We start from the raw sequence: 228,739 nt of genomic DNA, 5'->3' as shown, positions 1-228,739 counted from the left end.
TCTCCTAGTAAAATGGTAAGATGGCTGAAGTAAGAGAAGAGTTGTGATAAATCATCTCAGAAGCAAAGAAGAATTTGTTCTCTAGAGCCGTTTAACTCAGTAATGGGAATAAATGAAAGACTACATTAAAAATTGCACATCTAGGTCAAAAGGATTAGGAAAATTTTTCTTTGACTGAATTTCTGACTTTTGCATAGATCTATCAGGCACTAACTGTACATCATATTGTGGTCGAAAAGATGGAGCACTCAGAGCACGAGGAACTCCAGGCAATGTCTTCATGTGCAAGCAGTCAAGTCTGCATTTAGATAGTATTTCTAGAACAAAAGGAGCTGTGGCCCAAATTACTCATTACACTTCCCCTTACAGTGCCCCATAGTTCTTCAGGACTGGACTACACAATGCAGGTTATCACACAGCTCTGTCCCCTAGAATCAGTGCGTCTTCCTGGCTAACGCTGCAGAGGCCCCGTCTCAGAATCTTAAAATGGAAACAGCCTCAGCATACGTGACTCTAGCTGTTGCTCACATCTACACAGTCCCACTTATGAGCTCTTGGCCTTTGCAGGGTCCTTCTATCATCATGTTCCACCGGCTGTGTGAGCAGAGTACACCATACACTATTGACTTTTGTAATTTGGTTTATTTCTCCCTTTCCTTACCACACTTGGGTCTGCAGACAGGCTTCCCCATCATCATTAGCACTTATCCCATACAGAGGTTTATGTCCATTGCCATTCTGACCTGAACTGACATGGTGTTGCATTGCTGGCCTCTGGATATTGCCTGTTACCAGCACCTTGCTTATGTTGCCCACTGTTGTAAACTGGAGAAATGGTTTTAAATATAGCTCCAACTATGCCTGTTTCTCATGAGATTGGACTAGCCACAAAGAAGGTTGCTGCAGACTCATTTCAGAAGTGTGATCTAGAGTCTGTGGCTGATTGTCATGAACTCTTCTGATGTGGAACAGGAGTTAATGGCCTACAGTTTCTTTCCACACGGTGGTTGTTCTTTCTTGTTTTGCTGTCATGGCTCCTGAGCACTGATCAGTGTTGCCAGTTTGAAAGCTGCTGTTTCAAGGCCAGTGCTCTGATGCCTGGTCCCTGGTTTGAAGTGGTGCCTCAGGTTGCTGAGTATATGGAGCTGGAGCTTTCCAAAAGGGGAACTGGCCACACTGAGGGCTTTCTGCTGCACTTGGAAAGTAAGGGTTGTCTTACCTTCCCATGTCTCTTTATCCTCTTTGTTCTCTGCTTTCCTTGTTTTGCAATAAAGGTCAGGCTTTGTATAAATTAAATATTTCTTTTGCTTTTTTGTTCAGTTTTCTGCAGCATCTCTTTCTGTTCCATTCATATGTTTATCTTGGAGCAAGAAACATGTCGAGGAGGATAGCAGGGCTGAAGTGAGATGGCAGGAAGGGTGGGTGCTCAATGAGGTAACATGTGAAGTTGCCAGGTGGAGCTGGGGGCAGTGCTTTGCTCATGCCAGTTCTTCTTTTCTCTTGCTGCCTGGTTCTTATGCACTGTAACTTCGTTAGCTGCCAAGCCCTGATTTTCTGAAGGGATGGACATGGCAGTCAGAGCAGGGAGGGAAGTATGACACCACAGGTCAACTGCATGCCTTGAGGTGGAGGCCCCCAGTTGCATAAACAAGGCAGAGAGGAAGAGGAGTGTTGCAGGACAGCACAGGGAGGCTGTTCGAAGCAGCTGCCATGTCCCCTGTAAGCCCTGTGTTGCCTGGATCTTGTCCACAGGAACCTGCAGCATGAACAAAATGTGTTGTCATCAGGCGTTTCAGCTTGGAGGGATCCCTTGAGAACATAGTGCTAGCTGGGGTGTGGGTACATCCTTCACAGAGGGGAGTGGTGCTTGCAAGCCATCCAAAAAGAGCCCTTTCATTTCATAAAGTGTAGCTGGCCTGAAACCAAAAGGGATTTTTAAAGAAGTTGGGATTTTTTTTTTAAAGAGGTTTCAAATGTGCATGATCCCATAACATTTACTCCTGGCACCACATGGGCTGCCATTTGATCATAGGATACCATCTTGGAAGGGACCTCAAAGATGATCTTGGCAAAACCTTTCTTGGCAAAAGCACAGGCATGGTTTGACACTGTCCAACTGTCCAGTTGTGAATAGCCTCTTGACTGGGACACAAGGAATCTGAATTCCATTTCTGGATCTCCCCTTCACCTCTTGCTTTCTGATCATCAGCATAATGCTTTTTTTCCTCTCTATTCTCTGCCATCCCTAGTCCATGTAATGTAGCAAGCTGGTACAAACTCCCACAAAACAGAAAGCTGGATTTTAGTCCAGTTACAACAGAACTATTAAAAAAGTGTGTTAATGTCTTGAATTATTTGGATTGTCTACTTTTGCTTTTAATGTAAATGATTTTTATAAAGAAAAATGGTTTAAATAACATTAATTATATCAGTTAAAATGCAAGCTGCATGTATTTGTTACTACCATGTTGAAGTATATAAAAAAAGCTGAATTGGTGAAAGCCATCAGCAGAGCAAGGCTTCTTGCAGAATGCGGTTTTGAACATTTTACTAAGATTGTGATTCCCATACAAATACAGCTTGAAACAAGCTAGACATTAACAAAAAGATAATAAACATATGTAATTCAATGTGTCTAAATAATAAGGTGAATATATGCTTAAACAAATGAATAAATGTACATGAAGCTGTGCATTTTTTAAATAAATGTCCTTATTGAGATAGTATACCCTCCCAGTTAAGATCATAGATGAAATTACTGTGAAAGTTAGCCAGCAGAACTAACTTCAAAGCTGATCACATTGCTCAGCGCCTTGTCCACCTGAATTTTGAAAAAGTCAGCAAGGATGGAGAATCTACAACCTATTCCCATGCTGCACCATACTTAAAATGGAGAATATTTTTCTGATGTCAGATCAGAAATTCCTTTCTTGCAGCTTTCACTGTTGCCTCTGTTGTTTTTGCTATGCACATGTAAGCAGATTCTGTCTCCGTCTCCACTACAGTACTGCTACAGTAAATTGAAAAAAAATTGCAAAAAGAAATATTTAATTAATACAAAGCTTGAGTTTTATTGCAAAGCAAGGATTTTTAATTATTGCAATTAATTACCTTCCTTTGGGAAAACTGCTAAAAAAATGCAAAACATGATGATAATCAATGGCTGAATTAAGGGGTTTACACTCTGTGTCCCTGAAGCAAGACAATTTGTCTGTGGTCATACAGCATCTACTTCTTGTGCACTGCCTTCTCAGCCTGAGACTACTTTTGATTTCTCTACCTTGGCCTGGGTAGCTTTGGGTTTCACTGTTTCACCTCTAGCTGGATCTTTGCCTTTTTTTGTCTGCCAGCTTTCATATTCTCTAAGCTTTTGATTGCTTTCTTGACAATGGCGGCTGCCAGTTTGTTGTATTTCCTTGGGATTTCCTTGAAAGACATGTCAAATCTGGGCTTCTTGGCAGTGTCGGTCAAGGGTCAGGTGGTTCTTGGCCTTTCCTGCCTTCTTGGCACCTTCCTCTAGTCTTGTTGTTGAGTTTAAAGGATCTAGAAGTACCATATCCTCGTGTGCTGCGTTTGTCCAGACTCTGGAGACCCAGCCTGGTGCAGCTGTTGACCTTCTGAACTGCATAGGCTTCAATTCCCTTTCAGAGTGTTGAGAGAATGTTCTTCTGTGCTTCTTGGAGACCTCATTCTTGTAACCAGCCCTCCTGGAAACTGGAGCTTGCAGGATCTGGGTCCTCCTGCCACCTTCTCCGTCTTCTTAACCAATGCCTGAGAGGCTGGAGCAGCAGTGGCATGTGCAGCAGCAGCAATTGCTTCAAACATGATGGCCAGCACAGCCTATCACCATGAACAAGGTTTTGCTTTCAAACTAGTACAGGTGTCATCATGCCACTTCTTGTATTAGGTGCCAAATGCATACAAAGCCTTTCCATGCTGAAGGCATTGCTGGGGCAATTACTGCTCTGACTGTTCCCTTGTAGCACCAAGGTCAGACAGGTAAAGAAAACGCACCCACTGGAAAATGCTTACATCTACTATGTCTATTGTCTGGTACCCCAAAAAACCACAGAACAGCTGGAAAAAGCTACTTTAGCCATTATTATGGATTAACATATAAAACCTGTTTACTTCCACAGCTTAGACTTAGCCTCCAGCCTGGTCCTTGCTGTGGAGGAAAGGTTCAAAAGGGTTGCTTTTCTGCCCATTGTTCCTGAGACTTTCCACACTGTGGTCACAAGTAGTTTTCTCATGAGCTCTGCTTGAGCCCAGCACCATCATTAGATCATTTCTCTTGACTCCATTGTCCTTCAGCTGGTATCTTTGTAGTTTCTCTCCATTTTAGTTTAGTAGTGGCATCTGAACTCTTCATAGCCTCTGCAAACCACTTCGCTGTTTCTGTTCCCTGAGAATCCCCAGTGGCACTGCTTCAGGGTAGATTTATTTACTCTCTAGTCTGTGAGCTTTTTTGGTCTTGTTACCAGTTTTCCAAATAATGATGGTACCAAGCTAGCCACCTTAAAGTAAATGTACTTGTGCCCTGCCTACCTGCACCTGCACAGAAATTATAGAAGAGATGAGTGGACACAGTGTCCCTTTATTGGGCAAAGGGTGATTAACTGGTTGTGTATGTGAGTAAAAGAGCTGTATATTTTAGTGGGATGTATTGGTTTGGGGCCACAACTGAGTGGGAAGCAGAAGCAATGCTACAAGCATTGTCTAAAACCAATGGGCAGCAGTGAATTAGAATTTCTGATAATTATAATAATAATAATTCATAATCCTTAATTTCCCGGAGTCTTTGTTTCCCACTCAGATTCTTCCTCTTCTTTCTCTCCTCTGCTTTCTAAGAGCTTCTACCAGCCTTTTCATTCAAGCAAAACCAATGCTTTTCTCTGGAACTCTATGAAATCAGCTAGGAAGTTCTCAAACTCTTGGATACCCTTCTGTGCCTGGGCAGCTGGCTCAAGTGTGTCACAACTGACCTCACTGCTTACAGCAGAAACTTGGGACTCTCCTACACAGTCATGACTGAAGAAATAACTCATGCTAACAGTGAGCACAGCTAGGTAGGGCAGTGCCATAGCAAGGAAAGAAGACAGAAAAGATACCACAGCAGAGGAGGAGAACCTCATCGTGCAATGAGAAACACTTTTTGTGTCTTCTCCCTCTCTCCATTGGGCTCAGGATAGGTCTCCCATTCCACTCCCTCTACTAAGAGTGCTGGGCCCCTTGGAAGACAACCAGGGTGTTGGGACCAGACCTTAATTCTACTGCGTGACACTTCGGCATTAGGGGGTAGAAGTTAGTGGTGGTGTCCCAGTAACCTGGATGTGGCTGGTGATGAGAGCATTTGAGCAGCTCTGAACTCTAGGAGAAGACGACAAGAATTAGGCTATCTTGAATCTTCTGAAAATGCTTGCTTTGTTGATAAGAAAACTTAGTTAGATGCAAGAACACTGCTCATGAGTGCCTCCAGCCAACTTGTACAACTGCAGGGAACTCAAGCCAAGGAACACGTAACGTGCTGCTCTTTAGTGCGCTCCCAAGCACTTCTCTTCCAGATGCTCCAGCAAAGGACTTCTCCAAAGACAACAGGGAAATTAAAATTAGGATTTAGCACCCAGGCCCCAGGTGCAAGACGTTTTTGCACTGAGCTGCAGCAACTGCACAAACAAGAGCTAATAACAAGCAACTTTGGTCTGTGAAACCATAACCACAGCTAGAAGGCGAGTCTCATTGTGAAAAACTGCAGTACAAAACCGAGTTTCTCCCCATGACTAGCAGATTATTGCAGAGATATGGAGCCAATGACTTCCATTAAGTAGGGGAAAGATGTTACTGGGAGCAGAGTCTGGGATGCCCAGACCAGGATGCTGAGTTGTGGGAGAACAGAGTAACCCTGGAACACAGCCTGCAGCTCCCTGTCCAAGAGGGTGTCCTCTGTGTCTGTGCAACAGAGAGTCAGAAGCCAAGTCAGACGGGCAGGGTGCACTGCAGGCTGGAGCTGCATGCACTGCAATGGGAAGCAACGAGGTGCAAGCAGCTCTGGTGGGTACTTCTGCACCCCGAGCTATCAGCAACGGGGAGGGTGCGCTCTCCTTTGATCACAGACTCTCTGTATTTCTTAGTGTAAATGAGAAAAGCTGCTAACCATGTCACAGCCTCAAGCTAGAGAACTCACATAACGACTTTTAGTGCAAGTATTTGGACTTTGGTCACATTTCTTACCTGTGTTCATGATGGGGAAGCCATGCATTGGGTCTCAAACCCCTCAACCCAACTCAACACCTTTCTTCCCTTCCCACTGGTGGTCCCAGCAGGTGTCAGCTACTAGTAGCAAGGAATGGGACTGCTGCTGCCTAGAGACATGGTAGGGGAGTTAATACAGGTGGGGAGAAAAAAAAAAATTCTGGGGTCACAAAGGCAGGATTAAAGGGTCATTAGTTCCCATAAGAAGCACCAGAGTGGGCTAGCAGAGAGCTGCAGGGCAGGAATGAAAGACACTCACAAGACTGTGGTTGAAAAATTTGTACTCAATTCAATAGTTTCACCCTAATTTGCCTCATCCCCCAGCACCAAAACAAGCTCAACAGTGGAACAAAAATAAACCGTGAGTCAAGTCTCCAGGTAAAGGTTTTGCAGTGCAAGCCTGGAAAGCCAAATTACTAGCAAAATACAAAATACCATATAATCTTAGTGCACACCCAGAAGACATATGCCCTCAATTCTGCATCAGTGGCATGATCTACAATCCTGCAGCATGCAGCAGTGCTCAGCATGGGGGTCTATGTTTCATAAAGATCCCCTCCCAGTGGCACTCCCACGCATCCTGAACTCCTGCCTTCTCTCCTTCCCATGTCCCTCTCATGACCTGGCATCCCTGCTCTTGTCTAACTTAGATGCAGCCTCAGTGACACTCACCCCACAGTGCTTTAGATTTGTGTTTTCAACCCCACCACCACACACCCCACACCTGGTGATTGTCCACCCCACGCAGTCCTCATATACACCCTCACAGCTTTCACATATCTCCGCGGTGCTGCATATTCCACAGCACAAAAGGCAGTGCTTTGTCATGCAACTACTGAAACCTTCTCCCCAGTCATGGCATCTGCAGCTGCGTCAAAAGATGAGTTGGCAGCTCTAGGGACAAAGCCCTTTGCCTCATGTCCTAGACAGCAAGCTTCCTCTCCATCTAGTGCAGACTTCTGTCTTATACCCAGGACTGGAGTAGTGGGAGTGGTCTGCCTGGCAGAGGAGCCTGAGCAAGTGCATTGCCAATGTGTTGCATCTTTAGTTCAAAATAGGGTGATGAATGTTTGTGAAATGAACACAGAATATAATGTAATGTTTGTATAATTAAGAAGTCATTTCATATATGCCTGCACTAAATATATGTATTACATTATATATGCTTACAATAAACAAGAACTTCAGCTTATCTATTTGCCTATGTTGAACTGCAAGGAACTCTACTGTTCCCCTGCTTGAGGTCTCTGTGCAAGTCAGTGTCTGTGGTGCATCAGCACTTGTTGAGCAGAGAAAGTTTTTCTGCTTGAGGTTTTTGGTTGAGGTGAGGGGAAGCAGGTATCTGCATTTCTTGTGTTCAGTGTATGAACCAACCAACTGGTGATGTTGGCGCTTGTTTCAAAAAGCGATTTCTGAGCAAAGCGTGAATGGAAAAAAAAAAATATATTTATATCAGTACACACAAACACATGACTTCCTGTTGACTAAACAAGCAACCTCTCCCCTTCTTTGAGGCTAGGTAATTTTTTTTAATTATTCACCACATTTTCATTCTCTGATTTCTCAGTAGTTTGCTTTCTGAATCTTTAGTAACAGTAATGGTGATATTCCTCTTCCCTGCTTACACCTGATCACTGTATCAGCCTGCTGCTATTTTTCTGTCGTTCTCACTTCAAGACAGGAAATAGAACCATGAGCACAAGAAACCTGAAGGGATGCTAGGGCATCTCCAGTAATAATGATAATCCGGAGCAGTGCTTCTTGATAGATGACACCCCAAACACACCAGCGCAGAGCCCCTTTCTAGGCTTTTCCACTAGCCTCTAACTGACATTGGCTTTGATCAGAAACACAGATGGAGTCACCTTCGGTAAAACTGGTTTCCTCTTCAACCCCCAGTCTCCTCTACAAGTTAGGACTGAGCACAAAGGAAGAAAAACTGGAGTGGCCAGCATCTTTCCTCACATATTATCTCCCAGATGAAAAGGTCCCACCATATGTTAAACATTCGGCAATTTACAGCCAGGGAAGAAGCTGGACCAGCAGTTAGGTCAGGGATCGGCAACATTTCCATAATTTTCCAAACTATCTGTTTTTAAAAAGAGCAGAAGTGAGATCTGCTACTGAGCAAGATCTTGCTTTGGCAAGAGACTGTAGCTCCTATTTTAGGCAGAACTGCATAAGAGCTGAGGGTCCCTCTTGAAATGTCACCCTAGACTTGCTCTGAGACTCAAAGAATCTCCACACCAAAACATTTCTGCTCTTAGGATTAGAACTAGAGGCAGAGAATCACACTGACTTTGTCACTTGCACCTCCAGTGGGAAGGAAGTTAGCAGGCTAAACGAAGGGCATTAGAAAGCCTGTATTAGTACACACAGAGAGCCCTGCCAAAGTGTGACATAAATGTAGTTCATCTGTTCATTCATTCTATATTTTTATCTCTGTGGACAGCAAAAAGGCTCCCAACATTTAAGAAAAAAAGCTGATGTTTTAAACATGGAAGAATGCATTCCACTTACAGGTAAGATCAGAGAAAGGACCTAGCTAAACTTTTTATGAGACTTGACATGTTAAATCTTTGAGAAAATCATTATGCACAAATTTAATTTATTAAGACCAGTCTGGCCATGAAGATGTTTCTTGACTCCTTTCAGGGCAGAAAATGTTATGTAAAATTTTCTGCAAGCTTTTGGCTATGGAAATAGGAGCCAAATAGGAATAAAGCTGAAGCCACCTTAATTTGTCCAATGAAACACAGTTGTGGTCTCCAAGAAGCAAATTTCCTGTACAGTATTGCTTTTTAAAAAAAATTTCTTCTTGTTAATGTCCTGTTCGACAAACATCCTCCTTACATTATTAAAGGAAAAAAATAGTATGAGATAGGGCAAAATGACTCTTGGTCTGACCTAGGAGATTCATCATGAGGTGCTGCTAGGGCAAAGGCTGAAAAGGGACAGCTGCTTCATTAGCAAGAGGGTCCTCTTTGACTCTCTTAAGCATAACAGGACAGGGGTTCACAAGGATTACAGGTTCTTCTAGCTTTGGTCAAACACTAGGAGCCAGATCCTCAAAGAGGATAATTGCCACAACTCTTGAGACCAACGCAGCTGACAAAATGTGGGTTTGTTGAGCATGTACCCTACTCAGACATTTCCCTAAGGAGTAGTACAGCCCAGCCATGGGCCTTGCAGGAGTGCTTCTCATTTTCCTGGAGCATGCCATGCCAGCCGTTCTGATAGACAGGTACTGTCAAAGTGCTGGGCTAGAGAGGCATCTGCTCTCTTCTGGCAACTCATCTCTCCTTTTCATGTTTTGCATATACTGGTTTCACACAGTTCTAGCATGCTGAAAGCCAGTAAAATTAATAAGGAAAGCAAATGAAGCAGAGAAAAAAACTGAAGAACTACCCTAGCGTGAGGTAAACAAAAGCCCTGTTTCTCAGCCACAGCACTGAACATGCCCTGTTGAGGCAGAAGCAGAGCTGAATGTCCCCTGGTCGTCTTTTCAGCACCTTGCCTAGCTGGAGCCACCGCCCTATCCCTTGGCTGCCCTTCAGCCCAGCAGAAGGGTTGGGGGCCCAGGCAGGTGCTGCAGGGCCATGGTGGAGCAAAGCCCGTGCAGCAGAGAGCGATGTTGGCAGAGAGAAGTATGTACATCATAAATGTGAGCCCAGGCATGACAGTGTACAACCACACGCCTGCTGGGTGCAGCCGTCAGACAGCAGCCACCAGCAGATCACAGCTCTGGTGCCCCCTGGAACAGCAGCAGCAGCAGCCCTGAGTCATTCTCCAGCAGTCCTTTGTGTACAGCTTTACAATGCAGGTTTGCCACCACTTCTGGTGTGTTGACATGGCTCAGGTACCCATGGCCATATTTGGGTGCTAAAGTGGGGCCCGGCACGCCCCATCAGACCCTGTTCTCTCTCTGGAGCTGGGTCCCTCTCACTCTTCTCTTCAGCTTCAGTGTTACCCCATGCTGCCAAGCAGCTGCTGGGCCTTTCACGGGGCATATGGAGGATGAGGAGAAGCCTGCCAATGATTTGATGTTCCCTGAGCTCCTTCCAGATGAATGACTGTGGGACTCTGTGCAGACCTCCCTCCACCGTGGGGCAGGGCAGGGTCACCATCTCCACTTGAACAGCTGCATGACCTGAAGCCCAGAGGGATGGTGTGGTTTTGCCCACATTCACGCTAATGGTACGCAAGCTCCCAGGCGCCCTCTAACCACTAGACAATGCTTCCTGCTTCGTTATGTTATTGGTATTAATTCAGAATAATTTTGCAGGCAGGGAGGGCCCAATGAAGAGTGCAGTGGGGGAAAGTAACCAATGGGTGTCGAGCATCTTTCAGAACTGATGCCCCTTTGCATCTCAACCCTTAGCTCCTGCAGGTCCAGGGACCTTTCTAACTCCTCCCTCAACCACACCCCAGTGAAACCTGGCAGAGCTAGATAGGGGTGAATGGGGAGGGGACACACAGGGCAGTGTGCATTTCTGCACATCAAGACGGAGGGCTGCAGACACAGAGCCTGCAAGAGAACCTCCTTGCAACAACACCTGAGAGAGACCTTGGCAGTCATGGACAGGTAAAATTAGTGCCTCCAGCTTCTTGCTCATATAATCAGCGAGGGTGTTTCTTTCAGAATTAACCTGCTTTTCATTTGCTGCTCACTATCCCTTTACTTTCCCCCATCTGACTCAGTGATAACACCCTGCCCAGTCCTGCTTTTGTACCTTGCATCTCTGTGTCTCTCTTATTCTTTAACTGTCTGTCATCCTGCACTCTTTTACCTTTCTGTCATTTCTCCATTTATTTTCATTATTTTTCTTCTTTAGAAATGAAAAAGATAACAGAAAGATGAACATTCAGATGCTGTCCACCACTTATGCACCTCAGTCCCTGTCTGCTCTTCTCTCCTTATCTATTACCTTTTCTTTCTCTTGCACCAGATTTCTGTCTTACTCTGTTCTGCCTGCTCATACCCTTGTGCTCATAAGCACAGACTGTTTCAGCACTGGATTCTTCTACTTGCACTGCAATTACTCTGTGAGCTAATTATCTCTAATCACTCTCTACAACTGCGTATCATTCACACACTTAGGGGCCTTCACTCTGATTTGAGGACTGGCTTAATGAATCTATGTTGGAGAAGGTCTCTGTTCAATCTGCTTCAGTGCCCAGGTGTAATCACAGCTCCTGTGTCCTTGCTGCTTTCCCGTGAGTTATGCTACAGCTACAGGAGTTGCACATGTATCCAGTAGTTTGTACCTAACTGCCCATCGGCCCAGCTGCTCCCCACAACATCTGTTCACTCATTATTCTTCTTGTACTAGTCATGTTCTGAAATCCTCTCTAGCAAAAATTCCCTAGGACAGTGAATTCCAGAGAGAAGGGAAAACAGGAGTGGATGTTAATGAACATTTCTGGTTGAACAAACGACTTCTGTGGTTCAAAATTGTCCTTGCTTTGTTCTGACACTGAAAAATAACCCAAATGATCATAATTTTATTTTTCTGGGTTTTAAGGTCATTTCTTGTTCTTTACCCTTATTGGTGTCCACATGCTCCTCTGCAGGGGTAAAGCCATTGAATAGAGAAAATTGGGAAGAAGTGAGTAAAGGCACAGTTAGAAGAAGAATCAGAAATATTTTGAAATTAAATGTTTTTGCCCAAAACCTCACAAAAAATATAAAAGGGAAGGTCTGTTTTCCGCGAATTTTTTTTATATGTTGAAAAGCATTTTTCCATGTGGGCTTCAATTAAACATCAAAGGAATTGTCATTGTTTTTCACATGGCTTATATGGTTCTTCAGCCAGTGATTGCATTTTTCATAGTTCCTCTGCTCCATTTTCTGCCATTGTGGCACATTCCAGGTAAGGGCTTTGCAAGCCTCTGGCTTATCATACCTGCTTATTTCCTGCACAATTGTCTGGGCTATCCTCCCTGGACAAACTGAGTATCTGTCACACACAGAATATGTGTCCCCCTCCAGCACCTCTGTTGGGGAGGAGATTCTGCCCCATATCCCTGCAATAACAAATATCTAAGAGGGAGAAGTCTGAGCTGAACCACTCATTGACAGTTTTGTGAGGGGACCAACATGTATATGTGTGTATGAGGGAATATATTCATGTGTTTATAAGTGCTTGTACAAGCACAGGGAAACAGGATGGACATAAGGTGATAGAAAGTAGGGTGGCTCTAAGTGTGAGAAATATATCGAAACTGATAATGAAGAACATACAGTTGGCATGGGAAATACGCACCCAACATGAGAAAGAGATGATGAAACGCAGTGGGGTGAATTTGTGTTCTATTCCTGACACAACCTACAAGCCCAGCAGAGCAGTACCATGGCAGTGCTTACAGGACAGACTTCCGAGAACTGCCTGAGGGTGTTGGTGGCCTGAATAAAATACCTAGTAGAGATGCTTTGCCTTCAGAATGTGTGCAGGACTCTGCAGAGCTTTGTCTTCTCTATGAACTTTCACCTAGCAGAGGGCACGTCACAACTCCCCTGTGATCTACTCTAGGAGCATGTCTGTATAAAAAGTGGCACAACTGCGTTTGTGTGTGCTAACTCTTTCTGTGTGAGCAGGACAGGTACGTTTTCACTGCAGTCTGAGGATGAGAAGATGGCAGGAAAGAGAATGTGTGCAGGTGGCTTGCCTATCTGTGGGACAATCAGGGTATCAAGGGTTCTTGAGGGCAGAACATGCCTCTCTGGTGTTGCTGTGAAGTGCAATAGGGAGTGGTACAGGAAAGCACAGCACATGCATCAGGTTACAAAAGGAAAGAGAATTTGAGTGAGTGTATGAATGAGCACCTGTAGTGCAGTGGCCATGTGAGAGGGTTCTCAATGGATGGAAGCTCCTGAAGGGTGCCACTGATAGCTGGAGATTAAGTGCTCTGCAGTGCTCTGGCTTTATAGAGACATTGGCAAACAGATGAAGGGTCCTTGTGTAAGAAACTTATCCTTGCTTAGACTTTCAGATTTACATAGGATTTAAATTCCTAACAAACTCTAATTCCCCTTCCCTACACCTCATTGGAGACCCCCCAGAAAACCCAGCTTGCTACTCCTTAAACTGACTCCATCTCTTTGCTGAACATCAGCCTATCAGAGGGAAAAGATGACAAAAGATGCGAATATTTTTAACCCATTCACCTCTATTTTGCATTGCTGTGGGGGAGGCAAGTATTTCACCTCAATGAACACAGCTGTTTTCAGCTGCCTACCAACCTCCCCTTGGCAGCAAGGCTGTTAGATGTGTCTCATGAGTACCTCCCTCCCTGTGCTCCTGTTGCCTGTCCCCAGCAGGATCCATGGGCATGGGAGCAGGCCCCCCTAATCTCAGTGTTTATCTGGTGTGGGTGCGGTACTTGTGTCTGCAGAGGCGTCAGCTTGCCTACACCATTACTTATTCTGTCAGCTATTCCATGGCACCTTACCAGAGCCCCTAGCCCTGCACACTTTCAGCCATGCTCTTCTTTTGGGCAATGCTGGTAAGAACTGTCCAATCTTCTCTAAAGAGACTAATTTGATCCATCCCTTGCCCCAGTGGTTTTTCAGGGTTTCATACAGCAAAAATAGTATTTCTTGATGACTGAGCTCCAGACTCGCTCATCTTCCCAGGTCTTCTCAGACACCTTCATCCTTCTCCCTCATTGGTGTCCATCTGTTGGATATTTGCAGATATTTTCACACTCTACCCAGCTATAGTTGCTGTTTGACTAATCACTACTAATTCACTTACTGCTTCGACTTACAAGGTCGCCTGCTTCATCCTCAGTCACGTCTGCACCCTTTCCCTAACACACTGCATGCAAATTACTGGTGCTCTTCTTGTACTGAGAGGCCTGGACAAGAGGAGGATATCTTTCATGCTAAGCCCTCAACAGAGACATGGGCAATTTTACCTCTAGGGTGGGGCTAATGTAAATTCTCACATCTTCTCCTGCAGCCTCCTGATGAAGAGGAAACTCTTCCTCTACAACTTCAAGAACCTGCGCTGGGCTAAGGGTCGGCGTGAAACCTACCTCTGCTATGTTGTAAAGCGCCGTGACAGTGCTACATCATGCTCCATGGACTTTGGATACCTGCGCAATAAGGTATGAGAAACGAATTAGCATCCTTTTCTCATATCCCTGCTGAGGTTCATGAAGCTCCAGTTTGCTTGGGGCAGCAAGGAGGGCTGCCACAGCAATACAGGCACTGGCACATATTTTCATAAGCCTTGGGCACTGTACCAGTGCATACTATTGAGGAGATGCGGCCGCCAGGTAAGCCTGTACTTGATGCTACCCCCAAGTGTGTTACCAGCTAGATATCCATACTCCCTGCTGCTTTACCAGCCTACCTACTTTTTTACTTAGCTCCTACCCATTCCTCTTGTACACATTAGTCAGCTTATGTTCTTTTCCAGCCAGTCTTCCACTTACGTGTCATTGTGTCTTCTCCCTCCGTGCGCTGATCCTAGTAGCTAACCCCTACCTTATTTCTCCTCCCTCACACCCGATCCACCTCACACCTTCTTTCTCATCCCTCTCCCTCCCTGCCTTGCCCCTCTCCCTCTCTCACAAAGATGGGCTGCCATGTAGAGGTGCTCTTCCTGCGCTACATCTCAGCCTGGGACCTGGACCCAGGTCGCTGCTACCGTATCACCTGGTTCACCTCCTGGAGCCCCTGTTACGACTGCGCCCGGCATGTGGCTGACTTCCTTCGTGCCTACCCCAACCTGACGCTTCGCATCTTCACAGCCCGCCTCTACTTCTGTGAGGACCGCAAAGCAGAGCCAGAGGGGCTGAGGCGCCTGCACAGGGCAGGGGCCCAAATTGCCATCATGACTTTCAAAGGTGAGATGTGCAGGCAAGAAAGAGATGACGGAAAGCTATGGGGGGTTAAGGAAACCCCCAAGGGTGGGAGAAGATAGGACAAGGAGCCAGAGAAGATGATGGCAGGATGCTATGATTTAGTGATCCTTGGAGAGGTCAGTGTCCTCTCTGGGGCAGTCTTGAGCATTCTCTAACTCCCCTGTGCTTTGCACAGATTACTTCTACTGCTGGAACACATTTGTGGAGAACAGAGAAAAGACATTCGAAGCCTGGGAAGGGCTGCATGAGAACTCTGTCCATCTATCCAGGAAACTTCGACGGATCCTCCTGGTGAGGGCAAATTCTCCATCGCCTTCCAGCACCCCTTCCCTCATCTTCTTGCTATCTTCCTTGCTATAGTTCTTCTCTGTTCTTGCTGCCCATCTCTGACATCTGCCATTTCATGAATTCCTGCTTCTTCACCTTCCACACCCTTCACGACTCTTTCCCACAGCTTCCTTCATATTTTCTCTCCTCATTCTTTTTCCCTTCTTCCACGTTTCATCCCATCTCCTGCCATTCCTTCCTCCTTCTCAATCTTCACAGGTTCCTGCTCACTTGACAACTGACCAACCATTTGTATTTTGTCCTGCAGCCACTGTATGAAGTAGATGATTTACGAGATGCCTTTAAAACCCTGGGACTTTGAAGTAAAAATCATCAGCAACCAGAAGACTTCACAAACACTTGTTCTTTGATTCCTAACTCCCTCCCTTAGAACAGATTTTTCTCTTCTTCCCCTTTTTACATCTCTTCCTTCCATCCTTCCTGTGTCTAGAGATAAAATTATTCTTATTTTTTAATTTCCAAGGAGAAGTAGGCTGATCTTCTGAAGACATATTCCCACGACTCCATTCCACACTTCCTCCATTGCTAGCTGGGAATAGCCAGGATTACAGCAACGTTGCCAGACAGCAATTTGTCTTCCCTTGGTCCCTGCAGAGCTAGTTCAGGTGGTGCACTAAATGGAGTTCTGAGTTTAACCTTGTCCAGGTGGGATCAGACAGACTGGAAAGCTGTTTGTGTGTCTGTGTTCTCACTGACACCACACTGGTCTGCATATTTCATGAGGGCTTGGTCTCTTGGCTCTTAGAGCTGCACTACACTGAGCTGCTCTGTGTCCTCTACTGTGAAACAGTTTATTTGTCCTTTTGGATGTGGGTAGGAATTTAAAAACCACCACCATTTAAGCAGGATAGCCTACGTCGTAACAGCAAAATTGACCAGTTATTGGAAAGTTTAACTTAGAGTGTTGAATTGAGTCCTGGATAGTCCAGGTAGCTTAGCTTGAAAAAATCACTTGAAGCCAGCAGGCCCTCTAAGTGGAGGCCTTGTAGTGCCTCCAGCCCAGAAAGGAGGAAGCTTTCGTAGCTGTGTGCCCAGGTTTTATGCCCTAGGAGAGGTTGAAAATAGACAATAAAAGCCTAAAATGAAAGCAGAAGACTTGGTGGTCAACATTTTCAAATATGAGCTGCAGTTCTGGGTGTCCAGTAAGACATTTCCCATGCAGAAATAGGAAGCCCACTCGACTCCTGTTAACTATGTTGAGATATGGCAGCTTGGGGTCAGTACTGATCAGTGTATGGATCTCCTACCCAGCCAGGAAAGGAGTCACCAAGGCACTTCACCTCTGCCGGTGTTTTCCCTGCATATGTCTACTGGAAAACATACTTCATTTCCACATTTTATTAGCCCTTAGACTTAATTTCTTAGTTAAGTTGAGGCTGCGGCATTATAGATGGTGTATTGTCATCCACATCAGGCACCATCTGTTTCTTCATATACCTCAAGGAGGAGCTCTGCCATTCTCACTGCTGGAGTACTTTTCATCCACTGAACTTTTCCTCCTAGATCAGGCCTGCAACATGCTCCCTTCCTAGCCAACTGTCCTCTGCTGGAAGCACCTTAATAGTCCCACAGCCTTCTTATTTTCAGGTCTTCTACTATCTGTAATATGGCTAGATGCACCTAGTTGGTGACTGGACTGAGAGTTGACCAAAAAAATCACTTGGAACAAGCGAAGCTATACAGCCTGTAGATAGGTAACTTCTGTAGGGGACAAAATCAAAGCATCCTCCTGCCTGGCAGTCTCTGTGTTTCCATAAGACCCCGTCAGTGCCTGATCTTACGGACACAGTCTTTACCAAGCTGAAGACATGAGTTCATAGTACATGCCTACTCACCACCGCCTCTCCTTTGCCTAAATTACAGATGGATTGTCTTCTGCAGTATAACCTCTTGAGGCTTTGTAAAGGCTAAGTGTGTCCTATGTCATGGGGGTGCTCGGTAATTTCCTTCATGATGGCTGTGAGTTCTCTGCCCATCCTGTTCCTCTTTCTAAGTGCGGCTGGAAGCTCTTGTATCACTCCTCAAAACACCTCGTCTGGAGATATACCAGCCTCAAGAGGAGAGCAGAGAGCCTTACTCCCACAATGCCTCCTCCTGGTAGGAGATGCCACAACTGGGTGCAACACAAGCTTCCCACAACTTCAGGCTCTTGAGGCACTCTCAGCTTGAAGAAATTTGTCCAGGAAGAGCAATGAGAGTTCTTTGCAAAGCATTAATTTGCATGCATGGTGCTATATTTTTGTTTGATATGGTGGATATTATTTATATAAATACAGGTCTTACAAATGATCATCTGATTTTGCCATTATTTCAGTACCATGTAAGTGAGGAAACTATAAATTGACACAAAGGAATGACAAGTCATCTATCATTTCTGATTTCTGTAGAGTCAGCCTGGCACAATCCTCTCTTTATCCTTTTCACTTGTAAATTTGAAGTTGTTGACTGTGTCATCCAGCAGATCAAGGCAGATAAGGTGTTCAGGCAACAGGTGCTTTGGAAATACGACCAAAAATCTTGGGAGTAAATGCTTAAGTTGTTCAAGATGCTTCCTTCATTCATTGCAACCCCATTCACAACTCGTAATTGACCAAAGCAGACACAGACTTGTTGACTCAACAACCTCCACAAAACAAAAAGAGAGGCAGAGATAGGAAAAGGATCTCTGTCTTCCAGGTTTTGATATTGGCCTTGTCAGTGAAATTGCTGGAGAATAAGTAGCATTTGCTAAAAGACCATTTGAGACATTGGTTTTTGCTTAAATGCTGACAAACACTGAGCTGGATACTTGTTGAAACATGACAACTGGTGACATTATGCAATAGGAGAATAAAAACAATGAGTAAATGCAAGGCAACATGCACTGCATTCATAATGCATCCCAGATTGCTTCTTCTGAGTCGAAAGCAGATTAAAATCAGAGTGGACTGCTTAGCTAATCTACACGATCTGTACATAGGAATGTAGCTTTTCTGCTATAGAGATTCTTTTTAACCACACTTTTTCTGTTCTCAAATAGTAATTCATGTTATTTATTACAAGGTATTCTTTGACTGGTCTTATTAATTCATCCAACCTCAATTCCAAGAATGACTCCCTGGAGCATGACTCTTATGTAGTAATATTATATTTTAACCAAGATTTTTTTGCTTGCTTGTATGTAGGGAACACTTAACTACTGCTTATGCACTCTTGAGAGCCATTTATGTTTACAGCCTATCCCTTATGGAGATAGTGGCTGTGCTATTCTATGTGTCTCCTTCTTTTATCTGCACCCGGTGAAAAAGCTAACCACTAAAGGGGACTGTGGTGAATATGCCTTAGGCCCAGTTGCCTGAGCTGTGGGAAATGGGGGCCTGTGATTTCAGGGAGGTTGTTTCTTCCCAAGGGTGTGGGCAACAGCCAGAGCAGAGACCTATGGTGCTAGCTGAAAATCCTAGTCTCACTTGGTCCAACATTGTTAAGGAAAATGAGAAAATACAATAAATATATCCATGTAGGACTTAGATAATATTGATAGTTGGTTGTGATAAACAGAGCATTATATTAAGAATATAATAAGAACAGGTGCTGGAAATTAATCTTTATGACAACTACAAGAATACTGTTCAGTTGTCCCATGTATAGCCCTAGTCCAGCTGAATCAACAGATGTGTAAAAAGAAATGTCAGACTTAGAACACAGGATTAGATTTGATGATAAGTGGTGATTAAAGGGTCACCTATTTTTGAGTATAGGCCTAGACTAGATATTCATATAAGTTAATGGAACAGCTTGAGGTTTTTCTTTGAAGCTTAAAGGTGACGATATGTGTCTCAAGAAAGCAGATAAATGACTTTTATGACCAGAGGAGGAACTTGACCTGTTGAAGCATCACTTCTGAGGGAGAAACAAAACAAGACAGTGGAGATAAATTATCAAGGTGGACTTTAGTGGACTTTTGAGTTAATGAAGAATAAAGAACTAGGAGCACATGGAAAAACACCAAGAACTTTTCAAAGAAAATATCTATTGTATAATGTTATGTTAAAATATATAAATATCTGACAATTTTGTGTGGGCCTTTGACACTCACTGATGTGATGACCCATCTCTGAGCTGCTAATAAAAAAAGCCTAGGGTCTGGTGAAAATCCCTTAACCCATAGCATGCAACAATGAACAATCCATAAGTGCATCCAAACAACAGTAGAACTGCTACCCTGAGCCCATCTTTCCACAAGTGTGCCTGCCTACCCATTCTCTTGTTACTCACACCCTAAGGACTACAGCCACAATTAGTGACAGGATACAAAAGATTTCCCATCACACATAGCGCAAACCTGAGCATTGCCAGCCCTGCCCCTGTGACTGGGGGTTTAATGTTCTGGGTGCTTTTTTCATGCTTGAGCTCTATACACCATTACTGCAAAGTACACTTTCATGAGGCTGCTGAAAACCATCCAGTCCATGGGTTGGGGGTAGCTTCTTCATCCTCACTGAATGTCACCTGGCATGTTTCTCGATACAGCCACTTGCATGACCTTTTGGCAATCCATCAGGATTGACTCTCGGGATGCATCTGGTTTTATGACAAGTGAAATGTGCTTTACTACTCTGGGTGCTGGGGTACAGAGACCACCTACTCTGTGAAAACTCCAACTCTGCAGCACAGTGAGGTACAGAATAGGTCTTTGATAACACAGGAAACAGTGTAAAAAACTGGGCATGGCTGCCATCTCCTGGTACACAGGGGTGTCTAGCACTGCTCATGAGAGCATTTGCGGGAGGGATGTTGCTCCTCCTGCAAACGTCTCTTGAGTCTGGCTCTTTAACCCCCCAAGAACATGCCTATTGAAGAGCAGGACACTGGCATCATTCTCTCAGCTGCACACAGCACTACTCCAGGTCTGTGCACAGCATTCTTGGGCATCACATTGCAATAATAAGAAAGACATTACCATTAAACAATGCAAAGATACACACCAGGCCCTTGCAAATACAAGGGAGAATTTTCAAAGCATGTCTGTCCCCTTGCTTGCTCTTTCTCCCTCTCCTGCATGCTGATACTTGGAAACCAGCACAGAAAGGGTCTTCTTAGTCACAAAATCCAGTCTTCTGTTACTTGTTCCTTCAGCAGCCGGTGGACACTTGTAAACATTACTTTGATACAGGATAGTGGAACCAGAGTAAGCCCAACAGCTCCTACAATGCGTGTCCAAAACTCATCTAGCTGCATACCCATATTTGCCTACTCACCTCATATTCTTGCTGCCACTGACTTACTGTTATTAATCCCCAAGGCATTCCTCACAACCTGACGAGAATCACATCTACTATACCACTTGTTTGAGAGAAGCTGCACTGGATTATGTTGCAGAGATGAATGTCAAATGAAACTGAGGAGCCTGGTGGGATCTCATTTTCTCCTTCAGAGATCATTTTGTCCTCTGTTGTTCTGTTGTATGTCCTGACTTCTCCCTTGCTTTCCTCCTTTGGCCACACTCCACACTCATCAAAGGCTTTCTGGCCTCGGGGCTAAACAGATGAGTATTAGCTGAAGCCCAAAGCAACAATAAGGTGCCTCTTCATGTGCCAGGAATAGCCCCTCTGTCCTACAGTAAAGGCACTGTCCTCTGCCTTGCCTGCAGGAAAACTGTTTTATGGTAATGAATTAGTTCACTGAGATGGGCCTCGGACTTCCAGGGACAAAGTTGGAGGATACAGCATCTATACTCACCCTCAGATGATACTGCAGGAACAAGTAATTAATCGGCAGCAGGCCACCATATTGTAGTTATAGGATTAAGATCAGCTTTGGGCTAGTATATTCCTTACTGGACTAATGGTCTTTTCTCATGCAGACCAATCTAGTTGGCACAGCCCTAGCTTCTGGATCATCCAATGCCCTTCTCCTAGTGCTACTTACAGAAGGCTCCTGTTTTCTTTCTTGGGTCTTCTCAAATGAATTCTCTCCCATCAACCCACTTTCCCCTTCTAATTCAAATCCAAGTCTCATTTAATCTCCAGGCAATGTCATCATCCTGCTCCAAAGACCTGGGCCATCCAACTTGTCTTCCTCCAGAGAGTTGGAATTTTAGGTACACTGAGCTCTGATCTTTCCAAGGCTACATATTTAGACAGAAACATAGTGACACCTACCAGCATTTTTAGATTATTTCATGTGAACTTGCAATGTGTCAGTAATTTCCACATTTCTGTGGGTAAAGGCTTCTCTATATGCTATGATAAACTGTGAGCAAGATTCTATGATGCTTGGGTGTTTCTGGCAAGGGACAGGGATGGGTCTTAATGTCTTGCAGGTTTTTGTAAAACTTAGAGACTCCGTTTTGTTCTGGCCATGGACACTACACATTGTTGCATATCTTTGTGATGTTGTACATTTTGGGTTCTCAGAACTGAGTCAGAACAGAGTCTCAGAACAGAGCTAAATTCTGTAGCATAATGAAGTTTCAAAGCAAGCCATAAATGAAGATGTTTGAAGACATGTATGTTGGTTAGGCTCAAGTTGAGTTGCCATATTCCACAGCAGACCCATAACTTACAAGTTATGTTGCTGAATGGTTATGGACCCTGCTGTACTTAACTATAGGTTGATCAAGTGATCTGATTTCTCCCTCAGGAAACAAAAAGTTAACACTAGAATGCCCATAAAGAAGGCATGTGACATCCAGCTTGAGGTCCAAGGCAGGGGGAAGAAAACTTCTGTCACTTGGAGAAATTTTATTTGGTTAATGTCCGAGATGCTTCCCAGCAAGACACTCCACAGCCAGCTTTGCTCAAGTTACTCTCTCAGACAGCAGGGCCTGGAGCTGCTTTCTTAGCCTGCAAGTTTTCTGGCTGTCTTGATTGTCTGCTAAACATCTGGAGACTTTGGTGTGCCCAAAGGACACCATAAGCATTACTCTTCCAGAAAAGATAAGCATGGTTCCCACCAGTCCCTGCTTTATTTATAGAATCATAGAATCATAGAATAACCAGGTTGGAAGAGACCCACAGGATCATCAAGTCCAACCATTCCTATCAAACACTAAACCATGCCCCTTAGCACCTCGTCCACCCATCCCTTAAACACCTCCAGGGAAGGTGACTCAACCACCTCCCTGGGTAGCCTGTTCCAGTGCCCAATGACCCTTTCTGTGAAAAATTTTTTCCTAATGTCCAGCCTAAATCTCCCCTGGCTCAGCTGGAGGCCGTTCCCTCTTGTCCTGTCCCCTGTCACTTGGCAGAAGAGGCCAGCACCCTCCTCTCTACAACCTCCTTTCAGGTAGTTACAGAGAGCAATGAGGTCTCCCCTCAGCCTCCTCTTCTCCAGGCTAAACAACCCCAGCTCTGCCAGCTGCTCCTCATAAGGCCTGTTCTCCAGCCCCTTCACCAGCTTCGTTGCTCTTCTCTGGACTCGCTCCAGAGCCTCAACATCCTTCTTGTGGTGAAGGGCCCAGAAGTGAACACAGTATTCAAGGAGCGGTCTCACCAGTGCCGAGTACAGAGGGAGAAGAACCTCCCTGGACCTGCTGGTCACACCGTTTCTTGTTGGGTAGCAACATATAATGAGCAGCCCAAGCACTGTGGCTGGGAGGAGCTGGGAAGCCATAGCCAGGGTCCTCAAGGTTATAAAAGGTTACAACGACTCTGTTGTGTTATGCAAATTAGGAAGGTAACTGTTGAAGGCGGGCTAAAGTTAAACAGTTTTATAAAAGCAGAACGAACCCGAAATAGAACGGCTTCACTTGGATCACATTGATCGGTGTGTGTCGTCCCGTATTTTCTTCCGTCAGTTTCTGATGCCATTGGCCTTCTTGGCCACCTGGGCACACTGCTGGCTCATGTTCACTCAGCTGTCAACCAACACCCCCAGGTCCCTCTCCTCCAGGCAGCTTTCCAGACAGACTTCTCCTAGTCTGTAGCACTGCATAGGGTTGTTGTGCCCCAAGTGCAGGACCCGGCACTTGGCCTTGTTAAACCTCATGCCATTGGTCTCAGCCCAGTGGTCCAGCCTGTTCAGATGCCTTTGCAGAGCCTCCCTACCCTCCAGCAGATCAACACTTCCACCCAGCTTAGTGTCGTCTGCAAACTTGCTAAGGGTGCACTCAACGCCTTCATCCACGTCATTGATCAAAGACATTGAACAGGGCTGGACCCAGCACTGAGCCCTGGGGAACCCCATTTGTCACTGGCCTCCAACTGGATTTCACACCATTTACCACCACTCTCTGGGCCCGGCCAGCCAACCAGTTTTCCACCCAGGAGAGTGTGTGCCTGTCCAGGCCAGAGGCTGACAGTTTCTCAAGCAGAATGCTGTGAGAAACTGTCAAAGGCTTTACTGAAGTCCAGGAAGACCACATCCACAGCCTTTCCCTCATCCAGTAGTCGAGTCACTTTATCATAGAAGGCGATCAGGTTTGTTTGGCAAGACCTGCCTTTTGTGAACCCATGTTGACTGGGCCTGATCACCCAGTTCTCTTGCATGTGCTTCATGATGGCACTCAAGATCACCTGTTCGATGACTTTCCCTGGCACTGAGGTCAGACTGACAGGCCTGTAGTTTCCTGGGTCCTCCCTGCAACACTTCTTGTAGATGGGCACAACATCAGCCAGCCTCCAGTCCAGTGGAACTTCCCCAGTCTTCCAGGACTGTTGGAAGATGATGGAAAGGGGTTTAGCCAGCACATCTGCCAGCAGCAGCACTTTTGCCAGCAGGATCACACAATGCTTGGAGGGGTTGGGAATCATGAAACATGAAACTCCCAACATGACTTATTCAGATGTTTTGCTATATTTGCAGTGCAAACTGAGAACTGCTGCAAGGTCCAACACACTTGTCTCTTCTTTTTGCTTTCTGCCTGTAGATATAGCTCAAAGTTTTCAATATTTCCCGCCTTACCATTCTGCTCAGTGTTTCCAGATGGAAAAGCAGGTACTTTTTACTGTGTTCCCCCAATTTGCAATGAACAGCTAAGACTCCAGAGTGTGAAATTACAGGGGAAGAAATTATGCCCAGGAACCGAACAAGAAAAGAAAAGTTTCCACAGAGTTGACAGTTTCCCTTTTATTCTGTTGTTTCTGCTTTTATTCTGTTTTCATAAAAGTAGGAGGAATAACACCTTAAGAAAAAAATCAATATAATCTTTCGCAATATAATTGCAATAAATTGTAATAAAAACAGGAATAGAATAATAACATATAGTGTAATAACATAAAATATTTTCTGAAACATACACACATAGCCATAAAAGTGATCTTCATAAGGAACTCTCAAAACCAGAATGCATTCTTCTAGCTAATCCTTTGGAACAGATCAGAGCATGAAACATGTTACTTGCTGGCCTCCCAAGAGGGTAGTCACAGAATCTGACTGCAGAATCAGCACATCTGAAAGGCCTGATCCTGGGCCATGGTCTCCATGTCCACTGGACTCTCAGGAGGACTTGTAAAGACTCGGAGCACTGTGTCCTGGCTGCATCATCCAAACTTCCTGACTGTTTTTAACATGTTCCTTCTGCTGTGTCCAATACTTAGGAATGCCCAGCCAGTGACAAGAGCATCCTCTGGAGACAATATGAAGCTCATAGTTCAGGATGGCAACAGAAAAGACTTCCTGGGACTGGCTTTCCTGTTCTTGTAAAAAATGTTATGATGGACAAAGGTAACTTGAATGCATTTTGCTGATGCTTGTTGGTATTCAGTTTGACAGCAATGGAGGAAGCCCCTAGCAGGAAGAAAGAAACATGAACATTAAAAATTAGATGTCAAAAGCTTAAATTGTCTCTTCAACATGATCCGGAGTTTAAAAATAACTGCATCTGGGACAAGAGTTCACCCTGATTACATAATGTCTCAGAGGACACAGCTTTCCAGGCAACAGGGCAGCACCTTGGAATTTACTGTGCTGTGTAGAACCTCCTAGAAAGACAAATCAGTTAGAAACAGAAGCACTTAAAAAGCGGCAGATTGCACAGTTGAAGCCAAAGGAAGTGGAAAAGCAGAATTTTGGGTACTCTAGAGGTCTCTAGTCCAACGTGTTTGCAGCATGTCTTACTCCAAAGCTAGATCTAGCAACTCAGAGGAAAGTTCTCACTGTCTCTGAGGATAGAGGTCTGACAGCCTGTAACCCTTCATCCAACACTCCAAACATAGGATCCATCCCACCATGTCTCCGTGGTGCTAATTAGCTCATAGCCCTGCAGGTGTGCTCATGTCTCTTATTCCTCTTTTTTATTCCCCATACAACGTGCGTTTGTATAGACATATTTAAGTTGGGCCTCCAGTGAAGCTGTCTTACTGGCTGGAGATCACCACCCTCAGCAACTTTATTTTAAAGCCCTTTTCATCAGGTTGACCTATGACTAAGCTTCTTTCCATCCTCTGTCAGATGGACCCTATCAGCCCACATTAGAACAGGTTTCTCAAAGCATGTCCCATGGTCCATGTTCCAAGTGCTTCAGGCTCCTGACCACTGCAGCGGTACTCCACCACATCCTTTCCAGTTCCTTAGAGTCTTTCTTACGCCAGGAAAGCCAGGGCTTGACCCAACAGCTTGTATTTCTCCAGAGCATGTGCCTGCAGCTCACTCTCCTCATTACGCCTCTGTGTAATTAGTACAATGGGGCTGTGTCTTCACAAGGGCTGAACACATAGACTTTCCTGTTCCTTCTGTGGAGTGTTGGTGGTTAGCCAGAACTACTGATAATGCGCCCTGTTCACCTCCATTTTAGGGGTGGCTTGAGTCTGGCTGAGCAAAGCAGTTGAGCGAGTGCCTGACTTTCAGCACAATTATCCCAATACAAACTTCTTAGCCACCAGGACTCTGCAGTAATCTACAAGGTTGCCTGGGGCTCAGGGAGGGACAGGTCATTTGTTAGCTATATCTTTAAAAGCAAGACCTAAGGGGTATATTCACCTTGTATTGCTGCCCAGGGAACCAGGCTGAGTTAGTTGTAGTCTGTGAGTACTCACAAGCATTTAGCAGACAGCTCTGGTCAACTCCCTGGTAAGCATCACACTATGCATTTATTGTGCATAAGCTGCTGAGTTATTCAGTCGTCTCAGACATCAGGATATTCAGGAAGGCAGAAAGCCAAGGGAAAAATAGCTCCTAAGCAGTTACATTGCATAAACTACTTTGTAGATGAGCTGACTGACTAGACAGTGCCATTGACTGTTAGACAGTTAGACAGTTAGACAGTTAGACAGTTAGGCAGTTAGACAGTTAGAATATATTACAGTATAAATAATCTCATTTGGAGCTACTTCTAGTGTTCCTGACATCTTCCAGGTATTTAGCACATATGCCCCTCGACACATATCATACCTTCCTTCCACAGCCAAGGAGGCAATGATGTCGTTGCCATCACTGAAATGTGGTGGGATGACTCATATAACTGGAGTGCAGCCATGGTGGGGTACAAACTCTTCAGGTGGGACAGGAAGGGCAGAAGAGGAGGCGGGGTAGCCCTCTATGTAAGAGAGGACTTGGATACTGTTGAGCTTGATTATGGTGATGAGGAGATTGAGTGCCTGTGGCTAAAAATCAGAGGAGCCCAAAAGAAGGCAGATTTTGTGATGGGAGTCTGTTACAGACCACCCAGCCAAGAAGAAGCAGCTGATGAGCTCTTCTATAAACAGCTGGGGATAGTCTCTAGATCGATGCCTCTTGTTCTCGTGGGAGACTTCAGTCTTCCAGATATCTGCTGGAAGTACAATATAGCAGAAAGAAAGCAGACCAGGAAGTTCCTGGTGTGCGTGGAAGACAACTTCCTCACACAACTGGTGTGCGAACCAACAAGGGAAGGTGCCCTCCTGCACCTACTGTTTGTGAACAGAGGAGGCCTTGTGGGGGATGTGGTGGTAGGAGGACACCTGGGACAAAGCAATCATGAGATGATAGGGTTTTCAGTTCTAGGTCAGGTGAAGAGAGTGGTTAGCAGGACAGTCGCATTAAACTTCCAGAGAGCAGACTTCGGACAGTTCAGAAGCCTGGTTGGCAAAGTCCCATGGGAGGCAGTCCTCAAGGGCAAGGGAGCCCACGAGGGCTGGGAGCTCTTCAAAAAGGAAATCCTATCAGCTCAGGAGAAAGCCATCCCCATGTTCCAGAAAAAGAGCCAGTGGGGGAAAAAAACAGCTTGATTGAGCAGGGAGATCTTGAGAGATATCAAAAAGAAGAGAAATGTTTATGAGCTTTGGAAGAAGGGGCAGGCATCTTGGGTGGACTACAGGAGGGAAGTGAGATCGTGCAGGGAAAAAATCAGGAGGGCTAAGGCCCAATTAGAAATTAGATTGGCTAAGTCTGTGAAAGATAATAAAATATCTTTATATAAATACATTAACAATAAAAGGAGGACTAGGAAGAATATACAGTCCCTACTGGATGCAGAAGGAACAACAGTGACAGGGGATGAGGAAAAGGCTGAGGTACTTAATGCCTTCTTTGCCTCAGTCTTTAATTGTAAAGAAAGTTGTTCCCTCTGTGTACAAAGTTAGAGGAGCAGAATGAGGCTCCCATGATCCAATAGGAGGAGGTTAGAGACTTGCTTGCCCAGCTAGACACCCACAAGTCTATGGGGCCAGATGGGATCCACCCAAGGGTATTAAAGGAGCTGGCGGACGTGCTGGCCAAACCCCTTTCCATCATCTTCCAACAGTCCTGGAAGACTGGGGAAGTCCCACTGGACTGGAGGCTGGCTACAGGGAACCACAGGCCTGTCAGTCTGACCTCAGTGCCAGGGAAAGTCATGGAAAAGGTGATCTTGAGTGCCATCATGAAGCACATGCAAGAGAACTGGGTGATCAGGCCCAGTCAACATGGGTTCACAAAAGGCAGGTCTTGCCAAACAAACCTGATCGCCTTCTATGATAAAGTGACTCGACTACTGGATGAGGGAAAGGCTGTGGATGTGGTCTTCCTGGACTTCAGTAAAGCCTTTGACAGAGTTTCTCACAGCATTCTGCTTGAGAAACTGTCAGCCTCTGGCCTGGACAGGCGCACACTCTCCTGGGTGGAAAACTGGTTGGCTGGCCGGGCCCAGAGAGTGGTGGTAAATGGTGTGAAATCCAGTTGGAGGCCAGTGACAAGTGGGGTACCCAGGGCTCAGTGCTGGGTCCAGCCCTGTTCAACGTCTTTATTAATGACGTGGATGAAGGCATTGAATGCACCCTTAGCAAGTTTGCAGACGACACTAAGCTGGGTGGAAGTGTCGATCTGCTGGAGGGTAGGGAGGCTCTGCAAAGGCATCTGAACAGGCTGGACTGCTAGGCAGAGTCAAATGGCATGAGGTTTAACAAGGCCAAATGCCAAGCCCTGCACTTGGGCACAACAACTCTATGCAGTGCTACAGACTGGGAGGAGTCTGTCTGGAAAGCTGCCTGGAGGAGAATGACCTGGGGGTGTTGGTTGACAGCTGAGTGAACATGAGCCAGCAGTGTGCCCAGGTGGCCAAGAAGGCCAATGGCATCTTGGCTTGTATCAGAAACAATGTGACAGGTCCATGGAGGTTATTCTCCCTCTGTACTCTGCACTGGTGAGACCACTCCTTGAATACTGTGTTCAGTTCTGGGCCCCTCACCACAAGAACAAGCCTTATGAGGAGCCGCTGAGAGAGCTGGGGTTGTTTAGCCTGGAGAAGAGGAGGCTGAAGGGAGACCTCATTGCTCTCTACAACTACTTAAAAGGAAGTTGTGGAGAGGAGGGTGCTGGCCTCTTCTCCCAAGTGACAGGGGATAGAACGAGAGGGAATGGCCTCCAACTAAGCCAGGGGAGGTTCAGGCTGGACGTTACGAAAAAAATTTTCACAGAAAGTGTCATTGGGCACTGGAACAGGCTACCCAGGGAGGTGGTTGATTCACCTTCCCTGGAGGTGTTTAAGGGACGGGTGGACAAGGTGCTGAGGGGCATGGTTTAGGGTTTAATAGGAATGGTTGGACTCGATGATCTGATGGGTCTTTTCCAACCTAGTGATTCTATGATTCTATGATTCTATGAATAATTTTCACACAGGTGAATGAGCTTTCGGGGTCACATAGCTCCGGTGAGCTGCAAGCTAATGAGCTTGTAGCTGATCAGTGTAAAGGGTTGAAAGAAATTCTCCCTTCCTTAGTGAAAAAAAAAACAACCCAAGAGTATTGCTAAATCTCCTCTCTACCCCTGGCTGCAAAGGCACAATGTAGTAACATACTCCTTGGCAATCTCTCGCTCACCTTGACCTCTGTTCATCCAGCATCAAGCCCATGCTTATTTCCCCTAATATCACTTCTGCTAACACGGTTACCAGGATCCTCCAAGCCTCATTTTCCTAGGATTTTGCATTATTTTTCACTCTCAATGTTTTTTTGAAGTGTCTACTAACCAAAAGGATATGACTGAGCTCTGTCCGATTCAGAAAGATGTATTCAGCAAAGTTCAATGGCCAATAGTAATCTTCTCCAACTTGATATGCAACAAATCTTTTCTGACAGTAACTGTAATCTGAGAAAAGAGACATCCGATTACTCTTGATGAAAGGCATGCCCAGGTATTTTTTCATTAAGTTTTGTTTCCACATCTCCTACCAATAAAAAATTAATTCCTTTGAGCACCGGTTTGATCTTTGGAAAGAGGTACTTAATAGCTAAAAACTGCTTCACAGACAAAGTGTTGTGGGCTGCCACATTGTCTTGATGTTAACTCCCTGTTCACTGTTGCACACCAACGTTTTTGAACCAAGGGTAAGAAAACATCTGTGTTTGAACACACATCCACTCATATTAAGTGAAGCGATTGAGTTGAAACTTGTCTCACTGTGACAAGTTAGAACATGTTCTATAAAACTGCTTTGTATCTTTCCTCCCACTCCTACTTCCCAAAACACAGGGCTAGTTCTGATGTTTATGTGTTGGGCCTTGTTGCTAAGAGGGACAGGTTCGATCTTACACGCAGGTTTTTTCATTCTATTGATGGGCATCGATGGCATCGATGTCTAGGGAAAGACATAACTCTCTTTATTCAGATTTGGCAAGAGGAAACAACCATGCCATTCATGCTGCTGTATGGCATCAGGGAAAAAATAAAGCAGAAGAGAGTGGCATTTTTGCATTCACTAGTCCTCCTCAGTGCTGGTCATCATCGCTATCACAAAGCAAAACTGCTGAGAGTGTGCATTAATCCCAGAACTTTCAGTCCACACCAGGACAAAGCCAAAAGTAGTTGGGTTACCTGTAAGATTCATGATACGTATAATGACTCCTTCCACTGCCAGGTTCCTGAGACCTTGCCGATTCCGGATATCCAGGTGCTTGAACAGCTTAGCTGCATATATTTCTAGGGTCACATTGGAATGTACCCTCAGGAACTCCAGAATTCTTCTGGAGCATTTCCCACAGGGGGTGGTAGATAGGAACCAGGTGATAGAGCAAGAAGCTGATGGCATGGCCTTGAAACAATTTTCCAAGAAGTTGACTTCAGCATGTTGGGTAGAATTGTTTGAGCACCAGTTCCTCCAGATGTTACCATTTCTCCACTTGATTTCATACAGCAGGTACACCACCTGTGGTTTTTGGCCAGGCAAATAATTTCTTTTGAAGTCCTCTGGCTGTATCTTCCACCTGCCACAAAAGTACCAGAAGTACTATGATCCAAACACTTCAATGATATTTGGTCCCACTGGTGCATTGCCTGTTCCCAACATCAGCCAAGCCTCCTACTCTCAGCCTTTCCTGTCACAAATCAGCAGCCTGAAGAATGTTGCAATCTAATTATCTAAATCTGGAATTTGATCAAGGCTCCAGAATGATTACTCTAGAGAAGCCCTGGTGAAATACCCACAGCACCTCCTTGAGAAGTATTGGGAGGGTAATCAACCCCATCACCACTCAGAGGACAGCAATAGTGAGACATGTGGAAAGGAAGACTAGGGAAAGGGATGGTAAGATGAAAACAAGTCACAATGCTTCTTAGTTTTACCTGTCTCTGGAAATTGACATCGGACCCAGGGAGTACACAGTGATAGATCGATATCCCTTATCCTTTGTTGTTTGCTCTGGGTGCAGGTCCTATCTGTAGAAAAGATTTGTGAGTCACTGGGGACAGGAGATCAGAAAACAGAATTTCCTCTACATCTCCTGTCCTGGACCCTTTCAGTCTGTACATTCCCTACCAAATCTCTTTTATCTAAAGGGGCTTAACAGGTAATCCCTGCAGAGCAGGGCAGACTCTCTGGGGTAAAGGAATGGTGGTTTTCTATGTGAGAGCTAAACTTGATGGTTGTTTAAATTACGATAGACACAAATCCTTCCTCACTTTAACACATTAGGGTGGCTGTGATCTCACCCAAGTTTAACTTCACTGATTTCAGTAGTACTGCATCTACTTTTAGCTGACTAATCAAGAGCAAGATCAAATCTCTTCTTGCTTTGTATCTTTCAAATCACTTCTACACGGCAAAACTCAAGCCGTTTTCCTCTTGTTACTCATAATGTCAATCTAGACAAAAATATTTTCACAACCAATGGTTCTTTCTTTTCTTAGTATGAAACTTTCAAAAGCTGAAAAAATATCAGTGTCAAGTTAAAAATATCACTGCATAAAGGACAGTGATTTCTGACTAATAAATACCTGTGGGGTGGTGCAACAGACCTGCACGATTATATACATTTTTTTTCTCTCATAGTGGCAAAGAAATTTGACCCTATGAGTTATTCATCCCTTCTCAGCTGAGGGTATAGATGAAAATGATTGCAGATAATCAAGAGTAGTTATTTCTTCTGTAAAAGTCCATTTGCAAACTTAGGGATTTAAGAACCCTGATTTTATTGAAGAAAAGCATTAATTTACTTAGAATTAAAATACTAAATGCATTTTCCATAGCTATTAACTCTTTAAGATGAGGAATTATGAAATATACACAGTGAAATAAAATACACACAGTGAATAAAATAGCCTTCCACACTAACAGATATCTGATCAGCTCCTTGCAGTGATTCTTTAAGTAGCGTTTCCTAGTTGTTTATTGCATTGAAAACAAAATAGGTGATAGGAAAAGCCAATTAATTTGCATTCTTAATTGTCTTTGAGATCTCCTTCCATATTAAGAGGTCTTTTGGAATCTGAATCCTTCCTGACTAATACCACATCAGAGTTTACAAAATTATACCAATGTTTTGAAACTGGAACTAAGAAAGACTGAGGATATGGTAAAGCATTCAAAGAGATAACACACACAAATCCACAAGTGTCAACACAAACATTTGTCTGTACTCACCAGTTTCTTAGATGCAACTACAGTAAATATCTACACTAAGTACAGAAAAATAGACCTGCTTTTCATATACATGTACTTACCTCTATCAGCGACGGCAGCCTTTTGGGTAACCGATGTCCCTTTATTTGCCTTACGTTTACTTCAGTTTCTATTCCCGAAGACTGAGATTTGGACATTAGTAATGTTACTCAGCTGAGTACTTCCTCATTGTAATTTGCTCTTACGTGGAGAAACCACCCCAAGTGGGTGAAACTGAAAGCAATTTCCTGGCAGCAAAAGACCTCAAAAGAAGATAAGTCCTGTTCAGAAGTGGACCTAGGGACGGAGACAAGCTTGCCTGCCAGAAGCCGGAATTAACAAATGAGCCATCTTTTTTTCAGTGAAGAACAGAAATTATATCTCTTTTTTACCACTAGCTCCAAAATAGAAAAGCAACTCTTCTCTAATCAACCCAAAGCACCAAGAGAGAAAGAGTATCTGTACAAATGGCATCAAGTCACGTAGCTCTGCCATGGCAGATAACTTTTCTGGCACACAGATATCATCAGAAAGTTGAACAGAACCTGGTGGAGAGAGGGAAACAGAAGACATCATCTGCAATAACTTCTGATTTTATGGATCTCCAGCAGGCAGTGATGGTTACTGCTATTTCCCTACATGGGACCATTCTGTGGAGTTCCAAGGGCCACTCATGCCCTCGAACCTGGTTCCTCATGTAAGCAAGGAAGACCTTCAGTGTATGTGAGGACACATCTATAGCTGTTGTCAGTGACTGGGGTGACACTCTCAAGCTAACTCTAAGCAAGCTGCCTAGCGTCCAGGAGAGCTACAGCAGTGGTCAGCTTATTGTGGAGAAACACCTAGATATTTATGAAACTTCACAACTAGAAAGAGTTACCCACGTGTACTCACATGGGAACCCTGAGAACAAGACCTGAGCCAGATGGTGAGTATCTGCAGAAGCTGTTAGTCAAGACAGATAAGCTCCCTGATGTAAGAAGAACAGGCTTTTTCCATTACCTTGAGAAATCTGCTTGGTATCATGAACTGAGCATCACCTTCCTGCAATCTGTTCTGTAACTCACCCAAGATGCAGCAAAAAATATTTCCCATTTAATCTGGAAAATGAGTGAACCCATGCTAGTTTCTAGTGAGAAGATTTCCTCTGACTAATGCATCCAAAACTGGCTTGCAGAGGAAAGGGCTTACAAAGGATCTTTTGTATGGCTTAGCTCAAGATGACTGTGTTAAGTCAGTCTCTGTCACTTACAGCTTTCTCTGGTTTTGTGACACGATTATTTTGTGGCCTGATGTAAGCTGCAAAAATAGATCCCTGGTGAGCCATCATCCAGTAATGTCCATTCCCTGAGGACAAAGCCATTGCCTTCCTAATGCCAAGTTTGACTTGGGATTGCATAGCTAGGGGAGTAGTTTATCTGCATTCTCCAAGCCCAGCTCTCAGTGTTATGTTGCTAAAAAACATTCCGATTCCTGCAAGGGCAGAACAAACAGAAGTGAGAGTGTCACCCCAGTCACTGACAACAGCTATAGATGTGTCCTCACATACACTGAAGGTCTTCTTTGCTTACATGAGGAACCAGGTTCGAGGGCATGAGTGGCCTAGTGGTTGCATTAGTTCACACCTTATGAAGAGTGAATGGGATCAACTCAGACACTCAGAGAATGTTCATATGTATGGGTGGGAAAACCCTTTCTTGGCCTTTATGAGCAAATAGTAGTAATCTAGTATGCTTTTAAGCTGCTATGTGTCTGTTAGAAGGGTCATATATATGAGTGGGGCCTCACGTTAACTACGACTAAAATACGTTTTTTCTATTTCTTACACTGTAAGTTAGCTCCCCTTACAAAAATTGTTTAAGACAATGTAAAAGACAAATGTGAAGGTGGTTTGTAATGCTACTGGTGGTTTGTAGTGCTATTGATAACACAAGAATGTATCTCAGCCACTCTATCAAATGGATTATTTAAAAAAATAACTGCTATCCTCATATGCACACCTTCTGAATATCAGTACATTTGGGAAGGAACATACACACCACAGAGCACACAGAATGATGGACATACAGTCATTCATGACTTCTTTAGCCCCCAGGTTCCTTAGTCCATGATAATTCTCCGTTTGTTGGTAGTAGAGCCACGTTGTATATATATGACCAGATTCACCAGGTGTAATCATCTAGAAACATTACAGTTTCTTCAGAACACTTTGCAGAGGGACTCCAGGATATGGAGCATAATGGTATTACAGTAGTGGTGTCTACTAGATGTACCACTTCCCTAATTTATCTCACTGAGCCATCTGTGTCTCAGGCACATAGTCTGCAATTTTTCTCAAATGTTTTGATTTATCTGACACTTGAAAACCAAGATGTGCATCTGGTAACACCAACTCCAGTGTTTCACTGAACAATTTTATCCAGCACAAATTTGGATTGAGGTAGAAGTCACAGAAATGGAAATGCGAAAGAAATGAGGAAAGACATGCAGGTCAGAGAGAAGAAAGAGGAGCACAGAAGAAGGAAAGTTAGATCTGACATCACAAAGAACAAAAAGGGACAAGGTTTGAATCAGCCAAGATCCTAGTTTGTAAATTCCTGAGGATTTTAGAGGTACTGGGCTTTCTGTTCTCTGACTGAATGATCTATTGGAAAGAGGTGAGAAGTATGGAAACAAGGCAACTTGTTTAGTCACATCTAAACTTAGATGTGACTAAATGCTTGGGGCTCATGCTGCAGAGGCTTAGGCCTCAATTTCCACTCACAAGCTTCCTCCTGGACTTAATTTATGATGGTAAATTTTGTGTTAGTTCAAGTGTTCTGCTTCTGGCACATCTGACAGTAAAAAGAAAATTGGCTGTATGTTTGTTTTGATTGAAGAGTTTTCTCAGTAAATATTTACATTTTTATGGAAAGAAAAAACACACAGAGCCTTCTAAGACTTACTCAATGCACTTCAAATTTAAAAAGGGCTAAAACATGTTTTAGTGTGAGTGTGGATGTTTGTGTACGAGTACATATTCACACAGATATTTCCATATATATATATGCAGGCATAGTAATGTAATAATGGAGAGTAATGTAGTAATGTAATAATGGATGTAAAACCAAGCTTGTAGGTACACAAGTACACAACCTTCGAAGCAGGTGATTCTGCCCCTCTTCCTCTCCTGTGAGACCTCATCTGGAGTATTGTGTCCAGTTCTGGAATCCTCAACATAAGAAGGATATGAACTGTTGGAACGGGTCCAGAGAAGGGCGACAAAGATGATCAGAGGGCTGGAGCACCTCCCATACAAGGACAGGCTGAGAGAGTTGGGCTTGTTCAGCCTGAAGAAGAGAAGGCTCCAAGGAGATCTTATAGCAACCTGCCAGTACCTGAAACGGGCCTATGAGAAAGCTGAAGAGGGACTATTCAGAAAGGCTTGTGGGGATAGGACAAGGGAGAACGGGTATAAATTGGAGAAGGGTAGATTTAAACTAGACATTAGGAAGAATTTCTTCACTATGAGAGTGGTGAGACACTGGAACACGTTGCCAAGGGAAGTTGTGGCTGCCCCACCCCTGGAGGTGTTCAAGGCCAGATTGGATGGTGTCTTGGGCAGCCTGATCTAGTGGGATGTCCCTGCCCATGGCAGGGGTTGGAAGTAGATGATCTTAAAGGTCCTTTCCACCCCTAACTATTCTATGATTCTATATAAGAGGAAGTGGTTAGTGGGAAGGACTTACCTTTGTGCTTATTTCAGTAATTATTTTTCTTAGCTAAACAAACTATCCTGATATGTTTGTAAAATAACTCTTTCATATTAACTTCTGGGGCTATAGAAATCAGAGATCTGGATTGAACATATTTCATGATGAGTCAGTGTGAAAAAAAGAAAAGTTGCAAGTGAACATACCTGTATTTTGGACTACAATTTTCAACTAAGCAGTGTTTCTACAGTCATCTCACACTACTTTGCATCACGGAAGTTCTATGTACTTATCTTTCTGATTTTGCCTGGTTTCTGCCTCTTTGTTTCAGTGCACATGGTATGTCAAAGCACTTGGGAGCACATAAGTACCTTAGACCCATTGGACATCAGTGTTCATTATTGTTTTGAGAGGCTGCCTGACATACAGTCATCACACAACCAGCAGGGTTTTAAATAGCAATGGAGACTCCAAAACCAGGTGGACTTCACTTGAGAGAAAGCAATGATTTATCTGTTCCTTTCCTACCAGTCACATCAGATAGTGTTCAAAGCAGGTCTAGGGACTTTCAGCACTGAGGTTTCCCTTTCCAGGCACTCAGGGATTGCTCAATGGTGACCATATGGTTAAATTCTCCCCAAAATTCACCTGTAAGCTGTAGGTCCCATGGTGCCGGCTGCAAAGAGCAGGACAGAGTCTCGCATCAATATGATCAAAGCCCCCTTTATTGATTTGTGTTTTCCTTATATACCATTCTGAATAGAGCATGAGACACAAAGCATTATATGATTGGTTTACACCTTCTTGCACAAGCTGTCCACACTCTAGAATACATACTCTGATTGGTTAATTATAAACAGCACAAGAATCTCCAGTTGAGTGTTAGTAACCGATAACGCAACATTCTTTCTTATTTCTGGTTGGTTAATAATTACATAAGTTTGAGCTATTATTATTTTGTCAAGCAAGAGCACATATTATATCTATCACAAAATAGTACATCCTGGGAAAGCCTTCTTTTGCCAGGCGAGTGCTTCTTGTGCAACCCTTCTCTTGCAGCAATAAACCACAGACTTGCTCAATCCTTCCACTTGCCTGCAACTTATGGGTGGAGGAGGTTTTCATAATTTACTCCTTCCAAGGCATTCTTGACTAAGAAGGTCTCTATACCATGACAGGTAAAACTTCCATTGGAAGCAGAAATGTCCAGCATTACAAACATTAGGCACCATCAGGGATGGAGCTGATTTTCTTCATAGCAGCCCACAAAATGCTATGGTTTAGTCTAGTGACCAGAGCAGTGTTGATAGCACAGCAACATTTTAGGTACTGCTGAACAGTGCTTGCACAGTGTCAAGGCCTTCTCTGATCCAAGTTTTGCCCCCAGGTGGCTGGAGGTGGGCAAGTAGGGAATGCAACTGTGACAACTCACTCAAACTGACCAAAGGGATCTTTCATGTCATTTAACTGTATCCTCAACAATAAAACTTCGGGGGATATTTTCTGAAGTTACTGTTACTTGGGGACTGGCTGGTCATCAGTTTGCTGGTGGTGAATGATTGCCTCTGCATCATTAGGGGTAATTTTTCTTTTTTCCCCCTTCACTTACTAAACTGTCTGTCTTGATGCACGAGTTTTCTCACTTTTGCCCTTCTGATTGTCTATCCCACTCCAGGGAGCAGGGAGAAGGGACAGCAAGTAGCTGTGTGGTGCTTAGCTGCCTGCCAGGGTTAACTCACTTCACCGTCTCATGTTTCAAGCAAGGTGGGCTAGAAATTCACATCCACAGGTAAGCTGCAAGAGGTCATGTCAGAAGTCCTCAGAAGAGTCCAGAGATATGGGATTGCTCTGCCAGGATCTTTGTGATTCAGACTCTACCATTCAGACTATGTAAATAGTCTCTCTGTCACAGTTAATGTTCCTTGTCTTGTCACTGGCATGGAGTGGGACTGTGAGATAGGAACTTGAGTGTTTGAGCAGCAGTAAATACTTTATGATATTACTTAGAGCAGAGACAGGACAATATTCAGGGGACCATCTATCTTGACAGCTTTGAACCTGAAGAGCCATGGCATGTAGAGCAGGTCCAGGGGACAACTGGTACAACTGTGAGATAACCCTTCAAGGGAAGAGTTCTAGAGAATGCCGCTGAAGCAGTGAGTCCCAGCCACCTTTTCTCAAGTTAAAACTGTGTTGCTTAGGCCAGTCAGCAGAACAAGGAGGAGCCACACGTGCTGCAGTGATGATTATGCATTGTGTTCATTGCATCTGAGTAGATTTAAGAGAAGTGAGAGATTAAAAGGTGGGCACACGACTAAGCAGTATTCAGGAGCAGCAGATGGCAGAAGTGAGAAACAAATGAGATGGAAATCAAGATGTAGTAGGGAACTGTGATGGTGGAAAGGCAGACCTTATATCAAAAAATCCAGCTGAGCTGTCTTGGTTCACTCAGATGAGTACACCAAATGGGGTCAACTGTAAACACTCACCAGATCCAGCTATGAACATGGGCTGAAAATCATCTCCAGCTACCCAAAAATAGTCTTTGCCCCCGTGCTATGGATTAGACGTCTGCTGATTAGGATGCTGCTATGGGAAGTCATCACTATGCGGTAGACCAGTAACCCAGATGATAGTTGGAAGCACAGGGAATTATGGTACGATGTCTTGGCAATGTGCCCTGTCACAGTTTTCCTGTCTTATCTTACAGAAGTCATGCGTGATGCTGAGAGGGAAGCCCTGCCAGCTGTCACTGCTACAGTTAACACAGATTGCAGATATGAAGGCTAACACAGCTACTGCTTGTCTTAAAAGACAGGTTGTGCTACAGGATGGAGAACATATACATCTGCACCTCTTTTGCCACAGTATACTGCCCAGTCCACAATCCACCTTCAGCAAAGGCACTTAGACTGCCTACCATGACTTAGGTTCAAGGATGAGCAGAGACTTCGCTTGCCAGGAAAACAGCTCATGGTTTAACCAGACCCATGGTACCAATGGATGCAGTGCAAACAAGGCAATGCCAGTGCAAAGCACTGTATCTGTGCGTCACATCTCTGGGGATGCAGATCAAGAAGGAGAGCTGAACCAGGCTCCCAAAGCCACTTTGGAAAGATAAAGCTCTGGCTGCTCCCTGAAACTGTTCAGAGCTCTGGGATGCCACCAAGTGACCATCCAGATGCACAGGTGGATTGGCACAAACAAAGCATACTGGCATAGGAGCTCTAATCTGCTGAAGGCAAAACAGCAATGAGGCTCCAACTTTTTCAGTACTTGACAGATCTGAGTCTCGACGGGGATGCTGCAGGGAAGGAGACAACAGCTAGCAGCACCTTTGTCCAATCAGGAAACAGACTGTCAGACATTATGCTGTGTGGCAGGACATGAGTTTGGGATGGACATGGAGAAGGTAGCCAAAATAAGGTGCTGGATAAGGACTTACTCTGCGTAAGATCCATAACCTCTAATTGACTGAGTTTAAGCACAAATTTCAGTCCATAGAATACTGAAATATCAAATGCCTCAAGCAGGCAACAGAAAGGCCCCAGTGCATGAGGGACTTGCAGTGACCACAGAGTTGTCACTTGGGGCCGAATTCAAGGCTTTCTGTTTCTCTGTACATGAGAACTACAAGATGGCCAAGTACAAAACATTACTCCTCAGCTCCCAGTTCTTCTTCACAGCCTCCTGTGCCACATGGTTGACTGGCAGGGTTCCAGACAGCGATGGCAGCAACAAGGGTATTCTCCTGTTTCATGACTTGGCTTTTGTCTCTGTCAGTTCAAGAGAGACAACTTCTGATTTCTGAGTTACTATTGAGAAATATTGCTCAGCTGCATCATTAATACTTGGCCTATCAGGCCATAGCCCTTGAAGGGACCTAATAGTGCAGACCTGAGTGTGAATGGAGCTTCTAGGCTATCTGTGGATGGTGTGTCAGTGGAAGCCCCAAGTGAGGGTGGCCAAGGCAACTAAGGTTTTTTAATGTCCTCAGGACTCTGAGAGACACAGTCCATAATAATTGCCTTCAGTTTTTTTAGTGAAAACAGTGTGGGCTTCTTGCTTTCTGGTGACGTAGGAATGTCACAGCCTTGGCCAAGAGCTGGTTATAATGCAAACAGAGGCTAATTTTGGCAAGCCATGGCCTACAGGACAACGTAAACAAGAGCTAAATATAATAAGCTTTGGCATGGACAAACAAGTGACAGAATCATCCCCAAAGCTGCTGTGGAGCTATACTCTGTTATCATTTGATTGACAGCCTGTGCCAACAGAGAGCTACAAAGACCTTCAGCAGTAGAAATTGAGGGGGGACATCGGGTCCTCTTCATAGGTTGAGTTGAGTGGTTTCACATTGTCTGTGTTTTTCTTTCTAATGACTTAAATGATCAATTTTCTATGCTTGAAACCATCAGCTCCTGAACTTGTAAGATATAAAGACGCATATCTAAACAAGAGGACACACCTATCAAAGTGAACATTACTTACTTGACGAGTCCTGCCATCTGGGGAGTTACAGGTTGTCATATGTTAGTTTCCATAACCCAGATTCTCTTTAGGCTAGACTGTTTCAAAACTTGGAGCAATTCTATTGACTATGTAAAAGATTAGCTATACAAATGAAAGAAGGATCAGGCCCAGTCATAACCTTAGAGTTTAATGACTACAACAGGTATAAGTCAATGAATATTTATTCTAGTCTTGCAAAAATAGCCTAGTGTCAAGAACAGGGGATGGAGAGAGGCTCTATTCCCAAGAACGCTGCACTAACAGCACAGCTTATACCTCTGCACAGTACACAGGAGGAAACAACCCAGCCTGACTACTGCAAGGATACAGATGCATTCCTACAATTCTTTGTGCAGTCTAATGTGGCTTGCTTTTCAAGGAGTTTCCATTGTACACACCTAATGATCCAGTTCCAGAACAGGCTTGTGGATAAAAATTCTTTCTTCTTCTAGCCAGCTGAGTGGACCTGCTTAAATGCAATGGCCATGGATACCATAATTATCATTTCACAGTCACATCATTTGGTGGATGGAGGATTTGCTTCAGTTGAATGGCGCATCTGTGAATTTATTTAAGTTGTGCCTTTAAGAGCAAGTGCTGCTATCAGTTACATGTTGGAGCTCCCACTGAGCCAGTGACAATGGTATAGAATAAGAGGTGGAGAATTGTGAGAAACCTCGGCTGGTTTGTGGAGTCAGAGTGTGTGAACTTAAACATTGGCCTTGAATAGACGCCCATGTATCCTTGGAGAAGCTGGAAGGTGCCAAGAAGAGCCAAGTGAACAAGATTAGGAAGCTGCCAGGCCGCAGGTGGAATCACCCAATTATGAAGTTAAAACTGAGAAGGAGTCATCCAATTATGAACTGTTGGTCTCTAGCTAAACCAATCATGCATGAACGCGCAGCTCAAGAAGGGGTATAAAAAGTCTTGTAAAATCAATAAAGATGTCCTTTTGCCCACAACTTCTATGTGTCGTGGGTTGCCCCACCGTGACAGAGAATGTGCTGGTTTTGGCTGGGATAGAGTTAATTTTCTTCATAGTAGCTTGAGGGGATTAATCACATGGACTTCAATCTGATGGATCGAATACATTTTATTGAGCTTAGATGTTTCTTTATAAACCCTTTTTAGTTACATAACTGGGTGCCTACGAGGGTATCTACAGTGTATTATTGGCTAAAGGTAACTGTCCATAAAGCTATTACTAACATATTATTGGCTAAACTACCGTGCATGTTAAAAAACCAAGTTACACTAAAATTAACTATGTTGATAGTTCTCTTTAATTGTTTTCCTTTCAGTTGGTACTCGTTCCCACCAAACTAGCTCTTGTATTCCTTTCAGCTGGCCTTTGCTTATCTTTCAGTTCTCTGTTTCAAGGCCTTGTTAGAATTGCTTGGTATCAATCAGTCCCATAGCATCCAGGCCTTCTTCTCCGTAAAATGTTCCCACAGTAGCTTGTATGGGGCTATGTCTTGGATTGTGCTGGAAACAGTGTTGATAACACAGGGATGTTTAAGTCATTGCTGAGCAGTGCTTACACAGACTCAAGACCTTTTCCACTGCTCACACCATCCCACTAGCAAGAAGGCTGAGGGTGCACAAGAAGCTGGGAGGGGACACAGCTGTGACTGCTGTCCCCAGCTGGCCAAAGGGATATTCCACACCATATGATGTCATGCTCAACATATAAAGCTGGCAGAAGAAGAAGGAAAGGGGGATGTTTGGAATTACGGTGTTTATCTTCCCAAGTAATCATTACATGTGATGGACTCCAGCTTTCCTGGAGATGGCTGAACACCTGCCTGCTGATGGGAAGTAGTGAATGAATGCCTTATTTTGCTTTGCTTGCATGTGCAGGATTTGCTTTATTTATTAAACTGTCTTCATCCTAACCCATGAGTTTTCTCACTTTTACTCTTCTGATTCTCTCCTCTATCCACTGGGCTGTGTGGTGCTTAATTGTGGGCTGAGGTTAACCACGGCAATCCTGAAATGAAAATAAAAACATAGCATTTAATCCTTCAAGGGTTGTATTTGGACTTGCTGTAATCTGAAATGGATGTAGCAGGAGAAGTATATTACTAGTAGTAGCCCAGAATATGTCTTTTCCAAAGATGCCACATCAAATGGATATCCCAGATCTTTGATGACCTACTTAGTCATAGGTTTCTTTCATTCTGTTTCATTAAAAATAGCGTTTGTTATAAAACTCTAATACATTTAAATCAAAACGCTGCAGAATTTATATTAGTTTTGCTAGATTTTTTTTTGTACACAGTCCTTCCAGGATGTGGACCTATTCATTCAAGCAGGGTCTTCTGTCTTCAAGGGGACAAACTTTCAGCACAGTTAGTGAACACACTTTCTTCTCTCTCCTGCCTTTTGGGAGGTCTGGCACAAAACACAAAGAAAGTTTGGAATTTCCCAGAAGAAAGACATTCTCTTTTGAACAGGTTTTCTCATTTTAAAGAAACTGCACCCTTTGGACCACTCAGGGAAGTTGCTGAATCAAACCTGGATGGGACTTGGATGAAGTATGTAGGGGCCTGCAGCGATTAAGGCACAGACCTCGTTGATGGGGGCAAAAATCCAGATCAACTTTATTTAGAGAATGCAAACCTTATCTGTAACCAGTAACAGCTATCCCAGTGAATTTCCACTCGTGAGAATCCTGCAGCACAGCGACAGAGTGCAACTCCCCTGTTTCCCACAGATGTGCCCCAGCATACACGCAATACCGCAATCTTTATGCCCACATTTCCCCCTTCTTCTGTTTATAAACATTATAAACTATATTAACTATCAATTGTTTGTTGTACCTTTCACGGAAAACATGATTGGCACATGATTAAACATAGAAACATCTTACTACAGATACACAGAATTATACTAATGCAAGAAAAATGATTTTGATTAAGGCCTTTAGCTAGATTTCTGAATTAAGAATCCTTTATAGCAAGTTTTTTCAATCATCATTCATCTTCAAGCTTCTTTGCCCCATACAAGAGTGCTGATATAGCCCCAGCATTATTGCTGTCCGTATTAGTATTGCTGTCATCTTCATCATAATTGCTATCTCTGCTTAGGTGCGGACGGACACACCACGCTGGCATCCACTTGTGTCCTTGACCTGTGGAAACAATAGCACATCCTCAACCCCATGTTATTAACTGACATGGTCCTTCCCATCAGCCTGATTCCAAAGATTTTAATAACATCTTGGCTCCTTCCTTTTTGAGCTGCTGACCCTCTGTTTGCAAAGACGAAAAATGCCTCACTATAGGAGATTGCTCCACTCCCTGAGCTTCCCACACATTTAAGTAATTCAACACATACAGTGCCTTCCCTAATCTGTTCTGTGGTGTTTCACCATTCATTCCCCCTTTTTGTTTTAATAACATATTTTTAAGTGTCTGATAGGCTCGTTCTGCTATAGCCAGTCCTTCTATTATATACACCTTATTTGCCCACTGTTTATTTTCTTTCCTCATTAGTACTGCTCTTCCTATTTTTCTTGAGCCATCAGTAAATACTGTAGGGCCGTCAACCGGTCACTTTCTATATAAGGGCTTCTGTTCTATTTGTAATGTTTGCAGAGAGGAAAACAATTTATGACTCGATAAGTGGATATCAATACTTCTTGGATAATCTGTTAGAGTTACCTGTAAATTCAAACTATTTGCCATGCACCACTTAACATATTCCTTTGTCACTGGAATATAAATGATAATTGGGTCTTGGCCAAATGATTGAACAGTTCTTTTTTTTCCCTTGGTGATTATCATTGTAATAATTTTGAGTCTAGTTGCTATTGTTTTTGGGGATTGGTGTGGCAAAATATCCACTCAATAATTTGTAATTAATCTTTTGAATTTTCTTCTATCATTGGCTCAGTATTCCTAAAGGGTGTCTGTGCTAGGACCCAGCAGTTGCCCATGGGTGACAGTGGAATGCAGAGTGTTCTCACAAATTGTCATTTCCCTAGAGAGAAAACACCGTTAACTCCTCTGGACTTCAGCAAAGCTAAAAAAAAAAAAAAACTTAGAAAGGAAGGAGAAGAGGGGGGCACTCACACACATACAGCTGCAAGACTGGGCTTTATCCATTTTTTTTCCTCTCTCTCTCTCTCTCTCCTTTTTTTATGTTTTGCTAGGTATTTTAAGATTTTTCCCGCTGAAGCCTTTCATTCCAAAGATCCCCAGGTAAATCTACCTGTTTGCCAGCTTAGTGGACATTTGAGATTGAAAGGTCCCAGAGATGTATTTCTAAGATTAATCAAAACCAATTTGTAAGTCTTACAAACGTTTGAAGTATTTCAAACACGCACACACACACGACCACTCGTTTCAAAGCTAGCTCAATGCATCCATATAATGTTGGTTATAACTACTCGATACTAACAGAACAAGTATTTCAATTCTGGTAGACATTGTTCTTCATTGCTCTGTGAGTGTCGTACTTTGCAGGTTCATGATTTTTGTAGTTTCTTGTTCATAGAATCACAGACTGGTCAGTCGAGCCAAAGCCTCTGTCTCCCCGTGCAGAGTTTCCTGCATGGGGTACAATTGCTGGAAAACAAATCAGCTGAGTACTTCTAGTGCCCTTTGATATAAAGTCAGGAGGCATAGGCATCCAAGCTATTACCTGCATTGCTCTCGTAAAGTCGGCATCGGTCAATTCTGGTAAAACAAGCAATCTTTGTAACAGGTGATCATACAATTAACAGTGCACTAAGTCCATTTTTGCATTCTCTAAGGCTAATTGTTTAAGCAACACTTCTCTAGCGGCGATATTGCCTGCCTGCTTATTTAAGGCAGTTTTTCTAGAAAAGTCATGTAATAAATGCCATTTTCCAGATTTCTTTTTTATCACAAATACAGGTGTATTCCAAGGACTATTAATTGGGACTATATGCCCTTGATCTATTTGCTTCTCCACTAAATTTTGCAATGCACCCAATTTTTTACAGTTCCAATGCCTATTCCTATTGCATTTAACACATCTCTCCCCCTAAGATTACTGGAACGTGCACAACAAAGGGTTGCACTATAGCCATTTTAAGATGGTTTGGCTTTCCCCCCCACTTTATTTTTGAAAGAAAACTTAATGTGCACTTCAACATAAGATGCTGAGTTTGTAGGGGCTAAACCAAATGTATTTCAGGGATTCTTGTGGACCCAAAACCTTGTGAGCCACGCTCTATAGAGTCAGCTTGGAACACAGCTGCTTTGAACGAAATTAATTTTAATATCCGGCTATCCTTTAGTATTAATACTAGTGGAGATGTTGCCCACAACACTAGCGGAGACAGTGTCCATAACCTTGCTTGAATTATTCCAGTACATCCTGCATCTATGACCCCAGGTAAAACAAAGATTCCCAACCAAATTACTGATAATCAATCACTCTAATTACAAGGCAGTAAATCCACCCTGCAATGGTCCTTTTACGTTCCATGGTATTGTGTGAACTGCGGACAATTGCAGCATTACGGCAATGGTGGTGACCATGTCTGTCTTGGTGCTGCCTCTGGTTCTTGCTCTGAGGTGAGAGCTGCTGCTTGCCATGGAGGCATCTGTGTCAGTACGTGCCTCCGAACCATGCTTTGCTCCTGGTTTTCCAACAACACTGTCCCGTTCTTATCCCATTTTTTCGTGGTTCCACTAAATCTTTGCATGATCCCAAGTGTTTTGACAATTTGATCATTAATCTCCAGGTAGATAATAGGCTTACTGCCCCAGGGTCGTCCCTGGTAGCCGCGTCTCACAATTTAAATTCCGCGGCATCCCAGACTTTTATATCATATGCAGGAGTCAAATCTAAACCTGGATCCTGACCCTGTATCCATTTTAGTGAAGTCCTGAGTCGTCGCTCAGCATAGTTAACATCCTGGTTCTTTACTCTTGATTTTAAGATATCTAGTGTAGTCTGCTCTTCCGCAGACATTGAAGACCCCATTATTCCCAAGTTCCCAGTTGCTCACCTTTTTTCAAGGATCTTACTCATCCAGACTGCTTCAGTGCTCCACACTAGCCAAAATTCATCCAACTGGGCATCGCTACAGCCGCTTCTATCCAGCAGTTCTGACCCTGAATATCAGGGTTTGCCCTGAGAGGTGTGGGTCCCTCTCAAGTTGGGCACCATTTGTAGTGATTAAGGCACAGACCTCGTCGATGGGGGAGATAATCGAGATCGACTTTATTGAGAGAATGCAAACCTTACATAGTGCCTCTGTATCGAGTAACAGCTATTCCAGTGAATTTCCACCCATGAGAATCCCGCAGTACAGCGACAGAGTGCAACCCCCCCGTTTTCCGCAGATGTGCCCCTTATCTTCATGTTTTCCGCCTAGTGCATTCCTTTCCTATTAACCCATGGGTCTTAATAAAGATTCCAAGGTCTCAACAAGCTAGCAAGCATAGGAACATCAGTCGTTTGCTCCCTGCTTGCTGCTAATATTGCAGGTACACCAAGGCATCAGCCATTTGCCCCAACATACACGCAATACTGGAATCTTTATGCCCACAGGGGCCCAGTGACTGGGAGGGGGTGCCAGACCACTGCAGATATGGACAGAAAGCAGCTGAGTGGCATTATTTGCTGAACAGAAACCAGTGCTCAAATCCAGATTAGAAAGGAATCTGGTGAAGGGTTTCTGGGATGAAACTGGAGTTTCAACTAATAATCAAGGAATTTCCCACTCTGGAGCCTGAAGGAGAAAAGTTGCACTCTTAGCCTTTGCTTCATAGTATGATGGAATAAAACCCACAGTGCTTCTCTCCCGACAGGACATGATAGTTCCTATGAATTTAAGTCTAAAGTCTAAAAGCATGCTGCAGCCCTCTTTAAACTCCAACTATAATGGATATGAACAGTTTCTTTCATAGCTCAGTGATCCCAGACTGCAAATCATTTCACATAGTTCCCCCTATCCCTCAGAGTCTACTAACCTCAATGACGTCTTTGAGCTTCAAAAGATTCTCAGTTATTTTTGATTGAAAACCCACAGTCCAGGAATAATCATTGGCACCTCCTTGGATAAAGTTTTTCCAACAGAAGCTGTAGTCTGCAGAAATGGAAGAAGATGACTAATCTGAGTTTATTCAGATACCAGACAAGTTCAGGTAGCAAGACTTTAACCTCCACTCTGTGCCCCGAACGCAGAGACAGCTTGGCTGTGGACAGGCCAGCTGATGGATGTTCTTTCTGTATTTGGAGCCAACGCCATTCTCTCTGGGAATTCTTTTTCCCCTCTTACCAGTGCAGGGCCTCTTCAGCCACCCTTATTTCACCAGCTCTGTTTAGCTCCATTTATTCCCCTAGGACAAGGGAAAACCACCTTATCTACCACTTCCTTCAGGAGTGATTGAAAGGTGATGTCTCTAAAGAAGGGAGAATTTTCATACAGATCTGGTTGCTGAGAGTCCTGTACCCCTTGTCTTGCAGTATTTGAACATCCTCTTTTATATGCAACACTCGCTCACTGAACAGTGATGGATGTGCCCCCAAAGAATCTGGACAGTACACTGGGCACAGAAGCAAGCTTATACCAGGTTCACCCATGCATAAAGTTCACCAGTTCACCCCTTCCAATTCCCAAAAGTACAGGAAAACTTGCCTTTAATTTTCATGACAGCAATGGTTACTTCTGCCAGGCTCATAAGGTTCTTCAGACCTTGGCGGATTTTTTCATTTTCTATGAAATAAAGCCGTGCTACATATATATCTATGTTCACATTTGAGTGCTTCTTTAAGAAATCCATTATTTTATGGCAGCAGTCAGCGCAAGGGCTCCAGGACAAGAACCAGGTGATGGAACAGTTGACATAACTACTGGATCTTTTCATCTTAAAGATCTTCTCCAAGAAGTAGACTTCAGCATGATCACGCTCATTTTTGACCCAGTGTATCCATGGTGTGCCCTTCTCACCCCACTGCAGTTTGCACAGTAGGTATGTGTCCTGTGGATACTCACGGGGGTCAAAATGATGCTTTAACACCTTCTTAGATATATACATGCTGAAACAGAATAGAAACTTCAAGGCGTCACTCATTACAACTTTGTTTTCAGTATTCTCTAGTACACAAAAAAGGGGGAGTGCAGACAAAATGCCAGGAGAACTGAGAAGGGCAAAATATGAGAGAGCAATGCAAGGAAAGTCGAAAGATAGGCAACATAGCAGGGTAAAGGCACCAAACCCTGAACCAGTCAATCCTCCCTCTATCTGAAACTGCATGCAGAACTCTCACGTCTCTGCCCCTTCCTCTAGCTGTCCCCTTTCTCATTAACATATTCCTAAGAGCTTTCTATATCTTCTTGTTTGTCAGATATTTTTCCAGGTCTCCTATGTAGCCCTTTTCAATGCACAGTGCCATTGCAAATTCTGTCAAAGTTAAAAAAAATAAAAGAAAGAAAATAATAGCACTGATAAATTATGAACCTGAATATTTCTCCTTAATAGATTCTCTAGCTGTTTGCATTTTCATAAGGATTAGCATAGTCAGCGCAATCCTACATGAGAGAAGGAAAAAGAAGATGCAGCTCCCAAGAATGACATTTTCTGAGAGATAGTCCACTGTTTAGATCCAGACCTATTCAGTTCAGAACAGACCTCTAAATATTGTCTATTAAGTAACTATATAAGGACTGCCAGTGTTGATTGTGAATGTATCTTTATAACAATAATTATCCATGATACAGAAATAATATATGAAGTCACAATTAGCAATTTATAGCCTTTTGGCAGTTGTTTTATATAGAGATTTATATAAGAATGTACTTCAGATGTATATTTTTCCACATTAGATTAATTCAGAATAAATCTAATCTACAACTTGAAAGACTCTTAACAGTGAAGTAATAAACCTGGATATTGTTCAATAGATTAGCACCCTTCAATAACGAAGAACCCCACTATGTGCATTAGGGACAAATGAACTCTTGCAACTCAAGCAACTGTCATGGATTCTCTAGCCGGAGGAGTTAACACCAATGTAAGAAAGCATCTCATTTCTCATTTATCTGAGTCAGTCAGAAGGCTTTACCTTCTTAATCTGCCTCCTTCCTCATCCCAGCCTCCTACATTTTAAAATACATGCGTACATAAACCAGTTTGCAAACACAGAATATATCTCTTTATTTTCTCCATGTAAGCTCCATGTATATAAACCACAGAAAATATGCATGCAGATTTCTTTATCAGATTTTTCTATTGAATTTATGTAAATGTAGCAAATGTAAATTACACCAAATGTTTAATTCTGTTACAGGAATAATTTCTTTATTATACTTAATTCCTTTAGATTTAATTTTAAAAATCCCAAAAAACAGAGAGGGACAAAAGTGAAGCATAGGCTCAGTTTTTATCTTTTCTCATTTGAGGTGCTAAGAGAGACATATTTTTTCTACTATTTCTTTTATGTTATTTGAAAGCTAGTGTCTAATAGCTTAAATTTCTTTAAAGCTCATTGATGACTAGAGAAAATACACATATAAAATAAGTATATAATATGTACATAATATATACAATACCTGTGTGTGCAAGTGTGTGTATGTATATACAGGGCATATAGTGACAGTGGTTAATGTTCACCAAAGAAATTCATTGATATCCCAATACTCGAGCCAAATCAGTTAATCTAATTCTTACAAAAGGTTTCTTTAAGGTTTTGGGATTACAGAGACCTTATTTGTTCAAAGGTATCTGTGATTGTTGCCATGTGATTATAACACATAGACAAGTTAAAATTTCCAGGTCTTCATTAAACTGGTCATAAGCAACCTCATGGCTGTGTCTTGACCATAAAATATTGCACTTTGGATAAACTCTTGCAGTGGGTGTCCTGTGCATATTTTCAGAGACATAAAGCCATTTCTTCAGGACAATCTTGCGATACACTAATCTTCAAAATATAGCCACCTTAAAGACATGTTAAGCCACGTGACATTTATTGTGTAATCAACTTAATGCAATATAAACAAAAGGGTGCATTCTGAGAAATCTCTGCTATATATATAAATTACTACTTTTTCAATAATGAATTACTGTAAAGTTAAACAGCTCTAGCAGGACATGCAAGTAATATAAAAAAACTTTAATAACCATTTCCACACTGCAAAATCCCAGCACCTATTCCCTTTTTTCCCCAAACTAGATAAGAAAATACTTAAAATAAGTTGTGACTTTACAGATAAGTTACCCAAAGCCATGCAATCACTTTTTTTTTTTTATTTTCACAGCTATCACAAACAGTCCCTGCTGTTCAGCATTATAGGTACAGTACACACATACACATGCAGCCTAACACAAAATAATCAAGCACTTAATAGCTAGTTCCTTGATACAAATATGAGGCAAAATTAAGAATTAGAAAATTTTTTTAAAATTCCAAAAAATTTTTAGTTTTCTTTCTACATTTGGTTAATCAATCTCATGATAGTAATCTTGTAGCCCTTTCAGAACTTAAGAGCTGGAGAGAAATACACCAGCTGTAAAGACTGAGTATTTGAAAGGTGAACTACACTCAAAACTATTTAGAGGAGTTAAAGGAGAAAACAGAAGGATAGCTAACATAACTGTCTCCTAGGTTTTATCTTCTTTTCCATTAATATGCAGCTGCTATATAAAAGTACATTAAGCATTGAAAATGTATTGACTGATCACAAATATCTTTTAAAAGGCATTATTTATACCTTTTCTGTTGTCCCATCACCCGTAACTTGAACAGAAATGCAATGGGTTTATTTTTAAATGTACTAGTTATATGAAAACAGCTCGAAAATTAGTATCTATCTTATTAAAAATCTAGGCAATAAACTGTGCCATTATAACTGTTCAATAATTTTTCTCCATTCCTGTAACACTTTTTATTAAAAACTACTTAGGAGTCTTCTCATTGCAAGATGATTGCAGTAAAAAATAGTATCTAAAAATGTATGAGCATGGATGTGTCAAAACTTCTTTAATCTGCATTTTTCCTCCATTGCTAATGCTTTGCACCATCAATGCACTTTACTAAACTACATTAGAAATTGTTTTTTACCCTCTATTGGACAGAAAGTACCTGGTCTGACACTTCCTGCTTATTTTGGGGCACAACAGCCATTTCAAGACCTCCAAACAGTTGAGCAGGGAAGTGGCACTTTTGGATTCTCTTGCTGCCCAGTGCTGGGGTGAGCCAGCTCCTGCCTTGGCGCTTCCCCAGTCCGCCCCCATCCCTCACTCATTTTCATCAGCACCTTTTGTTCCCCACCACTTCATGATTCCTGTGACAGTTCAATGCTGGTGGGAATTTCCCCAACAGGCTCAGACTTCAGTGCAGCCCCTCACCTGCTGCAGTCAGACCGGGGACAAGGGCTCCCACTCCGGTATGCTGGCATCAGCTTTACTCTCACCCTTCCCCATGCAAGGCAAAGACTTTTCACAGACAGAAAGCACCGCCCTGGGTGACAAAGTGAGGGGTCCCCTTGGGCTGGAAAAAAGACAACACAGAGCTGAAGCTGGGTGGGGATTTTTGATCATCAATTTGGGTTTTTACCCTCTCAGTTTCCTCTTGTACATGGCGTCTCCTCGCTCTGTGGACTCCCCTTTGGTGCTGTCCTGCTTTCTGTTTCTGTTCCTGCAGACTGCAGCTCCTCATACAGCCAATGTCAAGGCACACCCCCAGCCTCGGGTGATGTAAGAGGAAAGGGGAAAAAACCGATTTGACCACAGTTGCTAACCACATAACGACATGTTTTTACAAACCGGCCCTTAGCAGCATTCTTTCCTCAACCTTTAGCTGGGGAGTGAGAGCTGATACATATTTCTAATTAAAAATGTAATAATTGAACAATCTCTTTGAAGCCGGCTTGTGAGTTTGAATGGGATTATAATGCTTCATTGGCAGAAAAAAATGGCATTCACTCTTCTGTGAAGGAAACTCCTCCCATGTGTAGCATGCTGGCCTTTTCTCCAAAGCACCCGAAAAACGGGAAAGCTTCTTGTGGAAAGCATGGTGGTTTGGCATCACGTGTTGTGAAGTCTTGCCATGCTGTTACGGCTTTATCTAGGATGAAGCACTCACAAATACCTGTGACAAGAAACTTCGCTCACAATATATCAGCAAACCTTACCTGTCAAACCCAGAAGGTCCAGAGTTTCCTTTCTGAAGGAAGGACCCGTGTACTGGGAGCCTTGCAGAAGACAGCATTTGGGGAGCTAGTGATCTCAAACAGACCATGTCTGCTCTCCTGTGCCCTGTGCTCAGGGACTGAGAAACCTGTATTTTCCTCATGTAACCAGTAATTTACATACACAGGTCTTGGCTGCAAGATTAACTTAGCTGTTAGATTTTAAGAGAGGAGCTTGCAAGCAGTGATTGCACCACCAGCATAGCCCTGCTGTTATCTTCATGTGCAGCAGGAAGTTCAAATATCCTTTAGGAACAGAATTGTGTTCCTGAAGAAAATATATAATAACTCAGATGATCAATAAGGGACAGTTTCCCTTCATGGACAGGGTCTGTACAGGGTGCCATGGGCAAAACCAGGGACTGTGCAATGCGCCATGAACGCCCAGCATCTGAAGGGACTTCAGATTTACTTACTGTTTCTATTCCTCTTCCTATTCCTATTCTGTCTTATTAAAACAGTTATTTCATTTAACCAGTTGTTGTCAGGCATCTCTTACTCCAATAAGTACCCTTCACCATCTCTCCTGTACATCGGTGATCCTGGCCAGGCCACTGGGATGTGTACATCTTGGTGCTGGTGAGTTTATGGATAAGACAGTGCAAGGGAGCAAAATCGATTTATTTGGAGATTTGTAAAATAAATTCATAATCCCCTTCCTTAAGGTCTCTTTGAGTTTTGCTATACTGATTTCCCATGGAGACATTTAGGGAAGACAGGAGCTCCCAAGTCCCACAGAGTCATTACTGTTCACCTTACTGCATCTCTTACTCCAATAAGTACCCTTCACCATCTCTCCTGTACATCGGTGATCCTGGCCAGGCCACTGGGATGTGTACATCTTGGTGCTGGTGAGTTTATGGATAAGACAGTGCAAGGGAGCAAAATCAATTTATTTGGAGATTTGTAAAATAAATTCATAATCCCCTTCCTTAAGGTCTCTTTGAGTTTTGCTATACTGATTTCCCATGGAGACATTTAGGGAAGACAGGAGCTCCCAAGTCCCACAGAGTCATTACTGTTCACCTTACTGCTACTCTAGAAGAATGCAGTGCATCTTAGCAACTTGGCCAGCCCCTCTCTGAAAACGCAGCCAAGGCAAAACTAGCAAGGCTCGTGGTCCTAGGGTGACACTAAGGAGCAGCTACAATTACCAGTCAGTCAGGATCTTACATTCTGCTTGCAGATTAACTGCACTATGCAAAAATCTGAGCTGGCTCAATCCAAAGTCTGGTTGGATTCATTTGCTGAGGCAGAACACTACCTGCTCAGGTCTGGAAACATTACAGATGCTTTCACAGGATGCTTTCACAGTCTTGACTAAACTAACAAGGACCAATTGTGTCTAAAGAATGCTGCAGAGACTCTGCAGACATGTTTCTGAAACTAGGAGCCTGGGGCAGCAGAGGGGAATGACACCTGAGTGACTCCTCATAGACCCATGAAGGGACCAGCTCTGCCTCAAGGTGAGCTATGCCATTCTCCGCGTGCCAGCAGTGCTCTGTAGTCCATGAAGGCAGGTTAACTCATGTTCAACACCACTGGGATGCACAGAGCCAGCTTTCGTCTAGTACAGTGACAGAGTTATTTGGCCCTCCAGGAACTGGCCTTGGGTTTTTCTTCCATTACCCGGGATATTTTCAAACTGCATGTGTTGACAATATGAAGATTTTGGTTTCCATTTCTCTTTTATGGAGTACCTGAAGAAAATTGCTGAGCCCTGCCTCTTCTGAGGGACAAGGATCTTCAGTGACTTCAGGGCTGATGCTAGAGATAGTGCCGGAAGTTTACACCAGCTTGTCAAACTCTGTTCTATAAGAGATTGAGTGGAGATTGGACGGGTAAGTTTCCTGCAGGGTAATGTGCAAGGTGCATTTGTTTACTCAACCCATTCCAGCAATCCTCCTCTGACAGGATTAAACATCACCTGAAATAAAATCAAGAGATGGAATGGTACTTTCCTAAACTACAGCAGCAAAGTTTGCTACAATATGCCTGTCAACAACTTCCTTCAAAGATAATGTGATGAGCTGACACTAAGACATACCTATATCTCTTCTCAAGGAACCACTTTCTATTCTATGTATTACTCCACATCTAGCTCTACATATCTTGTTGCTTGTTTCTGTGACCCCTGAAAGCTCTTAATGGATGGACACATACTCATTATAACAGCTATAATTTCTTAGGATTAGTAAATCTACCTGGAAGTCTCACTCAGGTACTCTCCATCATGCAACCAAGATTAGTGAATGTAATAGAAGTATAAAACTAACACAGCTTGAAATACAAGAGCATAGCATTTCTGAGGTCAGGTTCTCCTTCAGTCTTCCAGACTTCATTGACTCCTGTGTACTGCAACAGCAACGTGGCAAGCTGAACTGGGTTTCCCACAGCCTGGGAAAAAGAGACGCTTTTGCTGTGCTCTGACAGCTTCATATCTTGTTGTCAAGCCACAGGTTAACCTTCTCTTAATGAGCCAGCAGCAAAAGGCTGAATGTTGAGGGCTTCCAAATCTGTACAGTTTCCAAACACTCAAGGCTTGAGCTGTCTCCTCCCACTGCTGCAGTGTCCTACAACTGGATAAAAATTACACACTGCACTGCTGAGATAACATGTTAGCCCCTCTACCACAGTGGGATGTCTTTACTTAAGGCCATGCCATGGGATGGTGGTTGCACTCAGAAACAACCAATCCCTTCCAGAGAAGTTGGCCAAACATCTGCTCTGTGCAACAGGAGTATATCCTTGCAATGCACAGCAGAAGTTATGCTTAGTACCACCTGGAACTCCAGCTTCAGACACTCTGGGCATATCCTGGCACAAAATGACAGCTGGGGAAAGTCAGCAGAACCTTATCAGAGTATGGCTGTGTGCCCACATCTGAGCTGCAACAAATCTGCAGCACCTACCAAAGACCAAAATCATTTCTTGTGTCTGGTATTAATGGTGAGGGGTCTGTCAGGTAATCAATAAGTAAGATTAATTACACCGATCTGACAGGGTTGTATGGGAAGCAGGTTAGGTAACTATATTGGTAGACAACCAATGAAGAAAAGAAGAAAACTGATGACTTTGATTGATGTGTAATTTTGCCTTTTGAGCAATTTGTTATTTCAGTGAAAGATTGGTTATCACAATGAAAATCATGATACAAGATCATCAGCAGGTAGGTAACTCAGCCAAGAATACAAAACATCTTGTTCTGAGAGCTCAGTCATGGGGCATGTGAGTCATAATGTTTTAGTTCAATTTATCTCATTCAGCACACTGCTCTTTATATTCGTCTTTATTAATCAAGGAAATAGAAACCATGACTGCATTTTTGTGATGAATTTTCCTTTTTTTAAAAGCTTGCAGAGTGTCATGGAAAGTATCCTATGCACATATTGCATATTGGTCCCTCCACAGGTGGGCCTTTCCATTCCCCCACATCTGCTTGTAATCTGGTTAAGGAGCCTTTATCATCTCCCAGAGTCGAATAGGATAGGAAAATCTGTACAAGCCGTGAGCTTCATAGGACACAATTGCCACCAAAACCAGTGTATCACAAAGCTACAGCACTCCCCAGCACACTACTCTGGAGCCTCTTGGTTGTCACAGAATCATAGAATCACTAAGGTTAGAAAAGACCTCCAGGATCAAGTCCAACCATCAGCCCAATGCCACTGTACCTACTAAACCATGTCCTGAAGTGCCACGTCTACACGTTTTTTTTTAACATCTCCAGGGATGGTGGCTCCACCACTTCACTGGGCAGTCTGTTCAAATGCTTCACCATTCTTTCAGTAAAGAAATTTCTTCTACTATCTGTGGAGGAAAGAAATACATGTCTGATTGCAGTGAATGAAAAAAACACCACCTGCTGAATTACCAGGGAGAAGAAAGGAGCTATTGAAAAACATGTTTTGCTCTCTGGTACAATTATAACAATACATGGCTATGCAAGCATTGCTATACTCTGTGCTTTGACCTTGCACTTGTTACATTTATTACTGTAGCCCTGTATTTTAGTTCTAGTGGGAAATTACAATGGAATGTAACATCCGGGTTTAACAGTATAAATAGCTTCTCTTTGTTTTAATAAATGTCTCTGGTTACAGCAGCAACTGGAGTCCACGCCTCATACACCACAACTATCCAATCTAAACCTTCCCTGAAGCAGCCTGAAGCCATTTCGTCTGATCTTATCACTAGTCACTTGCGTGGAAAGACCAACATCCACCTCACTACAATCTCCTTTCAGGTAGTTGTAGAGAGCAATAAGGTCTCCCCCTCAGCCTTTGCTGCAGACACTCTGCTCCAGACACACTGCTCCAGACTCTCCCTCAGCCACTACTTATAAGACTTGTGCTGCAGACCCTTCACCAGATTCATTGTCCTTCTCTGGACACACTCAATGTGTTTCTTATAGTGAGGGGGCCCAAACTGAAAACAGTGTTTGAGGTACAGCCACACCAGTGCAAAATACAGTGCACCATCACTTTCCTACTCCTGCTGGCCACACCATTCCTAATACAAGCTAGGATTCTGTTGGCCTTCTTGGCCACATGGGCCACTGCCTGGCTTAGTTCAGTTGGCTGCCAACCAACGCCCCCAGGTCCTTTTCCACAGGGCAGCTTTCCAGCCATTGTTCCCCAAGCCTGTAGAGTCACATGGGGTTGTTGTGATCAAAGTGCAGGACCCACCACTTGGCCTTGTTAAACCCCATACAACTGATCTCAGCCCATCAGTCCAGCCTGCGTTGACATTTGCTGTCAGGTTCTAAAGTCTTCCTTTACGGCTCAACCCCTCTAGCCTCAGACCTGTGTCACAGCCACCCATCTGACATTTTATACACGTATATGTCCAGGTTCCTGGCACAAAGACAGGAGGGACAGTTCAGACCTCAAAAAACAGAGGTCAAATAAATACCTCAGGAAAATTATCAATCCCTGGTATTAAGCTTGTTTTCTTCTTTTATAAAGTATATGTTGACCTAACGATTTACAAAGAATTTGAACTAGATGACAATGGGGCAGATAGTGAAATAGCTTCTGTTTTGAAAGCTGGTGTTTGAAGGAAGAAAAAGGGAATAAGAAAAGTCATCACCTGATTTCAGGCCTGAGCAGTGCATGAACGTAAAGGATTTCTCTTGCTTTTAAAGATCTCTCTTTTCTGCATCATCTATATACCATCCAGATGCTTTTCTCCTCACCATCAAGAAACTGCCCTGAACAGTGATACTGCCCTCCTATCATTTCACCTCAATTAGCTGGTTAAGGGAACTCTTCCCTTAAAGCGGGGACATAAGTCATACAGAGGCAAAGAAAGCTAGTTTGGGATACAAAACATGTCTTTGCAGCTGTATGTGTCCATTTACAAGGCCCTTCCATTACCAGAGGAATTTCTTGGAGATACTTGTAGTACCAGAAGCCAGTCCACCCCTCAGCACTACCCACCTTCCTCCATCGCCACCCCAGAGTCAGCAGGCAGCTGCCTACACATCCCTGGCACAGCAGTATGAGGGATGAGCCGACAGAGCTGAGGAGACTTGGGCAAGCCTGGCCCCTGATACTGCCTGTGGGACAGCCAGCACTATGCACAGACAGGGGGGAATCTGCTACCACGTGCTGGGGCCATCACTGCTTCTATCCCCAACCTGTAAGTGCCCCATCTCATTCCACCCCATGGACAACCCTTTGCTGCACCAGCATCAATAGCTCTGGGGAAACTCTGTCTGCCCTGTGGTTCAACCCTAAAATCTGCAGGCTTCTTTTCAGACACAAATGCACTAGAATTGCAAAGAGTAGCTAGGCAGTGGAATTTGCCTCTGATCTCTGTCCCCAAGTCAGCTCTGTGTCCGTCTCCTCTCTCGAATCTGTGTATATCCAGGAGGAATATTCAAGCTGCAGCAGTGCTTAGTAGATGAGGAAAGGGAGATACAGAAATAAAGAGGTTCTCTAAGGGCATGGCAGCTGTGCAAGGGGTGGTAGGGCCAAGGGTCTTTGCAAAAGCCCGTGGCAAGGGAAAAAAAAAATCAGGTGAAATCTACTGTGAGACAGGGAACTAGGAAAACTTAATTTTCTTCTCTCTGGTCTCAGTTTGCCCTGGGTCTTTAGCCTTAGAAAGACACAACATGAGCCAGGACAGCTTTATGTCAACTTCAAGCAATAGATTGTGTCTAGACCAGGATTTTGTAATGATACCTAAAAGAGAAGAAACGGAGTGAGCTGTGAAATGGGCTCGTGTCCAAATCCCAAAACAACAGTCGAAGTTGCTTTCTTGGGCTTGTATCATATCTTTACAGATGGTTTGAAGCAGGATAGTGCACTTACTACTTCACAAGTTGTTCATAGGGCTGCAGCAGAACTACTCCTGGCTATTTGTTGTCGCTATTCTACTGCCAGTTACCTGTCTTTCAGATCTGTTATTGGGAATGATAGGATGAATAGTTTCCTCTGTAGATTTTTCACTGTTTAATTCCAACACAGTCAGCTCTGCAAGGCATAGTAAAAGAACTTGGAGAGGAGCTCTACAAAGGAACAGATGGATTTTGGCCAAAAAACAACCAGGCACACTAACAAACCAAATTGGAAAGCTGCAATGTCTTATGAAACAAAGCATCACAAACTTGGGGAATTCCATTTTTGCAGAAATAACTTTCCAGACTGACTTCAGCCAAACCTGAACACAGCTGGCCAGAAAAGAGCAGTTTTGTTTCCTGAAAATCATCACCCTGATGTTCTTATTTTGATTCTTATTCCTTCCCTCCCAATCTCACTAGCTCCTTACCCAAATGCTGTGCTGTCCTCTGAAACAGCTGATAGCCTGTGGCATGCAGCTGGGATGCCACAAAGCGAGGTTCAGGTATGAACCTGAGTCTCATCCAGGGGCGCCTACCCAATTAATCACCTTCTTTTCAGCCTGGAGAATCCTTCCCAAAGGAGGGGAAAAAAAAAATTATTTCACAGAAACCTTTTGGTTCTGTCTAAGCAACCTCTCCTTACAAAAGCCAAACAATCCTGTCCAGTTCAGGTCTCATTCCTGTGCACACTGCTGTGTCTCCAAGATAAAAACCAACTCAAAGGGCTGCAGAAACAGATTGTCCTTGATTGAGGAGAGCCAAAGCTAGGATTAAGAACACATGAGTGGGATGTATGTCCTGATAGCTTCATCTTCAGAAGACTGAAGCTTTTGTTAAACATAGTATCAGACTCTGCTGCCATAGCAAGTTCTGCTCCCACCTTTTTTTCTTCTGCTGGCCACAACCCCTACTGTCCGTTGCTGCTGCTGGGGCAGGAGAGCACAGTTCTCTGAGGTGAGTGTGTGAGTTTTAAATAATGGGTGAGCACTGTCAAAACCAAAAGGACTGCTGAGCAGGTTAGTGTCCGTGGTGTCTTACATGCCACATCAGGACATTGTTTTTATTTCAGCATTGCCCAAGTCTGGGTACTCCATGGCTTTCCACAAATCAAGCACACCTGATTAGATCCTCCATGCTCAATTTATTACAAAAGTTACAAAGTGAATACATGCCAAGCACTTTCCTCCAATAATGACTGGCCAGAGATTTATATGTCATTGTAATAAAGTTATGACGAGCGGATTGAGACACGGACTTCAATCTGATGGATCCAAGACCCTTTATTGAGTTAGCTGTTTCTATATATACCCTTTTGGGTTACATAACAGGCTGTCCACAAGGCTATCTACTGTGTATTGTTGGCTAAAGGTGGTTGTCCACGAGGCTATTACAACATATTATTAGTGAAACAACTGCGCATGCTAATAAACAAGTTACACTAAAATTAACCATGTTGATATTTCTCTTGTTTTGTTTTTCTCTCAGTTGCTTCTTCTTCCCACTGAACAAGCTCTTGTTTTTCTCTCAGCTCTGTTTCAAGGTCTTATCAGAGTTGTTCGATGTCAACAAGGCCCACAGCATCAAGTCCTTATTCCCTATAAAACGTCTCCACAAAGTTACACTTTTCCCCTCTTTCCCTGCAATACCAGCAATCTTGATGACAAGGCCTGATTCAATATGTCTTTCTTCAGTCCAGATGTCCAGAATGTTCATTATATCAGATTATGAACACCTTGATCTTTTACTTAGTACAAGTTCTACTGTTCTCTTTAATATAAATATATGTTAGTCTGTCACGGATTACTATCCAGCTGTTCAGAGCAGTGCACAATCTTTCGCAACAGAAGCAGACTGAAAATAACATGAATATTCACACCAACATGATAGGGTAAGAAAATCTTCCTGCTCTCAATGGTGAACGGCCATGAACACCTAAACCCCACTGTGCTACAAGAACCTTTACTTTGTTGTTGCTAATGGATACTCTTCCCTCCAGCCCAGGATCCTGTCATCTTTACTATGAGACAAGAAATGGGTACCTGCAAGGCTCTGTGGCAGCACACTAGGTGGGTGCATAGGGTTTTCTTCTAAGACACCACATATTTTGACACAAGTTAAGAGCATCTGCACACATGCAAACACTGAAACAGCTGGAAGTTGGATATTAAAGAGCTGTTGTTACTTTGCCTCCTGTGAGCACGCAAAGAAGCCTGATGCAATCTGACTGCAGTATAGGAGGAAGAGTTGGAAAGCAGATGAAGCTGCCAGGTTGATTCCATCCCCTGGTTTGTTTGGAGAGATTGCCACCGTGCCAGAAAGGCTGTCACAGCAGCATGGTTGGTGAAAAGTTCTCAGCACTGAAGTCCTTGATGGTGCCCTCAGTGGTGCCAACACATGCTGAGAGCACCTAACTATCCCTACAATATAAATGGACAATAATAAAGGAGAATCATAAAATAGAATGAGAGAATCCTCCCTGTCCATGAAAAAAAATTAATAAAAGAAGCATTAATAAAAGGAAAACAGAACAGAATGGAGCAAAGCAGACGTCTAATCTACAATGATTAGGCCTGTGTCCTTGAGGCTTATGGCAGCTACTGTTGCAGCCATATTAGTGCAAGCAACAGGTGCATCAAAATCAACTCCATCAGCAGCTGATTTGTCTTCAAGTGACGTTTACTTTAATTACTGGCACAACACATAGAAGAAAGGAAACAGAGTAAGAAGTTACAGGGTCATGAAGGAAAATAATAGATTATTTAAATGGCAGGCAAAATAAACAGGAAAAGAATGCAGGAATAAAAGCAAATAAGAGAGAGAATAAGAATAAGCAGAAAAACCTGAGGGGAAATCAGAGGCAGGCCAGGCACAGGAGGCTCCCCTGGAATATCACATTTCCATCTTGTTTGAGCAAGGGGAATAAAACACTGGATACCCTGCTATAAGGTTTGTATGTCCCATGCAGAGAGAAGACAGACCAGAGGAGCATGACAGGTTGAAAGGGGAAGGAAATCCTTCTCCTAGCTTAGCTGAAGCCTTTAATTGTTGATAGCCTGGCTTCTTACATATGCCCCAGCTCTGCTGGGAATTGTCAGCAACAGCAGGGGAGGTTCAGCCTCATTTCATACAGTCTGCTTGATTCCCAGGCTAATAAGCCCTCCAAGAGCTCAGGCCATGTAACCTCATGGTTTACACCATACAGATTAACATCTTCAGAACCCATTTTAGCTGAAGGGCTTATTGCACAGGAAATTTCCCCCAGTCATGGCCTTTATCATACAGGTATACGCATAGTGGAAACTCTAGTGCATTAGTGAGTTTACTGCAGCACAAGTAGCAAAACCAGCATCAACAGAGATTGAATGGCCTGCAGCAAAGCCAGGACCTGGTGACTGTGTCATACCAACCGAAGCAGAAGTAAAGAGGAGTGAGTCTCTGGTGCCACTGAGAACAGGACAGCTGAGTCAACACCACTGTAAGATTTCTAGCAGCACCTTTAGTCTTTTCTTTGCAAAAACACGGTTATAGTCTGGCATGTCACCCTAGAAATGATGCCAGTCTCTTCCTCTGTGCAAACAAGCAAAGATGTGCATTTTGGACCAGTTAAGCCAGGCCCAGTTTGCAGCCAGTTAAGTTGACGCCAGTGCAAATACCAGTTTGTAGATGTACCTGGAAACTGCTGCCAGCAACAGAAATAATAGCCAAAATATAGGTGCAGGCAAGTGATGTGAGCCTGAAGAAGAGAAATCAAGTACAGGAAGAGCAGAAAGACAAGAACCCTTATGCAGTGGGGAGAGCTATATTTTTGAGCTTTTCTTTTGGGTGCAAAATGAGTAAATGGAATTTTCTGGATTTATGTATTGTTACAGTGGATATCACTGCCTATCTTGTTCAAGTTCACAGTATTCTCTGGATGTCTTGTGATGGTACTTGAAATTGTCCTCTCAGGACTAGCCTTCAGGAGTCAATCCTGTTATGAACGAATAGACAAAACAAGGAGAATAAGGGAAGAAAGCTTGTCACGAAATTCCCCAAGGTTCTGCTCATGTGATAGTGGCGGTTTATGAGAGAAAACGCAACAGTACTCCCCCTTCCAAGCAGAGGGACTTCTTCATCAAGACGATGTTTCCTTATTTGCCCTGTCCTTCACGTGCAGCTCAGCTCTTGTTTCGAAGCATGCAAAGAGTCGGTTTTGTGCGGGAAGAGAGGCCCAAGTTTGTAAAAGAGCTCTGCAGTCCAAGCCCGTCTCACCCTACGTGCGGAGCAGCCACTGTTGAGGTCTGTGTCCGCCGTGTCCTGCCGTAGGGTTCACAGCGAAAGGAATTTCTCAGCCGCCGAGGTAGGGAGGAGTTTTCCTTCGTGAAGCTACCAGCTGGAGGTCTCCTGGAGACTGTCCCCGAGGGATGGGCAGGGAAGGAGCAGGACAGACGCGGACCTGGGCCCCGAGCACGCAGGGCAGGCCCAGAGCATCCCTCCCACCCGGCCCCTCCGCGCCGCTCTCTGCCTCTGCCTCTGCTCCCACCGCAGGCCCCCAGCTCCCAGCCCCTCACCGGCTTTGCTTCCAAGCCGCCTCCCTCGCCAAGTGCGCGGCCACCTCAGCGGGCGAGCGGCTGCTGCCCCTCGCTGGCGGCCCCGGGGCGAGCAGGGGGGAGCCGGGGCTCGTCCCGAGCTCAGCTTCCCCGCCGACCCGCCCCGGGAACCGGGACAGAGGATGCTCCGCCTTCCCAGCAGCGATCTGCCCGCAGAACGCTGGCCTCGGGGACCTCCTCCGCCTCTGCGTCCCAGGACCAGCTCTCCTTCGCACCAAGACCGCGGTCACCAGGCTGGGGGGGCTCCGAGCCACGGGACGGGCCCACAGACCCTTCTTTTCAGCTGATCGCATAAAGCAGAAACTGCGGTAAAAAACGAGGACACAACACTGGGTTGCAATTAATAATCGGCTGCCTTCTGCCAAAAAGCAAAGCAGTATTTTATGTACGACGTTTAAAAAAGCCACGATTTTAAAGGTTCTATGATACATCAAGAAAGCTTACAACAACTGTTGTGAAATCCTATTAGAAGCAGTGGTTAAATTCCTAGGAACCAATTATTGGGCTCAATGCAGTTATTAGTTATTATTCACTAATATGAAGTGACTCACTGCCTAAAGTGATGTTCCCTGAACGTATGAGGATGTCCAGTTGCCACAGTGATCCAGGCCAGGTGAGGCCAGGATGCCCCTCTCCTTGGACAGCAGCACGAGGCAGAAGCACATGAGGGAAGCGTCACGGCTCCCTGCAGCTGTGCTTTGGAATAGGGAGCAGCCAACTTCCACACTGCCCTCCTAGCAAAAGGCATCGTTCCAGCAATCCAGCTGTGGGAGAAGCTGCCTCAACGGGTACGTGAGGAACACGAACAGCCTCCTGCCCTGCTCTGCATGGTGCCTGTGGCTGGGGCACAGAAAGCAGCAGTGTCATAGTCTGTGTACTCTTCGCCTAAATACAAACAGTATTATGGGCAGGAGGTACTGCCAGCATGTGATCCTGAGCTGCGTCTTCACCTCTTCTCAGCCTAAGAATGCAAAGTGTCAAAGACACATGAATCACCTGATGCTCGCTCCACGCCTGGCATAACCTTGCCACCACAAAGCCTTGTCCCTCTGTTTCTTGGCATGGGGGTAGGAGGAAGAAATAGCTCCTACCCACTGCTATGTGCACTGCTGAGGGTTGGTTGGGAAGGTGGGCAGTGACCTGTTTGTGGGAAGTGGTTAACTGAGATTGTATTTTCCTCTTGTCAGCTATACTGAGAAGATGATATCATGTTATTTTCAATTCTTCCCCTAACCTGTCAATTTAGGTCATTATGCCACACAACTACCTGATGCAATTGCATTGCATTTTCTTGCAGTTTGGACACCACTCATTCATGTCACTGCCAGAGTATCTAACCAGCATCTCAGCTCTGTTTTGCAGCTTTCTAGCTTCAAGCTGTCCATCATTATCGAGAACCAAGCCACAGAGTTAAGTGCTGGCTTGGAGATACACCCTACAACAGCAGTCCCTGTGGTAATGTAAGATCTTCCCCTGATATGGAAAGCTGCCTGGAGCTGTCTGCTGATGAACATCAGTTTATGATGGACCCAGCACAGTGGAATGGTGAAGATTGCCCAGTTCATGATCTCCTCAATGTACCCAGCAGCCTCAGAGCAGCATACAGAAATTCATTTAAGGCTCTGAAGTCAACAGCTGCCATCTGGTATCAGCAGTTCCACTTTACTGGTACAGGGGTGCTCTCTAACCCTGTGAAAGTCTAAGCAGGAGGCAAAGGTGTCTCCAGGGTCATAGCAAGGCTGTGCTGCTACATACCCTAATCTCACCGCTGTACTTTCCAGTAAAAGATGTGCTACTCTAACATACACCTCAAATATACACCTCAACAGTAAGTCAAGCTACCTAACCCAAAATGAAATACTCCACAACATGTGCAGAGAGAATGAGAAACAGACAAAGAAGCACATGTGGTACATCTGAGTCAGAGCACTAAAAACTCCACCGGAAAATGCTCAGACACTGTAACAATGAAGGCAATCTAGGAACATGTAGATGGAATAGATTGGTTTTCTGTTCTCTTTTTCTCTTTCCTCATCTCTGCTTTTTCTCACTGTGTTTAACTTTATTTATTTGTCCAGGAATGCACATATTGCCACATTTAAATAAAGGGTCAGATGATACACTCAGGTATGCTGAGCACAGAAAAATTTCAAATCTCAGTGCCACTCAAGCCAATGTGAAACTGTCTTTGACTGTCATGGGACCAGAATCCATCCCTGCTGAGGAATCCTCCCAGTTACACAGAAAGAACAGAAATCAGCACCTAGCCCACTGGGCTAATTCCTTCTCTTTTGGCCTTAATTTCAGGAGGCTGAAACCAAATATTCATGTGTTTCACCACAGAGGAGGTCTTAAAGCTAGGAAGACGATGTTACATAGAACATCCTGATTCTGAGCATTTTCATTAAGCAGGCTGCCAGCAGACTTTGGCATTTCCACGACTGCATCATTCAGCACTGCAAGGGGCAGGTTCAGGGGCTCCAGGAGGCTTTCCCAAGCCACTGGAATGTCAGTACATGAATAACACTTGCAGAGGATGGGTGTCAAACCCTATGACCAGTGTACAGCTGTTCTCTGGGGACCAAATCACAGGAGTGCAACAGGGTCTGGCCTCCAACACTGTGCTGGTGAACATGCTTTTCAGTAGTTTGCTCAATGCTGCTGCGAGGCAGTGCTGCTGCCTTGTCCCCATACTGGGTGCGGCAGGTGGACCAAGCAGAGATCAGACCTCCAGGTGGTGCCGGCACATGGCTTTGCAGAGCAGATGGGTACTGATAGAAACTGAAATCTTCAGTGGTTTGTGTCAACGTGCAGTCTGTCAGCTGGAGTGGCTGAGGAGAGATGAACTACATCCGGCTTGACCATTTCTGCTGCAGAAGAGACAACTGAGGTGTTATCGTGTAGAGGGCCCTGCTGGATCACAAGTCAACACCTGCATCTTTCGACCAAAGCCATGCGGCACTCTGCAAGGTTACTTTGCATCTGCAGGCACTTCAGCGCTGTTATTAGGGTATTTCTTTACAACTGTAATAAAGCAACTTAGTTGTGAGTGGCGTTAAGAGAAGGTGTTCTCAAGCCTGTCTTAGCCCCAGAATTTGCACAGAGGACACAACTGGGGATAGGGACACAGGCAGTCATGACTAAGCTATGCTGGGGAAGGATTTTTATTTTGTCACAGCAGAGTCTGGGGTTCAGGAGTTCTTTTACTGTATGATTCTGTGGCTTTTTCTGACCTCACAGCTTGGAAAGAGGTGCAGTCAGTAGTTGTCTCTTTGATCCCCAAAAGATGTGCTTTCACGGCCTGATATGAGCTGGTTTTCCATAGACAATCTGAAGGAGATGAAGTACAGATAATTTTCACCTTAGCATCACTAGCTGATGTCAACGCTATGTTGTCCTCCCCAGCCTCCACCCTTCACTAGATTTATTTCTTAGACAAATGACACCCGGCTAGAAAAAAAGAAAAAAACAGGAAAAAAAAAAAAAAACAAAAAACCTGCAGCCTCTTACTGTTAGTCTCTTTGTCTCTTTTTCTTCCAGTCTCAGGTAAATCTTTTTCTTCCGTCAGTCCCAGACAACATCCACTTGCAGAACCCATTCCACAGCCCTGGGCTTCACCGGCTCTGCCATTCAGATGTAGAGCAGGTGGCAGCCAGAGAGCCTCACGCTTTAGCACTTGCTAATTGCTCATGAATGCATGTGCAAGAGCTAGTCTTGGAGAAAAGGAGAGGGTGGATAGGTGGGGGTAAGGGCGAGGCGATGTTGGTATCCCTGTCTCAACCCCTGACAGATTTGAAAGATAAGCATACTTTTCCCTAATCCCAGCTTTCCCTGCAATTAGACACTTGCCTTATGGATCACTTGCTTTTACCTGGACTTTCTGGGGCTTAAAAAATCCAGATGACGTAGAATGGTCACAATGACCTGCCTGCAAAGCATGTGCTAATTCGGAAGAACTTGGTTAGTTGGATGTATTAGCAGTATTTGCAGATTGTGCCCATTTAGGACCTGCACAAGTGTAATTACAGTCATCCACTTAGCACATAATTCTCATTTGTTCTGTTCTGATATGCATTAACAATGATGAAATACATGGGACCAGCCTCTGATGAGATGTAGAAGAAAGCAGGTGCCACAATACACAGTGAATGTGAGAGAGCCTTCAGCATGCGTGGAGTCTAGCTACCATTCAGTGCCCTGCTCAGACCGAAGGCTCTGTCAGCAATGAATTTTCCAGAGACTTTTCCCACTGGGCGGGTTGTAGGAAACTGTCCCCATCAGAATAGGAAGACAAGCAAGGAAGCCTCAGGAAAAAAAAAAAAGAGCTTCTGTTTCATTTCAAAGTGGTGTGCGTTTGGGGAACCAAATGCAAACTCTCTGATACAGAGCATCCCTTCGGAGGAAACGTGGGGACGTGTCTCATGTTTTGAGGCTACCTATGGCCTTCGTACACTGGAAATAAACGGACTTGCTATTCCCCTCTGGTAGTGGAAATGGCAGATGGCATTTGAACACAGCTATATCTGTGCCATTTCCTTTTAATAAGAGGACATCTAACTGAGCCTGTAGGAACAACCACACTATGGCTAAAAGGAAGAGAATTTGAGCAAAGAGGACACTTGCAAGGTTTTTGCCCAGTGTGCCAATGTCTCTGTGTTCTCCGTAACTGCACAGCCCTGGCTCCAAGCTGTGCAAGTCCTGCCTTGGGGAGACTGTTCAGTACCGCATCTGAGGGGCACATGCTTCTTGAGATGGGTGCTTAGCACCATGTGAGTGGAAGGCACGGATGAAGCACTAGTGAAGAAAGAACAGATCCATCAAACCCTAGAAATCTGAGGTGGCTCACCAGCCGACTTCCCACCTATGTTTTTATACTCAGCTTTCCTGCCTTTTCAAGGAGTTCCTTGGTTTTGTGCCATGGCTCCTCTTTCCCAGTCTGCCTTGCAGCTAACAAAGGGCCACATCATCCAGTAATTCTCAGGTGATTGAGAGACTGGGTTGTTAATGGAAGGGAGGTCTGTCCTTTTCTCGACCCTGTCCCCTAAAGAATCAAGAGAAATGAAAACTGTATTTTAATATGAATGAGTGTCTAATTTTTGTTATTCTTTCTTGACTTTTTTCTTGGGTCCAGACTGTGAGCTGTAGCATGCTACAGGGGGCAGGCTGACTGGAGCCAAATGCTGGTGAGTACTGAGGGCTGCAGGGCCAGACTGTTCTCATACACCTAGTTTGGGGAATGTAAAATAAAAAATAAAATAAAATAAAATAAAATAAAATAAAATAAAATAAAATAAAATAAAATAAAATAAAATAAAATAAAATAAAATAAAATAAAATAAAATAAAATAAAATAAAATAAAATAAAATAAAATATCAAAGGTGTTTGCTTGGGAGAAAAGCCAGATAAGCTCAAAAGAATACAAGGAAGAGATTCCTACCTGCCTTCACGAACCATGCACATCCCTGACAGAGGATAAAAGGAAAACTTCTGAGCGGCAATGGGACTCAAGCCACGGTTCCCTGTTCATTAATAGCAAGCCTGCTCCTTGCAGCCTCGCTGAGCTTCATGAACATGAACAGAATGACACAGCGACACTAGTGACACTTCACAGTATTCACGAAAACACAAATGACTCAGGCTTGAGCTAGCTACGAGAGGACTGGAGAGCATCTAATCTACAAAAAAAATTAAGACAGCCTCTACTGCTGAAACATTGACTCGCTGATGAAAATTAGCTTGGCAGTGTTCTGATGTAGGTTCCCATTGCATTTCTGATCCAGTGGTATGAGCTCCAGAGCTAGATTTACAGAAGCAGGCAGCTGCTGCTTCCCCACCTCTGATCTGTGTAGACTAGTGTGTTTTTGTCACTTCAGCACAGGGTTGAGCTCCAGCCATCTGAGGGTAGTGTGACTATACTGGCACTGAAGGGAGTATCCCTTTCTCAACAGGAGAATTTGATGGATGAAAACATCTTCCAGGCATGGTCCTGCCTCACCTGTGCTTAGGCCAGGGGGCCGAGACTGCTTTTAGACCTGAGCTTCTACCTCTGATGTTGAAGAGCTGTGGAAAAGGCTTGTTTGGGCATGGTTCAGTCCAGGGAAGTGGTTCCATACACTCTGTGAGCCAACCTCTGCTTACTAACCTGATTAATGCTTCACAGTATTAGGCACATAATAAACTGAGAACTGCAAAGTGGGGTGGGGGTGGCCGCAGCATGAGAGTGTCACACAACCTTTAGCCAAACCCCCAAATTGTTGCTGCTATTTGGCCCTGCTGAGAAGAACAGGACTGGACTAGATATGACCTGTGTTGCTGTTCCAGCTGAAAACAGAAAGACCAAAGAAAGACAAGTGGATACTTGCATCTGCTCTGAGTCATTCCCAACAGCTACTTTTCTAAAAGCACATCAGTTCTAGATGTTTGTGGGCAGTATACCCAGTTCACAGGCTAATGGTGCCACGGGGCAGATGTCCTAGACCTAGCACCCTGGGGAGCCTCTCACACATCTACATCTTGCTTCCCATAGCATCCTCTGTGCCTGTATGCTTTCTGGATTTAACTTCCAAAGATGTTTTTATGTGTCATTTATTTGGGAGGAAATAATTAGATTTCTTTTCCTAAATAAATTCTGACTTTAGATAGTGCAGTTTTATGCATTCGTACAAGTCTTGTTTCTCTCCTGAGGACATTAAAAAAGGCATGTTTGGTCACCTGATTAGAGTTATGGTTGGGAAGAAGGATCAAATTATCCTCACTAGAAGAGACGCACAGGAAAGAAAAGAGATTTGGTGGTTAAAGCAGAAAAATAAAGGGAATGGAGCATAAGTGGGATGAAGAAGTCAAAATACGTACAAAGGAAAAAGAAAAAAATAAGCAGAGGGGAAATGAAATTAGATCCATGTACACTGTAAAGCAGGTCTGTCTCTGGGAGGGAATCTGATCTATTCGTGAAAACTGACCTGTCTATGAAAACTGCAAATTGTGAGCAGTTCTGTGTTTCTGAACATACACACAGAAAACTCACGCGCAGCCGCTGGAGGCAGGAATTGCGGCAGAGGCTGTGTCGCTCCGGCTGTGAAATGCTGATGCCTGTGCCGCGGGTGTCCCCTCCGGTGGCTCAGGGACGGCCGGCAGCGCCTGCCGGAGCCCCCAGCGCTCCACCCCTTGCCAGTAGTACGGTGTTGATAGAGAAAATGCTGTCAAATAAACTCTTAAGGCTCGTTTTGGAGTTTCAGAAAGCAAGCGTCCTTTATCGGAGCTGAGCAACGCGAGGGAGCGATCTCCATCAATCGTGTGCAGCAAGACAAGAGCCGGGACAGAACATTTTTCCCACTAACATGCTTACGGATAAATTCTCCCAGAAGTCTTATGTGTATGCTATTGCTTTCCAAGGACTAATTTTAATGTTATTATGAAACTTCACAACAATCGAACGTCTTGCTAATTTGGAGCTTTGAAGCCAGCTCTGCCTGACCTTGCATTTGAGAGAGGGGAAGGCTGCAAACAAAGGCAATCAGAGGAGCAGACACCTCTACTCAGCACAGACCACACTGAATGCAAGCCGTTACCATCTCCAAAGAACCAACAGTGTCTGGAAAAACGCTGTCTAAAAGAAAACATGCTACCTAAGAAAGAAAACATGCTATCAGAGGGATATTCTGTCTAAGTTTCAAAAAATCACAAATGCTTAGACAAAACTTAACACTACTTTAGGTTAAATCAAAACATTCCACTTTTTGTAATAGTAATTATTACTATTATTGTATCAGGGCCTCCCGGAGCGCCTCGGGTGCCCTTGCCAACAGCAGGGGCTCAGGACAGATGATCCCTTGCTGCAGAGGCGGCCACGGGGCACTCTCTGTGCTGTCCTTGCCGAGAGAAAACCAAACCCGCGGGCTCTGGTTAGCAGGCAGCAGCCTCCAGCCCGCACCCCGTGTTTGGACCCGTCTTTGCCTCGGGCAATCCGGGATTTGCCCGGGCAATCCCTTCGGGGCTCCTTCTGGCCCAAGCTGTGTGTTTCGTTCCTCTTGCCCGGTTTTAATCACTTTCCCCCGCGTTCCTAATCGTCCCTTCGACCTGGACCCCGTCCGGATTCTAACTGAATCCCGGAATCACCGTCAATTAGGAGGTGATCGAGGACCCCGCAGGCCAGCAGCTCCGCAGCTGCCCCGCCGCCAAGGACTCAGCTGGGGCTCGTTTCTCGTGATGACTCGAGATGGGTGGGGGAGATATATGGGAGCCAAGAGAGACCCTTCTCTATCACCTCCTAAAGATGTTTAGCAGTGCAACAGGTGAGTAGCTACTCCCCTGCTTTTGTATACAAGTAGGTGTCTATGTCCCCCTTCCTTGCAGCGGGGGAAGTGGGTGATGTGTCACGTATCCTCGGTCGTGCTTCTCCCAGGTAGTTTTTCCAGGTTTTGTAACTCCCAGGATGTGAGATCCTAATAAGCTTTTAATTTCCTTAAAGGAATCAGTTCTAATTGGAAGGGGAGAGAGTTTCTCTTTTTCAAGCAGACTTTGAGACCTTGGCTTCAAATCCGTAAGATATATAAGGCTCTTCTATAGCCTCATTGTTCCCTTTTCCCTTTTTCTTTGACTGGGTGATTCCCATCTCTTTCTGGTGCGCAGCAAAAGCGAACTTTTTTTTTTTTTTCCCATCAGTTCAAATTAAAAAAAAAAAAACAAAACCAAAAAAAGTGTGAAAGGGCTAAGGAAAGAGCTGGAGCAAATGCCTCCGCGCCTCGGGCCGGCGCGTCCCCCGTCCCCTCGCTGGAGCTGGGGGTGGTGGAGGCTTATCTGGTGGCGGTGACGGTCGCGATCTGCAATGCAGACGCGCGGGGTCCCCGCACGCCCCGGGGCAGGCTCGGGGGTCCCAGTTCCATTCTTCGCGCTCGGGCGGAGGCCGTCGGGGAGGAAGGGGGCGGGGGTGTCTGCGGAGCCTCCCGGCCCCGGGGGCAGAGCCGGGATCTACCTCCCCCCCCCGCAGCGGGCGGCGACCGCCCGACCCCCACCTCGAAGCCGAGTCAGGCGGCGGGTTCTGGGGTCCCAGCCCTCCCCACCCCCGCTCCCCCGAGGCCCCTCCCCGCCAATCAACCGACTTTTAACATGACAATGGCCGCGGCGGTGCCTTCCAGCCCAGGCCGGGCCGGGGAGGACATAAAGCATCCCCCCCGCCCCATGGGGCACCTGCCCGCCCGCCCGCTCCGCCTGCCGGGGCTCGGGCCCGGCCATGAGCGCCCCGCTGGCCCTGCCGCCCCGCCTGCCGTGCCGGGGCTGCCGCTGGATGGCCCCGGGCAGCGGCCCCGCCGACCCGCCGCCCTGCCCCGGGAAGACGCCCAACTACCCAGGTACCGCGGCCGCCCCGGCTGGGGGCGCCGTGTCCCCCTGTCCCCCGGGGCGGGAGGCGATGCCCGCGCTGCCCCGACGGCCGCCGCGGCGCAGCCTCTGGGCCCGGGGGGCCCGTGCCCGCTCGGCATCGCCCGTGGCTGCGGAGTCCCCGCCGGGCACCCGCGATCCTCGACGGGCGTCTTCCCTGGAGAGCGTGAGTCTTAGGAGTTTTCTCTGCCTGACTCGAATATCTCGGCCCAAATATCTCTTCTCAGGTGCCTCTCCGGCTTCCTCCGGCTCCAGCGCGCTCATACAATACACCCCCGACTCTGCCACCAGCCCCACCGCGGAGCGCCCCTCTCCCCATCCCTCCTCCCAGAAGGTCAAGGAGGAAGGTGAGGGTGCGGTGAAGAAGGCCAAGAGTCGCACAGCCTTCTCCCAGGAGCAGCTGCAAATTCTGCACCACCGGTTCCAGAACCAGAAGTACCTGAGCCCCCAGCAGATCCGGGAGCTGGCTGCCGCCCTGGGGCTCACCTACAAGCAGGTGAGGTCACATCCACGGTGTGACGCGATCTTGCAGGTAGTGGGGTTTTGGTGGCTTTTCTCCAGAGATGAAGGAGGGTGTCTCGGCCTTGTTTATGCCATTGCCCGCGTGAGGGAGCGGAGGGTGTGAAGACTTATGATTCGATCTTCCTCTTGGTCAGAGCGCTCTCCACCCACCCCGCAGAGGGGTTTGGAAGTGCATTCAGAGCAGAGCTGTGCAGGCTCGGGTTACTGCTCCTTGTGGATGTGTGAACGTGAAGTCAGATACTTGTCTTGCTGTGCAAGTTGCCTTTCTTAATCGAGAGTGTCACGTGGTTTCTCCCTAGAGAAAAGGTCTTTTCCTCCCCAGCTGCTCGCGTCTGACTGAAGGAATGACTCAGTCCTGAGTCAGCACTGCCCTTGGTGCAGCAGTGAGATGATGATGCTGTACAAGTTGTGTTTCTGCAGTTGTCTTGGTCTGTCTTTCACTTAGGGTTTCCGATGTCATGAAAGATCCCATAGTGATCTGAGAAGTAAGAATGTTAGCTTTCAAGTCTCACCTCTGTGATTCTACCTTGGGTGTGCTGCATATTGTTACTTCCGGTATTAGAAGCCAAGAAGAAACTGGATTGCAATACAAAGGAAAACATCTTTAGGATGTGTAGTAAGCTCCGGGAATAAATTTCTAATGCCCTTTGTTGTTTCACCTTCACTTCTAGGTGAAAACATGGTTTCAGAATCAACGGATGAAATTCAAACGTTGCCAGAAGGAGAGCCAGTGGGTGGAAAAAGGGGTGTATCTATCACAGGTGAGAAAATTCCACCTACCCTCCTCAACACCAGTCACAGTTCTTCCAGTCTGTGGGGAGAAGTCCAGCCTGTTAACTTGACTAACACAAAGGACTTGGTATTGCCAAGCCAGTTGCATTTCTTGTAATAGCCAAAGAGGGATGGTAAGACTACTCATGCTGGTTTTCTACCCATCATGGTGTTCCCAAACATGTTGAGTTGGAGACTACTAATTTTAGATATTGTCATCTCTGCTATTATTAGCCTATAGTTAGGAAAATGAGTATGAAAAAAGACTATTGTTTGGCTTGGGAGGGGGCAGGGGAGAAAGGGTTACTCATCCAAAAGAATGGGCACAGCTGGTGTGGTGTTCTGCATTACTGAACAGCTTTTTTTGTCTCTCCCAGAATGTGTTTCATCAAGCTGCATACCTGGATATACCCCCTGCATTTCACCAGGGTTTCCCTGTTGGTGCCAGCAGAAACCTTCAGCATGTGACCAACATGCACCAGGCTTACAGCAGTGGCCAGACTTATGGGAATGGGCAGAGCCTCTACTCATTCATGGCTGTGGAGGATGAGGGGTTCTTCGGAAAAGGAGGGACAAGCTGCAATACCCAGCAAGCCATGGGTTTATTAAGCCAGCAAATGAACTTCTATCGTGGCTGCCCTGCTGATATGGATTATGACAGCTTGGAGTCAGAAGACACCTATGGCTTTCCGAGCACCTCCGACAGTATCACACCATTCACAAGCTCTCCTGTACGGCATCAGTACCAGGCCCCTTGGCATCCCCTGGGAACCCAGAGTGGTTATGAGTCTTAGACTTAAAGTGGTTTTGTCTCCCTTCCCCTGTTTTCTCTCATGGAGTTTGTAGAGTCTTGACTCAGGCATCCAGTTGCTATTAGTTTCTCTTGTCCCTCCTCCCCTACTCCTGTTTTAACCATTGTTGAGGTTCATCACCCTGCTGCCTTGGGCTAGCTTTCAGTTTAAAGGTGTCTGTGTTTATAGCTAACCTTTGGCAAGGGTATTTTATGTGTGGATAGATTAAACTTCATACATGGAAGGGAATGTGCAATGCCACACTCAGGAGCAGCAGTTTTGCTGCCCAAGTCTTGCCTCCCTCTGCTGCCCCATAACAGCAGGTGACCTTGCCTTGTGTGTTTTGCAGCAGAGCTTTGCTGGAAAAGAAAATCCTATACTTCAGCACATTTCTGCTACAGATACCCTGTTGTAGCCCAGAATCTTTGCTGTTCTTTTGCCTGTTTCTGTTACTACCTCAGTCAGCCAACTGCAGATGGACTCTTCATCTTTGTCCTTTCTTCCCTTCCTGAAAAGCTGTGTGAGATCATCTGATTTCAGATGACTTGATCCAGTTACTCTTAGCAGCTCCTTCTGGAGGGGTCAGTGCCTGAATCCCCGGTTTGCTGCCCTCCTGTGTACAACAGGGCAATTAAGAGGAAGAGGAGGAACAGAGGAGAGAAAGTGGTGTAGCCCATATCTCATGTGGGAGCTTTGGTTTCTGGAGCTGCTAACTTACCCCTTTTGGCTCATTTGGGATGGTGTCTCTGGGACTGTTTCCACACAGTTTAGGCTTTGCCTTTCAAGATCTCTGCTGAGAAGACTGCTGGCTTGTTCCAACCTGCAAATGGCAGCAGAAGAGGTAGCCCAGAGGGCCAGTTTTGGAAATAAGAGGAGTGGCTGCATGTAGTTGTTTTTAAAACAGTGAGAACAGTCTGCGTATTTGTACATGAGGGTCCCCCTAGCACTTCACAAACACTGCACCACTATAGTGCAGCTTTCTCTGGAGTAGGGGTGTGCAGTTAGGTAAAGGACTCTGTTATTTTTAAAGGTAATGTTTAGTATCACTTAGTGGAACCTGGATGTTGAGAATCCTGTTGGATCCTAGTGGAGCTCTTATCCAAGGAGCTAGAGCAGAGTGGTTTGCCACTGTTGTCTACTTCCACTTTTAAGAGTGTACCCTAGGAGGATTTTTGTCCCTTCTCCAGGGCTTAGTTGGATCTCTCTTGTATTATTCTCCTGAGAAGGGCATTGGCTACCTCATCTGACATTAGTACCCAGGCTCTGGGAGAGGTGACTTTAGAGAAATCTAGTTAAAGTGGGGAAAATAAATTTTCAGTTTATTTTTTTAAAATAACTATAATCCTTTCCCCAACGGAGAAACTGGAGGCTAGCTCCAACTGATGTGAAACTAAACTTTTCTACAAAAAGTAGAATTTCAGAGTCCCGTAACTTTCACTGCAAAGGAGGTAAACGCTTCTCTTTGTTCCAGAATATTTTTTTCTTATTGTATTTTCTTGCTGTGATCTAAGTATGTTTTATTATGTGCAGGTTGTCATTTATTACTGTTTGTTTAATGTTCTTATGAGCTTGTTTGAACTGAAAATAAATTTCTTCATTTTAATGTTGAAACTGTGTCACCAGCCTGTATTAGAAAAGCTTGCTATGAAAATGTTTTTCTTTCTGCACAGGGTAGACAAGCAGTACTGAGGAAAAAAGTAGCCCTAGTGTTCCTTCCAAGAGTAGTAGGATCAAGCAACTGTCACAGAAGGTTCCATCAGCCTTTTTATTTTTATTTTTAACTGGAGGTGTGTTGCCTAGTGCAAGGATGTGGGTCTGTGTAGGCAACTGCACTGCCAGCTGCTGTCTCGCAGTAATGCCCATGCTTGTATTGGTCTTTAAATTGCAATACTTCAAAATACCTATTTAAGTACGAGGGCAGGAGCAAAAGGAAGTGTCTTGAGATTGTATGACCACATGCTGCTGCTCTCAGAAGGACTGTAAGTCCTGCCTCTTGAGGCTGCAGCTGCTTTATAGAGTTTTTGTGCTAACATCAAATGACAGCAGTTTTTGGGTAAGTGAATCCTGCCTCCAGCACTGGGAGGTGTGGTGTATGTGCAGGAAGGAGAGGGGATGGACGTTTGAACTTGTAGAGGAGGAGGAAAGGCAGAGTTGACTGTGCATGGTCTGCCAGCCTTCAACAGCAGGAAAATGTAAACATGGCCCAGAAGGGGGGGGAAATACTAGGTTTGATTTCCTGCATTACAAAGCTGATCAGGTCTCATCCTGACTCTGGTCTCATGTCCCAGCATCAGTTTCAATTAATTCTGGGTAATGCTTAAATAATAGGGTTATTCCAACTATGCACTTGAAAAAGCGTAAACCTGAAAAACTTGGATACTAGAACCTTACTGTTCAGCTTTAAAATTAACAGCTTCCAGGTGGTTGCGTGCTTTTTGTTTTTTAAGATGCAAACTTAAGCTCTCAATAAATGCACAAGGTGTACAGATCCTTGCAGAATGATTGCATAAGATGCTTGCTATAGATATCTGTGTTGCTTGGGAGTGTTTCTCTTCCATGTTTCTGCTACAAGGGTAAGGATGTAGCCAGAGCTCTGCTGGCAGATGTCCTGCAGAAACAGATGCTGCTAAAATAGCCCTGGACTTAGATTTCTTGCTCTGTGTTACTGCAGTTACAATAGGACTGTTCTGCAGTATTTCCCTGCTTGCATACAGATTTGGTAAGCACACGTAATTGCAGAGCTGGAGGGAATATGCAGAGTGGGTGTTATTGGGCTTTCATTCGGTGGGCTAGAGGACTACTAGTACATCAGGAAGTGTTTCTAGAAGCTGTGGAATGAAGTAGGGCTCTGCCTTTCCACAGTTCTTGAAACCTTTCCACAGTTCTTGAAACCTTTTCTACAGCTGCACAGATGATTGCAGCACTGCTATCAAAAGAGTGGAGATGCAACTAATCTCTCTAGACTCATACGTCTGAAAGGGGGTTTATATCAGTTCCTCAGAGGAATTAAATGCATGTCAACAAAGGGCCTTTCTCCTGGGATTCATTACATCTCTGCTAGGACTGCTGGTTCCTGTGACTGCTGTGCAATTGATTTCTGCACACTGCAAACACAATTTGCATTGCCAGCAAATATTTTTAGGAACAAGCTTATATAGAGCTTTGTATATATTTTAGCTTATGGGAATACACAACTTTCACAGTACCTCTGCAATGTCAACATTCCAGTTCATCAATGCTATGGATGTAACTCCACTGGTATCTTCTGTTTGAGTGGGATTCTCTGCACTAAATCTGGTGCAGATTATGTAGACCAGGGTTTATTCTCCAGTTTACTGGGTTGAGGCTGTTGCTGTTCCATAGGCAAAATACCAAGCAAGTAGAGTGATGCAAGCAACCTCATTCCCTCTTCCCTACAGGCACATGTAAACATTATGTTTAGTTATCTAACTATGCTGCATGACTCAAATGCTGAGCTAGCAGGGTTTTGGAAATTTTCACTAAAGCATTGCCACTAGTCTCTTGCTTGGCCAGCAACATCTTCTTTGATACTGAATTATTCAAGAGTCATGAAGTATCCAAAATAATAGCAAGGGTCGTGGTGGGGCAGGGGGGAAAGGCTTTTCCTTTTGAGAGAGCTACACTGTCTTCATGCTGTCCAAAGTCCCTTAGGTCGTATCTGAATCTTTTTCATGACCAGGCTAGAATTAATTCCTCATTTTTAATTGAAGTCCACATGCTCACAGACAAGGTATGTCTCTAACAGCTGTGCTGTGCTAAATCACTAGATCTGTTACAAACTACAGCATTGGGACTGCTGCCTCTGATAAACCCCAAGATCATCAAAGTCATTGCTATATACTAGGGAAAGACCAGAAGAGAAGGCAAGTCCTCAGTGTTCCTTTCTGTCTGACTTTTCTGGCTGAGCAACTGCCTCTAACAGCAGCTGCATTCCTGCTGCTATTACACAGGGCATTGGGAATGCAGATCCTGATAGAGCAGACATCAATGATCTCCCTTCCTGGAAGTCTGAATTACTGCATGCTTTTGATCTCAGAACCACCTGTGGCCATAAGCTCTGTCTTTGAGCCATGGCATCTGAAAAAGCTCTCTTGAGGAAACTGCAAGTTTTGGTAGTATTGGTTACCACAGCTTTGATGAGGGTCAAGAGCAGGGAGATCACAACTGTTGCTCTTACAGCCATCATTCTTCTGCAAGCCAGACTCAGAGACTTAACGCCAAAACCCTGTCTGTCCCAAAGCACCCCTTGAAAGAACAGAACATGGCAAGTGACTCATTTTCCAGAGAATTATTACTGAGGAGCAGTCACAAGCTCAACTCCTTCACCTACATCAGCCTTTGATGGGGTGGTGTGGAAAGGTTCCAGATGATATTCAGGTTAGTAGCAGCAGTGTTGGCTACAAAGGAGCTGAAAAAAACTCCTTGCACTCATGTGAGAGCACTGATAATGGCTGCTTTTGTAGTCCACCTTCCGATGTTAACCAGCACCTTTCCGTTAAGCTAACTCAATCGATCACCACCCCTCTGATGGTCTAGTCGTTGCAAAGAACATGTTTTCCCAAGCTTAGGCACTTGCTGAATATAGGACATGTGTGTTTGAGGTATGCTTTAAAATATATCTCCAAAATATGACTTAGATATTTGCCCTCCAAAAGGCCTTATTTCACCCCAAATCATGCTGGTCATACAGTTCACAGCACAGCCCTATAAACAGCATAGCTGAACAACCAAAGGATCAAAGAGTGGCTTCATGAGGGAGTGGAGGTGGGAACAAATAGCTTGAGGCAGAGACATAAACCGGCTTTGCCAACAGAAGACCATGCCTATTATTACAGCAGTGGCAGACATTTATTGCCTTTATTTTATGCTCATTTTTTAAAACTATGACAGCTACTTAATTGCATTAAGATAAAGCCATTGTCATCATCAAACAGTGATAGAAAACCCGTGACTCAGGAAACTGGGATTCTGTTATGAAATATACTTTGATACACATGTCTGGATTTAGATACTTAGACATTTAGATAGTATTGAGTTTAGAAACTGTGGTTCCTCTACATTCTAGCCAGTCACAGTATTAAATATTGCTCAGTAGGGGAATTTCTTAAGCTGGGTGGCAGTTACTCATCTCATCCTCTGGCTCTAGATATTTGGCATTGCCAAGAGTCAGGAGGCTGATCCATTCTTAACACAGAAAAATCTCCGTTTATAGTTTCTGAATCAAATCAGTAATAACAATAGCTTACTGTTGCTATGACTATTTATGATCCATCTGGATTTCATATTTCAATGCTCTATTACAGAGGGAAAAAAAGATACAGAAAAATATGTAACCCATCTTAAAAAAATACTTTATTATTTTCCAAATTGAATGCACTCTTCTGTTTTCTTGAGAAGAGGCACAGAAAGATACAGGTTAGAACAAAGAGCTTATTTATCATTTTGATGCTTGTAAATTAATCTTACCAGCCTTTCTGCATACTGCTTGTCATGTCTCCTTTCACTAAACACTTCATCAGTTCTGTACCTTGTGGCTGACCTATGGAACTAGTTATCTAACCATCAGATGGATGTCTGGCATATGGGGTATAACTCCCCCAACTTCAGTGAAAGGTTTATGACCAGCACCTCTCCATACAGCCTGTGGCTTCATGTGTTATGAAAACACAACTGTTCAATAACAGTTATAAATGAGATCCTCAAATGAATTTATGCCTCCTCTGAGCCAAGTTACAATAATTTAGAAGATCCAGGGGATAATCTAGGTAGCCAGGTCTTCTTAGAAGAGAACTTGGCTGTCTGTGCCAGTAAAGAAGGGTGTGTGCATGTGTAAGAGGACACAAATGAAGGGCTGTACATACGTGCAAACAGGTATCTGCATGTCTGTGTGTCTGTGCGCACTTGCAGACACATTTTTGGATGCCAAAACAGGTTCTAGCTACATGATGCTCCTGAAGTGGAAAGTACATGAATAACAAAGGAAGAGATGAGATTAAGTTTTGATTCCTGGGTGCCCAAAATACCCCATATCCACAGTGCTTAGGAATGATAGAGATGTTGGCCAGTATTGGTTGGGAAAGAAGCCCCTATGGTGGCCGAGTGGTGAAAGTTACAGCTGTCACTTGTCTTTGTGCATGGATATTCCACACTGCCAGGACAGCTGTGGTAGAAGTCCATTTTGTGCTGGGCAATGAAGCCCACTCTCTGCTGGACGCTGCAGGTGCCCCCACCTTTTCCAAAGACTCCTCCATCCTCACTGGTCATGATTGTGTAAGCGTTCTGCCCTGCTCCATAGTGCTGACGTAGGGGAGGCATGGTTTGGATGTTAGTGGCTGCAGTGATTGGGTAGCCCTGGTGGAATTTGGAGTGCATGTCCAGGTAAGCACTTGGCTGGAAGCCGCTCTGGAATGGAAAGACAGTGAGTCAGAACACACATAGCTTCTCTGCTGGTGTCCGCAGGCCTGATACATACAGGGTCTCTGTCCCTTCACATTTCACGTTCTCTTGAGCAGCAGCAGGGGTGGGCAAGAAAACTATACCCATCCCCATAGCTCAGTCATGCATACGTGCATGTGTTTGTGTATATGTGTGTGTGTGTGTATGTGGAAAACAGCTTCTCTGGAAGCAGTTGAGTGGCCTAGCCCGTTGCTAGGCTACACATAGAACATGAAGAGTCGTGCCAAGTCTGTGACTCTGCGCTAAACAAACCCTAACACAAGGTATGCTGATACTTGTAATCTTAAATTGCCAATGTGGAGAAAACATGTCGCAGGACTTATCTGCCCAGACAGAAAGACCATGCTGAGCCATATGCTGTTTTCTTACTTGTGTGAGGCACTGAGCACGTTCAGTCCATAGGCTATGCTTCTGGCACCTTTTCAGCTTCATCCTCCGGTTCTGGAACCAAGTCTTCACCTGGGTGGGGAAAGGAGAACAGAGGAAAACATCAGCAAAGGAGAGGGAAGAGCTAATGTTATCAGATTCACAAGCAGCAGGAAGAGTGACCAGATGGCTAGATATTCGGGCAGAAGCAGATAAAGGCCTTTAAGAGCTCCCTGGGGTTGTTGCCAAGGGGAGATGTCTGTCTGGCAGCCTCAGCAGGTGGCTAGTGCATCTGCATGATGGGGGGAGGGGAGCAGCATTATCTCCCTGGGACAGTTGTAGCTGTGACAAATTTACTCATTTCAATCACGAAGATGAATGACTGGTGCAAATTAAACCCACCTAGGTCTCTACAAGCCCACCCTGAGCTATAGGCAAACTTCTGAGACAGTCTTTCTGCAAGTTTGTGACTGGTGAAGGGAGTGACTCACTCCTTGTACCCAGCAGTTGCCAAATTCAAAACTCTTTCAGGGGTAAATTCCAGAGCCGTTTCCCCCCTGGGCTATGTCTGTGCTGTGAAAGCAGCATTTGCAGGGATGTGGATTGAAGGAAAGAGCTGATTGTCCCACTAGTTGCTGACAGAACTTGTTCAAGTGTATGCTGCACCTACAATACACCTATTCCTCTTTTAGTCCTAGGGCATCCTGGGACTTCCGGGCAGTCATGCCCAGCTCAGACATCCAAATATCTGGCCGATTTTGGCCTTGTAACTGCAAGCATTTGTGCCCCATTGCCCAGCCCCCTCTACCAGCACCAGATCACTACGCACAACCTCCCTGGAGATGAGCAAAGACCCTGAAGGGCTGCAATGTATGAACATAGCAGTATTCACATGGAGGAAGGAGTGAGTGTCAAGCAGCGAGGCAGTGCTGACTGTGAGACATTATTAGATATTGAACAAGATCAGCCCTGAGAAACATTAGCAATAACTTTCAGCATGATGCATGATTCAGAGGATTGGTGCACACCAGGGCTTCTGTGAAGTTTACCATTGCCTTGAAAAAGTCTGCAAAGAGGTGTAAAACCCAGAGCAGAGGCTGTTTATGGCAAACAACATATTCATTACCGTGTTTGCAATTCTAATACAGGCGTTGGTAATAGTACCCTTAGCTGATCCCTCACTGGGGAAACCCCAATGAGGTGCGACTCTCCTGTCCCCCACCAGTGCAGGGGAGCAACTGTTGTCTGGCACCTTTGCCTCTACTTTCTGCTGAGGACTTGTCTTTCCATCTGCTGTGTGACAGATAAACCATGGGTCAAAGTTTTGGTGTTCACCTGCTTGTAGGTGAGCCCCAGGGCAGCAGACAGCTCCCGGATCTGCTGGGGGCTCAGGTACTTCTGGCTCTGGAACCGCTGGTGCAGAGTTTGCAGTTGCTCCTTGGAGAAAGCCGTGCGACTCTTGGCCTTCCTCACCTCCTCCGTGCCATCTTCTCTGCCTTTCTGAGACTTAGCCACAGGCTGTGGGGATGAGGATGCTGAATGTGGACTGGTTGCTGAATCCGGTGTGAATTGGCTGAAATTTCCAGAGGTGGATGAAGCTAGGGACTCTTCTTGAAATAAAAAGACAATGCGAAAAGTTATACAAGACACAATGCACAGATGGGTGGGTATGAGCACGCTCCCTGCCAGCTATATCTCTCTTTGCCTACCAGGCAGGGTGTCTCTTGAAGCAAAGGCCTGTGTCACCCTCTTTCCTTCATGGATTTGTGAGCACAGACAAGCCCACTGACAGCAAGCAGCTTCCCAGCTCAACCCTCCTGGAATTCCAGCAGGTGGAAAACTCAGGGCAGGGAGGATAGAATGGTGCATGTTGGCTCATGGTGCTACTGTCCTCCTCCAAAAGGCCCTGGTAATATTTCAGTCTCAATGTGATATAAAGAGATCCGGACATGACTGCAAGCAGAGCTTTGGTTAGTGACTGGGCTGCCCAAAATTGCCTGCCCGGCAACATTGAGGCACTTGTTAGACAGTAGCAAAACAACCTCTGACCAGGGTGTATGGTGGAGCAGAGCCATCTATTGCTTACAGGGGCAATAGATGGAGAGCATCAGTCAGGCATTGGATATCGGCTAACCTCTGTTTGCCTGTGGCTCCCACCACAGGCCATTCCAATGCCGGAAACGTATAGATGGAGAGACCTCTTTGGCTGATGGGAAATTCTGGTGAGAGAAAATGAAGGAGAGAAATTTAACATGAAAGTGGGGAGGGAGAGAGGAAAGATGGATGTCAGACAGGTAAGAAGAGCCAGTAATTGTACACCTGGTATGTGTGGGACAAAATTCAAGAGTGAAGAAGAAGATGTCAAACCCACTTCTCATTTGTCCTGGTACACGGTTTAAGGTGTCTCTGTCCAGCACAAAGTTGAGATAAAGATCTAAAGGAAAAACTTCCTAAATAATCTGGGCTGCTAGTCAAGACAAAAGCAGCCAAGTTGCAAAGTCATTCAGGCTACCTGAATAGGAAAACGCTAACATGAGAGATTATCCCAGCACCTTTCTGTCAGATGCCTGGTTGCTGAGGCATATGAGAGGCTGAAAACTTCTCAGGCCAGCTCTGACTGAAAGGTTGTGATTCCTGCACACCCCCCCCACACCCCCCCCCCCCCACACACACCCACCCACACACCTAAAATGATAAATCTGTTCATCCGCCCTTCCTTCAGCTACTCTTCTGCAAACCCTTCTGCAGTGTCCATCCTCTTTCCTCCTACTGACCTTTCAGGAGAGGTGCAGTGAATGGGGCAGTGCCATTTTCAGTACACGCCTTCTGACCACCAAGCCCAAACAATAGCTCCGTATTTCCTTCCTAATCACCTTGAGAGCTGTGACTCTGAAGCCCACTGATACCCTCCTCAACCTCCCAAAGTATGGCCAGTGAAAAGTACTGATGTCCTCCAAACAAATGGCTTCCCTGTCCATCCTACCAAACTCTTCCTTCTTCTGTCCTAAGCTGAGAGGCTACTAAGCAATCACTCAGAAGCCTTGAGGTGTTCCTGGGCATCAGGAAGGTGGCCATGTCTGTGATATTTTTCCCTTGTTCCCTCCTGATAGAGGAACAAGCTACCTTTGTGGTGCCTGCCACTCGCCAGGCAGGCATTGCCTGCCTTTATAAGCCTTCTCTTGGCCATTTCCTGTCCCTAGGAGATTACAACCCAGAGCACAGGCCATATGAAAAGGCAGGTGCATAGTGGGGCAGGTTTCTGGTGCTGGAGAGACAGGCCATGAGGGGGTTCTGCCTCCAGTGAAAAAGAGGCTGTCAACAGAAGAGATACAAGGGCATGAGGTGGTATGTGCATTGGAGTAGACTGCAGTGCCTGAAAGGAAACTAAACATGCGCAACCTGGGTGCATGGAGATCTAAAATTTCATGTGGGACCACAGGGTGCTTGGCTCCTGCAGGCTGTGCAGTGGAAACCTTACAGGTTGAAACGAGCATGCTGAGAATGTGAGCTTGGAAAACAGTAAAGTCTTCTGATAGACAGGAACCAGAGCAAGAGACACCATAGTGCCAAATGTCCCACGTGTTTTTGCTTGGCTGGTTACCCCCTACCTCCATGTAGTTTACCACTTGCAGCTTGAGCTCAAGACAAAGGCCTCTCCCATGAGAAAAGAGTGAAGGAAAGAGAAAGCAAGAAACACAAAACAGCAAGCCAACAGACATAAATATTAAAACCGAAGACAGATCCACTTCCACAAGGTCTTGATGTCTGTAGGTCTTTGCTTCCACCGCTGGGCTCCCTCACTAGAGAGAAGAGAGTTCTTGAAGATGAGTTTTAAGTCTTAATACCATGCCCAATAGGGGCATGAATGAGTCAATTTGCCTGCTGCCCTTGTGGAGTGGGCAGCATGCAGAGACCCTAGGCCTTTGGTCAAACCACATAGCAAGTAGTCAGGTGTCAAGCAGCCACTAGTCCCTCTGCCTGAGCCTGTAGCTCTCTACATCATCTGACAGCTTTGAAGAGGCACTTCAAAACCTCGCTCTCCTCCCTCCCCTCCCACCCATTAACCTTACAAGAGCTTACCCTGCTGACACCATGCAGTGGGGCTGGGGAGAAGACCTGCTTTCAACAGCTCTTCTATTGCCACTCACTGGAGTGGAAGAGGAATGGCAAGAACAAAATACAACACAACGTTGGGGCCTCAGACTTTTTTGTAAAGAAGGAAAGGAAAGGCAACAAGAGCATGGAAAGGAGAGGGGAATAGAGAGAGCAAAATGGCAAACTAAAAGAAGCAGGGGGCATCAACATAGAATTTAAAGGGAGCAGATTTCCCGGCACAGTGATTCAGAAAACGCTGAAGTTTAACGAGCACGAGGAGTTTGTACGGGGACAAAGGACGCCACGAGCAGAACTGTCTGCAGGATTTGTTTCTTTCCGTTGCACACATGACAGCATTTGGCTGAAAGGAGGCCCGGGCATTCCTGCCCTGTAACCGTGAACTTCCATGAGGCCATGTATTCACACTGCCCTTCAGCCGCGGGGGGAGCACAGACCTGCCAGCTCCTGAACTCCCACAAGCTCTGTTGAGGTTTAGGAAACCAGTTCACCAAAAAGAAGTATTAGGGGAAAGTGATGTGAGTGCCCAAGGTCACCCATCCTCCTCACCTACCACATCACACTTTGCCCAACACACGCAGGAGGAAACGGAGGCAGAGAGAGCAAAAATTGCCCAAGGTTGTTAATTGAGTGGCTGGCCTGGGACCACAGGTATCCTGGGGATCAGCTCTAGGACTTAGCTGAAATGTCTTACCTGCCATCTGCCTCTTCCCTCCTGCCTCCGGAGACTGGCAGGCACTGGTGGCTCCCGCTGAGCCAGCTGAGGTGGGGGCATGTCCTGCTTCCCCTGCTGAGTTCCAGTAAAAATCGAGGTACCCCATGCCCGTCCCGCTGGAATAAGGCTGGTAGGGGGGCAGAGCCAAGTGCGCGCACATCGGAGCAAATGAAGGGGTGGTTACCCCGCTTTCTAATAGATGCCACCTTCACCTGTGGGACAGGTCTCACCAGCAAGCTAAGGTAGACCCGAAGTGTAGACAGGTAGTTACCTTTATAGCTGGCTATACCCTGCCAGGGACTGCAATATCCACCATCATCCATCAGCGCTCCTTGAGGCTCTTTGTCATGTTAAAGAGGCTGATTGGTGGGGTGGGGACAGAGCGGGCTGGAGGGGGGGAGAGAAAGTCACACGTGGCATCAGGGCTAAAATATGTCCCCTCCGAATTCTTCCCATTCTGCAGGTTCCCCAGTTACATCTAAGCAGGAGTGTGATCCAGATTCCCAGGAAACTTACTCCTGCTTGCTTCTTTAAGCCCAGCTCAAATTGTGCAAGTCCAGAGAAGAGCAACGAAGCTGGTGAAGGGGCTGGAGAACAGGCCTTATGAGGAACAACTGAGAGAGCTGGGGTTGTTTATCCTGGAGAAGAGGAGGCTGAGGGGAGACCTCATTGCTTTCTACAACTACCTGAAAGGAGGTTGTAGAGAGGAGAATGCTGGCCTCTTCTCCCAAGTGACAGGAGACAGGACAAGAGGGAATGGCCTCAAGCTCCGCCAGGGGAGATTTAGGCTGGACATTAGGAAAAAATTTTTCACAGAAAGGGTCATTGGGCCCTGGAACAGGCTGCCCAGGAAGGTGGTTGATTCACCTTCCCTGGAGGTGTTTAAGGCACAGGTGGACGAGGTGCTAAGGGGCATGGTTTAGTGTTTGATAGGAATGGTTGGACTTGATGATCCGGTGGGTCTCTTCCAACCTGGTTATTCTATGATTCTATGAAAATAAATCCATGAATGCACGTCCTACAGAATACAGCCATTCACTGTGTTGGGAGAACAAATCCCAACAAATCCTCCCAACACAGAAGTGAACAGGAGGTAGATCTGGTTCTGAGCTGCTCAGTATGATGCTCGGTAAACCCAAGCCCTGGCTGCAGGTTATGAGGGTTCTGAGACCATTGTTTTGTGCTTGTGTCACATTGACAGCCCCCACAAAATACAGACACAGACATGGCAGCACCTCCCATAATCTTGGTGTAGACATTGGAAATGGAGTCACACAACATCAGATCTTATTTTGCAGAGCACATTTTGCAGTGGTCTTTGCCAGGCTGTCCCAAGCTGGCTGTGATAAAGAAGGTGAAGAGTTTCCTTTAATGCAGAGCTAGCTGATGTTTGCTAGCATATGGCTCACCCAAGGTGACAGGCACCTGCAGAGTGGTTCGTTAAATAACTAGAGTTGAGTGAGACAAAATTCAGCTACATGCCTCCAGGTTTGTCTGCTCTATGGGCTTTCTCCAGTCCCTTCACCTCAGAAGGTTTTGCTCTGCCCATGTTTAGGAACAGTTTAGTAATTCTCTCTTGAGAGGCGTTGTGAGTCTCTAAGTAATGTCTGTATTTCTCAATGTACAGACAGAAGTCCCAGAGTTAATTAAAATATTTCTTGCTAGATCCAGCCCTGCTTTGGCACCAGGACATGTGTGTGTCTTGTGTCAGAAGCTCAGAGCTGAGGGTGCAGATCCACAGAAATGCACTCAAGTTCCCACAGGGAGAAGAAACAGAAGAAACAAATGATGGAGAGCAAGATCACAGGAAATGGGATTTAGAACAGTTTAAAAGGCTGCAGAGCAAAACTACCAGCACTTCTGTTGCTGTTATGTGTCCCATTACACTAGTCCCAGCTTTCCTGCCCTTATAGCATGGTCATCTTGAGAGCATTCCAAGATCCCTGCATGGAAAGCCAAAAGGAACTGCATGATTGGCCTGTGAGTGAACCAAGAAGTCAATGCAGCTCCTCTTGAACTGTCATAGGCAGATCATTCAACTCACTTGCCACATCACAGCATGATCCCACTGCCTTGCAACTGTGTACTCTCCCATGAGGTGCACACTGGAGGGAACTAAGAGATTCTGTAATTTGACATTCAGTATTATGTTTTCTATGCCTACAATCTGCAGTGACTGACATCTGTTTGCACAAGAAATACAGATCTAAATGTGAAATCCACTGGAAAATCTTAAAGCAAAAATGAGCTTTTGAGCACATCTGCCCTGACAGAATCCGAAAAATCCTGAATGTGGCAATCACTGTGCAACAACCTCTATATGGTGGTTTGGCTCATGCCTCAATTCTGAATCATTCTACATCTCCAAGCTGCAGATCATGGTCCCTCATATCTGCTCTCAGGCCCTAGCAAAGGAGAGAAAACGATGGCATGATCTGTACAGAGCTTGGGACCCTACTGGGCAGCTCTAGTGCCAGCCAGTCAAGGAGAATGACATGCTCCTTTCTGTTCATGTCTGGCCTGTCACCATATGTTGGTGTTCAAGATTTCATGGCCTTAGGTGCACTTAGAAAATGAAAACCAGGTGGCAGACCTAGAGGATATCAACATATCTTCTAAGACTGTTTAATCTGAAGACCTGGAAGAACTTGCAAAGATCTAGGGTGCTGGTGTAGGTGGCAGTGAGTATCTGGGTACTTGTTGGGAGTTCCTCTGACTGAGCACTTCACACTTGATCTCCTTGATTTCAGCTACTTCTGAAAGTGTCTTGCAAACTGCCCAGGGGCCATAATAAACTAGTATAGTCACCTGCACTACAAAGTCCTCTGGGCAGAAGCCAGGAGACAGGAGGTGCAGCCACTGGGAGCAGAGCCACCCGCCCAACTGGACCAGTGAGTGGGGCAGCACAGAGGGAGTGACCTCCCCGGAGGCAGGAGGGTGACCAAGAGGCAGAGGAGCTAAAGGAACCTCAGGGCCTTACCCTGTGTGATTTCAGAGCAGCACCATCTCTTGCGGAGCAGCTTATGTCCCCTGTGCAGCAGGTGATACATCCTGTGGCTCCCTAAAATCTGCCCTGCAGCAGCTGACAGATGTGGCTTGGCATCAAAGTGAGCTGCACTCTGGTGGGTTTAGTACTGTACTGCTCCAGGCTGGGCCCAAATACTTGCTATTATTTCACAATGATCTCCACAAAAGCCTTCCCAGGCTCGTGTCCTTGGATCTTCAACAACCTTCATCTGCTCATTTGTACCATGAAGCTGAAAGCACTCTCCAATAAAAAGAGGGTGGATAATTCACAGGCATGTTGGGAACATGATCCTACATGATCCTAAGTCTTTTGCTTTTTGTGAATTGGCACTGAACTCTGCAATAGTTATGGCAGTGAAACAGTAGCCTGTCAATGGCCAGGTTTCCTCTATAAAGGCAGTGATGTAGGAAGGCTAATAGTGAGAGAGATCAGGAGGAAAGAGCAGAAGTCCTCATTCTGTCCCCATGCCCTCCATGATGTGGTTGTAGCTCATGCTGAATTGCTCAAGATAGCCATAAAGTAGGGAATGTAGGTGCTATTGACAGGGAATTCCAGTGACATGGAAGGAAGGAGAGGCTGAAATAAATGACCTTGAATACTGGGCTGGGACTATGAACAGCATTCAGAAGATGCTCAAGCAGTGTAGAAGGTGAAGAACACGCTCATGGAAATGTTTTCTGTAACTAGGTCCTTTCATTGGTATAGTTCTTATCATTGTGACAACCTGATTTTCTGCTAATAATCCCTGCCTAGCCATGGTTGGTCACTGCCATGATGTCTTCTACATCCTTCACAGCAAAATCATCCTTCCATGCAACAGCTTTTAATATGTTTTGATTGACTGGATTTTTCTTCTGCTTTTCATTGGGGTTTTAGGTAATAAATTACCTTTCAGACCTCTTCATTTGTCAGTTGCTGCTCTTTTCTCTTGCAGGCTGACTTACTGAAAGCAGAAGGTGAGTACCTGATAACCCTCGAGAAGCTTTTTGGGCCAGACAGGTGCTTTCTGCAACTACTAATATTGGCAAACAAGTATTTTTTTTCTGTCCAAATTGCCTTTAAGAAAGTAAGGTTTTCAGTCCTTGAGCTGGCTTGTTACGGCTTTGGTTAAGTAATCAGAGACAGTTAATGCAGTAGTTTGAAGAAAAAGGCTTTGTCAGTCTTATTTTATGGTAGTTCTCCTTTCCTTGAAGCCTTAAACGCATGCCCTGCTTTGCTTGAAGATATGCAGGGGTTTTGTGATTGACATTGACAGTGGTGCCTTAATCTAAAGACATTTTTAAATGGAACAGTAATACAGTTTGAATGGTAGGAAGCAACGTAGCTAAAACTTTCCCACCTTGCAACATTCCTACTCTGTTCCACTTAGAAACATTTAGTTCGGCATGTTAGTTCTTTAATTGTAACTTGAACTTACTTTTCTTAAAGCACCATGGTTTTTTCCCAAAGACTGCTTTTTTTGGTGACTGATCATTTTCTACATTTTTTTCTTTGCTTTCTGTGAGACTGTACTGTAATCTAGTCAGATCCATGTGTTTGCTTTGTCCTCCTTGCAAATACTGTTGAAGAGTTTGTACCAGAAAACTGATTTTCCCCCACTCCCAACCACATACTGTTTTGCTGTACTGAGGATAGGCAGTGGAAAGGAAAGTTGATTAAAAAAATCATAAACTTGCTGCATTTTTTTTAATTTTAGGTGTGTCATGCTAGGCTGAAAAATTCTGAAAGGGGTAGAAAATATTCCCAGCGAGGTAATACAACCAAGTTTCAGTTGGGTGATGAAGAAGTGAAAGGATTCCCTTTCTCTTCCTAGGCTATTCTGAGTATAGAGACTATAGGGTCAGAGCTGGTACTTCACTGTACATAGCAGCCATCCAGAGCCATAAAAAACTGAGTTAAGACCTTTCAGGTCTGGAAGATATAAGGAGAGCTGTGGCAACACCTACATAAAATAGACTGGAGGAGGGGCTACAAAGTCTGCAAACCTTATAAAACATTCATCATTATTTCCTAGATGACTTCCACTTTTCCTTCTGTAAATGTAATTTAGGAGTCAACTTCCCATGTTAAGTGGGTTTTGTTCATGAAGGACAGGAACACTCCAGAGTCTCCTTCTCTTAAATTATTGAGAGTAACGAAAGCCTAACTTATTTTGCTGTGCAAAATTTTCCAGTAAATTCAACAAAAGGTAAAGGCAAAAACCTGTTCCACATACCCACACATACATATATTTAAATCCTCTCTCTTTCTCTCTCTTATTTTTTTTTTTAAACTGCCCAATGAAGAAGTGCCAAGAATTGATTTCGTTTTGTTTCCAACAAAGCTTAGGACAAGCTGTCAATCATTATCATGGGATGGATTTTTGTGTTCACATATCCCTGCTGACGTTCTTCATACTGTGAAACCTTCCAAGAGAAGCATAACTTTACCCTGATGCCAACAGGAAGTTGAAATCAGAAGAAAATAACTCTGCCAGCGTGGCCAGCGCTCCCATAGTCTCCTGGGTCTCACCTTCAGGACTTTACTTCCCTGATCTGCTAAAAACAACATAATCAGAGTAGGCAGAAGAGAAGGCACTAGACAACATCACCACATCTACCACTTTTAGACCCACTCCAACATCACTTGAAATGTAGTGGATGATTCCTCTGCTCTTATCTATCCTCCACAAAGCTTTTTCATACTGTCTTTTGACTCATGTTTAAAAGGCATCTGTGGTTACTGGCCAAAGCAGTTTCTCTGGCCATATGATTACAAGCAATGTGGAGGTACAGCAAATTCTCAGCAAGCCTAATGCTGCTGTGTGTTTCCCAGTTCCCAAATTGCGTGTCCATTTGAGGCAAGATAGGCTCAAGCTAGGCTTTCCATGCTGCTTTCATGGTTTTCACTCATCCTGCTTCATGATCAGTGGATCAGTGCAACAAAAGAATTGCAAGAGTCCTCAATATCTTTTAGCATGTGACATACAGGGAGAGTATGAGCTGGTACAGGAATCTGCCCACAGAACAAGGCAGAAGGAAGAGAAAACTGTGTTGGAAGACCTGTGCAGGGGTATAAAACACAGAAAGAGCAGGTGATGGATTGTGGCACCTTGAAGGAAGTTAGAGGTTCCTTAGTTGCATTAAATGCAGGCAAAGGCTGTCTTAAGGAGCTTATAGGGCCTGGAATATCAAACCTTACAGGCCCTTTGACATATCTAAAAGCAGACGAAGAATGCAATCTGCTCCTTTTCCAGTTACCAGCTCTGGTATCTGGAATTCCACCAGCCCAAATGTGCCAGGAGCTAAGTCTCCATAGACAAACAGAGATAACATAGCAGAGCTCTGATCAAGGGACTGATATCAACGGAGCAAATCTCTCAGCCCCGGGGATGAATCATCAGAGCAGTTTATTCCAACCTTTTCTCCTCCTTTCAAGTATCATGTTCAATTGCAGCAACAGCAGCACAAAAGGCTTGGTCATTCTAGGTCCTGCAAAGACAGGGAAAGCACAACCTGGAGGAATGGAATTCACAGGTGATACAAGGATGGGAGGGTGTTGCAAATACCACAGAGAACAAAGAAGTAATGCAAAAAGAACCTATCTTGCTTGGGGGAGGGAGGAAGAAGGAAAGATGGAGGCTAGTCATGCACCTGGGGAGAGAGTCCCAAAGTAATCAGAGGGAGAGGTGTAGAAAGCACAGCATGGGAGAAAAAAAAAAAAGAAAAAAAAAAGGATAGACAAAAGAGATCTATGTTTGCCAGCTGAGGTACACCAAATTCAAGCAACAGCAATACTATTACAGGCATGCAAGAACTTGATCTACATAATCTCATTTTCATGAATGGGGAAACTGAGACACAACATGAGCTCAGTAAAGGGCCTGTTATTGTGCTGCACTGGTCATACCTTGGCTGGGCAGAAAGAGCAGATTGTCAATGAAAAAACTTTTGTCTTAGAGCTAGAGGGCAGTATTATACACAGTTACAGTGACATTACACATATATTACATTCTGTTTTGTGTGCCCTGCAAAATGACAGGAAAGATGGGGAGAGAGAGGCCCTAGAGGATAGCAGCGGGCACACACTCTCTGCCAAGCAAGGGTCAAACCAGAACTGCGGCATGACATCCTCTCTGCTTCTTAGCAATCTGTGTATTGCAAAAGAGTGTGCACTGCTATGAACACCTGGATAGTAATCAGTCAATGACTGGCATTTATTCACATTAAGTAGAACAGTAGAACTTGCTCTAAGTAAAAGACCTAGTAAAAGACCAAAGTATTCATAATCTGATGTCTTGGATGTCAGGATCAAAGAAGGATGTATTAAATCAGGCCTTGTCATCCAGACTGCCAATTTGGCAGAGCAACATAGAGGAAGAATGTCCCTAGACAAACTATCTTATTATGCAGTCATATGCATACAAAAACACATCTCCAAGCAAAAGGCTGCCTGCCTCCAGGAGCAGACCCTAACTCACTGAATTTGTGCACTAAAAAACTTCTATGATCAAACCACATGTAACTTTAGTATAATGATATGTAAATCTCTGACCAGTGATTTGTAGAGGGAAGTACTTGGCATGTATTCAATTTGTAACTTTGGTAATAAATTGAGCTGAGAGACTCCGGTCAGGTGTGCTTGATTTGTGGAAAGCCATGGAGTACTCAGAGCTGCAAAACTCTGAAATAAAATCAGTGTCTCAAATTGCTGTGTGAGATTGGCTATTTGCATGCCAGGTGACAAATCTGACTTTTTGGACAACATATGGATCTAATATTTGTTTACAGGTAGGGGGAAATCTGTCTTGACTGAAAATATTCCCACTACCAGCTCTACTCATGTGGAGCTTCGTGCCCTTCCCACAAAGCAGGTGAGGACAGGTGGAAAGGGGTCTGGAAGACACAATGCCATAGACATGGCTGTGATTAAAGTCAATAAGGTTGTGTGTCATTTTAGCTTTGCCAGGTCTCCACAATCATCTCTCCTGTGTATCATCGCACTCTGGAACAGATACAAGCCTGAGGGTCTAGCCAGGTCTGATCCTTTGCCTCCTCAACATTACGAAGAGTTACGTTGTATGATGCTTCAGCAGGCATTACTGGAGCATCAGACACATCAGTGCTGGATCTCAATAAGCAATGTTGTTAATTGGTATGGGTCCCCCTGTGTTAACTCTGCAAGGCAAACATGAGCAAGACCATCAACTTTGTAGAAAAATCTCTGAAGCATGTAGCTCTGACTCAGGTGCACACCAGGAGCCACAGAAGTGCTGTTGAGCCATAATCTGGTTTGGGTTGTGGTTTGGAGTTTGGAGGCTTAGGGGAGAGAGGAAAGGGAAGGTGTTACGTGTTTTGTGGGGTAGTGGCATGGCATTCACGTTTAAAAGTAGTTCTATGTTTTGGCATGCCAAGATTTACTTCTTTGAGCTACTGGTTACTCCAAGAAAATGCTACTGATAATTACATTGCAGATGGATCTAGGCTTCACAAGAATTGGCAGAGTGTGGTTGGATGACAACCATCTCTGTGGACTATTTGCTAAGGGTGAGGCACCTGCAAAACATACATGCTGCTAGTTTGTTACCATATAATCAGCCCTGTTTCATGGTACAGCCCGGGAAATACAAAATCAGCTCCCTCCAGCAAGGCTACACTTGACAGTTTGTGTTTCCCTCCAGTGCTCTAGCAGGAATGAGTGACCTCAGGAGCAAGGAAGAAATTAATGGTCCAAAGGTAATCCATTTTGGAGAGGCAATGTGAAGTCATTGAGAAGACAACAGAGAGTGGGAGGCTGGTGGCCTGTGGAAATCTCAGCATGAAAAAAAAAAAAGAAGAAGCAGGAAAGAGTTTTTAAATGGTTGCAATGTTCTTTTGGAATCCAGGTGAAGAGATAGGTTTTTCTCACAGTGGAAGAGGCATTTGGCAGAAATTGACAGGACTCACCGCAGAAAGCAGAGCACTCAGGGTTCTCCCAGCCCCAGGCTTGGGGGCTTTACTGGAGTGGTGCCCGAGGAGCTGCAGACAACAGAGCTATCTGGGTGTCATGGCCATGCAAGGAGCTTCAGGACCAGCACAACACGCACTGCCACCTCCAGAGGCTGCACTGCTGGCATCCCCGCAGGGCATTTCTCTCTCCAGCATGGCAGAAGCCATTGTAAGGTAACCTTGCACTAGGGCAGGACTTGAAGTGTGCAAGGATGGCAGTAGGAACATCCACTGGGCCACGATCCCTCTGAGAAAAAGTCTTGGCTTGGATTTAAGCTCAGCAAATACCCTCTGCCATGCGGAGCTTGGGATGGGATTAATGCAAGTTCAGTCACTGCCCACTTCAAACATCCAAACCTTCCCTCAAAGCTTTGTCCACAGGGCTATACATCTTGAAGAAAACCAAAGGCAATGGAAAGACAGCAGCATGAAGTGAGGCTTAAAGAATGATTCTTTCAGGGAAGAGGAGGAAAAGCAAAGGGGAAGCAGAAAAGTGGGGAAAAGAAAAAGGAATGGGCTGAAACATCAGAAAAAAATGCAGAGAAAATCCCAAAAGTGTGGAGAGATGTAACACCAGGTCACCCTCAGCTCTGTATACAGGCAGATCCTGTAACATATGGCACGAGGCAGAAGGAGCTTCTGGTAGAAATAGGGCCATCAGAAAGCAGTGAGAAAATGTCACATAGTAGAAGGAAGGACTATGCGAGGTTCAGGGGCACAAGAAAGGCCTTGAGGTATGAGAGAGAGAGTCAAGAACTCAGAAGGTAATGCGAGCCCATCTCCATCCACACTTTCAGCTTACCCACCTGTGCGCTTTCTAAGATTGAAATCTGTCAGTCTGGTGAAAGTGGTCAGTGATCACCCCAAAGGTGTGAGGGTCCCTAGTTCTGGGTGCACCTAAGCAGATTCAGAGACAGATGTATTAGAGAGCCTGTGAGGAGCAAGAAGAACCACTACGAACTGGAAAGAGGAGAGGAGGTTAGCAAAATGCTAGCTACTACCAAGGCCCTGGGAGATCCTGGAAAGGAGAGGGCGGGCTATGTTTGTGACAAGAAACATGCATCATATTCAGCTTATAGCTACTCTGGTACTGCTTCTGCGAATGGAGAAAAGACCCTATTCCACTGTATGGAAGGAGACCCTCCACCACCCTCACTGTGCTGGTTTGCCCGGTTTTTTTGGGTTTGTTTTTTTTTTGGTAGCTGGGCCCCTGGTGGAAACAAATAACCTAAGACAGTGTTAGCAAGGAGCAAGCAGACTTTTCAACTCTGGTAACAGAGGCTTCCATGTGGAAAGACACAATCTCATGTCTCTGTCAGCTGCTGGAAGAGAGTTCGGTGCTGCATTGCACTCTTCCAGCAAGTTACCATGTACATCAGAGGTGAACTGAGAGATAGGCAAGAATTTTGTGGGCCCCTTTGCCACAGGGACCCGCCAGGATGTGCTGTAGGGTCTAGGTCACCACTGGAGCTCAATGAAAACCTTGATACTCTCTGCTGCAAAGCTGGGCATATATGCATGATTACAGTGATGCAGCTTTTGTCTTAGAAGAAAGGAGAATGCAAACTACAAGCTGTGATCAAGGCTTTCAGAAGACCTTCATAGTACTGGCTCAGTATCACAACTTTTCATTACGTTACTGGGGAGAATGAAGCATACTGTATGTATGCAACTGAAGTATTCACACCCACAGATCACACATCAGATATGTGCTGCAAGACCTTCCCAGAATCACTCAGGTTTGAGAGCCTGGGGGCACAGGACAAGTCACCTTTGGTACAGGACCTTCCCAGTCACCCAGCACCTCCTGCAGCCCTTTGTACTGGTACCAGGGACAGTATAAACCCCTTTCCTTGTGCCCCTCTTGCACCACCTTCCCCTTCAGTGCCAGACAACATAAGGGGGTGATGAACCACAGGCTGCACTATGCCTCTGAAGCATCCTCGGTGTTGGGGCACAACACAAGGGAACACACACAGTGACTATGCATTTGGTGTGCATCACTCCTTTGAAGCTTCCCACAAGCTTTTGATTTTCTTGTTCACTGCTTCTAAAGTGTTACTAATTCAGCCTGATCCTTCCTTTGGCAGGAGAAAGTATGTTCTCACAGCTCAGTTTAGTTAACAAAAGGTTAAGTCCCAGACAAGGAAAAAAAATGAAACTACCTTCTCACTGTGCACGAAACCTTTGCTAAAGCTTAATTTCTAGCCAGCCTTAGCACCTGTTTTTTGGTTGCTCTGTCCTCACACACACAGTCAGGAAGTGGACTTTCTATACCAAACAAAAAATATCTTTCTCTCTTTACTTCTACTTCTTTTTTTTTCTCTTCTTCTTCTTTTATTTTTGTGGCTTCAGTTACATTCGTAAAATGAAATAAGACCTGCTCACACAGCAAAATTGCCCTAGATGATGTGGTCGGAAACACTGAAGACTTCCACTACAATGCTTTCAATTTTTGTTGTTGTGACCAAAGCATTACAACATGTACAGTTAACTGTGATCTATATATGATCAGTGCAAATATTATCCTTGAGTCAGAATGCGAGAAAAATCAAACAGTAAAGGTGGTAGGATGCTGCTCCATCAGTCCCAAAAGGGTTTGTCTGTGGCATGAAATAAGGAAGCTGGAAACCACTTCTTTCAGTGCTCCTGCACTGACAGTTTTTCTGAGATGGATTGGCCACTTGCAGATTTCAGTGCAGTGGTGAGATTTGTCCAAACTGGGCTTTGTCTTGGCTGGTTCTATTTGTCAGGTCCTTGCTTTGTGTCACCTGATGCAGTTAGGAATATATGGTTATGGAAACACTGATTCTGATAGGGTAATCTGCTAACTTCAGCCTAGCTGAGCCAGCTGTGCTTTGCATGCCCATCATTCTTCTCTGGCTGTGGCACCTACTAGGTCCTGAGCATTTATCAGTTTGCCCTGAGCCCTTTATGCAGGCAACTCTGAGCATCAGCTGACCATACATTCCAACTGTGTGAAAAGTGTGTATTTTGGTAGTGTTTCTCTTTGGGTTCATATGAAAAATCTAGTTCTGCAGAGAATCAAGCATCCTAATTTCTGGTCTGCAGGATGTGAGTAACTTTCTGCAGAAGCCGATTACTCATATCCTGTGGGGCAGTTGTAATCCAGCCTACATGAATGGTAAAATACAGTCCTGAAGGCATTGCTTCCATAACCCAGTAAAAACATAGCTATGGTGTTTTTACTGGAAATATTCAAAGGCCACCCATCATCTCCCACCACACGCAGCTCCCTTTTCGGTGGTGGTTGTTAAAACTTGACAGTGCTGAATTTATCATATCAAATACAATTTCTGTGGGAACATGATGCAACTACATGGTTGAAAAACTCTGCTGTGATGTAGCTGAAGATAGGACCAGGACAGATTCTTTAGGAAGACCCTAGTTAAAAAGAACCACTGCCAAGGAATATGTCATATTTGTATGCAGAATCTTGGTAAGAACGATGTGGAAAGGCCCAGAAAATATTTGTCCTTCTTCCTTTCCTCCAGCAGTGATCATCAACCTGAGTTTAGCTCTGCACTTTTGACAATGTCAAAATTTAATATCAAGATTTAACTTAGATGGGCATGAACTCTGTGCACCCACTTCCCTAGGGTCATAATTTTGTTCAGGAAAAAATCCAGGCACAAGGAAGGGAAGTCGTTTGCTAAACATCAGTCAGCCTGTCAGGATGAAGTGCGAGCTTCTCGGCTTAAACCCCCTGCTCTGACCAGGAGATGGCACTGCCAGCTTTTCTGCTTGAAGCTGGCAAGTCGCCTGTGCAACCACACAGCACAGCCAGCTCCTCTCCTGCATGCCAAGCACCACCCCACGATAAGACCTGGGTGACCTACCTTGTCCTGTTTGCTAAACTTTCGTCCTGATTGTCCCTTCTTCCAATGAGGTTATTCGGGTCAAAAGCTGAGAGACGAAAACGTACACTGGCATGACACTTTGCGGCATCCAAAATACTAAGCCACCACTTCTCTCCATATCCATGACAGCCTCCTTCCTGTCCCTGTTCTCCCAGACCACCCACCTCAGACCTGTTAAAAGAAGTGCATAGATGCTCAAAAAAAGTACAGTATCATGTAATATTGCTGTCTGCTTTTAACCAGCAGGCTCAGTACTGCACTTGCTTATTCAAGACATTTTCAAGCACTCTGGTGGTTCTCCATCCTTCTTTTCAACTGCTGTTAAGCTATGCTTTATGCACAGGATGAAGAGGCCCAGAGCACACCAAGTCCTGTTTCCAACCACCAAAATAAGATTAGCCTTTGGTGTAACCCTTACCCCAAAGCTGTTTGCATTGTAATGTGTACTCCCAACACCTCAATATGCTTGGCAGACATCTCTTTGTACCCACAGAGCACTGTTGGATGGGCATGAAAGACCGGTTTTGGATTGGGCATGGTGATAAAAAGAAAGAGATTGCTGGGCGACAACAAGTGCTGTGTTGCGCATTCTTGGAGGATATAGGCTAGAGTTTATTTACCTCCTCTGCCTCGCAGCTGCCTGTTCCCAATCCACCTCATAGTCATGATCCATGACTAAAAAGTGAGGTCTTCTACTGAGTCACCTAGTAGTTAACTCCACCTCACTTTGTTCAGCTCCCCTCACAGAAGAGGAGGCTGAGGGGAGACCTCATTGCTTTCTACAACTACCTGAAAGGAGGTTGTAGAGAGGAGGGTGCTGGCCTCTTCTCCCAAGTGACTGGGGACAGGACAAGAGGAAATGGCCTCAAGCTCTGCCAGGGGAGGTTTAGGCTGGACATTAGGAAAAACTTTTTCACAGAAAGGGTCATTGGGCCCTGGAACAGGCTGCCCAGGGAGGTGGTTGATTCACCTTCCCTGGAGGTGTTTAAGGCACAGGTGGACGAGGTGCTAAGGGGCATGGTTTAGTGTTTGATAGGAATGGTTGGACTCGATGATCCAGTGAGTCTCTTCCAACCTGGTTGTTCTATGATTCTATGATTCTATACCGCTTTCAAGGATTCTCCCATACAAGGCCTTCCCATTCACTTTTGCCATCAGAGACCTGACCACTCTTCATTGCATGCTTCTTCCCTCTCTTTATCACACATAGCTTCCTCCTGTCTCCTGCTTTAACTGCTAGACCCACCGCCAGCAAGTGACATGCTCTGGGTAAATGATAATCTTCCTGGCTTGTTCACCACAGTGACCAACTCCCCCTGCCTGCTCTAAGACTCTCTTCTGGAGACACTTGCTGGTTTTGCCAGGCCTTCTGCTGCATCATGTCCCAGTGCTTCACTCCATCATTCCTTGGCTTCCTCTTGTTCTTTTCCCTAAACATCATCTTCAATTTCAATCCAGCCTTGCCCCTGATCCACTAGTTCTGTGCTTCCTCTATGAGCCAGACATATCTTTTTGACTGCTTTGAGACAGTGGAAAGTGCTTGATGAGCTTTGGAAAACCGTTGTCCTTCAGCATGGACAGCCTTCCTTTTGTCCACATTGACATAACATTGGAGAAGGAAATTAAGCAACAGTTTGTGTCCCAGAAATCTGTAGTTTCAGTTGTGCCTTCAGTCACCCACTGATCTGCAGCACCAGAGAGATAAAGAGATGGTTATCACAGCATCAGCGACTGTTTGTCCTGGCTTAACATCTTGGTGGGTACAGGGTCATGAGGAATGAAAGACAACATCTTCAAACCATTTTGTTGTGCAGGGAGTCTGGGACTTTTGGATGAAAGCTATCCTGGCTAAGGAAGGAGTTTCCCAATGAATTCAAATCCAAAATCCATGTATGCAAGAGGTGGTAAAAGAGGATGGGCCATGGAGGAAGACGGCAGAAGCACTGCTTGGTTTCTGAAGGACAAAATCAAAAAGGCCTCAGAGTCCAGCTGGAGCAAAACCTTGCATGGGACAGGATGAGTGACAAGAGGGATCCTGTAATTATCCTAGTAGCCAGTCCAGAGGATAGACAGGTCTGCTGAGGAATGGGGGACAAACCTCAGCCTTAAAAGTAACTGAAGCCTTACCTACAGTAGTCCATAGAACCAAAGCCTTTTCCCAGATCTCTGAACATATAATGGTTTGGAAAGTTGAGGGACAGACAAGACTGGGGCAGTAACAGGCTTGGGACTACTTAGAGAGGTTGGACATATCACAATGCACGGAATCGGATAGCATACACTTTAAAGGTGCTGGGATATATCCAAAACTACTAACAGAATTGCGATTGTGAGACTGCAGTCTTTCACATCATCCCTGACAGGTGGAAAAAGACTAACATTGCGTCCAACTGTACTGAAAGCAAGCAGGATGACTCCTGCAACTCCAGTCCTGCCATTCTGATTTCAGTCCTATGTCCTCTTGGCACCCAGAGCCAAACATGTAAAGGACAAAAATGTAATCAGGAAAGGTTGATACTGGTTTACCAAGGATAAACTACCTGCCTTTTAAAATGAAAAGCCCAGCTATATGGATTAGGGGAGAGTGATGATGTGGTATACTTTGATGTGAGTTACACTGTAAGAACTGTCATGCAAAGCACACTCCTTTGAAAGGAGGAGGAGGTATGACAGCAAATCATCACTCAGGCTACCAGGAAATGGTAAGATGTAAAATATCCCAATGAGAGTGAATGACACCACCAGCAGACTAGCTCTTCCTAATTCCATACTGGTGTCCTGGCAACTTGACATTGCCCAAAGAGTGTACTGAACAACCCATCCCGTTCTTCAACACCCTGACACAGAATGGAACACATCAGAAAGACTAAGTGTGGAATCTACACCAGCCAATTGTCGATTAAAATATTCTGTAGTGCTGAAGATTGAACTGGAAACAGAGGAAAAGCTAGATAGACTGTACAAAGTCATAACCAACTGACTAAATATTGATAGATTTCCTCCAAGCTTTTCATGAGCACTATCTGGAAACGGAAAAAGCATCTTACCTATATTGCCACCACATACTTCCGATGTTCCACTGATGTGCCTTCACTAAATGTTGTTTTTCTTGAGCATGTAATTTGTAGAGATGGATTTGACCATAAAACATTTGGCAGCTCCACGAAGTCAGAGGGTGTGTCAATGGAGAATTCATAACCAGGGAGACAGAGCAAGGAAGAGAGGCTTCACATTATCTTCAGCTCATGCAGAATGGTCATGGGCTATTCCTTAAGAAAAATCTGACAGTGCATCTATCTTGGCACAAGCTGCTGGTCTCTCTAGCCTGTTCTGGTACAATGCTGGCCAGAGTGGGACAGCCACCAGGATGCTTCAGTGCAGAAGGCAGGAACTAAGATAGCAAGCCATACAGGCTGACTAGCATTTTTCTGTGTACTAAGGTGTGAAACAAGCTAGAGCAATACTAGAAAACAGGTCAGACACTGTGAGGTTGAAGGACAAAGTGCAGGCAGGACAATAGCTGCAGGCAGTACAGATCTGGAAGTGCTGGATATGGGACCCCATAGTAGCTACTTGTGCATTTCCTGAACCATGTGACAGAGTGCTTCAGAGAATGAGGCACTGATGTTTCCTTACAGCAAAGAAGCCTTGTGTTCAAATTTCTATCGCAGTCTATTGAGAATGAAGAGCTGGCATTAAAGGCACAGACAGGATATAGAGAGAGGAGGGAGCTTACAGCTCCCAGCTCCAGGGGGGATCAAGATAGAATGGAAAACCACAGATATCAGGGATATTTTAAGGAACAGTTGATTTTAAAAGGCAATCAGGGAGAAGGAGATAGACCAGTGTGCTGAGAAACTCTTCTCTGTTGTTGAGACCTCCCCACAATTCACTCACAAGAACTTTACCACCTGTCCCCATTAAGCTTCCCTTCCAGAACACCATTTCTTTTCATGGTCAGCACAGACCTAGCTGCTGAGAACTTGTGTCCAGTCCCTTCTCATTCTCTGAGACACTGGTTCCTCTCTGCCTACTGGTCACACCACTACCACTTATGGCACTGAACCCTAACAGTGCAGTATTGGCGCAGAGGCTGGGAGGGTTGGTAATGGGCCACATGCAGCTGGTCTTTTTATCTTTCAGTGTGACTGATTACTCTGTTGTCCCATCTACCACCTCCGAGAGGACACTGGCACCTCTCAGTCTCTAAAGTTCTGTAAGAAAGGAGATAAAAATAATTCTGAGGGTTTCATACCTGTCTGTTAAGGTTTCAATGTGAACCAAGGGGGCAGACAGGGGGAAATTATTTTGGACACTGTTATTTCAAAAACCTGGAAAGATGGAAAGTCTGGCTTAAATACAGAAACAGCTCTATCTAACAGCCTTGGCCTATACTTTTAATGCCCTACCTTTGAGCAAATAATCAGGCATGATGTTTGCATGCAACCAAGGTGTTAACACCCACAAAACACGTATCAAATATTTATTTATCTCTAAAGAAAGACCTGACCTCTGATATGAGTTTAAACTGTGTCAGTGGGAAGCCACTTCAAATTTGGTTTCTATGGCTCTGCACCAAAACTTTCTCAGCAGCACCCTGTTTTGAGAGCCTGGGAGCAGTGGGCAAGTCACCTTTGGTCCAAGACCTTCCCAGTCACCCAGCACCTCCTATGTTCCTTTATATTGGCACCAGGGACAGTACAACCCCATTCCCTCGTGCCCCTCTTGCACCACCTTGCCTTTTGATGCGTGCCTTCCACTAACACAATGCTTCCAACTTTCATTGTTGTTGTTGTTGTTGTGACCAAAGCATTACAACATACACAGTTACCCATGAGCTATGTGTGAACATTATCCTTTGCTGACATTTGTCTTGGCTGGTTCTCTTTGTCAGGACCTTGTCTTGCATTACATAATGCAGTTAGGAATATATGGTTATGGCTTGTTCTCTTTGTCAGGATCTTGTCTCGCATTACATAATGCAGTTAGGAATATATGGTTATGGAAAGACTGCTTCTGATAGGGTACTCTGCTAACTTAAGACTAGCTGAGTCAGCTGTACTCTGCATGACCATCATTTTTCCCTGGCTGTAGCACTTAATAAGTATTTTTAATGCCCTCCTTCAAGCAAGGAGAACCCCAGCTTTGTGGACCAAGAGATGAGGTCCCACTGCTAGGTAGGCTGTAGCTCTGAAATAGCTATTTGTTTCAGCTGCAAAGGCTCTCGCAGGCATTCATGATGGAGCAGACACTCATACTTCTCTTTCCCTCAAAAAAGATGACATCTTGTCTGTGAGTCATAACCTATTAGAGTCCTATGGGGCTTCATGTTATTTTGCATACGGCTCAGGGGCCTGTACTTTGGTGCTGCAGCCATCACCTTTCTACCACACATTCTCTTCTGTCTTTCTCTTTCTCGCTCTCTCACTTGTTTCTGTCAAAGTCCATAGCCTTCTGTTTCAGACCCTGTTCCACCTTCTCACACTGATGAACATCTCACCTTCCTTCCAGATCCTGAGGTGGTTCTAGCTTCTATGTCATTCCTCCTTTCCATGGAGATCAGCAACCCACTTTTTACTGATTGCTTCAGTACATCCTCATAATCTTTACAATTTCCCTTCTGTATTCAGCCTCCCAGTGGCCCTTCCATACACTGTAAACCTCTCCAGCCACACACTACTCTGTCCACATCCCTCCACACCTTCACCATTGCTCCCAGCTTTCATCCTCTTCTGGCTCTGCATGTCCACGTCTTCCTCAGTGGAAAATTATTCTGGTGACTATGTCCTAAATCTTGTGGATTCTTCAGGTCATAGACTCGCATCACAGACGTGTGATTGCCTTACACAAATTCATGTGACCATTTGCTAAACAAAAATCGGTTGTGCAACACAAGTGGAGAAGAGACTTAGCGGGTCAGTCATGTCTATCAGATATGATGAAGCTGTGCCTCATGGAGAAGGAAGGGACAATTCTTGTAAACACTGTGTACTTTAGTGGGGTATAGCATAGAAACAAGATTTACCACATCAAGTGAGTTGTTTAATAGTTACACAGCCTGCCTCTGCTAGATATGACATAGTTTTTAGTAGCAGCAATTAAATTGTCTTAGCAATATATATTTTAGGAAAAAAAAAACATTTTCTTTTCTAGTCTAAGCAAGCCTGAATTTCCCTGAATGCTGTCTGTCTCTTGTCAGCTATCTCACATTGTAAAGATTGGACCAGGCTGAAGCATAAGCATGACAGACCAGAGCTATATATTTCAGATTTTCCTGTAGGCATCTCATATTTTCTTCAGAGTCCTCCTCAAAGTGGAGGAAAACTTGGAACTGTGCCCTTGGTCAGTTGTGCAGAAAGCCTGAACACCCCCACACCCCTCACACCCCACCCTGAGATGTAAATTTTCAGTGCAATTTGATGTGTGTTTGATCTACCTACTGGGGGGACGTTTCTCATTATCTGTACAACAGGAGAAAAGGTTGTACTGAGTTACCAACTGCTGCTGCTCCATTGTGGCCTCCCCGCAATGTCATCACCAGCATGTCCACACCTTCCTTCCTCTGTAACAAAACCAATGACAGCACAGTCCCTCACCAAACTAGCAAATGTCCCTTCTTTGAAGGCTACTCTTTCAGGGCTATTAGAAGCTTTGCCTGGAGTTAAGACTGCAACACTGCTTGGTCTCTCACCTAAGTACCTTCCCAAAGGAGTAGCACCTCCCCAGCTACTGAGGTGTCTGGAATTTAAAAAGAGCACAAAATCACACATAGACTTGTGCGCTGGTCACACTGTGGTTAAATTTACTTCCAATAAAATGAGAGGTTTTCCCCATTTATTCTCACAGGAATTATCTGCTTTTCTTGTCTGTAAAACAAATATGTTAATCAGAAATAACACATGCAAGAAGCAACAAATGTTGGCAGTGACACTGTGACACGCATGCTCCACTCTGTAAAACGCCATTGAAACCTTTGATGTGGTTGATGTCACTTGGGGATCTTGTCCACTCAGCAGTGGTTTCTCTCCTAGAAGGGTTCATACACATCCTAAGGCTTTCTGGTTCTGTGGATATGTCAAGACTTTCCACAACATTTGGAATTTTACCAGTGGTAACAGCTACTGCTTGAATTGGAAACACACTGAAACAGATAGAGATGGAATCCAGGGTGGTCCTGACCTGGCATGAACTCCATCCCTGCCAATAGTATGACATCGGAGAAGGGACTGAGAGGCTCACAGGTTTTGTAAGGTAGGCTGTTGGGCAAAGAGATGGGAAGTGGCAGAGGTGGGGGGGGATTTCCTCCAAGACTTATTCTGATTAAATTTTGACTTCCTTTGTTATCAGTCTCCTTTTGTGCTCCCTTTCTGCCTTCCTTCCACTTCAGAGCCAGTTATGGGTGGGATACAGAGACCTGGAGTGTCTGCTTCCCATCAGAGGCCATGTTCCACCAGCTCTGAGTATACACAAGAGGTAACACGGGGACATTAACAGGAAAAAAAGCCCACTGCAGCTATATCTTAGTCTCACACATTGCTCTGGGGGCTACCTTAATTTTCAGAGGCTTGTGCAATGCTTTGAAGGTCTTTGCAGTGCCACTCACACAGCAAGCTAGAACAAAGCTCTGTGGGTAGCCTCAAAGACTCACCTGTTCAAATCAGCTCTGCCACTGCATCACCCCTCTGAGCTGAATGACATTTTTGTGGAGGATTGTGGTGTAAGAACTGCCTACATGCTCCCATGAACATGATGGACGCTTTGAACAGAAAACAACCCATCTTCAAGTATTCAAATCATTTAATTGCACCTTTTGAAGCTTCCTTATGAATTTTCAGAAATTAAATAAGCACATCTAAAATACATTCACAATTTTATCAGAAAAATTCATCATTACTTTAGGGCTCAGTGAATCACATGCTTTGGCCCTGAACGACTTCACTCTCCAGTTCCCATTTTGACAACAAAGAAGAAATGCTGTAGTTGAGCTTGGCCTAAATGTGCTTATGAGTTTGGATGGCTGGATTTTTTTTTTTTTTTTTGCCAGCTCAGCCACAGAGCTGAAAAACAAACATACATAGCTTAGCCCCGAGCACTCCCCAGCTCTTAGGTTGCCTCCATAACAAACTTTGCAAAACCCAGGCACCAGCTAGGAACATGCAGCAGCCCCTCATGTCAGGTTTCAGAAAGCCTGTACTGCTACTGTGTTACACTAAGCTTTTTCAGACTTGTTATAAATGACCACACTGCCAGGCCAGTTCAGCAGCAACTTTATTATCCAGGGCTGGGGAGCTGGGTAATACAGATCTGGGTGCACCGGGAGCTCCTGCTCTACCAACATGCACACTAAACCACACTTGCCACACTTTTTTAAACATTTGTTCTCATGTATATTCATTCAGTTTCATGAATATTACTATCATCTTCGAGAATGTTCCTTCCCTTTAGTGCACCTGGCCCCTCCCGCATGGCCCAGGGCCTCTCAAGAGCTCCTCCCCCATCCCCGCACACCAGTCTGCACAATCCAATACAGCTAAACCCTGCACAAATGTTAAACTCCCCATTTTTTTCAAACGCTTAAATTTGAAGATAAACATTCACAACTTCACAATTGCCGCCATTTCCTGTCATGCTGACATTAATCTCCTTAATATCCATTCTCACAGACTTATTGCACCCCACTGTTTCCTGGTTGCTTTATGCAATGCTGGAGCTGGCCTAGCCCAATTCTTCCTGTAGAGTACCTCACTTTTTCACAAACTGTTCTCACTTTCTGCACAGAAACAAGACTCCTTTGGGTTCTAAGGTGGCAAAAGGCTGTATGACAGGGAAAGGAGTGCACTAGGGCTTGTTGCCTCATGGCAATTAATGGGTACAAGAGAGCCATGGGCAAGAGCAGTCAACAGACCGGTCAGTGGATAAGGAATGCCACAGCCACTATGGTAAGGGTGTAGCATAGGAGAAGTGGCCCAAAGAGGACATCGAGGTCACTTGCCACAGAGAGGGAATGACTCCATCTTCACAGCAGAGAATTCAAGGACCTCTCAGAAGAGTGCAGGGGCAGAAGTCTCAGGCATTTTAGCTCTAGACAGAATCCCCAACCTCCAGCAACTTCCCTCCTTTTACTGAGAAATACCGGGAAAGTATTTGAATGCAAACAAGTCAGTTAAGTACATCTTTTTAGTTTAAAAACTTCTAAAGAATAGTAGTAAGTGAATTTATTATGTGATATGCATGAAGGCTGAAAGAAACTCATGTCCACTAAAATAAACCAGCAAATCCAGGGTGTGGGGCTAACCAGAAAGGTTACAGGGCAAAAGTTGGGGGCATTCTAGGATGTAGTCCCAGGCTGTGATACAGGATTAAGAAATACAAGACCTATAAGATAACGGCAAAATCCAAACCAGACACTTACTTCTACAATTTTTATTTTAAAAAACAAACAACATTAATAAGCATATAAAACCCATCCAAAATATTCACAATGCAGTTACAGAAAAAGAAACTAAGAGAGATACCATGTATATAGTTAGAAAGACCTACACATTTCAGTCCAAGCCAATATAAATCTCTGAAATAAAGTATGGAATGCTCTTATGCACAGCTGCAGGGGGAACTTCCTAACATATAGATGCCCTTATAGAAATATGCCTAGAAGTGCTGGAAGGTCAAAAGGCAGGAACAAAATCTGTATAACTGAGCCAAAATATGAAAACTGCTAGAGAAAACTTGATGTAATAGGATTGCATTGTGCAGAGGGGAATATAGCAATTGAAGTTACAGAAAGTATTTGACAGCAGCAAGTTTTACTGACCTTTGCAACTGTTTCTCTTTAGGGAAGGTAAAAATATCCTCATTCTAGTTACTGAAAGTGCTAGATATGTGTCCCCAGAACAGACATCAACAGGAACATTTAGTCTGCTCTGAAGCAGTATGCTGTCAAGAAAGCTTGGGCTATCATTCATGCTGCAACAATTTTGCTGTTATTCCCCTAACCCACTTTGGAATCTGTGGACCTGCCCTTCTTCTAGAATATCCCACGACGACTCCAGCACGAGTTGGCAGGTAAACTGTGGTTTGATCGTCTGAAAACAGAAGATCTCAGAGCAAGAGTCTAAATTGGACCTACCTCTGTACTGCCTTTAGATAGCTTGGGCAGGTCTAGACACAGGCTTGGAGTGTCTCTCAACAGAGCACAGCAGTCTGTGAAACAAAGCTCCCTTGATTGCAAGTACAGTGTATGTGCTACTTTTTGCTTTCCTCAAGCACACTAGCTTGACAGCAAGGGTAGGTGTATACATACTCAATTGCCTTCCAGTATGACAAGCAGGGAGCCCAAGATTTACTGGTGTAAAATTACTGTCTGTCATTTCCCTTTTACCAGAGGCTGTTTACAGGGCTGTACACACACGCAGAGCACACTGCACACTGGTAAGCATCACATCACACAGATCTTCCAGAGAGGACACATGGGGCAAAGCATCTGGCCTATGGTGCAGACAGAGAAATACAGACTTTCAGACTGCTATCTCTACCTGTATGAACTCACATGCCATAACTGACTATGACTGTGTCCAGAAGGGTCACACTACATGCCTCTAATATTTAGAAGAGCAATAACTAAGAAAATACAGCTTTAGAAAATAATTTTTGTCTTTGCACACTTTCAAGTAACAATCTGCAAATTTCACTCTCTGACCAAACCGAATACACTAGAGAAGGCAAAAAAGTAAAATCAAGCAGGCAGCAAGCTACCTTCTGGTTTGCAATCAACCACCCTCAATCATCCCATACAACACTTCACCACAACTGAAAACTAACACAACCCATTTGCTGCAATACCAATCAACACTTGGGAAATGCATTTAAAACTGCCACCCAAAACATCCCAAATCAGAGAGATTTTGGTGGACAAACATACCTCATCTTACCAAAAAGAAATTCAAAGAATTGCATACTAGAGGGCACAAATAACCTAAAGGTGACCTACATAATTAGCTGTTGTACATACCATCCAAAATGCCCAATCTTCTCTTTAGTACCACATTTTTCCTTTACAGTCATATTGCACCTCAAGTCTACAGCATCTTTTGTTAGAATAGCTATTTCTCTTAAACATCTTAAATTTCATGATCTGTACACTTCTGTACACCATTAAAAAAATAAATATTTACAAAGTGACATACAAATAAATAAACTTAAGTAAAAGTATGCTTTCAGTCTGTCTATACAAAAAATAAAAGAGCAGGAAAAAATATGCATGTAACTTGGTCCCCTGTTTCCTGAGGCTGAAAAAGTGCACACTGGATAGGAAAAAAGCAAGGAGATGGCTTTTTGGTAGGCTTGTTGAATTCCAGTGTAACACTGCACAGGCGCACACAGTAGACTCAATGGGTTGGGGACTTGTATAGTGGGTCACTTCAACTCACTACAAAAATAGTAATTAGATTTAAATACATAACGGTCACTGCGTGCGTAGGTATGTTAACCCCAAATAGCAATTACAGGTGAGAAAAGCAGAAATATTGCTAGCTCTTCTCTGTTCTCTTGATGTTTATGACAGAGAAAACAAGATTATTTCTGCAAGTGCCAGGTATCTTCTGGTACTTGAAAGTGGGATCACCCACATCAGGTTTGCTTAATGCCTGGCAGAATGGGAGAGTATGTGGAAGCAAAGATGAAAATAGCAGCAACAGAGGAGGAGGAAAATGTTCCAGTTCTCAGCTTTCTTTGCTCATGCCTTTAATGACATTTGTCAAAGAAAGGGTGTGTCAGGAATCTTAGGCAACTTCTTTGTCAGGCTGTATGCTGTTCAGCTCCACCATGGGGTTCTTCTCCACAGGTGATGTGGGCCTGGCTTCTGCTCGTCCTTCAAAGCCCCTGGAGATGTCTTCAAAAGTCCTGCCCTTGGTCTCTGGCACTTTGAAGAATGTGAAGACAAAGAAGATGACCAGAAACACAAGAAAGATGAGGAAGACATAGGAGCCACATAATTTCTGCAGAGAGGACAAAAGCAAGAGATTAAATTTGAAAAGCTCAAACCTAAATGTGAGGTCATTTGCTGCTGACAAGTCAAAATTCTAATACCATTCACCAACAATGCCCTTCCTGACTTTTCCTCAACCCAGCAGTTTTTAAAATATGTGCTTGTGGGCTTCTGAAATGCTTTAGGTTCCTGGGGGTGACCAAAATCATGGTTTTTGAAAGGAAAGCCTTGATGCACTAAGTTAAGATAGCTTAATAAACGTTGTAAAAGCTGTTAGCAGTTAAGACAGCAGAATATGAAGCACTCAATCTTCAGTACCATCAGAACACAGAATCTTAGACTTCTGGAAGACTAACCAGGTCTCTGCTCCAAGCAAGGAAAACTTCAAGGAGAGATCAGGTTAAGGGTCACAGAGTGATGTTTTAAAGTCACCAAGTATGGAGATCCTACAACCACTCCCTAGACACCTATTCGAATGCTGCAGCACACAGTCCTTTGCAAACTGGGTCTTTACCTCTGCATAGGGGAAGAGCATTCCCACTAAGAAATTGGAGGTCCAGTTGGAACAACCAGCCACTGCCATGGCTGCAGGCCGTGGACCCTGGCTGAAGAGTTCTGCCACAATGAACCAGGGGATAGGGCCAGGGCCAACCTCAAAAAGAGCCACAAAGCCAAAGGTGGCAACAATGCTGATGTATCTGATCCAGTCCACAGTGTCCTGCAAGGGAACAAAAGTGATTAGCTTCACTTTGAGAGGCAAATACAGCACAGCACAATACCATCTCCTGTGTGACAACTTCCTCAGCCGCACTGTAAACAGTTTCAGCAGTTAGGAAGCTGCTGTATGGACCCTCCTGCAGGGTAGATTTGCAGTGCAAGGCAGATGTATAGTCTAATAGGGTCCCTCCTGGGGTCAGCTGGAACAATAACACCCATTACTCACCTTCAGAGCTAAAGCAATGGTCATAAGAACAGCACAGACAGCCATGCCACCCAAACCAACCAAATGGAGGGTCCTGCGCCCTGCACGCTCCACCAGGAACAGCTAGAAACACAAGAGAAAAAAAATCCATGACTTTGGCAGCAAGAGCAGAAGAGGCTCCCTTGCTCAGTGTGCCCTGTACCTCTTTATCTGCCTATAGCCATCAGTGCAGGTCACCAGGGGACTCCATCCTTGGGTACAAGTTATTTCTCTCTGGTTCTTGCTACTGCCTTTTCTTAAGATTGTTTTCACCCATGCATTCCTTTTCACTCCCTCTTTTCCAAGGATAACAGTATCCCTTTTCTTTATTCCTCCTCTCCCACAAAGTGCTTTAATGCATTCTTTTCTCTACTCTTACAGGCCATTGCCTGGCCCAAAGAATTTCCACAGCCGGACTACTTGTGTTCAGTTGCATTTTCCCTGCTGCCCCACAAAAAAACTATTCCAGACAGACAAGTCATGCCAGAAGGCCCAGTTCCACTTACCGACACAACAGTGAAGACTGTGTTGACCACACCAGCTCCAATGGTGGCATACACAGGCTGTGTGATACCAGCTCTTTCAAAAATCCCTGTAGAATAATAGAATACCTAGGAAGAGAAGCAAAAATTGGACACTGTCATGATTCTAGAGTTTGACAGCATGCCTCTTGTTCCCTGTCTAACAGCTTGCATGCTCAACACGGGGCTTCTAAGCAGCACTCAACAGTACAAAATACCATCGTTCCAGTCAAGGTTCATTTCACTTGATGCAGGAGTGCAACGTTTTGCCAGAGGGTGTGTGGGAAAAGTGAAAGCAAATATAATCTTCACCTTCCATCTTAGCAATCCCTGCAATTACCACAAAACAGTGACCTCCAGTCAATGTGCAAAAATGGGACTTTAGAAGCACAGTTCTCTAAATCAGTGCAAGTGTAGCCAGAGGTAAGAGAAGCCCATCGGATGGGACAGGATGATAACTCACAGCATTAATGCCTGAGAGCTGCTGGGAGAGCTGCAGCATGATAGCAATGATAATGGCTTGACGGTAGTTTGGAGAACGGAAGAGCTCTATCACAGTTGCCTTCTTTTCCTGGGACATTTTAGCACTTTCTTCTTTCATCTCCTGGATGTCTTGAGACACATCTTCAGTACCGCGGAGCTTCTGAAGAACTAGAGGGAAGAATCAAAAAGTGACAGCTATAATACATCCATGGCTTGTAATATTCCCCCATCCCATCCTGCTGTTTCAGGAAGGGCACACTGGAAAGACTGGACCACATGTTAGTCAGTGCTTGGACCTCCTGCATGGGAAAGACTTGTGCCTCTACATGCAGCCTTGCTTATCTTTTCAATCCAGAGGTCAGGGTTCTGTGATCAGTAGGGAAGCCAGGCCCAGGTCCTGCTCTTGTTGTTTGATCTCCAAACTTAATTAATCCATAATTCTTTTCACATGTTTGCCAAAGCTGACTCTAGCCCTCTGTAGTATAAGCAGGAAACACCCTCCAAGCTCCTTCTTAAATATCAGCCTATTTCCTGCCTTTCACAAGCTGGCCCTGTTACATCAGGTGCCACACCTCACATCTCAATCCCACCTACAGTCTCTGTTGGGATGCCAGGTTTCTCACATATCCCAGGCCTGGTGCAACCTAAAAGATGGGAAGGTAGGTCTGGTGCCCTCCGGGTGTCACACCCCAATTCACCACAAGATCCAGAGCCAGTCCTGGCCTCCCACTTAAGCTCAATGCAGGCTGGAAGCCAGAAAACAGTCCTGCCTCTTAAGAGATGAGTTCTTACCCGCTTGTGCCTTCTCTTCCTCCATCTTGTTGATCAATAGGAAACGGGGGCTCTCAGGGCAGAAGAGAAGAGCCACACACTGCAGGACTGCTGGCAGGATCGTGAATCCCAAAAGCAGTGGCCAATGTGCTTCAGTTCCCATGATACCCTGGAGGCCAAAGATCTACAACAAGAGTTGGAGAAAAACTACTGATTCCTCATGACCACAGCAGTGAGTGCAACAGGACAACACAACACTCCTGATAGCAAGTGTAGCCCACCTCACCCTCCTCCAGCCCTCCTCTCCCATGAGGGCAGGATCAGGTAGTGTTAAAGCCTACCTGTGCCACCAGGATGCCCACAACAATGCCCAGCTGGTTGAGGGTGCCAAAGGCTCCACGGAGGCTGGTGGGTGAGACCTCACTGATGTACATGGGCACAAAGCCAGTGCAGAGACCACAGAAGATACCAATAATGAAGCGGCCAATAATCAGCATCTCCATTGCCTTTGCCATCTTAGAGAAGGCCATCAGAGTGCCACCAACAAAGGCAAGGATGTTCACCAGCAGCATGGAGTTCCTCCTGCCAGGATAAAGATTGAGCAGTTACATTTCACTCACATTATAGTGAAAAAAAAAATCACTGAGGAGTAAACCTGCCCATAATGCCCATCTCAGGGGATGGAGAAGAGAATAATTCCCATCAGCTCCTGCCTTGGCCTGCAACCCTTTCTTTCAGAAACCCACACATTCCTGATTCCTCCTTCCTTCATCTCACCTCTGCCCTCTTCCTCCCAACACCCCACTGTAGAAGGGAAAAATTTCCAAATGGTTTCAATTCCTATTCCCAATTTACCTGCCCAATCTGTTGGCAAACACACTGACTGAGAAGGAGCCGATCATGCCTCCTACTGAGAAGATAGCCACGGAAAGAGACCACATAGAGGTGAGGAGCTCAGGGGAGACAGCCTGCCCTTTCCGTTCTGACAAGGTTCCATTGAAGAAGTTCTGAATGATCTGCAACAGAAAGCAGGTGGAGACAGGGTTACAATCCAGTAAGAGACTGGGGTAGAGGGGAGGTTACTTCTGAGGTCTTCCTTCTGTTTTCATGGAAGCAAGCAGCAAAAAAATTAGTAGATGGCAGCAAGTCAAACAAGGGGAAGATCAGGGTGCAGAAAGAGGAACTTCAAGAAGTTCAGACACAGGTGACAGTGTGATGAGGGAGAGATTGCTTCAATGAACATGATGGGAATGGGCCTGTGATGATTAAGGAAAACAGGTTTATCTTCTGAGTGTTCCAGGATAACGTTAGTCACTGGGGTGCTTGACAGGGGTGGAGGGGATGCGAGAGTCAGTTGGGAGTGAGAGGAGAGGGAACAAAATCAGATGAGCAGAGAATGGCACCTTCTGGCAGTTCAAAAGCTCTGGCAGCAAGGATGGGCTTTCTGGGATGGAAACAGTTTAAGAGACACAGTTTCACTGAGCCATGCCTGAAAACCTGCAACACTATAACAACAGTCCTTTTGCTGTCCCATGTGGATGTGGCAGGGCTGTGCTGCTGGTCTCCAAGACATCCTCTTTGAAGAGGCAGGAAATTCTGCAACGGCTGAGGGGGACATGGCCTCAGAGCATCCACCCCCAGCAGATGGCAGCAGGACACTAACTAGGAAGGACCCAATCCCCATCCCCCACTGTTTGATGTGACAGCTATTCCCGGAGACTGGGTGGATGTGGTATTGGTGACTCAGTTCCCAAGAGAGGAACGTCAAATAGTTCGAAGTAAACCACATTTCTCATTTTCTTCATCTCTTTCTTAGGCTACAGTCATGAGATGATTTGGCCAGAGTGCCCCAGTCACAACCATTCCACAAGCACTGAATCTACACTGAACAAAAGGAATGAAAAAATAAAAAGCCCGAGATAGCCCCCAAAATAAACTAGAGCAATTGTAATCCCTACCATCCTTCATCATCCTTCAACTTTTTTCTGCATGCTGGTTTCTAAATTCCTTCTGTCACAGCTGGTTTAATATAACTCAAAACTGAAGTGGCTCACATTCCTTCATGCACCAAATATAGATCTACCAGGAAGATCTATTTGACATCTCCCTGTCCCCTCTGCACTCTTAAATCAACCTCTGCTTGCTCTCACTCTCCTCTCCAAAACTTTACCCTTCCTGGTTATTGTTGTAGTTGAGAGGGGGTCTTGAATGTCTTCCTGACTTCATAAACCAGAATCAAATCATTAGCAGCTTAGGAGACAGCTCTTCTTTTTACACACGAGTTTTCTCACTAGCCCTTCACTCAAACCATCTCCCAACTCATTCTTCCTCTCACCTTCTCAGGAGCATTGATGACACCAGTGTTATATCCAAACTGGAGAGATCCAATGGCAGCAATGGAAACAGCATAAATAAGGGGTGCTGTGATTTTCTGCAGAAATAAAGAAAATTTAGTTAATTAGTTTTTTCCATTTGTTCTACAGAACTTGAATTTCTCCTCTGCAGCTGCACCTTGTAGGTCAAAGGTGCAACTGCACCAAAGGCAGCAAAAGGGGCTTTTATCAGCAAGGGTGGGCAGCAGTAACAGACTGAAAAGGGAGATGGTGGGACTGACTGTACAGCAGGTCCTGTGACTAGAAGTAGCAGGACTTGTTAGGATCTCCTCCAATTTATTATATCCTGACCTTCATCAACTATTCTCATCTCATTAGTAATGAATACACTGCCTGCATTAGTGGCTGTTATTTTGGGTTGATCTGATTTACAGAAAAGCTTTCGCTGATCTCTGGCATGCCATGAAACAAAGGTCTAACTCCTGCCCATGCCAACTAACAAATTCCCATAACTTGAATCTCAGATCTGCCCATAGGCTAAACCAGCAGTCACTCCTAACAATTAAAACCCGCACTCTTCAGCGACAGGCCTGCTTTTCCCAGGCTGGAGCTTCCCAACCCTCCCCCAGGGCACTGGCACAGCAGCCTGCCTCAGAGGCAGCTGCCTTCAGCTTTCTTGACACTGTGGCAATACTCGGTATTTTAAATGAAGCACAGGGAACCTGTGTGTGTATGTACGCATCTCTATCAAATTAAGAAATCCTGAGCCCTCAGACCCATAGAAGATTGACCCCGCAGCCTCATAAGTCCCGCAGATTGAGAAAAGCATCTAACATTTTCCACATTTTTAAAGCTTGTAGCTTTAAGCCAGCTCTGTGCTAGGGAGACACAGGGAGCAGGTGACTCAAGAGTTGGCATTCAAGATGGCCAGTGCTTCAGCTGGTAAAATTTGGAAAGAACGTCTCAGGAGCGATTCAGGATGCTTTTAAAAATATTACTAGTCCCTTTACCAAGGCTTTCTAATTATTGTCCTAAGGCTCACACTGGAGGGAAAGGTACTCTTCCACGGGGCCTACTACTGCAGCTCTGCCAGTCTCTCCCTTTTCAGATCGGCTCCAGGAGCAAGGGCTCTTAAGGCTGCTCTAAATTTGCCAGTAACCACCTGCCAGTGGACACACTAGCTTTACCAATCTTTCAATCCAAGCATCTAAATGCTTCTAGCCTGCACAAGCCTCACACCTACCAGTCAGGCCCCAGTAAACAGAAACTAGGGAAATGACTCTCAGGCAGTTTCCCCCACCGACATGATGTAAATGTCTCAGGCTGAGCTCTCTTCCTGTCAAGGCTAGTGATTTGAGAAACAAGATTAGATCCTTTTCTCACAGGGGCCAGATTATTCCCCAGGTACCACTGACACCTAAACGCCACCCAGGTAGTCCAGGGCTTCTCCGTGCCACCCTGTGACTGCTCCCCTCATTTCTGTCGCAAAGAAATGTGGCATATAAACACACGGATACAGCTCTTTCAGAAGGGCTGAGTGCCTGTGAAAGAGCCATTTCATTAAGACATTTAAGCACTTTTCAAGGACTCCAGGCCAGGTCATCCCTTGCCAGGAGGTACAGCAAAGCTGAGGACAAAACCCAGCTCTCCGTATTTCCAACACAATGACTCAACGCATGAGCACCTTTCCCCGCAAGGTTCTGCTTTGTCATAGTTTGCAGTGGTCCTAGCTGGCCTTTTTCTTCTGGGTGCAGCAGGGACCATACATGGTACACACGGTTAGTAGTTCTACCGTTTTTCACACTCCCTTTCCCTGGCTGTCGTCCGCTATTCACCTCCTGCCCAGTCTCGTACCCCGTGGACATCACACGGCCTGACCCATCCCCTCCCCTGAGTCACTGCGATCCAATGCGTGGATCTTCTGTTACCGCTGGAAGCGTCTCGCTTCCCAACAGACAAGAGGCTCAGAAATAGTACAGCTACACTCATCCTACCCAAAGGCTCGAGGCTGAGGACTAGACGCCCTACACCGGCAAGGAATTCAAACCACCACCCTTCCCTCCCACCACAGGCAGCCAGCAGCGTTCGTTATCCAAGAGATGCTTCTCGGCAGCCCTCTCCTTCACGCACTGGAAGCTCAGAGCAACATAACAACTTGTTGAGCGCAGCGAGAGCGGCCATCCCGCCCTCCTCTAAGCGACCTTGAGCAGATGCTCCGCTCTCCTCTGCCTCATCTTCTCGCATCTCCTCTCAACATGGCGGTGAGGGCCCGGGCCGCCCCGACTCTGCTCTCCCCGGCATCCAGCACCGCCTTCAGCTCGGCGCCCGCTGCCTCTCTCCTCACGCCGCCCCCAAACGCGCGGTCATTGCCCCGCTCGGCGGCCGCACGCCCCGCGCGTAGCTGCGGCCCCGCTGCGATACCGACAGTCCTGCCCTCCCGAGGGGAAAAGACACGCTTTGCTTTCTCCTTGAAATTTAAAACTACCTGTATTAGAAGCCAGACCACTACTACAGAAAAAAAAAACAACAAACTCAAACGCTTTTAAAACCAACCTTTCCTTTTTGCATCGTGAATCCTAGGACAGACGGGTGCTGCCCTGCCAGCAAGGCAAACCCCGCGATCAATAAAAAAAAAACGCAGATGGCATCGCCCGGATCATCAGGCCACACGCACGGGAAACCGATCCATCTGGTGAACTGAGAGCAACCCCCACCACGACCTTCTCCCGGATCCCTCGCCGACGGAGGCGGCACCGCATCCATCCATCCCCCCGTACTTCCATCCCCACCGGCACCGCATGCATCCATCCAGCCGTGTTCCCATCCCCACCGGCATCGCATCCATCCATCCAGCCGTGTTCCCGTCCCCACCGGCACCGCATCCATCCATCCAGCCGTGTTCCCGTCCCCGCCGGCACCGCTACCGCATCCCTCCATCCCCACGGCCGGCACCGCTACCGCATCCGCCCACCCCTCCATCCACCGCCAGCACCACATCCATCCATCCACCCGTCCATCCCTCCCTCCCTCCCTCCATCCCCACCGGTACCCGGGGGCGACCAGAAGGCCCCGAGAGGCGGCTGCCCACCCCCGGCCAGCTCGCCGCAGCCCATGGAGAAGCCCGGAGCTCGAGCTCCCTCCGCACCTTCTTGGCGTCCATGGCCAGCGGTCGCGGCTCCCACCTAACGGGCCGAGCACCGTCCCCTCGCCCCACGCTCCGGCACCGCGCAGCCTCACGCGTGCCTAGCCGGGCGGCGGTTTTATGGGCTGTGCCAGGGGCGGGGGGCGGGGGCGGGGCCGAGGAGGGGCGCCTCGGCTTCCCCGGAAAAAAAAAAAAAAAAAAAGATAACTCGTCTGTCTGAGCTTCTGAATTGGAAATGACGGCAGCGGCGCTTCCGCCGGCGTGAGCTGGAGCCGCGCGGCCGGGGCACCCGGAGCGCCCTGGGTCGTTGGTTACTGGTAGAGTCATAGAACCAAGCATCATCGGTCCAACTCCTGTCCCTGCACAGGAGAACCCCAGCATTAGCACCATCTGTCTGAGGGCGTTGGCCAAATGCTGCTGGAATATTGTCAGGCTTGGCACCGTGACCGCTTCCCTGCGGAGCTGTTCCAGTGCTCCACCAACCTCCGAGTGAAGAATCTTTCCTAATATCCAACCTAAACCTCCCCTGGCACATCCTCAGCCACTCCCTCAGGCCCTGGCACATCTTCTCCCATTCCCTCAGGTCCTGTAACTGGTCGCCAGAGAGAAGAGATCTGCACCAGCTCCTCCTCCCCTTGTAAGGAGGCAGAAAACTACAATGAGGTCCCCCCTCAACCTGCTCTTCTCCAGGGTGAACAGGCCAAGTGGTTTTACCCGCTCCTCATGCGGCATCATCTCTTAACCCCTGAACAACTGTGCAGCCTCCTCTGGACACTCTCCAGTGGCTTTAGATCCTTTTTATAGTGCGGCACCCAAAACTGCACACAGTACTAAAGATGGGGACGCACCAGTGTGGAGTAGAGTGGGACAATCGCCTCCCTTGACCAGCTGGCAATGCTGTGCTTGACGCACCCCAGGACACAGCCGGCCCTCTTGGCTGCCCGGGCACTGTTAGCTCATGTTCAGCTTGCTGTCAGCCAGAACCCCCAGGCCTCTTCCCACAGGGCTGCTCTCCAGCTGCTCCCAAATCTGTATGTATATCCAGGGATGCCATGTCCCAGGTGCAAAATCTGGCACTTGCCTTTGTTAAATTTCATGTAGTTGGCAGTTGCCCAGCTTTCCAATGGGGAGGTACACTGGTGATTTGCATGCTATAAAGTTGTTTCCAATCTATAGTTACAACAGGGAGGCAGGTAACAATGGGTACAGAGGCAGCTGCACAAATAGCACAGGCGTAAGTCTAACACTGCCCTGAGGATGCTCTTCCCACCTCCCAAAGCTGTAGGGTGAAGCACAGTTCTGGATAATTGGGTTTGGGGATTTTTTGGTTGGTTGTTTGCTAACTTTTGTTTCTGTGGAGGGTTGTGGGTTTTTTGCTTTTTTTTCCTTTGGTTGGGTTTTTAAAATATATATATTTTTCCTATGAATCTAGAATCTCCGGGGACAAAGCTTGAGTTGTGACTCTGCAGCTGCGTTTAGTTGCGAACTTGTGCCGTGTCAGCTAAACTGTGCTACTAAGCTTCATATTTTGCCTGTGGGAAAGCTGGGGAGGCACTCTTTATCAAGGATTGTAGTAATAGGATGAGGGGGCATGATTTTAAGCTGAAAGAGAGGAGATTTAGATTAGATATAAGGAAGAATTTTTTTTTTTACTGTGAGAGTCATGAGACACAGGAACAGGTTGCCCGGAGAAGGTGGTGGTTGCCCCATCCCTGGAGGTGTTTAAGGCCAGGCTGGATGAGCCTTTGAGCCACCGGGTTCAGTGGGAGTTGTCCCTGCCCATGGCAAGGGGGTTGGAACTGGATGATCTTTAAGGTCCCTTCCAACCCAAACCATTCTATGATTCTATGATATTTATTTGTAGTCCATTTTTAAAGTCAATCAATGGGAAAATATACCAGGAGAGTAATGAAGAGGAGTGCAAAAGGCAAAACCACTGTCAAACAGTAACAGTCCTTACTGAATTAAGAATCTGCCAAGAATTTTGACTCCCGAAAACAGCAATACCTCAGAGCTAGGGCTGGAGGCGAGACTGGGAGAGAAAGCTGGCTTTTGCCAGTTTTCATTCTTAGGAAATTGTGGGAGGAGCAATTGCCTTCATCATCAGATTCCGATGAAGCTGAAGGATTACATTTTAATTTCACATATTTATTTGGCAAGGTCAACTGACCACACATAACTGGAAATGAACAAGTCAAATGGGGTGACACTTTCCCTCACTCCCTTCATGTGGTGGTGTCGAAATATTATTCTCAACAGCAAGACAGTTGTATGAAAAGGCAAAGGAAGACTGCACAGGCCTCTTTCTTAGGCTACGTGATAAAAGCCCGTCCGCACTCCCAGCAGGGAGCACAGTGAGACAATGGCAGGAGGAGGAGCCCAATAACACCCTCACCAGGGTAGCCCCAGCTACTCCCAGCCCCATCACAGAGGCCATCAGCACATCAAAGGCTCCGTTTGCACACACTCCGAGGAGCACAGGGCACAAAGCCAGGTGGCAACCCAAATAAAGGACTGAGAGGAAGGGACACTGGTCCCGCCCTCCAAGGTGTGGGCCTCCCAGCCCCATTGTCCAGGTGTGAAAGCCATCACAAAGAGTCAATGGATGGAGCACCTTTCAGACTGGAGGAGGGGGGAGTGCTGTGTACAGGAGCATCAGACACATTACAATGGGCCAACAGCATTTGAGGGCTGCACAGGACTTACTATGGGATGTTTAGGGGAGGAATCAAAGAGGTGAAATGAGATAAGAGAAAAAACAGTCAGTTGCCTGTAAATTGTTGGCTGGCCAAAACACATGTACCCAGCTTTGCCCTGCTCTTGATCACCACAGTCTGTCCTATCTTGATATTAAATTCTATTTTTAATTCTTTTCATGGGTGCGATGCTCTCTGTTTGGGAGTGGGGTGATGTGGTGTGTACAGGGGACTGAGTGCCAGGTCACAGGGGCACATGTGCAGTGGTTGCAAGCATGCAGCTGAGGCTCTGAGCACTAGTAGAGATTCGGCTGGGCCAGCTGGCAAACAGGTGAAGTGGCCTGGGAGCCGGGGAGGGGGTGTCTGTAAGGGAGGAGCTGTCTATCAGAGGAACTAGGGACAGCCCCAGCCAGCTGCTGGAGAGACCATAGGGTCTGGGGGTCTACAAGAATAAGACCATTGCTGTCTGTGTGAGGTGGTGGCACTTGGCTACTGGAGGGGCATGGGGAGCCCTGGCCAGCTGTGAATGTGCAGGCACACACCTGTGAGTGACAGGGTCTGTACCAGCAACGGGAATGGGGCTGCAGCCTTGGGGTCTCCTACACCCACATGCCAACTACAGGGGAGACTGGGATCCAGGGGTAGACTGAGTGTCTGGGCCCAGCCCCTGGAATGGTCCATCTTGTGCACATGTATACGTGTATGTGTATATGTATACATGTATATATAACTATATAAATGTATATTTCCTACAAATGGATTTCGATTCTGCTCAGTTTGGGAGGGGAATACGATGAGGCCATTGCTGCTGTTTCTGTTCATTTAAAAGTTCTGTGTGTCTGTGCAGACCTGTGTCGTGGCCATATATATATGTGGTGTGTATGTGTTTGCATGCATGTGCTTACTGGCAATACATGCTTAGCCTTGCTTCTAGTTGCACCTGGGAGGAAGAAGCTGTGGCATCCTTGCCTTTATCAGGCTGCCAGATCTGGCCCTAATTCCCTAACAGTCTTTGTTTGACTAATCTTGGCTCATGTTTATTTTTCTTATTCCTAGCTTATTTTCCATTTGCTTGCAAGCATAGCAAACTCCACCTTGAATACTATCACCAAGCTGTCTCAAACCCTGTCATTAGCTCTGGTGATTGTGAGAAGTTGCCATATTTGGGGAAGCTCTAAGCATATCTAGATTTCAGAGGCAATCTCTGGCCTGTGAAAAGCATTCTTCTGAAATGGCCTTGTTCCTAGTTTACTCTTGACCCACATGTCTCTGTAGTGAGTGCTGAGCGATCTAGACTTCAAAATTAGATTAAATACATATGTAGTTACCAGTCCAACTTAGAAGCAGTAAGAGTTTAGCGGCAAATTAAATCTCTAACACATGATGAAGAACACTGCCAACACTGCCACTGGTGGCACTTCCTTATCTTTACAGAGCTGGTGGAGAAAACAGCAGTGAGAAAGAGACAGAAGCTCAAAATTCATCACTGAAAACCATATTTCCCCTAAGGAATGTGAGAACACACCACCTTCCAGTTTTAGTGAGTTTTACCCCAGCCTGAATTTATCTGCTGGTGCTCAAATATTTGCACTACAATTTATTCCTCCCAAATATCAGTTTTGTTTCTGTCCTAGGACACCCAACTACCTCTTACATCATAGATAATTCTTCTGAAGATCACCTGTTGGGGGAAGTACATTGATACCTCCTTAGCAGAGTTATCTGATACTGCACCGACTAAAACTACCCACCTAGTCTTTTTGTGTATATAATACTTGCATATCATGCAAACTACATTAACTGCACTAGGATGGAGGCCCATTGCTGGTTGCCAGTGGTCAGCCAGACATAAGATTTCTAAGGGAAGACCCAGGCAGAACCTGGGTAGAACAAGGGTAGAACTTGATGGTGGCTGCCCCACATTAAACACCATTATCCTAACCATGAAGCTATGGGTATTGGGAAAGACTCCTATTTTGCTTAACAAGCTTTTTTTCTTTTTAGCTTTGAGAAAACTTGCATGTCTAAACCAGTACATGCCAACTAATATTTAATTTCCAGGAAGCTTACATTTTTTGATTAAAGCTATTTTAATCAGAGAGTGCCTATTTAGCATTAAGCAAGAGCCCCAACAACAGGCAAGCCTGTTCTTATCTGAATTTATCCCAAAGGCTGGAGCTGGCAAATGACACAGAAACACCTTACTGTGATTTGTTGAGAACATCAACGGAGCTCCAACAGGTACAGTTCACTACCAAACACATTTTGCATACATAAGGCCTTGGCTCAGGGGACAAATGGGGAGAAGGCACGAGAAATCGTGTGCTAAACATAGATTCCATCCTCTCCATGCCTCCACAACTTCATGGGAATAGAAACTTATCATCCAGGACTGATCAACCACTAGAAGGGATTCACCAGAAGGGTGACTACCCTTCTGTTCAAGTTCCTGGCAAGCTATATTTCACCTTACACTAGCTGCTTTGACATATCTGCCCGACTTCCAGTTATCTGCCCCATATGATGGAGCTCTTTTCAGTCTCTCCGTTTCCCCTTCAAATTTGGTGAATCCTTTCTATGCGTCTTATTATTTTGCCTGGAGAACAAATTCTTCAGAGATAAGAGGAGGAGGGACAAGGAGGATTATTATGCAGAGTTTGCCTTGAGGGATGATTTTGTGTTTTTCTGTTTATTGTGTTTAAAACAAAAGCGCATTCAGAACAAAGGGGAGAGAATGAGAGCCAGCATGGGCCAGATGCTTCCCCCCACCCCCTCACCCCACCCAACCCGCGAGCCTTGAGTGACTTTTGTTGTTAAGAGGAGCTGAGAAGGAGTGCAAAAAAGGAGGAAAGATAAAAGAGATGATGGGTAGGGAGTAGGATGGACCGTAGACAACAGGAGGTTAACAGAGTGAGAAAAGAACCACTGGAGAGACAGAAGGCAAAACCAAAAAGACAGGAAAAGGAATAGTAAGGTAAACAAAGAAAGTACTAAAACAGGTTAGGAGAGCAAAGCAAAGGAATAAAATATGAGAAGAAGGAAAAGGCAGCAGCAAAGTACCAGAGGAAAAGGACTAATAGGTGAATAGATACCAGACAGAGAGAAGTACAGGAGGAAATTGCGGAATTACTCAGCTAGGAGAGTGCATGGCATTAAACCAAAGTCGCCTTTAATCTCTACCCGCTACTGCGGAGAAACATAGGCTGGAGCACATATCTCTGAAAACTCTGCTAATTAATTAGTCTTGTCGATTAGTCAAATCACTGAAGTTTATTAGCTTTGCATGAAAAGAGGAAATAACCTTTGTAAAAAAAAAAAATAATTCTCCAGAAACCAACATGTAATTCTTTATCAATCACTTGCAAAGGGAACATAACCTTTGTGGAAAAAAAAAATAGTTCTGCAGAAACCAACACGCCGGGGAGTAAACCACAAGCAATAGCACGATATTGAAAATTCTGTTTCCTGTACTTAGTGCTATGTGAGAGACGTGACAACGCCCAGAAAGCCATCTAAGGATTCCTAGTCCCACTTCCCCTAACCCTTCAGGCTTCGTCCTTTTCTTTATCTCTAATTGCAAAAAGACTCCTGCCCAGCATTAGGCACATACCTGCTTTTTTTCTGATTAATGTTGCCTGGGCACCAAGGCTTTGTAGGAAAGAGAGCAGTTATATATCTGTGTATTTGCCCTTTTCTTGTGCTATCTATTTATCTTGGTTTACTGTAACATTGGTCCACATCTAAGAATAGCAATAATGAAGTATGTGCATGTGACTCACAGAGAATGCTGTAAATATATTGTTTCCATAAGCAACTGCTCTTATTATCTTTCTTGGTTTCTGCCTCCTTTCTTCTTGAATGCACAAGCAACACATGAACTAGATCTGAAACTGCCCCAAAGCCCATGTTCCTGCCCTGGACTGGGATGCTACAGTAGCAGGGGAGGTGGAAGCACCAGCAGAGCTGTGATGGGAACTCAGAGGTGAGCTAGCAGGAAGCTGCAGGGCAGGAACAAGAGGCTTTGGCCAAAATATCTGTGGTGAGTATTTTTATATATCTTCCACTGCAATTTTGGCATGGTTTTCTCCACCCTGAGCAAGAAACTAATTTGAAGGACAATGTAAGAAAACAACCTGGCTAACTAAATTCAATTAAAAACTATCAGCATAAGAAGAGAAAGAAAATTGTACTCAGAAGTAAAATTACAGCAAGAAATTTCCTAGCAAAGTCCTAAGCAGTAGCATAGCTATAGGAAAACACACTTGGTTCAGGAATGTTGTTGGGCTGGAGTGAAGAGGCCAGGAAAGGAACAGAAAGTATGGGATAGTGGAAATTAGGCTTGCTGTTGAGATGAGACATCAGATTACCCTTACCTCTTTTTTTCCAAGGGCTGAATAGCACATGCGTAAGGAGTGGGTTTCTTTTGACACAAATGTAATATTTACATCATATTTCTCAAGTAAATGCTAGATTCAGATGGAAAAATGTTATCTCTTAAGGGGGGCAAACAATTTTCCTCTGTAAAACATAAAAAGAATCTCTCTCTGGGACGCATAGGGCACTGCCAGCTTAACAAAAGGATGATGGGAAGTTTGATGAATTCAGCTAGACAATGTTCTCTAGCTGCTTAACTAGCTGCAATGTTTCAGCCGCACAGATACTAATCAGAAAGCAAAGGCTTCCTCACAGCAGCATTCTGTGCCTAGCCTGGTCAATCCAGTGCCAGTGGAATAGGTGCTGGGGCATACTTGCCTCCTGGCACTTAGAGCCAGTCTGGGCCTGCACAGCATGGCATGGGGTGGAGGTATTTCACCGGTATAAGTTTCCTTATCTCATGTCCCCATTTAGGCATACTTCTCACACCCCAACATTAGTAAAAGAAAACTACATGTACAGCCAGCCTGTACACATACAGCCTGCAGAGCTGAACCCACCCGCTATACAATCACACTCCCCAGCAAATACACAGATTAAACATACATATATTGACACATCCTCTCACATGCAGAAACACACTGATAGATAACTGGGCACAAGCAGAGCTGCACACTCACAAACACCACTTCTGGGGGCTTTTCTCATTGAGGCATGGTTCTGCACCAGATACTTGGCTGGACTCACATTACATTTTCTAGCCATAGTTTGAAGGGTTGTAGCCTGGGGACAGGGTGGGGGAATGGAGCAGAGACTGGGGAAAAGGGCTCACTGAGCTCACACTGATGTAATTACAGCAGCAGGATTCACAGGATAAAAACAAAGCCCCTGGCTGACCCTTCTCTGCTTCTCTCACTGTTGCTGTTGTAACCTAAAATTAGTTGCTGTTGAACTGGAAACACTCAGGCAGCAGGACCTGAGCCTCCCTCTCTCCCTGTGCAGCCTCCTGGGCCGACAACAGCTAAGCCAAGTCTAACACAGGCGTTTATCACTCCTCTCCTAGCCGGAGTGGCCCTGTGGTACTGCTTCCCTCTCCCCAAGTACAGCACCCCATACTTGGTGCTCTGTAACAAGGAGCACAAAGACCAGCCCACACAGGACAAGAAAGAAGGCAATGTGAAGAGTGCTCCAAAACACCGCACATTGCTCCTGTGTTGAGATCCAGGTGAAGAAGACAAAGAAAGAGGAGATTAAACCCATTCACTAGGAAGAGCTGCCTTATGCAGACAGTCCTGCTTTACATTGCTGGCAGGGTCAGCCACCAGAAAAGGAGCAGGAGGGATACCAGCATGCAGCCTCATCATCCCATCCCAGCAGTTCTGCCCTGTTCACCCTTGGAAACAGGCTGCCAACAAGCCAGGTGGTCATCTTCCCTAGGCCACCTTCTCTTTTTATATAGTCTCTTTTCAGGGAAAGACTTACATTTCCTAATTCATGCTCTCTGTCTCTTCCCCAGCTTCCTTCCTCACCCTCCAGTGACACCACCTCTGCTCCTGCAAACCTGTCTGGCTCTTGCATTGCTCCCTCTATGTGCTCCACACACACTTTATCCTCTGCCAGGATCATGCCTGCACCCTTTCATGGCTCACATCCACTCCTACAAACTCATATACGTGCTTGCCCATGGACCTCCTCATCTTTTTGAAAATGAGAGTGCTCATTCAGCCAGCGTAGCTGTGTGAAGATGCTGTGTACACAGCCACTCAGGTGTGCTTCTGTGGACAGTTGGGAGGATTTCTGGGGCTTATATTACACTTGTATTTCTGTATAAATGTAACTTTATGTTCTGATACATAAACAAATATGTAATGTGTGCTATTGCACGTCTGTATAAATACTAGCATGTTGGAGATTACCAATGCATGAGCTCATCATATTAAAATGTATACATGTGTATTACTTTATGTCCATATATATATATTCATACACATGCTTTTATTTCTGAGTATACTTTAATATATCTAATGATATTTGCACACATGCTAATTCACAAACGTACATACATATGTATTTGTTCATATGAGTGTATACACAGTATACAGCTGTATTTTTGTTTGCGTTTGCACCTCTGTGCTTGCTTGCATTCATGTATCTACTATATTTGTTTATATGTATGCATTTCTGTGTATCAGTATTCACCTGTTCCCTATTTGAAAGACTACATTTTTATTGTTTATTTCTTCTGGGCACAGTTTGTCTAAACCCAAACATTAAATTTCACATTAGCATTCACATTAACAAAAAGAAAAGCAAAATAAAATCCTACACGGAAACTTGTCTAGGTAATGAGGAAGGGTTTTTTTCTTAGTATTTTGTTGTGCAAAAAATATCACTCTGCAGTGATAAGGTCTCAAAACCCGGAAAAAGGACAGAACTTGAACAGTACAGATAAGAGTTTTGCTGAAAGCATTAAGAAACTTAGTACTATTGACCAAATCCTCGGTGAAATCTGTACTTTTCCAACAAGATGTGAAGGGCAATGCTTTTAATATTTTCTATCACCATTTGCAACAGGGTAGGCCACAACTGCTGTTCTGCACAGCTACCTTTTCTTTATACTTCAGTGTAAGGAGAGATCCTCGGTACTCCCCAGTACCAAGTGAAGAAGTCAAAGTCCTGGCTGCATGGATCCCTCCTTTCAATCCATGTTACTCCAGCACAAGTCTTTCCTGCAAAATACTTTGCTCTGAAACAGTTCTCGCCATGGCCCTGTTTCTTGTTAAGGAACGGGCTAGTGCTAAGAGGCCAGAAACTCCTTCAACAATAAGCTTAGAGGCAGCAAGGGTTTAAACATTATCAGTACTGAGAAGTTCAAATCTGAGTTCCCCAGAGATAATACATATTGTGGGACAAATGTGAGGAGACAGGCTCAACACTGCTCTGTGCCTGTGAGAGCCACAGCTTCATAAAGCATCTACACTGCTTGTTACAACAGGGACATTCCTCCAAGAGACTGAGGCAGATCATACAGGTGTGTATCACACAGAAAACACCATCACATTTGGCTCCGACCCTGCTGTGGTCTGCCTGAGCAGACAAACAGTGGACAGTGTCCCTCCCACAGCTCCAAGTAGATCTGAGGTGGTATTCACAGGGGAAAGCGCTTGGCCTCAGGTCAGTGCTTCTGCACAGATTTGTTCCAGTTTAATTGACCAGGTGGGAACAGGGTGCACTTTGTTTGAAAGAGATTATACTCCTGAATTAGCTCTCCTGCCAAGTCTGTTATCGCTCTGCAAACAATGTGAGTATGGGGAAATGGACCTGGGAAAGCAGAGGCTGGATGCATGAGGAAGAGTGTAGATTCCTCTATTGATGACACAGATAAGTAGAGCTGGCCATTCCCCAGGTCAGAATTTAAACTGCAGAAAGATGGCAGGTCTATAGTCACAAGGAGCCATAGTGCAGGGACTACATGCTGACCAGACCATTAACCCAAGCTTAGGCCTAACAAGAGTGCCAATGAGGGGACATACAGAAGGGAAACCACACACAGAGAAAGACCAAGGGATCCATCCAGTCTTTAAACTTGGTCTCGTCAGCCATTGGTCTTGCCCCTGCTAAGCAGAATTTTTAAACACCAGAAGTTCCCCTTCTACAAAACTTTGCCCTGTGCAGGGTCAGACTCCATGTCTGTGCCCACAGGCTGGACGCCTTAGTTTCAACACATCCCATAATCCTTCTCTAGCCAGCTCTTGGCATTTCCTTCAACCCGTACTGCCTTTTTGCCCTGCCATCAGTGCCTCACCCTTTCCCCAGCTGTGCTCTCTCTCATCACGGCTTCTCACATCATTTTTCACTGCCTTTGTCTCCGTATTCCTTTTCCAGCCTCTGCAGCTGTGATCCTTCAATTCAACCCCAGAGTCCCTGCGGAGAGGATGCTATGGTCACCACAGGGTTAAAAGCATGAGTGGGGGTGGGGAGCTGCCCTTCCATGTCCTTGATTACTGCCTTTTGGGAGGGAGGAGGTGGCTGGAGGGAGCTGGGCTGCATCCTCGTGGTATCTCTCACGTCACCAGCAGCACATTGAGCACAGCAGTTCTGCTATGAGCTGTGCCAGGCACAGGCAGGAGAGAAGGAGGAAGGCAGCCCAGGTAAAGCAAGCTTTTTGGCAGGCACAGCTGGTACCACATGTGGAAGCCTCAGAAACATAAAGACTGAAGGGACTTATACAGTGAGTGACTATTGCTTGTTTAGAGAGCTGGGGCATATTCAGTGTTACTGTTCTGCTCAGCCACTTTGCAGAGGCCTCTCAATCCTGCACGCTGCTCATGTGTCCCTCTAAGCTGCAATGAGGATCCTTGTCTTTGCCTCCGCACAGGATACCACAGAATCCCTCTCAGTAGTCCTCACTTCTAAACCAACTACGCGTGCAGGAGCACACTCACACATACCTATGTACATATCTCAGTCCTTCAGCCCCCAAGCAGCTGAATTTCTAAAGAAATGAATATCTCACACCAGTCAGTCTGACACATCCTCCCTGGAAACTGAATCTCCTTGGCAGTGAAGAGAGTGAAGGGACAGATGTAACAGATTTTTCAGATGTAAGATCAAGGAGACATTCACACACCCTCCACTCAGAAACACAGCATGAGAATTTAGGCTGTAGAAATAAAAGAAATGCTAAAACTAAAGAGGACCTAGCTGAGTGAAACTAAACACAGATATTTAAACGTGATGTCAGGGGCTGTGCCTTTGACCCAAATGTCCCCAACTGATGGACTGATGGGTTATCCCTGCTTCCCGTACAGCCACTTGGAATCAGACATAGAATAGAGTAGGCTCTTGCCAGATCTTCAGTCTTCAGACAATCGCAGAACAATACGTCAAGTTCTTCAAAATACGTCACTATAGTTGCACATCATCCCCCCATCCACAAGGCATGTATGTACCACTTCTGCAACACTGCAGGATTTGGACCCTCACAGCAATGATTTTTCATAGCCTCACAGAAAGGAGGAAAGAGCCTTTTGCAGAACTGACACAAAGAGAGATTAAAAGTAAATTCCAGACTGAGATGCCACAACGATGAGCACTGCAGCGTAAGCACTTTCTTAGTCTCTTGAATGGAAACCAAAAGCCTGGAGGGAGATATTAATACTGCTACTACGGATTCAAAACACCAGCACCCAGAGGGGCTTGTAATGCAAAATGGCACAGAGGAAAATAGTAAAGCCAAGCACTCTCTGGGCTAGGTTGTTGGACTCAGCACAGCTGGGAGGTGTCTCCCTTCAGAAAGGACCTGCAATTTGTGCCTTTCTGAACCTGCACTCACCTCTACTTCTGAAAAAGCAGCTACTAAAGAACCTGCTCTTTCTCTCCACTGACAGAGTAGCTCTATGGGTAGTGCAATACCCTGGAATATGAGACCTGTGTTCAGCTTCTCCATTAAGGGACCCACAAGGTGCTATTAGAGGACAAACCCACTCACCTGCTGCTCTGAATGCTTAATTAGTACCTGTGGTAGTCCTTAAAACATACATATTCTCTGCCTAATAAATTAAAACATGGTCATGGTGAAAAAAAAGACTGGAGCAAAGAATAGAAAACAAGATTATCTGCTCTCTGTACCTATGCCAGGTTAGTAGAAATGAAGCTGCATCATGCCTCATATCCAATGCAACCTTAATTATTCTTCATATGGAGAAATGTCACACTGCCTGACCCAGAATTTGAAGCTGGTAAGTTCTTAAGGCCTCCACCATACCAGTTGCTTCCAGTGGTGAAAAGGGCTTCCCAAGGAGGCGTTTTTAACAAAGACATACTAATCACCACTGCATTCATGTAGTGTATGATCTAATTAGGATGCAAACAACATAGGAATAAAGCAATAACAGAAATTTGCCACCAACCGTTTTTGGAGGGAATATGGTTTTTTGGCGTAGTTGCCTAAACACTACCTATATCCCCGCTCCGATTTGTTAGCCCCTGTATTGAAGTCTGTCTTAAATAAGCATTGCACCATGTGTTTGTAGAACAAGCACTGAGTAAAGGATAGCTGAACTACAATGGACATTGGTGTGGACCCGAGGACCTCTCTCAGAAGAGAATATTGTGTGCATAGGTGGTGGTACAGCCTGTTTAGACCTATGTCTTAATTTCAGCCAATGTTTTGGCACTACAGCCACTGTATCTTTCCTTTTCTCTAACTTTAACTCTCATCTGTTTTTCTAGATATTCTTGTGGTAGCACAGTGACTGAGACAGAGAAATGGAAAAAGGGTTGAAGAACTGAAGCAAAAAATAAGGGAAGGAAATGTCTGTCTTACAGAAAATTAAGGAAGGTCAGGGAAAAAAAAGTGAGAGAAAAACATGATGCAGATTAAGACATTGTAAGAAAGAAATAGCTATGCAAAAGAAATATTTGTGAAAGAAAAGACAAGAACATAATAAAAATTAAGAAAGGAAAAACAGAAACAAAGAGTTTATATAGAAACATATATTTTTCTAGTAGGTGATATTCTCCCGATTTTGAGAAAGTAACTGGGTGCAAGTTGCATGACAGTGTAAGGGAAGGATGTTCTTGCAGCATTTGTGTGGGAAGTGAAGCAATTAGTGCTTCAAAGCAAAGGGGACAGAACACGGGTGGACGAGGTGCTAAGGGGCATGGTTTAGTGTTTGATAGGAATGGTTGGACTCGATGATCCGGAAGGTCTCTTCCAACCTGGTTATTCTATGATTCTATGATTCTATGTGCAGGATTCCTCCTCTGCCTCCAAAGAGAATTTTCTTTTGGTTGAAAGCCACTGCTTCGTCAACTCAGTAGTTTTCAGGTGTTCAGAGTTTCTCCTAGTCAAGAAATATCTCCTGCACTATCCCTGATGTTAAATGCAGGCTCTGTGCAGCTCTTTGTGCCACAAAGGCACAGCACACCACAAACATTCAGCCTAACCTATGCCAAGAGTTCAGGTTTCCCAGGGTATTTGGGACCCTGAGCCAAACCTCCTTTAACTAGTCTAAAGACTTATCAAATAACACATTCTTCTGCCTTTCAGAAGAATCACTGGATCAGAGACAGAGAGGACAATGTGCTAGTCACATGAGACCCTAAATCCTGTACTGACCTAAAAATGCAATGGAGCTCGAAACTTCATAAATAACATATTTATCTGTAACTGATTCATTAATCAAGTGTTGATCCACCTTAAACTGTGGGGTGAAATGTTGTAGTAAAATACATGTCTGACCACTGTTGCCATTATCTAAGACAAACAGATGTTCATACAACAAACCCAAGCCTCCCTGAATCGCATCCCCTTCTGTGCCAGGCTCAGTGTAAGATCTGGAATTGTTTCCTCATGGCAACCACTCCACCAGTTCTTCCAGAGTTTACCCCACAGAGCTCAAAATATTGCAGAAACCAACAAATGAAACTACTGATAACATTATCTTCAGAGCCTGGAACCATCTAGAGTCAGACTCTTAATAGGACTAATTAGTCCTTCTAAGGGGTCTGGTTTAAATTTGGATGACTCTTTCGAAAGCACTCTGTGTACATTAACAGTTAATAGACAGTCAAGTCCTGAAGATCTATCTCAAAACCTACACACATAAGGGAAAAATAATTATTATTAGCTCTTTTTTTGCTGATATGGGAACCAGACATGTGGTAATTACATGGTTTGGCCCAAGAGAAAATCTGTGATGGAGACACAAATCAAACTGCAATATCCAGAGCCCCAAACTAGTGTTTCACCAGCTAGGCAATCCATGATCTTCCTATGAACTAAAAACAACCACCATGACATAGGTGGCTGCTAGGTCTGCTATAACAGAGCCACTACAAATGCTGTATTCTCAGTGTGGCTTACATTCAGCCTAGATTTCACGTTCCTTTACTTACTTGAAACCTCTGGCACCAAAGAAATATTTGCTTGGAAGCAAGAAATTGTAGTTATGGATCATAAACCCTCATTTCCCTGCTGGGAATGTGCACAGCTGATCCTATCAGGGGAACCAACACATCAGATTCTGTCCATCTAGCCCAGACCAGAAACAAGAAAATGAACATTAGAGTTACACTCCAAGTTTTTGTGCTTAGATGACTGGGAAACTGATGTTCCACTAGGACACTCTTCATAAACTAGGAAGACAACCAAAGCCAATCACTGGTTGGTGTTATGCACCAAAAGAAGCTGGGGTACAGCCCTTGCAATATTGCTGCACAGAATATTAAAGCATTGCTGTGACCACCTTATGAGACCCCAAGCATATTCTTCCTTTTTACTGAGAGAAATGAGAGCTGCTCAGTATTGTGACATTGTTCCTAAACTGTTGTTGGCAGGAAACAATCTGATCAAACCGAAGACCGAACTAACAGTTAAGAATATGTACTGAAAATGCAACCTACTCTTGCAGCCTTATGGTCTCTTCTCCTCACTGGGACCTTCAAAAGACTAAACAAAACCTTAGTGGCTTGTAGTGCAATAAAAGACTTGCCCTGACTCAAGTCACAGAGAATTGATATGACATGCTCAAATACCATATATCTTTTTCTGTCTATAATTTTGGCTCCCTAACTGCCTAATATCTGGACCTGATGTAAACTGGTGTGCTGAAGCATGTTTATAGGAGCTTTGCATGCTCCATGGAGATCAGCTGCCTCTTCCTGCCAGGCCTGACTGGTTGTGTAGAAGCAGGTGTGGACATTTAACCTGCCTAGCCCCTTCCATGGATCCATTTTCAAGGTGCTCAGAAGACAGCAGGGAAGTCAGTATGGGTCCTCTGTTTTCTAGTACAAAAATGGTTCAGAGACTGTAGTCTGATGTTGAAAAGCACACACAGCCCCCAGGCAATAAACCAAGCCTGCCTAACACCAGACTTTCTAGTTCCACTCTGCTTTCCCTCCCTTGTCCTGTGCTTAGATGGTGGGCAGTCAAGTTTCAACTCCTACCAAAGCAATGAAAGTGTCTGAGATACCTCAGCGGGGTAACTCTACAGACAGAAGCACTGACACAGAGACACTGTCCCTTCCAAATTCCCACCTAAGGCTGACTTGTACAGTGGATAAGATATTCCCTACATTGCACTGCAATAACGAAATAGCTTACCCTCCTCTTCTGTTGCTTTTGTACCCTTTTGTGACATCCTTCAAGCAGGGAGGCACAATTAGATCAGGAGCAAATGCATACAACACGCAAGAGTTGGGGATAGGTTAAGCAGTGGCAGTAGGACACATGGACCAGATATGGATTTTATCCATGGTGGGAAGAATCTTACAATTTCCCCAGCTTCACTCTGGCTCTTCCCCAGCTGCAAAGATGCTGTAACATCTGGCGACAATCAAGGGCATTCAAGTATTGTGTTCCACTCACTCTGTGTTACCTGTATCCCCTCCTTGCCTGCAGCTTTGGAGCTTCATCACAGCTGCCCTGCTTTGTGACTGGGAATCTGTCAGCTTCCACTAATGTGAAATTAAGATGGACCCCCAGCAGTTCAAGTGACAATAAATTTAACTCCCCTTCAAAGAGAACAGGAGAACATATGTCATCTGTCTATCTTACCTCTGCACAAATTATGTGAATAGAATCTATTACAATCTGAAAAACTGGATGGAGACTGCCCACAGCAATCCAATACACACAAGCCTGTATCCGCTCACCGCATATACCACCTCTGTCATTCCTGTCTTACAAGCCTCTTTCTCGTGGAGCCCCCACTTCTTGCAGCATCTCTCTGTTATGCACCTAAGTAGTCCTTATGGAGGAGCTCAGTTACCATTAGAAATCTTTGCCCTCACCAGCTGCCCTATGATATTTTGTTCACCTGACCTCCCAACTGCCTGACATGCACTTCCCTCCTACTTTCTAAGCACTTTTCTCAGCACAACACCTCCTGCTCTGGAGACTGTGATACTGGTGTTCCCTAGGGTTCCAGCCTTTGCTGATCTGGCTTGATCTCCAGCCTCCACACAGCCTGCCAGTCTCACCTGCCTTCACCATGGAGAACAGGAAGATGAAAGGCAGCAAAGCAAAAGAAGGACCTGCATTTGGGCTACCACGTTTTCTGTACTGTCTGCAGGACTTTGCAAGTCTCTGCTTCCAGGAGATGTCCCATTCTGAAGAACAGAGGAGCTGATCTCTTTTATACCTGTTTTCTCAGAAAGCCACTGTTTACTGTCCAGCTACATGTGCTGACCAAACAGGACTGCTTGTCAGGGTGAATTAAAGCCCAAGGCAACCGGGATATAACTGCACTGGAGATAGTAAACCAGACTCCAACAGTGCTGTGTTTCAGACCTTTAGGACCTCCTCTCCTTTAGCCTTTTAACTTGTTCCTTACTTTCCTTCCCTTCACCTATGCTTTCCTTCTCCCCCTCCTATCTCTAAAAAGCTGTGGTACAGGTGTTGCCAAAGGAATCTTACTGTCACAGTGACAGAACCAGCTTGCCAGCACTGACGCAAGCAAGACCAGCAATCCTGGACAGACAGAGGGTCTGCAAGGTTCCTTGGCTTTAGTATCTTTTCCCTGCTCCCACAAAAGAGCTGGAAGGACAAAGACACAGACCCCATGGGGCCAGGCTAGCTCTCGACACACAAGCAGACTGCCGAGAGGCAAGCAGTATGGATCAGTTCCTTGATGTCTCTGGGCTCACCAGAGGGCACACGTGCAGTCTATCTCACCTCACCAGCTCATCAGTTTCCTGGAAAACCTGGAAGCAACAGGGGGTATTTCTTCCCCTTTAAAGCTTGCTGATTGTCTTCCACTCACAGTGGAAGGAATCAGGTGTCCTCACTTGCTCCACCTAGGACAAGGACTCTGCCTTTCGGTATACAACAACTATGACTATCTCAGAGTTAACTCTGGCTCATGAATTTTGTAAGTGGCTGCCAGTCTTCTTTCTTTCAGACAAGGAGCATCAGTATCTGTGACCATGCTAAAACATTCTGAGTTCTTCCAACATTACTTCCTTCAACCCCATCACAGGCCAAAGAAGAACAGAAAATGTTTATGATTCTTCCGTTGTGCATTGGGTCATTTTATGCTCCTTGTCTGCATCTGTTAAAGCATAGGTCACAAATGGGCAGGTTTTGAGCAGCGTACAAAAATTCTTCTTGTAGTTTTTCATGTGAACCATCTTAGATCTATTACAAAAATCTGTTATCAACCTGTTTTACAATGAATAGTTATTTTGATAGTTATGTGATCTGTTTCTCATGTGCATGTTGTTTCAAAGCTCTATCCTATTTGCCAGGCTAAAAGTGGCTTTGGAAACAGGGTACTTATTACTGATTGAGGTTATGTTTATTTTCTATAAAATCAGATATAGGGATAACCATAGCAGAATAGTTATCCCACCAAGTTGAACACAAGTTTATTTTCCCTCATAACTAAGCGTGGCTAGATTCAATGACAACATGAGCCATTGTAACCAATAAGGCCTTAGAATAAGAGCATCTTCTTGCATGTGTTAATATATTGCGAGACAAATTGAGCCTTGACTTGTTATTAAGTCCTTTATTTGGAACACCATGTTAAGGACAGTGCAGAGAAACTACCACAACTGTGGCAACTAATATTCTGAATAGTTTACAAAGGTCAGTTATTTAATGCCCTTGTCATACGCCAAGACCCAGTCATGCCAGACCTGGAAATAGACTTCAAGCCTTCTAATTTTGTAATCCTGTTATACCCTGCTCCCCACCTCAACGGCAACTGGAATTCCTGCCTCTTCTTTTCTCTTCCACCTCAGCACCTCTGCAGCCAAAGCAATCTAAACTGCAGATTGGCTTTAAGTCATGTGAACTGGATCAAGTTAGAACATAGGAGGTGTACTTTAAATCCTGAGGCAAGAAATCAGTGTTTCTTTGCATATCTCTCAGTTTTTCAGTTTCTTATATCCTTTCCAAGAGTCTCTCCTCATTTTCAATCTGGTTATCATCTATTAAAATATATCCTTTTCTTCCTTTCTGCCCCAAAGAGGCTCCTTTACACAACTCCTACATCAACCTAAACAGGACACAAATCTTGTTTTTCCCCTTCAGACTCAGCTCTACCCACAGGGTGGTTCTTACCAACTTTCAGGCGAATCACATGGCTTTTCTCATTTAGACACTTCCTCTTTTCATGTGTTTATGTTAATATGCGTTTGCTTCTGTTCCAAGTTTATTGCTCCTGCCTCAAAGTCAATATTTTTTTGAGAAGAACAAAGAACTTCTTTTCTGTCTTAGATACGGGTAAGGCGAGTCCAGGATCCAGGACAACTGCCGCTAATCATATAGGGAGGCAGAGAGGGAACAAGAGAGACTAGAAAATAAGGCTGGTGTGAAAGCATGAAGGCAAAATGTTACAGATAGGGCTGAGTAACAGCTAACCAAGAGAAACAAAGAGGCATGATTCCACCTTCCCAGTGATGCCTCTGCTACCCAAGAGAGGGCAGGTGGCAGCAAAAATAGTCGGACTGCATACGGGAGCCAACCCACTCCAGCACTCCCCTTTGCTGGCCAGTGCCTAGGGACATTGGACAAAGTCTGCTGGGGACAGGGTGCTCCACAATGCTCCCCCTTGTCCCAAAACTGCCTCTGTTAGCTGAACTACAGCATTCATTGTTTGAAGCTGAGGATGGCTGAATTACTGGGGGAACTTGAGTGAAATTCTAGCTATTTGTGTTACTCATTCAACTTTAAGGTCAATGAGGTCTATGATTCTATGATTCTCTGAGTAGATATTTTATGTCTTCAAATGCACACAAATATAGTGCAGCACTCTTGTCGCATTATGGCACCTAACCATTTCCTCCAGTGGCCTGGATTTTCTTTCCTCACTGCTGTTAAGAGAGGGCAGAAACTACAAGAAAATAAACTGGAAGCCCTAAAAGGTGAGGTCATTTACAGAACAACACTTGGGCACACATATCTACAATATACTGAGAATAATGTTAAAAGGCATGAAAGAGAATTACTTGTTTTCATAGAATCATTGAAAGATTTGGGCTGGAAGGGACTTTAAAGATTATACAGTTCCAAGCCCCCAGCCATGGGCAGGGACACCTCCCACTGGATCAGGTTGCTCAAAGCCTCATCCAATCTGACTTCTCTGGGCAACCTGTGCCATTGCCTTGCCACCCTCACAGCAAAAAAAATCTTCTTAATATCTAATCTAAACCTCCTGATGCATGATCTTGGTTTCACAGGCATAAGGAGTTTCTTGGCCTGCTCCCCATATGTTCACAGATCTGTAAAATTTCCTACAGCTTTTCTGTTGACAGTGCAATAGAGGAAGCACTATTATTTGGCTACAGCAGAGCTCATGCTGTTTAGTTGCAGGGGATCTGCAATGTACATCAGGTCTGTTGCATGTGTATTGAAGAGTCTCTGGATTTCCTTCCTGCACAATAGGACTGCAAACTTACAGCCAAGACCCATTTTTTTTTCCTAAGGTTCCAACCTCTAGATCTCTTTGCAACTTAATTTTTTCCTCTATGTTGCTTTTAGCCACAGGTTTTTGACAGGTTTTCTAGGGTACTTAAATGTTGGTAAGCATTCATTTCAACACAGTCTCACTCACTAAACCTCCTCCTGCTGCTGTGTCCTGCTCTTTACTCTGGTGCCCGTCATGCAGCTTTGCACTGCCCTCCAAGTTATTCCACACCGCTGCCTCTCATTGACCCAGCTCTCCCACCTACTCCTTCTTTTTCTTTCCCTCACCAGTCTCCCCTCCTCCCCTCTTCTTCCTTCCTCCCTTTCTCTTCCTTTTTGCTTTCTCTGAATGACAGTAATGTTGCCAAGACTTGGCAGATGAGCTGCCCCCTGTTTCCAATAGTTAAATTAGCTATATTAGCTCCATTAGCTGCGTAAGCTACAGGAAAACCCTCTTTAGCAAGCTCACCTCTGACAGTCCTGATAAAGAGAGGGGCATTTTTAGGGACCTCGTTTCTTGCAGTACTTTAGCTGTCTGATCTTGTGTCCTTCTAATCTGAGCTCTGGTGTCCGGTCAGGGCAGGCTGAGGTGTGCTGTGATGTACCCAAACAGACAGTTGTGATGTAAAAATGTGCCTGTTGCCCCTGGAAACTGGCTCACACTCTCCTCAGGCAGGGGTTGCTAAGCAATATGCTTGTGCTTGAGGGGTAGGTGGAGCAGGGCTAAAATCTGGCAGTGCTTCTCTTAGGGGTGACCTGTTGCAAAATAGGAGGGCAGGGACAGGCTGGACCACCTGCCGCTCAGCGGCAGAAGCCACGGAGAAGATGGCTGATTCTAGTAATGTTTCGCTGACAGATAGTTGCTCGCCAGAGACAACAAGTAGATGGGATGGAGGGAAGAGCAGACCGGTTCCTATGGCAACCGTGCTCAAGTCATCTGAGGTCAAAACGACGATTGGGGCTGCCAGAGAAAACTAATTTTGATGCAAGGATAAATCCCACCGCAGTGACTGCGTGACTCAGCCTGCCAGCCCCGAGTGCCTGAGCAGCCCTGCACCCCAAAACTGCGCCGCATCGCTCCCTGCTCCGCTGCTGCTCGGGGCTCTCCCAAGGCCTGATCATCCATCTCGCTGCCTGTCCCGAATCCACCCCTAGCTATTTTTGTTTCTGGGTCACCGAGAGCACATCTGCGTAGCCAGCAGAGGTTGCTGGTGACGGGGCCTGGCACATGCAGCCCCTCCACACGCCAGGGCTGCCCGTGCCGGGGGTGCCTGCCGGGAGGGCCCAGCTCGACAGCCCCCTCCTGCACTGCCCTCACCTACCCGGCTTCATAAAAGCCCACCTACACACGCCTAGTGACGGTAAAATAAAGTCCCAGTGTTTCTTTTTTCGTTTCTTTTTTTTTTTTTTTTTTTTCCAGCCAGGAAAGCAGCTGGAATTGGGCAGCCTTCACAGTGCCCTGCTGCTCCGAAACGGATTTCTGCTGCCATCTGGTGGTAACGAGTAATAAATGATAAATGCCAAGCCCCACGCTCCCCCACCATTCCCTGAGCAGGGCTTGTTCTTTCATTTCACAGCCTTTTACTCTGGTCACATCATAATTTTCTCACTTCAGAAGGGAGCAGGCGAGAATGCTATGCTATTAGATTATTTATTTATTTATTTATTATTTAATCTAACCTAGATTCCAGGTTACATCTGTCACAACAAGCCTTCTCCACAGCTCCCAATTCAATATTGCAAATTTTCTTCATGACTCCATGTGCTTTAGTCAAGACTCTCTCCTAACCTCTGAAGCTTGTGGTTTAGCTCACCCTAAATTAGAATCTTCACTTTAGCCCCGAGAGTTGCTGAATGAGTCATCCACAGCAGGTCGGTTAATGAATGTAAAATTGCCAATGCCATCTGCCTGTTACAGAAAACTCCTTAGAGGATCGCACCCCTACTTAACAAGGAACACAGGACCCACCAGCCAGCCTCCCTCTCCATCTAGCCCAGGGCCCCATTGCTGGCTTTGGGACAGAGGCCTCATGGAAGGCAGAAATGTCATGTCAGATGGTTTGCCCTGACACGTTCCTTTCATGGGCACTGCTGCAGCTTCTGCTGGAGCCTGGCTTAAACTGCAGCACAAGAGTTTCAGCAGGTAGCCACAAATTCCCCCTCTTGTTATCACATTATTCCCTGGAACAGAATAATTCTCTTTTCATTTAAGGAAGGCACCAAACTCAACCACCGCATGGACACCCTGATGGCATTTGATCATAGTTTTCCTTCAGTTTTTGCTCCCACCTATGCTTAGATCTTTGTTCAAGCCCTGCCTTTATGCCTTCCTCTTGCCCCTGCTCCAGCCCAGCCACATCTGCCTGCTGGAATCGCCCAACCTTGTAACCACCTTGCCAGAAATCCAGCAAATTGACTCAGGCACAGAGTCCTCTGTGAATTTTCCACTCCTGTGTTCCCAGAGGCAGGGGTGACTCATGGCATCTTGTCATTCCCAGCAAGCCAGCTGATGAAATCCCAATAGCAGCCAACCACACTCCAGTTCTGTGTGAATTTACTCCAGCATCAGCTTCGACTCCCTGTAAAACTATTTGTGGTAGCACAGCAGCTCCTCCATCAGCCCAATCTCAGATCTGAGCCCTCCCCTGCCACACAAACCTAGTGAAGACTGCTGATGTTGTTTTGATATTGTTCACCTATGTTATATGTTAGTTTTGATCCCGTCTCACATGTGTGCTGTTGGTGGTGTCACAAGGGCACGAACACCGCAGAAAGCGAGGCATTTCTTTTAATGATTTATGTAGACTCTAGTAGAGGGCAGTCAGAAGAAGCTGCACTCAGATTGAAGCAAAGGTGGAGGAACTGTATGGGAATGTTTTCCAGTACTATGACCTTCAGCGTGGTGCCAGGAAGGAATCCTGTAATGCTGCATCTCCACTTCCTACAGGGCCAGCTGGAAAAGTCCTGGTGCTACTGTAAACATCCTTCACTTCAGATTTTTTTTTTTTTTTTTTTAATTCTCTACATCAGTTCTGGCACCAACTGGCAAGACCAGAAGGGTGACCAGTGATTCACCCATCTCTCTACAGCTTCATGTTTCCGTTTCATGTTTGGTCCAACATTCACAACTGCTAACTCAGGCCACAGAGCAGAGGGTTTTCTGCCTCTGCTCTGCGGGAAGGCAGTGGGGGGGGGAAATGGTGCTCCTTCACCATTTTGAGTTAACCACCTGATTCCACAAATGTCACAACCCTAGGCAGTCGAAGACAGTCCAGCGACCTGTCAGCCCACCACTCTGCTCCAAAACAAGGTAACCTCATCCCATCACAGAATGATGGTGATGGGTCACATGTATTTGAAAGACCTTGGAGTCCACAGAAACTTCATAGACATAGGATTTTATTAAGAATATTAATGGGTTTTTTACATTTAAGTAAAGAGTGGATCTTCATTCACTCCAATTTATTTTGTGACAGAGATTATTTTGTTAAAAAAACACAACAGTAAATGAACCAGTGTCTGGGAGTGCTCCCCAGCACCAAAATTTGATGCTTAAAGTTTATTCACAGCCAAGCAGCCATCTTCCAAACAGTTCTGTTTGTGCTTTAGGAGTCAGCAAATGACAAGGAATGGTCTAGAAGGGAGTCTACATGCAACCAGCCTGTTACGGATGGTAAGAGAGTTTAACAGTATGGCCACTCCATGCCCATTAGCCTCAGAATCAGAGAAGTCAATTTATTACCGTAGAGTCAGCCTTTCCCTCTGAGTGGGCCCTGAGTCAATTTATAGACATTTTTTTCCACTTTTCATGCTTTGCAATTAATTTTGGCTCTCTGCATAGTACCAAGATCATTTGGGACAAAGGACTAAAGCAATTTAGATCCATAGTCTTCTTTTGCTAACACATCTCTACAGGTAATGCTTGATTCACTACGATGGCAGAGCCAAGTTTATTGATTTTTTTTTTTTTTTAAGCTTTGTTGCCTTTAGAAAATTAGAGTTTGTTGCTGATTTGCAGGATCCAGGTTACTGGAAACACTGGTTAATAGGTGAAGTGCATTGCTCTACCACAGAGTCATGCTTTACCACACGACTCACATTGATTGGATCCCAAACATGAAGACTCCCTATCAAAACAAAAGACAACACTGCTTTGAAACAAAGTCATGTTACCTTGAACACTTAACATAGGGTTCACGTGTTCCCACAGTTTCATCTACAGTTCTCCACGTTCTTTCTGAGCTTGAAAGAAGAGCTATCTTAAATCTTGCGTTGTTTGTCAAGAATTGGAGAGGAGTATTAGGAATTATAAGTACACCTTCCATTGCATCCCTGAGCTACTGGTTATACATGGCAAAAATCACTACAAAGCTTGAGTTACAGAAGTAAGAAGAAATTGTTCTAAATACAACAGGAAACAAATGGTAAATAAGTCTTCCAGGCCAGAACTGGCCATTTAGAGGATATGGTTACTAATCTTGCTGACAGTAATTCTTCCAGAGGATGCAGGCTAACTTAGCTCTGAATAGAAAGGTTTGGGTTGGAAGGGACCTCAAAGATCATACGATTCCAACTACCTTGCCATAGGCAGGGGCACCTTCCACTAGATCAAGTAGCTTGGAAGTCCATCCAACCTGGCCTTGGGCACCATCACAGACGGGGCATCCATGACTTCTTAGGGCAACCTGCTTCAGTGCCTGAAGTCCTCATGAAATATGAATAAATACAAATATAAGTCCCAAGAAGCATCAAGAATATTCATCCTTCCCAAGTTATAAGAAGTCTCTTGGATCCAGCCTGGTACAGCAACTCCTTTTTCCTACTCTTACATGCTTGCATTGTGACAAATTTCTCAATAGGTAGTCCAAAGCCTCGGAAATTTAGAAAGGCACAAATGTCGGACTCCTTTTGTACTTATACACAAAAAAATATCTTGCATTTGAAAAGCTTTTTTTACCAGTCAGTGTTCTCAGGCTACAGGCCAGGATTACTAAATCTATCATCACTAAGTGCATGTCATAACCGCAGCAATGCCATTTTAAGCAGCCCAGAGCAGAACTGCAGGCTCATACCAATTCTTAAGAACTGTTAAGGACGATTCACATTAAGATTTCAAAGCTCACAGATTGAATCAGGCCTACTGGTGTTTAGAGATTCTGCAGATCATAGAATGGTTTGGGTTGAAAGGGACCTTAAAGATCATCCTATTCCAATCCCCCTGCATAAGTAAGAACACCTTCCACTGGATCAGGTTGCTCAAAGCCTCACCCAATCTGGCCTTGAACACCTCCAGGGATGGGGCAGCCACCACTTCTCCAGGCAACCTGTGCCAGTGCCTCACCACCCTCACAGGAAAATTGTTTATTACCAATTTGTAACCAAGGTATCAAGAAACTTGTCTACATGACATGGACTCCTTAAGCAGAGGGCAGTATTTTCAGGACAACAACCATTCAAAAATTGTTTGAAAACCTTACACAAGCCTTTGTAAATACTTATCCCTTCCTCCCCTTCTGTTCACCCCTCAAATGTTTGAAACAAAAATCCTGATTATGCTCAGGAACAGAGTTATCACAGTTTATCGTTCTTTGGGCAGAAGGGCATCTGAAGTTGACTGTTCCTATAGAACAATGCGGGCATAAAGATTCTAGTATTAGGTGTATGCTTGGACAAGCCGCCAATAACTTGGTGTACCTGCAATATTAGCAGCAAGCAGGGAGCAAACAGCCGATGTTCTCATGCTTGCTAGCTTGTTGAGACCTTGGAATCTTTATTAAGACCTATGGGTTAATAGAAAAGGAATGCACTAGGCAGAAAACATGAAGATAAGGGGCACATCTGTGGGAAACAGGGGGTTGCACTCTGTCGCTGCACCGCGGGATTCTCACAGGTGGAAATTCACTGGGATAGCTGTTACTGGATACAGAGGGTCTACATAAGGTTTGCACCCTTTCAATAAAGTTGATCTCGCTTGTTGCCTCATCAATGTGGTCCTGCCTTAATCGCTACAAAACAACCACCTTGGAACATAATTAGCAAAATGGTCAAAAATCCTGCAAGTAATTAGGATGGTGGTAACACCACCTGAAGGAGCATATTGTGCTTTCAAATGTGGACTGTTTAGAAAACTTGATTAGTTCAGAGAAGAAACTGAATTAAGTTGAAGTTACATGGCTATTTTCTTTTCCTATTTCTCCTCTACCACCTGAGGCTGAGTGGAAGAGTAGGCCAGCAGATGCCCGTCCCTGAAAGGAAAAAATTTAGTTAGCCCACTTCCCAAGCTCTGTGTCTTCATTTTGAATTCTGTTACGTCAGTGTGCCTCACACACCTTTGGGACATCCTTCACTACAGTCTCTGCTGGGCATCTGTCACTTGGTAATTTGGCATCCTCAGGCAGGATGTTCCCACTCTTGCAGATGTAACCCTAACCAACAACCCTATCCCAAATGTATTGTCATTGATGACAGCACTAGACGCTCGTGAGAACTACCTATATGTCCTTTCTGGAAGCTAGTGAAGTTTTTGACCCAACCATTTCCTTTGGCAATGAATTCAGCAGTGTAATCTCACAACGTGAAAAGTGCTTCCCCATTTTCACTCCCCAATTTCATTGAATGGTCCCTTTGTTCTCATGTTATGATACAAGAATAACAGAAGCTCTCAAGTCTACTTTTCCTACTCTACTAATTTTGTAAAGTATCTGTCTATCTATGTATCTCTCCTTTCCAAAATAGCGACCTCAGTTTTACTAATCTCTCTGAGTTTTTACATGTCTTAATCACTCATGTCACCAGTTCCTGAAGTCTACTCTTTAAGGCCAGATTTCTGTGTCTGAAGACCATTTAGACAAAACTGTCCACACTGGTGCTGAAATGTCATGCCTATGATTATTATAGAGTTAATTTATGCCCCAGAAAGGGTAACATCAGCCTAAACATTTGCCTTGCCATTGCACTGTTGACAATGAATTTTGACTACTATTTGTGCTGCCATCAGGCCCCTTCCCAGTCTCCATTTTAGTAGGTTATTTTTTTTAAGCCAAAGCTCTGGTGATAGGCTCTTCATTCTACAGAAACTCCTAGAATTCATTCTTGTACCTGTTTATTTGAATGAATCTTTATTGAGAATGAATTACCAGAATTATTTGCAATATTCTATACAAGATTTTTTCAACAGAAAATTGTCTTGATACTTTCCTGGATCCCATTTACCTTTTAGGAGTTTATGGTTTGTGGCTAGCTAATACTCCAGGATCCTTTGCCTCCTTCTCTCATTTCTAATCAGTGAGTTCCCAGTGGGGAAAAAAAAAAAAGTTATTAGTTTCTATTCATGGCATTAAATTTTGCATACCTGAATCTCATCCAAATTTGAGAGATCTTTCAGTATTAATTTATAACATCCTGATCTTGCATTCTTTGTGCCATCAGCATATTTCATCCAAAAGCTCTTTCTATTTATGCCAAGATGGTGAATCCAAATATGAAACAAGATAAGGCCCCAAAGTGACCTACATAAGTAACCCCTTTTCCCTACCAAGATCCTGTCTTTGTGGAGCAGTCTCAAAGGGTTTTTAAAAATCTAAATATATCAGATGAACTGTTTATCTTTTATTAACTTCTTTACTGAGGCATGCAGAAAACTGAAAGGCAATTTATGAGCTATTCTTTGATTAAAGTATTCATCTTGGTTGTCATATTCTTTGAGGTGTTTCAACAGATTTTTAATTACAATTCTGACCAGCTTTCAATAAACAGATAGAAGTTTCATATTCTACTTCCGAGATTCATCCCTAGCACTGTTTTTTAAATTGTGGGTAAGTCTGCATTGCCTCCCCTGATACTCTGGTATCATGGCAGCTTTCTATGAGAGACCACATATTTTCCTTACCCAAAAAGCCAAGGTGCCTGACTACTTCTCACCTGAGATTCTCTGGAATTCTTGGAGGTATGCCATATCATGTTTTAAAATTACTAGCTTGGTCACCATTTCTCCTTATGACATCTCAATCTCCAAAAGCTGCTTCATTGTGAAAAAACTAATGGATGAGGACAAGAATATAAAAGCCTCACACATCCTCAAAACCGAAGGTGGATATATAAAACCAAAGTTTTTCACAATAGTTCTCTTTAACCTCCCTTGATCCAATACATCCAGTAATTCTTTCACAGCCTTCCTGGTTCTCACACCCTGGAAGACTCTCACTTATACTTCTCATTCATTTCATTGTTTGCTCTGCAACTCTCCATTCTAGCTTCCCTCCTAATTATTACATGCTGCAAATTCAGCTTCTCCCTACTGCAAATTTTGAGGAACCTCTTGCATGACTCCTAGTTTATCAGAAATTATAACTTAAGTCACATGGGTATCCTATTTTCCTTTTGATCCACAGGGATGCTTGTCATCCAAGACTATTATTATTGCTGATACCGTAAGTATCCGCAGCACTTCTAAGGATTTTAATCTTTTCCTACTAACTGTGATGTCTGCTTCACAGTCAGAATGCAATGGCATGAAGTGTTCATTAGTTTGAGCTACTGAGATCAAACTTTATATCCTGTCTGCATTTTCTCACCATCTGCTTTTGAAGTGGTAGACAGACTCTTAATCAGACTCACTGTGCTTCAGCCTCTGTGAAATGCAGTGGCTCTTTGAAAAGTGACTTGAGATGGTTCTATATTTACTGTTTCATAGCAACTTCTATTCACAATTACAGGCAGACAGAGCTTTCCTAACTGCCAGTACCACGATGTTACCACAGCTTTCCTACCCTGGCCACACTGCCCAATTTGAAGACCCAAACTTTGAGGCACAAAAGAAGGTTTTCCTTTAATACAGCTACTAATTGATCTTTTGGTTTGTTCACTATGACTATCTGCAACTTAGAATACAATTTCATCAATTCGATACAGGAAGGAGCAGTATCCAGCTTACTCTTTCAGATCTATTTTAATTCTGGAGGGGTAACAAGCAAGGACAACAGTAAAATTTGTTTCAGTCCATCAAGTCTGAAGACTAGTCAGAATGCACCTAGATGTCTTAACGGCTGAGTAAGAAGGTACCTTTTTGTGTACAGCTTTTTAGCAGAGAATCACTTCATAACTTTGCTGCACTTCGTGTTCATAAGAGCTTACAGTAATACAACATGTGTGACAGTACTCCTGTGAGCTTTTGGGCCATAGAATTTGATACTAAATCATCAGTTTGTCTGTCTGTCTAACTACTAAAATGTCTTGCTTGTGAGTACTTCATAATCCTTAACACACTAACATTACATCAACATCCTGAATCAGGAAAGTGCAATTATCATGGAAATATTTCCTAATTGAAAACTCTACAGATATTCTGCAGTGAAGGAAAACCAGCATGAGTTGAAAATGCACATAGAACAAATTTACTTCATTCACTGGCACCCTTTCTCTTCCTGAAAAAGCACTTCAAGAGACTTCGATGCCCTCGTCTGCCAAACCATGACAGCCAGGAATGTCATCCTCAGGGGTCCCCTGTTCTCTAGCCTTACAAGCACCAAAACCATGTGGGAGTCTGCATTTAAGTATTACTTCTTCTCATGCAAGCACTTGTTGACTGTAAAGCAGACTTTCTCGGACTATATCCTCTAAGCTTTTCAGCTTGAGCAGAAGGTCCAGAACAAGACTCATATGTATGGTTCCCCCCTACCAACCTGTCTAGATGTCGCTCCCAGAGGCCCATTCAGAGCACATCTCAGCCACAGGGAACCTGCAGGAAGGGCTAGGGTAGACCAAGAATTGTCACAGCTAAAACATTCTCCATAGCTTGTAGAAGATCCGGATCCCAGCACCACTACCTGCCCCCTGCCCCGCATTGGTTTCTGTCAGAGATATCACAGTCTGAACATCTAATTAAGTCTTTTGCAGTAAGTATTTCTAATTTTGCATCTCCCTGGTATCTTCCAGATACTGACTGAATGTCCTGAAGACCAGTTTATAATCCATCTGTTTTGGTCTCCTCAAATGATTAATCATTCATACAAAGAGGAGGGGCTTCAAGACAAAAAGCTTTGAAAAAAGTAACCATCTCCAACTACCCAAATCTGAGTAATAAGAGCATTTACCTGAGATATGCTAATACACATCTTTCAAGTATTTCTGCTCACGATCCTTGGGAATGAGCCTGCTCTGCTCCGGTACATACCCACAGCCACTAAGCCTGTCTGCAATATCAAGGGATAGGCAGGTGACCCAGGTTTAAACTTTTGCTATAAAGCTATGAGAAAAATGAAAGCACCTTGCAAAGATCTAAAAAAACCCCCAAGAACTCCTGTAGGGTTCATGAAAATAAGACCAAATACAGAAGAAAGCCTTTATTTTTGTGCTTGCAGAGTGAAAGGTCATGGTACAAACTAAAGATTTAAAAGGCACAAGAGAGTCAGAATGAAGAGACATTACAAATGCACCAATTAGGGGAAAAAGCTCCAGACAGAATTTGTGCTTTATTGGATGTAAAAAAATCCAATTACAAGACCAAAATTGATAACGAATCAGGCTTTGTTAGTTCTTCAATTCACAGAACTACCTGTTTCTAAGCATAAAGTGCAGCTGTAGCCTGGAAAAATGCTATCGCAAACACGTATGATGGCATGGAGCCTACGCAGACAGGCTTGGATGGAACAAAGAGAAAAACTAGGAAATGAAGTCTGGGACTTTCCTTCTTTTGAAAAGCAGCATCTACATTGAAAGCACAACCAACTTAGAAGTCTTAGGCTTCTGAGGATTTCACGGAGGAGTTCATGGAGTTGCAGGTCCTATTTCAAAGCAGGGAGTGGCACCACAGGACATAAAACATAGTTTATGTAGAACCACAGAACCATAGAATCGTTTGGGTTGGAAGGAACCCTAGAGTCCATTCAGTTCCAAGTCCCCTGCCATGGACAGGGACACCTCCTGTGGACCAGGTTGCTCAAAGCCCCATCCAACCTGGTCTGGAACACCTCCAAGGACAGGGCATTCAGGACATCTCTGGACAACCAGTTCTGGTGCCTTGTGATCTTCAAGGTAAAAAATTTCTTCCTAATCTCTCATCTAAATCTACCCTTTCAACTTAAAACTGTTACATTCACCCTATCACTGCACTCCCCCCTTTATCAAAGGCTCCCTGATAAAGAGCCCTTCCCCCGCTTTCCTGTAGCCCCCTTTCAGTACTAGGTCTCCCCAGAGCCTTCTCTTCTCTTAGCTGAACAAGCCCAACTCTCTCAGCCTGTCCTCACAGGGCAGGCATTTTTGGGGTTGATGAGAGTCAAGAAGGGCCTCTGTTCAACCGAATTATTCCATTATCTTTTCCAGTGACTAAAACCTCTGGAGCAGGGCTGATTGGATTATTTGATGTCACCTAGCAGTGTTACACGGGCACGCTCCTTTAGCGGACACGATTCTAACAGGTAAAACACACCGGACTGCTGACAGCCTGAGCAGAGCTTAAGTGGGGAAAGAATACACTTTACCCTATGCATCCAGTTTGACATTGAGCACCTGACTAAATGAAATGGCTTTTTTCGCTCTCACCTACAGCAGCGCTTATACAAAACCCGAGGCAAATAAAGTCTCTAAGACACGTTAGAGTTTTACTGAATGGGACCAGGACGCCGATACGTTCCCTCGCGCATCGCACTAGGGCTCACACACCCGGGAGGCGCACCCGGAGCCCCGGCAGCCGGGGGCAGCGCCGGCCCGCTCCGCGAAACCCACGGGCGCCGCAACCACACGGAGCCCCGCGCTGCCGCAGGGAAATCGACCCCGCCGCAGCCTCCGAACGCTCCCCCACCGGAAATGACCCCACGCTCAGACCGGAACTGACCCCGGACCGGAAACGACCTCGCGCCCGAACCGGAAGCGACCCCGGACCGGAAGCGAACGCGCGCGGCGGCCCCGGTGACGCATGTGAATGACACGCGGGGGCGGCCAATAGAGCCGCTCCGCCCCGAGCCGCCTTCTCGCGGGCCACGGCCCCGTGATGGACGCGCACGGGCCCGCACCGCCCCGGCGGTGGGCGCCGTGGAGCGAAGGCACCGGCGGGGCTGGGGCACGGCCAGGGCTGCGCGCCCCCGGGGTGGCGCCGGCGACGCCTCCCCGCTCGCCGTCGCGCGGCCCCGGGCTGGATGCGACACGGGGCGGGGAGGAGCCTCTCGGCCGCTGCTGCGGGAGCTCCTCGTGCTCTTAAGGTGGCCCGGACCGCCCGGCAGCGGGGCCGGCCCGGCGTGCGGACACGCCCGGCAGTGAGGGAGGTGCCTGGTGCGGGGCTGCGCGGCGGCTCCGCGCGGCTTCTAGGGCGAAGGGAGCGGGAGGCTGCCTTGCCGGGCGAAGGGCACGCGGCTCCCGGCGTTAAGCTGAGAGATAAGAACCTGGAGCCTGTCGGGGGAGGCTGGCTGCTGCGGGGACGCGGTGTCTGCCCGCACGGGTGCGGCCCTTGGCTGGGCTGCGGAGCTCCCGAGCTACCGGCAGGGCCGCTTGGCGCTGCTGGAGCCGTAGGGTCCCGCGGCGTTTTTTGTAGTTGAGATCCTAAACTCGAATTGAAAGCACCTGGTTTTAAATCACCTGTTCTAGTCTTTTGTAAGGCACGTCATTATGTGGAGGTGCTCTGAAAAGTAGACAGATAACATCATTCTTATATATTCCTCTGAGAAAATATTGGGGGGATGTAACAATGTAACACAATCAACTGAAGTGAATTCATATGTATTTCGACACAAATTTATAAAAAGATTTTCCTAGGTAAGGAGAAGTTTTGGAAAAAAAAAAAGACCAACCACTAAACCCTGCTCAGGGAGAAAAACAGAGGATTGTAGAATCATTAAAGATGGAAAAATCCTCTTAAGATCGTCCTGTCCAACCATCAACCCAACACCACTGTCCACGCTAAAGCATGTCCCAAACAGCCATGTCTACACAGTTCCTGAGAACCTCCAAGGATATGCCAGCACACCTGGACTGCCGAGGCGCCTGTTTATTACTAGTTGCAAATGAACAGTCCTGCAGGCAGGATATGGAAGAGAATTCCTCACGAATACCAGTCCTAACTGCCAAAAATCACAGCCACCTCCTACACCTTCCTGGATACCAGAAGCCTCAACTGCCTGCTACCCATCTGTCAAAATTTATAGCTTTCCCTAGACAAATGCTAATAATTCAGTCATGCACAAAACCAGTGGCATCTTGTAAAAATTGGAGGATAACGTGCATTGGATGTAACGTAGAAGTAAGTTAAGTGGTGATTAGTTTACTTTTTTTCCCATGTCTCCATTTGTTATCCCCTTTCTTCTACTTAGCTTGCAAAGGCTTAAGTATGAGATTTTGTCCTCTGAATGCTAAATATGATAATAGGGTCACGATCCAATCCACTTCCTTCTGTGTTTGTGCAACACTAGTTCTTTGGTCTGCCTCTCCAAGGCTTTTTTGTGTGTGTGTGTTTGTTGGCATTTTTGCATTTATTAAAGTGGTGCAACATGTTATGTTAGTGTCTTTTTTTTTTTTTTTTGGTCTATGGAAAGCAGAGTATATAATTTATTTGTGAGAAATGAAACCAAAAGGAAAATTAAATGGGGAACGCACTGGATGTGATGCCTGGCACGTGTCAATTCCAACCACAGTTTTCTAACACCTCTGCAGCTGGCTATAGATCAAACAACTCAAAGATACCACCCATCTGCCTGTGCCTCCCAGCACAAAGATTCTTTTGTCTTGTCTCTCAGTAGAGTCAGGAAGAGCCTGGGCACCTTACAGACACGAATCCTAGCTAGAGGGGAACTCGAGAACTTGGTGTGTGCATAGCAAGGAGACCCAAAGACTACCTAGCCCAAGGAGATGTCCAAGGAAAGGCAGAAGGCCAAGGGAACTGGAGCTAAGATGTGTATTCAGGGCTGCAGGGAGTCTAGGAGAAAGAGCAGAATAGGATGGAGCTCTGCTGTGGCCTGTGGAAGTGGGAGGGTAAGATTTTGGTGCTTGGTAACGATGAGGAACAATGTAATGGGATCTGTAGTGAGATAATAATACGGAAAAGGGGCAGGAAACTCTCTTTGATAGAACAGGTAGTAGTGCTAGAAGAGCTGCTGCCATAGGAGCAGAAGGAAGGTTCGGTGTGGGAGGACACAGGGCATCCTGAGAGGATGGAGGTGAAGCGTCCCTTCTTGTGACTGCTTGGAACAAGGCATGGCACTTGGGCAGTTTTTGACCTGTTGAAAGAACGCAAGGAGTCATTGCAGCTGCGACGCTAAACTAAGCCCTGCAGAAGCAGCAAGACTTACAACACCCTCTCTGCCATCAGGACAATTTTTATATTACGGGATCCAGGTGAAAAAAAAATTTAGTCAGAAAACGTCATTTTCCCCCAGCACGCGTCCTATCCTCTACTCCAAGCTTTGCAGGCTGTTACTGTTTGGAGGGATGCAAACGCTGAACTGTCCGCAGAAAGAAGAGGTTATCGATTAAGGGCTTTTCAGATAACGGGGCGGGGGTCCCCAGGCAGGCTGCTTCGTGACGAACCGTCCCGCCTGCGGCGCTGGCCTCAGACGCAGGGGGATGCCGGGCGGCGGCTGTACTTACCACATACATTTAGGAATATTTGATCTATTTATTTCACCGCACGGCGCATGAAAACATCACGCCGCGCCGCGAGCGGCGGGAGCGGCGCCTCCTTAAGGCGGGGGAGGGGGCGCGAGCGCGCGGCGGGGGCGGCGCGCGGGCGGGGCGGGGCCGGGGCCTGCAGTGCGGCCGCAGCCCGGAGCGGCGGGGCCTGCGGACAGCGCGCGCCGGAGCGGCCCCGCGACGCGGCCGAGGGGAGGCGCGCCGAGAGGCCCGGCCCGGCCCCGACCCGCAGCCCCGGCCCCGCGGCCCAGGGTCGGGAGCGTCACCCGGGCCCCCTGCGCTCCCCCCCCCCGCGGCGGAGGAGCCCCGGCCCGGGGGCAGCGACGGGCGGGAGCTCCGGGTACTTACCGAGTGATTTTAATTATTTACATCCGCTCGGCAGGCGGCGGAGAAAGCTAAACGAGGGAGGGGAACCGGGGACAGATTTAGGAATCCTCCCCTTTTCCAGTCGCTGTTAGCCACGGGAGATAAAGGTAATTTCCGATATTGACCTCATCCTCCTTCATCCCCAGAAAGATTCCTCGTCCCTTAATCCCGAGAGGGTTTTCTTCAAGTATCTTGTGCGAGGAGAGAAGACGCGCCTCCCGGTCACGGGGAAAGGAGAAAGCAGATTTTGCTGATAATATCCAGAAAGACGGCAAGATTATTTTTTTTTTTTTTTCAGAGAAAGATTTGCCCACCCTCACGGTGAAGGCAAAAGGTGATATACAGATAGGGAGGTTGGAGAAATTGATCTCTGGAATAATCTGATAATCAGAACACTCCTTTAGTAGTCAGCTGCCAAAAGACAGAGAGGATCTTCATCCTAGGATAAAACCAGCACTTTTAGGAGACTGATAATCCCATGCAGATTGTTTTAGTACTGAAGGGGCTGATTTCATCCACAATCCCTTCACCCTCAAAATACTTTTGAAGAAGCTCTTGGAATAGCTGACAGCAGTGCTCTGAGGATGGATGTCAGAGGAGGAGTGTGAAGGGCAGTATCCCCGAAACCACCACTGAAGATAATCCACCTTCCTTCAGAAAGTCTTCCAGACAGTGAGTGACTACATTATCTCATCTCTCTGTTCCTAGCTGCCCTTCTCTTTTACCTTCTGTCCTTGTTTTCCATGTCTCTTCTCTCACTGTATTTGCTTTCCTTTTAATGTTTTTGCTCTTTCTGTTTCTGAACCTCTCCCCAGCCTTCTTTTTCTCCATCTCTCTCATTTAGCTCTCATGTGCTGTATGGAATTGACCTGATTCTTTCTGTCACTACGTAGCTTGTGAGAGACTTTAGTCCTACCTAATTGTAAGAAGCCTCTCTGCCTTTTCCCTTTTACTTTCCTTTTACTTGTGTATGCATCCTAGTCTCAGCCTTTATTACCACTGGTGTGAAATTAATTTCTGTAATTTGGGGGTCATTAGAAGGATAGTGCTGGCCAAAAAAGTGTTGAGGAGACAGAAGCAGTGATTTGTAGTGCTAGTGTCCAAGGATGCACCCATGGGGTTGAAGTATCAGTTGTTCTCCATGTGGGTCCTACTGTGCTCATAACTGTGGGAATAAAATCATTGTGTGCTGCAGACCTTGCTGTGCTTGGGAGCTGAATATGCAGATCCCGGTGCTATTACTTCAAAATGTGCTTCCAAATCTGCCTAAGAGCTGTGGTATGAATTCTGGAAAGAGTGCCCTTGAGAGTGGGTTCTGTGGTGTACAGTGGCCTGGGAACAAAAATCATGACAGCGCTGGTACAACCTGCTCTGAAAGCCAAAAGGAGCTCTACCATTGCCACCAGTCTTCTTCTGTGTTTTATGCTGTGTTCACAGGCTAGGGATGTGAATTCTAATGCTAGTGCTGTGGTGAGCCAAGCTGGCTGCTTTTTGTAAATGATACAGTTAATTTACAGTCAGAAATGAGTATTCTGACACTATCGTAGTGATTTCCTGAGAAATGAAGTCCAAAGGAGACTTCATCTCAGATGACGTCAGAGCAAATTCCTGTGGTAGAAGAATCGTGCCTAAGGACATCTCACCTGAGATATTCCTGTTTCTGTTTTCCAGTGAGGTGACAGTGAGGAAATCTCAAATAAAAGGGCTATTGACCAGTTCAGGAACCATTCTGGAATCCATTTGGGAGCACAGTGGTTAACAGGGAGTCCCTGAAGAAGGAACTCCTTGCTGTAATTTCCTAGCATGATCAGACAAAAGATGCCAGATTCATCTAAAGTGATTCCACATATTGGCAGGGAATTTTGACAGCTACCCATAGCTTCAGAAGGTGCCCCTTCCTAAGGGAAGGCTGAACCACGAAGCATACGTATTTTCTGGGGTACTGTTAGATGCCCTTCTACCTGTTGCCCTATAGTTATGCAATCAGCCTGTTTTGAGTGCAGCTGTGTTATCTAGTGCAAGAGAAGAGATACCTGAAGCCCTGTGGCCTTTGCACAGTCAAGAGGATAAGTGACTTTTCATGCTTTTGCGGTTAATTTGCTTCACACTGCCCCCCTCCTCACAGTAGTGACTTGACATTTTTTCAAGTCTTTTTGGCTCTGATGGATGCTAGGGCACTTTACAGAATCTATATGCCAGCCTTACAAAATTCTGCTCTCTCACAACAATTACCTTTCTGTATTTGAAATGGTTTTTTTCTTCATTATTAATGATAAAGATTAAGATTTTGTATTTAACTGCCTGAGCTTTAAATATCTATTACATACATAGAAGGCTGAATGTAGTATGCTGTACAATAATTGTTATTTATTTGTTACTTGCTGACAGAGCATTCAGTGCTGACTTGGATACACGAAGTTAAGATAGTTTCTACTCTGGACATCTTATAGTCTAAAGCACAGCTATACAAAAGCTAGGACATGCTGATAAGTTTAAGGAAGGGAATAATTTTTATTGAGCATAGATCTTCAGTGTGATTGTGGCATTTACACCAAATAGTTATCACAGGCTAAAATGCACCTTCCTCTGAGGTGGAATACTGCAGCTGTTCTGCACCATTTATTTTTATTTTTAAGTATCCATAAAAGAAAAAAGGGAGAGTAGTATTAATCCTGGTAAAAGTGTGAGGTGCTTTATAGACACATTTAAATGAAAGTGCTATGTCTTTACGTTGTATTATGTCTTGACATTAAGAATGTTAAGCCTGAACACCTAAGATTAAAACACACATTTAGGTACGTAAGTGAATAACCTAATTCTTGTGTGTGCCCAGAAATGTAGAGCTGACTTCAACAGAAGCAATGAAGTCTTCAGCATTTGAGTACAGAGACACTTGGTTATGCATGTATGGGTTCATAAATTCACATTTGGACATCCCTGCTTCCAAAAGTTGACTTTTAAAGTTGAAGCAGTCTGATCCTATCCCATATGCACTCTGCTCCTATCTGAGAAACGTGTGAACGCATTTCTCAGGTCAAGCCCTTAAGTAATATGAAATGAAAAGGTCTAGAGAGTTACTAGGAAAAGGATTACCTTACTGAATGATCATGAGGTTATGTTTGTGTTCTGTAAGTTCTTGGGTTTTATCTTGAAATCTCAATCTGTAGGCAAGTTTCTTGATTGAGTAAAGAGCAAGAAAAGTTGGAATGAAATACAATAAGCACTTTGAGAAGTTTGGATGTAATTTCCCAGTCCAAGACAGGGCTGTGACTACTGTAGTACTACTTTTTTTTTCGTATAAAAATGCAGCTGGATGCTGGTGTCTGTGGAGATTTTTTTTTGCCCCAGAGATACAGGTATCTTTGCTTACTACCTCGTCCCTTAAACTTCAGCTGACCTTCACATAGTGAGTGATTCAAGCTGCATCACAGTTTGGATCTTTGGCCCTTCAAGTGTCAGGAAGGACGTGGCTACTGCGATATAGACAGCTGTTCCTCAAGACCATAACTGAGATGTTTATTTCATTTTACACAGCTGTCAGACAGGAATTATATCTTGATCATTAGCAATTAAAAGATGAAGTGCTTTTGGACTAATTTTTCCATTTGCTTCTCCCAAGCAATTCTGCCAGCTGGGTAGAATTGTAACTAGTGACTTTCACACAGACCTCTCTGTGTTTCGTAGTGCTCCATCCATTTGCAAACTCTGTTGATGAGAGATGCTTCAGAATTAAAACTTTGAAAAATATTGATTCTAGCACTTTCAGTCTGAAAGACAACTTTGAAAGTGTGAGTAATGCTCTGATGAACAGCCTAAAATGGTATCTCTAAAATGTTTGAATTCTCCAGTTGTGTTAACTCTGAAGCCTAAAGAAAAGCATTTAAATTTCTGTATTGCTGGCTGTTGCACGTTGTGTTATTTTAGCAAGACTATCCAGTAGATGTGTCCAGCCTCCAAATACTTATTGTCTTGGTAGGAGTCTATATGCCATTTGCAATCTATTCTCGTTTTGTTTCTTTCACCCTTCAAAGGGCATCTTTCAAAGGGGTGTATGATGACCTTAAAAATCTCTAACATGTTTCTGCCCTGCACTCGCATCTTCTATTTTAAAGGCATTTTGTGTGCGTGTGTTAATGAGAGCAAGCATGCTGCAGTGTGTTTTCATGATTAATTGCAAATTTTCATTTTAAGTCTGAAATAAAAGTGAAAAATAGTGGGAATGTTTCAAAATTCTGAGACCTCACAACAGAGTTTTAGGAGTGATTTACAGTTGTGTCTTGTGGTGCTTTGCCAGGCTTTGGACTATACAGTCGTTTTATCCTTATGTCTTTGACCTGCCCCTTCCTCTACCCAATCCTATTACGAACCTTGAAGTTGGTGTCTTAAAGGTAGATAGCAGACAGATTCTGTGAGTTCCTGACCCTTTATGAACCCTTTCCTGAATCTCGTCCTGGGCTTCCTAGCATCCAGTCACAGTCAGGTTCCTCTCCTGCACTTTTATGGCCCAGCATGTTTCCACCCCACCTACTTCTTTATGCTCATTTCCTCCTACACCCCACTTCTCCTCCTAGTTCTTTCTGTACTGCTCTTTGCATGTCATTTTCCATGCTGTCCTGTGGTCTGATAAGCCTAAAATGCTGTTTCTCTTTTCATCAAGCAAGCATCCCTCATCTCCTCTCTAGGATTCTTTACTGGTGTGAGTACTTTATTACTACATCTCACAAGGCCTGCTCTTACTTCCCCACCTGCATTTTGGCCTGTTCTTGGTTTGGCTTTCATTAGATTATATGCTTGTGGGTACGCAGCATTTTTTTTTTCCCCAACATTATGTCAAGGAAACTTTTATTTTTTACCAGTGTATAATAAATAAAATTTTGTTCCCCTGAAAATATCCATCCAGTTCTGCTAAGCTGGGGAATGGCATTTTGTCTCCATAATCCGACTCATTCATTCTCCCACCCTCCCTTCTCCCCTGCCCCCTTCCTTCCCTCAGGAATAGCTAGATTTTAGTTGTTTAAAATGAAAAGCCTTGTGTTCTCCGTTTCCTTCCAGCTCTTCAAGATCTTGGTTTTGAGAACTGGGGTGAAGAATTTGGGCAAGGCCCAGTAACTCATTCCTCATCTTTCCAAGCTAGACAGTTTACTTGATGTGAAGTCAAGAAATGAGGCAATGTATGTTCTTTTTTGGCCTTTTTTATGTATAAGAGAGAGGAAGAAGGGGGAGATGACGACTGAGAGATTTTATACCTCGAGGAAAAAAATTTTGCTTTTTTGGTTTTTATACTTAGCAATTCAAATTTTGTTTATACTCGCTGGTGTATAAAGACTGTGGCTGATTATAGCTGAAATATGTAATTACTGTTAAAAGTTCAAATCTGAATAATTGGGAAGGAATCTGAACTTTTTGTGGTCACAAATTAAAGGAGCAAAGTTTCTGAATTCTCAGTTTCCCACAAAAAAACTATTGTTAAGTAAACACAAAACAATTCTCCCTTCCCATCAGGAACTTGCGGAGCAAAATAAACAAGCTGCTAAAATAGTTATCTCTGAATTTTCCTTTATCTCTCCCTGAACAAAGCAGACAAACTTTGAATGTAGAGAACTGGTTTGGGATTTAGAAGACCTGTGTTTCCTGCATGGTTCTGCTGTTCCTTTGCTGGCTGACCTTGGACTTCTCCATGCATGGCTTCTCATTTATTCTGAAGTATGTTGTTAATCCCGTATAAGGGTTTAAAAGTATAAGGATGAAAAACACTTTATGAAGACTGGCTGTTCTTGCTGTTGATTACCATAATTACAATGTGATATTGAACTTAACACCTCTATGTGCTGCTTTCTGTGGCATTAAGAAACAGTGAAAGGGTGATGCCCTAATGAATTTTTGTTTCATGGAAGGACCTGTGACTCCAAAACTGAAAGATCCTGTACCATGTCTGCAGCCTAGAACTGCTTTTTAAGTTTGCTTAAGTATAGGTATTCTGACTCCCTTGAAGCTTCTCTTAAGATCTCTAGTGACCTTTTCTTGGCCAGGTCTCAGAGTCTCTATTCCATCTTCATCCTTCTTGGCTTCCCTGCTGTTTTTGACACTTGATCATGCCCAGTCTTGAAATGTTGTCCTCCTTTGACTTTTGTGTCAGTATTTTCCTCGTTTCCCTCCTACTGTTCTAGTCCTTCATTCAGTGTTTTCTGCACTAAGCTATTTACCTTTCTCTGTTTGGTTTTTTTTTTTCAAAAGTTAGACACAAAGACCCACCTCTGGTATCCTCTTTGCTTTGCTTTACTTCCTTCATGCCAGTGATATTAAATTATGCAGCTTGGCATGCTACTTCAACATCTTTTTTTCAAATGATTTGCTTCAATTTTAAGACTGCTGAGGCCAAGATGGAACTCCAGAGAGCTCCTTTGAGATTTCCCTTTGTTTCTTGCTTTTCCACAGTTGGGTCTATTACATAAGTTTTCTTGCACTCTTCTTGCTGTGCACATACAGGATAGGGGCTCATCTTCCAGTTTCACGTCCTGCATCTCCCACATCTTTCTTAGTCTCTTTGAGTAAGCCTTATTTTTTTCTTCATTTACCATCTTGGTTACTGTTAGCTGTTCTTGCTGGCCTCTGACAATTGTTACCTTCTTGTGTCATGAAAACCACAATTACTGAAGCTGTCCTCCTGGTGTGTTTCTTCAACATGTTGCCATCTCGTCCTTGACAAACCTGTTTGGCTGTCATCTGTCACATGAGGTTCCATCTTCCTGTATGCAAACTCTAAGGGGCCTTCACATTTATGTGGGTCCATCTCCAGTGTCTTAGTGTCCTTTGCTCTGCCAGCAACACAAGCGTGACATTGTGCTTTTCAATTTCTTGCATGAGCATCTCCTCACATTCTTCCTCAGCTGACTCACACCTTGATACATACAGGAAAATTGCCAGCCAACAGAGGCCAGACGTACTGTAAGCTGCTTATTTGCATATTTGAAAATTATTCTAAAGGTCTAACTGATACTCAGGTTGTCTTATTACGTGTACCCTCCTCTCCCTGACTTCTTTTGGAAAGGAGTATGATTGCAAAACTAGGTAAAGCTTGTCAGAAGCAAAGAGTAGGAAGGTTAGGGTTGGAGCAGAATAATATTTACTATGGCAAGTGTGTGTGTGTGAAAGAAAGGGGCTTCTTTCAATATCCGTGAGGAAACGAAGAGGAGATTTAGTTTGAGGATGACACACGAAATGAAGCATTTTATGAGTAGGATTCAGAAAGTCAAGTAGCAATATTAGCGTTTTAAGCCAGAAGAAGCCACTAATGGGTGTGTGTTCCTTGATAGTTCCTTACTAGTTGCTTAATCTTCAGTCTTCCCAAGTTGTGAGTGTGGCTAGGGGTTGTCAGGTGTTTTATCTCCTGGAAGACAGTTCAGTCATTTTAGTTCAAAATAACAGCTAACAGAGTAGTGAAAAGGAATTTCTTTAAAACAGTGGCTGAGACTTCATTTGTGAGCCTCACAAAGTATAACTTTATTCTTCTAGTCATTCTCCAGTTCAATTTCAGCTGCGCTTTGCTTCTAAACTCCTCTTTTAACAGGCTTTTCTGCAGTGCTTTGGCAATCTTATCTTTGGGAGCATCTGCTGTATGTACATTTTGGCCATGTGGTATCCAACTAATCTGCACTTGATACCAGTTTCCTTATTTTCTATGAATTCAGGACATGGTTCTTGCTAGTGATCGATCCCTGTTTCCACAAGTGGGGCGGAATGGGTTGTGGCATGTTTCAGCAGCTACTGAAGAGCTTATATTGACTAATCTATTTTCAGTGGTTCAGCCTTTGGTGAACAGGTTCTGACCACTTGCAGTGAAATCATTTTCACCATGCCTGGCTGGCATTCATTTAGCCCTGGGAGCTCTCTAACATAGAAACTTCGTAGTATTACTGTTCTTGAACTGTAGGTTTAACAGTCACTTTTCACTGATAGACCTGCTTTCTACTGGTAATAAGAATACAGTTTTCATTTATAAATCATGTTGCATTCTTTTAGCCTAGATTTCTGTACCTATAGAATCACAGAATTGTTTAGGTTGGAAAAGACTTTTAAGATCATCAAGTCCAACCTAGTACTGCCAAGTCCACCACTAATCCATGTCCCTAAGTGCCATGTCTACATATCTTTTAAATCTCTCCAGGGATGGGGGTTCAACCACTCCCCTGGGCAGCCTGTTCCAATGCTTGACAAACCTTTTTGTGAAGTAATTTTTCCCAATATTCAATCTAAACCTCCCGTGATGCTACTTGAGGCCGTTTCCTCTCATCCTACTACTTGTTACTTGGGAAAAGGGATCAAAGCTCGCCTCATTACAACCTCCTTTCGATGTAGTTGTAGACAGTGATAAGGTCTCCCCTCTGCCTCCTTTTCTCCAGGCTAAACAACCTGTTTCCTCAGCCGCTCCATCCCCTTCACCAGCTCTGTTCCTCTTCTTTGCACAAGCTCCGGAACTTCAATGTACAACAATGTAAAGATGTTCTGAGCAAGATATTCTGCATGCTGATATATTTCTGATGTCTCTATTTTCAGGGACAGTCTGGGTACCACATCAGTGTTTGCATATCCTCTAATGAAGGTTTTCTGCTGGATGTGATGCTGATAGGCAGAGTGTAGTCTTTCTCTTTAACCTGTGTGCTCCCACAAGGCTATGGGAAATACCTTCTCTTAGGTATGGTTTCTCTACCACAACTTTCTTGGTTTCCAAGGGAAGATTTCTCTTCAGATATGTGCTCATAAATTTGAATTATTCCAAAATATACCTGATACATTTCTCAGTGTAAGAGTAATTGTTCTGTTAATATTCTTAAAGCAAATTGCAAAGATTTCTCTTGCTTGCTTTGGCATAGGTTTAGAATTACAGCTCCTGTTTCTAATGGTAAAATATTGCCTGGTGGTACTTGGGTTAGAGGGCTGCTGTAGAGTCATTTCTACTGTGGTGATGTATTTTCACTGTGCTTCTTCGAAGTACTTAATTTGCTTTTCACTTCAAATCTTTTATTGGGAGGGTTGTCCTGGGACATTTGGCGTATTATTAGAATAAATCTCTTATGGTAGTCTTATTACAAAGAAAATAGTTTTTTGTTCAAAAGTATTTTAGGCATAGTAATATTCTCAGTATCATTTGCTGTTTCGTTTCTTTTGACAGGCGTTAGGTATTCCCTACTTTCATTTACGCAGCACCCTAAATAAGCAAACTAATCTTAATTTCAAATGCATATTTTCAGACTGTTTGAGGGGTCTCTGCAATGTTTGTGTAGTACTTATCTCTGCATTTTTGTAGCATATTTATATAGCAGACAACAAAAATATTTGAGTAATTGGTGTTATTAAAATCTGACAAGGCGCTAGCTGTGGTTGATCCTAGCCTTTTATGCCTGTGTCCCTTGACATGAGAGTGTTTTAGACTTTGGCTGCAATGCCATCTGTTGATGAGTTTAAGTAAGCAGGTCAGGGTTTGTAAACTGTATAATTTTGTCAGTTTTGTACAAAACCAGTACATAATTGCTTTTGGAATGGGATCCTGAAGCACTCCCAACACAAGTGTTTTGGTGACTTTATAATCCCTGCAAGACTTTAATACTTCATTAGTACCAAGAAAGCTTGCACAGTCAGTGCTGTTCATTCACTAAATTCAAAATACAAAATTATACCCTGCTCGTGCACCTCTAACAAAATGGAGGGAATGGAAAGGTCTTGTGTTAAAATGTGCTGTTATTTATGTAATGAGTGACTGTTACAAAACCAAAGTTATTTTGGTTCTTTTTTTCCTCAGGACTTAATCTGAATCTTGTGTTGTTGAGATTTCTGTTTATTAAAGGTGCACTATATCTGTATTACAATTTAATTATAAGAAAACTATTAGTCCAGTGATTTATATTAAGCTACACATGTTCTAGAAGTTCTCATCTTCCTCTAACTCTGATTTTTCAGTGCCATCTTAGTGCGTTTTATTGTAACTTCTAGCAAATTTCCAGCTCAGGATGCCTTAATTACAGTATGTTTCACCTGTGTTCTTTTACACAAAATAACATCAAACATTCAAAGCTATTAAGTCTTGCATACTAAGTAGTTTTGAGTAGGGGCGCAGAGTTGATACGCGGAGACATGGACAGGCACAGATTGTGACAGTATTGTTACGTGTTACTTTTCTTCCTTACTTTTTGAGGCAGTTTCCTGTAGTTGACATGCTACTCCCCTTTCTGTTTCAGAAAAGTTGCAGTCACATGGTTCTTTTTTGCCAGTTTGTTGGATTTGAGGTTTTTTTTTTTATTTATTAAATACCTTACAAGGTGGGTATATCTGAGTGTCCGAGGTGGATATTGTTAGTTAGATACTGGACTGTTTCAGGCATCTAAACAGAAGTGACCTTGTTTTTATATGTCTCTCACTACTTGGTAGTTTGTTGTGTGTTTCTTCCTTCTCAAAGTTTATATTTAGAAAATTGAGTGTCCTTTGAATGTTCTGCCAATAGTGTTTAATGGGATTGGAATAGCAGCAAGTAAAGCTACAGTGAAATTAAGTATAGAAGAGTAAATGTAGAGATTTATTCTAGAATATGCATCTTCTGTAGGCCGTGCACAGCGTAGTTTCATTTATTGTATAGCTCTGCTTCAGTCGTAACTGATTCTGACTGGCTGGGAGCCAGCCTTTGAGTTCAGCCTTAGAGACTATTTCAGGCTGTAAATGTTTATTAACTGCATTCAGTATGACCCTTGGAGTGCTGCCCCCCGCATTTCATACATTTTTTCAGTCCTGATATATAAGTAGCAGTGATACTGGATAAGATCTGACTGGCTGAGAGCAAGCATTTACAAAACAGCAAGCTAGGCAAAGTACAGATTCTTTCAGTCCAGCAGCAGGGATGGTACAACTTGATAGACAGAAAGAGGCCTTGCATTTCTAGCCTGATGTTCAATTTGCTAGTTGCAAATATTTGAAGTAAGGCAGTAGGCTTTCTGGAAAGCTGTAGTGAAATATCACTAGTCCCAAATGAATTAGTGGCTATTAATAAGTTTTTACAGCTAGGATTTTCTTTAACAAATTACATTTTCCATTATGAATCAGACACATTCTTATATGTTGAATTGTGCTTCTTGATCTGTGCTTGGCTGTCATTTTTGCATCTCTCTGATGTGTCTTGACTTGGGGTTGTACTGGAACTAGTTAGTACTTGAGAAATGAAGACTCTACTGTCAATTTCCAACTGTAGATGATGATTATGACTTAGCTAACTTACCATTAGTTTTTAAAGTGAGCTAAACAGATAAAGAGGTACCATTTACCATGTAAAGTGGGAGATTATGAATTCTGTTCTTCAACATTTTTTGCTTCTCTTAAGTTAAATCTGGCTTGCTAATGCTGTAGGATTTTTTTTAACACCCTTGATTTCAGTTCAGTGTGTTTGTTAGTCATTAGTCAGGTTTTTTTGCTTTTTTGCCTTTGTTTGAGTGGGATCATCAGAGAAGAGTTTGAAAGATGATTTGCCAGGCAATAAACTGGGAAGGGAAAGTTGGAAGAATCATCAGCTGCTCTGATTGCCTGCAGTTTGGTTTTATTGTACCATTAAGAAGCGTCAGGCTGGTATACTGTTTGGATCCGGTGAATGGGAGATGCAGCACAAATTATAGCAAGTATTACTGTTAGAGTAACTAGTCTATCAAATAATTTTGTAGGCAATTACACCAAAGTATTTTTGCACTGACAGATGTTGTGGAATTGCCACCTTACCTAAGGCTTGACTATTTCTGATCATTAGAGATCCCATATTGCCAGGATACAGGCATATAAATCTAGTAACATGATCAAGTTTAAATTTGGGGAAAACTATTATTTCACTGCTTTGAAATTTCCCATGTGATTGGTTTTGTCTCAGTCTTCACTTTCTGTCCTAAGTTACTGTCAAGTGGGTATGTTCTTAAAGACCTGCTGTATTTACTGAAAAGTAGTTGTTTCGGTACAGGATGATTAGTGTGTATGTATACATGGATTTTTTTATTTAAGATTTTGGGGTTTTGTTTTCTTGTCAAAGATTTTTTATAAACTAAGGAATGAAAATATTCAGATCTTAGCGTGGGTGTAATGTGACCCAGTTCTAACCTTGTTTTTCTTCCTGACAAGTGTATTCTACACAAACGCACAAAAGCGTGTGTATTTGACAATTGACATGTTTCATATCAACCTTACATTTTACTGCATAGCAAATCATCCCAAATGTTATGCTGTGATGTAACCTAAGCCAATGTAAAGCTCAGTGAAAACTGCAGTATCTTCTTCTGCTTCTTGATTTCTGGTGTTTTTAGATTGGCGTATTAGTCTGCCATAGGCTTTGATGACCTAATTTTCTTGTACTAGTCTTAAAAAAAAAAAAAGGAGAGGAAGGGGAATAGCTGGGAAATTTGTATTTGTTTTACTTTGGATTTGTATTGTTAGCACAACTGATGTTTCTTAATGGTTTAACGTGCATATGATAAGCAGCAGTAATTTGTTCTCTGTTTGCACTGTGGAAATTCGAATTTACATGAGTCACACTTAGAAAATTAAGCATTCATCTTTTATTTAGTTCATGTTTGTTTTCTCCCAGGTTGAATGCTGCCTTTAGTGGGGACTGTACCTGTGAAGTTACCAGGCAAATGTAGCTGTGTTTCATTTACATGGATACATCAGCATTCTGTCTATCCCCACTGGATAAAAATACATTCTTGTTTTACCTTTGTGTAATTCAGAGAGGAACAGTGCTGCTATTTTTTTCATTTATTTTATTTGAAAATGGTTGAGGTTGCATCAGTTCAACCAAAAAGAGCTATATTCATATATTCAGTAAATGACAACTGGAGGAGGGTGGATAACGGAAAGCCTTTTGCAGCTCAAATGAGCTAGTTAGCTGGGTAGAAAGTATGTTATAGTGTGGCAGATGATTAGAGAGATAAGTTAGTAGCAGTTGGGCTTTTCCTTTCCTCCACAGACAGAAAAATGTTTCCACTCACTACAGATGCTGTAGTACTGCAATTTTACTTTTCAGTCTATGAGTGCATATGGATATGATACCTTCAGCTGTGCAGTTAGGAGGTGTTTTCTGAGCCTAAGGTCTGTGGTGGTTGAGGGATGGATTTCATTGGGATACTGTGTAGGTGTTTGAGCCCTAAGAGGTGCAATGAGCACATGCATGAAAATGAAAGGTTTAGTGCAGACAAACATGTTGGAGTGCAGACTCTGAAGTGCTTTTGTGCTGTGAGAGCACTTTGGTGCAGAAATACAAGGTATAATAGAATGCATATGGTTGTGGGGGAAGAAGAAGGAGCTTCTGTGTCAGAATGCTGGGTGCATCTGTCTCTGGATCTATGCATCCACCCGGTGTTATTGTCAGATACCTATTTTTAGAATGAGTATCTAATTGGTATTCATACAGATGGGTGTCTCCCTGTCTCATCTGATCCACTCATCTGAGTGATGCACTTGGTGGGAGGTTACTGCTGATGAATCTTTCCTAAGCAGAGTGTGTTCATGTCGTCTGTTCTCTTACATGTATGCATTTATTCTGGTACATGAACGTGCACATAAATATGCGCATGTGTGTTTGTGTATTTGCCTTTTCTATGCACTGTCATGCTCAAAGGTAGTATCTAATCCTCTAAAATGATTAATTTCTAAAATCAAAGGTGCGAAACTTGCAGCCCTTCAAGACATAATTCTCTTTATGCAAACAATAAATGCAGAACAGTGCAGATTGTGGCCATGGAAACTTAGCTACCTCGGTCCAGACTTCAAGGGACTGCTGCTAGTATAGTGATGCAGCCAACTGTGAGTTGATGGTGATCTTTCTGCTGCCTTGACTACTACAAAAGACAGCAGACAAATTTGTGTGCTAAGTATACAAGTTCATGCTACTAAATATTTTCTTCATATGAAATAGTTGTAAAGTAGAAAGCCCTGGGTATAAATGCTAGCCATGTTGGACTGGAGTTTTTTATTTTTATAGGGGGAAATATATAATTTTCCCTCATATATTTATGAGACGAAGGATCCTGAGTCTGTTTCCACCCTGTGGCAAATCTGTTGTGTGACCTTGAGCAAGTTTTACATGTATCTCTTTTTGGGGGAACACTTGCCTATTGTATTGTGAATTAAACATGATTTGATTTAATTCAATGAAATTATGTATATATTTAGGAAAAATGTGTTATGATAGGCAAAGCTTTAGCTGTTATGAGCTTAATATAGTCTGTTCCACCTCGACATGGTAGATGTAATTATCTATATATAGCATTATGCGTGATCTTAGTGTTTTAAATGAGATATGTAATCCTACCTCTAAGGAATAGGATTCATTATAATGTCACCTGATGCAAAAAGAGGGGCTATGCCTTAGAGAGAAATTAATTTCCCCCCAAATTAGGATAGTCATGGTCCTGACTTTTCCAGATAATCTAATTAAAATGCAGTTTGTATGAGGCATGAAGGAGCATTGCCTTTTAGCTATGATTTCTCTCTTACCTGGCACAGCAAATCTGCTGGATTTCAGGTAATCTTGGTGAAGTGTTCCAAGTTTATGTTGCTTTTGTAGCAACAGAGTGAATATGATACAGCTGCTGAAAAGGCTTCACTTCCTTTGAATAGATCTTAATTCTTCCCCTAGGTGCAGTTGGGATGCTCTGAGTAAGAATGTCCTAGTGATATTATTATCAGCACTGTCCCAGCTACTATCAGCAAGAATCGTCCTCCCAGAGAAACGGTCATTAGGCCTTTTTTGGATTACTCTGGCTGTGAATAGGGTAATATGAAGTAGGATATTCTTCACAAAGGTGTTTGTGATAGGGGTAGAAGCAAAGGAGGAATGCAAGTTGATATTTCTGTTCCAAGGGTTCACCTTGTTTATATCTCAGGAATTCCCTTTCTGCTCCCTTCTCTTCACAGATACTCCTACTTACAGCATCATGGCCTCTGACTTGGAAAGCAGCCTCACTTCCATAGACTGGCTCCCGCAGCTTACTTTAAGGGCTACTATTGAAAAATTAGGGGGTTCCTCACAAGCAGGACCTCCAGGGACTGCCCGAAAGTGTCCCCCAGGCTCACCGACAGATCCCAATGCTACCCTGAGTAAGGATGAAGCTGCAGTACACCAAGATGGGAAACCGCGTTACAGCTATGCCACTTTGATCACATATGCCATCAACTCATCACCTGCCAAGAAAATGACGCTCAGTGAGATCTACCGTTGGATTTGTGACAACTTTCCCTACTACAAAAATGCTGGTATTGGTTGGAAGGTGAGGACTTGCATTAAACAAGTACCCTTTCTGTCTGATTACAAGACTCATTTTCTTAATTCTGTGCAAAATATTCTCGCTGAGCAAAATAAAAACACAGATGTGAAACCAAGTTGAAAGAGAAATTTTCTGGAGAGAATGCAGAGCCAGAAGTCAAATTTTCTCTTGAGAGGTTTTTTTTTGTTTGCATGTGGTGGCTTCTTAAGGAGAAGCCTGCAACAAAATCCTCCACTGAAAACCAAGACAAAACCCCCTCACAAACCAGACATCACTGCCAGCCTCTGTATCGCATTGATACTACTTTCATTGTGCCTTCTGTAGATGTATTGGTGGTTCAGCTGCATATTATTCATCTTGATCCATTCCTGTCCTATCCATAGCTACTGTTCCGTTTTGTTGCAGGTGTATGTAGTGAGCTTTGGCTTTTGAGTATGCACCATCCTTTTGTTTTCTCTGCCTGCTCCCAGGCATACTCAGATGCTGTACATTTATGTTATAGCACTTACCTGTATCTCTCAATCTCTCATCAGAACTCTATTCGTCATAACCTCTCTCTGAATAAATGTTTTCGGAAGGTGCCTCGACCAAGAGATGATCCTGGGAAGGTAAGAAATCTGCATGCTCCTGGGCAAGCAATTTAAAACTGCAGGGAATAAGCCAGGGTTGCCCTTTGTAACTCATAGTTGGAATTTGAAACTTAAAGCGTAGGCAGAAATGGAAGCAGTAGTAAGATTTACTGCAGGGCTTTGGCTACAGAAGCATTCAATTAAAGGGAACTTGCAAAGGGGCCTTAATGATTTTAGCAATTATTTTTCTTACCTGTGATGTTCAGTTGACTTTAAATATATTGGAAGAAGGAAAAAAATAGGTGGAATGTGCTTTATGGGTTTCATTTCTTTTTCTTCTTGATTTTTATGTGTAAAATGTGGGTCTAGTCCAGCCTGCTCTCTTATGAAAGATCATAGTGGCTGCTGGTGAACGGCAGGGCTATGATGTGACATCATGGATTTTGTGAAGGCACGACCAATGGAAATGAACTACTAGCTGTGTAGCCTGCAAAACATTTGGTGTTAGGAAAAAAACTTTTACCATCAAACAGTTCAAATCTGTAGAAGTCTGTTAGAAGTAAAACTCAAGAATTGAGGAATTTGTTGGCTATATAAAGGCTAATAAAGCTCTATTAGTGTATATAGATTGTAAAGGGAGAATGCTAGCAAAACCAAGACTTGGCATCTTGACATGCAGATATTATTACTGTTGACAAACAAACAAGTAGAAGAATATGGTGGGGACAAGAAGCTATGTCTACTCTCCCTATCCTGAAATTGCCAGAAAGAGCCACTTGCACAGGCCTTTTATTTCAGGTTATAGTTAAAAAGATCTAAGTGGTGCTCAGTTGGCATCTATAAATGGAAGTGACATATCTTTGAAGGTTACTACTCAAAAATACCATTATTTATGTGGTTTATTCCAGAAAGTCCTAACTGACTTCAGTGCATGTGTTTGTTAGCAAGTTAGGCTGGGTTTATAATGAAAAACCTGTCCTGTGCTTGTCACTGATTATTTGTATTTTAGTTTGAGGTTAAAAGGAGCTAAATCGTGTGCTAGAGTTCTGTTTATATTGATTCAGAAAACAGCAGACTTGATTATAGACTATTTTATGTTGAAAGGGACCTCTGAAGGACAATATGCACCCCCACTCCACTCCCAGACAGGGACAGTTGGATTGGGTTGTTGAGGTCTTCGTTGTGTTTTGAGTATCTCCGAGGATGGCGATACCACAACTGGGCATTTGTTCCAGCACTGCACCACCATCGTTGTGAAGAAATTTTTCTTCATATCTGATTGTAATTTCCCTTGCAGTAACTTGTGTTTGTGGCCTGTTATTCTTGTGCTGTGCATTTTTGAGAAGAGTTTGATTCTGTCTTCTGTATAATCTCCTTACACAGTTGAAGACAGTTGGTTAGATCCTCTTAGCCTTCTCTTGTCCAGGCAAAACAGGTCGCTCTGTGTGAACTGCACACATCGTGTGTTTTGTTCTTAACCGTCATGGTGGCGCTTCTTTGGATGCATTCTATTATAGCATGTCAGTGTTTGTCTTGCACTGGGAACCCCCTAAATGGGCACAGTACTCAAAGGGAAGTCTCACAAGTGTGGAATAAGAGCAATTCTTCTAGGTGTCTCTGCCCAGTCTGAACCTTGTGTTGGTTCTCATCAGTCAATAACAAATCCACGAGGAAGGTATTGAAGGGGGTGGTGTGCAGGACCGAAAGTGTCGGCCTAGCTTGGATCAAAATATCCTTTGCTCTTCTTGGTGTCCTGGCTCAGAGTGATGGAAATGTGGAGCATTCTGCCTTCCACCAGTAGCATTGTACCTCATTGTTCAATAATACCCAATGCAAGAGAGGAATCTCCAGCAATCAGGTCCTGGTTTTCTGATGTTCTGGAGGGTGGTCCTTGTGATCCTGATGTTTAGTTGGTGCTGCATTCCTTAAGTCAGTAACCCCTTGCTTCAGGAAGCTCTCTGATTTAATCATGCATTCACCAATGGGTCTTCTTTCCAGGGCTCTTATTGGACAATAGATACGTGTCCAGATATATCACGCAAGAGGCGGCATCCTCCAGATGATGATGTGAGTGTTATTCTTTACAGACAGCATGGAGCAGGAGGGAGAATTCCCTTCTTGTTCCAAGGAGTTCTTCCAGCACCATTCCATGGTATCATTTTTGGGGCAGGGTATACAGGTGGGGAGACAAAGGCTAGGACTGAAAGAACTAGCATGTATGTCTTGCTGATTCAGTCTCGTTGCTGCAGTTCAGTGGCAAAGTTCATCTTGTTTAAAGTCCTTTATCCTGACTCTCTAGTGACTAGGGCCCAGTCCTCATCTTTTCTAAGCCATGAAGTTCTACAGCAGGGGAGCTGGCTTCCCATCTGCAGTTTCACTTCTGCATCTGTTCTTGATTTCTGCTCCTTTCCTTTTCTCTGTTTTCCCCATCCACAGATACCACAAGACTCCCCAGAGCAAGAGGCAAGTAAAAGCCCCCGAGGGGCTGTTCCAGTCAGCACAGAAGCCTCTTTGCCACCTGAGGCCACCCCTCAGCTGTCACTCCAGAGCACCACCCCCATTGCGAACTACAGTCAGGTAAGCAACAGGGAAAAGGATAGAAGCCTCATCACAGAGAGGGGAGGGAAAGGGGAAAAGCAGAGACAGAGGAGTGTGTGAATGGAAAAGCGAAGTGAAGAGGAGAGAGGGAATCATGCAAATGCTAACGTAGAGGCAAAAATAAAGAATGGAAGAAGCTGAAATTGCACAGACGGAAAATAAGGACGAAGTGAATTTTAACAAAGGGATGGATGGGGATAAGGATAAAGGTGTAATGGCGTTGGATAGCTGAAGAATAGCCTGGATGCAGTGTGCTGCAGAGGGAGGGTGGTGGTTGGTTTTCCTTAAGGAAAATGGTGTTTGGAAAGATTTTTTGGGAGATGAGCTAAGTGAAATGGGATATGTTCTATCTGTATTTTGTCTCTGGATCCCTGTCTTAAGTTAGAAAGCCTCGTGAAAACTCTAAAGACCTTACTTCTGTGTTCATCAGCAGGGTGCAGGGCCTGTGGATGTTGCCTCTACTGTAGCCGGAGGGCAGGGCCGTGAAGGGGCTGATGTGCCACCCCCACTGTACAGTGCCAACCATGACTTCAAGTTCTCCTACTCCGAGATCAACTTCCAAGATCTTAGCTGGTCCTTCCGAAATCTCTACAAATCCATGCTGGAGAAATCATCTTCCTCTCAGCATGGTGAGTAACCTCATGTGTCATGTGGGGTGGGCAGGTATCTGCCCACACAGTCTTGTCCACTGATCTATCCCTGGTATCTCTCAGATCTTTCCCCATTTAGGTGCCTGTACAAACAGACTTTACTTCTTCAGCATGCTGTAATTAGTTCTGCTAGGAACAGATAAATAACATGCAGATTTCTTATCTATTGCTCTCTGCAGTTCTCTGCAGATAAAGTAGATAATGATTTAAAAAAATACCTTGTGTTAATACAAAAGCAAGTACTAAAATGGTAGAAGTTTAGGGAGAGGGAGTCCTGAATAAAAGCACATTGCAGAAGTAGTCACAGTCTGTGAGGCTAGAAACTGTGAGAGGAAGGGGATTGTTGCATGTAGGCAATGGAGTTTCTCTGAAAGGAGAGTGGAAAGTCGTGTTTTCTCAGACTTGTTAGAACCAGGGATTGTACAATGCCTAGAAGAATTGCACTTTTTGGATTGAGAGCATGGAAGAAAGCCCTTGTAACTCCATTCGTAGCTTCCATTTCTGGGATTGAGGAAGCAGCCACCAGAGGGCAGAATCGCTGTAGGGAGTGTCCACAGATAACACCTCAGAAATACCTCCGGTTGTTTTTCCACTTTTAAACACTCTTCTAAATATTAGTCTGGTGTAGAAAGGAATATACTACTAGATGAGCCTCTCACCTATGCTATTGGCCAGCATACAGTACAGGCAAAGTTTGCTTCTCTAGGAGAAGTCTCCTGAACTTGTAGCTTCAGAGAAATAAAAATTTATTACTTTTATCATGCTTTTATCATGCTGGCACTTGAGATTCTTAGAAGGAGCCTGTTGTGTGAGATGCTGTAGAATAAGCAAGATACAAAAAATGCAGAGAACCACCTTGACTGAGGCTGTGCCTCTGCTGTTAACAGCAGTCTGGTTTTCCCCTCCACCCAAGTCTTCAGCTGGAGGGTAGTCTAGGAAAAGCTGCAATTTTTTAAGAAATTTTGTGGGCAACTTTTGAGTCAGGATGGCAGTATTCATTGTTTTGGCCCATTGCAGTAGTAGGATGGTCTAAGAGTTGATTTTGGATCTAGTGAAAAACTTGAGGCTTGTGAGTGGTCGAGTAAGGGCACTCGAAGTAACAAAAAGGGTGTTCAAATGCCCTTCACTATGATTTTTCCCAGAGGTTCCTTAACGTAGGGGAAAAATGAAGCAGGGAAGCAGACAGAAGAGAGATGCTGAGCTCCTAATGTGGGCAAGAATGGAGAACACCTGATGCCCTTGGATGTGGGGGATGCCTGAAATACAAGAAGATAGAAATGACACTCCCAATGAGTCAGGAGGAATTAAAGTAATAAAGGAGTCATAATGCATGCAATGGGCTCTCTGTACAGAAGCAGTAGAATGTGTGACCTCTAATGATCTGTGTGAGAAAAATTGTGAAGGTTTCTGAACAAGCTGCTTGTAATTCAGGAACTGCAACTGTTTGGAAATAGCAAGTCACACTTATCTGTTTTCTAGATGGTTTGCTGTTTAAGTTTACTTAATGGTCATTTCTAGGAAAACAACAGGTGCATGAAATCTCAGGACAACATGGGTTACTATGGTAAATACAGGAAAAATCCAGGGAAGAATTTAAGTGCCTAACTCTGTGCTAGAGGTTTGAATCTTGCTGAGGTTTAGTTGTAGCCCTTTGAACAGAATCTGGAGCACTTTGAGGGCCTAACTTGTGCAGGTGATAGTTGCTGGCAGCCTGTAGAGGGCACTCCAAAAGCTTCATAAATAGCAGGATGAGCAGCATGAAATTAGAGATGGAGCAGGTGTGCAGCACCAACTAAACATCAGGTCTGATTCAGACAGCTCTTAAAGCTCTTTCCTCTTTCTTTTGCTTGGCAGGTTTCTCTTCTCTCCTTGGTGACATGCAGCCCTCCAACCACAACTACTACATGTACCAACAGCAGCAGCAGCAAGGCCCCTCATCAGTGGGTGCTGCTCCTGCACTCCACACTCCGACCCCAGAGGGTTGCCCATCCCAAGGTGGAAAGCAGCAGGGTGGTGAAGGTTATGGCCCTCCACCTGTGATGTCCATGCATCCACCCCCAATGCAGCATGGAGGCTACCACCAGCATCAACAACATCACCCGCACTCCCACCCACAGCAGCAGCCACATCAGCACCAGCAGCAGCAGCAGTCACAGGCTTCAATCAACAGTGCTGGCTTTGGTGAGTTGGAGGCGATGGAAAGATCAGCTGGGGTAAAGGGATTAGTGAGGAGCCCCAAGACAGAAATTCCATAAGCAAGCTTTTCCTAAGTAGCACCTACCTAGCACCTAGCGTGTGGTAAGAGTGAAAGCAAGTTATGATTGAGATCTAAGAGGGAAATAGCTTCCTTAATGAAGGAAAGGACAATATATCCACACTGGGTTTGGGATGCAGAAAAAGTCAGGGGCTAAATGGAGAAAGGAGATGCCATCCCTGGTCTTCCAAGAGAGAAAGATTTGTAGCTACTGTAGTATCAGGATCGTTGAAGACAGGCTAATTTTATATTAAGGGGTGGAGGGAACACCAATGTCTCAGAGATGGTGTGCTGGTGAGGACCACCAGTACATCACCACAGAAGAAGTGGGGGCGATTACACCTGATGACGGTAAGGAGGAAACTGGCACTCTGGCGTTAGCTATTCCAACAACCAGTCAATTGGGAATAAACTTTAGTCCCTCTGTGAGGGCTGAAGGTTTGCCAGCCCAGCTGAAGTGCATTTACACCAATGCACATGGCGTGGGGAATAAGAAGGAAGAACTGGAAGCTGTTGTAGAGCAAGGAGGCTATGATGTTGCCATCACAGAAACATGGTGGGGCGACTCGTATAACTGGAGTGCAGCTATGGTGGGGTACAAACTCTTCAGGCGGGACAGGAAGGGTATGAGAGGAGGTGGGGTAGCCCTCTTTGTAAGAGCGAACTTTGATACCGTTGAGCTTGATTATGGTGATGATGGGATCGAGTGCCTGTGGGTTAAAATCAGAGGAGCCCCAAAGAAGGCAGATTTTGTGATGAGAGTCTGTTACAGACCACCCAGCCAAGAAGAAGCAGCTGATGAGCTCTTCTATAAACAGCTGGGGATAGTCTCTAGATCTATGCCTCTTGTTCTCGTGGGAGATTTCAGTCTTCCAGATGTCTGCTGGAAGTACAATACAGCAGAAAGGAAGCATTCCAGGAAGTTCCTGGAGCGTGTGGAAGAAAACTTCCTTGTACAACTGGTGTGCGAACCGAAAAGGGAAGGTGCCCTCCTGGACCTGCTGTTTGTGAACAGAGAAGGCCTTGTGGGGGATGTGGCGGTAGGAGACAACCTGGGACAAAGCAATCACGAGATGATAGGGTTTTCAGTTCTAGGTGAGGTGAAGAGGGTGGTTAGCAGGACAGTTGCGTTAAACTTCCAGAGGGCAGACTTTGAACTCTTCAGAAGGCTGGTTGGCAAAGTCTCATGGGAAACAGTACTTAAGGGCGAGGGAGCCCATGAGGGCTGGGAGCTCTTCAAAAAGGAAATCCTATCAGCTCAGGAGAAAGCCATCCCCATGTTCCGGAAGAAGAGCCAGCAGGGGTAAAAAACAGCTTAGTTGAGCAGGGAGATCTTGAGAGATATCAAAAAGAAGAGGAATGTCTATGAGCTTTGGAAGAAGGGACAGGCGTCTTGGGTGGAATACAGGAGGGAAGTGAGATCATGCAGGATGAAAATCAGGAGGGCCAAGGCCCAATTAGAAATTAGATTGGCTAAGTCTGTGGAAGATAATAAAAAATCTTTCTATAAATATATTAACAATAAAAGGAGGACTAGGGAGAATATACAGTCCCTACTGGATGCAGAAGGAACAACAGTGACAGGGGATGAGGAAAAGGCTGAGGTACTTAATGCCTTCTTTGCCTCAGTCTTAAATTGTAAAGAAAGTCGTTCCATCTGTGTACAAACCCAGGAGTTAGAGAAGCAGGCTCCCATGATCCAAGAGGAGGTGGTCAGAGCCTTGCTAGCCCTACTAGACATCCACAAGTCTATGAGGCCAGATGGGATCCACTCAGTGGTATTAAAGGAGCTGGCGGATGTGCTTGCCAAACCCCTTTCCATCATCTTCCAACAGTCCTGGAAGACTGGGGAAGTTCTACTGGACTGGAGGCTGGCTGATGTTGTGCCCATCTGCAAGAAGGGTCGCAGGGAGGACCCAGGGAACTACAGGCCTGTCAGTCTGACCTCAGTGCCAGGGAAAGTAAGGGAGCAGGTGATCTTGAGTGCTATCATGAAGCACATGCAAGAGAACCAGGTGATCAGGCCCAGTCAACATGGGTTCACAAAAGGCAGGTCTTGCCAAACAAACCTGATCACCTTCTATGATAAAGTGACTCAACTACTAGATGAGGGAAAGGCTGTGGATGTAGTCTTCCTGGACTTCAGTAAAGCCTTTGACACAGTTTCTCACAGCATTCTGTTTAGGAAACTGTCAGCCTCTGGCCTGGACAGGTGCACACTCTCCTGGGTGGAAAACTGGTTGGCTGGCCGGGCCCAGAGAGTGGTGGTAAATGGAATTAACTCCAGCTGGAGGCCAGTTACAAGTGGGTTTCCCCAGGGCTCAGTGCTGGGTCCAGCCCTGTTCAACATCTTTATCAATGACCTGGATGAGGGCATTGAGTGCACCCTTAGCAAGTTTGTGGATGGCACTAAGCTGGGTGGAAGTGTGGATCTGCTGGAGGGTAGGGAGTCTCTGCAAAGGGATCTGAACAGGCTGGACCGCTGGGCTGAGACCAATGGCATGAGGTTTAACAAGGCCAAGTGCCGAGTCTGGCTAGAAAGCTGCCTGGAGGAGGAAGACCTGGGGGTGTTGGTTGTCAGCCAACTGAACATGAGCCAGCAGTGTGCCCAGGATGTTGAGGTTCTGGAGAGTGTCCAGAGAAGAGCAACAAAGCTGGTGAAGGGGCTGGAGAACAGGCCTTACGAGGAATGGCCGAGGGAGCTGGGGTGGTTCAGCCTTGAGAAGAGGAGGCCGAGGGGAGACCTCATTGCTCTCTACAACTGCCTAAAAGGAAGTTGTGGAGAGGAGGGTGCTGGCCTCTTCTCCCAAATGGCAGGGGACAGAACGAGAGGGAATGGCCTCAAGCTCCGCCAAGGGAGATTCAGGCTGGACATTAGGAAAAAACTTTTCACGGAAAGGGTCACTGGGCTGCCCAGGGAGGTAGTTGAGTCACCGTCCCTGGAGGTGTTTAAGGGATGGGTGGATGAGGTGCTAAGGGGCATGGTTTAGCGTTTGATAGGAATGGTTGGACTCAATAATCCAATGGGTCTTTTCCAACCTGGTGATTCTGTGATTCTATGGTTCTATGAATGTGCAGTCTGTATTGGAATAATATTTTCCCCATTTCATTCCAGCATTTCCCCCTGATTGGTGCTCCAACATTGATTCCCTGAAGGAAAGCTTCAAGATGGTCAACCGGCTGAACTGGTCTAGCATTGAGCACTCCCAATTCTCAGGTGACTGTTGGCCTGGTGACTCAGTGAGTAGGGCTGCAGTTGAGAAATGCGAGTGCTCTTCCGGGATTTTTTTTCAGTGTAACCCCATAAAATCTGTGGGTTTCTCTGTGACTCAGCTGTGTTTGCAAAATGAGGTATCCTTCTTCATGGGTTCTGCTAAAGAACCTGAAGTGCTTGAACACTGGCAGGAATTCAAGGCAGGGGGAATTAATTCATAAAAGTGTGTCAGAAAGGTAACTGAGATTTTTCCCTCCTCCTCTTCCCTTGGCTACCTGAGTCAGTGAGACAGTATCCTAGATGATGGAGCTCTCCAGGAGTGTGGTGACAGATTCAAAGCAATGAAGTTGAGTTTGTGGGGAGAAGGTAGGATTTCAGGGTAGAAAACAGAACCCCTTGGCAGGAAAGGCCACAGTGTGAGTGCTGTCTTTGACAATTGTATTTTGTCCCCTACAGAGCTGATGGAGAGTCTGCGCCAGGCTGAGCGGAAAAACTGGACGCTGGATCAACACCATATTGCCAACCTCTGTGACTCCCTTAATCATTTCCTTACTCAGACTGGTCAGCTTCCTCATCTGGTTGGTCCGCAGCAGCCCCCCCGAATCTCTGATTCTTGTGCCCTTAACAGTGGCAAACAGGAGCAATCCATGAACCAAGGTAATTAGGGGGGAGGCTGAAATGACGCATATATGAAGGCCCAGTTCCATGAATGTTGTAAAGCACTTGTTGCCTTGCCAGGCAACATAGAGCCAAGCAACTTAGGGCTAGGCTGTCATTGCTGCTTGTTGCAAATCAGCTTCCTCTGGCTTTAAAGAATTAGGATATCTTATATCTGTGGCCAAGAGACCGTTGTTATGTGAGGCAGCCTCTCCAGGTAGATACAGTTAAAAAGTGAACTTATGAAAGGAGAAGGGGGTGGGTGGTTTTTTATAGGTGACCAGCGGAAAGGAATGGCAGGGTATTGAGATTGCTCTTCCAGATGGCAGAAGCTCTAAAGAAGAAAGCTCTTGAACCCATGTTGAGGAAATACTGACTGGACAAAGGAGAGTAGGAGGATGCGCTCTAAGGAGAGCACAGAGGTTGTAATGAACTTGATAGAACTGTGTATGTCATCTACTAGTGAACTAAAAGGATGATATTGAGCCAGCTTCTGGTGTTTCTGGATGAAAATTTTCTTCTTTTACAATAATAGAGAAACTTCTGCTGGTTCCAAGAACAAGATCCTTGACCACGCTATAGCTTGCAATTAGGAGCCAACAGATGAACATCTCCTCAGTATCCCGTGGGTCTGAGTGAGTTGCTCTGTGGCTGAACTGCCACCCAGTCAGAGCCAAGACAGCTGGCCAGAAAAGTAATAGGTTTTTTGTTGGTTTTGTTTGTTCTTTTTTTTTCACTCCTTTCCTTTCACAGTGAACTCCTATGGTCAGCCTCAGCCTCCCCATCTCTTCTCCGGGCCATCTCCTATGTACCAGATTTCTACCCAGGACTCTCCGGGATATAATCGCCCAGGTAAGGGGTGACATTAGGGCATATTGTACCAATGAACATGAAAGGAACTGGTTTCCAAGCTGGTTGTGTGTTTTTTCCAAAGCCTCTGATCAAATGGAGCACTGAGGGTAGAGAGGGAGCCTGGTCTGCAAGGCACCCTTCGTTTAGGGCTTGTTCATAGCTCTGGCAAGGTTTAGGATTTCAGTGGCCTGATTTGGTTCACTTCACATAAATAGTTTTCTAGCTCAGACTCACCCTCAGTTGGTTGCTTGAAGGCAACTTTACATGAGAAAATTCTGTTGAAGTAATTTGTGCACTATCAGCACTCAGCTGTAAGGAAAGTTAAGGAGGCTCAAACTTAAACTCTGTAGAAGATGCTGTGGATAACTTCACAGCAGACTACCTACAGACATCAGTAGGTGCTGTGTGACAGGGAGTAATTCATGTCAGCAGTGCGCTTGCTTGAGACTGTTGGAAGGGAGGAGGCCCAAAGGCCTTATGCCTTCTTTTTGCCCCAGGACCTACTGTGGAAAAGCATGACATTTTTTATTTTAACTATTCCCTTTCCTTTCTCTTCTTTTTTTTTGTTGTTTTTGGCTCAGCCCATCATCTGGTCCCTCGGCCTCCGGGGCCTCCTCCAGGCGCCAATGAAGAAATCCCTGATGATTTCGACTGGGACTTGATCACCTAGCGAGTTACAGACTTGATAGCCCGTCCTTTGTGAAGGATGTGGGAGGGGAGGGGGCCATGGGGTGAATGGTGCCAGCACCACCCTCCCCAGCCTCCCTGCCTTGCCTGTATATAGATATATATTCTCTATCTCTGCCAGAGAAGCCACCGCAAGATGCTGCCGAAGATAATCCTTCCTTGCGTCCTGTTTTATCTTCTTTTTCTTCTTTTGTTTATTATTATTATTGTTATTATTATTATTATTATTACCAATAATTGAGCACAGCCCTCCCCTTCCTCTGGTGGCCTTGGACGCATCAGATCGGCTCTTTCATGTTGAGTGGTGCCCTGTGGAGGGCAGGAAAATGGATCCTTGGTGCCATGAAAAGACCTTGGAAGGCTGAATCCTCGAGTGCATCTTTCTGCCTCCATCATTTTGCGTTTAACAATCCCTCTTTCCCTTCAAGGTGGTCGGTGAATCTGTTGTATTGGCTACTGGAGTGAGAGAGCCTAGTGGACCTTGGGATCCTGTAGTTATGTTGTTTCGTAAATGTTGTAAAGGTCAGGGGGCTAAAGGGAGGGGTGATCTTAGCTCTGTGAACTTTCTCGCACCAGAAGGAAAAGGAAGAAAAGTAGATTTCCCAAGTACAAAGAGCGGGTAATCCCTGAGATGGGGAGAGCTGAGCTGAGCTGGGGGGGGAGACCTGAGTTTGGAGGAAGGAGAATGTAGCAGAGGTGCTATTTCAGCAGAGAGGTTGGGTTTCAGAGTGCAGTGCCATCTGTGAGGAGTGAGAGAGGTTTTGAGGGAATTCAGATCTTATTTTCTGCACTGCCTTTTGCGGTCTCCAGGTGAAGCCTGCGTACCGATCAGGTAAAAGGAGCGGTCAGGGGTGTCACAGGTGATTCTGCAAATTCTATTCCCCAGAGCTTTTAATTTCACCTCCTACCCGTTCAGGTCCTTGTTCAAAATATGTAGTGAGGCTTTCTTGCATATGCAAATCTGGAATTTTTCTCCAATTAGTATTTGTTCAGTTTTTATTTGGCCCTCTGCCTCTCATATTTCGTTGGAGACTGTCTGTGCCTGTGGTTGGAGAGTACCAGCAACAGGAGCCTTGCTGCAAAGGTGCAAGTTCACAGTCAGTGCTTCCCACTTCTGAAGGGTGGGAAAAGGAAGCTGTGCTCAGACTGGAGGTGAATCGGGACTTATGGTCAAGGAGCTGGACCCACTCTGGTCAAGTAACTGGGAGGCCCTTACAAATGCATTTTGTAAAAGGTACATTAGAAGAGAGGGGGTGAAGTGGGGCAGGTTGTCAAACCGAGTATCCAGGGAGTGTAGTGGAAAAGGGATGAGGGTGGGGATGGGTCAGACCCCTTGCAGTTCGGCTGGGGGAGATGGTGGAATCTATTGTAAATCCTGAGGAATGAGTTGTGTCAGCACTTCAGAATCAGGAAGGTGGAAAAGGTGCAGGAGCAGGAGTGAATGTTGAGATGCCTCCTTCCCAAAGCTGTCGTGTGTTGCCTTTTTATCTGGTATGGCTCTGTTCTGTCAGACCTTGTTTCCCCTTAATGTTTTGTAAGGCCACCCCATAGCCCGTATTCCCTGTTTACCAGTGAAGGGAACCTAGGCTGAAATAAAACATCATGGCTGCTTGGCAGACCTAGGGCAGGGGAATCATAACCTCCATGCTGACTGTGAGAAGGTGGGGAACTAGCATTGCTTTTTAAATTTGCTGTAGGGATAAACCAGTTGGATTTTTGTCAGGAAAGTGGACAGAAGTCTTATTGCAGGGGGGGAGGGGCATTTTTTTTCTTTTTTTTTTTTTTCTTTTTTTAAGTGTGTGTTTGGGTGGGAGTTCGTCATTGAGTGTTTCCAGGAGAAATGAGGAATCCCAGACAACTGCAACATAGTCAGCTGTTCTCTCTGCTGCTCAGGATGGGAGTGATACAGCTTGGAAGCACGTGTGATAGGTTTCTGTGGAACTTGGCACCAGAGACACCCGTGAGGGCCTGTGGCAGATGCCAGTGACTGCTTTGCAGAGGATGTTGCTGAGAGCCAGCCCTGTGGGAGTCTGAATTCAAACACCACCGCAAGAAAAACAAACCAAGATGACTCCTTCTGCATATCCAAGTGCTCCTCATTTGCATATTTGCCTCATTTGCATATTAAATTGTGCCTCGTTTGCATATGTAAATACATGCCGGTCAGTGTGCAAAATTAGCCTCGTTCCTCTGCCCTGAAATTAATGTGTGTTGTTAGTGCGTGGGAAGGCATGGGGTGGGCGGCATGGAGCTCTGCAAGGCGAGCAGGTCCTGGCCTGTAGGAGGGGGAGGGATGTCAGCGTGGCCTGGAGAGGGGTTCCTGCAGGCCCTTCCAGCATGGTGTGGCCCCCAGTGCTTTGTGTCAGTGGTCAGGGAGAGAGGGGCGTGGTCTCACTAGTTTATTTTTGTGCATGCTTTCTTAATAAAAACAAAAAGTGAATGTTTATGGTTTAACTCCTTTGGTGCCAGTATTGAATTTTTCAGCAGCGCCCATCATGTGGGCTTGTTTTCCATCTCCTTACTGTAGAAACAGAATTCGGGTGTGGACATCACTAAATTACCAGCCCACACTGATATGTGCTTTACAACTGAGACTTTTTTAGGATGTCAAGACAAAAAGTCAGAAGTTCTTGCAGCTGGGCTGTTCTCGTGTCTCCGAGATCAGTGAATTTCAACTTGTGCTCGCCAGAAGGGCACAGTGAATGCTATACTGATGCTTAGTAGCTATCTGTCATACCATTAGTTGACCTTACTCCTTTAGGGAAGGACTAACACAGAAAGCAGATTTTAAACCAGCACCTTAGAGTGCCTACTCTTGCTTTTCAGGAGCAGGGAACGTTCAAGCTTGGGAAATGCTCCCAAATAACCTGACTGGATGAAATGTTTATCCTCCACTAGAAAGACATGAGAAGCACATCTCTCTTGTGACGCAGTCATGTCCTGCTCTCTACAACGGGCTTGTTCCCTACCTTCTTGGAGTGAGACTGGAGCTAATCTCAGTGCCAGGATTTTATCAATTGACTGATAGTCCAGATGCCATTTAATCTGGTTGATCAATGACTGCAGTTGCTTAAATTCTGCCCGTGTGCCATCTTAAACTGCAGTAGGTACACTTGGATAATCATAGTCTACCTCTTAAAAGGAAGATTTGGGACTCTGGTAGTAGGAGCATTGAAGAGACAGTGGCTGTGTGCATGCTAACAAACATAGCTACAGCACGTGCATTGGACCAGTTATGACTGTACAGTGACGTATTTGCTGGGACAAAGACATACCTTGGGCATCTGCCAGGGCATCAAAAGTCAGTTCAATGCAGCTGACTGGGGCAAGTGCTATTCTCGTGCACTGCTGTCAAAAAATGTAGCACTACCCTCCAGGGAAATCTTCAGGAAAAAAACCAAACCCTCAGACTCCCAAGTCTGGTCAAAGGAGAAGAAAGAAGAGAGGACAGATTCCATTGAGAGACTGATCAAAGTTAGTTTCACTTGCAGTTTATCAGAGACAGGAGATGCAGAACATAGCCATATGCAAATGCAGGCATATGCAAATAATTCTAATTACATTCTCATCTAGCAATTCAGAGGTTAAACTATATGAGCCTACCATAAACCATTCTGCAAGCCTGCTTTCCTCTTCAAAGGTTAGAATGCTCTGTGGCTCCTGCTTCACCACCTTCCCTCAGATTACTCTTCTTGGTACTTCCAACTTCCCACCTCTCTAGGATCGGCTATAAAGGCAGTTAGCTGTGCTCATTTGAACCATCTCAGTGTCCCATGTGTGAATCTGCAGATTAATAAAATATATTGGAGCAGAAAAACCTGTTAAGTGGAGAGCGATTGATGTGCGGGGCCAGAGCTTGCTTTTTGTACAGTGGTGATCAGAAGACCTGCTTTACACTGTACTGCTTGTGTCCTTCTCTTTTGAGGTCTTGCTTCTGTCAAGGGAGTAAGGGACTGAACGCGTTGGTTCCTCAGTAAAAGCACTTTCCAATATTCCTTGCACTGACTGCCGTGCTTTTGCCCTGAAGTCCCGTCCCACAAAAACATAGAGCAGAGGGTTGATGCAGCTGTTGGCATATGCAAGTGCTGTAGAGAGGTGATCCCAGAGGATCAACGACTCTGTCAGTTCTGTTCCAAGAGTTGGTACAAGGGACAGAATCCCAACTATATGGTATGGAGCCCAGCAGATGAAGAATGCAGCTACCACGAGGACAATTGTGCGCAGCATCCTGTTGCGGGGCTTGCGGAACTGATTTGCACGTGTTGTGAAAGCGATGAGGGCATAGCAAACTGCCATTATGCCAAAGGGGAGTACAAAGCCAAAGACAGCCCTGCTGATGTTTATTGCCACAAGGGCAAGGGATACAGGATAATCACCTTCATAAAAATTTCCCCGTGAGTCATTACCGCTGTAGGCTAAAGGCGAGTATGTTTCCAATAACTCATCTACAGAATCATCCATATAATCTAACACCTTTTCATCTCCAAAATCGTACCCACACTCAATTTTGCCATCGTAAGTACTGGTCTCACGGTAGTGGAAGACAGGACAGCAGAAAATGAAGGCCAGGATCCAAATGCCACTGCAAACCAGTGATATAAATTTTACTGTTCGATGATTTTGACACCAGACGGGTTTCATCACAAGGAGGCAGCGGTCAATGCTGATGGCCACGAGTAGGAAGACACTAGCAAACATGGTGAAGATTATGACTGATGGAATGACTTTGCAGAGGAACCAACCATATGGCCAGCGTTCATGGAGTGCCAGGTGAACAACAGAAAAAGGCAAGGACAGGCAGCACATGAAGTCAGCCACAGCAAGGTTTAGGAACCAGACAATATTCACAGACCTTTTCATTTTCAGACCAGCTACCCAGATGACCAATCCATTGCCTGGGATACCTATGAGGAAAACGATGATGAAGATAGCAATGGAAACAATGGATTCTGATGTGTAATACACAGCAGCCTGTTCATGTGAACTGGTGTTACTCGGGAGTTGAGACATTCTGTAGCTGTAAAACAGAAAGCAAGTTAGAAGGCAATTCAAACTCTCCGCCTCAAATTCTTCTCTTTACCTGTACTGAAGCATCTCTGAGCCAGGTGACAGTACAGAGCTGTCAGGGTACAAATGCATCAGTTTATACAAGGTTAAAAGTGCACTAATCTGATCACTATAGGCCTCCACTATTCTGATGCTGGCTAAGCTACATAAGCCCCACTATTCAAACAGAGGAGTTGTACACACGTAATTTCTCCTGTCTCTATCAACCCCTTTGATTTCAGTCTGATTCTTTTCTGTCTCTGCTCTAAAATGAAGCTCTCTATCCACATACCCACACATCACCAGTTGTCTTTCCCTATCAGTTTCCAGTTTTGTATCCACTTTTTTCTTCAGAAAGGTAAGTCAGCATTTTAGTACCTTTGCCTATTAAAATGAGTGATTTCTTCTGGTATAACCAGTGAGATAGGTTTAGGTTGCGAAAGCAGCACTTTTCTTCATGAAATAACCCTGCTCCGTTTTCTGGACATTATAAATAGAACAGGCAGGGCAGCAACTTTGTTTGCTAAGGGGTATTTTTAGGGAAGTCTCAGTAAGCACTTCTTTCTCTCTGCTTTTGCTCTAAGCTCTCTGCTGTTCCTTGGAAAGATAGTCTTGATGAGGAGAAAGGCAAGAAATGAATGGTCTAAGAACAGAGATGTAGGAGGAAAATTAAAATACAGAGTCGCAGCAGTAATGTTCTTGAGCCATTTTACATGTAAGAAAAGGTGTCTTATTGCAAGAAAATGAAGCTGAGCCACAGAAGTTAGGTGACATTTTAAAGCTATGGGACTAGTAGTGGAAAACTTTAATTTTTCAGTTGTTCTTGGACTTGGGTATGAGTAAATTTAGAAAGGAAAGAAAATCTGGCAAAGTCACAATAGGTCTTAGAAAAATAGCCTGATCTTCATCCTTTAGGCACAAATGGACTTGTTTATAAAATTCCTGTTGACTAAACCCTTGCTGAATCAACACCAATGGTTGTGTTGCTGAAAGCAACTGTCAGAAAAAGCACTATCAGAACACAAGGAACTGCATAGGTAAGACCTGAATACAGCCTGCAGAAGCAACTGAAGAGACATGAACAAAACAACCCAGACTGATTCTATTCTAATCTCTGTTATGACAGTAATTAAAATGCCAGTCAGGGACTGTTGTGTGCAGGACTAAGTATAATACCAGTATTATTTAAAAAAAATATTCCAAATCATCGGTCTCTTTGTTGCATAACATATAGTCTAAAAGTGGAGCAATGTGTAAGCATTAGAACTGCTTCACCATGAAGAAACTGAGATAAACAGTTGTAACAAACATTGTAATTTACCATTTTTTGGTAACAATTGCTAAAAGGCAACCTGCAAGGAAAGCTATGAAAGAAGCCACTGTAAGGCAGCTGGGCACGTAAATTAAAATTCAAACAAGTTTATTCCATTTCCCGTGGTCTTGCTGATATATGCAAAAGTGACTCTTACAGGCACACCTGGAGAACAGTGCTGCAAGAGGTGAATCTGGCTGTCTCTCCACACAGCTACAAAAAGGCTATGAAAAGGATAGGGAATCAAGGAACGCTGTAAAGACAGTAATACAAATCCTACTCCAAAGCAAACTGATGGATGAATCAAGAAGGTACTGCCCATGCTGTTTTCAAGAGTGCTAAAAGGGTGGCTATGGGGTTATGAATTTGGAAGGGGGAAAGGGAGGGGAGACAGACATTTTCAGGAGTAAAGAATAAATTGCAAGTGAAGAGGAGAGCAGAATTCTACAGCTTGTTGTACCTACCAGAGCGAAGCAGATATCTCGGTGTGTCATGGAGCAAGTACCATCAGTCCTGTCTCTGGAGTGACTGAAAAAGGAAACTCATATGACGTTTTAGGAACTGCTTTTTTCCTCTGTGTGTGCGTGTGTGTGCCCAATATGTTCTTTCACAGAAAGGCTTGCAATGACTCATATTTGAAGTTATGCTGGTAACGATTAAACCAAAAAAAGCTTTCCCAACATTGTCAAAATAATACAGTGCCCTGAGCCAAAGAATAAGAGAAAGCAAGGGAAGGATAGGCACAGACACATACTTTATTACAGTTTCCATAACACAACTGAAACAGATGTCTTGCCTATCAAGATGGCACCGACCATCTTGGTCTAATTTATAATTCTGGCTGTTGTCTTGTAGCCACTTTCATGTTGTATCAGATCAACACATTCACCTAGCTAATCCTTTTTCTGGGATTGTTACCAATCCAGATCAGCTTCTGTCCCAGCATAAGACAGCTTAGTTCATCAAATACAGAACATTTCACTCAGCAAAGCACCATTGGTCACGTCAAAGGGATTTTAATCTGATTTTTTACCCTTCAGGGTATTTGAAGTTTTGTCGTCGTATTTTTTTAAAGAAGGAACTTGGCTGAGGCAAAGTTGGAAGTGGTTAACTGAAATGCTGATAACACAGTGTGGCATGACAGTAGCGAGAAAAGACATCTAGGGCAAGGCATTTCAAACACGCAAAAGCAGGTTCTGCCTCACCCCTTCCAGCTCAGGATACCAAGACTGCTAGCAGAAATGACAAAGCCCAGGCATATGAGTATCAGCCTCAGTATTTTGATTTTGGTTTGGCAAATGAATCAGGACAGAGAATTCTGCTCCTGAGCATGTCTCTCTGAAATACACAAATGCTGCCTCTGACACAAACCCCACACAACCAGAAAGGCAGGCCAGGGCTGGGCTGTACCCCCAAAGATGGATGGGCTGTCAGCAGCCTGCCAGGCAAATTCCTCTCACTGCATCTTATTCTCAGCTGCCATCTTTCCCAGAGTGCTCCTCCGACCCAGAGAGAAAGTGTTGATAGGAGAGTACTCCTATTGGCTTCTGCTGCCCAAGGGACGTGTGGCCTTTTCACCACCATGTGACTCACTAGCTCTAGTCAAACTCTCCTTTGCGAGAAGGTCCTTCTCCATCAGTTGGCTATCTCTGATCCCCCCTTTGAAAACTTCTCTCCTGCAGCCAATTTTGACACAGCAAGCACATTATCTTCAGTCCTGCCAGCTCCCCCTGGACAGCGATGAGAAGATGTGGTACCTCTCTGTACAGGTTTCCAGATCAATGAACCTTTCAAATAGTTTGAATAATGAGGCATTTTGCACCTCAGCATGCAAGGCCTAATGATCGGGACAGGCAAAAGAGATAATGCAAGGAGGAAAAAATAATATTTTATTACTTTCATAAAGTGGTTACTTAGATCACACCAGACCTTTGACTTGCAGCTTTGATAGCAATCCCAAATCACCACACTGCATTCTTCTTGTGTCCCCCTTCCCCTCATGACAAACAAACTGAGCCATCTTAGAAAGCCTTTAATGCACAGGATCACCGAACAGCTGAAGCAGTGAGACTGTCTAGCCTAACCCTACTGCTCCAAGCAGGCTTGGCTAGATTGTCTAGGACTGTGTTCAGTCGCGTTTGAGTATTTCCGCAGAAGGAGACTCCACTAAATGTACAGGCAATCTGTTCCAGTTTTCAACTCTCTCACAGTAAAAAAAAACCAAACTGTTTTATTGTGTTCAGATGTTTTTCAGCATGTGTTTCAGCATGCGCCCATTGCCTCTTTTCCTACCACAAGGCACCACCAAGAAGACTCTGGCTTCATTGCCACTAAACACGTCCATCAGACAGATACCAAAATCTCCCTGAGCCTTCTTTCCTCCAGGTTGAATAGTCCCAGCTCTACCAGCCTATACAGGCACATCAGGTGTACCAGTCCCTTAATTACCTTAGTGTCTCTCTGTAAGTTTCACTCCACTATGTCCACGTCTCTCTAGTACTAGGGTGCTCAGAACTGGACCCAGCATTCTAGATGTGGCCTCACCAGGGCCGAGCAGACCGGAAGGGCAGACCGGAAGGGTCACCTCCCTTGACCTGCTGGCAACCCTTCTAATCTAGCCCTGGCAGCTATTGGCATTCTTCACTGTGAAGGCTTTTGTTTAGCTTTTTGTCCACCAGGACGGCAACATCATCATTCTCTTTAAAGCTGCTTTCCAGGTGGTCAGCTCCCAGCAGGCAGTAGTGCATGAGGGTGTTCTTCCCCAGGTGCCCAACTTCACACTCCTTGCTTACCCTCATGGGGTTCCTCCCTGCTGAATTCTCCAGCATGTGCAGGTTCCTCTGAATGGCAGCACAGGCACTTGGTACATCAGATGCTCCTTTTAGTTTCCTGTCATGTGCAAACTTGTTGAAGGTGCACACCGCTTCATCATCCAGGTAATTAATGAGGAGTTAAACAGTACTGGAACCAGTGTTAACCACAGCTGGACACCACTAGTGTCTCCAGCTGGAATTAGCTCTTCTGGTCACCATCCTCTGAGCCCAGTGGTTCAGCCACAACTCAATCCACCTCACTTATCTAGCCCATATTCCATCATATCATCTCTGAGGATTTTCATACTGAAGTTTATCTTGATGTATCGACTCAACCACAAGCTGGCTAAAATATAAATGCAATTTATTCTGCTGTTTCAGGTTTGTTATTTACAGAATTACACTAATCTATCAGCTACTAAATAGTTACACCCATATGCAGCTCTAAAAACTTGAGCCTGCCTCCTGCAAGAATGTGCAGGTTGTCTCCAAAACACTTTGGCCAGAACTGAGAATTCCACTTATATTTCTGTTACTTCTCCTGCAGTTCTACAAAGCTTTGCAGTCCCTCTCAGATCTCCCATTTGTTCCTCTGCAGATGGCATGACTAGAGCGCTATGAACTTTCATAGACCCTGAATGTTCCTTGTGTATGTGGAAAACCCATCTTCCTAAAAAAAAACCTGTCCAAAACTGTCCCTATAAATCTTAGCCATAACTAGCATAACTGTTTCTTTAGAAAGCACAGTCCAGTGGTCCAGCGGCCAGTCTTTGCCATGCATGTGTTTTCATCATCACAACTGTGCACTTAGTTTTATAGGGACTCTCCGGTAATATCAAGTGTCTGCAGGGTTGCCCTGGACTGGTATTCCTCACACAATCATCTTCAGAAAAACCATGGAATGACCCTAAGGCAATTTTGTACATTGCTGAATAAGGCCAAGTAAGAGCAAACTTTGGACACCAAGCGGGCCACAAAGCCTGGCAAAGCTGGTACGGACCTAGATCATACACAATGAAAAAGTATCTCTTCACAATAACAGCTTCTCAGTATTGGGTGAGCGTTTGGGTCAGGTGTTTTTCCAGGGAATTTTCAGTGAAGGAAACACCATTTGTATCAGCATCTGGACTGTTTTGTAAAAATGCTCGTCTTCAGATTAACCTTTCAGTTATCTGATGAGTTGATTTGTGAGACTCGGTTCCCCTGTCCCTTCTGTACAGAGAAGGAAAAATACAAATGTTGGGTCTGTCCATTGAGTACATTCCTGGACAACACCTTATTTTTCTCTCTTAAATAAGCAAAAAGCAAAGCAAAAGACCAAAAGAGATTGGCACGAACTGTGCATTTTATCCTACTTGTGTAGGCCGTTTTATTTGCACACCTCATATGATTCAACATTGTGAAGTTCCATCCAATATTTCTGCTATTCCTTGGGTTTTATTCATTGAAGATTTCTGTGTAGGAAGAATATGGATCTTCCATTGCTTTCATAGTCTGTATTAAATATGTTCTCCTTCAAGATTTTGACCTCATTGCTTAATCCTTCAAAAAAAAAACTTGAAAACGGCATCTTTTATTAAATAACAATAATAACATATTATTATTTCATTTATTATTATATATTAAATATATAATATAAAAACATAATAATGAAATAATTTTTTAAAAAGCTATTATTGACAGAGCTTTGTATTTTCTTGGTCCAGAGATGCTGGTTTGAAAAAGACAGAAGAATGTTATGAATTCTGCTTGTTTAAGTCCCAATGGAATTGAATGGGAGATGTATTCCTGGTGCTGCTTATGCATTTTCCTCACATACCTTTATAAAGGCTGTCCCTTTGCCACTCTCTCATCTTAGATGTTCTCCTTCTAGAAGAACTGCAAGAGGATTGTGGCACAATAAAAAGGCAGGTGAAATTTAATATTGCTAACTGTGAATTATTGAATTTGGAAAAGCAACTGTAACTATACACAGAGTGCTGTATTCTAGATAAGTTACTGCCATTCAAAGAAAAAAGTAGCAGTCAATGCAGAAAGTTCTATGAAAAATCACGCCAACATGCAATGCTATTCAAAATGTAAATGTAACAGGAACAGTTGTTCAAAAGTTCAAAAGGTTGCTTCTTGAATGTTGTAGTGGCCCTCAATTGTAAAAACAATTGCAGAATCAGAAATTACATAGAAAATTATGCCTAGACAGACATGGCTCAGAATGGCTTCTTTTGGTGGGCAAGTTAAATGGATTAGAATGCTTCACCCTGGGAGAGAGACATCTAATGAAATTATCAGATCGAAGATTGAAAACAAAAAATTACACACTTTCATATTGCACAATTAAGTTCATGGCTATAGGTAACAAAAAGTACAAATCAGTTAAAAAAAAAATTATGAATCCACAGAAAGTCTATAAAATATTGCTAACAAATGCACACGAGATCCCAGGCCCTTATAACACAGATTGCTAGGCTTGTATACCAGGAAAGCATAGGCCTGTTTACAGGCTTTCTTTAAGGAGCTCTGTTCTCCAAGTTTGCCTCTCATTAACCTCTTTGCCTTAATTCGGGCAGTCTGGCAAGCAATGTAACACTGGCACAGGGTGAGCTGGGAGGCAAAGCTGCCTTTTACTCTGTGGCGCATATCTGCATTGGTGCCTGTATTTCTGCGAGCTCTTGCCGAGGCTGCATGGAAGGGTTCAGTCTCTCTCTGCAGGCAGGTATCTGCCCGCTCTGGTGTGCAGCCCGGCAGGGCACCCACACAGCAGGGTGTAAGCCTCTGTGTGCTGGGCACCAAGCTCTGGCACAAAGCAGAGTGTGTGTGCTCCTTCCTCCAGCTGCAGGGAGGCAGAGCACTCATGGCAGGCGGAAAGAGGAAAAGGAAGCTGCGAGTTCACATCATTCTAGATCTGTGCAGATATTTAGCTTGCACCAGTCATGCATCTTCCCTGGGTATCTACTCATACAGCTGTCAACATCATTTCTAGGCAAAACTAGGCAGTTATATTTCGATATGCTAGTTAAATTACAAGTATATGTGTTAATCTTAATGACCCAAGACTATTACTGTTCTTGGCTTCAAAATAGCCTCACTTACCAGATCCATGGCATCAGCAGCACAGACTTCCCTTCTTTGTTTCAAAATTTTCCTGCACTGGGCACTGTCAGAGATACAACACTGGACTAGTTGGATGTTTGGCCTGATACACAGATACCTTGTTTGACTGCTATGATTAAGGTTCTTTACCATCCTGTTCCGTTTATCCCTGGAAACAGCAAGAAACAAATCTCCAAATACCTTTTCCGCTCTCCCTGCATTAATTAACACTATTCCACACTGGGAAAAAATAATGCCTCAAACTTTGTCCTCATTCATTCACTTTTTGCTTTACCCTCAGCAACATGAGGGATTGCTCTCCATCAATTGTGTGCAATGAGACAAAAGCTGGTTACAAAACATACTTCCCACTTACATGCCTACAAATAAATTTTCCCCAAAATCTTATGTGTATTCCATATCTTTCCAAGGACTAATTTTCATGTTATTATGAACTTCACAACAGTCAGATCTCCTGCTAATTAAAGCTTTTGAAGCCAGTTCTGCCTGACCTTGCATTTGAGAGAGAGAAAGGCTGCAAACAGAGGGGATCAAAGAAGCAGAAACCTCTGCTTAACACAGACCACACTGAACACAAGACATTACCATCTCCAACAGAAGGAACAAAATAACAGTGTCTGCAAAAACATGCTATAAAAAAAGTGCTATCAGAGGGACATTCTGTCTAGCTTTCAAAAAATGAGTTACCTGGACGAAAACTCTAATTTAGCTTAAAGAAAAATACTCCGCTTTTTGTAATAGTGACTAGTTTTTGTTTCACTCTGAAACCCCAAGCTGCAGCCCAAGTCTGCAGCAAAGGAAACTGTGCTGGGGAGAAGAACCCAGCCCCACCGCCGAGGACACAGGGGACCCACAGCCCCCCAGGCTGGTGTGGTGGCACAGAACCCAGTACGGGGTTCCAAGACGACCCAGCTGCCCCAGCTCTCAGTGCCACCTCAGCGCCTTTGCTCAGCAGTGCTGCAGCCTCTTGGACCTTCAGGTACAAGAAGTAGTTACTATTACAAAGAAGCATGGCCGGCAGCTTGAGGGAGGTGATTCTGTCCGTAGAGGTGTTCAAGGCCAGGCTGGATGGGGCCTTCGGCAGCCTGGTCTGGTGTGACATGTCCTTGCCCATCGCTGGGAGGTTAGAAGTAAACGATCTTTAAAGTCCTTTCCGAGCTAAACCATTCTATGAGTCTATGATTTTTATTAAAGCCAAAGTAGAGTTAAGTTCAGCTAAGTAACTGTATTTTTTGAAAGGCAGACAGAATGTCTCGCTGATAGCACGGCTTTTATTTTGAACACTTTTTCCCGCCTCTGTTCACTGTTTGGAGATGGTAACGCCTTATGGTCAGTGTGGTCTGTGCTGAGCAGAGGTGTCTGCTCCTCTGATCCCCTCTCCCTGCAGCTCTTCCCTGTCTCAAATGCAAGGTCAGGCAGAGCTGGCCCCAAAAGCTCTAATTAGCAGAAGATCTGACTGTTGTGAAGTTCATAATAACATTAAAATGAGTCCTTGGAAATATATGGAATACACATAAGATTTCTAGGATTTATCCACATGCATGTAAGTGGGAAGTCAGTTCTGTCCCCAGCTCTCGTCTCGCGGCACACGACTAACGGAGATCGCTCCTCGCCTAGCCCAGCCCCGGCAGAGGATGCTCGCTTCCTAAAACTCCAAAGCGAGCCCCGGGGAGTTTTATTTGCCGGCACTTTCGGGGTGACCCTAGCAGGCAGGGCGGGCACCCGGCTCGCCCGCCCGGCTCCAGGATGGCGCCCGCGCCGCTTCACCCGCCCCAACCCAACATGGCCGCGCCAGACCCTGCGGCGACGCTGCCAGGGTCCAAGATGGCGGCCGCCTTCCCGCTGCCGTGTCAGAACAGGCTCCAAGATGGCCGCCTCCCCGCCCCCGCGCTTTGCCGCCAGGACCCAAGATGTCGTCCCCCGCGCCTCCGACGTGGCTCTCTTCCCGTCCGGCCGCCCCAGCGCCCCTAGGCGGCGTCTGCCCTCACTCAAGATGGCGGCCGGAAGCGCCGGCGGCCGTTAGGCGCCCACCCCTCGCCCCTCGCCGGTCTCCGCGGCCGAGATGGCGGCGGCCGAGCTGGAGTACGAGTCCGTCCTCTGCGTGAAGCCCGACGTCAACGTCTACCGCATCCCGCCGCGGGCTTCCAACCGCGGGTACAGGTGAGGGAGCGCGCCGGGCGGGCCCCGGGAGCGGCGCCCGCAGCCTGCGGCAGGGCTGGCGGCGGGGGCGGCCGGGTGCTCGCCCAGCGCGACGGGCGCGGCGCTGCCCGCAGGCGGCTGTTCCCAGTTGCTCAGTGCTGCAGGCGGGTTTCTTATCTCTTTTTTCTATTCTTTCATTTCTTTTTCTCCTCCACGAAAGCCAGCGGCGCAGGGTGAGGTGGGCTGCTCAGGCTGGCTGTGTGGGTGGTGCTTTACCCAGTGTAAGCTGGCGGCTCGGAGTTCAGAGATGCTCGATGTTATCTCACATCCACGCGGTAGAATAATGGAGTGGTTTTTTTCAGCTATTAATTAATTCTTAGGGTCTTTCTGATGCTCACGAGTCACTTACTAGTCACTTTTGCTTTTACCGTTCGAGTGATTTTCTGGGTGATTCTGCCCCTCTATTCCTCTCTTGTGAGACCTCATCTGGAGTATTGTGTCCAGTTCTGGAATCCTCACCATCGGAGGGATATGGAGCTGTTGAGATGGGTCCAGAGAAGGCTACAAGGATGATCAGAGGGCTGGAGCATCTCCCGTATGAGGACAGGCTGAGAGAGTTGGGGTTGTTGAGCAGCCTGGAGAAGAGAAGGCTCCGAGGAGACCTTATGTCGACCTTCCAGTACCTCAAAGGGGCCTACCACAAAGCTGGGGAGGGATTGTTTATAAAGGCTTCTGGTGATAGGACTAAGGGCAATGGATATAAACTGGAGAGGGGCAGATTTAGACTACACATAAGGAAGAGTTTCTTCCCCATGAGAGTGGTGAGGCACTGGCACAGGTTGCCCAGGGAAGCTGTGGATGCCCCATCCCTGGAGGTGTTCAAGGCCAGGCTGGATGGGGCTTTGGGCAGCCTGATCTAGTGGGATGTCCCTGCCCATCGCAGGGGCCTGGAGCTAGATGATCTTTAAAGTCCCTTCCAACCGAAACTGTACTATGATTCTATAATGCTGTGATTCTTCTGGAAGCTTTCAAAGGTAGACAGTTGATGTTCTTTGTGTCTGTTTCCCTTTACTTGGAGGAAAGAGAGGCCAGTCAGAGCTATGTGTGTTGATTCGCAGCAACAGAGAGGAGCTGAATCCTCATATGTTGCTTGGGGAGAGAAGTGGAATAAGGTAGCTGCATGTGTTGAAGATTTGGGAGCACAGGCTTTTGCTGAGATGGTTGGGTAGAAGCAGAAGGGTTGATGTATGGTCACTGAAGATCTGTTTTTCTTTTCAGGGCTTCTGACTGGAAACTGGACCATCCAGATTGGACAGGGCGGCTTCGTGTCACCTCCAAAGGCAAAACTGCATACATAAAACTGGAGGATAAAGTTTCAGGTAAGCGAAAGGCTAAGGCTTGATGGGACTACAGCTGTGACTGCTCCTGCTGAGCCTGTGTTTCTCAGCCTGCTCAGAGCTGTCCATTGCAGCCTGGGCCACACAAGAAGTTGCTCTCCTTAACATCCAGTTCTTTGTCTACAGGAGAACTCTTCGCCCAGGCTCCTATAGATCAGTACCCTGGCATTGCAGTGGAGACTGTGACGGATTCCAGCCGCTATTTTGTCATTCGAATTCAGGATGAGACTGGTGAGTTGAGGGATCACGTATATGCCAAGTGCTAGGGTTGGAGGACACTTAGCCTGATGGAGCTGGGTGTGTGCCAGGTGGATTGAAGTGGTATTGGGAGTGCCGAAAAGGCTGGGTAATGTGCCTGGAGGGGGAGGAAGGCAAGGTTAACAGAGGAGGATTCTCTACACTGCACAGAGTCCAGGGACTAGGAAGGAACGTTCAGTTTCTGAGGGTGCCACGGGAGAAGAAGGATGCATCCTGAAGGCAAGGAAAAATTAACTGCTGGAGCTGCTAGTGTCTGACTGCAGATGTGTCAGAGGGAGGCAGCACAGAGTGGTACAGGATAAACAGAAGGATTTTGGAGTGAATGAACACAAGGGCTCATTTGCAGGGCACCTCCAATGACTCCTCCTGTCTCCTTGCTAGGACGAAGTGCTTTTATAGGCATTGGCTTCACGGATCGTGGCGATGCCTTTGACTTCAACGTCTCTTTACAGGATCACTTCAAGTGAGTTGTGCTTTTCTGGAATGCTGTTTTTCCTCTGACCTGTAGAGCATGGCGGGTGGTGGTACATGTTCATTTAACACAGATTTCCTTGGGACAGTCACGAAGCCCTAGTCTGGCTCCATCAGGGACACTTGAGTGTGCTGCCAACTGTCATGCAATCTGAGGGTCACAACTCTTAAGTCCTAAGTGTAGGTTCTGTGCTGCTGCAGATGCAGTGTTAGACTCTTGGGTTTGTGGTGGTTGCAGCTTTATGCTGGGAGTAGGAGGTAGCTGGTTTGAGAAGGCAAGGTAGTTCTTTGGCGGGTTAGGGAGGAGAACTATGCATTTTTTTTAAACCCTGTTCAGCATTGCCATGGGGTCATATATCTTCCTCTTTTCTTTTTAGGTGGGTGAAGCAGGAGACTGAGATCTCCAAGGAGTCCCAGGAAGCTGACACACGTCCTAAATTAGACTTGGGGTTTAAGGAAGGGCAGACAATCAAACTGAACATTGGGGTAAGCAGTTGAGTTTACTCTGCTTCTTTGTGTACATGGATATATGAATGGAGAGTCTTTCTCACTTGTGCTTTCTTTTTACACAGAACATGACGACAAAGAAAGGAGGAGCAGCCAAGCCCCGTGCACCTGGATCAGGGAGCCTAAGCCTGCTGCCACCCCCACCAGGAGGCAAAATTGCAGTTCCTCCTATCCCTCCCCCTTCTTCTACAGCTATTGCCAACCATGTCACACCACCACCTGTGCTGAAATCCAGTAACACGAACAGTGCAGGTAAACATTAGCATAGAGCAAACAATCTGTCAGACACTAGTGGCTACATAGAGAGGACTGGGGCCTGCTTCAGAGAACCGGTGTTCTATCTTGTGTCAACAGTGCCCTGTGAGACATGATGCGTCCTGAGGGCTTTGCTTTCTTTAACCTAAGGTTCTTCATGTTTGTTCAATGCCTGCTTGTTCTCCTTGCAAGGAGGACAGCATTGTAGCTCCTGGCTTTGTAAAAGGAGAAGCCAAGCAGCTTGGGTAAATCAGGTCGGGGGACTGAGTAAGAAATGTAAATAGTTGTTTCCTGAACTTATATGTGCTTTAGGGACACTGGCAGAGCTGCGCAGGGTGTCCAGAAAAGTACTGCACAGTCGCTTGTTTTCCATGGAAAGATATACATAGACTTGTGGCTGTTGTTGAAAGATGCAGGGAAAACACTTCTTGAGTGGCTTTGAGTAGGCAGAAAGGAAACTACAGCATGAGCAGCACAAAGAGGTCTGAAGTTTAGTGGGTTTGCGGACATAGTGTGTTCTTTTAAAAATATGTATAGAATTTTTTATAGTATAATAATGAAGTATATAAGTATATATATACTGAACTTCATACATACAAAGCCAAATTCAAGATCATGCACCTGCAGTGGGGCAGTCACCAGTATTAGTACAGACTGGGGCATGGTTGGATTGGCAGCAGCACTGCGTACAAGGACTTGGGGATACTGGGGGCTGAAAAATGGGAAATGAGTCAGCAGTGTGTGCTTGGAGCCCAGAAGACAAATCATATCCTGGGCTGCACCAAAAGAAGCATGGCCAGACAGTTGAGGGAGGTGATTCTGCCCCTCTACTCCACTCTGGTGAGACCCCCACCTGGAGTATTGTGTCCAGTTCTGGGGTCTGCAGCAGTGGAAAGACATGGACTTGTTGGAGCTGGTGCACAGGAAGGCCACAAAAATAATCAGAGGGGTGGAACACCTATCCTGTGAAGAAAGGCTAAGAGAATTGGGGTGTTTAGCCTGGAGAAGAGAAGGCTCTGGGGAAACCTTACTACAGCATTTCAGTATATAAAGGAGGCCTGAAAGAAACCTGGAGAAGGACTTTTTACCAGGACCTGTTGTGAATAGGACAGGGGGCAATGGTTTTAAACTGAAAGGCAGTAGATTTAGTTTGTATATAAAGAAGAAATTCTTTACAATGTGGGTGATTAAACACTGGAACAGGTTGCCCAGAGAAGATTCTGGCTGGATCGGACGGGGCTTTGAGAAACCTGATCCAGTGAAAGATGTCCCTGCCCGCTGCAGGGGTGTTGGACTAAATTACCTTTGAAGGCCCCTTCTAACTGAAACCATTCCATGATTCTGTAAGAAAGAGGTCTCTGCAGTCTTCTGGACGCTGTACCACTTTTAGTGTGACCATACAGAGGTGTCTGGAGAGCTGAGGGTACTCTTGTGGAGGCAGAGACTTTAGTAGTGCTGTATGCAGATCAGAGAGAGAAGAAACCACAACCTTCTGAACGGGCTCCAGCACGTGATTTTACTGTTAGGGTGACATCTGCTTGGCAGCTATTATGATTGCTGAGCTTGGGCTGAATCTGAGCTTTATTTCTACTAGGAAAGGTAGTATGTCACAAAGCTGCCAGTTGGTGTACAAGGTGTAGACTGAATAGTTCTTGCAGATGATGTACCCCTGTACTAGGAGCTGAAGGCTCAGAGCACATTCAGCAAAAGGAGTTGCTGTTACAACAAAATCCTTAAAAAGTCTTAACTTCGTTCTAGAGGGAGAGCTAGAGTCCCTTCAAAGATTCTCTGGTCCTGAATCCATCAGTCTGTGTAAGGTGACAGTTTAAATGCCTGTGGGGTTTTCTTCATGATTGGCTTGATTTGTTTTTTTCTTTTTCTTTCTTCTGCCTCAGATGTTCTATTAGACTTAGATGCTCCTGCATCCACACCCAAGGCACCAGCATCAGCTACCACAGACCTCTGGGGAGACTTCAGCACTGCTTCCAGGTAAACTGTGGTGAAGGGAACTGCACACAAGAAGGGTAGTGTCCTCATGGACATTGGAAGATCCATAAGTTAAGAAATTTTATTAGATCTTCTCCTTTGATTCTCCTTTCTTTATTTCAGTGCTGTTCCCAATCAGGCTCCTCAGCAGTCCAGCTGGGTCCAGTTCTGAATGATCAGACCAGTGGAATGGGACAAACTGATGACCAAGAGGCTCTAGAAGCACCAAATCAGGATCAGAGCGGGCACAAACCTCTCTAGTCTTCAATCAAAACCAAATTGGGACAATCCTTCCTTTTTAAACCAGATCTTCACTTCAGTCAAAACTTCACTATTTTTGATCCCACAGTGAAACCACTGAACCTAAAGAAAACATGCTGACTCCTCACAAGATGGGCAAGGAGGAGAGGGGTAGCTTCATCTCTCCCACCCACTTGGCCATTATATGGTACATTCTAGCTCTTATTCCCTGTCTTACCATACAGAGGAAGCAAGAATCCTGAAGAAGGTGGGTTCAGGCCGAGTAGATGGCTCTGGGTTCCTTGTCCTTTAAATTTTTGCAGGTTAGACTGTTAGTTTTTGTGACTGCTTTCAACAGTGACTCAAGTCTCGGCAGTTTGGCATGCAGTGCTGAGGGCAGCTGCATTTGGCTGCAGTTTATAAATGGAATCCGTAAGGAGATAGATCTTGTCTCAACACAAGCTCTGATTAATTATATATGTGGTGAGGAGTGAACCTCCCTATGCATACACTACTCTTCCTCTGCTTGATGCAATTCTTGATAGTGCTGGCTATTCCTGTGCTCTTCTGGGAGGAGTCACACAAGTCCTTGAGTAGACCTGCTGCCATTGTGCTGTAGCTCCAGGTGGGCACGCCATCCTGAGGCTCCTTCTTTGGCTTGCACGTTCACTGGAGGAACTTCTCTCATTTTCACTCCTTTCTCTCTCCTGCCCTACTCAAAGACCTTGTTGTCATTGAGCTGGTTTAACTGGAAATAGCTTAAATGAAAGCAACCCTGTTTTTATAATTTGGTGCTTACTTGCACTAGATGACAACCAGCTAATCCCACCACTCAGCATTCCATGTTCTTGCATTACTCTCCTGACCCCGGCCTTGTGTTTTGTCTTGGCACTGTGTTACAAGTATTGCATATCCATGCCACAGTAAGAGCTATGGTTGGACAGTGGTGAAGGGACAAAGTCCTTTTCTTTTGCAGCTCACAGTTATTATTTGGGCAAGCAATGTATAGTAGGCTCAGTCTTTAGAACTGCAGCATCCAAATTCTCCCACCTATGTTCCTTCTTGTGGCTTTTCTCCTGAGGCTAACTTTCTAGGGATGTGAGCTGGTTATTGAAACTTGCATGGTTGTTTTTTTTTTATTTTATTTATTAATGTGTCCCAAATGCCTTCTATTTCCTCTGTGGTTTAGGGGATTAGAAAGGTGTTGAAGGCCCTTACTTCCTCTTCAGGAGAATTTCCCAATGCCCTTTGATCTGGACACTATTCTGTCTGCGTCACCTATGGATGTAGTCTGAGGTGTAAATCTGATTAACCTGGGCAAAGCCCGTGGGCAGGCTGGAAGCCTCACAATGCTGGCTACCCTCTATGCTAGCTGACAAGCCAAAACACTAGCTCAGAAGGTGGTCTCAGTGACCCATCTACAGCTGTACCCAGTTACTAGAACACTAGGATTTTGATACTTCACTGGGAGGCTTCTTGCTGTTTTGAGCACTCAACCAGCAACAACACAGTAACTCAATATGCTCTGCTAGCACACCTGTGGCACTAGATTTTTCCCTTTGGGCAAAGACTTCTGTTTAGGCTTTTACAAGAGAATAGTTAGCTGTAAGCACCTTGTACTTGTGAAGGTCTCTTGTCCTTTTTGTCTTCTTAGTACAACAGGGCATTTTGGAGATGAAGTTTCACTTAGACCATCCCTCTGGGAAGCAAGATCCTTGAAAATAGCTCTAAAGCTGCTGCAGTTCCACTTGTGGAAGTTGGGACCAGACTGCTCTTGGATGTATTTTACGTTGTCATTTAAATGTGATCCCCTGGCTCTTTTAGTGTTGACCCTGCACCCCTTTCCCACCTTCATAGTCACTCCTGCAGTCTCGTTGTGCTTAAACTCCCTGCCTTCTCTGAATTTGTGGGTGGCTAGAATCTGCTAGCAAAGTTATGGACTCTGCCGGCTGGGTTTTTGTTTTTGTTTTCCTTGTTTTTTGCTCGAATCATTGTGAGGTCCTGTCATTTCAACTATGTATCAGTTCCCTAAACCGAGAAAGTTCATGGCACCAATTAATAACTAACTAGGAGCCTCTTCTGTATTGTTTTAGTTAGTGTTCTGGAGATAATATATTATGTATTTGAAAAGCTGAATAAGCAAAAATTAAAGATATATGTATATAAAGCATAAGATGTACTGGTGCAAATGGTAATTAAACAAGTAATATTGGGGGAAAGACTGTCAAGAGTCCTCTAAGTTGTGAAATTGTTGCTGCTTTGGAAGCCCTGCAGATTGAAGGTCTTTATGTCTCCAGCAAGATCCTAGTTGACTAACTATCCTTCAGCAAGGGCATTATGGCCTGCAGACTGGACAAGAGCAACTTTAGAAGTGAAATGGATTCAGGCTCTGTCTGGATGAGGAAGTAGGAGTGTGGAAGAAGGACACGAAAATGACCTATGGCTGTTCCAAATGAGGTAGAAAACAACCCACACAACAACATGGAAACAGGCCTGGCTGTAGGTGTGTGATACTTGATAAGAATGTGGGTAGAATTAGAAAGTGAGAAAACTTAGTTGCCCTGCAATTTAGCATTTCAGACATTAGAAGCTTCTACACCCTGCAGATGTTTTCAGAATCGGTTCTTGCCACGCCTGTAAGTGGGAAGCAGGCTTTGCTGTGTGCAGAGATGAGCAAGGTGAGCTGAGTGGGTCCTTTGTCAGGGAACAGCAAGGGCAGGCTGCTCTGAAAGGGAGAGCGAGCTGAAAGCTGAGTCACAGCAAAGCAGGCAGAGGCAGCAGCCTTGCCGACAAAGGAGCATTCCCATAGTACCTATGTGGGAAGATCAGAGCAGGTCAGGATGAGGATTTAGATGAGCAGGGTCCATGGCTAGGCATGGACACTGACTCAGGCAGGGATCAGGGGTGAGACTCTTAGCTGAGGTAAGCTGACAGGCAAACCTTGCTGAAGTGGCTGAAAGTCACACGCCTGTATTATGTAAGCTGGACCTGATTCCAGGGAGCCAATCTCACGGAAGATGGAGAATATGCTTAGGGTCTTGATGTTCTTCTATCAAGTCTGCTCACAGCCGTCTCTTCTAGCACATCCATGCTTGCTTGGTGTTCCTGTGTCAGACAGCAAAGCTCCACATAGGATTGTGTTGGAAGTATTAAGTCAGCTGCTTGAATGACACCAGTAAGCACTGGTGTCGTTGTCGAGTGTTCTAGCACCTGCAGTAGGTCAAAAAAAAAAAAAAAAAATTCTACATTTCTTCTGACCTAGGAGCAAAGCTGTTCTATTGTTTTGGTCGAGATTGTGGATATGTTGCATAGGTCCTGGCCAGGCAGAAGGTGAAGGGTCTCTGACTTTTCAGGAGGTACTTGCAGCAAAAAGAGCCTAAGAGGGTACTTCTCCAGAGTAGGAGGATTTTCAGGTGAGGGATACCTAAGGGAATTGCTGGAATGTACTCCCTTTTGTGCATAGAGAAGCATAGGGCAGTGGGAAACAGTTCATAAGGGAGAGCTTAGTCCTCTCTGTACGTCTTCCTACTATCCATCTCTTTCCTCACAGTGAGGCCTGCTAGAACACTACAGCATCATGTGTCCCATGTAAATCCTTGCCCCCTTCTCCTTGGCAACCATCAGGAACAGTCTTTCCATTCCTGGTGGGAGAAGTTGGCTGTGATGGTAAGTTACTTGTGAAATGACTTGGCCTGTGACTGGACTGGCTGAATCTGCTCATGTCTTCCTGCGCTTTTTATTGCCAGTGGTTTCTTCTAACATAGCAGAAGCCAGTATGCAGACTCCTTGAGATCTACAGCCTCTGAAGTTGCAGACAATAGCAGTAGGTAAAGGATTAAGGCCAGACCTTTACTGTGGATCAGCAGATTAAACTGAGCAATATCTCCTGAATGTTTATTATATTCTTATGTAATACATCAACTGGTTTCCTTAGGCAGCTGGGAAGAGCTGCCTTGTGTGAGAGGGCAATGGTTGAAGCTAGAGAAAAGTTAATGCCAAATGGAAGACAGACTGTAGCACTTGGAAAGAATCAAGAAACAAGTGTCAAAGGGAAGATCCCAGCTTTGTCTGGTTATTCATTGTCATTTCTTTTGTGAGAGCTGTAGCTGAGGTGGGATGTAAGCGTTTTCCCCCCTCTTCCTCCATTAATTCTATTCTGTGTTCTGTGACTTAAAACCCCTGTCTCTCAGCTCTGCAGGAACTGTTCCACCTACAGCCATGCAATACGGATTACAGACACAAATTTGCTTGCTTTGACAAAGCCTTGATGCTGGGTGTGGACTCCTGAAAAATGGAGGAAAAGATGTCCATTGGAGGAAATCAAATTAAAAAACCAAACAAGAAACCAAAAACCTAAGCCTTCCTGAGCAGCTTTGAACCTGGACTGATCCAGTTAAATCAGCATAAACCTACAAAGCTCTACGAGGGGGCACAACTAGACTGCAAATACATGAAAACAGGTCACCGGGGGCCAGGTTCAAGGTCTAGTGGTCATTATGTTATGTGAACAATAGATTCTCAGTCTAGAGATGTTTTAAGTTTCTTTCTTCCAGGTTAATAGCTTTGTCCATATATATAGTCAGGAAAAGCACATTATGGGATATAATGCCTTTCTAGCTTGATGGCTTAATTCTGCCAGCTGCCTTTAGCTATAGGTGTGTCCTCAGCCAATGTTGGGTCTCTTGACAAACATTCCTTGAAGCTGCCTCTGAGCATGGGAAGATTAGTCAGCAGCAGCTGGTGCCTGTACTGTCTCCTGACATAGAGCTGCTTTTGCCAGCTGTCACTGCCAGCCAGGTAACTCACGATGGCCTGCTTTCCCTTTTCTTTCCCTGGCATGGTAGAATGGCAGCTCCTACAGGGCGGGGCAGAGGCAGCTGGCTTGCTTAGGAGACTGTCTCTTGAATCCTTGAAGCAGTCTGAAGAGATGTTCCCTGAAGGAGCAAAGTGCCTGTAACTTCCAGCCTTTATGCTGAGCCTTGTGCTTTAGATAAGTAAGGAGATGTGGTGCTCCCCTGCCCTCCTAGCGTGGTCCTCAAGCCTTGCTGGGTTGGTGACGAGGGATTGCAAGTTCAGTCTCACCCGAGACCGTGTGCTGCCACCTGCTGCTGAATACCCTTGTTGTGGAGCTTCTGGCAACCACCATCATCTCCAGGGACCGTCTGGACCCCCAGCAGTGTGGGAGAGAAGGATGCACCTGGCTAGCACTGGTGAAGTGCTCTCTGAAAAGAAATCACAGCTGTCATCTGTCAGCAAGAGCACACTGACTCCTGGACCGGCTGCCTGCAGTAACCTCTCCTGCACAGGAGAGAGTTGTGCCTAGGAGGTATGTGGGCAAAGGCTGGACCTGTGTATGGAACAAGCCACAAAGTAGAACTGCAGCATTTGGAGGTGTCCCCAGCAGCCTATGAAATAGAGAGCTAAAGCTCAAGTCAATACTATGGGTTCATGTACACTGCCTGTTTGGAAATGACGACTGCATACTTTTTGGGTAGAATAACAGGAAAAGTACTTTAGGAATACATTCCATACCAAAATAGAGTTTCTGTAAGCAGAGAACTTGCCCTCAGTAGTCTAGATGCAGAAGGAGCCCTGCTTTGAGCAAGGCTTGAATATGTTACTGCCAGCCAGAACTATCTCCTAGCACAACTTCTGTGCCTGGCTGAGCTGAGGTGGATTTTGTGGTGGCCCAGCAGCATCTGGCAAGACATTTGACATATCAGGTTAGTGAGAGGTAGAGAATCTAAGGGTGATCCTTCAGCTCGGGAAGGACAGAGGCTGTGTAAGGACTAGCATGATGTACTGTGCCTGCCCAGTCTTAAAATGCTAAATATACGAATAACTGAATTGGAGGCAGAACCTAAAAGACATGGGCCATGGTGCTGCAGGCCAGTATGAGTCAGCAAGGAGCACTTTATTCTCTGCATCAGTCCCTGCTGGCAACTCTGGAGCCTGCAAAGAGTCAGCAGCAGGGGCCCTTTGCCCTCTGAGTCAGTGCCAGCTCCCTGCTGGAGGCTGGCACCCAGGAGTACCATTTACCTGCCCTTCGCTTCACTGTGCCAACACTGACTTCAGCATCCTTGCATGGTAGAAGTGGTTGATGTGAGTACCTGGAGAGCACGTGCTCTTCAAAACCAAAAATTACCCTTCCCCATGAAACCATGTTGACATCTGTGTTGTGAGGAGGCTCCTGCGTGCAGTCGAACGCCAAAGCTAGGGTCCTCACTGTCTGGCATTAAAGCTCCCCTAGCATATTTCAGTGTCAAGGTACCAGGGAGCATCTGGCTGAGCTGACTATAGTTCCTGGGTTTATTCAACTTTCCACGGTTGTTTCCAGATTGCTTTTGCCTTGTCCTGTCCTGCCCATGCGTGGGACAGCTGTCCTGATGTCGAGGCAGATGGTGTCCCTCACCCCACTGCTGGTCAACAAGGTTGTAGCGCCTTATGGACACAGAGGCTCCAAGGGACATGCAGGGCTTTCTTGGCTAAAGGGTGCCTGGTAAGGGTCAGCACAGGCCGTTTCCAACCTTCCTGATGAATCTGCTCTTGAGGAGAGGAGCAGGTGAGGGAGCTGTAGAGCCTGGAGACTCGTGCTGCTGTTCCAGTGCCATCTAATGGGACAGCCACAGTTCAGCTGTCCCCAAAATGTCCCTCGGAGAAGGTTTTGCTACATTTCCCTCATGTGCGTGGGTGTGGAGATGTGGAAGGAAACAGCTAGAGGTCAAATAAGAGTTGCCCCTAAGGGTACAGTATGGGTCTCGTTTACTTTATCTAATAGCCCCCATGCTTGCCTAGTGCCTCTAGTGGGTTTCCATTTTTGTGCTTTCCACTCCCCTTGCTCCCCCTTCAAAACAGGGAGATGAAGTTCATTCACTCAGACTGAATTCAGGGTCGTTGAGATCTCTGTGATCCTTGGACAGAACTGACAATGAAGCGTGAAGAATTGTTTCTGTGGGGAGTTGTTACGTGGCAGTAGCTTGTTCATGCAAATCCCATGTGCCTGTTTTAAGAAGCTAAACATAATAGCCCTGCTTCTGAAACAGGCCACTGTGTCTGACCAGGACTTGGATCTGGCCAAGGTTTGGAGTCAGATGTGCAGCTGTGGCAAGCAACTGCAGCATCTGGATCAATAATTTATGGCTCTGAGGCTTGTGGCTCAGACCCAAAATAAGGGGATGGAGGGTTGACGTTCCCAGTAGTGGCATAAAACAGAGCTGTGAAATAATGCATCTGAATTCATCCTCTGTTGACTTTGAATAATTTGTTAATTAGGGGGGATAAATGAAAGGTGTCTTTTATCTTCTAAAGAGACAATCCTGGGTTAATAGTATGTCTAAAGAGGTGGTCTGGGGCTTCTTGTCTGTTTGAAGCATCTCTGGATACTGTTCTTTCTCCTCTTATTCCTCCTGTATACCTGAGGGATTTTCGGAGCCTATAAATCACAGGTGAGTGCATGACTTTCCCTTTCTGAAGCTGACTGAGTTTCATACATTTCCTTGGTTGGAAAAGTCCTTTGAGATCATCAAACCCAACCATACCTGTCTACTACTAAATAGTATCCCTAAGCATGTCATCTACATGTCTACTCAACCACCTCCCTGGGCATCTGTTCCAGTGCCCAAGAATCCTTTCAGTGAAGAAATTTTTCCTTATGTCCAATCTGAACCTCCCCTGGCAGGACTTGAGGCCATTTCCTCTTGTCCTATCACCTGGGAGAAGAGACCAACACCCACCTCCTACAGCCTCCTTTCAGGCAGTTGTAGACAGTGATGAGGTCTCCCCTCAGCCTCCTTTTCTCCAGGCTAAACAGCCCCAGTTCCCTCAGCTCTCATAAGGCTTGTTCTCCAACCCCTTCACCAACTTTATTGCCCTTCTCTGGAGGCACTCCAGCACCTCTGTTTTCTTGTAGTGAGGAGCCCAAAACTGAATATGCCAATGCTGAGTACAGGGGCACAATCACTTCCCTGGTCCTGCTGGACACAACCTTTCAGATACAAACTGGGATGCCATTGGCCTTCTTGGCCACCTGAGCACACTGCTGGCTTGTGTTCAGCCAGCTGTCAACCAACACCCCACATCCTTTTCTGCCACGCAGCTTTCCAGCCAGACTTCTCCTAGTCTATAGCACTGCATAGGGCTGTTGTACCGCAAGTGCAGGACTACTCTGCACTTGACCTTGTTGAACCTTATACCATTGGTCTCAGCCCGTTCAGATCCCTCTGCAGAGCCTCCCTACCCTCCAGCAGATCAACACTTCCTCCCAGCTTAGCGTCACCCACAAACTTACTAGGGTTACATTCAGTCCCCTCATCCACATCATTGGTACAGGTACTGAACAGAACTGGACCTAGCACCAAGCCCTGGGAACACCACTTGTGACCGACCTCCTGGATTTAACTCTATTCACCACCACTCTTTGGGCCTGGCCATCCAGGCAGGTTTTTATGCAGCAGAGGGTGCATCTGTCCAGGCCAGTGGTAGCCAGTTTTTGCTCCCTCAGCTCAGATAGCTTTGGGACTTGGTCTGTTCTGCTTGAAACTCTCAGCTATAAGTAAAACTTGGCAGAGATGTAGGCAGGGAAGGAATGAACAAACCCTTTTAGGGAGGAATGTTTCTTTCTCATTGCTCCTATTTTTCCTTCCTTTCTTCCACCATGGTGCTGTAACCATAGCATTTTGTGGAACTGCTGAGCTCTGTCAAAGTACGAGAAGTGTCACTCTAGGTGGTGTTGCTCAGGACACAAGTATTGCTGCTGGCTTAGGCCTGCCTGTGGCGAAGTGCTGCCACCAGCCACAAATCGGTGTGACTTTGCAGTGAAACCTTCTGTGTAATCAGCCCTACTGTCTGCTCTCACCTCTCTCAGTTCAGTTCTTCTTTGTATCCTCCTCACTCTTGCGTGCTCAACTGTCCTTTTCTCTGAGCTTCCACGGCTCCATATAACCCATTTCTCCCTAGATCCCTTAGTGTATCTGTATGACCTTCTTCTGTTATCAGCAGGGCCTTCCAGAAGAGGCCACTTCTCCCTGCAGCTCTGGCCATGCGTGTTGTGAGCCATGCACGAGAAGGATGTATGATGCTTTTCTCTCGGGTCCCAGCAGCCTGCAGTGTGCTCCTGGAGTGAGAACAGCAGCACCCCGCCCCTCCCTTCTCTAGCCCATTCCTTGCAGCAGGGGTACATAGTGGCATTAGTTATTGCTAGATTCCCTCTAACCAGCCAAATCCTTCTGGAACTCTCAAGCCCCTCATTGACAGGTATTGGGGCCCCATTCCCCGTGCTTCAATGTTTTTTTTTGTGTTCTTTCCTTGGCTGTGAGGGGCTCTGCTTTACTACCTCCATAGCCAGTTCTGCCTCAGTCTATAGAAAGGCAGGGTGATGTGGGGAGAGAAGACCGAGAAGGTGGCGTGCATTCACTTCTGATGCTCTCCTCACTCAGGTGCAGGGATAAAAAAACAGGACTGGTCTTGAGGTGTCTTTGAGCGACCTGGTAGACTGCGCTAGCTAGAGGTGAATTAAGTGCAGGGTGATAGCACAACTGTCTTATCAGCAGGCAGCTAGGTCCTATCGGAGATGTAGTAGAGTTTTTCAGATGCTTTCTGTAAACTGAGGGAACTAACCAGTAATTCCCTACACATATTTTTTGTCTGCTTATCATGAAAAGATTTGTCTTCTTATCTCACAACTGCCCACTTTCCTTAGAAGTATTTGCTGAGGAACTTCACAATTAGCTGGATTATTCTCCTGCACATGATTATTGAACTCTTATGAGAACTACATGAGGCAGGATTTCCTTACAAGAGTCATATTTACCACTTCCTACAGTATGGCATTCTTATACAAATGTCTAGTAATTTTATTCTTTTGTTATAATTGATATTAACTTGGACACTACAGATGTAGAAACTTTAGCTTCCAGGTGAAAGCTCTCCTGAGTGGAAAACTGGTTGAATGGCCGGGCCCAGAGAGTGGTGAGAAATGGAGTTAGCCCTAGCTGGAGGCCAGTTACAAGTGAGTTTCCCCAGGGCTCAGTGCTTGGTCCAGCCCTGTTCAATGTCTTTGTCAATGACTTGGATGAAGGCATCGAGTGCACCCTTAGAAAGTTTGCAGATGACACTAAGCTGGGTGGAAGTGTCGATCTGCTGGAGGGTAGGGAGGCTCTGCAAAGAGATCTGAACAGGCTGGACTGCTGGGCTGAGATCAATGGCATGAGGTTTAACAAGGCCAAATGCTGGGTCCTGCACTTGGGGCACAAGAACCCTGTGCAGTGCTACAGACTAGGAGAAATCAGGCTGGAAAGCTGCCTGGAGGAGAGGGACCTGGGGGTGTTGGTTGACAGCCGACTGAACATGAGCCAGCAGTGTGCCCAGGTGGCCAAGAAGGCCAATGGCATCTTGGCTTGTATCAGAAACAGTGTGACCAGCAGGTCCAGGGAGGTTATTCTCACTCTGTACTCGGCACTGGTGAGACCGCTCCTTGAATACTGTGTTCAGTTCTGGGCCCCTCACCACAAGAAGGATGTTGAGGCTCTGGAGCAAGTCCAGAGAAGAGCAACAAAGCTGGTGAAGGGGCTGGAGAACAAGTCTTACGAGGAGCGGCTGAGGGAGCTAGGGTGGTTCAGCCTAGAGAAGAGGAGGCTGAGGGGAGACCTCTACAACTACCTGAAAGGAGTTTGTGGAGAGGAGGGTGCTGGCCTCTTCTCCCAAGTGACAGGGGACAGGACGAGAGGGAATGGCCTCCAGCTGAGCCAGGGGAGGTTCAGACCTGACATCAGGAAGAAATTTTTCACAGAAAGGGTCATTGGGCACTGGAACAGGCTGCCCAGGGAGGTGGTTGAGTCATCTTCCCTGGAGGTGTTTAAAGGATGGGTGGATGAGGTGCTGGTGGGCATGGTTTAGTGTTTGATAGGAATGGTTGGACTTGATGATCCTGTGGGTCTTTTCCAACCTAGTGATTCTGTGAAATTACCCTAGATTTCTCCCCTCCTGTCTATGGCTTATTCCTTCCTATCTTGCATTCAGTGAGTAAAAGCTACTTAAGGCAAGAGGCCACCCATCATTATTAAGAACTGTTTGACCTCCGAGATTCTTCGAAAACCCTGGAACCATCTTGCCCAGACCTGCTAATTCCGTACCTTTTGTGTAATCACTTTTATTTTGGAAAAGTCCTTTGGCTTAGCCCCCCACAAAACAAGGAAGGTTCTTTTGTGAGAATTTCTCCAGTTCCTTTTTGTCAAATCTTCTAAAGAGTTGCTAAGTATTGGCTTTGACCTGCCAATGTGATGTCCCTGTGTAATCTCCACTGCCACTTGTGATGACCGAGTGGGATTGAGCTGAAAGATATCTGTGGAGAAACACGAGTATTGTGGAAGGATGGGGGTGTACTGCATAGGACAAGCAGAACACAGGTGGAAGGGGAAGGGGGAACAGGGGAACAGCAGTGGGAGCACAAGGAAACAAAGTGTAAATTTGGGGTTTTTTTAAGCAGGGGCATCTTTTTTTTCCTATTTTCTCCCCCACAACTAACTGCTGGGCTCGATTCTCTCTGTCTCCCACCCATTTACATGTCACTAGCGCATATGAAATTCAAAGCACAAATTTTACTCTCAAGGATATTATCTCACTGTTGTTGTACAAGAGCCCAGCATTATATCCTGGGGAAGTGTGGTTCAGGGTTGAATTTTGACAGTAGACAACAACTCTGATGACTGAGAAGGAAGAAATGTCTCAGCTGTTTTTGGAGATGTGTTTCAATGGCAAAAAGCTCATGAAGTTACACTGTGACTTCCTTCTCTATTTGCTGGTTGTATTTCCTGTTCTTTTTTCATGGTGGAAAGTTTGAAACCCTGCTGGGAAATAAGCCTTTTCCCCATGTGACCATGAGTCTGTTGTGGCTTGTTTGGCTGGGGATGGAGAGTGGGAAGCATGCAGAGGATTACTCTGACTGAAATCTCAGCATGAAATCTGAGGGCATAACCACATTTCATCAAACACTTAAGGAGGCTTAATTCCAGTGAGAGGGCCAAGCCTGAAGACAAAGCAAAGGGCTAGAAGGATGTTGGAAAGAAAAGCAGGCAGCATGCATCTTCTCAAGGGACCAGACTTCTGTCCTGCAGATGCTCCTCTTCTTGTATAAAAGTCACCCTCTTTGTATACAATACAAAAAGGAAAAGTGAAGCCAGCTCAGTGCACATGAGATATGAGAAGACTTCTTGGTAATGAAATCCAATTATGTATGCCGCATTCTATTTAGGGGCAGTTCTCCCTAATCTGTGTTCAGATGTCCACAACATCCCTGCCTTGCCCTTTACCTCTGCCATATTGTTCTCCTCTGTTGCCTGATGCGTGTTGTTCCTTGCACTGTCCTGTCTCACCTCCAGCTCTGCCCTGTGTACCCTCTGTGCTAGCTCCCTTGATGTTCTGCTAGTGTGTCATTTGGGTCTGCCTTGAGGAAATTCCAGCTAGCCAGGCTAACCAAGGAAAGCTTTCTCCTTCATTCTGATTGTTTTGGAGACCTTATTGTGTCTTTTCGATACTTAGAGGGGGCATATAGGAACAATGGAGAGAGACTTTTTCCCAGTGCATGTAGTGAATGAATAAGGGGCAAAGTTTTTAAACTGAAAGACACTAGATCTAGATTAGGTATGGGGAAGAAATTCTTTATGATGAGGGTGGTTAAATGATAGGACAGGTTGCCCAGAGAAGTTGCAGCTGCCCCATCACTCGAGGTGTTCAAGGCCAGATTGGATGGGGCTTTGAGCAGCCTGTTCCAGTGAAATGTCCCTGCCCATGGCAGGGTGGTTGGACTACATGATCTCTAAAAGTCCCTTCCAACCCAAACTATTCTGTAATTCCTGAAACCTATCTACTGATAGGTCCCTTCTTATCCATTTTCTCCAGGTATCCTGACTCATTGGCATTTCTTCTCAGAAGTTTTTCTGATTCAGCATGTATCTCGGTGACCATTGCCCTTAATTGTTTCCTTTCAACTTTTGCCCCAGCTTGAAATCAGACTAAACAGTAGTCTGACATTCTTCCCCAATATAATATCAGAGGCCTTTACCAGAAAGCAGAAAAGGGAGATAAATTACAGTAAAATATATAAACCAGCCCTTTTCAGCCTCAGGAATGGAGCCTGGCTGCCTGAGGCAAGCACTGCTCTGGGCTTCCACAGGCTGTAAGCCAGATAGAGAGACGTGAGTGTGTGCTCTTCCCAACAACCTCTCAGACCACAAACACCATTATTTTATTCCACTTTGCTTGTTCTCCTCTCCGATTTTAGCCTCATCCTTTTCCATGCCTCCCGGGATGTATCAAACTTCTGATTATTTTTATTCCTCTGGCTAAGGTTGCAACTCCCAGTTTCACTCTACAAGAACAGTTCCTCATTTGAGATTTGTTTTAGTGCCATCTGGGGCTGTCTTCCCAGAATGAGACATAGCATGTGCTTTTTGATGCAGCAGATGCAGCTTAATCACACAAGACAAGTGAGGGCAGAATGCATTTTATATTGGGCTGTGCTGTAGCTTAAACTGAGCTAAGACCCATGATGGCTACTGACATAAGAACAATATCAGAATTACTAACAGACCAAGAAAGGCATGAAGACAAGGGAAGGAGAGAGTGAAAAAAGACCAGTGGGCAAAGAAACAAGCCAAGAGATCTTAAGAAGGAAACCTATCAGCTAAGAATTTTATATGAGGAAGGAGTGCAACTTCCCTTTCAGTTGTTAGGTTCTCTTTTCTTTCATTTTTACAGAAGTTTCCTCACTGCTGAGGCTGAATTTCTGGGCAAAGAAACTGAAAATCTATTCAGGGCATTTCTGAACACTCAGGAATTCTCAGGTTATCACCAGTGCTTCCAGCGTACAGCACATCCTTCTTTGACAGAGGGTAAGCAGATAGGAAAGGCTCAGTAATTTATTGGTGTCTCCGTCTGGAACAAGGGACTGAAAAGGCCCACCTTTTACATAGCGAAACAAAGGACAGGGATCAGTGATCACACTGTGATTAAATGGCATCAGAAATTACCTATGCTGAGGTGAAGTTCAAGAATGCATCACCTGCTGCAGCAGCTGCAGGTAAGAAATGGGTAAATTTTTCAGGGGAAGGGGATAAGGAGGGAGAGGGGCTGAAAACCTGGGAATGTGACTTGAGTTCCTAACTGGTCTTGACGAATTGATGAGAAATAGAAGTTGTCTACCATTACACAGAGAATGGAGGAGTTTTGAAGTAAGAAGGTCAAAGAATGTTTACAAGAGCAGAGGTGGGCATCTTCAGGTGGTTGGAGTTGCAACATGAACGAAGATGATTACTGGGAGCATAAACAGTGAGTGTTCACTAAGGAGAGTATTTGGGCTCCCTTAGTCCTCTGGTTGCAACATCAATTGTGGTGAATGGTAGAGAGTGCAGGATGGGTGCTTAGCCCTGGTACAATGCAGGTAGTAGTTGCCTCTTTGTACATTATCTAGTCTTGGATGAGAGAGCCATTCTTGGACAACTACTGAGTACCAACAATAGACTATGGTAGCAAATGGCAGCAAATAAGTGCAAGCCCTGGCTGCCTCTGCTCTTGCCTCTGAGAGAATGAGGCTACAGATTCCTGCTTATGGAAAGAGCAGGAGCAGAGAACCAACATGCCTCCTTACAGTAGACCAGTCAGTTGCCCTCTGAAGCTTTGTGAGAAGCTGCAGAAACTTATAGCTCCATTGTCCTTCGTTCATTGAGAAATGGTCCTTGGAAAAGAGAGACCTACAAGTTAAAAGGAAGAACAGATTTGAAAAATCTCCCTAAAATACACAGAGGAAGGATTATTTGAGAACTGGAGGAGAACAGAATTCTATGATTGATGTCTAACACTCCTGAAAAATAATTGAGGCACCAAACACATTTTCATTGCTACTAAAAATCACGGTTGTCAAATGGGGCCTTAACTAGACTTTGTGCAAATTTAAGACATGTTCTGCTCAGTGTGTATTCTGTAGTTATTATGTCACAAACAGGACACATAGAGGTGTTCCATGCATTGTGTTGTCTGAAAAGTCAGATTCACCACGTGGCATGCAAACAGCCAATCTCACACACCAAGTCAAAACACTGATTTTATTTCAGAGTTGCCCAAGCCTGGGCGCTCAGTTGCTCTCCACAAACCAAGCACACCTGACCAGAGCCTCCATGTTCAATTTATTACAATAGTTACAAAGTGAATACTTACCAAGTACTTCCCTCTACAAATGACTGGTCAGTGATTTATATAAAGCTACGGGCCATTGCATCATACAAGTTGTCTTCTACACAGGCTCAGTGAGTAGCGGCCTGTTTCTGGAGCTGAGTTGCTTATGTTCCTCTGCCATATTGGCAGACCTGATTAACATGTCTTGATTAATACATCCTCCCCTAGTCCAGATGCCCAAGATGTACCCTAAATCGGATTTGCCGAGTACTCTGTTCTTTTAATTAGTACAAGGTCTCTTCTTTTACTTAATAATTAGTCTGTTCTTCTGATTGCTTATCAAGATGTTTAGAACAGTACACTCTCTTGCAACAATTGTTCACATCCTTAGATAGAGAACCCTGCACCACAGCAGGTTCCAGAGGGGTGAAAGTATGTGTAAATGAATGAATAAATGAATTAATATATAATTATGCTGCTAAGGATATTAACTTTCCTATTTACTGCTCAGTTTAATCTCAGTTTTACAACCCCAAACAGAGCAGACATCAGGTCCGGGTTATTCCTTGCCTGCTCTGAGACATGAGTCATGGAGACAACGTCCATGCTCCTGGCTGACTTGAAAGCTCACTGTTTCCAGTGCACCAAGATTAGCTGGTTCTGCTTATAGCTAGTATTTCCATCATAGTAAGGTGGGGGTGGTGGCTGGAAGTTCCTCATTGTGTTCTCAATAACCTATTCCAAAGACACCTGATCCAGCCGTGTTCGCTTGAGCTGCTAATGCCAGGCTCATGCTATAGGTTTGGGTGTGTGCTCAGAATGTGTCTTCGAGTGTGCCTGGGCAAGTGATCACACACTGGTTGCACCTTATAATTCAGAGGAGTGTCCTGTAATATCATTGCACACCATGCTAATATCTCTCACAGCCACATGGTATGCTCATAAGATGAGAATTATGACTGAAAATTATTCAAAGATTGAGCAAGTCTTGCTGCTCTGTTGTCCTTCTGAGTGGTTACTCTGGCCATGCAGACTTCACACTGATAACAGCCAAGTTCACTTGGGTTTTCTTGTTCTGTAGCTTCTTCTAGCTAGGCTCTAGAGATAACAAAACTGGCAGTCACTGGGAGATAGTGAGGAGACAGCAGCAGCTAATCAGGAAACGTATAATCAGTGGCAGGAGATGGCACAGGATGGGTTTCATGCCACAGTGCAGTTAGGATTATTGCATTTCCAACCAGGATTTCCCAGGTAGAAACACAGGCATCTGTGCTGTACTATACTTGTTGTATGAGCCCAGGAGATGTTGAGTTTACATGCTGAATAACCAGCTCATCAGGTCTTTCATGTTGTGATCATGCTGGACACTCTGCAAGCATCCGTGCTAACTGTAGGAGGCATTTTGCAGGGAGATCAGCCCACTGAGTGTGCATAAGACCTACTGCACTTTGGTTGTGTCAGTGAGGTACATGCATACTGGCACTGCTCTCTGTAACACCTGGGTTTGACTGTGGAATGCACAAATCTGACTGGGCACAGGTTGAACACCCTGTGGACAAGCAGCACAATAGAAGTTGTTTGGACTCCTCGGATCTATTGTCTGAAATTGCTTAGGGTTATGATTTAGTAGTGGACAGGTACAGTTGGACCTGATGATCTCTAATGTCTTTTCCAACCTAGCAGTTCCCTGATTCTATGAAATAAGTGGCTGGATTGTGATCCAGATCTTTGTTTTCACTACACACAAAAGCTCTGGGTAGAAAACCATGATTTGGCCAGGGAAATATGGGTCTTGACTGTATATGAATGTTCTCTGATAATCTTTTTGCCTTGCTGTACCAGCTTTCCCCAAGCCCTTGCAAAGTAGTCCCAAAGTAGAATTTCCAGTAGCAGTAGAAGTATTTTGGCTTCCCCAAATATCAGGTATTTGGAAGTCTTGCTTACTAGGCTTGGCTGACAAGCATATCAGGCTGCTGGCACGTTTGGGAATTTCATGCTGAACAAAAATGAAGGCTCTCTAAAGATTATCATTAATATCATAGAATCATAGAATCGCCAGGTTGGAAGAGACCCACCGGATCATCAAGTCCAACGATTCCTATCAAACACTAAACCATGCCCCTTAGCACCTCGTCCACCCACGCCTTAAACACCTCCAGGGAAGGTGAATGAACCACCTCCCTGGGCAGCCTGTTCCAGTGCCCAATGACCCTTTCTGTGAAAAATTTTTTCCTAATATTCAGCCTAAACCTCCCCTGGCAGAGCTTGAGGCCATTCCCTCTTGTCCTGTCCCCTGTCACTTGGGAGAAGAGGCCAGCACCCTCCTCTCCACAACCTCCTCTCAGGTAGTTGGAGAGAGCAATGAGGTCTCCCCTCAGCCTCCTCTTCTCCAGGCTAAACAACACCAGCTCTCTCAGCCATTCCTCATAAGGCCTGTTCTCCAGCCCCTTCACCAGCTTTGTTGCTGTTCTCTGGACACGCTCCAGAGCCTCAACATCCTTCTTGTGGTGAGGGGCCCAGAAGTGAACACAGTATTCGAGGAGCGGTCTCACCAGTGCCGAATACAGAGTGAGAATAACCTCCCTGGACCTGCTGGTCACGCTGTTTCTGATACAAGCCAAGATGCCATTGGCCTTCTTGGCCACCTGGGCACACTGCTGGCTCATGTTCAGTCACTGCCAACCAACACCCCCAGGTCCCTCTCCTCCAGGCAGCTTTCCAGCCTGGCTTCTCCTAGTCTGTAGCACTGCACACGGTTGTTGTGCCCCAAGTGCAGGACCCGGCATTTGGTCTTGTTAAACCTCATGCCATTTGACTCTGTTCAGCGGTCCAGCCTGTTCAGATCCCTTTGCAGAGCCTCCCTACCCTCCAGCAGATCCACACTTCCACCCAGCTTAGTGTCATTCGCTCCCAAGTCTTCTCTACTCCTGTTCGCAGTGAGCGCTACTTTCTCTTTGCCCTCCTGTTCACTCTGGTTTGGGTACCTCCCACAACCTATAACAGTCTCCTAAGAACAGTTTACTCCTCCTTTCCTGTGACCCGTTGGTCTGCCTACTCCTAAACTTCCTCAGTACTGGCAGTGTCCATCTAGATAGAAGTCAGGCCCTGACAAGGCTGAATCTGAGTGTGATACTCTACCCTACTGGACATAGCCCTCTGCTCCTTGCTGGCATCCAGCCTTGTGTAGCATAGTTTTACAACAGCAAATCTCTGAATGCTTACTTGAAAAGCAGAGATGGAAAGGAAAACAGGAATTTCTTTTCCAATGATTCTGTGCCATCATCGCTTTGTGCATTTTTTTTTATCTCCTACCCTCATTCAGCTTACACCAGCCTTCTTCTACAAAGAAAGTCCAAAAGCTAAGAAGCAGGCATAAATAGTTTTCTAGGGAGAAGTCAACATGAAATCTTCACGTGAATGTCTCAAGTTTTATGGACAGAGCAATGTTGTATTTCACAGTTCTGAGCTCAATCTAGCAAGACATGGTTTCACTCCAGATTTTCAGGCCATGTGCAGGTCTCAACCCTAAACACCAGCAGTTAGCACTGATAGCTCACCAGTGGTGCTGGGGCTGTGAACAGTCTTGCTGAACCTGACCTTACTCAGAAACTGCAGAGGTCCTCTGCTCTGTCCCAACGTGCCCCTCTTCCAAATCGTGTGACTTCCATATCAGAACTGAAATTGTTGGGTTTTTTTCTGAGCAGCTCTCCCTTGAGTTGTATACCCTTGTTATGTGGGCTAACTGACACAGTTGACTGTTTGGTGTTTTCCTTCACTTGTAGTAGCTTCTCAGACGAAGAAGCATGGGCACCATCCCCAGAAATACCCACTTTGGATTCCGTGGCTGACCTCACTGCTACTTCTCTTGTTCTGCATTGCCCTTGTTATTCTCCTTGGTGAGTATGTGCAGGCTGGTTACAGGAAAAAGTTCTGTGGGAAGTGCTGGGAGAAAAGCAGAGAAATCGTTGCCCAGAGGGAACATCTTCCAACCACAAGGGAACATCTTCCAACCACAGGGGAGCTTTTGCTCAGGAATATTGTTGTTTTGAGAGGGAATTCAAGTGCCAATATCTGGTCTTGAAAAACCTGTGTGTTGAATATTTGAAAGGTGTATTTAGGATCAAAATATTTCCTGACTACTTAAACACTGTGGATTTAAGGGTACAGTTGTGACATGACACAAACCTCTCTTTTGCAGGCCAGCCAAACCAGAGGTTTTGGCCAGCTGGTATGTGGGTGCTAGGACAAGTGCAGCATTATGCCAGATTATTCTGTTGTACACACCTTCTTTCTTAGAATGACGGAAAGAGTTAGGTGTAAACAGACTTCTGTAGGTCTCTAGTCCAATGCCCTACTTGAAGCATTCCCATCTTCATAATTTCAGAGCTGCTTGGGCTTTCTGTAAGGTCTCAGGCTGTCCTGCCCTGACTTTGTACATGTCTGCATACACCCTCCTCCCTGTTTATCCTGAGACCTTTACAGTCTTCCCAGGTTATACATCTCATCTTACATGGTTTCTTTGGAACAGTGGAGCAGTTCTCTACCAGCTTACCACACAGGAGGAACTCAATAACATTCAGCAGACGTGAGAAAGCCTGGAGATGGTAGCACAAGTGCCTATACAAGCAGCTCGACCTGCACTTGGTCTCTCTAAGGTGCTTTGACACACTCCATATCCTAATGGAAAAAAACCAGCTTTTCCCAGTATAGGGATTCGCTTATCAGTCACAGACACTGCTATGATTACTCTGCCCTCGTCACTAGAAACAATATTTCTAAATGAATATTTCTAATAAAAATAGACCTCTGTATTACTTAGCAGAGCCTGATCAGCTTCCAATCAGTATTTGAGTTAGTGGTTAGGTTGTGGATGTGGCCTGCCAACACCTGTCACCAACACCCTATAAACCAGCTAGTAAGTCCTAGGAGCTTACCTGCCACTTTGGTTTCAGCAGCTCTAGCTATGCATGACTACGTTCACCTGAACTGTCTTTGTTGCTGATAAAATAAGCCCATCTGATGTGTTACTCATCCAAACTACTGTTGATATGTATCTTAGGAAGAGATAAACTGCCACTGAAGTACTGCTTTTTATTCATTGATTGTAAAGATATTTAGACAAGCAGCTTGGCTGTAGGCACCTCTGGCAAATGCCTGTGATTGGGTGGAATCAGTCCCTCCCTGTCTAACATGTACTTAGTGTGATGTCCTTCCAGTGTTCCTGCTCTCTAACATGATTGTCTCTTTTTGCATGGGAAGACAGCCATACCACTTGTTCAGGCCAGTTTTCTCATAGCCTCAGACTTAGGGATCCACTTACCCCACACCTTCAGTTACACAACACATGAGGAGTCCTGATGTCAGCTGCTCAGTGATGGGACAGACTGTTGGCAAACCAAAGATTGGCTATAGCCATCAGACATTGCTTGAGTGGGTCATCCTGGCTAGATTTTGTCCATCAGTGGGCAAAGGAGTCCCTGCAGGCATCTGTTGGATGCCCACGGCAGAAACGGCTATTCCCTTCATGGAGAGGACAGAAGTTACCCCTTGTGAAATGTAAAGTGACGGCCTGAGGAGAAGCAATGCTGAGACAGTGCTTCGTGGAGGGGAAAAAAAGGCAAAGCCCAGAGATGCTGTGCAAGAAGCCAGGAGGAAGGAGTAATCCTGGCACCTTCCCTCTCCCTTTCCAGTTATGCCTTTTTCCCATGGAGCCTACCAGCCCACAGTCCTACAGCAGAAATTCATGGAGTGGGAGTGTGTCTCAGAGATGCCACAACACAAAGGTCAGTAGTGCTGGCAGGGGTGAAGGAGGTCTTTGGAGTGGGGACAATGAATGCTAGGGTCTACTTTGACTGTAAGCATCAGTGGGAGCAGACTCCAGAGAAGCAGAGTCCAGAGGAGAGCTAACTGCTCAGGAGGAGGACAGGTCCCTGTTAATGACGTCCTGGAGTACTGGGTGGCTGTGAACATTGACTGAACAAAAGCAACAGCAAACAGAGGCATGCGGAAGTTTAACAGTGGAGCAATAATAAAAGAGCATCTCTAGTGAGGGAAAGAAGCAATATTCCCTGTTTCCTGTGGCTAAGGGCCTTAAGGAGACTGTACAAGGAGAAGGCAAATAGATCACCAAAATAACTTTGTCTTTGTGAAGTCGAGATCTGAGATCATGTAACAAGGATTACCATGGATTTGAGTACACAAAACTCACTGGTCATACTCCAAAATAATAGGAAGAAATATATGTATTATCCTTGTTTATTCAAGCCCATTATGTCAGAAAAAGCAATGTAAGGGAACATGAGCATTATCCCTGGAAAAGAGAGGTCCTTGTAGTCAGCATCTCTCTTGTTACCGCCATTCATATCTGCAATCTTTCTCTGCACAGGCAGAGGCTGGATGTGCTGCCCAAAGAGCTGGAAACGCTTTAAAAAAAGTTGCTATTACATGTCAGTTGACATGATGAACTGGGATAACAGTGAGCAGAACTGCACTGGCATGGGCTCCCATCTGGTGGTGATCAACACCACAGCAGAGCAGGTATGTGCAGGGCTGGAAGAGGGGCACAGCAACCAGAGACAGTGCCCGGCCCTGGAGGGGACTCAGAGACCCTTGCTGCTGCTGGGGTGGGGGGAGGAGGCTGTCCTTTCTGCATCCCTTCAGCACTGGCTCCCCACCATCCCCACCTCACAGGGACTCTTGCACTCTGGACATTGCACTCTGCCTGTTTTCCAGACTTTCCTCACTGAAGTACTGCAACAATCTCCACGAGGAACGAATTACTACATTGGTCTGACTGCACCGGCAGTGGGCCAGTGGCAGTGGGTAGACCAGACTCCATATAATGAGTCAGCAGTGTGAGTATTTCAGAATGGAGAGTATTTGGTGCCACTCCTAGTAGTTCAAGAGTGTATGTGAGGGTGTCTGTTGCTGCGTAAGAGGAAGGTGAGACAAATTCCTGGGAGAGGACAGTGATGGAGCCAGAGGGGGCTGTGTAGGACCCTAGGATCATACTGCCCCTTCTATGCTGATTAGCAGTTATAAGTTAACTACCAGTGATGTGGCCATCAGAGCTGTAGGCACAGGACAATCTGCATCTCACAAGCAGAAAGAACTCTTCAGAGATGACCAGCCTTGCCATACTGACCCCACCATGCACACGTGCAAATATATGCATGGGCATGGCCAGTGCCATGACACTGTCAGAGAGATGGGGCACAGGGAGAGATCACCAGGGCTGTCCTTGCTGCATCTCCTGCTGGATGTCAAACTTGCCCAGAGGCAGACACATGCCCCTGCCAAGTGTGAAGTGCACGAGGTGTCAGTGAGCAGCTTGCCCCTCCAGGACCAAGCAGATCCCTGTTGCGCTGGCTGTAGGAAGGAGGCAGGTTGCCGTGTAAGGCTGGTACCAGTGGGATAGCAGAGCAGGAAGAAGGGTGCTACTTCTGTCCATGAATCAGCATCTGGAATTTTTTTCTCATCCCTCCACATCTGGCACCCTGCTGTGCTCTATGGGTTATGCTGGGGATTAACATGTTTGTCTCTATCACAGGTTCTGGCGGAGCAAGGAGCCAAGTAATGTGCCTACTGAGATGTGTGTTGTAATCCACACCAAAAAAGACATAAAGAACTGGAATGATGTACCGTGTGAGAACCATTATCGAATTTGTGAAGCTGCAGCAGAAACTGTGTGATAGAGCAACCCCCATCCTGAGTAAAACTGGGAGCATCTCAGGGCTGTATTGGGGGGGATAAGGGCCCCATGATCATGCATCTTCACTCTGCTGGGTGGGGTGATGCGAGAGGAACTGATATTACTCCGTGTTCACCATCCCCAGTGCACTCATCAGCTGAGGGAACACATGAAGTCTCAGGATCATCAAAGCAGGTCCTGGGCTCTCATGTCCTCTTTTCTCTGAGTGGGTCCAGCAGCCACTGGCTGAAAAGAGGTTGAGCTCTCCAAGAAGAAGAAACAGGAATGAAAGATAGATGTTCAGATCTTTGACTTCCTTTGTCTCCTTGAGCAGAGGCATCTGCTTTTTCTTGGGGCACACAGAGAATGTCCTCTAGTTGCATTTGTTTTGCTGAATAAATACCGATCTCCTATACAAGGGAAAATACAATATCAGAACAATGAAAAACGTTTTGTGCAGTCTCTCCCTCTTTCCCTTTCTAAGCTCCAGGTGTTTCATATAAGCAGGACCAATGGATGCTGCTGTGCCAGCATACAGCCTTACACAGCTACTGCAGCGCATGTTGTGCCCATCCAGTGAGAGCAACCCCCTCAGAGGCAACCTGGCTACACGGCCCCACTGCATGCAGCCAAGGCTTTAGAGGGGACTGGGCACAGAAAACCAGTCCTAATGATGCTATGACTATTTGTTGTCATGGCTAAAATCTTTCCCAGGAGAGTAACAGGAACGTGTGCCAGGATTCTGGCCTGCACATGGTTTACCAAGTATGAGGCGAATCCTCTTTCAGTGTCGTGAAGAGAGGAGAGAACTTGTACTAGAGACAAGGTGATGAGCAGACTTTCCTTCCTAAATCAATCAATCAATGGGAGTAGTTCTATGAAGAGCAGGAGCTACTGAATCCCACAGCCCAGCAGAGTCAAAACTGCTGCAGGTCCATGTCCCCAGCTCCAGCTTCTAGTGAGGCTGAGCATCTATGTACAATATGTACATATACAGATACATAAAGAAGAAAAAGAGTATGTACTGATGAGCTGCCACATGGATCAACACAAACAGAAAGCACTGATGTGAACACAAATGCATGTTGTAACCCACTGGAAGTCAGGAGTAGACCAGAGCTAGCAAAATATTCCACATGAATGAGAGCCATTGACTTCAAATATCTGAAGCTGCAGCATCAACTGTCTGGTGGAGGAAACCTCATCCTAAGTAAAACCAGTAGCAACCTGACAAGAACACAGAGGATTTTTTTGAATAGGTGTGAATGCTGGAGATTGCATCTTCACTCTCCAGAGTGGGAATATATGTGTAGAAGTGATATTGTCAGGCAATTGGTAAGTGCCAAAATTCTCTTCTCCAGGCTGAATGGTTCCAACTCTCAGCCTCTCCTCATACGAAAGATATTCCAAAAGGTGCTCTGTTTGCCTTTTTAAGATACAGGAAACTTCCCTCAGTTAGTGCAGCCTGCCAGAAACACTAACTTTGCAAGAAGAATGGCTTCCCTGTAGCTTATTTGGGCACCGGGTTGGTGATAAATTCAGCAGCCTGGGTAACAACCTGCAGAGAAAAATCCTCATGATTTTGGGGACTGTCCAGACAACAGGCCATATTCCCTCTGTGTCCTCTTGGCAGAATTCACTCTGTGGCCTGGTATCATTACTCAGTGCAAGGCTGGAGTGCTGCATGATGGGCTGGAGGTGCTTTAAAAAATGCTGTTACTACATGTTGACTAAGTACAAGTCCTGCAATGAAAACAAGGACACCAGCACAAGGTTGGACTCCCACATGGTAGACTCCCGTATACAGAAGAAAATCAGGTGAGTGGCAGTCTTCCTATGGGAGTCTTCCAAGCAGATCCTCAAAAAGGCCCGCGTTTACTCTCCTGAAGTCTCTGGTTGTGGTGCTGTGTTTTGTCCTGCTCTCTCCTCACAAGATCCTGAACTCCAACATCTCATAGTCACCACAGCCAAGCCTGGCCCCAGCCTTTACACCCCAAAACAGTTCATCCTCATTTATGTGAGATCCAGCAGAGGTTGTCTCCTCATCAGGTCCTCCATAACCTGTGTCATGAATTTATCACCAAGGCACTCCAGAAACGCCCTGGATTGCTTGTACTCTGCTGCTGAAAATAAAGATTGGAAACTGCTGCACAAACTGCAGAGCTTGCGGGCTGCCTCTGTTGTTTGCACTTTGATACATGCTGCTGGGGCTCAGGTCTGTGGACCTGAACTTGAGTCCTTGAAGGTGCAAAGCAAACAGGCACATTGAGAACTTCCTGTGGGATTAAGTCTCTCTTCCTGTATTGCCACAGCTGGTAGGACTTCCTCTGTGGTTTCTGCCTTTCACTTTGTCAGTATTCCCTTCTAGACTGCTTGCCTTTATTTGGCTGTTGCAGATTAGTCTTTCCCTTCAAAACATTCTGAGTTCAAGAAAACTGGAAAGCAGGACTTCCAAGGGGATTCAAGCTGATGGAGAAACTGCAATTAACATCTGAGAATGAGTTAACTGGAACAAAAAAAACTGATTTCTGAATGTGAGCACACTTGATGGTCTTTCTTGGTGCTTGGAACCTGCTCTTGCATAGTCCATCCTGCATCAGATGCCTGGTTGCATTCTGTGTCTTCTCCTGCAGCCCTGAATCCTGCAAGATACCATGTAACTGCAATGTTTTCCTTAGCTCACCTCCCATAGGTTGTGTTTCTAAGCATGCCGTGCTTGTTGGCTCTTGTCTATATTGAAAGTGTCTGTGCAAATAGATTCAAGGTTCTCCAGTGCCTCTTCTAGTCTTCTAGTTATGACCAAGTACCGCTGTCTTCAGTGGTTCAGGGGCAGGAGGCCCTGGCAGTTTTGCACTGCTGGGAGCCACCCTGTTGTCCCAGTACACTGATTGGACAAACATATTTGTAAAGTGAAATAACCGATGGTCACACATGTAGCTCTTTATAACTGAGGCAGGTAGAAAACAACTGAGAATTTTTACTTAGAGAACTCTGCAAAGGCCTACAGGAAGGCTAAGGTCATTGATACATTTTCTCCCCAAGCAGGCTGCTGGTCTTTATGGAGGCAGGAAAGTGAAATAAGCTCCTGCCATTTTGGAAATATACGAAATTTGCAATGGTTCTAGAGCCTTCCACGTACGAGGTAACCTCTCCCATCACTGGCCCCAGCTGCCTGGCACCAGGACTGAGGAGTGTCAGTGCCGGCCAGCACAGAGTCTGGCTACCATTACCACTTTGAGACTCTTTATCCCAGAGGGTAGCCAAATAATAGAATCACAGAAGGGATTGGAATGTACCTCTAGACAGCATCTAGTCAAAATCCTGCTGCTAAAGCCGGATCACCTAGAGCAGTTGCCACATGAATGCATCTAGGCAGGGGTTGAATATCTCCAGAGAAGGAGACTCCACAGCCTCCCTGGGCAGCCTGTTCCAGTGCTTTTTCACCCTCACTGTAAAGAAGTTTTTCCTCACGTTCAGGTGGAACTTCTGTGTTCCATTTTGTGCCCACTGCCCTTTTTCTTGTCACCAGGGGCCACTGAAAAGAGCTTGGCCCCATCCTTTAGATCTTTCTATGCGTTGATAAGGTGCCCTTTCAGTCTTCTCTTCTCCGGACTAAACAGACACAGGTCTCTCAGTGTCTTCTCATAAGAGAGATGCTCCAGTTCTCTGATCATCTTCGTGGCCTCTGCTGGACTCTCTCTGGTAGTTCCTTGTCTTTCTTGAGCTGGGGAGCCCGGAATTGGACACAGTACTGCAGACAGGGCCTCACTGGGCCAGAGTAGAGGGGGAAGATAATCTCCCTTGACCAACTGGCCACACTCTTCTGGATGCATCCCAGGATACCCTTGGCCCTCTTGGCCACGAGACCACATTGATAGCTAA

The 228,739-nt window shown here is 45.0% G+C and overlaps 10 protein-coding genes across 16 annotated transcripts; 5 read left to right on the top strand and 5 right to left on the bottom strand.

Annotated features, from left to right (window-relative positions):
• The first annotated feature begins 10,673 nt into the window (after window positions 1-10,673).
• Window positions 10,674-16,447, top strand: AICDA (activation induced cytidine deaminase). The gene is made up of 5 exons (XM_069849860.1): window positions 10,674-10,837; window positions 14,217-14,364; window positions 14,838-15,108; window positions 15,302-15,417; window positions 15,722-16,447. The coding sequence occupies exons 1-5, from the start codon at window positions 10,713-10,715 to the stop codon at window positions 15,773-15,775; spliced, it is 714 nt and encodes a 237-aa protein (XP_069705961.1). The 5' UTR covers window positions 10,674-10,712; the 3' UTR covers window positions 15,776-16,447.
• Window positions 16,448-24,681: 8,234 nt separating this feature from the next.
• Window positions 24,682-31,474, bottom strand: LOC138723763 (C->U-editing enzyme APOBEC-1-like). Its single transcript, XM_069863137.1, has 4 exons — window positions 31,408-31,474; window positions 30,661-31,049; window positions 29,816-29,934; window positions 24,682-25,182 (listed from the first exon to the last, which is right to left on the bottom strand). Exons 1-4 carry the CDS (start codon window positions 31,425-31,427, stop codon window positions 25,156-25,158), a joined length of 555 nt encoding a protein of 184 aa, XP_069719238.1. The 5' UTR covers window positions 31,428-31,474; the 3' UTR covers window positions 24,682-25,155.
• A 10,523-nt stretch (window positions 31,475-41,997) lies between these two features.
• LOC138723756 (C->U-editing enzyme APOBEC-1-like) lies at window positions 41,998-52,533 on the bottom strand. The gene is made up of 4 exons (XM_069863124.1): window positions 52,468-52,533; window positions 48,548-48,948; window positions 47,880-47,995; window positions 41,998-44,059 (listed from the first exon to the last, which is right to left on the bottom strand). The coding sequence occupies exons 1-4, from the start codon at window positions 52,488-52,490 to the stop codon at window positions 44,012-44,014; spliced, it is 588 nt and encodes a 195-aa protein (XP_069719225.1). The 5' UTR covers window positions 52,491-52,533; the 3' UTR covers window positions 41,998-44,011.
• Window positions 52,534-73,239: 20,706 nt separating this feature from the next.
• On the top strand, window positions 73,240-75,735 carry LOC138716689 (homeobox protein NANOG-like). Its single transcript, XM_069849859.1, has 4 exons — window positions 73,240-73,384; window positions 73,640-73,908; window positions 74,606-74,695; window positions 75,083-75,735. The coding sequence occupies exons 1-4, from the start codon at window positions 73,267-73,269 to the stop codon at window positions 75,497-75,499; spliced, it is 894 nt and encodes a 297-aa protein (XP_069705960.1). The 5' UTR covers window positions 73,240-73,266; the 3' UTR covers window positions 75,500-75,735.
• Window positions 75,736-81,556: 5,821 nt separating this feature from the next.
• On the bottom strand, window positions 81,557-87,327 carry LOC138724758 (homeobox protein NANOG-like). The gene is made up of 4 exons (XM_069864981.1): window positions 87,147-87,327; window positions 83,675-83,949; window positions 82,343-82,432; window positions 81,557-81,919 (listed from the first exon to the last, which is right to left on the bottom strand). The coding sequence occupies exons 1-4, from the start codon at window positions 87,325-87,327 to the stop codon at window positions 81,557-81,559; spliced, it is 909 nt and encodes a 302-aa protein (XP_069721082.1).
• Window positions 81,807-225,293, top strand: LOC138724795 (C-type lectin domain family 4 member A-like). 3 transcript variants are annotated; one of them, XM_069865076.1, is made up of 8 exons: window positions 81,807-81,819; window positions 215,774-215,888; window positions 215,970-216,076; window positions 220,950-221,063; window positions 222,858-222,950; window positions 223,553-223,704; window positions 223,900-224,021; window positions 224,717-225,293. In XM_069865076.1, exons 3-8 carry the CDS (start codon window positions 216,010-216,012, stop codon window positions 224,856-224,858), a joined length of 690 nt encoding a protein of 229 aa, XP_069721177.1. In that variant the 5' UTR covers window positions 81,807-81,819; window positions 215,774-215,888; window positions 215,970-216,009; the 3' UTR covers window positions 224,859-225,293. The 3 variants fall into 3 exon arrangements, with proteins under 3 accessions (XP_069721177.1, XP_069721190.1, XP_069721180.1); XM_069865089.1 differs by lacking the exons at window positions 81,807-81,819; window positions 215,774-215,888 and adding an exon at window positions 216,209-216,324 and having other exon boundaries at window positions 215,997-216,076; window positions 220,953-221,063; XM_069865079.1 differs by lacking the exons at window positions 81,807-81,819; window positions 215,774-215,888 and adding an exon at window positions 216,209-216,324 and having other exon boundaries at window positions 215,997-216,076.
• On the bottom strand, window positions 109,451-120,325 carry LOC138724346 (solute carrier family 2, facilitated glucose transporter member 3). 2 transcript variants are annotated; one of them, XM_069864331.1, is made up of 10 exons: window positions 120,240-120,325; window positions 117,097-117,192; window positions 115,617-115,777; window positions 115,103-115,343; window positions 114,783-114,945; window positions 113,971-114,158; window positions 113,493-113,597; window positions 112,969-113,070; window positions 112,540-112,743; window positions 109,451-112,035 (listed from the first exon to the last, which is right to left on the bottom strand). In XM_069864331.1, exons 1-10 carry the CDS (start codon window positions 120,252-120,254, stop codon window positions 111,820-111,822), a joined length of 1,491 nt encoding a protein of 496 aa, XP_069720432.1. In that variant the 5' UTR covers window positions 120,255-120,325; the 3' UTR covers window positions 109,451-111,819. The 2 variants fall into 2 exon arrangements, with proteins under 2 accessions (XP_069720432.1, XP_069720439.1); XM_069864338.1 differs by lacking the exon at window positions 120,240-120,325 and adding an exon at window positions 119,296-119,456.
• On the top strand, window positions 155,716-184,921 carry FOXJ2 (forkhead box J2). Of its 3 annotated transcripts, XM_069864150.1 has the most exons (12): window positions 155,716-155,809; window positions 156,001-156,374; window positions 170,637-170,989; window positions 171,520-171,594; window positions 173,554-173,622; window positions 173,992-174,132; window positions 174,584-174,782; window positions 176,658-176,984; window positions 180,173-180,274; window positions 180,728-180,928; window positions 181,682-181,780; window positions 182,362-184,921. In XM_069864150.1, the coding sequence occupies exons 3-12, from the start codon at window positions 170,657-170,659 to the stop codon at window positions 182,448-182,450; spliced, it is 1,635 nt and encodes a 544-aa protein (XP_069720251.1). In that variant the 5' UTR covers window positions 155,716-155,809; window positions 156,001-156,374; window positions 170,637-170,656; the 3' UTR covers window positions 182,451-184,921. The 3 variants fall into 3 exon arrangements, with proteins under 3 accessions (XP_069720251.1, XP_069720256.1, XP_069720242.1); XM_069864155.1 differs by lacking the exons at window positions 155,716-155,809; window positions 156,001-156,374 and adding an exon at window positions 161,392-161,405; XM_069864141.1 differs by lacking the exons at window positions 155,716-155,809; window positions 156,001-156,374 and having other exon boundaries at window positions 174,587-174,782.
• C3AR1 (complement C3a receptor 1) lies at window positions 185,952-189,381 on the bottom strand. Of its 2 annotated transcripts, none has more exons than XM_069864763.1 (2): window positions 189,290-189,381; window positions 185,952-187,484 (listed from the first exon to the last, which is right to left on the bottom strand). In XM_069864763.1, the coding sequence occupies exon 2, from the start codon at window positions 187,475-187,477 to the stop codon at window positions 186,359-186,361; it is 1,119 nt and encodes a 372-aa protein (XP_069720864.1). In that variant the 5' UTR covers window positions 187,478-187,484; window positions 189,290-189,381; the 3' UTR covers window positions 185,952-186,358. The 2 variants fall into 2 exon arrangements, with proteins under 2 accessions (XP_069720864.1, XP_069720871.1); XM_069864770.1 differs by having other exon boundaries at window positions 185,952-187,371; window positions 189,290-189,347.
• On the top strand, window positions 196,797-204,550 carry NECAP1 (NECAP endocytosis associated 1). The gene is made up of 8 exons (XM_069863110.1): window positions 196,797-196,909; window positions 198,167-198,267; window positions 198,412-198,516; window positions 198,925-199,006; window positions 199,392-199,500; window positions 199,587-199,773; window positions 201,672-201,765; window positions 201,886-204,550. The coding sequence occupies exons 1-8, from the start codon at window positions 196,812-196,814 to the stop codon at window positions 201,932-201,934; spliced, it is 825 nt and encodes a 274-aa protein (XP_069719211.1). The 5' UTR covers window positions 196,797-196,811; the 3' UTR covers window positions 201,935-204,550.
• Window positions 225,294-228,739: the final 3,446 nt, after the last annotated feature.

This window comes from Phaenicophaeus curvirostris, chromosome 1, assembly GCF_032191515.1.
Source record: "Phaenicophaeus curvirostris isolate KB17595 chromosome 1, BPBGC_Pcur_1.0, whole genome shotgun sequence".
Taxonomy (NCBI): Eukaryota; Metazoa; Chordata; class Aves; order Cuculiformes; family Cuculidae; genus Phaenicophaeus; species Phaenicophaeus curvirostris.
This window is presented reverse-complemented; position numbering and strand designations above follow the sequence as displayed.

Coding starts and splice junctions, on each gene's coding strand:
- NECAP1 (XM_069863110.1), top strand. CDS start 196,812: ATGGCGGCGGCCGAGCTGGAGTACGAGTCCGTCCTCTGCGTGAAGCCC. Junction 199,501..199,586: donor CAATCAAACTGAACATTGGG/GTAAGCAGTTGA, acceptor CTTTTTACACAG/AACATGACGACAAAGAAAGG. Junction 201,766..201,885: donor GACTTCAGCACTGCTTCCAG/GTAAACTGTGGT, acceptor TCTTTATTTCAG/TGCTGTTCCCAATCAGGCTC.
- LOC138724758 (XM_069864981.1), bottom strand. CDS start 87,327: ATGTGCGCGCACTTGGCTCTGCCCCCCTACCAGCCTTATTCCAGCGGG. Junction 82,433..83,674: donor TGGGGCTCACCTACAAGCAG/GTGAACACCAAA, acceptor TTCCCCACCCAG/GTGAAGACTTGGTTCCAGAA. Junction 81,920..82,342: donor GTGCTCAGTGCCTCACACAA/GTAAGAAAACAG, acceptor TTTCCATTCCAG/AGCGGCTTCCAGCCAAGTGC.
- LOC138716689 (XM_069849859.1), top strand. CDS start 73,267: ATGAGCGCCCCGCTGGCCCTGCCGCCCCGCCTGCCGTGCCGGGGCTGC. Junction 73,385..73,639: donor GAAGACGCCCAACTACCCAG/GTACCGCGGCCG, acceptor ATCTCTTCTCAG/GTGCCTCTCCGGCTTCCTCC. Junction 74,696..75,082: donor AAGGGGTGTATCTATCACAG/GTGAGAAAATTC, acceptor TGTCTCTCCCAG/AATGTGTTTCATCAAGCTGC.
- LOC138724346 (XM_069864338.1), bottom strand. CDS start 119,328: ATGAGGCAGAGGAGAGCGGAGCATCTGCTCAAG. Junction 113,598..113,970: donor AGCTCTCAGGCATTAATGCT/GTGAGTTATCAT, acceptor TTCTCTTCCTAG/GTATTCTATTATTCTACAGG. Junction 112,744..112,968: donor CCATTGCTTTAGCTCTGAAG/GTGAGTAATGGG, acceptor GTTCCCTTGCAG/GACACTGTGGACTGGATCAG.
- AICDA (XM_069849860.1), top strand. CDS start 10,713: ATGGGGAGGGGACACACAGGGCAGTGTGCATTTCTGCACATCAAGACG. Junction 14,365..14,837: donor TTGGATACCTGCGCAATAAG/GTATGAGAAACG, acceptor TCTCTCACAAAG/ATGGGCTGCCATGTAGAGGT. Junction 15,109..15,301: donor TGCCATCATGACTTTCAAAG/GTGAGATGTGCA, acceptor TGCTTTGCACAG/ATTACTTCTACTGCTGGAAC.
- FOXJ2 (XM_069864150.1), top strand. CDS start 170,657: ATGGCCTCTGACTTGGAAAGCAGCCTCACTTCCATAGACTGGCTCCCG. Junction 174,783..176,657: donor ATCATCTTCCTCTCAGCATG/GTGAGTAACCTC, acceptor TTTGCTTGGCAG/GTTTCTCTTCTCTCCTTGGT. Junction 176,985..180,172: donor AATCAACAGTGCTGGCTTTG/GTGAGTTGGAGG, acceptor ATTTCATTCCAG/CATTTCCCCCTGATTGGTGC.
- LOC138723763 (XM_069863137.1), bottom strand. CDS start 31,427: ATGTCAATTTCCAGAGACAG. Junction 29,935..30,660: donor ACGTATCATGAATCTTACAG/GTAACCCAACTA, acceptor CTCTTTTCTCAG/ATTACAGTTACTGTCAGAAA. Junction 25,183..29,815: donor AGCTCAGTCATATCCTTTTG/GTTAGTAGACAC, acceptor TCTTCCTGCTAG/GGGCTTCCTCCATTGCTGTC.
- LOC138723756 (XM_069863124.1), bottom strand. CDS start 52,490: ATGTACAAGAGGAAACTGAGAGG. Junction 48,949..52,467: donor TACAAGAGGAAACTGAGAGG/GTAAAAACCCAA, acceptor ATTCTGTTTCAG/CATGTATATATCTAAGAAGG. Junction 44,060..47,879: donor AGCTCAAAGACGTCATTGAG/GTTAGTAGACTC, acceptor TTGTTTCCACAG/GTCAAGGACACAAGTGGATG.
- C3AR1 (XM_069864763.1), bottom strand. CDS start 187,477: ATGTCTCAACTCCCGAGTAACACCAGTTCACATGAACAGGCTGCTGTG.
- LOC138724795 (XM_069865076.1), top strand. CDS start 216,010: ATGGCATCAGAAATTACCTATGCTGAGGTGAAGTTCAAGAATGCATCA. Junction 216,077..220,949: donor ACCTGCTGCAGCAGCTGCAG/GTAAGAAATGGG, acceptor CTTCACTTGTAG/TAGCTTCTCAGACGAAGAAG. Junction 224,022..224,716: donor CCATATAATGAGTCAGCAGT/GTGAGTATTTCA, acceptor TCTCTATCACAG/GTTCTGGCGGAGCAAGGAGC.